The sequence below is a fragment of the Rousettus aegyptiacus genome, unplaced genomic scaffold (genome assembly GCF_014176215.1).
Source record: "Rousettus aegyptiacus isolate mRouAeg1 unplaced genomic scaffold, mRouAeg1.p scaffold_m13_p_3, whole genome shotgun sequence".
Taxonomy (NCBI): domain Eukaryota; kingdom Metazoa; phylum Chordata; class Mammalia; order Chiroptera; family Pteropodidae; genus Rousettus; species Rousettus aegyptiacus.
Window position 1 is genome coordinate 154,006,680 of NW_023416306.1, and position 257,159 is coordinate 154,263,838.

A 257,159-nucleotide genomic window follows, 5' to 3' on the forward strand; every position below is an offset into this window, starting at 1 on the left:
TCTAGAGGCTCAAATGAGGTTGATTCTGGGCCCTCCATTGCTTGTCTCTGCTTTCCTCTAGGTTAGTTTCATTCTTAGGAAACTACTTCCCTCCTGGTAACGACAGGGTTTTCAGCAACCCCAACCTCGTGTTCATTCAGCTAAAAAAATCCCAGGGAGAATAACATTTATTTCTCAGTTTCACAAAAATCTCCAGGTTTACTCCCTTAAGTATACCTAGATCCTATGCTCACCCTGAACCAATCACTCTGGCCTACAGAACGCAACATGCTGATTGGCCAGACGTGGGTCACATGTTTGTGGATGGGTGGAGCCAGCCCCACCTAACTCACATGGATAAAAAGAGGAGAGGTCCCTCAAAGGAAAGTTTTTTCCCTACCAGAGGAAGAGAGAATACTGATGAACAGATAAAACACAGATGTTCACTATGATCATCCATGTTGGGGTCTCCACCATTCTCATGCAAGTCTTAGAGGAATTCTAGATCTCTTGTTTGAGGAACATGTTGGTCCTGTTTGACAGATTCCTTTGATTAGATGTTTTCCAGAGGCCTCAAAGCTTCCCTATTCATGCATGAGTACTGGTTAGCAACATGATTTTTTTACTTTTTCTTCTTCTTTTTTTTTCTTTTCAATTATAGTTATCATTCAATATTATCTTATATTAGTTTCAGGTGTACAGTGTAATAGTTATACATTTATATAATTTACAAAGGAATCCACTCTTTAGTTTAGTACCCACCTGGCACTCTACATAGTTATTACAATGTTATTGACTATGCAACCTGATTCTCAGAAGAGAATGTCAATCCCATCTCCCGTCTGGCTCATTTATCAAAGCATATGTTTCAACACGTAATAGGAAACAGTATCTGCATTATACATTCTTGGTAAGGAACATAACCTCAAGGATTTAACTGGCCAACTATTATAACATTTTTTATTTCAAAAAGTCATTTTCATGGATAACTGTCCAGAACATTTACAGTCTGGTAGTTTCTCCAGTTATTTGAGGTGCACACCTGGGTCAACCAGAACCCTGGAGAACTGTGTGATTTGACTGTATGGCTTTGGGCCCCTATGTAACTATCTCTTGGGAATATATGCCCTTGGCTTTTACTGAAGTGTACTATAAAACAAAAACAAAAACAAAAACATTGTATTAGTCAGGATAAACCCTGAATTCTCAAGAGTGTAACATAATTAAGGTTGACTTTGTGTTCACTTCATAGTCTGATGAGGGTCAGGTGGTCTTTCTCCAAAAGAGACTGAGGCATCCAGGCCGCTTCCACCTAGCTCCTCAGCTATCGGTGACTTCTTTGCTTTCATTCTTGAAAATGAAGGGGTAGGTAGGGGGCAGTGAGGGTTGGGGGAAGGAAACAAGTGAGCGGAATTCAGTGGCACATTTTTCAGTCCAGTGGTGTCTTAGGGTATCTACTGCCATTGGTAGTTAGACATGGAAGGGGCTCAGTGTAGAAGGGAGCCTTCTGGAAATGTGTGCCTTCTCCTGGAGGGACCCCATATCCCAAAGAATCGAAATAAGAGAGAAACAAAGGAAAGAGTATTTATTCTTACCTCTCAGGTATCTCTTGAAAGAGTCTTTACTCTGGATTTATGCCCCTAAGTGCCCGAGGAAACCTGCAAGACCAGAGTATTGTAGAAAATCACCAGTCAGTTTCAGGAGCATCAGCTTGGGTCCATCACTGCTTATCCCCATGGGAGATCTTCGCTATGAATGTGTGTGTGTGTGGGTGGTGGTGGGGGGGGGGGGTGTCTCACTGCCCAAATGCCCCCAACATCACTCCTGATTGACTGGGTGAGGCTGGGGTGGGCAGGACACAGGGGACCTGCCTCTGGGATGTATGTGTTATGGTCCAGATGGACCTGAAGACCTGTCTCACTGTAGGCCGATGTTAGCAGGGTGGCCCTCAATGCATGTGCATGCATGCACTGGCTCACAAGTATGCACTCCCTACAGGGAGGATAATAGAGATCTACGGCCCTCGTTACCATTTGCTTTCATAAATAAATATATTAAATAGGTAAGCCAAATTTATTTCTGGCAACAGCTTGCTGGCTACACCTCCCCCTCTTCTCCATGGTCCCTGCAGCAACTCCAGCCTCGTCCACCCCACCCCCAGGCGTGACTTTCTCTCTTAAAATTTTATTTTTAATTTGTTGTGATGAACGAGTGACACCTCTGACAGCCGATTCGCAGAGATTAATAGAAACGACACAATATTTACGTCGGCGCTACGAACAATTATCCTGCCATCTATCTCCGAGATTATCTTCCTGATTGAAAACTACTCATCCGTGTAATCGGAATTATTTGGAATTAGAAGGGAATTTATAGCCCCCCTGGAGCACACTCTCTCCCTTCACATCTACACCTCGGTCTCCATCATTCTCTAGTCCCTCCTCTGGGCCTTTGGCCTTCTCTTCCATCTTGGTGACGGGGCAGAGAAAATCCTCCTCTGCTCCAGGAGGGCCACTTGTCGGGGCAGTGGGCATCTCTTCGGCATGGCACAGGGGGTGGGGGGTGCGATATGGAGTCTAAACGCAGCGGTTGGTGGGAGGGAGAGACTCAAGGATCTTAGAAGAATTAGGTGTCAGCAAGGCCAGACCCCTAATTACTAAATAATCTAAAGAAAAAGGTTTAAGGCGAGGGTGGAGAAGAAAGGTGACTTTGGAAAGCATGTGGAGTCAGACTGTGTCACCTGCAGGAAATCTAAAGGAGCAAAGTAGGGTTCTAATAACAATGTGAATTTGCTGTTAAGGCAGAGTGGTGTGAGAGGCGGAGGAGGCTGAGTCAGGTAGCCTGGAGTGGACCCTGTTAAGGGCCACATTTGGGTTGCGGGAGTAAGAAGAGGGTGGGTAACGGCATATGCAGATCTGGAGAGGTCAGAGAACCTGTTCGTCATACTGGAACGAACAGGAATGTGAGTCAAAGTGTGAGATAATGGAGACACTGTAAGTGTGTTCTGGCACCTGCCTGTTAGCCCAGCTAAATTAGACAGACCGTGATTTGACTCCTCACTCTTCCATGTCGGAGCTGTGTGACCCCAGGCAAGTTTATTAACCTCTCTGAGCTTCAATTTTCTAAATCCCTTCAATCTTAAAATCCCCATTCTACAATTCTCCCAATAGGAGTGCGCACAATCTGTAAATTGAGTGTAGTAATAGTACCTACTTTACAGGGATGTTGTGAACATGAAATGACATAATACATGTAGGGCATTTTGCACAGTTCCTAGTACATAGGGAAGGCTCATCGTACGGAGATGCCACAGATAAGATAAACGTGAACCCGGGCACCTTTAGGAGACAAAGACTTGGGCTCCAGGAATAGCCTGGCTTGCCAAGTTTCTTTCCCACCCTTGGGAGAGCTCATCCTGATGGCCTATTGACCTACGACTCCCTCCTTCTCCCCTCCCCCTCTGTGGTACTGGAATGTTACCTGCAGCAGCAGCAAAGCAGGCAGGAACCTAGCTTGGTGGGTGCTTGCTAGGCTCGCAAAACCATTCTCTGTTACTTCTCATGTCCTCATACTTGTAACTGCCAAGACCGAACACATGTTCTTTGCAGGCACTGTTTAAGTTCTTTGCCTGTATTCCTTTATTTAATCCACATAGTGTCCTCAGAGATTAAGTGCTGTTAATTATTAACATCCCCATTTTACAGATGAGAAACCTGAGGCACTGAGAGATGGAATAAGTTGCCAAACTCAAGTGACTAGTGTGGTAGGAAGCCTCTAAGATGCCCTCACCGATCTCTACCTCTGGTTCATAACAGGTGCCCTGGGGGTATGGGCTGGACCTAGTGACTTGCTTCTCACCAACAGAATATGATAAAAGCGATGAGCTGCCACTTCAGAGATTAGATTACAGAAGACTGTGATGTTTGTCTTGCTCACACTCTTTCTTCCTACTTCTTCTCAGGTTACTCGCTCTGATGAAGCAAGCTGCCATGCTGTGAGCTGCCCTATGGAGACGCCTCAAAGAATGGAAGACGGCCTCTGGTCAACAGCCCATGAGGAACTTAAACTTGCCAACAACCATGTGAGTGAGCTAGAGGACCCAGTTGGGCAGTTCCCAGACCTACAAGAACTATGAGGTAATAAGTGTGTTTTAAGCTTCTGAGTTGGGACAGTTTGTTATGTAGCAATAGATAACCCATACGACAAGTAACAGCCATGCCAGGATTTGGACTGAGGCAGTTAGACTCGAGTAGCCTGTGCTTGACCACTTTGCTATATGGCACCTGTGGAGCTATTTGGGACTTAGCCACTCAGATGCTTAAGTTATATCTGAGATGGGCAATGAGCTTAGAGGGCTTTCTCAGGTTGTCACCTTAGACATAGATTCAGACTGAGATTAAAGTAATGTCCTGGTGGAAAGAGATTTGCAAATGCCAGGTGGAAAATGTCTCTTCTCCCTTAGAATTGATTTAGCCCTGTCTATGAGAAAGTTCAAAAATATATATTCTTCGGGTCTAGAGAAGTTTTATTCTTAACGTAGCTGATAGGCAAGCCATTCTTCTGTAAGGAAAGTGGTATCATCAAGTGAGTCTTGGGCCCAGAACAGGTGAGAAGAATCCCTGATAGTGCCCTCAAGAAATGCTTCTAAGCCAAGGAAGCCTCAGGTGGTGTATAATAAGGCCTTGCCTCAGGGGTGGGGAGGACTTTGTCTACAATTTGAAAATAATCCAGATTTTACCTAACATTGGAAATAATGGAACGAATCTGGATTTATTAGTATGCTCTTAAGACAGTGAAATTTTGCTATTTCTTGCCTGGAAGTAAGGACAACACAAATTTGTCATTGAGACATTCTTCCTCCTTTTTAAGGAATGACTTCCTTCAGCCCTAGTTGAATTAGCAAAGTCACTCAGTGGGAGATAGAGGAAGCTTTAGAATTTAATGGAGTCCAGACCTATCCTTGAGTAACAAAGAAAACCAATGTGAAGGCCATGCAGTGCATTTATTTTACAGGCGGGACCCAGACTGAGCAATAGAGAAAACAAATGCTAGGCGCAAACTGTAGAAAGCACCATTCGAAGGCGAGATGCCTTGATAACCGAGAAAACATTACCATTTCAAGTTTAGACTGTGTTACCCTCCCCCAAGTTAATATCTTTTTGGGAGCTGTGTATGTGTCTAGATTAATGGGCTAGTAGATGAAGCAACTGGGCTCCCTGCAGCTTACAACTGACTTAGCTACTGAAGAAGGACCCACGTCCCCCACAGGGCCCAGAATCCCTTTTCTCTCCTAGCTTGGGTAGATCCCTCTTGAATGGATTCAAGTGATTCTGATCATCTGGTTGAGGCCTGGACTACTACTCCAGAATGATAAGCTCAGACTGGGGGCATTGCATGGGGACAGGAAAGATGGAGCTAGAGAGAGCCCCTCGGTGTTAGCAGTGGTTCTTAAGGGAGGTAGAGAAAGTTTCTGGGAAATAGTCTGAGAAGGAAGAGACTCAGGGCCATGATAAGGAAAGAACAGTAACCTTCAGCCTCCTGCATTGTAATTTCATTCTAAAATCGTCCAACCCCTGAATAAAGAAATTTCCCGCAAACCTGGTTATAATAGATAAGAGGGGGAGGCTGGCAAGGGAAGGAGGAGACTGTCCAGGGCATCTCATCACCAGCTCCATAGTTGTCTGGTCGTAAGCATGGAAACAGCACAAGCTAACTTAAACAAAACTGGAATGTGCTGGAAGGGTGGATGAGCTCACCGATAGGCCCAAGCCTCAGAGAGGGCAAGGGCTAGGACAGCTAAAGATCTGGGTATGCTTGGCCATTTTTGGTCTTGGGGACACCTGGTTCAAGGCTCATCACCCACAGGGAGAGCATCAGTTGGCCTAACTTGAGTCATGTAATTGACAGTCCCACCAAGGCTGTAAGAAATGGGTGTGGGACATCTCCCTAAAGCAAAACTGAATCGAAGTTGCCAGAGAAAGGGTATGCTGGGAAAACAAACAGTAGATCATCTACTACTTTACAACTAATCTCTCTCTCTCTCTCTCTCTCTCTCTCTCTTTCCCTTCTCTCTGTCTCTGTCTCTGTCTCTCTGTCTCTCTTTCACATACACACACACATACACGCACACACAAAATCTTTGTTTGTCTAATAAGTTAATATCAGGCAAAGAGAGCTTTCTTTTTATTGATCCTGAGCTCATCCAGTGGAAACGAGATCCTCACCACCTTACTGTAGATGGCTCTCCTTCCCTCCGTCAACACCCAAGTCCCCCTTCCCACTGCCCATGTCCAGTGTGTGTACTGGAGACGTAAGCCAGCCCAGGCAGAAGCTATGAGAAGCATGTGAAATAATGTGTACAGTTGCCCTTTTCCTTAGAACCTCTTTGGATGCAAATAGACAATTCTATAGAGGACCAGGGCAGGGCCCAGGGACAGAAGCTGAACCTTATTTAAAAACGACAGCGAGATGTCTGTATTTGTTTGGAAGTGTGGATTGCGGGGGCATGGGGCACCGCGGTGAGGTGTGTGCTATTCTGATGGGGCCTGGGAGCAGAACAGACAGGGCCGTTGGTGTCTTATCCACCCCAAGCTGAGGGACGTGAACTCGCTTATCCTTGGGCAGCACCTGGTGCTGGAGGAAAATCAACCCAAAGCAGGTCCTCAGAGAGCAGCCTCTTCATGAGCCAGGCCACCAGGGGCATGCGGGAAAGTCATCAGGGTAACCAGCCTTAATAAAGGTAGAAGATGAGATGCGAGAGAGGTGGGTTGGAACAGGGGGAGTCAGAGGGAAGGAAATGATTTCAGGAGAAACAGATGCAATTGAACAAGACTCATGGAGATGGATTTCCCTGCCTTGGTCCAAACTCAAATCCCTGTGCTCAGATTAATTAGCAAGGAAATATTTTCCTGTCTGCAGAAAAAGGCTGCTGGATTGCCAGTGGGACATGAGGGTGGGCAGTCTATCAAATAACTACTAATTAGGTTACTTCCCACTGCTGTTGACATGCTGGGGACACGTTCCTGGGCCAAAATAAAGGGGGGAGGTGCGGGGGAGAGGAACAGAGACAGAGACAGAGATAGAGATATAGGCCAGGATCCTCTCTGCTCGTTTTAGAAAATTGTTGGCTGGGATTAGGAAGGAGAACCGGGTCCAAAGCCCAAAGAGGAAATGACAGAAGAGAAGTAACGTGCTGATTAGCAGACAGCTGAGGGACTTTTGCTTGTATTTCACAGCTTTCTACAAATGCTCTGAAAACATCCACAAGACGACCAATCACTGGTAAGTCCAAGCCCTGGGTGGGGTGGACGTCCATGTGGTAGGAATTTGGGTGATGATAATCATGATGGGTGCTTATTGAGCGTTTGCTACCCGTTGGGTAGCTCTTTGGTCGTTTATTCACTCAACAAGTATGAAGGGAGGGGGCTAGGCTATGAACATGTATTGTCTCAGTGAGTCTTACGACTATGGACAAAGTATTTCAGTCCCTTTTTATAGATAAGGAAATTGGAGTTCAGAGAGATTTAATAACTTACCCACAGTCACACAGCAAGTAAGAGGTGGCGACGCTGAGTTTTCAACCCAAGATTGGCCTGACTCCAGCCCTATCTGCCCTTCATTCGTGTTTGTTTGCCTAAGTTCCCAAATTCTGCCCTAAAGTTCTCAGGATATTTTCTCCAGTATGTGATATGCAGGGACCTGCTATACAGCAGGAGGGGTACCTCTGTTTTTCTTAAAATCTGAGACTTTGAGGCTATTACATCATTCCATGTTTTAGAGATCCCACAAAAGAGAGGCGGACATCGCATTCTGCTGGTGACACCACCATGCCCTCTCCACTGCGCTCATGCGGAGTTTGCCTTCTTCCTTAGATTCTGTCTTCACTGGAGACAGGGCAGTGAATCAGCTGCTGTGCGAAGTGGCCCTTGGTCTTCTGGGCTGGTCCGTCCTGCTCCCCCCACCCTTTCCTTGTAAGCAGAGTTGGATCACAGGGCACCCCACTGCTCTCTGGATGCGCCTCCTGCCTGGTGAGTCCTGTTCTTCACTGTTGCTTCTTTTCTTTCTTTCCTCAAAGCTCTGTTTCACATTCCTCCTGCTGTCAACGTAGCTACGTGGAGCCTGTGCACAAGCTCGGGAGTTTCTTGAGGCCCAGGACTATGTCTGACTCGCTTTCGTGTCCCCTGCACTTAATATTGTCCCAGGGGCCTAGTGATGAGTGCCGTGGATGTTTGCTGAATGAGGAAGCAAATGCCTGAATGAGTCTATTTGGCTCACATCCAGCCTGCCTCTAAATATTTCCGTAATTCTTTGTGCTGCGCTGGGCACCCCACTGGACTACTGGGGAGTCTAACTATTTCCTACTAAGTATTGTGGAAAGATGACAGCGTCCCCAAGATGCCATTTTACCTCCACATATCCAAGTTCCCTCTGAACATTAAATGAGTGGGGACTCTGCACAGGTGTGGTTACTGCTACCGACGGAGGCTGGCATTCAGATACTGCTGCCTTTGATCTCAGGCCTTTGAAAGCTGGGCTGAGGCCCGAGGGCCTGGGCACGGACATGCCAGGGATGGGATGGCGAGACGCACCAGAGTGGCTGGGAATGAAAGGGTGTCCGGAAAACCTGCTTCCTCAGAGCTAGTCCTGTGTGAGCAGAAGGAATCTATCCACAGAGGGGTGAGATAGCAGAGCAAGTGGGTTACCTAAAAATAGCAGTGCTGGTTTTCCATGTTTAGGGTTGGGTTCTCTGTGACTCAATTTGGTTGGTTTCTGCAAATTTGCTTATTTATTGAGAATCAGAGAAAAGGTTCGACTCATTCACCTGCAGTTGGAAATCTGCAACCTCTTCTGCAGTGAGCAACCAGGCAGGTGAGCTGAGTAATGAGCTCCTGAAACCTGCAGGCCTAGGGCCGGATGTGGGCCTAGAAGTGTCCCTGAGCTGGCACCTGCCTTCATGGCGCAGTGAATGGTGGGCCAAACCTCAACCCAGTCAGGGGGACTTCTGTGGAAAAGGCACCTGCATATGTGCCAGTGCATGAATGCATATCTCTGAGGGAACAGATGAGATGCTGTGTATAAATCACCTAGCCTAGCATTAGGTGCGCATAGTAGGTGCTTAATAAATGTTAATTAGGAAGTCAGTTAGGTGGGCATGGGAAGTCAGGACATGAGGAGGCAGGGAGCGAGGGATATACTATAAAACAGCCAGAATAGTTTTGAAGAAAAGGGATGAATTTTGGAGTCAGGAAGCTATAGGTTTAAATCTTAACTCTGGGGAAGGTATTTTAACACTGTAAACTCGGGCAAGTTACTTTACCTCTCAGAATCTCAGAGTTATCATCTATAAATTTAAAAAATGGGGGTAATAATACCTGTCTCACAGAATTGCCTGGATTACTAAGTGAAATAATTATAGAAAGTACCTGTACAAGGCTGAGTTCAATAAACTTTAGATGTTTTTCTTTTTATTATCATTTGTTAGGAATATCATCAACAGTAAGGATCCTGAACTCAAATGAAAAGAACTCAAATGAAAGATATTAATTTTCCCCAAATCGATGTACGGATTTAATGAAATTTCAATTAAGATACTAGTAGGCTTTTAAAAAATAGAAATTGACAGACATATTCTAAAATTTACATGGAAATGCAAAGTCCTCATAATAAACCAAAAACAGTTTTGAAAAAGAACGAAATTGGAAAATTTCTACTACCAGATTTCAAGACTTACTATAAAGCCATAGCAATAAAGTATTGGCATAAGGATAGGCATATTAATGAATGGAATAGACAGAGAGTGCAAATGTGGACCCGACATGTGGATGCTCAGATGTTTGGTCAAACATTATTCTGCATGTTCCTGTGAGGATGAGATTAACGTTTATATCAATAGACTGAGTAAAGCACATTGCCCTCTCTGATGTGAGTGGGCCTCGCCCAAGCAGTTGAAGGCCTGAATAGAAGAGAAAAGCTGACGCTCTCTCGAGTAAGAGAACATTTCTCTTGCTTGACCACCTTTGAACTAGGACAGTAACCTTTTCCTGCCTTTGGACTTGAACTGAAACAGCTCTTCCTGGGTCTCAAACTATGCTTTTGGCTCTCCTGGATCCCCAGCTTCCCACCTCACTCTGCATGTCTCGAGACTTGTCAGCCTCCATAATCATGTCAAGCCAATTCCTTATAATAAATATCTTTATATCTAGATCTAGATTTATTCTCTCTCTCTCTCTCTCTCTCTCTCTCTCTATATATATATATATATATATATAAAGAAGGTCTATATCTATCTATCTATCTATCTATCTATCTATCTATCTATCTATTGATCTATCTATCTATCTATTGATCTATCTATTGATCTATCTATCTATCTATCTATCTATCTATCTAATCTAATGTCTATCTATCTACTTTTCGTTGGTTCTGTTTCTCTGGAGAACGCTGACAAATACAGACATAAACTTTGCTCATTAAAAGACACTGCGGTAGATTGAATGATGGCTTCCCTGAGATGTCCATGTCCTAATCCTGGAACCTGAAATATGCTACCTTCCATGGTAACAGAGACTTTGCAGATGTAATTAAATTAAGGATCTTGAGATAGAGGTAATTTCTTGGATTATTCAGTGGGCCTAATGTAATCACAAGGATCCTTTTAAAAGGGAGGAAGGAGGGTCAGTGTTAGAGAGAAGATATGATGATGAAAACAGAAGTTGAAATGATACAGGGCCATTGGCCAAAAAATGCAGGCAGCCTCTAGAAACTAGAAAAGGGAAGGCAATAAAAACGTCCTCTAAAGCCTCCAGGAGGAATGCTGCCCTGCCAATACTTTGATTTAAGCCCAGTGAAATTGACTTCTGACATCTAGGACTATAAAATATGTTTCTATTGTTTTAAGCCACTAAGTTTGTGATAATTAGTTATAGCATCAATAAGAAACTAATGCATTAAGCGAACACACACACACACACACACACACACTCACATGATTTGTACCAATTAAGCAAACACACACATACACACACACACATGATTTGTACCAAGAATACGTAAAGAAGTCTTATAGCTCAATAATAAGACAAACAACCCAATTTAAAAATTGGCAAAGATTTGAACAGATAAAAGAAGATACACAAATGGCCAATAAGTGCACGAAAAGATGCATGTCATTAATTATCAGGAAAATGCAAATTAAAATCACAAGATACTATCTCATGCCCATTAGAATAGTTAATTTGAAAAGATTGCCAACGCCAAGTATTGATGAGGATGTGGACTAATTGGAACGCTCATACACTGCTAGTGGGAATGCAAAATGGTCAACCACTTTTGAAAATTGTCTGCTAGCTTCTTATAGAGTTAAACATACATTTCCTATACAACTCAGGACTCAACTTTTAGTTATTTACCCAAGATAAATGAAAATATATGTTCATATAAAGACTTGAATATAAATGCTCATAGCATCTTTATTTTTAATAGCTAAAAACAACAACAAGAAAAAAAAAACCACCCCAGATGTTCATCAACCAGATATAAATTATGGTATAGTAATATAGTGGAATATCACTCAGTGACAAAAAGGACTACAGTTACACACAACATGGATGAATCTCAAAAACATTGTGATAAACGAATCAAGTCAGATATGGAATAGTTCATACTCTATGAGTCCAACTATGTGAAATTCTAGGAAAGGCAAAATGAATTGAGAGTGTCAGAAATCAGATCAATGATTGTCTGGGGCGAGGGGAGAGGTGACAGAAAGGCTGGAAGAAGCTCTTGGGAGATGATGGAAATATGCTATATCTTGATTGTGGTAGCGGCTAGAAGTCAGCAGAGTTTTCTACAAAGAGCCAATGATATTTTAAGCTCTGAGGACCATATGGTCTCTGTTACAACTACTAATTTTTGTTGCTATAGCATGAAACCAGACATAAATAATATGTCAACAAGTGGGTGTGGCTGCATTTGGCTCAAGAGCCCTATTTGCTGACTCCTAGTCTAGACTCATCAAACGATAGTATTAGAATAGGCTCATTTTATTACATATAAATTTTACCTCAATATACTTGATAAAAAATAACAAATCAAGATTAATGCGTAGCTCTTCCTGAAGTTAATTTTTTTTTGAAGTTTACATGCAGAAAGTGCACAAATTATATCTATATAGCTTGATGAATTTTAATTTTAGCCATTCTGATAGGTATGGAGCAACATCTGATTGTGGTTAATTTGTATTTCTTGATAGTAACTGATACTGAGCACCTTTGTAAATGCTTATTGGCCATTTGGATATTTTGGGGTCATTCTTTACCTTGAAGCCATTTGGGTCTGGAAATTACAGATTTCAGTTCTTTACTATATAATGAGAACTATTCAGATTCTCTATTTTTTCTTATCAAAGTTTTATTTTTAAAGGAATTTGCCCATTTCGTTTAAATTTCTACTATATCTGTATAAAGTCGTTATAATATTATCTCATCTTTAAAGTCTATAGAATCTGTAATGGTATTCCCCTTTTTATTCTTTTTGTGTGTGTATGTGAATCTTGCTAAGCGTTAATACTCTATTAGTCTTTTCCAAAAACCAATTTTGGCTTTGTTGATTTTCTCTTACATACATTTATTTTCAATTTAAATAATTTCTGCTCTAATCTTTATTATTTCCTTCCTTCTACTTTCTTAGGACTTAATCACTGTTTATTTTCAAATTCTTGAAATGAATTCTTAGGGCATTTGCTTTCAGCCTTTCTTGTTTTATAATATATATAATTAGGGGCATAAATTTTCCTCTAAATACAGTTTTAAATTCACCTTGTAATTTTCGATATACTACATTTTTATTATCATGCAATTTCTTCTTTTACTAATGGTTGTTTGGTATTGTTTTACTTAATTCCTAAACATGTGAGGATTATCTAGTTATCCTCGTGTAAATCATTTCTATGTTAATTACACTTATTAGAAAAAATGTTTTGATTTATTTTAGACTTCTAGAATTTGCTGAAAGATGCTTTTATAACTTAGCCTAAGGTCAATTTTGTTAGACATTTCTTGTGCACATTAAAAAAAATGTTTATTCTAAAGTTCTTGTTGGATGAAGTATCTAATATATGTCACGTTGGTAGAGCATCTGTATTATTAATGATTCTTTTGTCAGCTTGTTCTATAACAATTGTTTCTTATATTTCAGAATTTTTTAGAATTATCTACATATATGTCCTTTCCACTTTTTATAATTCTTTCATTTCCATGTTTATGTGTTGGATTGTTTGCTTTCTTCCTGGGAAGAACTGCTTTTAGTATTTGACTATGGGTCTTAATGCAACCAAATTTTTATTTTTGTTTGCCTGAAAATGTTTTCCTTTGGCCTTCGCTTTTGAAGCATTTTCACTGAGTATCCTAGTTTGGCTCTTACATTCTATAAGCACTTAAAAGACATTGTTCCTTGTCTTCCGGCTTTCATTATTTATGTTAAGAAGTCAGCTGTTGCTCCTTTGAGTGTGATGTATCTTTTTACTGTGGCTGTTTTTTTTAAAAAAATTATTTATTTAAATTAGTTTCAAGTATATAGTACAGTGATTAGACATCTATATAGTTCATAAAATGACCCCTCCCCCAATGGCTCCCTTCCTCCGCTGGCCCTCCACCATATTAATCATGTTAATAGCCATCATATTAATGCTAACTGCATTCCCTCTGCCGGGCTCCTTATACCCGTGACCAACTATCAACTATTTGTTTGTATTTCTTTAACCCTTCACCCCTTCTCCCAGCCCCCAAAACCCCTTCCTTTCTGTTTGTCACCAAATCATCCACTATATTTGTGAGTCTGTTTTTGATTAATTTGTTCTTTTTGTTCCTTAGATTCCACATGTAAGTGAAATCGTATGATATTTATATTTCTCTATCTGACTTATTTCACTCAGCATAATAGCCTCTGTGTCCATCCATGTCATTGCAAATGGTAGGATTTCATTTTTTTTTAATGACTGAGTAATATTCCATTGTATATATGAACCATAACTTCTTTATGCAATCGTCTGTTGATGGGCATTTAGGTTGCTTCCTTATCATGGCTATTATAAATTGTGCTACCATGAATATTTGGATGCACAGATCTTTACAAAGTATCATTTTGGTTTTCTTTGAATAAATACCCAGAAGTGCAATTGTTGGGTCAAAAGGAAGATCCATTTTAAATTTTTTGAGGAACCTCCAGACCATTTTCCACAGCGGCTATACCAATTTGCAATCCCACCAACAATGTATGAGGGTTTCCTTTTCTCCACATCCTCGCCAACATTTGTTCTTTGATTTATTGATGATATTCTGACAGGTGTGAAGTGATATCTCTTTGTGGTTTTAATCTGCATTTCTCTAATGATTAGTGACCTTGAGCATCTTTTCACATGTCTATTAGCTGTCTGTATTTCCTCTTTGGGGAAGTATCTGTTTAGGTCTTCTGCCCATTTTAAAAATCCATTTTTGACATTCACTATGCTACTTAGCTAAGTGTCGCTCATTGATCTAGACACAAAATACCAGATGCTTTGACCATGCTTCCCAGCTAATTACTAACTCTTACCCTGCACTGTGCATTCTTGATTGAAATGCTAGCAGCCCTTGGGTTATAGCTTAACCTAAGTCGCACCCACATAATATCACACTTACATGCTGGGGTCTTTTAAGGTAAATTACAGACATAACAGGTAGATGGCCAAGGGAGGCCTCTCTGAGGAGGTGACCATGAAGCTGAGATCTGAATGACAAAAGGAAGTCTTCCAGGCAAGGTCGAGCATTTTAGGCCCAGGGACCGGTTCCTGCTACTCCCTCCAGGAATACCACAGCCTTTTATGCTTTTTATTTGTCTACCTGGAAAACAACTCTTGCCTGCCTCTAATTTCTAACAAGCTCCTCTTCAGGCTTCGACTATTTCATTCCAGCTCAAATATTTTATTTTCTGATAAACTCTTTTTTTCAACAACTTTTCTCAAATCCTCTGAGCATCCGAGACACTTGGTTCTACTTCTGTCTTAGTGTTTATTCTGTTATATTATATTTTATCTTCTTATGTTGGCCTTCTGAAGAAGGCTTGTTCATCTCGATATCCCTGGTCCTTAGCTTATGCCTGGCTCCTAGTAAGTGCTCCATAAACATTTGTCTAATGAATGGTATCAGTGGGCTGGGTAGGGAAGGGCAGTTAGTCAAGATAATGGGCCAGGGTCGGCGCCTCTTCCTAAATCACTTGCCACCAAATCCTCACACACCTAGACCAAAGGCTCATCCTCAGAAGTGCCAGGAAGGGAAATGCCAATGTCCGAAAGGAAGAGGCTTTCTTCTACGGGCCCCAAAGTCGAGTCTTTGGGGATATGCTGTGGGGGAGGTTTGGCCCGCTCCCCTTCCATGGTTTAATGTGTAACTTGTCACCTTTCCTGAATGTCAATTTCTTTTATTTGCCTGTAACACTTTCACCTTGTTCAGTCTCCTTGGTTACAATGTGCATTCTAGTCCCACTGCAGACCTGCCACAAGCCTAGCCATCTCTGACTGCCCAAGGATTTGATACTCTTGTCTCCAGCCCTCGGGGCCTGACTGGGACTGACTTCCCAAATCCTCCAGAGACACCTCAAACCACCCCTACCCTGGGACCAGCTCTTGGAGCATCTGGTATTCCTTGAGGGTAAGACCCTTGGGGGTGGGGCCTGTCCTGTACCTCCCACAGAGGCTTGTATATTGGAGGTCCTCCAAAAGTATGTGTGGAATTAGACTGAATTGCTGTTCCTTCTTTCACTAAGGTCTCTTCAACTGAAGACTCTGTTTCCATCCTTGAAGAATTGACCTATAAGCTCTCCCTCCTTCCCTCTTTTTCTCCTACCCACCTTTCCTATCTTTACAAATATTTGCTGAGCACCTAATATATGTCAAGCATGGAGGGTCCCACGTTAAATAAGACATTCCAGGTATCTCTTTTACAGAGATGGCCTTACAGTGGGGACCAAATCAACGAATGAACAAGGTGACCTCAAGCTGTGGGAGATGCTATAGGGGAAATAAGCAGAGGCCCCTGACAAAGAGGAAAGGAGCTGGGTCTGCTCCAGGGAGAGCGGTTAGGGACGGGGCCACCAGAGCAGGTGACAGAACACCTAATGAGCAGTGTCAGTGTCTCGATGTAAATTTGTTTCTTAAAAACAAAACAAAGCAAAACAAAAAACTGTAGCTAATGACATAAGGTTAGCATTCATTCATTTTGGTAGCAAGTACGTGGGCATTTATTAGCTTTTGCAATTTTCTGTATCAGAAGGGTTTCTGTATTTAAAATATTTTCTGGGTTAAATCATCTATTTGAAAACTACTCATAATTTACAATTTGCGATACATGAGCCATCGCTCATATGAATGATGAGTAGCCCTTTGGGGCATCATTGCTGGGCCCCTGCTCCACCGTGGCCTTTCACCTTTACTTTCCTGGCAGACTCTTATTCATCCTTCAAAACCCAGCTCAAATATCACCTTCCCAGCAGATACTTCTTTTATCTCCTCTCAGGGAGACTCATTTCCATGGATTGTTCATTGCTTATATATTTCCAATAAATCTTAGTATATTGTATCATAATTTACTTCCTTGCATAGATTCTTCCAAGGCATCCTCTAAATCTTGTTTATTTCGTTATCCTCAGCTTCTAGCACAGAGCACATAGTAGCACATTGTAGACTCTCGACAATGATTCTCCATGATGCCTGTTGGATAAATGAATAAATGTTTAACCTTCAAACAACAAGCTCTCAAAAGAGTATTAATAGAAGATATTTGTATACAAGGAATATGCTAATTAAAATTAGTTTTATTTATTCATTCACACAAACTCAGCAAGAACTCCATTTGGCTGCTATTAATGTTTAGTGTGATTTACTGTAACTACTTGTAATGTAAAAAATGTGTTTCTTTTCAAAGGAAAGCCACAGTTCCTTTTGGTTTCCCCGCATCCCTCTCCTTAATTTGTCTGAATTAGTAGGGCTTTATTTTAGTTCAGGTCTTTTTCTGAGATTTGCAGGCTGGTTGCACGGTAATTTAATTACTTCTGAATCTACTGAAGGCAAATACCAAGCAATCTATGGGGAAAGATTGTGGAGTTCCAGGTTGTTTATTAAAGAAGCCTCATGTAGTTGGCATGGAGGCAATAGGGACCCCACCATCCACCCCACACACACTAGTGTGGGTGTCAGCGCTGGGAGGGAAGTTTGGATCTTGGAGTTTGCCAACAGAAGGATGGCCAGCAGAACCCTTATTAAAAAAAGGCTGGCTGAGACAGAGACGAAGAGCTGCTTAGATAGGCTCTAGGGTTCTTCCTGGAAGGGTGCGGATCCATAAACACAGACCTGCTTTCTCTTCTTTCAGGAAGGCTCTGCCCCCGCCCTTGGGCAGGTTGTGGGGGAAGTGTGGAGGTCTGGAGCGGGACTGACTTGGTTCATCTCTCAACTCTGCGTCTTTCAAGGTAGGACTACTACAGGACCTCCCTCTGCCTCAGTTCCCTCATCTGTAAAACGGGGATGAGAATGGTGTCTCCGTTTCATAGGGCGCCGGTGAGGGTCAGACAAGTTAACACATGTGACATTCTTTGCAGAGTGTCTGGCATATAGTAAGGGCTCCAAAGCAAAAGGAGCTCTCCACGGAACTTGCGCAAGAGGCGCAACTGATTTAGAGAAAGTGACAATCCCCACTGCTGTCACTTGGCCATGGGCTGTTTCCTCATCTGGACCCATCTGCCTGAGTTTATTGTGACTTAACAGAAGATTATTTTGTAAAGTGTTACTAAATATGCACGATTTTTTTTTTCTGGCCTAAAGACTAATCATTTGGGATGCGGAGGCCATTGGATTAAAGTTAAGGGGAGACAGTGCCAACTAATTGCACTTAAGCCAGAGAGCAATGGAATAACCAAAACTATGAAATTGAATTTACACTATTGACATTATTCTACCAATGTTTGCATTTGAGGATGCTTAACCTGTGAAGTCTCAGAGTTTTTCTACTAATTTACATAGTTCACATTAACTGGTTGGCTCCCAGCTTACATTGCCTCTTTTCACATGATCTCCCCTACCCCAATACATCAGTTAGAATACTTTGGGATATAAGTAACAGAAAAATAACTAATAATGATTCAAGCAATTACAACATGCATCATTTCCTGCAACAAGAAGTATGTGTTCCAGGGTTGGTTTTTGTTCGGTGGGTCACTGATGCCGTCCAGGCACCAAGCCTCTTCCCTTCTTGTGCTCTGCCTTCTGCACACTGGAGTTTCATCTCCATGCCTCTTCACGGCTGCAAGATGACTTCTGAGGCTCTTTTCCCCTGCCTCTCTCTCTCTCTCTCGATCATAGAGGAAAAGATTGCCCAAATGCCCCTTCTCCCCCGACAGACGCCCTCTTACGTCTCATCTGACGGGGACACATGGAATCCTTACAAGGAAGGCTAGGAACACAAGTGGCATTTTTAGCTCCTACAGTATGTGACAGGGCCAGCCATCCAGGAAAGGAAGTAGGGAAAGACTGTAGGGTAAGCAACCGATCATGTCTGCCAAACTTGTTCAGGCTCCTCCTCTCTAATTCTCACCTACGGTCCCTTTTCCCAAAGTCCCTTCCAACTCATATTAACTGGCTGGTTATTTTTTTCCCTGGAAAAGGGCCTATGCCTTCCGAAGTCAGTTCTGTCTATGCGGCTGCTGCCCAGGTTGTAACCTGCATGATTCCAGGACTGGCACATGAACGGTGCCTCCTGGAGTTGTGCCGTACACAACCTTCTCTTCCAGCAGCCCTGTGGACCATTTCTTCCTCATCCTATATTGATCTCTTACCTCACTCTTCACCCTCTTACTGTACATTTCCTAATTCATTAGTTTCATTCATTCATTTAATAGACATTTATTAGCAACCTAGTAAATGCCAGGACCTAGAGTACCAGTGGTGTGTGGCGGGACAGAGGATGACAGAAACATGAAAAAAGTCAGCCCTCAACTTGTAGGAGCTACTCCAGGGATAGAGACCAATATGAGAACAAATATTTATAATATTTATAGTGCTGTACGGTCAGTGCTAGATCAGAGCGTGTCACACAGCGCTCCTGTAGGAGTACAGAGCAAGGTGTGGCTGGCGTAGGGAAAGACTTCCAGAGGAGGTGACAGTGCAGCTGGGTTTTGAAGGCCGAATGGTATGTTCCAGGCAGAGGCATGACAGAGAGCACAGCGTTGTAGAGGAAACAGCTCCACAAGGCAAGGCCTGATGAGAAATGTGACCAGGACCATAGGCTAGAGCCGAATTATTAAATATAGGTTAGAGCCAGGCAATGGACTTGGATTTTATCCCCTGAACATAAAGAGCCATGTGGGTAGGAGACTATAGCAGAGATGGATAAACAGTGGCTAGGATCACACAGGCTTTCAAATCAGGCAAACATGGATCCAAATCCCGACTCTACCACTTACCTGCTGTGCACCCTTGCACAAGTCACTTCACCTCTGACTCAGTTTCCTGGATGATGTATGGGAAAAAATAACCCCTGCCTATTAGGGTAATCGTAGGGATTAAATGAGGTCATGTAAATCAGGTGCTTTGCACAGACCCTGGTACGTGGTAGGTGCTCAGTACATGGTGACTTATTTCCATTATTACTGCTTTATTGTAACATGAGGCAAATACACGTGAGAAGACAGCACACAGCTCAAAGCAAAGTGGGATGCGGTAGGGACACAACAATACGTATGAGATGGAAGGGAGACCTGCAGTCAGGACCCTGGTGGGCAGGGAGTGGACAGGTGGATGCCGCACTGGAGCTGGACTGCGAAGAATGGGTAGAAATTAGAGAAGAGAGGGAAGGCAGTAGAGCTAGGAATGGAGCCAGCAGGGGCGGCTTGTTTATGGGATGCTGTGTAGGCTGATTGGGCGGCAGGGTAGGGCCGTTCTCTGGGGAAAAAGAATGGAAGCAACAGAACCTGGGAGTCTTGGGGCCTTTGATTTGTTGCCTTGGCCCTGCCTTAGGTCTTCTATTATTACCCCATTCTGGTGCCTCTTAGAAGAGTATAGGATCCCCCAAGGGGATCGCAGGCATGTGTCAAACTGCTGGGCCCGGAAGTTCCCTGGTGCTGGTCAAGAGGTATTTTACGCCTTGTGGAGGAGGGTGGTATTTGCTTCGGGGAGCAGCTCCTTTCAGCCCCAATCACCTAGATGGGCTCAGACTGTCCCTCCCTCCTCATATGCAAGATGTCTCCAGCCTCTAGCTGTGTTACCCACGACTTAATTCCTATAGAATACCCTCCAGAGGGGAGAGAGCCGGAGGTGTCCCTGGCTCTACCTGGCCCTTGTGTGTAAAGCCAGTGCCCACAATGGCCGCTCCCTGCTCTCCTGTGTCCCAGCAGAGGATGATTAATGGCCTCGCTGCACCGATGTGTTGTATTTAGGTCTGTTCCCAAGCAGATAGATTTTTCTTTCCAGATAAAATGAATGCGGGCCCTTCCTGGGCTGCGGGTCCCTGCCGGCCCCTCCCCGTTGCAGTCTGTTAGGGAATTCTGAAAGGTAAATGTGTTGATAAGCCGGTGGGGGCAGGGATGACTGTACCTTCAGTGGCCCTTGTAAACAGTATAAAGTCACCTTGATGTGCCGGCACTAATGGCGCTGGAGCAAGCCAAATGGAGTCCAGTGGCACGGAGCCAGTCAGGAGCCAGCGTCCCTACAGCACAGAGGGGCTGTCCAGGCCTCGCCTTCCTCTGTCCATGTCTCCTTCATGGTGACATTCACTCAGCTCTGTCTCATATTGACTGTAAAACCTCCCAAACTTTTAGTTGCTTCCACTGCAAAGGATGTTATGGGTTGAATGGTGTGCCCCCTCCCCCGCCCCCCACAAATGATATTGACATCCAACCCCCAGAACCTATGAATGTGGCCTTGTTTGGAAACGGTTTTTGCATATGACCAAGTTAAAAAGAGGTCACAGTGTGGGGGGTCCTAGTCCAGGATGACTGTGTCCTCATAAAAAGAGGACTTTTGGACACAGAGACAGACACACACACACAGGGAGAATGCCAGGTGAGCATAAAGGCAGAGATCAGGTGATGCTTCTACAAGCCAAGAGATGCCGAAGTTCCTGAACAAATCAGAGGAAGCAAAGAGAGAGGCCTGGAACACACTCTCCCTCGCAGCCCTGGGGAGGAACGAACTCTGCCAGCGTGTGCGGCTTGGACTTTCAGCTTCCAGAACTGTGAGACGATGCATTTCTGTTGCTGTAAGGTTCCCAGTTTGTGGTAATTGGTTATGGCAGACCTAGCAAACTAATACAAGAGAATAAAATCCTTCCTATGTGTTGGCAGTGAGGGCATCGCAAGGAAACCCATTGCAAGCAGCTGGCACATAGTGGCTGCTCACAAATATTCATCAAATCTTTGAGCCAGAAAGCTCACCTCAAGACGTGGGGGCAAGAACGGGGCTGGAGGCAGACGAATGGAGGGCCGGTGGACCGCAGAAAACAAGAAGCGCCACAAAATGTTCTGGCTCCTTGTTTCCACAGGACGGACACATGGGGCTAAAAGGTTCGGAGGAGGCCACGTATTGTCTGATTTCATTTGTACAAAATGTCCAGGCTAGGCGAATCCGCAGACGGAAGCAGATAAGTGTTTGCCAGCGACTGGGGGAGAAAGAGAAGTAGGAAGTGGCTGCTTGCTGGATACGGTTTCTTTTTAGGGGGTGAAGAAAATGCTCTGGAAATAGACAGTGGGGATGGTTGCTCATCATTGCGAGTATATTAAATGCACTGATTTGTACACCGTAAAATGGTTAAAATGGTGAACTTTGTGGTATGTGTATTTGACAATAAAAAAAAAACAACAACATACATTGAATGTTAAAAAAAAAATACAGAAAACTCAAGAAGTTACCTTTGAAGGAGGAAGTAGAGCTCATAACCTCAGAGAGTAATAGGTAAAATCGCTGGGCTTGCGGTGATACTCTGGTCGCTTTTTAAAAAGCCATGTTCTGGGCAGCTGCTGAATCCGAGGCTCAAGGTGGGACACCCAAGCTTTCCAGGGTGCAGGGTACTCAGAATACTCAGGGTGGGCAGCATCTCGGCAAAAAGGAGAGTGTAGAGGGAGGGGTGTCATGAACCTGGCTCTTTGGGTGGTAGGGTAGTTGGGGGAGAGATTCAGGGTCCTCTGGGCCCTCCTGTCCTTCCCCTCATCTGTTCCTGGGCTCACACACTAAAACCCCAAAAGTCCTCACACAGTTTTCCCTTCCTGACCTCTGACCTCTGACCTCTGGCCAGGCTCCGCAGGCCAAAGCAGTTCTCATGGTCAGGTGTTTGTCCTCCCAGGGCCACCTCTAGCTTTTGAGGAAGGACCAAAGCAAGCTTAAGCAATGTGGCTAAGATAGGCAGGGGCCTTCAGAAGGAGCGCAGGGGCGGGCCTGGGGGGCGGTAATGCTGCCTGGACCACTTAGGGAAGACTTCTCTTGTGTCAGGTACCTCTACTTGCATTGAGTCATTTTGTTCTCATGACAATCTCAGGACGTAGATGCAGATAGGGAAACTGAAATACAGAGAAGTTAAAGGATTTCACCCGTTTCGCAGTGCTAAGGGGAAGAAGCAAGATTCCAACCCCAGGAGTTCTGATCCAGAGTCACCACTTTAACTGCTGGGATGTGTGTCTGTGTGTGCCTCTGCTCCGGGTGGCCCAGGAGCCTGGCTCTTGAAGCAGGGGAGGCTTTATGGTGAGGAAGTGAGGCTATTAAGAGCCTCCTGAAAGCAAAGAGCCACTCAGAGGGAGAAGACACCAAAGCTCGATTCAGCTGAGAGAGTTGAGACTGAGACTGTGAGTGATTCGGAGATCGACCTGGAGGTAAAAAGCCCAAATCAAGGCCCCACAAGGGCTTCTAAGAAGGATGGCTTCTAGGAGGAGCGGCTTGGTTCAACCCATTCACTAGAGGCTCTACTACAGACCAGACACTGTGCTAGTGGCTGGGGAAGCTCTAGGAGAGGCTGCAGCCACCGCAAGAAAGCCTCTGGCGTGATTTCAGGGAGGGGTCAAGGAGAATCTGAGTGGGCACAGCTGGAGATTTTAAGAGACAGCGAATGAAGGGAAGTCCTCAGTTTGCATCAGGAGAGGAAGGAGAAGGCTGACCGTAAATGGTGAACATGTGAGGAAGTAATTCTGGCTCCAGCATGGGAAATCTAGAGCCCTCTGGGCAGGGTTATCTGCCTGCTTAGCAACTAAACTCACCGAGGACCCCATGTGCGCTCAAGCCTGATCAAAGGAAGTGTGTGGTGGCCACACTGGCCTGATGTCCAGAGCACAGTGGTTCTCAGATGAAACTATGGATAACTCATGGATCAGTCAGTCTATACCTGCCTGAAGTCCCATCCCGCGATTCTTTAACTTCCTGTGGGGTGCTCTCATAACACACACATTTCTAGAGAGAATGTGTTAGTCTAAAGGAATGACTCACTATTTCTGGCAGAAACGGTGGGTACTTTAGGCATTGTTCATTCATCTACTCATTCATTCAGTCAGTCAATCCATACTTAATCCACACTCAGGAAAGTTTTACCATGTGTCAGGTGTCATGGTAGCACTGGGACACGATGGTGAATAAGGCAAACACATGGTCTTTCCCTTCTCGGAGCTTATATTGCAGTGGCAGTCTTCAGTGGAAATGTTTGAGGTTCTACATGTTAAATAAGCTTTGACCTCAGCAGTCTGGGTCCTGCCCCATCTCCATAGTTTCTGGTAACCTGGAGAGTAAAAGATTAGAAGAAATGCAACTTCATTTTTTAAAAATTGGGGATTGGGAAGTTTTAAGGATTGTAAAGGACCTATCCTTGACCATACCAACAAGGGTCTGGTCCTACGACCCCTCTAGAAGGACATCCCCCTCTAAAAGGGGAATGTCACCTGAAATTCCACCTACATCAGTGTGCACAAGTAACCGGATCATCAAGGCAGGTGGTCTTTGTGTGACCAAAGCAAGCGAGTCTCCAGATGTCAGGATGGGAGGCTGCAGGTGACCTGGAACTCACCTGGTTAGTTCTTAGCCCATCTTTCCGTCATCTCTCCACAACTCTTCCACCTTCTGCAAACTTTGCCCTGTGGCTCAGCTCTCAGAGTTGGGCTGGCCTGTCCCAGAAAGGCTGTCCCACCTTTGCAGAAACTAGGGCAGGCAGTGTTTCTTAGAGACCCTCCAGTATCCCAAAGACTGAAGAAACTTCTGACAATTTAGTCTCCTTGGAAATCTTTCTGAAAAAAAGTAGAGACACCAGCACCCCAAGACCTATCAAGTTTGGGCAATTCTTTTCTTGTCAGGAATATCATCCCTAGTCTTTTTAAAAACCCATTATGTGCTGTGACCGGGCCCACTGGACCCTGCCTCGCCAGGCACAGGTGACTGCTGACTCCATCCCCAACCTGCGCCCTCCAGGAGCCTTCGTGGGTCCCCTGAAGAGCCTGCCTGGCCCCTAAGCTAGGAAAGCTCCGTCTACTCCCTCCCTTCCTCCTGATCTGGCAGAAGGAATGGAAACTTTCGTGGAAAGCGCTTGCGCTGACGAATGCTCCCAAGTCAGGACTTTGCCTTCAGCCCTGACAGAGCCACTGGGCTCAGGATCTGGGGCCTCTCCTTCACGGGGGTCAGGACCTCCTGCCCTGGCTCCTCCCCCCCCCCCCCCAGCTCTCTCTGCTGACCGTCAGTCCCTGGCTCCCTCCTGTGACCCCAAGTGACTGCTCCACCACTAGAGAAGTAACTGTCTTTCACACTTTACCCCCTCGTTCTGTCCTCCCCCCTGATCCTCTCCCCTTTTATTGTATATGTTTCTTTCTCACTTTCCAGTGCACATCAGTGGCTGTGTAGTCTGCGTGGGGCTCGGTGGCGTTGAAAGTCTAGAGCTTTCTGCTGTTTTGTTTAAGACCTGGTTATGGTTGTGGGAATTTTTTTTTTTTTTTTCTGTCAGCTGCCTGTTATATCAATCACGGAGTCGGGATCTATTTATAGGTTGGGAGTACTGTGTCCTTAGTCACAAAGAGACACAGACAGGGGACTGTCAGCTGGTGCCGGAGGAGCTGAGCAGCGAGTCATCAGCCACTGGAAACACCTGAGGGGCAGACCTTCTCCTCCAGCCCAGTCCTCACCCGGCCCCAAGCATGTAAGTACCACAACTTCTTCCTTCTCCGCCCAGAATCTGCCCTGCACCTTCCTGTCCTTTTTCCTACACACCCCCTTTCTCCCTTTCGCTCTCTCTCTCTCTCTTTTTTTAAATGGATAAAAATATCTCCCCATGCCTGCTCTTTCATCCTGGTTTTCGGCACTGTAAAGCATCTCTGGGTGGCTGAGAGGAAACGTTGCCTTTCGCAGACTGTCATGGGAAGGTCAGAGGGACCCGGGAACGGCTGGCGGGACGGTTACACAAACTCGTTTGGAAGCAGTAGGTTCCCTTTTATTTTTATTTGTTTTCGCTGAGAAAAAGTAAGTAAATCAAAAGGGCAAGGGAAAGTTTACATGCAGCTCAGTGGGGTGGTTATGTCTCCCAGCGTGAAAACTTTTATTTGCTGGCAGCTCAGGCAGTTGGGTGAGCTGGGAAGGTTACAGAGGGAAGACTCAGTGCACACAGGACAGGTGATGATGGAGGACTCCCGGCAGATTTGGGTTCAACCTGGGAGCTTCCAGGTTCAGGGAGAGTCATGACAATCCCTTTGACCAGCTTTTCGATAGCGCCTCAAAGGAAAATGACTTTTTTTTTTTTTTCCTCCATGGAGTGAGTTTGCTTTGAGAAGTCAAGATGAGAGCTGACGATTTGTCTCGCCTTACAGGCTTTCGTTGGCTCACCCGTTTGGTGAGTTTTCTTCACCCTGACAGGGGCCCTTGGGTGGGGGCTGGGAGAAGAAGAGCCTCTGAAAGGATGAGGCCAGGCGTGGAGTGTCGTAGATGCCTCGCTCTGCATCCTTCTAGAAGGAAGAAACTTAATATCACAACTCTTGTCAAAGCAGTACTTGTTTCAGAGTGCAGGCTCTGTGAATACGTTGGTGGCTCCCAGAGAGGGCAGTCCCCAGATGCTGTCTGGTGGTCCACATGGCCAACACCCGACAAGCTTCCTGTGGGACATTTGGGACTTTGGAAAATGCATAGTATTAACTAAAAATTCTGCACTCGAGGAGATATGCTATATATTATTTACAAAGGAATGCTTAATGTACATTATATACAACTTTTAAACTGTATCTCATTTTCTCTACAAGCCTAATAATTCCTGGGTTTGTATTTACTAATACAGTGCTTACCCTATACCATCTCATTAAGGACTACTTGATTCTTTTGGGAAAACAATAATATCCTAACAAAGAAATCTTTCCAACAATGTAAAAGCATTGAACGAAATGGTTATGTCCGGATTGTTTTTCATTAAAAATCATTTTAGCAGCCAATCTAACTTGAAAGTTAAATAATATGGACATACACACATATATTTAGAGAGGCAATTTGATCTCATTTTAATTTTGACCTTTATGAAACTTTCACTTTCCTTCTCTTGGTTCTTTCTTTTCACCTGCATTTTATTTTGGAGAGGAGAATAGGGACCTGGAAGGACTAAGAAATTAGAAGGTAAACTTTGCACATTCAGGTGGTAAGTCCACATTCATTGGTGGAGAAATTTAGAGTAAGGGTTCATTATGAAATCAGGGGTGTGCGAATGCCACCATTTAAAACCTAGTATGGAGAGTAAAGTATAAGAAATGAACTAAAAAAAAGAGCAGGAGTTGAACATATGACACGTGCAGCATTCTTGTGTTCTCTGTTCGAAGGGCTCTGTTTTGCTAAACACATCCTGCTCAGGTTCCCCACAATAATGCCGAAGTGGGATTTGGTGGGTTATTGTTAATTAAAGCTCAAGTGAATCGAGTGATTGAGACGTTGCATTCAGAAATCACAGCAGTCAGCTATTTGCAAAACTGAACTTCTATCCTAGGACTTTCAGGTCTCGCTGGCTTTTTAGAGAAAGTGTGATATTTTTTAACTTTTTAATACAAGAGCTAACTATTCCCTCTCTTCCTGAACGAGTACACTGGAGCCTGCTGGAGGCCCACGGTGAAATGCAGCAGGAGAGAGTCCCGAATTTCTGAACAAATCCAGTGTTCTCATTAGCGATAGCAGTTGAGAGAGAAAAATATTTGTTGGAACATTTAGGCAAGAACCGCTCCTTCCTTTGGCTACCTGTGGATGCTTTGGGGTGGGAGGGGGACTTGTTTGGCAGTGTGATGCAGGGCCTGGCTTTCATCTTCGAGTTCAGGATATGGTTTTTCCCCTCGGGGTTTAGTGATAGAGATGCAATTTGGGGAAACTTCAATACATTTGCATACGGCAGCCTCTGATTACTTAGTTTCTGCTTCAATAACGATTAATTTTATGTGGACCAAGCTTCCGTCAAACTCATTTTTTTCCAAACTGATTTCTTAAATGCAATTGGTCATGGAGTTGTCTGTGACTTCATGTCTGCAAAATCTAACCCATTCCATCCTTGTCATTGTTTATTTCTCAGAACGTAAGTGCGCAGTTGCCTGTCTGTGGGCTCTGTGGTTTTATGCGTCCCCCCTCCCTCAAGCACATGGAAATCCGGCCCCACCTCCTCTCAAATTGGGGACAGTGGGGCCAATGAGCAGGTGCTTTGGAATACAGCAGGCTCAGGTGCAGGACCATCAATCTCTCGAGGAAGAGGGAATCACAAATGCCTGGAAAGCGATCCCCTAATTCAAACATTTTTACATAGCTGAGGTCTCTCCAAATGCCCCATAAATAAAAAATGGCAGCTGGCAGGATTTTTAAACCAAAGACCATGCACGGCTCCTTCTCCCCATCACTTCTGCAGTGTATCTGTCCATCTTCTTCTTATCTCTATTTTTACATTTCATTATCCTCCTGTGTGAGCTCTCTCTCTCCCTCCTCCTTTCCCTCCCTCTTCTCGCCTTCCCTGAAAAACACATTTCTATCTGGCACAGAAAATAAACTCAGATTGTGGGTAGTTATGTTAATCTAATTCAATCCTCAGCGGGTTAAGAGTGAAATTCTAATAGTGGAGCTGTTGAGGGCTTTTTTGTTAATGGCTTGGGGATTACATTGAGTTAAAGGCTCATTTCCTAATCAAACAGAGAGGGAGAGAGTGACTCCGAATATTTATGAGTCTCCCAGTGAGAGTTTAAACATTCAGCTCCAAAAGCAGGGTTTCTGCAGGAGGAAAGAGTTAAAACCCCTCAGGGCTGCTGGGGAAAAAAATTAAACCAGTTAAGCCATCAGCATGTTGAGGCTGCTGTACAACTTCGGCAAAGTGGAAGGTGGGGTGAGAGGGGAATCATTTCAGAAAGCTAAAATGGAAACTGTGGCCGCTGATGTGTTCAGAAAAGAGTCCCCCGTAGCAGACTCAGGTCCTCGGTTCGCCAAGGGCCTAGAGGGGCTGCGAGCTTTCAGCTCCCCACACCGATTCTCCTCCTCCAGTCTGGAGGTGAGAACGCGGAGACAGGAGAATGGCTCAATTTACCAGCAGCTGGGGAGTTCCGCCTGCTGCCTGGGGGAGCTGGGGGAGAGGATCCCCCCCATTTCCGTCCTGCCCATGAAATGCTGAGTGCGGAGGGCGGTCTTTCCCTTTGAGAGCAAATCCACTTCTCCACAAGCCCCTTCTCTTCCCTTTCCCTTTGTGATCGCCCGAGTCCCCTGGTCCCTCTGTCCCTCTGCCCGGCTTTGTGCACACGAGGACATTGAAGCCCCTCTGGTTCACTGTGCCCAGGAGAAAGCAGGCTGAGAACTCCCTGGTCTCCCTCCAGAGAAGGCGAGGAGCAACTTGGCCAAGGTCAAGCAAAATCAAGGCGAAGCCGAGGTCAGGAGTCTAAGTTCTCTACGGGCCACTCTCTCCCCTCATTCTTAGGGGTACAGTAGCGGAGAGGGGAAAGTTGGAGCCAGACGGCCGCGGAACGTGCCCTGGCTCTCCTGGACTGCCGTTTCCTTCTCCAGCTTGGAAAGGAAGGGCAGAAATACCCGATACAGGAGGATTCTGAGTGCTCTCTGGATGCTTGCCTTTTTCCAGCCACCGACCAAATGAACAGGGTCTAGTCTTTTACCTTGGCCTTTCCCCCGGCTCCAGGAGGTCGGCAGAGGCATCAGACCGCTGGCATTTTAGCTATGGCTTTTCGTTCCTCTGCCTGGGCACGGCTCTTCCTCCCAGTGCTCCCTGCTCAGTGGCCCGTGAGTGCTCTCACTTGCCCTTTCTTGTGTCAAGGGGGCACTTTTAACACGTCTGCATCAGCTTTTCTGTGAGGTCTTCCTTGCGTGGTTAGCATCTCCCTCTCGGAGCCCCTGGCTGGTCTCCTTCCGTTACTGCATCAGCCCCTGAGGTGCGATAGTTTCTGTGGGTCTCCCTCATCCTGCTAGCAACTGCCAAGAGCAGGGACAACGTTTCATTCCCCTTTGTAAGCCTAGCTCATTGATCATTCCCGCCTTCTTGCCCCAGAAGTACCTTGCATGGATGGCGTAGAGCTGTGATTAAGAGCATACTCTCTGAGTCAGACAGCCAGGGTTCAAGTCCCAGTACCACTGTTTCTCAGCTGTGAGATTTGAGTTCCTTAACCCTTAAAGGTCTTGATTTTCCCATCTGCTGACTGGGGATAATTCTAAAACCTTCCTTATAGGGTTATTGGGAAGAGGAAACATATGTGAAGTGATAGCCCTTTACTCAATAAGTGGTAACATTTATAGGCTCAGCACAAAGTTGTCACTTCTGCACACATTCATGTCACACCACTAAAAACAGGTCTCTATACTTCCCACTAAGGGGCTGTGTCTTAGCTCAGGCTGCTGTGACAAAATACCATAGACTGGGTGGCTTCAACAACAGAAATTTATTTTCTCATAGTTCTGGAAGCCGGTCCAAGATCAGGGTGCCTGCACAGTGGGGTTCTGGTGAGGCCCGTCTCTGTATGCAGATGGCTGCTTTCTCACTGTGTCCTCGTGTGGAGGAGAGCTCTGCTTTCTTTCTCTCCTTATAAGGACACGCATCCCATCATGGGGGCTCCACTCTCATGACCTCATCTAAGCCTAATTACCTCCCCAAAGCTCCACCTCAAGACACCATCGCATTGGGAATTAAGACCTCAGCATATGAATTTTGGGAGGACACATTCAGTCTGTAACTAGCTATTTTTCCTAAATGTTGGTGAGCAGAGTCCTCTGTCAGCAAGAATCCGGCTTCATCTTCCAATGGGTTATTCCATTCAGAAACCAGAGATCGGGGCACCCCAACCTGAAAAGAACTTGGGGCTTTTAAACCACTGCAGGAGAACAGAGGCTATGAGCTGGGCTTTGGACAGCAGTCCTGAGTCAGGGAAAAAAGGCCTGACTGACGCGTTTCTGCTCTGTGGAAACAGAGTTTTATCAACTCCCTTGACACCGGCTCACATTCCAATGAGCGGTTTTGTTCTTGGGTCTCCAAGCCACTCCGGTAGCCCTCTCCGCCCTCCGTTGTCAGAGGGCAGTTTGGGCTCTTCCCACAGAGCAGGCCAGGCCAGTCCTGGTTGCAAAGCCAGCAGGCTGTATTTTCAGGGCAGCAGGTGACAGCTCTGTCCTTTCTTTCAACATGATCGCTTGACACATTAATCGAAGAACCAAGTGGGCCTCACAGGAGTTCCTGAGGAGGTGTCCTCTCATGGGCTGTCCCCAGTCTCAGTGTCCGTGACACTCCTTATGTGTCTCTGTGTAGGGACTCTGTGCCGCAAGGCAATGAACCCTCCTCTTCTTTCCCCACTGATAAGCCACTTGTTTCCTGACAGAAGCAGGGGATCAGAGCGTGAATCACAGCGCCACCCAAACTTATAAAGTGCCCCAGGTTCTTCTCTCTCCTCTCTGCTCTTCCTCCTAGAGTTAGAGGTACCACTACTAAATACTGCAAGTGTCACTATCTCCTTACTGTTTACTCATCTTCGAATTCCCAGTGCCCAGCACAGTGCCTGGCACATCGTATGTGTTCAAGGAATGCACACAAAGTGATTTACACAGTCACGTCTCTCAAGGGGGCCACTCCAGTCCCTGCATCGTAGGGTGAGTGGTTTGAAGTTATGAATGTCCACCTGCCTCAAATACATCAACTTCTGCCCCATTGATGGGGGCCCAGCCCTTCTCCCATCTCTGTCTCTCCTGCTGTGATGTTCCTCTATCCAGAAAATAAATAAATAAATAAATAAAATGTGTCCTTTATTCAGATGTGCACAAACCTTCCTGGGAATTTGAGTCTGCTCAGTAAAAAGCTTTGTCTAAGTTGATATCGAATTTAATTGCTAACCTGGTATTCTTCAGGTGACTGTTTCCCTCATTCGCCATGCTCTCTCCTCTCCCCTTTCCGGCTATACCTGCCTCCTCTGGCCGTTCACACTTTGTGGAGCCCGTCTTCCTGCTCTTGCCGTAACCGTGCTGGTCTTGGGTGGTGCACACAGGGGAAGACCTTCCTTCCGACGTGTTTCGGAGCGTCTCCTGCCACTAGCACAGACAAGGCTTTCAAACGGTGGCGAGACAGGAACATCATCTCGTGGGCTGGGTTCTTCCCAGAACAGCATTTCTGCTCTGCTTTGGAAGACAGGATAAAAACCCAGGCTGCTGAGGGTTAAATGATAGCAATGAAAAAGTCTAGGCATCTCTTGGGAACTGGTGGCTGGCTGAGACAATTGATTAGCTTAGCTTAGTGATCTTTCTAGCAATATTCAGGAGTGAAATTATTGCTGATTAGGCCGTGTGTGTGTGTGTGTGCGTGTGCGTGTGCGTGTGTGTGTGTGTGTGTGTGTTAGGGTTCATGGCAGTGAGAAGGAGAGGATAAGATCTGAGAAAGAAATGTCATGAATTGTCTAAGCCTAAGTCAGTCTCAGAAAGAGACCTATGACCTCACATATACGTGCAAGTCGTATTAGAACTCTGTGTGTGGACGAGTCAGCTGGGAGGGGCAGGATAAAGGGTGCACAGGGCCTCCCTGGACAATTTCTTTGTGACTCCCTGTGAATCTAGAATTATTTTGAAATAAAAAGTTAAAAGACAAAGTCAACCGAAGGGAGGCCCAATGTTGAGGGCTGCTTTGCTCTGTGGCTCTGGTGGACAGAGGGGCAGTGGGTGCCATGGGCAGAAATGGGTACCAGGTGGGTCCAACCCCACTCCACCTCCAGATCAGTGGTAATTGAGGAGCACATGCTCTGGAGGTCTCAGTTCCCTTGATCATAACATGAGGGCTTGCAAGAGATGTTTTAGGCCCTCCAACTCTAAAAGTTTACATTTTAGAACTTGTTCAAGATGGACCTGGTACCTTTTATTCCTAACATAACCAGCAACCACAGGCCAGTCAGCCTATGTCCCTTTAATCCAAGGTGTTGGGTCCAGACATGGCTTTCCTTGGGCTTCATGCCTTTACCATCATGAGTCAATCTGTTATCATCTATCATTTTCCTCAGCTTGTTCTCTCTCCTCACCTCCCCCATCTCTAAGTATACTTGGGTGGTCAGTGCAAAAGCGGTTGAGAACCATTTGTTCAAACTATTCTTCCTTAATTTTGATTTTTAGTTTGTAGAGACCATGGTTTCATCCCTCTGTGGTCCTAGTACTCTTCCCTCACAATCCTCCACCCCGGAAGTCACATTAGGCCTCTACACGTCTGGAGAAGCCCCAGCATCAGGGCACTTGCTCCTCAGGTTTGCTCAAAGCCCTTTGGCAGCCTCTACAGAGAGCAGCACAGTTGGGATTTGGGAAGAGAGTGGCCAAACAGGTCGCCCTCAGCAAGTCCCTCTATGCCTTCCTTTTTCCACCCGCAAGAAGGGGCTGAAACCTGCTCCTAGTATCTCACGAGATGGGCACAGAGCTAAAATAAGAATCAGAGCATCAACATGCCTTTAAAAATGGAAGTGCTTACCAGTATTAGACTAACTTATTCTTCTGCATGACGATCTCCATGCAGTGTTCGGGTGGTGACTAAGAGGCTTTAGAGCCACGTTGCTGGGCCCATGTCCACCCTGTACTAGCTGTGACCTTGAGCAAGTTTCCCAGCCTCTCCATGGCACACTCAGTTTCCTCATCTGCATAATGGGTATGATAAGTGAACCTTCCTCATGGAGTTGTAAAGATTAAAGGAGATACACATACAGGTGCTTGAACAGTGCAAGGCCATTGCTGTCGTTGATGATGATGATGTCATCCTGGCTGTTGTAATCATTTCCTAGGGCCTCATGCCAAAAAAGGCCAAAAGGAAGGAGACTTTCAAAGTCCCTACATTCCTCTCAGAGTCCCTCTGGACAGCTTACGAATATAGCAGAAGGTGCTATTCTAGAAGTAGTCTAAAGGCATACCCTGGTCCCCCCATGATTCCCTGCATTTCCATACCCCATAACCAAGGGAGAGTTATTCCAGTGCCTTTCTGGGGTTTGGGATGACCTCACCAAGCCTTTCACCTCTCATGGAAACCCGCTCTCCACAGCCTGGCTTAGATGGCTGCTGGAGCCCAGTAGTGCAAGTGGGAAGGTAGGAAATGTTTTAAATGTGTTGTTTTGTGTGTCCCTAAATTGTGGAGTCGCTGGAGTGTATTTTCTACAAAGGCCTGATCCCTCCTTCTTGTGCAGCGTTACTAAGTGGGGATTGCTTGTTTTCCACATACTTGATGGTATATCTTTAAGGAGTACTTAGCAAGGAAAGAAGAATGGGAATGGGTAAGGCAATTACTGATGCCCCTGGAGGGAGGAGGCTGATTTGTATATTTTAAGGGACTCTTAGCAGTGACATCAGGCTCTTAGGAGGAGATTCCTAATCCAGACTTGTGGCCAGGCTGTGCGTTGTGCGCACATATGCACGTTAAGGGGACTGCGGTCAGCCATCCCTCACTCTTTCCCTGTCTCGGGCTGAGAGTGATCTTGAAGGAACATGTAATTACTGTTTACTCTAGGGCACTCAATTGAGAACACCCTCATGTAAACGACTTGAGTTAATTCTGTCTTCAGATGCCCATCTGCCGTTGCTCCTTTGGAAGCCAGTGGGAACCAAGCACCACTTTTAGCCCAAGAGAAACAATCATGAGATGGATATTAGCCCCTACAAGTTCAGGCTTTACTCTTGGGCAACAGAAATATGGTGGTGGCATCTTTCTCGGACAGATCTCTTCTCTTAGGCGATAGAAGTTTTGAAGTAAAGCTAACTTAGTATAATGAGCAGTCTGGACAGTCAGCAGCATTGATAAGGGAAAGGCAGTCAGAAAAATTCTAGAGACAGGACTGAAAACATGCAAAAGATATCATTCATTGCCTAGGGATCAGACTTAAGATGTCCATGGGAATGAGAAATACCAACTTCGAGGGAGGAGGGGTACATGCTTATTAGAGCAGGCTGTACACCCATCTGCCGAGTGCATGTGTTTGCTTAGGTTTCCTCAGACTCCTCCCTTGCTTTCCTTCCCCGCTATTTTTGGGGATGAATTTGCCTAATCATGGAAGGTGGGGAATGGGAGCAGAAGGAAGGCAAGTGGATGCATTATAATAAAATCTCTACAGTCTCCTTGCTAAAACATATCAGAAATATTACCTTGAAATATGACACTCTACTGATATAGTTGGATGTGGAAATAAAACTGATTTTCATAGTAGCATATTGAGCAAGCCTTTAGATTAGCTTCCTAAAGCTCCCAGTTCTAGTCCTAGCTCGGCCACTACCTGGTGACTGTGTCTAAGCACTTCATCTCTCCCTACCTCTGTTTCTTTACCTATAAAAGAAATGGTAGACTAGCTGATCTCCAAGCACTCTTCTGGGTCCAGCCCTGAACTTCCTTTTGCCCTACGCAGGCGATGATCATTTTGTATCACAACTGTTTGCATGACGATTTCCGCTCCAGAATTAGGGGCTCCATTACCCAGCACAGAGGCTGGACATGACAGGCACTCAACATGTCTTTGAATGGACTAATGAAAGAAATGACACAGGTAAGTGCCAGCCTCCCCAACCCAGAATCAGCTTTGCTGTTTGCAGCATTTCTGAAATGCCTGGTCGTTTTTTATGGCTTGAGTTTTGACCCCCTGTGTCCTCCCTTATTGGTAAGGGGAAGGAGTTCATGACTCCATGGTGTGAAGTGGAAAATATTTTACCAATCATATGTAAATCGAGCTGCCTAAAATAAACCCACTGAAAATGCCTTTTAGAAGTGGCCTTATTTCCTAACTGTCATGCATTCTCTACCCGACTGGTCTACTGTCTGTCTCTGTTCTCTTTTTTCCCCCTCTCTCTCCATCAGACTCTATTAATTTAAAAATATTACATTTGGAGACTTGCTAAATAAAGAGACCTAAGAGCACAAAGTATCCCTTATCCATTTTCTGGGTCCCTATGTGCTTCCTTCTAAAGATTTTTTTTCTTATTTTTTACTAAATGGCCTTGATTTCATCATTAATCGCTATGTGGCAATTCTTTTTTCTGTGCCTAACTTATTTCTAAATTATTCTCCCCTAAGTCCTTAACTCTACTTCTATTGATCCCTTGTGCCCCCTTTCACTTCAGTCTTTGCCATTTTATAAAACTTCTAAAGTGATTTCTTTATACGTTGGACCCTTGATCTCGGGCCTTTCCTAGTCCTCCACCAAAATTTCCCAGAAGAACAGTTCTTACAATTGGACTTTCACAGTTCAGGTGGTCTTGGTCTCTGTCATTTCCATACTGAGCCTGGGGACATGCTTTGTTCTCTCTCCCCTAAAACCTCATATTTTCTTTAACCAGCAGTTTTCACATTACAGACGAGCCAAATGACGAATTTAAAGCCTTAAAAATTCTTCAGTATCTCTCTTGCCATATTGTGAAAGATTCCACTTTTCTCCCCTCACAGTAAACTCACTGTGTGTAAACTATACTTGGTATTACGTGCTATCTAATCATGGCGTTTCCTCAAAACATTTCTTTACTGCTTCCTTCCATTGCTATTTAGTGGCTGTCTGGTTTCCTGACTTTTCCATGAGTCCCACCTCTGGGACTAGTCTTCTGAATGTGGGTGAAGGAAAGAAGCATTAATCGAGGGCCTGTTGTGTTTGAGAACTTTACGTAATTTATCTTCATTGATCCTTGTAATGACTGAAAGATATAAGTATTATTATTCCCATTTCACAGAAGAGAAGACAGAGGCACTGAGGTTAAGATTCTTGCTTCAAGTCACCCAGGTAGTAAGTAGTATCGTCTGCCAGTATAGTATCGTCTTCAGTATACTACAGGACTACAAGCAAGCAGACAATCAATAAAAACCACACCAATACCTTTCGTATCACTTACATAAACATCAAACTTAGTCCAACATTTTCAGAATTTTAATGCTTTTATGAATCTCTGAAAAGTGTCAGGTGTCCCCTCTAGCAGAGAGATTCTACCACTCTAGCTTCCATTCCCCAAGTCCCTGCCTCCTTGTTAATATCACATCACAGACGCTTCCACAAGTGAGTCCTCTTTTTAGTCACCCTTAGCTCTCCTTGGCAACTACTAACAGTCGTGCTTTTGCCTAAATCGATTTTTAAAATCTCTCCAGAGAAGCTGGAAACCCTGTTGGTAAAAGGTAGACCGAATCTGTGGCCAAAATGAGTACGTTGTAAGAGCGCCCGTGATGTGGGGTCCTCTTTCAGAAAGTGCGTTCCCGTTTTCTCCCACTTTGTCTGACCGTGTCCTCTCGGCTCCCCTAGCGCCTCTCGCACTCCCGACTCCATAGCCTCCCTCGGTCACCCCACAGACAGTGTTTTCATTCCCTTCGTTTCCCGCTTTGTCTCTTTCCCCACCATTCTCTTTCCACATGCCGTCTTACTTGCCTTCGAGCATCATCTACTTTATAAACTTGACACTGGTGCTTCATCACCCTTCCCCCCGCCAATATCATTCCAAGTTCCTGTAGGATGTTATGTGTCCTTTCCCCCTACGTGGGCTCCACCAAGCATAACCCACCGCACAGCTCCCTTATTGAGGGAACAAAGTGCGGGAGGAGGGGTCTCTCGCCAATGCCACTGCCTTGGATGGCTGGACTCCTCGCTCAGTCTCCTGTGGCCTTATCTCCTCTTGATCCGCCCACCTCTGCTCTTGGGATGCTGATCACAGTCCTGAGGTGAGTTATAATATCTCCACACCTTGGATGGAGTCCAGCATGCTCTCACTGTTTGGGACAAAGTGTTTGTCATCTGCCTGTCCGTGACCTTCTGTGGGTACAGGTTCATCAGGCTTCTGCCTTTCCTCTAGCTTCCCTTTCTCTTAAGGGGTGCTCACAGCCTGCAGTCTGCTTCCTGAAAATAGTGGGTAGGGGGCAGCTGGGGGTCACTCACCTGGCCTTTGCAGAGAAATGCCCAGTGGATGTTTGATAGTCACCGATCTGATTCCCAATGTTTAGCCCTTTCCCTTTTCCCTAAGCCATAGTGTCACGTTGAAAACCTGTTAGATCATTGAAGTTAGACGATTCAGTGGGGAACTTTTCCGTCTGTGAAATACTTGCTTTCCTTGGGGACTTTGTCTCTCGCCTTCTCTGGGGTTTTGCAGTCTCTGAGCCTCCGTGTCTTTTTTTGTATAGAGAATATGAAAGTTCTCCTTTGGTGGTGGTGCGGGGGGAGAGGAGCTTGTTTGATGTGGCTGTGGTTGTGTTTGGTGAAGGCCACTAGATCCCCAGCTGCTTGGGACAGGGTATTAAGGTGAACTGCAGGGTCTGTTGATTTCCCAAGTCGTGACCTTGACCCAGGCTCTGATTCTCCAGACTGGAGTGACCCAGAGGAGAACAGTAGTGCTCTCTCCTGTTCCTGCAGCCTTTGCAGATCGAGAGCTGGCATTTCCCCGAGACTGAGTAAGTCAGTTGCTTAACCATTGCCTCTTCATCTGACGGGCACGCAGGGGTCGCTGCTAGGTTGTTTTGGGCGTTTTCATTGTTTATGCGTTCTACTGTCACCCCGGCTGTTTGGAGAAGATTCCTGAGACATGGAGGAGGAGAGTGTCTTCGGTTACTCTGTCCCTAGCAGCAGAGCCTGACATGGGGATTCTGGACAAGAGATGTACTGAGGGAGTAACGTCTGAAGGGCTACTATGTAGGGGAGCGGGGAAGGAGAAATAAAGTGGAAGAGGGAGCTGGTAAGGACGTGGATTCTAAGTAAAGCTGAGGTCTAGCTTCAGCCTGGTCACATGGGGGTTCTGGAGCATAAATGATACCAGAGAGCTGTCACACCTCGAGGCAAGTATATTGGCCCCATGTCATTGTACCCCCATATCAATATGCCATTGACTGAGAACTGCCCTGAGGTGAGGGAGTAAACATCCAGGCTCTTCTGGACCAAGGAGGCTCCCAGTGGTCAACAGCAATTCTCAAGAGAAGGCTGCAGCCTTTAGTGGCCGGGGTTGTGGGGTTGTGTGCGCCAGTGGGCAAAGGGATCCGAGCAGAGCACCAACAGAGAGATCGTGAGGCTGAGTCCTAGTGTGGGCCTCTGCCTCTCCATCTCCATGTGGCTCTCTGAAATTTGACAATGAGCTTCTCTGCTCTTCAGGTTGAGCCCAAGGAAGAGTTATCATAAAGCACCAGGACCCTGGGTGTTGAAGATGGCAGGTTACAAAGACAAGGACTCCGAAGATGTCAATGCCCAGAGCTTGTGCTACCCACTCTCTGCTGGTTTAGGCTCACCAAAGGCAGAGGGACAAAGAATCACTCACCACCTCCTACTGTCACTCTGTGGGAGGTAGAAACTGAAAAACAAATAGCCTCTTCCTCTTTACAGAGCATCGCTTCCATCTAGGTCCCTTCGATGAAATTAAGAGTCTCCTTATGGGGAGAGACTTTTGGCGTTTGATTTGTCTTCTGCCAAAAGCCAGGATAGGGTATGTAGGCATCACCTGGTACCAAGCAGTGTTTATTATAAATGATCACGTGCCCGGCTCTACATGGAGAACATACAGAGAGATCAGTTCTTGTTTTTGTTGTTGTTGTTGTTTGTTTGTTTGTTTGTTTGTTTGTTTTTTGCAGTTTGAAATTAGTTGGAGGGGGAGCAAGGAGGGAAGTGTCCCCGCATGCTTGTACTTGGTGTAGCCTGTCTGGGTGCCTTGAGGGAAGGGACAGGGCATGTGTGTCACAACAACAGGTACCCAGGGGAGGAAAATGTGTGTGCTGAAGGACCATGCTTAGAGCATGGTGCCAGGCTCATTGTTGTTACCACATCTGATGGCCACAACAAACCCTGCAGGACTTGGTATCTCTAATGCACAGCTGAAGGAATGGAGGCTCCCACGTCAGCCTACCTGAGGGCATTCCAGAGCTACGAAATGGTAAAGATGGCTTCCGAACTCAAGCCTGGTTGCCTCTATAGTCCATGTTATCTCAAAACGAAACCAGTAGGGCTAGGGTACTCAGTTCTGTAACAGTGGGGTCAGGTCCCTGAAAGCCTGCTGGCCCAGTGAGTCCAGGTGGCCCAATCGTCCCAGTCCCCGAGGGCTTGACGCTTCCCCCTGCACGAGCGCCTCTGCCATAACCCATGCCCTCCTCTCACACACCCACTTGCAAGGCACACCCATCATGCTCACTCCCCCAGCTCCACCCTCAGCCACATCTTCTCTATGTTATTTTAAGATGCCTCCTCCCTGAAGTTGCCCCAGTGATGTAAAGCCCAAGAATGACATACCCTATTCTGCGTGTCCGGCATCCACCACGGATTCCCATGAGGTCTCCACGTGCCCGGAGCACATACCTGTTCATGCCACACTCTGCGTGCCAGCTGCCCAGCACTTCCTTATATACCCACTCAGAATACCTCTCACGAGTCGGTCTTCAGCGCACACTCCGTGCTCTGTACTGTCAAAACTTCAAACTTTAGGACCCGATGATGTTCCCATGCTGAAGGAACCTACACCTGCACAGTGGCCCAGTGCCAGGGTAGGAAACGGCAAAAGTCTCACCTTCGGACTAGGGCAAACCTGGGTTCAAATTCTGGCTTTACTGCGTCTTCACTTATGGTCGCAGGTGAGTTAACCTGCCTCTTTACTCTTGGTTTTCTCATGCGTGTAAAGGAGATGATCAACTCTAGTGTCTTGGAGTTGTTGTGAGGATTATGTGAGATGAGGCAGGAAGAAGCATGAGCTTGGGGTGTGCGCGAGAGCTCTGCGCTCCCTGTAGCAAGGACAGTGAGTGCCATTTGGGTTTTCATGAACACAAACATGTTGGGATTGGGGCGAGGGCGGGGGGTATCCTGACATAACAGTGTTAGTCCAGTCTAAAGCTTAGCTGACTCAAGAATTTGATTGTCTTCCTTTGGAAGATGTTTGGTGCCACACGATTTCCTGCTCCTCCTCTGCCTTTGGGTCCCCATAACCCTTTTAAGGGCTAACTGCTTTCTTTACAGAGTAAAGAAGAAACTACCTTCCTGTCGGCAGCTCTTTCCAGTATCTGGCACATTTGTTTCCCCGGGTGTAGGGAGGGCTCTGGGGTGCACAGGCCACCATCTGCCGGAGCCGCCAAGTCGGGGCCCAGCGCTAGCCCAGCCTCCAGGACCCCATCCATCCCCAGCTTTTGGCAGCTTCCTGGGTGAGGGGAGCCCAGGCCTGGGCTGAGTGACCTCGCAGCTGTGTCTTCAGCCCCTTGGGACCCTGTGTCTCTATCTCTCTCAGGGGCCCATTCTGGCTGCTGGGCAGAGGGCCCACTGTCCTTCAATACTAGAGGCTCACATTGCCTGGCCTGTGCCAGCACTTGGCAAAGGCTTCTCAACCAAGGGGCCCTGTGTCTCTTGCATCCGTGACTGCCTGCTTGTCCTTTCGGGAGTAGGGACCCTGAGTGGGGGTGAGGCTTTGCCAGCTTTTCCATTTTTCTCTGACAGGTTAGAAACTCCTTGGAAGAGCTCTGCTCTCATGTGAATCAAAGGGGGAAATCGTACAGGTGGCTCTGGCACTTGTAGTGAAAGGATACTGACACTAGTGAGGTATAAGCTTTCTAACCGGACTCTATAGAAAAGTGTACAGGTTATGGTGATAGCGGTGATGATGATGATGGTGATGATGTTGGTGATGGGGATGATGATGATGATGATGATGATGGTGATAATGTTGGTGATGGGGATGGTGATGATGATTGTGGTGATGATGGTGATGGTGATGATGATGATGGTGATGATGGTGATGGTGATGATGATGATGGGGTGGATGAAGAGGAAAAGGAGGCAGTCCCATTACTGAGCATATACTGTGAAGCAGGCGCTGTGTTTGGGACTCTGCTCTCATTGCTCCTTCTTACACTCAGCAACCCTATGAAGTAGATGCTATTTTCCCCATTTTACAGATGAATAAGATGAGCCACACAGGAGTTAAATGATTTGCCCCGGGCCACACGGCAGCTGAGTGGCAGCACTGGGATTCGAACCAGGTCTTTCTTTAATATTTGTGCTTTTGGGGGTATACTTTTGTATATATTTTAACATTTGAATCACAGGTGTATATTATATATTCAAAAACTTAAAGAATTTCTTAAATTAAGTAGTTGACAGTTTGTGTTACAGTTTTCGAGTGTTGTTTTGTCTGCCAGGTTTTTTTTATAGTGGCGTAATACACGTTACATAAAACTTACCATCTTAACCATTTTTAAGTGTATAGTTCAGTGATATTAAGTTTATTCATATTGTTGTGCAACTATCACTACCATCCATCTCCAGAATTCTTCTCATCTCGTAAAACTGAGACGCCGTACCCATTAAACAGTAAGTCCCATCCCCCACCCTCACCCCCCACTCCTAAGCCCCTGGCAATCATGGTTCTACTTTCTGTCTCTATGGATTTGACTGCTATAAGTACCTCATATAGGTGGAATCATACATACAGTGTTTGTCTGTTTGTGATTGGCTTATTTCACTTAGCACAATGTCCTCAGGTTTTATCCATGTTACAGCATATGTCAGAATTTCCTTCATTTTAAGGCTGAATAATCATCTGTTGTATGCATATACCACATTTTGCTTATCTATTAATCTGCCAGTGGATACTTGTGTTCCTTCTATCTTTTAGCTATTGTGAATATGCCGCTATGAACAAGGGTGAACAAATATCTTTTTGAGATCCCGCTTTCTATTTTTTTGCATATATACCCAGAAGTAGAATTGCTAGATCTTTTAGCTATTGTGAATATGCCGCTATGAACAAGGGTGAACAAATATCTTTTTGAGATCCCGCTTTCTATTTTTTTGCATATATACCCAGAAGTAGAATTGCTAGATCATATGGTAATTCAATTATCAGTTTTTTGAGGAACCACCGTACTGTTTTCCACAGTGGCTGTACCATGTTACACTCCCACCGAGAGAGCACAAAGATCCCAATTTTTTCACCAACATTTATTTTCTGTTTTTTTTTTTTAAATAGTACCCATCCTAATAGATGTAAGGTGGTATTTCACTGTGGTTTTGATGTGCATTTCTCTAATGATTAACGCTGTTGAGCATCTTTTCACATGCTTATTGGGCATTCATATATGTCTTTTTTGGAGAAATATCTATTTATGTATTTTGTCCATTTTTTAATCGGGTTGTTTCTATTGTTGAGTTTTAAGCATTCTTCATATGTTTTGGATATTAATCTTATCAGACATATGATTTGCGAACAGTTTGTCCCATTCTGTAGGCTGCCTTTTCACCTTGTTGTTGATGTCCTTCAATGCACAGAAGTTTTTAACTGTTTTTTAAGTACAGTTTGTCTCTTCTCCTCTCCCATTGTCTGTGCTTTCAGTGTCATATTCAAGAAGCCATTGCCAAGTCTAATGTCATGAAGCTTTGCCCTATGTTTTCTCCTAAGAGCTCATAGTTTTTGGTTTTACACTTAGGTCTTTGATCCATTTTGAATTACTTTTTGTATATAATGTTATGTAAGGTCCAACTTTATTCTTTTGCATGTAGATATACCCAGTTTTCCCAGTACCATTTGAAAAGACTATTCTTTCCCTATTGAATGGTCTTGGCATCCTCGTCGAAGATCATCTGACCATGTGGTGAGGGTTTATTTCTGGTAACACCTATACTTTGAACCACTTCTTGCACTTAAACACTGCAATGCTTAGTGGAATTACAGAATATCAAAGCTGCAGGAGACCCCAAGCAAACAAGGGTTACTTCCCTATTCCATAGACGGGAAAACTGAGGCCGGCGGTCAGAGCACCCTCGGTCCAGTCCAGTGCTCATGCCAGTACAGAATTCCGTGAGGGACCTCACTTCCTGGGGTGAATTGAAGGGTCGCTGGGAGACTTTTTGTGCATTTTATCAAATCCTCCATTTTTGTGAGCAAATACTCTCATTTGTTTTAGAAAGCTAAAGTGCAGACAATGGAGAAGAGAGAGGAAGCATCTAGAGTTGGCCCAGGAATGAGGTCTGCTGGAGGGGAGGCCACTTAAACCCCCTGAATCAGGATCCAGGACCAACCACTGTCTTCTGGGCAGGTCTAGGTGATACCCCCCTCCCACCCCCATCCATGCACCAGTACAGCTGGCAACCTTAAAAAGCATGTGTGTGTGTGCAAATGGCTACCCTTCCTCCATAGCCAGAGCACCATCTGGCCCCTAGCTCATCTCCTCCTCTCCATACCCATCACCACCTCCCTCCTGCCCTTCTCTGCCCTTGAGTCCCCTGCTCCAGCTATACGGAATCACTGTTTTCCTGAACAAGGGCCAGGCTGGGTCACACTCCTGTGTCCTGGCTCACACAGACACCTTTACAGCTCTGCTAGATTACCCCCTCTCAGAAGAGCCCCTCTTCATACCTCCTCTTGCAGAAGTCATCAACCCAGCCTTGATCCTGGCATGTACTCTGCGCCCCCTTCTGTAGTCACCCCAGAGTTGAAGTTTTATATCCGTCTTCCCACCAGTGCTGAGACCTCTCGAGCCAGGAACTGTGTTGCAAATATTCAAAAGAATGCTCTAAAGACAGACAGACAGACAGCTTTTCAGTGCACACAATAGATGCTCAATGCACTTTTGTAAATCTAGTTCAGGAAGGAGCAATGACTAAAAAGTCAGGTTGTAAAGGGAGCTGAGCCCTCAGCTTGGGCTGTAGGTTGGAGAGTGAAGTCGGGGGTTCCTCTGCCAGTATTTTACGCCAATATTTAAGAAAAAGCAAGTGGATATCTGTTTGGTCACCACGTCTTACCAACTCCAGTGTAAAATGGGATTTTATTCTGGGAAACGGGCCACCAATGAGCTTGTTTTCCCAGGCCCTAGGAAGGAATGAAGAAAAGGGGGTTGATTCTGGGCCTAAAAATAAATAATCAAGTCAATCTCAGGTTTAATTCTCATTTGACCTTATGTCCCCTGATCGTCACTGTCACTAGGCAGGGCTGGTGCCAGCAGGTCACCTCTGCCCATCCCTGTCCCTTTGCAGGGAGCTGGGGGCTAGGTGCGTCCCAACATTGCTGGCCCAGCTGGAAACAGCTGTGCACAGCACAGACACTGCACATCACAAGCCAGGTACTGACCTGTGCAAACACGAGCAGAATGACAGCCACCTATAAACAAATTAGCATCCTTTAAAAGGTGAAAAGCTCCATAAAATGTCTGGGTTTTATTTATGGCTTCAAAATAGAGGTGAAAGGGAGTTGGAGTAAATCATTGGGGTGCCCATGTGGCACTGGCTCTCTTTCCTTCTTCTTGCGCCCCACCCCGTGGGCACACAGACTGGGGTGCACTCGCAAGCACACACAGCCCCGCCTTAAATGGCCGCTCAGTCTGTCCTGCCGTTGTTCCTGCCAGCCCGGGTCCCAGCAGGTGTTCCCTAATTAGCAATCTCTTCATTTCCAATCAAAGCACAAAGCGGCCCCAAAAGCCTGTCTTTATGAGGGAGCCAGCAGCGGCTAGGGATGTGTGGGGGGATAATTGTCTTCGCCAGTGGCGGCAGTAAGCGGGCTGGCTAATTCATTATTGTAATAACTTTGCTTGTCCTTGGGGAGGTGGAGGTGGGGGAGGGAAGGAGGGGAAAGGGGGAGGGGACTGAGCAGGGCTGAGGGTGGGGCAGGGTGAGGGTCTGGGGCAAAGGGGTGGGACAACCGAAGAGCGAATGAATGACGTAATGCTCACGCCCCTTACACCAGCTGGCTCTGCACCCACTTCCTACCTCAAATGAGGAACGTGCTTGCCAGCCTTCTGCCGCTGCCACCTGAACGGCAAGGAGTCTAGACTTTCCACCGCGCATGGAGGAACCCTAGGTTCTACAGGAGGCCCTGGCCTTGGGAACATATGCTCTGTTACCCTCTGGGGCCTGAGGGGCTGAGACCCAGAAGAAATCTTAGAGTCAGGCCTGTGTGATGGGGTCCCTGGAGCCGGGTCTCTGTCTTTTCGAAGGGTTCGGTTCCACAAACTCCTGGACCTTGACTGTCATCCCAGCTGGGGACAGTGGCAGAGAGCTGCCAGTTAGGAAGTTCCAAAGAGCTGCCTTATACTTTAGCTGGCAGAACGAGATGAGTGACAACTCAAAGACCCCTCCAAGTCTGCAGGGACTACAGAGGCGGCTGAGAGTGTCCCTGAACTGAGGCCAAGGTGGTCGCTGGCCAAGGTTACCCCCTTCTCTGTCCCGGTGCGCTCCCTGAACCATCTCTTCCGCAGTGATCAGGGCCTCGAGAGTAAGAGGGTAGAGAAACCCTCCCTGAGCTATGGGCTGGGTCATCAGGTGGCTTTGTGAAGGGTTTGGAACTTCAGCTAAGCTACCATCTAAAAGGAAATACAGATATAGAAGCAGAAAGGGAGGGTGTCTCCAGTGGGGGAAACGGCATGGGCAAAGATACAGGGTAAATCCTGGGATTGGGGGTGAACGGAGGCGGGTCTTATGGGATGAGGGTTGGGGAGTATGCTGAGGACTCATGGGAGATTCTGGGATGGAGGGTGAGGCAGCCCATGGAAGGCCTGACTGCTGGGCTCAGCATTCTCCTCTTGTGCCCTCAAGTCAATAGCAGTGACAGCCCCAGCCCGAGAGCCTGTGGATGGCCTTGCCCTGCCCTGCCCTGGAGGGCAGGCATGAGGGTAAACCTGGCTTCCATGTCAGTAGCACTTTCCTAGACTGGAACTCAAAGGAAATGGTCTGGACCAGAACAGAGAGCTTCTGGGAGGCCAAAGGGAAGGGATCCCCCGCCGGACTCCTCCCTCTCCCCCACAGCTGTGATCTTAAATGCCATGTGGCACTTGCCACGGGACATTAGAAGTGGATTACTGGCCAGCCCTTGCCTGACTCCTCACAGCCTGTCTCTGAGCTCCAAACATTTCCCCTTTGTCTTGGTACATGGTGGTGACCACCAGTGGTCAGGATTGTGGGCTCTGGAATCAGAACACCTGGGATCGAATTCTGGCTTCATCAGTTCATTTACCTCTTTGTGCCTTGGTTTCATCTGTTAAGTGGGGATGATGAGCTCCTCCCTCACGTGAGGTGCCTAGCGCTGTGCTGGCTGGCAGTGAGGGCTCCCACTGCTAGTTTCTGCTCTGAAAGACATTTGAATGGGACGGGGTTATGTGACGGGTCCGGGAGGGGGTCACAGGGCCTTACTGCTCCTTCTTTCTCCTGTTATTTTTTTTTCTTCATCCGTGAAGTGGGGTGGGGGAAGCTGAACTTTGGCTCTCTAAGGTTCTGTGGCTGAAAGACGTTAGGAGGGGGTGCCATGGGTGGGTGGGTGGGAGATGCCTTGTGCTGTGCAGCAGCCTGTCCTCCTGCCCAGAGACTAACTTGGAGATCTCTACGTTGACCTGAAGGCTGAGGACCAACCCCGTGTTCTCTCAGCCCTGCTCCTGTCTGTGTCATACGAGTTCCTGGACCCCTGCACTATGAGTATGTGGTGGTGGGGGCCACATCCCTGACTGTGCTGACTGGGGATCCCCTTGGCTCTGGACTTGGTCTGTCCCATAGAGCAGTTTGGGAAGCCTGGTACCCAAGCCTCTAGCCCTTCAAAGGCCATTTCCTTGGGGTATTGTGGCTTTGGTTTCTGTCTCTCACCCTAGCTTGAGAGTCAGGAAAACCAAAAAGCCAGGCTTCTCCCTCCCCGCCACTTCCAATTTATAGATCGTTCTACAACAGCCTTTAAACAAATATTTACGGAGCATCTATTACATGCCTAGTGGGAAGAGCCAATGTTACACAAATAAATGGGAGGATGATCGGGGCAGCCTCTCTCCAGGGATGAGAAGGCCTCCCCGAGGAGGTGACATTTATGCCTCGGCCTGAGTAGACTAGGAGAGAGCTCAAGTAAGGGTCTGCATGAGCTAGCGCCATGCCATCCAGTGGAAATATGAGCCACAAATGGGAGCCAGTTGGGTAATTTTAAATTTTTCTTATAGCTACATTTTTTAAAAGTCAAAAGAAACAAGTAAAATTAATTTTAATAATATATTTTATTTAACCCAATATTCCAAAATATCATTTCCACAGGTAGTCAATATAAAAAATTATTACCAAGATATGTTACGTTGTCTCTTTTACTAAACCTTTGAACTCCGGATCCATTTCCTACTTTCAGCACTTCTCCATTCAGACTAGCCATGCAACAGGCACTTCACAGCCACATGTGACCAGTGGCTACTGTGCTGGACAGACAGCACAAGTGTCAAGGGTAAGAGCACAAACCCTGGAGCCACTTACTAGCTCTGTGACCTTGGGCAAGTTGCTGAACCTCTCTGGGCCTTGGTTTCTTTATCTGTAAAATGGGGTCGTAATAGAACTTGCCCCTTGGAGTTGTTACAAGAATTAAGCCCATCAACATAAAGAGCCAAATAAAATAATGCCTGGCAGGCAGAAAATGCTCTCACAACGTTAGCTATTAATCAGAAGAATTGGAATAACGAGAATAAGAAGATCTCTGAAGGAAGAGCAGTCAAGGCGGAAAACAGAGCGGAAGGAAGAGTGGGGAGGCCAGGCTGGGGCATGAGTGGCAGAGGGAGCAGGGAGGGCCAGCGGGGCAGTGGCCGCGGTATCCGGCCTTGACGAGCTTGGTTTCCTTTTCAGCTCCATAAGCAGAGCCTCAGAAACCAGAGAAAATCCTAGGGTCTGAGACTTTGCCTGACACCTGTTCCCATCTCGAGGGATGAGGTATGAGCTCTGGGTGTTGGGGGAGCCTGGTGTACCCCTGAGTCTTCCACATCTTGCTCTGACTCCAAAACTGTTGCATTCCTCCTGCTCACAGCCGCTTGGGAAGTGCCAGGGCATCAGCTGGAGGGGGAATATTAATGATTCAATTTTCAACTGAGTTCCACTCCAGGGCCTCGCCTGCGACATGCATTTTTAATCATAACAAAACAGAATGACAAAGGGAGTCATTTGCAGCAAGGCAGCCCCTGCTGGCTGCCCCCCACCCCCAGGATCTGCTTGAGGGGAGGGGAAGCTGGCTTCCCAGCCCACAAGACATTTCCCATTCTGGCGCCAAGATTGCTCCCCAACTTTAGAGAGGGTCTGACCATGCTACGGAAACCACCCTCTGTGGGCTGTGACTCCCTTGCAGAAGGGGGCTGCTGGGTAAGGAGAACCAGAAACACTTGGGCGCTCATTGGCTGAGGCTGGGCAAAGCTGAGGTAGCAGGTACTTGACCATCTCTTTAAGTGTTCCAGCTGATCCACAGCAGGGTCAAGGAACCATGGCGGGATGAGGGGCCATGTGGGTATGGAGAGTGCAGAGGACTCTTCCTGCCCATCTTCCAAGGCCTGGAGTCATCTTCTTTCTCTGAGCCTCTATCAGGCTTGTGGTTGGAGCCAGCCAGGCACTTTCTGGGCTGGCCTCACCTTGGTGGTACCTGGTTATTGGCTGGCCCCACTCTGTTGGAGGTAGTGCCTTAGTTCGCTATTGAATTGCCTTCTGCCAGCTGCTGGGCCCTGGCCCATCCTGTTTGGCAACTATCTTTGCATTGGGTCCATCTGGAGTGCTCATCATCACTCTTCCTGATGTCCTTGAGGGCCCAGCTTGAATCCCACCTCCTCTGTGAGGCTTCCCCGACTACCTAGCCACAACGATGACCTCCATCAACCCGTCTCCCTGTCCCCCACATGACCTACTGTCTGCACCACTCCCTCGGCAATGCGGCTACCCTCTGACCATCCTGTCCTTCCACCCAATCTCTGAGCACCCAGTAGTACAGTCAGCCCATAACTCTTTTAGCTATATGGAAAGTGCTACAGTAGAAGGTATACAAAAAATACAAAATTAAAAAATTAAAAAATAATAAAAAAATTAAATTAAATTAAAAAGAGCTGTAAGAGCAAGGGCCAATACCCTTTAATATGTATGTGCTATTTTCCACCAACATTTATGAAGGACCTACTACGTGCCAGGCACTGTGCTGGGTACTGTAGCTAGAGTGGCGAAGAAGACAGGCACAGTCTCTGCCTTCGCAGGGTTTGCAGTCAGGTGGAGAAGAGTAAACCAACAGGTGTCTCCCTTTTTATAGTCCCCCTTATGTCTTCTACATAGCAGGTGCTCAGGAAATGTTTGCTGGCCAGTTCTCTGACTGTGTCACTTTCTTTCCCCTTGCTTTATGTTTGTGTCGCTGGTTCCTGGGTTGGGCCTTTACCTCCTGCCTGCCAGGAAGTCCTCGTCCTGATTCCGCTAGCTCTAATCTCAGGTGTAATAAGTTAATAACAGCAACCACCAGTATTAGGTGCTTGTTATATGTCAGGTGCCAAGCATTTCACCGATGCAGGTAATATAATCTTAGTTTATCTTCACAACAACCCCATGGAATAGGTACTGTTACTCAAAAAGAGGAAAATTAGGCACAGAGAGGTTAACTCACTTGTCTAAGGTTGAACAGCAAGTAATGGGCAGAGCTGGGATGTAAACCCAGGCAGTATGGCCCCAGAGTCTGTGCTCTTTACCATGCTGTTATTACGCTGTGGCTGCCTGCTGTCGTGTAGAAAATGGGTCAGAAAGACTCATTTCTATCCCATCTGCAGACACTTACTGCCTTTTAGTTTACGGGGAGGTGAGTATACCCAGGCTGTGCACCGCACCCTCCGGGAATCATGGGACGGTGGCGCCGAGGGTCCCTCAGAGGTCCTCTCCTGCACTCCTTTCATGTTGCAGCCAAAGGAACAGAGGCCCAGGGATGGGAAGCAACGGGCCCAACGGCTTACGACGAAGCCTTGGCCGAGCAGCCCTCCTGGCCCAGACGATCCACAGCCCCAGGCTGACTCCCCGAGCATTGTTTTACATGGGTTAGTAGAGACTGGGCGGCAGGCAGGCAGCTGGTCTCAGAAGGACAGACCGGAAAGGCCTGCGAGCAGCTCCTGACCCCTCGAGTCTGCAAGTCTGCACCTGCCTCTCAGCAATCCTTGTTCCTAGGCCCAGGGCCCACCACTCCCTGCCCTCCTTGTACTATGCCACCCTCTTCAGAGTTGGCACCTTTCCATAGTCTTTCCCCTGGGGTGCCAGATGCCCATGGCCTGTGCTCCAGTCCGGGTTGCCCAGGACAAGAATGGGAGTGGGGCTTGGAGAGCCCTGAGGCTTGGCTGTAACTGCAGCTGCCCTCGCTCAGCTGTCAGCAGGATGAGCCTGTCCCAAGAGCTCTCCTCACTCTTCATTTATTCCAGCATGTGTGCTAGCCTGTCCTGGGTACAGGGCACACAGTACTGAACAAGACAGCTGAAAATCCTGCCCTCATGGATCTTACTTTTGTGGGTGTGGGCAGTGGGGAGTAAGGGAGGTAGACAAAACAAAACAAAAGAAAACACCAAGGTAATGAGTGTATTCAGTATATTAAACAGGTTAAGTGCCATGGAGAAATAGAAAGCAGGAAAGCCACAGAGGCGCTCACTACACTTCACGATGCCCAAGCGGGTGAGGGAGCGAGCCCTGAAGAAGTCTGGAGGGAAGCATTTCAGAGGGTCCTGAGGAAGGAATGGGCCTGGCGCGTTCACAGCGCAGCAGGGAGGCCAGTAGCTGCTGTGGAGCGAATGAGAAGTGGTGACTGAGTGAACTTCGGAGGGTGGACACCCTCCGGTGCTGCGGACCAAGGGTGTCGGTGAGACAGAAATTGCTTAAGGTGGCACAGACGCTGCTGGGGCCGAGGCTTCCTGTCCCAGGAGAGAGGAAGCTGATCCGGCGCCTAAGTGAGCGGAGGCAGAGGACTTCCACCATGGAGTCAGTCTCCCCGAGCTGTTCTCGTTTTCTCGCGAGTACGAGAGGGTCTGTGGAAACCCCTGGCGGGTAGAAAGAATGCAAAGGAGTAGATGTTTCTGTTCTTTCCAACTTCTGCCTCTTGACCAAGAGAGTTCCGGGGAAAGACTGGTCCACGTACAGCCCCGTCCTCCTTTCGCTTTCCGTGGTACGGTGGGCGGAAGCCATAGAACTGTCTAGGGCTGGGTGACGGAGGTGTGGGTTGGTGTGGGAGGCAGGTACTTGATTCCTCATCTGGCCGAAGCTCCATCACCTGGAAGTCTTTCCAAAGGGAATGATCTTTCTCTTTGCTCCAGAAAAGGCCTTTTAAAAAGCTCTTCTTCCCACAGCTGCCCTAGAAAGGAGGCCTCAGTCAATCACTGACTTTTCCAGGAACTTATGAAACCCTGGTCGTTGTTCCGTGGGGGACTGTACCCAGATGGCAGACACAGCTTCGTTTTTGACCTCATGCCTGCGTCTCCTGCTTGCCACCCTGAGTAAGGGTCCCTAACATGACAGAGGGTCTCATTGGGACGTTAGCCAGAAGGCTGGGGCCATCTTGCCTGGTGGAGCCTGAGGCTTTGGCTTTCTCTGCTTATGTTGTCTCTTCCTCCCTGCCTCCAGCCTCCAGCCTCCGCTCTCTCCGATTTAAGGGCAGGTTTTATTCCCCAGCTGCCTCAGGGCCCCTCTTTCTGATTGTATTAAAGTCTCCGTAATTCTCCCCTCATTAATGATTGGCATATTTTTACCTCTCACTAAAGGAGCTTCAAGGCGACTCCCGGGGGGCCCTACTCTCCGAATGAAACAATTTCATCCTGCTCCAGAAACGCATTAAAAAGGGTTTGTCAGGATCTTATCACCAGTTAGAGAAAGCTAATCAAATTACTTCTATTTATTAGCTGGTACAGTCCTGTGTCATTCCATCACAGCCTGGTCCTGACTCTGGCCTGGGGTAGGCGTGAAAAGAGCCCTGGAGGAGGGCATTGCTAGCCGGCCAGCCCCTGCTCAGCCTCTCTGCCCCTCGCTGGCACCTTTGTACCAGGCGAGCCAGGATGAGGAGTCGGTATGCCTGAACCATAGTCATCTGTTCCTCCTCAGCGATGGCTCCTTACAGGTGCCTGTGGATCCCCACAGCCAGCGTATCTCGGCCCCAGACTGCCTGTCCTTGGCAGAGCTGGGAAGGCAATTCCAGCGAATTTATATGAATACACACATTCTCCCTTACTTTGCAAGAGAAAAAGATAGACTCTTTTGTTTTCCTTTGGGGAATAGGAATTTTTTTTAAATAGTATTTTAAAGAAAAAAAATTTTAATGGCATTCTAAAGGAAATATTACAGAAATTAGCATGTATCTACCACCCCAAATTGATCATCGATAATATGTTGCTATATAGGTTTCATGTCTTAACGACAGAATGAACATTTCAGCTAAGTTCAAGCTTCCTTTGTGCCCATCCCCCTGTGGCATTATTCTCCCCCCTCCCCAGCGACAAGTATCATGACTCTATTATGTATCTTTCCAGGCCCTTAAGAATTATTTTAAATAACATAATAACACCCGAGGATGGCACAGGCTCTTGGGTACAGTTGCCCACCTCCACTCTAGCTTCGTGGGTAGCAGCGACCACGGACTCTGGCATCGAGGTGCAGCTTGCAGCAAACCTCAGGTCACAGAGTGCCAGGTATCGTGATTACTATCCTCTCTCCCCCTTCCACCTGTACGTCACGGGGGGCCTACATGGCTTCCAGTCTCTACCTCAAATAGACACGGTCATGCCCACCCAACTTGAGGCTGTGTGGTGTACACAGTGTACAGACAGGCCCAGCTGTGTGGACATGTGTTTGCTCTGCAAGGAGTCCTGGGATTCTACAGTTCCCTGTAAGGAGAACGCGGGCTGAGTGGGAAACCTGGCCCGTCTGGCTCCTGGTCCCATCACCCTTTGGGCAGACCCAGGCTAGAGCAGAGAAGCAGCCCCTCAGCCTGGCCGGCCTGAGGCAAGAGGCTTTTCCAGCCACGCGGCTGCCTCCGTGGCTCCAGGAACAGTTCAAAAGGCTATGCTGCGTGCCCCATCACGTCGCACAAAAGGACATATTGATTGGTTTGAAGGAGCATTTCCTGGGGTCCTTTATATCTCTCTCCCTCTCCACCATAATGAAGAGGCTGAGTGCTCAGAGGTGGGGAGAGGCCAGCACACATCCATCGGGTGGGATTTCTTCATCTTATCAATCAGGACTTTAATTAGACACGTCCGAGAGGGCAGTTCCATCTTGGGGCAGGCGGCAATCTTTATCAAGCATGCCACATCTCTAATTACTGTGTACTGACAGATAACATTGGGGGGCAGGGTGGGCAGCCCAGGAGGCAGAGGAAGGACAGCAGGGCCCAGAGAGTAGCCGTTCACCCAAGGAGAGCATCCTTCCTAGACAACCTGGAAGGAATCACTCTGGCTCTGCTACCCAGGGGCAGGGGATGTGGCCTCAGATAACAGCCCTCAGAGTGATTGCAGGGAGGAGGCATAGGGAATGACCAGGTCAGCAGATGGACAGATGTAAGGATCTCCTTATACATCTCCACCCCCACCCCCACCCCCACCGTGGCCTGTGCTCCTGACACACACTTCTTTCTTTTCTTTAGCTCGGAATTTCATTTTTTGCTCAGTGTTTTTAATGGTACAGTAAAAAAAAAAAAAAAAAAAGCCAGCAAGTTCTAGGTTTAGGTACTACGGCTTGGTTCCTTGGCCCCATGCCAACCAGTGTATGAAAACTTGAACACGTGGTTTAACCTCTCTGGGCTCAGTTGCCTTCACTGCTAAATGGGGACGAGTCACAGCTACTGGCAGAATTGCTGTGACCATGAAGTAAAACACGGTGTAAGGAGATACGCGTGTGTTCTCCTCCTTCCCTGCCTTTCCCTCCCCTCTGTCCATCTGCGAATAGCTTTATTTAGGGAGTGGGGATGGTTTAGATAATCAAAGGCTAAAGACAAAGGCTCCTGTCTTTTTGGGGTGAATCTTCTGCCCAGCAATGTTGACACATCCTCAGGGACAATGAATCTGAGGGTGGTGAGCAAGGCACAGAGCAGCAGGATGGCAAACTCCATCCTGGATGAGGTCTGCTGGCTCGCAGGTGATGGAAGTGACGAGCTTGGGCGCGGGACCTGGGTTGGAAGGTTTGCGCTCTGTTATGAACTAAGTTTAATCGTTCATCCTCTCCAAGCCGCAGCTTCCTCACAAGCAGAGTGGGGGCTATCATCCCTCCCTCTCGAGGCTGGAGAGGGGGCACGTGAAGTACCCAGACTTGGCCCAACCTGCATCCAGGTAGCTGCTCGGCGGGTTAATCAATCAGGATTGCCCCAGACCCCACTCTAATCTGAGTCCTCCAGCTCCTGTCTGTGGGATTTCCCTTCTCCTCTGTCCCTCCAGGGACTGAATTTCCTGCCCCTGCTCCACTCTCCCTGGTCCTGAGACCTAGCGTTGCTCAGACGAGAAGCCTGCGTGGTGCTCACCCGGTCTAGACATCACCCCAGCTCTTGCTCACTGGTTCTGCGCTACAGGCCTTGTGTCCTGCTCTTTCCTCCACCGCATTCTGACCTCTTTCAGAAATACCTCAAAATTCATACCCCCTTGGCCAGGCCTTTGATAACCAGTTCCTGTGATCACTCCATGTGGCCTCCTGTCCCCTGAGACCTGCCTGCTCCCATCTGGCTCTCCTGACACTATCAGAGCCTTTGTTTCCAGGCCCTTTCTCAAGAGAAAGTTGGCTTGAAAGCTTTAAATGCTTCTGGCCTCCAATCCAGGGTCAGGCCAAGTCCCAGGAAGGAATGGGCCTTGGGGTTCCCAGAGGTAGAGTGGGAAAAAAGGGCTAAGTGTTAGTTCTTTTCGAATCATTTAATCTATTAAAGTAGCCTTGCTGGAAAGAGATCTTAATTTCTGCTCAGATAAAATAAACCCACCTACTGTCTCTTGGAGCCAGAATTTGAACCTAGCTCTGGTGGTCAGGCTGGTAATTCTTTACACTAACTCAGGGAAGGGACAACATTTAAAACTGAATGAGACAGGGCACCAGCCTCAGAGATGTCTGAGAATGTCCTTGGATGAGAATTCTATTAGACACTTCGACAAACCCAGACTGGCCTTTCTCCAAACTGAGAGCAAAAAAAATCCGTCAGAGGATGATGTAGGAGGGTAGTGCTCTGGGGGCAGAGCTGATGTGTCGCTGAGAGCGCCCCATGAGCTCATTGGCCTGGTTGACCTTGGACTTGGGCTGATGGGGATCCCAGGGTGGAGTTTCAGAATGCTAAGCTGGCTCGGTCAGGGAAGGACAACAGGTGGTAGGGGCGGCGATGGCAGAGTGTGGACGATAAGGCACAGGGCAACCTCGGAGACATCAGGATGTGCATGGGGAGACAGAGCTAACGCACAAGACCCCACTAGAGAATGACGAGGGGCCCCTTTGGTGACATAATGAGAATTCACAGGAAGTGCCAGAGGGCCCAGGAGGCCTTCCCTGTTATGAGCTATCTTCTCTCCTCTGCCTCTCTACATCGCACACCTTTCAGAGGAGGTGGCATTCTAGCGGAGAACACGAGACATCATAAGCAAAGGCGCGGGGGTCAGCAGGGAACTTGGCGAGAGCCCTAAGTAAGCCTGTAGGCGAAGCCTTTCTAGCCCCCTTTCCAAGACCAGGAAAATACCGCTGACCATAGGCCACGTATTCCTTCACCTGACACATGACACGTCACAAATATTTCCACTTATATCCTTTCCCAGTCACCGACCGCCCTGAGAGGTAGGCGATAAGATTGTCTCCATTAATCTAGCTAAGGAGACTGAGGCAAATGAGTCTTGTGCAGGGCAAACGGGTAGTTAAGAACATAGGCTAGAGAGACAGTTCTGGCTTGAATTTAGTCCATTGAGCTTTGTTTTTCTCATCTGTAGAATGGGAATAGTCACACTCATGCCACACAATCGGTAGGTGGTCGGCAGCTTGTTTCTTGGCACAGAGTAAGAACTCAATCACTAGCAACTGCCTGGATTCTTCATTCATTCATTGATCAAGAAAATACTCGTAGAGCGCCTGCTTTGTGCCAGGCATAGTGCCAGGTCCTAGAATCACAGGCGTGGCACGGTGCATGGTTCAGCATACAATCCGAAGCCAAGTCGCCTGGATTCGAGTCCTGTGTAACCAACCCCTCCCAAAACTTAGTGTCTTAAAACATCGGAAGTCATTAATTTCGCTCATAAATTTGAAATGTGGGCAGGATTGGGGAGGATGGTTTGTCACCACTGTTTAGCATCAGACGGGTGGAGTTGGTGTCAATGGCTCACTTGTGTATCTAGCAAAAGGTGCTGGATGCTGCCCGAGAACTCAGGCGAGGGGACTGTCTGCCGGAGGAGCCTTGGCTCCTCCGCACAGGGCTTCCTAGGCTTTCTCTCAGCATGGTGGTTGAGTTCTAAGGGCCAGTGTCCCAAGCTGCATGGCTTCTTCTGATCTAGCCTTGGAAATCATGCCTCATCACGTCTGCTTCATTGTATCGATTAAGCTAGGGCCAGCCCACATTCAAGGAGACAGGAATTACACTCCGTTTCGTAATAGGAGGAGGAGTAAGGAATTTGCAGCCATGTTCTAAGGAGTTTGGAGGATTAGGTTAGGTCAGAGGCAGGTCAGGCAAAAACCTCATCGGTCATGATAAAGAGTTTTTATTTTATTCTCAGTGCAACATGGAGTCATTGGGTGATTTTAAATGGGCCGATGGCAAATATAGTGGGGGGTAGCATGGATTTTGGAATTAGGCTCCTGGATTTCAGTGGCTCCTGTACTTATTAGCTGTGCGACTTCGGATACGTTTCATAACTTCTCTGGGCTCCGTTTCTTCATGTGTAAATTGGATGAACAATAGTACCTACCGCAGAAGATTGTTGTGAGGATGAAATCGACTGATTTTGTAAAGGACCTAAACGGTGCCTAAACACACTATGTACTCTGTAGCTATTAGATTTATGCTTTTAAAACACTTGCTCTCGCTGCCTTGTAGAGGTAATGTAGGGTGACTTGAACAGGATCAGGGAGACCCAATTGAGTGGCTCTGTCTTGAATTCAGGCCTTTGGAGTACTCTGCACGCAATCGTTCAATAAGGTGTTTACTATGTACAAGATACTGTCTGTTAGTTTTCCAGGGCTGTTGTAACGAATTACTACAAACTGGGTGCTTAAAAAAGCCAGAAATTTATTTTCTCACAATTCTAGAGGCTAGAAGACCAAAATCAAGGTGTCTGTCAGGGCCATCCACGCTCGCTTGAAGCCTCTAAGAAAGGATCTGTCCCACGCCTCTCTCCCAGCTTTTGGGGGTTGCCAGAAATCCTTGGCATCCTTTAGCTTAGAGATGGGTCACTTCAATCTCTGCCTCCGTTTTCATGTGGCCTTCTTCTCTGTGCATCTGTGTTTCTGTGTCCAAATTTCCCTCTTCTTATGTGGACATTAGGGCTCGCCCTAATTCAGTATGACCTCACCTTGTCTTGACTACACCTGCAAAAACATATTTCTGCATAAGGCCACATTCACAGGTGGATGTGAATTTTGGCAGTATAGTATTCATTCCAGTACACTGTCAGGGCTGTTATTGGGGCTGAAAGGAACAACTAGTCGCTGATCCCGCTCCTTAGGTGAAGGAAGGCTGCTACCCTGCTTCCCGTAATACCTGGTAGCGAACTGCTATGTGCCCTGACTGGGACATTAACACCCAACCCACCGAGCTGCCTAGAACCCGGCCTTCTCTATATCCCTCAAAGGGATGACCCCACCCAGCCAGGGTAACACACTTGGCTCCCTGAATTCTAAACAGGAGACAGAGAGGGCAGGATTGTATGCCGGAGGGACTCCTCTGGGCGAGGCCTCCAGATGCCCAGGGGACTCGGTGCTAGGTGAGCCGGCCTGGGCCTGGCAGAGCTGGCTGAGAAGGCTAGCCGCCATGCCACTCCTTCCTGTTTCCCAGGCAGCCTGGCTCTGTCCACACACCCCAACTGGGCTGCTGCCTCTAGGGCCTGCCGTCTACGTGGCCAGGCCCTGGGGGCACCAGCGCGGCTGCTCCCGACAGGCTGAGCCAGCCAGGCTGAGCCAAAGTCCTGCCAGGCCTGAGGCGCATGTCCAGGGTCAATCAGGGTTCTGTAACGGGACTGCTGTTCTTTCATTTTGCTCCGTCGTAGCGCACAGATTGTAGACACCACATGGAGGAGATTTCCTGTCAGCCCTCATGAAATCAGGCCCCACTGGTTATTTACTGTTGGCCAGCAGCTGCGAATAACATCGCCTCCAGCACACGCACTCCCAGGGATGCGAGTGTGCAAACCCTGCCCGCAGAGCAGGGCCTGTGCCGGACACCACTGCTGGGGTGGCATGGAGCGAGCCCACGCCCCTCCCTGGCCTCGGCCTCTTGGGACTCAGCAAGGGGTCTGGTCGCCTAGACAGCTGCTTCTCTCTGTAGGGAGATTGTTTCCTTCAGACTTTGTTTTACCTCACCCAACTTGGGGTTTCTCTCTGAGGGCTTAGGGAGGAGTCAGACCTCGGAGTAAGTAGCCTGCTGTCAGTTCCTGCTGTGTGTGTAGGCGGTGAGAAAAGGTCAATATTGTGCGCTGGCTCTGGGGCCAGGGAGATGCCCTCAAAGCCCAGCAAAGTCTCTCACCACCTATGCAAACCTGGGCCGCTTCCATGGCCCCTGAGGCCTCATTTCCTCCTCTGTAAAGTGAAGTTAGGGGTGTGTGTGTGTGTGTGTGTGTGTGTGTGAGAGAGAGAGAGAGAGAGAGAGAGAGAGAGAGAGGTAGAGAGGTAGAGAGGTAAAGAGGGGAGAGAGTCAGAGGAGAGAGAAGAATTAAATAAGAATTCATGCGAGGCATTTGGCACAGTGTGGATACCTAGATACTATTTGTTATTATTATGTATGCAAAATATCACGGCCTGAGCAGGGTACATCATAGATACTGAGGCAACAAACTAATTTGCCCAGAAACTCTTCCAGATGGGTATGGCTCCATTCTGCACATAAAGAACACAAGGCTCAGAGAGGTTAAGTAATTTGCCCGAAGTTGCACAGCTATTGGGTGATGGAGCTAGGACTCAAATCCAGCTCTGTCTGACCCCAAGTTTCAGGATATCTCCATTAAGCTCATTTGGAGGTCAAGGACTCCAAACAAACAGTTCAGAGGGAGCTTTGTCACCCCACTGAGCCACCAACCAGTCCAACTGCCAAGGAAGCAGTCCCTTCTCCTTTCTCCAGCCCTTGCAGGGACAGTGAGAGCAGACATTTATCCTCCTTGTGGAGCTTAACCCCTGATTCTGTTGCTCAGGGCCAGTGGGGGGTCAGGAGTAGAGCTTATTCGACTTTTGCCTTTTGGTATAGAGTGTCTTTAGTACTTATAGCACGTACAGCAGACTGTGAGCTGCTGAGGGTATGCACCATGTGCGTCTGCTTCTCTGTTCTCCCTGCACCTGATAACTAGACAGCAAGTGTCTGAATGGTTGATTGGTTGAATGGGTGGATGGGTGGGCAGATGGATACATACTTACCAGCTTCATAAGAAAAGTGTCTGAGTGTGTTTTAAATTAAATATGTGCCACATTTCCCATGGACTCTCTCCTGTCCAGTATCCTCAACAACCACCCTTTTAAGGTGGCACAAACCTGGGGAAATCATCATTAAAATGCAAATTCCTTGCTCTGTTTAAACAGAGTACTGGCTCCCAGCAAAGAAAACACCAATGATGCCCCCTCCACCACCACCCTGGGGAGCAGAGCTGGACCTGGCCCCCAGGTGGGTGTCTTTGACTTGACACTGCTAGCCCCAGAGACTTGCAGGGGGCTGGACCTAGAGGACAACAGGACTTTTCCCACTTGAATAATGTTTCATCACAGTCGAGCAGGCTGATTTCTTTTCTCTCCTTGAGTCTTCCAGATGCAAGTCAGGAAAGGGGACTGGGGATTCGATTTTTTTTTTCTGGGTTTTTCCCCAGTCACCTGTGCTAGAACTCAAGAATCATTTTTGACTAATTTTATTCTTAAAGGCACTATAGTTCCTGAGAAAGCAAGTCACTTAGTCTCCAAGCCTTGATTTCCTGATCCATAAAATGGGACTAAGAATACTTGTCTTACAGGATGTTATGGAGCTTGGAGACTTTGATTCTTCCCCCAAGTCTAGGATGAAGGATCATATTTCATTCCTTCTGTGTATTGACAGGCACATAGAGTGTGTTAAATATGGGTCATCGATTGTAGGACTTTTGTTTGCCACCTAGACCTTTAGGAATTCTAAGTACAGATGCTTTCTTTGCCAGGGCCTGATATGCCCCCACATCGATGTGTGTATTAGGCCCCTTTTATCTGGGAAGGTAGACACATTTTTTTCCCCCAGGAAGAGGAACGTCCACATAGTAATGAGGCTCGCCGGGCAGATAATGTTTGGGAGAGACGCACTGCCCTTTGGGGAACCACTAACCTCAAGGCCTGTTCCATGAGTCATCTCCAGATAGGCCCCCCTCCCACTCCCCCAGAAAAGCTTTCAGTGGCTTGTTCTGTGCCCAGAGGAAATGCTTCATTCTCAAATGTAATTGTGTCTGAGGAGGTGTCCTCTGCAGCCAGGCGGGTCACGGAGCCCACGAGTGAGTCAGCGCATCCGGGCTGAGTTAATTAAAGCGGAGAGGGCTGGCAGGGGCAGCTGGAGTCCGGAGCGCAGGATGGCTACAGCGGGGGATGACTTCCGTTAGGAAAGGGGCCCAGAGCGGGCCTCAGCATCCCGCTGTGGTCTTCTGGGCTCCAAAGGATGCAAAGGGGGCCATGGACGCTAAAGGGGCGGTCGAGGTCTGGGCAGGGAGGTGGGAACAAGGAGGAAGCTGGAGGCCTCAGTGGCTCTCCATCAAGCTCAACACATTAGCAGAATATCGTCTGTTTCCTTTTTTTTTTTTTTTTTTTTTTTTGGACTCTGTACACAATATCCACAAATAATCGAGAGTTTCCTGTGACTTCTCTTTGCTGAGTGAGATGGACTGGTCTGGTGGGGAGGAAGTAGTTCTCTTAGATTGCTGTTCATGCAGGAAGTACAGCCTCGTGAGAGATGCCCAGGATGTCCAGGGCCAGCATGGTACACGGCACCCTGTAGACACTTTATTGATAGCTTTAAATTAATGAATGAGATTTAGACTCTTCAACTGGAGAGTCTTAGCTACCAAGAGCTGGGTGGGTGGTAAGAGAAGAAAGGAAAGAAATGAGTTGTTAAAAGAGAGAGAGGTGTCCATTAGAATGTAAGTTCCACAAAGACAGGATTTTTTTGTCTGTTTTCTCACTGCTGGGTCTGTCCCCAATGCCTAGAACAATACCTGGCTCAGAGTAATGCTGGTTAAAGGTATGTTAAATGATGAGTGAATGGAGAAGGAGGGAAAGAAGGAAGAGAATGAAGATGGGAGGGAGAGAAAGGATCCATGGGGGTGGGTCTAATGAAAACCAGGCAAGCTTGATGAGAAAAGTCCTATTCTTTCCACCATTCTTCCCTTCTCACCCCATTTCTCAGGCATCTGTTCATGGAGAAGATAAACATTCTCTTAGCAGATGATGTCAGAGGTTTCTTTTCTCCTCCGCCCTTGCTGCCACCCACCAGCCTGCTCTGATTTCTGAAAAATTCACCCCAAGGGAGGGAGGTTCCAGCTAAGAGCTGTCTCAAGTCCCTGGCAGGACGTCTAAATGGAATCTCTGCTCCTGAGCTGGGCAGGACGAGCCAGAAGTTGTGTGTACTTCTCCTAAAGCATGTCCCCCATCAAGCCAGCCGGAGCTATGCATAGGGTGGGCCATGTGCCCAGCTTCCTTTGATTGTGAAAGGTACTGTGCTAGACAACAGAAGATACAGAACAGCCCCTGCCCTCACAAAGTATGCTGTCTTCTAGAGAGACAGGGCATCGACATATGAAAGACCATTTGCCCAGAGTAATTCAGTAAGCTGAAGGGGTTACAAAGAGGCTTTCAAGGCTGCCCAGAAGATTCCAAGTGAGCATCAAGTTAACATCACAGGGGCCCCAGACTCCCAGGAGAGGAGGAGCCACTAGGCCCATATGTATCCGCAACTTCACAATGAGGGACTAGGTCAGTCCACAGTTTTCAGTTTTCATATCCACTTTGTGTATTTTCAAACCAAGAATATACTAAGCCAAGTGAATCAGGATTCTGCCTTCCAGATCTGGAGCCCTTTGTGGGGTGACTGTCAAGTGAGAGGGTTGGGGCCATGCGTGACTCTCCGTGGCCTTGATGGCCTCCATCTGCCACTGTCATGGGCCACCTGAACACAGCTGGTTGGACCAGTACTACTTGGCCTCCCCCTTTGCCCCTCCCCTCTCCGGGAATCAATAAGCAGTACATCAGCGACATGGGGCTTTGGCAAAGCTGAGTGAGGCTGGCAGAGCTGGGGCTGGCAGGTGAGGTACAGGGACCTGGGCACACCTGCCTGTTGTATTCCCTGCCTCTGCCAACTGGATATACCTTTGTCATCCTGACTGGGAGCCATGGGCTGGTTCAGACAGAGGACGCGAGGCTGAGACCACGGCTTGGGATCGATGTCGTGCATGGCCATGGCAACACCCCTGACCTCGGTCCCGGTGGGGATGGGGTGAGAAAAACACTGAATGGGTAAGCCCCAGTCATCCCCATGAATGGGAACAAAATTAAAATTAATATCATTAGAGTAGTTCGCTAGGGCCACCATAACAAAGTACCACACACTGGGTGACTTAAAGCAACAGAAATGTATTGTCTCACAGTTCGGAGCCTAGAAGTCTAAAATCAAGGTGTCAGCAGGACTGTGCTCTCTCTGAAACCTGCAGGGAGACCCTTCCTTGCCTCTTCCTACCTTCTGGGGTGGCCGGCAACCCTTGGAGCTCCTTGGCTCACAGGCACATAACCTTGATCTCTGCCTCCGTTGTCACATGCCATTCTCCCCTTGTGTGTGTGTGTAGGTGTGTCTTTTCTTCTTTTAAGAACACTAGTCAAATTGGAGTAGGACCCATCCTACTCCAGTACGACCTCATCTCAATTTGTTTTCATCTGCAAAGACCCTATGTCTAAATGAGGTCACATTCATAGGTACCAGGGATGAGGATTTTACGTATCATTTTGGGGTGAGGAGGACATAATCCTACCCATAACAGCCATCAACACCCTACCTTGCAGGTGAAGATCAGCAATGTGAACTCGTGTATGGCACCATATGCAGTACACATGGTCTCTTCTCATAAGCCATGTAGAAACAAGAACTTGGTTAATGTCACTGGTAGACCCCCCCATAGCCGATGAAGAATGCAAGCTCTAGGAAAGCAAAGGTTTTTATCTGTTCTATTGAGTGTTGATTCCCCGGCACCTAAACAGTGTCTAGGACAGAATAGGTACTCAGTAAAGGTTTGCTGAATGAATGAATGAATGAATGAATGAATGAATACGGTGGTAGGAGCTCCATCAGGTTTTAACTGTGTGACTTAGAATCACTAACTTCCCTGACTTTATTTCCTCATAAATAAAGTAGAATGAGCACACATAATCCACATGTGATTAGAAGTATGGCATGAGAACCTGTGTAAATGCATTAATTCAGTTCCTCGCACATAGTAGGTGGTCAATAAATGTTAATTAAGTCAGAATTTATTGGAGGCCATGACCTGGACTCTGACAGCTGGATGCTAAGCTGCTGAGCGGAAATGTAAACTATACACCTTCTTTTTTTCTGTGTGGATGAGGTGAGCGGCTTTAACCAGTGATCTGCTAACTAGTGATCTGCTAGTGAGAAAGAGATTAACCCTCAGGTGGAAGGAGAATGGATTTCTAGAGAGAGATTATGTAGCAGTCCTGGCGCTGGTCCCCAGAGATTCAGATCCCAGCTGTGGCCCTTGCCAGCTGTGTGACCTCTGGCACACTGAGGCTCAGTTTCTCCAACTGTAAAGTGGGCATCTATCTCCGTGAGGCTGTAGGGAGGATCGAATTACAGTGTCTGGCACATGTGAGAAATATGTAAGTTTAGTATTACTAGTATCGCTTTTTTAAGTCCTTTGCCCTGATTGTTCTGAGCTAGCCCATTGGAAGACCTAACCCTCGAATTCTGGGCTGACTTTTGGGAACGCAGGCTCTCTCCCCTTTCCGTGGTCCCCCGCGCACACGGCGCTGTGCCCTCACCCACCCGTGCCCGCGCCCACACGCGGCCGGCCCGCCCTGCTCACTCTGAGATCCAGCGCGCCCTCTGGTGGCGCTCGGCCTGAGGTCGGCGCGCACGCGAGGCCCCTCCTGCTCTCCGCTGGCTGCGCGGAAGGTCACCCAGTGGGCACATCCCTCAGCTCTGACACTTCCCATTCCTAGGCACTCATGGCTGGATTTCCACCCTACTTAGGGAAAAGCTGTTTTGCCCTGGGGCTTCCCCCGCGTGCGTGCAGGTATCCGGGAGAGCCCTGGGGCCAAACCCGACTGGGAAGAGCCGCGCAGGGAGGGCAGAGGGGGCCCTCCTCATCCGGGGATGTGTCTGGGTCGGCCCTCCAGGTTCTGGACAAAAGGAGGTCGCAGAGCTGAGGAGCAGCTCGTTTAATGTCCCCGACCTCCCTGGTTTTTTTTTCCTCAGTATGTGTTGAAGCCAACTGGGCAGCTAAAAGGGCCTAATAACTGCAAAATTGCTTGTTTGAAGGTTCACCCCGTGTATCTTGGACTCACTAGCCATTTCCAACCCCTAAGACTAGGGGGCTTGAGTTCCTGCCCTGTCTACTTTGGCATTCCAACAGCAGGATTTCAGCAGCAGCGTCTCTAACTTTTATTTAGCACTACGCCCTGTGCCAGGTGGGGTTCTAAAGGCTTTATGTGTATAACTCATTTTATTCTGACAACAGTAGGACATGGAGGTGCAGTAGCACCTATGAGGAAACTGAGGCTCGCAGAGGTTAGTGACGTGTGGGAGATCACTCGGAGTCGGGATTCGGATCCTGGCATCCGGCTCCGAGCTCATGTCACTAACACTGTGTTTTCCTGTCCCCTTACCGAAGTCTGTGTCGTTGGCCCTGCTCCTCCTTTGGCCTTGTATGTGTGTAGCCACCTGTCCACCTAGAATGCCTTTGCTCACCCCCAGGGCGTCTGCTTGGCAGGCTCTTCTGCGAGTTCTTCCCCGCCTCCCAGTGGCCCCCACTGCCATCTCTCCATGTGCCTGTCTCCTGTGTTACTTGTTCGCCTCTGTCGCTGAGCCGTGGAGTCTTGCTCTCCCCACAGCCTAGCACAGCGCCAGGCACTCGGCAGGTGCTCACCGCGTGAAGCCAGTCTCCAATAGCGGCAGCCTTTTCCAGAGGACGTACCTTACATTGCCCTCTGAAGTGCGGAGGGAAAGTACATTAGTCCCATTTTAGAGATGGAAATGCAGAGGTTACATAGATAAGGGAATCAGCTAATTCCACAGAATGAACCAAACAGATGGTCTTACCAGTCTCTCGGTCTGTGCTCAGCTTCTCAGGCCAGAGACTTGTGAGGAACAAGAACAAGGTAAGAGCCTGACCTACAGGAACCCTTGGGGTGGGTCATGGGGCTGGAAGATGCGGCGTGGTTGTGTAGGGTGGTCCTGGATTTTATCTGCATAGGCCAGGGAGGAGGGAATTCGAAATCAAGGTTTGTTTCTTTTCCACGGTCTCCCCTTGAAAAATCCTTTGCGCACATCTTCCTCCCTGGATGTGTCTCCTTTCCAGGAAGCCTTTTTTGCAGTTCGTAGTTGGGGAGACCTTGGTAGGGGCTGGAGGAACTGAGAACAGCTGCCCAGGACTGAGGTGCTGCTGTCTGCGTCAGCTGAGGGCCGGCGAGGCAGTGCGTGCCTGGTACTCTCACTGACCGCCTTCTCCCTGTGGCGACCACAGTGCTTGCCTCACTCCACCCCAGGCCCCTGTTGTTCCAACCTTCTGAGCTCAGCCCGAGCCTGGCCACCCTGCTTCCCGCCCATGTGGCTTGTTTTCTCTGCTCCGCCCCCACCTTCCTCACTGAGCACTGGAGTTCGGGTCAGCATGGATCACAGCAGAGGTTTTCCGGGTCAGTCCTGTTTCTCTCGTGATAGAGGATGACTCTTAAGGGGAGACTTCTGGTCTTCTGTCCTGTCCAACTCCCTCTCAGGGGCCAGCACAATGCCGGGCACTATTAGATGCTCAGGAGGAGGCAAGTTGCTTAATTTATCTGAGCCTTATTTTCATCTGCTGTAATATGGGGATAATTGAGCCCCATGTGTGAGACTGTGTACATCGGTGCCTAGCACAGGGCTCAGCACCCAGGAGGCAATCACTCAGTGTTAGTTCTCCATCTTCCCTGTTAACACAGGACATCTCAGCCCCTGACTCCTGTTCTGATCCGGAATGATCCATGGAGAGTAGTATGTGTTCTCTGTCCCTCACCCTGGGCCTAGGTTACTGGTGTGCAGAGGTTCAAATCCCCTTATCTCTGCAGCCTCTCTCCCACCCATTCACCCATCTTAGGGGACTGGGGGCGGGGAGGGTAGCGGACCCACTGAGCTCCAGCAAAGCAGAGGTTGAGTCTTGGCTGTTTCCCCAATGCCCGGCTGGAGCCCTGAGGAGCTTAACATAGAAGTCGCAGGAGCTGCTGTCAATGTCTTCACCTGCTCTGGAGCCCCTCCCCACCTTCACTGAGAGTGGATTGGTGAATGAATAGGTGGAGGAGTTGGGGACAGCGGTGGGATTTCTCATTGTAAGTGATGGCGGGAAGGTAATGAGCAGACGCTTCTTACCCTTTCTCTTCAAAACATTGGCTCCCCCAAGTAGGTATACGGGGAGATTTGCTGAATGTGCCTAAGTGTTTTCTCATATTAATTCACTTACTCCTCACAATAACCCTTTGAGCTAAGTACTATATTTCCCACATTTCGCACATAAGGACACTAAGGGAATCTAGCTCTGAAATCTGCGCTCTCTACCACCACTATACTGTCCCCAGGATGACAGAACATTTTAATTCAAACCTCACAGCCTGTGTTTCCAGCCCATGGCCGGGCAGGCCTGCCCATGGCTCATGAGAGAGTGCTCAGACCTCAGACCTTCCAGCTCTGAGCTCCCTCCAGACTCATCTTGCGCTCTATGCTCTCACTGTACCACCTGCACAGTGATTTCCACCTCTCCCGAGAAGACCAAGGGGCTTTGCTAGACCTTCAATGGCTAGTAGATGCTTCCTTGTGGGGACCCCAGGGAAGGTTTACTGTTCTCTTTGAACCAACCCCACCCCAGGGGGAGGGCTGTCTGGGCTCCTGCCTGTTGTCTGGCCAAGCTGCAGCCCATGGAATAAGGCGGAAGAAAGATAATCCATTAGCATTCTCAACTCCCACTCAATGTTACCAAAAGTTTTCCTGCGTTGACAGGAGGGTGGAAGAGAAGAGTCTGTATCCAGGATTCTAAGATGCAGGGAGGAGCTCAGAAATGCACAAAAGATTACCAAAAAAGGGTTTGCATTTTTTAAAAACAGAGTAAATAATCTGAGAGCTGATTCAAAGGAAATCGTTGCAGAGAAGAAGGGAGCATGAAGTCCGCAGAGGTGAAAAGTTAGAAACAGCCTAAATATGGAACACGGAGAAATAAATGGTATAATATAGGGTGATTTTAAATCATGCTTAGGAGGAACATTATAACTACAGGAAGTACAAAACTACATAATATAGATGTGCAGAGGGGAATGAGCAAAATTGAAATAACTTCAGGGTAAGTGAGATGATTAGGGTGGTACCTTTCCTTCTTTAAAATAATTTTCCTTGTTTCAAGTATTCCTACAATTAAAAAACATGAATGGGATTAGGAATAGTGATTGAAAGGGGGACATGGAGGTGCTGGTAATGTTTGATGTCTTGATCTGGATACTGGGGACACAAATGTGTTCATTTCACGAAAATTCAGTGAACTCTTCACTTAGACATGTGAACATTTCCGTATGCATGTGTTACTTCCATGAAAAGTTGAAAAAGACAAAAATGAGATACTGAAAACGGAAAGGGTAATCACCTCGTGTTTAATAAGACACACTGCGAACTGTAGACCGCACGATCGATAAGATTTATTTTCCCCTAAAATGCCCTCTTATTAAAAATCAATAATGACTGTTTTTAAAAGTCCTTTTCTCTGGGATCGTTTGAAACTGAACTCATGGGCTGTAAGAGGATAGACTTAAGAACTTACTTAGTATTTATGAAACCTTTAAATTAGTGGTTTCCAAACCTGAGCTTGCACCCAAATCTTCTGGATGACTTGACTGCTTGATAAAATACAGATTGCCGAGCCCCACCCACGTGGGGGAGAGGGGGGTCAAGACCTAGCATTTCTAACGAGTTCCCACGTGGTGCCCATGCTGCTAGCCTGTGGAACCGACTTTGAGAACCACTGTCCTAAAATAACCCTCTGAAATCTGATGGTAGAGGAGGAACATTGCTGATGAATATTAGAGCATATTCTTCCTTTTGCGAATCCAAAATAGAGGTTAGCTCTGGACGATAATAATTCTATCATTGCAGAAGATGTAAGTGCCTCTGCTCTTCCGACATTCTGCTCTGTGTGGAATGAACTGATTTTGACTGGCCCTATTGGTTCCTTCACAAAACTCTAGCCAAAGCTGGTATTGGTGTTGCTAGGTATGAGAGGGACACAGAGACAAAAATCATTCAAGGATAGGGAATATACAAATGAAAACTCTTGGCATTGTATCTTTAAACACAAGTGAGTGCCTTTTGAGAGGTGAAAAAGGAATAAACATTTATTGAGCAGCTACTCTGAGCCAGGTGCTATGCCGAGAACTTTATACCCTTGTCACAGTTCAGAACCACCCTCAGTATGATCATTATCCCCAGGGCCCAGAGAGTTGAATAACCTGCCCAAAACTCCACGACTTACACAGGGAGGAGTCAGGATGAAAGACCAGGACCAGAGGCCGCAGGCCTGCCCAGGCAGAGACAGTGGGCACATATTCACCCCCCCCTTGGAACCCTCTGCAGAAGCAGCCGGGGGAGGAGGGATGCCAGGTGTCTGCATGGCTGGGTTTAATGGGAAGAGATGGTTGGGAGGTAGGCTCAAGTAAGTTAGGTATGAGAAGGAAGGGGGAGGAAACAGCGTGTGGGGAAGATCCAGGAATCAAGGTAACGTGGGTTGTATTTGTTTGCTGGGACCCTTGGAAGTGAAAGACATGCAGCTCACAGAAGCCGAAGCCCCCAAGGCTCACTTACCTGTAGATCCTTTGCTCAGGTGTGGCTGGATCCAGGCCATCAGGACTCTTCCGCTTTTTTATTTTCTGACTTTTCTACAAGGGATATAATAGCAAAAGAAGAAAAAAATGGCTAAAGTCAGGGGGCCAGGGATCTCGTTCGAGTCACCTGAGGGTGCTACCGAAGTGCTTCGAGGCCTTCGAATGGGAACGCCCACACCAGCGGCTGCTCTTCCTCCCTTCCCTGGGCAAGCACGGCAGGTCGAGAGTGCGCTGCCCACAGCCTGCGTCCCTGTTGCACTGCCACGTCGCTCTGCTCTGTGTGCAGCCTGGTGTGCGAGGGTGGCAGTCCTGCCCTGTGCAGCCCCTCCCGTCAGCCGCGTGCCTTGGTGGGACTTGTTGGTATCATGGTTTGCTTTCCACTGCTGCTCCCTACTCCCACCCTCCAGACACATGGGTCTCTGGAGCTGACCCTGACATGCTCAGGTGCAGATGAGGAACTGGAAGGAGAGAGTGGGAGAGTGGGAACAAGCTGGCTCTGCCTTTGCTGGAAGCCCTGAAGGTCAAGTGGGCCACAGAGAGTCCTGGGCAGGTATGCAAACCTTTAACAAAGAGTGGTCCTGCCATTAGTAGATTATGGCCCAGAAAATGTCCTGGGAGCTAACCTATCAGATTAACAACTCCTCCTTCCTTCCCTGAGGGTGGAGGCAGGAAAGCGGGGAGAGGGCTGAAGGACTCCTTTTCTCTTTAGCATACATATTTATATCAAGTGAGGCACCTCACCAAGTCGACTGCTTTGCAGACTGCTTTATCACGGGCCTCTATCGCAGTTGCAGCATTAAGTATAACAAGACTGAACAGATAATAAAGATGCACTATTTCTCCATTCCCCTGGTCTCAGATCTGTAAGCACCTGCCTACCTTTCTGGTTCGTCCCAGCCTGAACTCCAAGGACATGCTATTAATCTTCAATATCTGTCTTTGTACAGACCACCCCCACCCCCCATCAAGAAGAGACCCAGAAGTATCACACAGAGAGGGTGGATTGACTTTATTTATTTCCCCTTTGCCAGAGGATGGTACTGCTCTGCCCCTGATGGTGAGCTAATAAGATCCATGAGACAACACCCAGGAAGGGCTTTGAGACGGCAAGTCATCTTATACACGTATAGTTTCTACCCTGCTTGGAAGTGCTGCCACCTGGCCCCTCCTACAGTCACTAGACAGAGAGCTCGCTCACATTGTTGATCATGGAATCATGAAAGGACACATTCGAGAAGCTGTCCCTGTTTTTTTCATCACACTGAAATGATGGAGATGGTCCCAACACGTCCCAGATGACTTGGCTGCCCAGAGGCCAGACGGGTGGAGTCAGAGGCATGTCTCTCTGACTGGGCTGTTATCTAATGCCATTCAAGGTGGTAGCATTGAAAAGTCCCTTGAGATAGGAGGCTGGGGTGTGAGAGAGATCTCAAGGTAGTCAGCGCCTTCTCTGCCACAGCAGTGAGGTGAGGTGAGTTCAGCTGTGGGAAAGTAAATAACTCTGCTTCTCCATTACTTCCAAAAGGTCAGCGTTTGTGTTTTTACATATCGATGACTCTTTCTCTAAGATTAAGAGACAGGAATAATACATACACTTATGAGGGTTGTCTAGGCAAAACTTAGTGCTATTAACAGGTATGTAGAAGAAAGGAGGATTTCCAAGGATGGAATAAGCCTCAAAAGCTATAGAAATGGCAACTTTTTAAACCCCTATTGAAGGAGTTTTCATGTTTGAATCACAATGAATACCCGAAGCAGAACCAAGGGCATCTCTAATGGGTGGTCCTGATTGTGTGCCCTTGACCCTGACATTGAGTGCAAGTCTATAGCTCACTAGGATGGGCCAGGCATTCAAACTTGAATACAGATACGGAGCTCATGGTGAGGTGGGCATGTTCCAATTACAGCTGAGAAGATGGTGCTCCAGATCCTCAGGGGTCTGGAGATGAGATGGGCAGAGAGGGGAACATGTGCATAGGACTTACGTGAGCTGTCACCGTGAGTAAAGTCAGCCACTGGCTATTATATTAATTGTACTCTATTCTGAGGGTCTGAGTGTAACATGGACAACGAGTATGTTATAGGGAAGAAGATCACTGTGAGAGGGAAGCTCTCCTTCCAAGTGTTTGCTGAGGTTGGGACCTCCATTTAGGGAAGGATGGAGTAGAACCAGTGTGTGTTGACTATGCAAAGTGCTTTATACACACTACCCTGCAACAGACCATTTTAAAGATTGAGGAAACATGAGCAGGGAGGTTACATACTGTCCCAGAGTCATATAGCTACTAAAGAGCAGAGTGAAGATTTGAGCTTAAGTCTGCCAGACTCCAAACCCTGTGCATTTCTTGACTCTGATGGTGCTTCTTAACTGCTTCTCCCAGATATATATATATACACACATATACATACACTACATACACATACACACACACACAACAGGAAACATTTACCTGGAGACGCTCTCCCATCAGTACATGGAATGTTCCTTGTAGTTCACAAAGCATGGGTTGTGTCTTGATTCACACTCCTTTACACTCCCATTCAAGAAAGCACATCCCATGCAAGTGAATGAAGCCCTAAATGAGGAAGAGCATTGTGCTTGCAAACTTTGGTACTTTATCAATATTAACATTCCTAGTGACTGGCTTTATACCTGATTTGAAATCCACCTGTACATCACATTGCTGGTTGGGAACCACCAAGCCATACTGCCCATGATGAGTTGGGTCCTTGCTGACAAGTGTGCCGCAAGGCCAGCCTCTTAAATGGGCTTGGCCTCATTCTGAATGGCAAAGGACATTGATACAAAAAGCAAGGTTAAAAGCTACCTTTTAACCGTGACTTCCTCCAACATGGCTCCAGGACCTCGGGGGTGTCGTTCTAGGCATGGGTCTGAGTGTAGTGTAGAGTGCTTCTTATTTTATTTACTTACTTATTGGTTGATTAATTCGATGCTCTTTAGAGAACACTGACCTTGGAGATACTATTTTGATTTTTAAAGCGTGCTCCAGGGAGGCCCAGTGTTCCATCAAGGTGTTTGGTGGACTGCCTGGGGGTAGAGGAGAATGACTGAGAATGAGACCCACTTGTCTAAACTGCAACAACTACTTTTTTGCTTCTTCACATAATAAATTCTATGTACAGTGTCATCCAAGAAAGACTCTTTGGGGCTCTTTTTTTTTTCTTTTTTTTAAGTTTGAAACCATTGCTTAAAAATAATGTTTTTGCAATCCCATAGGCAAAAAGCATTCCTGCTTGTGGGAGAGTCTCTCTCCCATGACTGTCACAGAAGAGCTGTTAAAGAACTAAGTCTCTGTAGAGACCCATCCGCTAGCCCTTCCTCTGATGCTATGGCAGGAAGTGAACCTCCTCAGGTGAATGGGCAGGTAAACTAGGATCCAAGCAACAACGGGAAATGTGCATTGGTTGCTATTGGAAGAAATAGGAAAATAAAAACACCTATTTGGTCCCTTGGTGCCTTTTCAAACCAGAAGGGGAAAGAGTATGAAGTAACGAGTCCTCCTCATTTTATCAGGAATTCTACCTTCAGAGGAGACCTCCTAATTTCTTGGGTGTGTTCGTGGAAACCATTCAAGCGCATCCTGCCGGTTTCGGAATTGCTGCCCATTTGAACCTGTTCCAACCAAGCAAATTGGCCCTGATGGGGAACTTTTGCTTGGCAGTGGATCATCCTCCTTTTCATCACCTCCTCCTTCTTCTTCCAGCTGCCCTTCACCTTCTCCCAGTCGTAGAAAGTTAAAATTTACCCTTTGGCGCTTTTTTCATAAAGTCTGTTGGTTTTTTCCCCAGGGTTACACTCATATTCTTGCTTCTGTTTAGAGAGCGCACCTCATTCTGATACGAAAGGACTTCCGAATCAGGAATGAACAAGTCTTGCTAAATACATATAGAGCGAAGATAGGTCTGGTCCATACTGATTTCCCAGAGGCTGTGTTCCTAAAGTCCTCTTATAAGTCAGCTGATTGGACCTAAGCACATATTTTCCCAGTTCTCCATTATGCGAAGGCTCCCGGGCTAGCCCACAAAAGCCTCTTCCTTAGTCATACGATGCAGCACAGGCGTGGGCTCCATTTAGGTGACGTGGTGGGGTGCGCACAGAGCACTGGTTTTGGGGGTGAGCTAGAATTGAGTTCAAATCTCAGATTGTCTTCTGGCCTTGAGTCGCTTACCCTCCGAGCTTCAGTTTTCTTCTCAATAGATAAAATGAGAGCGATGATGGCCACCTCAGATGGAAAATGGACTTGATAACCCTGTGTCAGGGCTAACTGGCAGAAAAATGTGGGTGCCCACCACAGAGCGGGTGCTCAGCAAATGGTACTTCCCCACCACCCCTCTGCACCCCCTGTCATTGGGTCTGAAGAGTCATGCTAGAGAAGATAAAATGAAAATCTACAATAGCAGTGATGGACCAAAACAGAGAACCATATCATTAATATGATACAGAGTTTCTTTATTGACAGCATTTGATAAAAGAATTATTCAATTAGAAGAAGATGGAGTAAAGACATAAGGAAGATGCCAAGGGGATTTCTGGAAACTTTTGGGGCGCAGGATGGTCACTACTGACCTGTTTGGAGAGTTCCCTGAAAAATACCCTCGGGAAATGTGGACAGTCACCTTTCTCTGTTTCTCAGGATCACTAGTCCGGCTCGGGGTGAACAGCTAGGTGGCAGGAGGGACCAGGGGCAGACCTTGCATTTTTGGCTCTTGGACCTGCCCTCCCCTATACCACAAAACTGTCCTTAGAAATAATCGCATCCCAATGAATAATAATCATTAAATTACTACTAAAATTTTTCCTCGTGTTGATTAATTTAAAAACAAAGCACAACCAATTCAAAGAGAAGAAAAAATTTCTCTGCTAAAATATCAAATTTAGTAAAATTTGTCATTAGGAACTAATATTTGAACTTACAAATGTCACATCTCACAATTCTGTTCTGTTTCACTGTTTCAAATTTTAAATGCAAATAGGAACTCCGAGCGGTCACATAGAAGAATGAGATTAATGCACCTCGAGTTCATGCATGTCTTTAGACTCACTGCGCTCTCATCGTTTATTTTGAACTGATCCTTTGGACACGGGCATACACACGACCGTCAGGCTGAAGAACAAACTGTGCCTTAAGTGAGCCCGAATGATTCTGTGCCGTCGTGAATTTACTCTTGAAACTCTGCGTAGCTAAGTTTGTGTGTGTGACTGACTTTGTAACTTCCACGTGGAATGCAATTTGTATGAAAGAATGGGTGACAATGTCATGCTCATTTGAAGCTTACCCATGTAATTAAAGCTCAACAGCAAATGTAACAATGGTGTGGAACTTAGAGCAGCAAGAGGTTTTCGCAGCGAGGATATTTTCTCGCTGACATTGTTGTGATCTGCTGGAGCCGGGCGACAACAGAAAGCAGCCTGACTCTCAGTTTTGTTTTCTGCACAGACGATGTCCTTCTTATTGCTTGCATCTATGGTCCTGTTGGCACGGCCCTGCCAGGGGTCTACCACCAGGTGTGGCAGACGCTGTTGATTGCTAACCTGACAGCCAGTCCTGCTTCCTCCTCTAACAGAGGCGGATTTGTCATTGAACATTAATGTACTTGGGAACAGAGAGCCTCTCCCCCAGCTCCAGGGAGTAAACGTATTTTAAACCAATCATGGTGATCCACTTCGCCTCTGACAGTGATTGGTTTGGGATGAGGATATGACTGGATTCTGGCCAAGAAGATGTGAGGATAAGCCTGCTGGGGGATGGGGATGGGGAACTCCTGGGAAGGATTTTCCCCCAGACTAAAATCAAATCAAAGCAAGCTAGAGACATAAGGAGTGACATTTCTCCCAACATAAACGCACATCTACATACACCCCCTTCCTGGATTGGGCCCAGCTGGGTGAGGCAGTGAGGCCTAGGCCACAAAAATCATCCTTCAATCATGGGGGGACAAGCTGAAGGTGACAGTCAATATGCTAAGGAGGTAGACCAGAAAAATGAAAATGACCTGCCGCTAGAATGTCTGCCGTGAGAATGTAAGCTCCTGCTCCTGAAGCGCTGGATTCTCCCGGCGCTTGAAGCCAAAAGCAACTTAGAGTCATTGTCCGGGTGGGTGTGAATGTAGGAAAAGACCAGGGGGAAAGGAGAGCACCATAGTTGACCCTTGTATAACACGGGGGTGGGAGGTTGGAGGGGGGCAAATCCCCCCGCAATTCCCCCAAAATTTAACTATTAATAGCCCACTGTTGACCAGTAGCTTTACTGATAACCAAGAGTAGATTTGCATATATTTTCCATGTTATATGTACTATATACTGCATTTTTATAATAAAGTAAGCTGGAGAAAAGAAAACCTTACTGAGAAAGTCATAAGAAGAGAAAATACATTCACGGTATTTACCATATAAGTGGACCTGAGTGGTTCAAACCCTTCTTATTCAAGCACCAACTGTCTGTACTTGTCCTCCTGGGTCTGGAGGGAGAAGGAAGAAAGGAGAGTGGAGAAGGGATATTGGACCAGATGGTCCCTTCGGCTGACTTCAGATGACACTATTGACCTGAACTTCTTGGCTACCGATCCAGAACTAGAGTGTCTGAGTGGATGGGTGAGTGGGTGAGCGGGGCAGGGTCCATGTGGGCCTTTGTGAAACAGTGAGTCTGTCACTCATGTGGTGACTACTCAGAGTAATCCAATCCTTGCCCTCATTACGCTCTCTTCCTATAACCAAGGAAGGGGTTAGTAAATAACAAAATAGTTGAATGGGACAGCACGTCTGTGGCCCTTGGCCATTTGCTGACTCAGTCTGTGTATTAGCCCTGGTCCACTATGAAACACAGCCTGAAGCAAGCATTACAATGTTGATACTTCATTTGGGGGGTGTAAGGTGGGGGGAATTGAGGGTGATAAAAAGCAAGCTGAGGTGAGGACAGAAGCCGAGCGATCATATGTGATGTGCCACTGTGCTGGCCGCCATGTCCCATCCAGCCCCAGAGAGACTTAGCAGGTTGCTTGGCGTGCATGTCTTTTCTGAAAGGTTTATTTTAAAAAATCATGAAACCGCGCAGAGAGGGCATAAAAAAGGAGGGACTTGGGGAGCTACTCTCCTGCTTTTCTGGGGTACATCAGCAGGCCCCTCAATAAGCCAGATCTCATGCACTTGGAAATGGAGGCGAGACTTGGCCTGAGGAGGGTGCTGACCAAGAGAAAAAAGGAGGCAGTCGGAGGGACCTGAGACGATGCCTACGGCATGTGTGACGTGGCATTGGGACCCAAGTGTCTGTCCATCTGTGCGTGGGGGCAACCCATCCCATCTTGTCCCACATTTGTGCGTCTCCTGGAGGGGCTCAGACACCTGCTCAGCCTTTGACACCTGCCCCACCTCTCTTCAAGTCTTTCCTCATCACCCTTCCAGTGCATGTTCGAAGCAAGTTCCTCAGGGCTGAGCATAAAATTCCATCCGTGCCTTTAGTAAGGGAGAGTGAGGAGGAGTTATGGCTGCTCCTTGCTCGGCTGGGTTTTGTAGAATTGCCCCAAAGCGGTGTTTATCATGCCACTGAGCTGGAGGCCCACGCTTAATGTGCTGTCTGTTCTGACCCCAGACATCTCTGCATCGCTGCTCCCCCGCCAGCTCTCCCGCAGTCCAGCTCATTCTAGGGTCATTGCTGACAAGTGTATTACTGGTGTTTATCCCTATTAAATCTTGTATCATTGACTCCTTCTTACCCATTTTTATAAGCTCTCTTTGATTCTGCAGTTCCCTTCCCTTCTCTTTGACTCTGCAGTTGTCCTTCTAGGAAAGGCACACCCTTCTAAGTCAGGAATTCCTCCAAAGGTTCATGTTCCCAATTGTTTACGAAGAGCAAAGACGTTAGACATGGCCCTGCCGCAAAGCTTGCGACTTCATCTGGAATTGATACTGACCCATTCATAATTACATCGTTCAGAGTAGTGGAGAGTTCACCAATGGGACTGGTTTCGTTACAATACACATTTGAGAAGGTAGTGGCTGGCCAACACTCTGCTCATATAAGAACTCAGTCAAAAGCTATCATCTTAATCATGTTTTATATGAGCATAGCACTTTACAGTTTATAAAACACATTCGAGTTTTCCTAAAACCTAAAAGCATTTCCTATTTTTTACCTCTTCATAAAACATTTTATGAGAGGAAAAACAAAATGCATTTTATTCTGAAAAATAATGAAATAAGTTCTACCTTAATCGAGCCATTAGGAAATGAAAACATTTTGAAGGTTCCCAGAATCTTCTGTCATTAATGCTAAGGAGACAGGCTCAGCTAACATGTTTCTTTGTTCCCACTTAATATCCACACTTTACATGCGTGTGGTACTTTAGAATTAATTTTCCAAAAGTTTCATGCATTTTATGGTTCCCCTAAGATAATTATCCTTGAGAACAGCAATGTACATGCAGGCATAATTTGTGAGTTTGCGAAGCAAATGGTTCATTCTCTCTGTGGCCCGCGTTGACCGTGAGATATTTACAGTTGTTTCATCATCAAACAAGAGACGTTTTCCTTTTTACCAATGATGAGACCCTAGAAACAAATCGTACTGCTACTTGAAACCAACTATGTTTTATATTTAAATTGATGCAAAAGTCACAAGAAATTAGATGATAAATTAATATGCAACACAGAAGAAAATAAGATCACATTTCTTTGTTTTAAAGGGGGAAAAAACCACAATCTACTCTAAAGGAAAATACTTAATTAGACAGATCATTCGTTCGGTCATTAGCTAGTTGTTCAATGCCACTTGTACCAGATACAATCAAGGCGTAGTCTTCTTTTCTCCTCCCCCCACCCCTCCACTTTCTCCTCCTCCCTCTTCCCTTTACATTTCTCCTCCTTCTCTCAACCCCAGAAATTTGGCAAGGGGTAAAGCCATTATGGTAATATATTTCTATTCTCCTGATGATTAGGAGGGAGAAAGACCTTTGTTTCTATGGAGAAACATATCTCACCTTACTGACCCCATAACCTGCCTGCTCACTGCAATTACCAGCACCTGTGGGAAGGAGCCTTTTTGGTCAAGAGAATTTTAATATACTCTTCAGCTGTGTTGATGAGAATAGGATCTCGAGGCTCAGAAAAAAAATAATAATGGATCTTTGAAATATCTGGAAGTTATTCCAAGACTCCTGCTAGGGATTTCAGATAATGAAATGGATGATGGTGGTGGTGGGAGGGGGTGCGAGCATTCAACCCCTCGAAACGTCCCCTTCATATTTATCTTTGGTGTCATGGTGGCAGTGCTAATAGGACACGAGCCTTCTTGCCCCAATAATGGCCCATTACAGCTTCAGGAAAAACCATCATGTTTCCGCAGCATTTATCTGTCAGCAGGAGACTATTATGGGAGTACAAACTCACATTGTATTAGTGTTATCAGTTAATTATGATCCTTGGGATGCATGCCAGCCAATGGGCTGCCAGGCTGCTGACCACCACTCAGATATATATAACTCCACACCCCAAATTCAAGCCTGTGAGAAGGGAGTGGGCCCACAGAGGCACGTTTTCAGGGACATTTCCCCTGGCCTGGAAACCATGGAGACCTGGCCTGATCCGCCACGTCCCCGGAGATACACGGGTTAGGCTCTCTGTCTAGGCCAGGCCCTTCTTTAGTCATCATGGATTGTCAATGGATGCACTTCCCAGACTTGCCTCCCCCAGCACTGACCCTGGGGTGGAAGAGAAATGAGCTTGGAGTGTGATTCAGACAGTTCCACGGAGACATCCTCTTCTTCCTGGGCTGGTGGTAAGAAGTGGCTGCACTCTCGTGTTCAGGAAACATGGGTGAGGGTGATGGACAGGGAGAGCATAACCAAACAATTAATATCCCACATTCTCTGGACCTAGGGAACATGTGGCAGACTGCTCAAAAATCCTATTGGGTCCTTTAGTGATGAAGCCTTCAAGTCCCCTGCCCTTCCTAGGCTCACGCTGAATCCACCAGCTTCTACGGAGTTGCCTGGCTTGAAAGATGAGAAAAGTCACCTCTTATTATTGGGCCGTGAGCAGCATGCCACAGGGAGGGGATTCAAGAACCTAAGAGACACTTCTCGCTGCCGCTTTTTGTGTGCAGCAAATGGCTAGTGTCGGGGGAGGCTGCCTCAATGGAGGAAAGAGAGACACCAAGACCAGGTGCTGTTTAGGGTAAAGATTTTCACCAGACCTGTGGCACGGGGTGCTGTGCTGGGGTCGGCTGCAGAGATCACGGCATGGCTGTCTGGTGACCCTCGAGACCCAAGTGCAGGCGTTAGGACAGCCCATTTGAATGACTTAGCCGGACTGGGATGGGAAAGAGGAATGATGAGTGTGAACCTGGGTCTGGCTGTCCACCGCACAGGTGGTGCTTTTTGCACCCAGAGAAACCAGGTTTGGGGAACAGAGTGGGCAAGACTGAGTCTTGGTATGTGTTCCTACTTATCTGCCTTCTGAACACCGCGCCCCCCCCTGGAAACTATTTGGGGAAGAGTGTGGACACAGAAGCCTGGGTCCCCACCATCTACCAGGTGATGTGTGCGTGGAGGGTGTTGCCAGTGGCCCTGTTCTGGTTTGGCTTCATATTCCTTTGGACTTGCGAAAAGGTGGAAGAGGGAGAAGGGAGAGTGAAGAGACTTGTGTACAAAGGTGTTGGAGTTGGATAAGCAGCAATCCGCTGATGGCGTGCTTCGCTAGTTACTGCGTGACCTTGGGCAGGCCAACTTCACCACATAGAAAAATTTATAAATTTTCTTAATTATAAAGTCTGACGATGGTTCTAAATGATTCCCTGAGCCCTCTTACCTGTAAGATTCTGTGAATGTAATACATATGCATTTCAGGGAGCTTGTCATGAAAGCAAAGTGAGCTGCCGTCCCCTTACAGTCTCTGCAGTTACTGTGGCTAACACATTTTGTCCCATTCCATTTTGGCGAGCTTGCCCATTTGGGGTTGCCGGTATTAGGACATAGGACAGTGAAGGGGTGACTTGGAGATTTTTGCTAGAGGTGGACTACAAATAGCACTTGCTCTAGGTGAGCAGTAGAGGTATGGAGTGATGATCGAGTGAATGAATTCCAAGTTTGAAGGAATCCAGGAACCCTGCCCAGCTCCCTCTACCACCTGTACCACCTTGGTTTTCTGGAAAATAGATGACTTTGGCAAGGTCACATGAAATAGTCAGGGCCAGATCCAGGAGTCCTCTGCCCTTACACTGCCATCTCCTCAGCGAGAGGTGTGGAACCTGACCCTGGCTTTGAAAAGGAATCCTATCCCCTGTGAGATGGCTAAGGACAGAGCAGGAGAAAGTCTGGTTTCACGAAGAGTGTGTGACCCGGCCATGTTTGCCTGGGCCAGCCAGGCAGGATCAGGTCCCCGTGCGTCCTTACTGGGCAGGCCCTCATCTCCCCTGTAGCAGAGTCTGCACTCTCGCTTTTGCAGGGAGGGGCGGGGAGAACTCAGCCCCAGGGCTGTGTGCGAGGAGGCTGGACAGGCACAAAGGAGGAGGACAGGGTCTCAAGGACCTCATTCTGGCCCTGGAGGACAATCAGCTAGTGCCCAGAAGCAAGGCCCTCAGTTATCTTCATCCATATGTCTTTGCAGATAGTGATTGTGTGCAGGCATCAGCCTAGATTTTTACCCAGCACAGACCTCCCAGTTTCCCTCATTTGCCCCGAGTGGGTTTGCATCCACTGCTCTGGGCCGTGAAGGTGTCTTTCTTTTCCTGCTCTATCTCCAGTTAAATATGGTGCACCCACACAAAGCAAGGAGCCAGCTGATCCCATACAACCTGCCAGGGCCTGAACCCCTTCAGAGGCAGCTGGCTGTCCCTCAGCAGGCTCTGGTGCCCCGCCCCAAACTATGACAGCTTACCAATTCATTCAGCAAAATCTTTCTCAAGCAACTGCTGTGTTCCAGGCACCATTAAGCACTGGAATTCTCTGGTGAACAAAAACAGACATGGTCCTCGCCTTCACAGGGCTTACAGTCTAGTGTGTGTGTGTGTGTGGGGGGGTACTACTCATACACATGCACATAATTGAGAACTGAATAGCAGAAGGTTCTGGTGTGGTCTGGAAGGCGGAATTTCCTGGGTGGCAGGTGTAAAGACTGAGGGAAGCGTGGCAAGGGCTGAGGAGGGGTGCAGAGAGACGTACAGGAGCCTGTCATGTGGGGCCTTCCTTGTAGCTTATAGGCCACAGGAAGGACTGGGGCCTCTTTCTGAATTGCAACAAGGGAGCATCAGATGTGCATTTTACAAAGCACTCCCTGGCTGCTGTGTGCTTGGGGAAGGGATTTCCGGAGCCAGAAAGGACACAGAGAAACCAATCCCAAGGTTGTGGCAAGAGACAGTGGTTGGGGAGAAGCTTAGGGAAGTGTCTCTGCACCCTCTTTCTGTCTCTAACGTGACCAAGTACCTATGTGATTAAAAAAAAAAAAAAAAAAAAAACTAACCAAGCTGCTGGGGGTTCTGCTGACAGAGCAGACATCTTCATCCATCTCTCTGTGAGATACCTGCCTGAGCCTTGTGCGGAGAATCCCGCGTTCCTCCACTTCAGCACTTATGAAAAATCTCAGCTGTTTCCCAGCCTGCACGCAGGTCCATTTATCCAAGTCAAGCATCATCTGCGGTCTTGCTGCCCAGTCCCCGGCCCCTCCAGAGCGGCTGGCCCCTCTTGGGGTTTCTCACAGCCCTCTCTTGCTTTTCGTCCTGAAGTGCTTGAACACTGCCTGCAGTTACACTCCGTTTAGACATTATTTTGATGATGAAATTATGTCTTGCCCCCCTACTGCTCATCGTCTCCTGTAGAATATTGGAAAATAAGGTGGTGGTCTCTCCTGAGGGCTCCCCCCGCCTTTAAATAATTCTATACCTACCTACCTCCCCACACTCATTTGAATCATCAAATTGATTATTATCCCTGTGGCTGGCACATCTCAAAAGATGACAAGCCCCAGAAGAAGAATTGGGACATGACTTATAGCTTGTTTTGGTACAGTGGCAGCCCATAATGTTCAGGTCCATGGAGTGAGCAGCAGACAGGGATGCAGGTGTGTACATAGCTGGGGATTCAGATGTGTATGTTGAAGTGTCTACTTGTGTGCGTCGAAGTGGATGTGGCAGGTAAGTTGGTTGTTTTAATCACCAGTGTATTTTCGTAAGCAGACAGGAATTTATTTGCTGGTGTCTGTGTCCTGGGTACGTTTCTGAGAGTTGCCAATGAAGAGAGTATCATTTTAGACATCCAGAGAGCATTTTATAGATGCACACCCTGCGTGTGTCTAGCCATGTGAAAGTGGTTCAGAACCAACAGGCCCAGGTGAGGAGAGCTGGACAGGGAATCTGTTTCTCTCTTGCTCTGTCTCGCTGTGTCTCACCTGCTGGCCTGACCCTTTGCACTTTTGTGCACCAAACACAGGGTTTGAGGATGTGAATTTCTAAGGTTCTGGCCTCTTCTTGATAAGAGAGTGGAGAAACGTGACTCATTTTTAGTCTGGGAAACAGACCCATTCCAAAGGGCTAAGAGGCGAGTTTGCTAGGCCTGCCAGTTAAAAAGATAGGATTGTGGAGTAGGGGGTATGTAAGCAGCAAATCTTTCAAACCCCCAGCCCCACCAGGCAGTTGGACAAATTTTTTTCTTTAATGGTGAGATGGCAGGCCTTGTGGCTCTACAGCCTAGTCCTGCTCCTCAGGAGGTGAGGACCTCGCCTAAGCGTCTGATTCCATTGAAGTCTCTCTGGCTCACCCCCCTCCCCCCACCCCAGCTCGATTCTGTCACTTTAAGTCCAGCCCCTGAGAGATAGCCAATAGGAGCCAAACCATACATCAGTCTCCCAGCCTTAAAGCTACAGTAGGGTTAGTAGGCTCCAAGTCTCTGGTGCCCAAGCCTCCTGCACGGCTTCCCATCCCCTCTGCCCGCTCGAAGTGCGTGCAGGAGTGGGAGCGCGGGGCTGTGCGCACGCGGCTCTCTGCCTCCCTCTCGCCCCGCCACGGCGCCTCAGCTTACTCTGCTCGCGCTCACTGTGCCCCGGCCCGGACGCGCTCTTCGCCTGTGCCCTTCACTCGCTCTTCCGCGTGATTTCCCCGCCGCCTTTCTCTACCAACTGGGAATGCTAAAACGGGCCTGATGGACGTGTCAGAACTCTGCATCCCGGACCCCCTCGGCTACCACAACCAGTAGGTGCTCTGCTTCATGGTCGGTTTGTCTGTCCTTCTGCCTGTCCAGCTGTCTCTGCCCTGGGTGTCGCAGTTCTTCTTCTAGGCATTCTGGAAGTGGCCAGGACGCCGGGGGCACTTGGGGGATGTCGGAGGGGAAAAGCCACACACTTCCTGGGTTTCCTTCTTCGGGGTAACCCGCCTCTAACTTTTCCCGCACCCCCCTTTACAAGCCCTGACTTTTAGGCAAGAGAAGCGCTTTCTCGTTCACTCTTTCTTCCTCCCGCGGTGAGAAAATATTTGAGTTTCTGTGGAATGGGGAGGAGCAAGCCCAGAACAGGTGCGGGAAAGTCGCAAGGATGCCCTGTTCTGTCCGAGGAAGCCTCCCCGAGGGCCTTTTAACTTTAATATTTATTTCTATGCTGGGGACCAAAAATGATGGGAAAAGGGGAGAAATCGTAGGTGCCGTGCAGGTTTGTAAACTGCAAGTGGCCAGCGCTTCCTAGCCCCTCCGTCCTGGTGGGACGCCCCGAGGCCGGGCACGTGGCGCGGCGGAGCCAAGGCACCCGGGGGGTGCGGACCGCGCGGTCCAGGGCGCTCGCCCCTCACGCCTCGGAGGAGAACCCACATCCCGCCAGAAGTGGGGACCAGCCCAGCGCTGCGGCGCAGGCAAAGTTGGTTCGCGGCTTTGGCGGATGCTGCGCACGGCGGAACAGACGGGCGCGATATCTGTTCCTCCGGGAGGCTTTGCGCTCGCCTGGCGGGAACTTGGGCTGGTCCGAGCGGCGTGGGCGTGGGCCCCGCAACCGGACTCCCGGGAGTCGCGGGTGCCCGGACTTGGGCAGCGCGGCGCGCGCACCGAGTGGGGACGTACAGAGCTGATCGGCACGGATCCCCTCGGACGGCGGGGCCGCCCGGCGCGTCGAGCCCGGCCTCTCCGGGGTTGCGCTCTTGCCACCCGCGCGCGGTTCCCTTTCCAGCGCCCTCCACCGTCGTCGCCCCACCTGCCTGGGTATCTCCCCGCTGGCTCAGCGAGTCCCGCCGCGTCCCGGGCTGGTGTACCGGTGGCTGGGTACGGGCACACGCAGAGTGGTCCCTCAGAAGGCTTTTAAAAATCATAACAAAATGAAAACTCTAGGTTCTCGCGGACCGGCGCAACTTCGTACTCTTCTTCCTCCCTTTTTTGTTCTGAGCAAACTAAACTACCGAAGTCAGCGCTCGCTCTGCCATCCTTTCATTTCTGTACCCCCGCCCCTGCAAAGAACCACGGCAACCCTAAAATAAATGCTCTGGAGAGTATGGGGTTCCAGGAAGTGGCTTTAACCACCCCCCCCCCTTTACTGCACAGACTACCTCCGCCCCGTCGACCGCGTGAGACAGGAGGCGACCTCACAGCAGCATCCCTTGTCAGTGACCGGACTGTCACACCCTCCAAGATGACCTTTTGGTTCTAGGTTTAGGAGATCCATGGGCAGAGGGTCCTTTAGGTGCCGCCAGAATTTAGACTAGAGTGTCAGAAGGCGACAAATGGGTTGGGAGATGAAGGGAATCCGTAATTATACTGGATTCAGATTTCCATCAGCTTGAAAAGTGGCTTTTCATTCTCTTTAAAGGTTACACTGATCTCAGCTTGTATGGCCAGGAGAGGGGGGGGGGGCGCCGTAAGGTGCTCCCTCACAAAGCACTAGTGGGAGCAGCCAAAGAAACCTCCCGGTGGGTAAGTGAGGCTGTGAACAGCACTTGATGCTTGTGGGGCATTTCCTCACGTGAAACGACCAAGGGCGACAAATATTGGATATTTAAATTATTTAGGCTCCTTCTCTCCAGAGGTGACTTCCGAGCTCAAAATATCTATGTATTTGTCCCTGGCTTAAGTCATAGACAATAAATATGAAAATTCGAATGGAGCAAGTACATCCTTTTATTATGTTGACCAGGAAAGGAAGGAGCGATGGAGGATTTAGCAGCTGAGTAATTCATTGAGTTGACAGCAACCCTGGCTTGAGTTTGAGAAATATGGGCAAAGAGGGGAAGTAAGGGAAGTAGCAAAGGGGGCTGAGGGGGCAGCGGTCCTGGGTGTCTAGGAAGGGTCAGAAGTGGAAATCACTTATAAAGTAAACCTGACCTCCGTTTGGATTCCCTACCCTTCCTGGTTTCTTTGCAAGAAATTAGCTTCTCACTCCACGGGGCACAGGGAAAGCCAGAAATACACCTGCTGTTTCCACTGAGGAACTAAGCATCCCTGCAAGATGCCATTTCTCAAAGTCCAGGGCCTGCTGGGCAGCAGGTGATCTGGCCCCATATACAGATGTGTACCTACCTTCTGGTGAGGTTTGAGGTCTGCTATGGTGCAGGGATGCAACATTTCTGAGGCCAAACTTGTGGAGGTCAGACGCTGGTGTAGGGAAAGGCATCTTTCTGATCTCAAGCCCAGTGCTTTATGACAGGTAGCTTTAGAGCCACCAATTGCAAAGCGACAAAACAGGACTGCGTTTTTTTGGATGGTTGGAAGGACAGTAGGATGAATCCGTTCATGTCAGTGCTGACATTTCTCGGGGAACATACACTAGAGTGGGTTCATGTGCTCTGTACACAGTTTCCACCCGCGTGGCTTAGTCAACATTCCTGGACTTGAGAAAACCCAAGGGCACAGAGACCACAGTTCAGCCCTCCTCACCTGCTAACATGCAGAGAGCATTTTTTAATGCTTCAGGGCTATTTTCACTTTCCCAGGTGAGAAATTCACACACACACACACACACACACACACGAGCGTGTGCATGTACCTTCATACCTTTTTCTCCTTCATTTTCATTACGCTGTAGCCAGTCCTGTAGGTGACTGCATTACCATTTCTAATCAATATTTTATGTACATATATAATCAGCTGGAGTGGGAGTGCGTGTGCTGGCCTGCGCGTGCCCGTAGACAAATGTGTCGGTGACTGGACCAGCTGGAGACTCTTGGCGTAAAATGCTGGGGGGTAGGGGTGGGGGGCCGCCAGTGACCACTTCACTGCTGTTAAAGAAACAAAGAACAAATTGTCCCGAAGGTAAAATATGTGGGTTCACACGTAGAAAAAATGCCACACGGTAATTCAGAATCAGTGACCCAGAGAAAAACAAAGGGGGAAATTAATTTTTAATGGTACATTTAAAAATAAATCAGAGTGAGGACATTAGTCTTGGTTTTCCGAGGGAGGGGGTCTAGGAAATAAACCTTTATGTGCCTGCCACCCTCCTGGAGGTGTGGGCTGCCGTGGAAGAGGCTGGGTGACAGGAAGCTGGACTCATTCAGGCCTGAGGGCGATTAACTAGGAGAAAACGGTAGGTCAATGAGGAGGCCCGGTCCCGGGTAGGGCCCTTTCCAGCTCAGTGACATCCTGACATCAACTGGAAATTTCCTCTTGGAGCTTATTATTATCCCCACTCCTTTCATTTTAGAAACATTCCTCTATTTTACCAGTAATTGGAACATATGAAAAGATGTTTCTTTAAAATACACACACACACGTGTGTGTGTATATTTGTGTGTGTGTGTGTGTGTGTATGTGTGTGTGTAGAAACAACCTGGCCCACCAAACAGGAACCTTTTCATTCCATTGATTTGGAGTAATCAATAAATATTCCATTTAGTCCGAGAGAAGAGGGACAGAGGGGACTTTCGGGGAAAGCGCTGTGAGGGAAGTGGCTGTGGTAGAGATTTCATGCCACAATCCTGCCCTCTCAGAGTGCCCCTGGCCCTAGCTCAGGGGGCCCTTGTAACTTTGTCCTGCGTGCTTGATTCGTGTTCCTAATATTTGGACATCGTGCCAAATGGTTTTTAAAAATAATCCTAACTCACTGAAAAAGTTTGTCTCCTTCCTTGGTCCTCTGCAAAACGCCTTGTTTCTTTTGGGCACTTGAACTGGAAAGGTCTGTATAAGTCTAGTGGGCCAAGGAAGAGGGTGGGCCATGGAGTTGGCGGTGCGAATGAGCAGGATTCAAAAGGAGAGAGAATTCCGAAGACCGGCACAGACAACACGGGATGCTTTTGACTCGGTTCTGCAGTGCCCTTCTCTAGAACTCGTCTCACCAAACGCTTCAGTGGCTTCTTCAACGTGATTAACATTACTTGCGGTTCTGATTTAAGAGGAAGGAATAGCGGATATTTAGACCACAATCTACTCCTTCAAAGTGAAGTCTAGCCCACACCCAGAACACCCCATGCTGAAACTTCCCACACCGACCAGCTGTCAGGGGGCTCTGGTCATCCCTCCTAAAAGGGGAGGCCCTCCAAGTGCCTATCCAGCTTGAGCAGGAGGGCACCCAGAATTAGCCCAAATTCCCTACAGCTCTGCGAGGAGCTTCCATCTGGGAGTCCAGTGGCTCTTAACCAAATATTCCTGTGGGAACCCCAGCACAGCTTAGTGCTCAACCTCTGATGTCCTCCCCAGCCACTGTAATTTCTACAGGGTGCCGGGACCCAGAAGGGGGCTTTGAGCAGAGGGTTCACAGACCATACCAGGAAGCCAGGAAGCCAGGAAGGGCACGACATGGGGATGGGCTGGAACCAGACAAATCTGAGCCCACCTCCCACCTGTTTGCCCTCGAGTCCATTTGCTGAATTCTAGAGGTAAATCAAAGATCTTTGCAAGTGCTGGTGACCCCTGACTGGGCTTCGTCTCTGGCGAGTCTCCCCTTACTCAGACTTCGAGAACCATCATACGCACATGACCATTCCTTAGAGATGGGGCCCATCGGTCTCTGCGGGCCCCTGCGCCCCCTGGTGTGGCTGGGGTAGCCTGGGGCAGGATTAGATCCTTGTTGCCCATCGGTGGGGGTGGTCTCATCCCAGTCCCTGCGCAGGGAGGTGGTGGTGTTTATAATTGCAAATGTAATTAGCAGACCAGCTCTGGGAGACTGGGATGCTCAACTTCTCTGCACACCACGGTGACCCTGGGATGGCCGGCCAGGCACATTAACTCTCACCATGCCAGCTTGCCCCCTGCCTCTGGTGAGGCCACTGACCTTGCACCAATGACATGGCAGAGCTGTTCTGGGAAACGGGTGGCAGGGCCAGACCCCTTCCTCAGAGGGGATGTCAGGGTAGTGCCTGGGGGAGGCGAGGAGTTGGCGGGGTTATTTCTTCCCTAGGCCACCGGATAAGTGACCCTTGGGTCTTGTGACAGTGTGACCCTGCATGGCAGGCTGCTCTGGGGCATTTCCTCCCTCACTTGCCCAGCAGACTTTGGGGGTGTGCTGGTCTGTGGCTCTGGGGGCCTTCCTGGAGGAAGGCAGGCTCCGAAGGGGACTCGTACAGCTTCCAGCGAGTGCTCCTGGGGATCCGTGTCAGGGGGATGTGACTACCTCCTGGCTCCCGGGTTCCGCAGAGCTGGACGGCCACACGTGGTCCCACTCAGGGTGTGTGGGGAGCTCAGCCATAGGAGAGCATGAGCTCAAGTTGTCTCTGAGAACGGAGATCCCCAACCAACCATCCAACGAAAGACACTGAAAACCCAGACAAGTGGGGAACCATGGAGCACGTGGTGTCCCCCCAGCCCCGCCCCAGGAGTGTACTTGTACCTGCCTATCTAGAGCACCTTCAGGATCAGGATTAGAATAGAAAAGATCTCACGGCACCTTTATTTATAAACAGTGGCTTAAGGGGATGTCAAGACCGTTCTCGTCGCTGTTAACACCCCTGTTGTAGAGGATATCTCTGAACCCCGAAACATCAAAAACCACATCCATTCCTAGGGCAGTTTCCGCCTGGAGGTCTGTGCATACTCACTCACGTGCATGCATGTGTGAGAGTGTGTTTTAGTGCTATTTCCCTGTGGGGTGGGAGAAAGGAGGCGAGGGGCTCTGCTGTTTAAACATAGCCCCTGCTGCCTGCGCACCCCGCTACCCGCGCACCCCATTGCCTGCACACCCCTCGCGGAGGTCAGGCCGTGGCCACATTCCAGTGGGGGCTGCAGAGCCTTGGGGTTTTTCCATGGTGTGGAAGGGAACACAGAGGGACCGAGGGCAAGCCGTCCCTGCAGCCTGATGAGTTCAGTCTTTCTTAAGAGTCTCTCCAGTTTTCCGGCCTGGGTAAGGCTGGGCAGAACCCAGAGAGGGCGGGAAGGCAGGCCTGCCCTTCTCTGGAGTAACAGATGACCACGCTCAAAGGAGCATTTGGGCAGTTCTCTTCCAGGTTCCCGACTTCCCCTTCTCTCCTTGGACATAGCCGTTGACAGTCTGTAGCTAAAAGGGTCAAATGCTTTCTTACAACGAGGAAAATCATGCTGGGTAATCTGCCCAAGGGACTTTCGGTGTGGAACTGGACGAGGTGGAAAAAAAAAAAAACCTATTGACCGAATGTCTTAAATTTAGAGTTGTATGAACTTGGGTCAAAATGAACTTGAAACAAGTTTTCCTGGGGATTAGAGACATAATTTTTTTTCATCTTCATTTTGCTGTGCTTTTTAACCTTTTAGTCCAAAGGAAGTATCTCTCTCTCTTTCTCTCTCTCTTTCTCTATATATGTATATACAAATTTCTCTTCTCTGTTCCTTAGGACTTTAAAGTAGTCCATTCAATATTGTCATTGAGCATCTCCAGGATCGAACCTTTTCTGGGAATGGTTTTCTGGATAATGTTATTTTATTTCTCAATGTCATTACATCCAGAGGTCAAAAGGCAGTTAAACAAACTCCGGCAAGGTTTTGTTTTTATCTTCTGGTTTCGAATGTGATCAATTTTCATTTAAAACGGTATCAGGGTCCTCTCCTGCCAATTACAGCAGCAGTCAGCCTCACACCCGACCATAGGTGTTTACGGAAAGGCGACATTTAAAACTGTACGCGTGTGAGGTGCCAGTAGAAGTCAAGCTTTTCCATCTAGGAAACTATGAGTTTTCCAAACCCCGAATACTAAGTGTTGTTTTAACTTGGCTCTTTTTTTTTTCAATTGCTTGAATTAACTTTAATTTATGAATTAGCTTTTTGTCTTATTCTTGTTAATTTTTAAAATTTTATTATATTTACTGAGATTTATGGTTTTGATATTTTTACCTGGTTGTTGTTTTTTTTTTTTTTTTAAGATACCTGGAAAATGGTTTTTGAGCATCACCGGCCTTTTGTGCATTCTTGGTTTCTGAAAAGCAAAGAACAAGGAAATCCAGTTGTCAGGAAATGCTGCGGGGAGGTGGGGAATGGGAAGGGCGCTGTTTTAGACGTGATTTCTCTCATGTCTTACAATGGAACGATCTCCTTTGTCTTCACTTATTTCGCGCCGCCCCCCCCCCCCATTTTCATTCTACCTGGCTCTGGTTTGCCCTCGCCCTTTATTCCCTCTTTGATTTGATAGGTTTTGGGGGAAGGGGTGTAGGGTGGGTGGGTCTGTGTGTGCGGCTACCTGAGTGTGTGTGAGTATGTATGCACATGGATGAGTGCGTGGGTGTGTTCGAGCTCCTGTCGGGGGCTGAGCACAACTAGTCGGGTGACACCCCAAAGCAGAATGCCTGTTATTGTCCACCCTGTCCTGATCCAGCGGTCAGTACCTTGGTCCACTGTCAGTGGCCTGCTCGCATGTTCTGGTGGAAACCGGAAGGGAAAGGCCTCCTTATACAGGCGAATTCCAGGTTGGTTATGTCTCTTTCCTGAGGAAGAAGGCACTAGGGACTGGAGGTGTGGATGAGGGTAGCAGGAAGTGTTAAACTTTATTCTAAACCAATTTTTAAATCTCTAGTTTAGGGTCTTAGTGATGCAGAGTAAATGAGCTGGTGTATCCTTTTGTTTTTGCCTTCCTAATCGATCAGCAGAAAACATTCCCTTTTGATGGCGAAACATCCCTTCAGCACACATGGGGAATGCAGTATTTATCCTTCTCCTTTTACCCTCACTCTTTGTCATTTGTCTCTTGGGTGTGTTGACATTGTCTACCTAAGCAGTCAAGCTAACAAGCTTTGGCAGAAAGAACACCGCTTTTACAGAAATAACGGCAATAATGCGATGGTTATAATAATTATGATAACAGTAATAACAGCTTGCAGCTTTCTCTTCCCAAAAGTGCAAAGCAATTCTCATAACCAGTTTTCTCACAGTAACTGGATGAGGATTGCTGTGTCTTGCCCCTGAACATAAATGTTTTTCTGCAAACATAAACATACAAAGCTTTCAGGTTTGCATGTCTAAATTCATCCGGGAGCTAAACTGCCTGGTCTCTGCAATATGAACAGACGGGTAGAGGAGAATATAGTGTTTCTCGGCCCCCCCATCCCCACTCTCCAACCCCAAGAAATACTGGGTGTATTGCCTTTGAACTAGTAAGAAAGAATGTGTCTTGTAAAGGATGCTGTGTCAGGTCTCACCCCACTGATGTGAGCTTCTGAGGCCCATGACATGCTCTGCCTCTCTATCCCCTTAAGTTCCTTGGTTCCTCTGGCGGAGATCTCAGGAGCCATTTGCAGACCAAAGGCACACAGAGGACAAGGGGGGAGGGGGTGGTTATGACTTGGCGCATGTGAATAGCTGGGAAAAGAACTGTGTGAAGAGAGAAGCAAAGTCACCTCAGCACCCTTGATGCCTTTTTGGCCATTCAGTTTCTCTGAGGCTATTGTCCCCTGCTCCTGGGTACCTCAACCTGCCCTCTGGAGGCAGAGATTAGAGAGAGGGCAGCAGGGAGCTGACCCTCTGGGCCCCTGTGACCCATCTCTTGAGTCTTCCTGCCTCCTCCCAGACCAGACCTGCTCATCTGCAGACTGCTCATCTGTGTGTTAGCTTTGAAATCAGTGCTGCCTTTGTTATTAGCTCTCTCATTCCCCACATCCTGCTTTTATTTTTTGTATGTGCCTTGGAAATAGGACTCAGCCTAATACACAAGCCTAATATAATAGGAGGCACCTAATATACCAGGGCCCCTCAGCTATCTGTATTTTTTTCTACTTTAATATCTTTACTTATATTCTTACTCAATTTTTTTCTCAGGAAAAAAAAAACCCACAAAGCTTTGGGTTATTAATTGATTATTAACTGATTTAACAAACAAAACATCCTTTCCCCAAGGACCCCAGCAAGGGTCTGGCTGTGCCGCTCAGGTCGAGATCTGCTTTTTCCCCTCAATCGGTGAGAAACATTATAGCTTCAATTCCCTTGTTGGACCCTGAGTAAAAAATTAATTCATGAATAATAAAAGCCAATCAGTCTTGTTGAGTTTAAGAAGGATTAGGAGAAAGGGTGTTTTTTCTTACAGAGAACATTTGGAATCTGCATGTCATTGTCATCCAAGTGTTGGGATGGCTTGCGCAGTGACTTTATTCACAGCAAATGAGCTGTTTATTATCCTAAGGTGTAACACATCCTCCTCAGTTGTAAGGCCAACTTACTGAAGGCTGTTATGGGTGTCCCACCCACTAATCTCCCATGATCCCATATCCCAAGCCAGTGATGATTCATTGAAATTAAGACAGTTTCTTGTGTCAGTGGTACATAACTAAAGAGCAGCAGGCCTGGCACTGCATTATGAATGGGATGGAGTCCTTCTTGGTTTTCCTCCCCTTCTTTCCATGGGAAGTAACTGACCAGAAATTTACATGCCTTTACAAGTACTACAGCAATTAGACTTACAGTTACTCTTTTTTAGTTTGAACTAATAGTATCTACCTCCCAGGGTCATTGTGATAATTCACAAGCACATAGTGGGTATACATTAAATGTTCAATGTTCTTATTCATTTCTTGATGTTATCTTTTGGAAGTTACTTTTCATTCCTTTGACATAGCGTCACAGTAAGAGTCCTCGGCAGTGAGATGGGGTGCTTGAACTGATTACTTTGTTTAATGCAATCAATGTAGCTTGGGTTTCCATATGTAACACAAGAGGATTAGAGAAGGTATTACCGATTTATGGTGGGGGTGATGAATAGGAAATTTCCTCTGAATGAATCCCTGTATCCTCAGGCTCATGGGTAGAGTTGCCCAATAAAATACAGGATGCTCAGTTAAATTTGGATTGTAGATAAACAACGAAAAATTTTTTTAGTATAAGTATGTCCCATGCAGTATTTTGTTAAATCTGGCAACCCTACCCATGGGCGTTTTTCTTAAGTTGTTCTGATTATGAAACACATTTCCCTTATTTTTTATGCTTTTGACAAAGCCCAAAAGAATGAGTATGTGTTTAATGTTTTCAAATTGTTTTTTAAATGACTACCTTTAACTTTTTGCCAATATTAACTTATTAGGTTGCTCTTGTCCTTAGAAGCTAGTGGGTACAAGTGATTTCTGTTATCCAGACATATTGATAGAGTTGCAGTGAGGTAAGTAAGTCTGCAGAATGAGGTCTCCTAATGAAGAAGTCTCCTAACACAGCACTCAGAGCTGGTGAGTTTTGCTTTAGGGAGGAACAGGGCAAACTGTCTTTTCGGGGACCTGCCTCTGCCTGGCATTTCCCTGACAAGCAGGTTAGGGGCCAGACTCCTAGAACCCGAGACTCTGCAATTAGAAGCCACCCTTGCTGCACCGTGGGAGCCAAAGCAGTGGTGTTTCCCTGCCTTCTCACACAGGGACTGGAGGCTCACCCTCTGGAGGTGTCCCATAGGTGGCTGTGGGGAAACTGCCCCAGTCAGTGTTAGCTGGTGGAGTAGGAAGGACAGTGGCTAAACATGAAACAGCCAGTTGGGAACATGGATGAACTGGGACTTACTAATGGGGGACCAGAAAACCCCAGCTTCTCTTCACTCACCTCTAGAGCAGCAAAGTCGCACAGACGGGATAAACACACCATTGTTTTAAGCATTGTACCTTCACGGTCCAGAGTATGGGAAATGGAAGAGCTCTAGAGCCCCCTACAGGCCATAGGTGGCATTGCACCTTGTGGGTCACTGCGGAGCCTTTCCAGGGTGGGAAGGAGTGTGGAGGATCCCAGTGGGTGAGCCTGCAGAAACGCAGGATCCTGGAGAAGTGAGCGCACGACCCCTGCTTCAGAAAGCAGCTCTGTTTTGGGGACTGGCTCTCGGAGTCATGCCCCGTGCTTCCTAGCACGCGCACACACACACACACACACACTCACACTCACTGTCTCCGTGGCTTCCCTGACCTTCAGGCAAGCTGGAAAGTGCTCAGGCTTCATTCCATCTGAGGAAAGCCCACCAGCTGCTGGATATGCAGGAGCAACACAGCCAGCACCATTTTCAGAGCCCAGTACTTACGTTTAGATTCTTTTCTCCAAGACACTTAACTACCTGGGGATCATTTTAAGGTTTGTTGGAAGAAAAGTTGGGGGGAAGATGAGAGAGCTAAAAATAAACCATAGCGTCAGAAGTGAGCAATGGTAATAATGGTAATAGTAGCAATCATTGACATTTACTGAGCACTCACCGTGTGCCAAGCTGGGTCCTAAGAACATTTCATCTATTAGCCCACTTCTTTCTCACAACCCCGTGAAGTGGTTCATATTACCATACCCATGTGACAGGTCAGGAAACTGAGGCATAGGGGCATTAAGTCACTTGCCCAAGGTCACGTAGCCGGCAAGGCTGGGATTTGCTCAGGGGCAGTCTGGCTGGGAGCCTGCTCTCCCAACCACCGTGTTACATGTCATTCGTTGCATCTGGAATCTCAGCTTCCTCGTTCTAGTTCTCAGAACCCCCGTCCTAGCTCTGTGAATCAGACACGTAGGTAAAGTGAGGGCGGAGGTGGACGGGAGAGAGTGGTCCCATGTCTTGTTTCTGAAATGGTAGATGGAGGAATTGCCGCAGGGAGTTAGGCCTCACGTCTCCCCTCAGCCTGCGTCGTTGGCACAGGGGAAGGCTGGAGAAAGGAGCTTCTGGCCTTCCGGACATTATCCCCCAACCCCTAGAAGCCCTCCGATGGTCTGACCCGCTCCGTGCCTCCCTCTGAGTCTGTTATAAATGAATTCGGAAGCGGAATCCTTCTCTTCTCAGCCAGTCTTCTTTCCCCTCATGCCTCCCCCTTGTTCTCTCACCAGCCACTCACTAATGACCCTTATGTCTGAATCTCAGTGTCTGATTGGTGACTGACTTGGATTCCTGGGGGGTTTCTTGCACCGGCACATCGCACTCCAAGCCTGCTTCTCCCCATGTCTTCCTTCTCTCTCCCTCCCCCGACACAGGGACCCCCGCCAAGACGTGGAGCATACCTTCAGTTCCCCCCTCTCTCTCTCTCTCTTCGTTGTCCAATCCCCTCCACAGTCTGGACGACTTCTATCTCAATATACACCTCAGATCTATTCTTTCCTGTTTGTACTATTGCTTAACCCCCAGGCCCCAGTCTGCCTGACGAACTCCTCCTGATCCTTGAAAACCCTGCTCATGTGTATCTCCTCCCGGGGAGGATTAATCTCACTCTCCTTGCAGCTACAGTCTGGCCGGTGCCCCTGACTGGGTTGTAATCTGTGGAATTTGAATACATTCTTCTCTTTTCTCACTAGATCATGAGCCGCTAGAGTATAGGCTCGTCTCTGTGTCCCTGGGGCCTAGCACAGCACCTAGCATGGAGCGGGCACTTAGTGTATGTCAGTGGAGCAAACTAACCTATGGAGATGGGAAGTGGAAAGGGGGGATTCCAGGACATGGGGAAAGCGGCCAGGAGGGACCTGGTTCTGCAGCGTCTGTAGCCTGGTTGATCAACAGGGGCAGAGCTGGCCGGCTCGGTGGGCATCCATGTCTTTCTCGAGGGCGATCCAGCATAGTGGTTAGGAAATCTCTGGCTCCAGACTGTGTCTAGATCCTGGCCCCAGCGATGTTTGGAACGAGCTCGAAATGCTTAGGAGAGCCGATCATTAAATTTTCAAGAATTCTGTGAGCTGATGGTTAAACAACCATTATCAATAATCAAATTAATTACGCACAGTTACAATTAAATTCATTGTATTAAAAACAAAGGTAGTAAGTACTCAAAACTCTTTGCTTCCTAATATTTTACTACCTTTAGCTTTTTGTTCTTAAAGTAAATTTGCATCTAACGTATCTCTGTGGTAAAAACACTACCTGGTGGCTTGTTACTGCCCTTCTCTTCAGAGTAGCACGATGTCAGTGACGTCACGTTGGTAGCTTGCACCTACCTGGCCAAGAGCTTGCACCTGGCCACGATGGGAGCATTTACACCATAGAAACCGGCGTGACATCCCAGCTCTGTGACCCTGGATGAGTGGCTCGATCTCTCTGTGCCTCCGATTTCTCATCAGCGACGATCCCCTCATTGCTGTAAAGATTAAAAAATTAATCAACACAGAGCACTTAAGGCAGAGACTGGTACACAGTAAGTGCTCAATAAATTCTGGCTCTTTAGTATTTCTTACTGCTCCAGGCATCTCCCTATCCAAATTCTGTCAACACAAATGACCTGCTCAGAGTGGAATGTGAATTTTACACTTAGAGTGTAGAGTTATTGCTTTTCCCCACTGGACTGTTGTGGGGTTTAACTGTAGTAACTAAAAACAGGAAGCAGAAAACACTAATTTTCCAAGGAGAAAGGCCCATTGTGGGGTGGTATGCTAAAGCCTCTGGGTCAGGAGAGGATTGCACCCCAATTCCCAGGTGAGGACCACAACAGCCACCAACACGGCTGGACCAACGAGGCCGGCACAGGTGAAGTCAGAGCAGATGCTGAGAACAGCCCAGCTTCAAGGTGAAGGGAGGCTCTGCAGGTGGCTGTGGCGGGTCCTTAAGGTCATGTCAGGGGCCAACTCCTCCCCCTGAAAATGTTAGGGCGTGCAGCCATGCCCATGAAGCCAAGGGCCCCTCTGGCTTTGGGAGATGAGGGAACATTCCAGACCATTCCCAAGTTACCATATATACATACTGTAAACAGAGTTGGGGTTGCGTCACCTGAGCTGCAGTTGCTGGGGAGCCACAGGAAAGTGGGAGGTTGAGAGCATCTGGCTTGCAGCTCCCAGGAGAGGGCCTGAGTATGGTAGGGCCCTCAGTTCCTCTCCAGCAGGTTCCTCTGGCCCCAGCCAACGCTGGCTCCTGGCGGAGGTCTATGAGCCTGGAAACTGCTTCAGGCTCAGACCTCTGGCATCTGGAGCCCCAGACCAGTGACTCTCAGCTCCTGGCCAGCCCAGTGCACTTTCTGTGATAAGCAAACTGCGAGCCTATAGGCACCAGGTAATGGTGAGGTCTGTCCAGCTTTACCGGTGAGAAGGTGCATCTCGGCGCTGCGGTCTCCTTTTATTTTCTGAATGCCCGGTTGTAGAGAAATGCCTTTGGAAATGGCCTTGCCAAGGAGAAGGCAGCCTTGAGAATTCAACCATCCCTTCCACCTCTCCATGAGAGTTGTACCTTTACAATGGGTCTGAACCACTGGCGGGTCTGCAGGACAGAGCCAGCTGGCCACGGAGGAGCCTTTAGCAAGTGTGAGGTGAAAGCTTGGATTTATTTTGAGAACATGTGTGCATTGGGCTAACCTGCTGGCCGGCCACCTGTACTGCTGTACAGATTGTTCACTAACCAAGAGCGCCTGGTGAGGAGGCGAGTGAGGTCGGAACCTAGTTTTTCTAATCCGCACCAAGGCGCACATGGCAGGGAGGAGAGGGGGTGAGTATCTGAGGGGCTCAGGGTCCAGAGAGGGCTGAGGAGTCCAGGCCCTGACTCATCCGCTAGGAGCAGCCCCCTGACTGACACGTGCCTTGGTTCTCTCAGGCCCAGCACCTGAACGTGGAGCTTGATGGCTATCAGAAGACTTGCCGTTCTGTTTTACTGCAGTTCTTAGCGGGTCCCCCACAGCTCAGAGTAGGCATAGAGCAGGGAGGGGCACCAGGCCCTGCTTTTGCTGCTGCTGCCGCTAACTCAAGACGTCCATGGAGCAGAGACATGCTGGGACTTTGCGTTTCCAGACTTCACGGTGCCAGGTGGTGTGTGGGCAAGCTGGGGGCCCTGGCTGGCCGGGGCACGTTGGAAGAAGAGTGTCACAAAGTCCCTGGGCTCTCAGGGTCTCTGTAAGTAGGTTTTGGGGAGTACAGGAGCTTAACAACTTGAAGGAGTGCTGGAGGGGAAGGACCCACTGTGGAAACATGTGCTGGGGCGCTGGCAGGCACGATCTCTTTATCTTTACAGTGACGCCTAAGCAGAAGGTCCTATCCCCACTTTACAAGAGGAGGAACCTGAGGTCCAGAGGGGTTGAGTGACTTGTTCAGGATGGCACAGTGGATGCACTTAAAGAGCCAGAATTCAAATCCAATAGCTCAGAACTCCAGGGTCCTGGAGAACCCCCGTTTCTCTCACAGATCCTGTGGTTCCAGACCAAGCCTCCTGACACTTTTCCTGGCATATAATGTGATTCCAAGCTGAACCTCTCAGCTGATCCTGGGCTGAGGGAGGAGGAACACAGCCCCTGAGAAGGGCATGTGGCTCATGAGGCTGCCGCCATTCTCATCCCGACACAGCTGTGCAGAGGGACATGGAATCAGGTGATGTGGATGTTGGTGCCTGTGTGCTGGGCTCAGGGAAGTGCTACCTCCTGCCAAACAGGAAAGAGGAGGAGTGACGTACATGTTCCCCCCGCCCCCCAGTTCCCTGGGCGAGGTGACCCAGATGGCACTGGCCTTTGTGGAGAGGAGCTCTCTGAGAGCGGTGTGGTCTGCGTGTTCGGGCTGTGATTCAGGACTGTGGGCAGAGCCTCGGAGGGCCCCCATGCGGGTGGGTCCGAGGGGCAGGGAAGTGCCGCAGGTCATGTTCCCTGATGTGGCCGCTGGGATGCAGTGGAGACTGAGGCCTGCTCTGGTCTGTGCGGTGCTGTGGCCGGTATCGAGCAGGCTGGAGTTGGGCCTGAGGTTCCACCTCCCCTGTGTTCCCTGCGTCCTCCTAGCCCCTCGTGGGGCTGACCGGCCCAGCAGCCCCACGAGGGAACCCTGAAGGCTCGACTTGGCGCCATAGTAGGGCATCCGACCTGTCCTCCCTTGGGGCAGGGCCCCCTCAGAAGAAAAGGCTCTCCTCGCCTTGGGACGTGCCCCTAACCTGGCTCCATCAGAGGCCCCCACGTGTGGTCATGGCCAACAGCCTTACTCACCCCTCCACCCAGCACTTTCCTGTGAGAATAGTGATAGAAACGGTTACACGTGGTCTGGCAGTAGATCATTTTTTGAGGTCCGTTAATGCAGTTACCTAAAAAAAAATTTACATTTTATGACATCTCGACATTACATGAAATATCTTTATTGCAAAGAAAAAAGTTACGTGGAATCAGAGCAGTCAAAAATAAAAAATAAAAAATTAGGGACCCCCAGCAGCTAAGCCATGCCCACGGGGAGCATGGCGGTCAGGCCAGGAGTGGGTCCCCTGGGTGGAGCCCGTACAGAGGGCATGGCCGGGTGTGGGCAACGGCAGGGGTGAGTCTGCAGAGTCCTGCAGCAGGTACCAGGGCAGCGGAAGGTGCCCACATACAGCAGACACTGGAGGACTGGAATCAGAGGCCTCTCCACAGCGGGCAGGAGGACCTGGGCTGCCCAGAGGGCTCAGGCGAGGGTCTCCATAGCTGCAGTCTTTTCAGGGGCAACACTTTGGATTCCAGTTTATGCCATCGTCTCAGCTCCTGGCCACACAGGTGAGGCTAGAGACGGTGCCCGTGACAGGTCAGCTTGGCCACTCCAGGCTAAACCAGCTTCTCTCCTCCAAATCTGTAGCTCTCTGCTTTTTCTCCATCATACTTTCTTCCTACCCCTGTATTTCTGCCTGTCATCCTAGGCTTGTGTCGCTGTATTTTTCTCTTCCTGCTGCCAATGACAACAGTAATCATTGCTAATATCTGCTGAATGCCCACTATGAGCCAAGCTCATGCACGCACATCTTTTTGCCTCCTCTCTCTCTGGGACTTCTGTTCTAAAGACACTCCTGGGGACCCCTGAGGGCCCAGCATGGCTGGTATGCAGGACTTCTGCTTCCCAGAGGGAGAAGGCAGGATGCGGGGGGGCCAGGGAAGACCCAAGACGCTTATTGGCACCTGAGCCTTCATTCTACAGATAGGGAAACTGAGGGCCTGAGGAGTGAGGGCCTTGTCTACAGCTCACGAGCAGACTGAAGCCCAGGCTCCAGCCTCTTGACCCCCACCCAGCACTTTTTCAGCACTGCGTGTCTTTCTGGATATCAATTCTATTTACCCTCAGCTTTGGTAAGGGCCTCCCCTGGCCTCCTGGTTGTGAGGACCTGAACTGTGAGCCTTAGAGCTGAGTAGTGCAGTTGCCCAGCCCCACATTCCACTATCACGCTGGCCCCAGGCCAGGCCAGGTGACAAGATTGTAGGAGCCAGACTGAATCAGAGGAGGGCGGGACAGACTGACGCAAACTATTCCAATTTTTAAAAAAAAAAAAAAGTCGAAGAATTGAAAGAGCTTCAATAGATGGAAACTGGCGGGCTGAGAGATGAGCTGATCTTCCTGGCGAGGTGGCCTCCTCCTCTGCATGGTTTCTCTGCCACCTGTCCCCTGACACAGGCCTGTGACCCCAATTCGTACTTCTCTCCCTGGGCCATCTCTTTAGGCTGTTCTCTGTTCTTGTTGACTAAAGCAAAGACGCAGTAAGGAGCTCCTCTCCCAGTGAGTGTGTGGAGGGGCCGATGGGAGACGTGAGCTACATGACGGTAACGACCACATTCTCTGGTTTACACTGGCCTTCCTGGGACCTCATACCACGGCTGGCACAAAAATAAGAATGTGTGGCCTTGCTGCCAGCCCTTTGGGTTTTTCCAGGCAGCATCCCCGCTATTGAAGCCCATGCCCAAGGTCAGTCCCTAACTGCCATCCCTGACTGAGGTCCGCTTCGGGGTCGGCAGCGTGCCTGTGTGAATCAATGCAGCTGGCCCAGCTGACGAGGCTAGGGAAGCGCTTCTGGAGGAAGGCGGGAGGTCCCTCCCCGACTCAAGATTCGCACTAGATAAACCTGAGAAACAGGCAGACCCCCCGTGTGCAGTGCTGGAGAGGATGGGACCTTTGATGTCAGACTGTCTGAATTCAACAGGAAACTCTGCCCATCCGCTTGCAGTGTGGCCTTGGGCAAGTCACCTAACCACCCTGTGCCACACTCTAGCCTCATCTGAAATTTGGGGATAATAATCCTTCTTTTAGAGGGTTGCAGGAAGATTCAATAAAATGATGCTTGTAAAACGCTCACACAGGGGTACCGTCAGGACTTCACAGAGTCAGTCACTCACCAAGAATTCTTTGTAAGCCTTGCCGTGGGCATTTGCAAGTTCATTTTAGAGTATTACTGAATCGTAAGTTTATTATGTTTTTCCCCCCCAACTAATGGAGAATAAAGGTACCAAGATTATGATACGGTGAATCAAATATTTTGGCATTAAAAAGAGGCCTTTATAGATTTATCTGGACTGATACCGAAATACAGGCAACACAAAGTCTAGTGGGAAAGAGCAGGCGGCTGGACAGCATATACAGTAAAATCACACTGATGCTCTTTAAGTTTTAAATGTCGGACATATGCTTTGGAAACTTCTGGAAGAAGACACAAAAAGGTGTCATTTGAGTCATTTCTGGGAAATTTGCTTCATAATCCTGGAATTGGGAGAGATTGTTGCTTTTTACTTTACTTTTTTGATCGTATGAGTGTGTGTTCTACAATGAACACGATGTTAGTTGAAAAGTTAAGGGAGCCAAAGCCTGCAAGCAAACTAACAAACCCTCCTAACCAAAACATTGGGATAAACCCGAGTCCTTCTGCAAACTTGGAATCGTGTTCGTGACAGACCGACTTCTAGAAACGGGGTTCTGTCCTTGCCCCGCATCCCTGCCACCTGCTCCTCCTTGTCTCCTGCGGTGCAGTTCTCACCAAGCCCAGCGGCACCTCTGCTAGCAGCAGCGACAAAGACAACCCCGGACGGGGGCCTCAGCCCGCAGGCCGGGCTCCCCGTGGCAGCGCTGACAGTGGATGATGCAGCCCAGCTGGGCTCTGGCCGCGTCGGCGAGGGCCGGCCTCTCACCAGCGTCTTTCTACACCTCACGCCTCACAGAGCCAGGCCGAGGGAGTCACTGGAGGATCGTGACTGGACGAGTGGGTGGCTGCCCCCCTGCGTAGGAAGCCATTAATCTTGTGTCTCCACGGCCTCTCCTCCTCCACCCCAGCCGCTCTGGCACAGACTGACTTGGGAAAGGACGTGAAAGGGGGCTCTGGGCTTCTCTCCATGGTGGACCATGACCCCGGAAAATACCATCTGGCTCTTCTGTGTGTCTTCTGACACCCATTCCCCAGGTCTGGACACATCAAAGAGACCTGTGTCTGGTGACGTTTCTCATTGTTATTCCTTTGGCAGGGCGCTCGGATTCAAGGTCACAGGCAGACTCTTGCCTCCAGAGACTGCCTGTGAGACCTAGGGCTTCCCATCCTGTGGCCGCCTTGGGAGGGGGCTTGCAGAGGGGGACCGGGACCACCGCTAGGGCAAGGCCCTCCTCCCTGCACCGGACAGCCCAGTCCTGCAGGGCCGGGCCAGGCCGCAGAACTTGCCGGCACTGCCAGCTCCGCATTTCCTTCCCTGCGGTCTGATTCTTCCCACACAGCACGGCCACCGGCCACCGCGCCAATACCTGATCTGGGGCATCAGCGAATGTGCGCAGTTTGACCTTGGCCTTAGCAATCACTGCTTTAGTCGCAGATCTGTATTTTCTTTAAGAAGGCGAGATTGCTGGCTTTACAGTAACACCGAAATAGAATTATTTGGGGTAAAGTTATTTCGTGCCAAGTAGGGGGCCTTTGACTTGCCTGGATGTTTGGTAATTAGAAGTGGACTACCTTCTGAGCAGTGAGGCCTCCATCGCTAGAGGTATGTAAGTAGAAAGGGGACCTGATTGGAATGTTGCAGAGGATACATCGACTGGCAGGAGAGTGAGCTCTCTGTCGTACATTGTCCCCCTTTAGGAAAAACTCCTTTATTTCGCATCAGTGAGGGGCAGGTGGTGAGCTTGTGCGAGGCCACATTGGACATCATCTCATTTTTTTCCTCCTGATCTTTCCAACGTGGGGCAGTGCCTCCTGAGCCAGCTCGCACTTGTTGGAAAGTTGGTTCAGTAATTCTAATAGCTAACACCTATCTGCGTGCTTACTCTCTGCCAGACACAGCACCGCACGCTTTTCCCTATTTTTCTTCGAGTCTCAACTGTACTGCAAAGTGAGTGCATATATTCTCCTCATTTTACAGCTGAGAAGATGGGGGCTCAGAGAGGTCGACGAGCACCTCCAAAGTCACAGAGCTAATAAAAGGCGAAGCTGAGATTTCAACTCAGATCCATCCGCCTCTAGAGTCCACTATGCAGGATACCCTTGCGGATGATAAATGATTCCCCTTGTATACCTTCCTCTCTTTGTTGGAAATTGTTTACTTCTCCTTTTGGGGGGGGGGAGGGCGTCACTTTTTATGTCACTAGGGTTCCAAGGCAGTCAAGACACTGCGTGGGTTCTGCTTGGCCGCTTCCTGCCTCGGCAGGCCCAGTGGGTGGGAGGCGGGCATGGCTGCGGGGGAAGAGGCCAGAAGCACCACCCTGGCCAGTAAGGGGGCGTTTACCTGCTGAAGGCGCCAGGGAGTGTCTAGCATCTCGTTCAGAGGCACCAGAGGCACCTGCTCATCAAATTCTCACAACTGCCCTCTGAGGTGGGAGCTGTCCTGCCCCTTGTTGTGCAAACATTGAAACCGAGGCCGAGAGAGGCTGCGTGGTGGTTCAGCTAGTGGCCAGTGGGGTCTGATTAAATTCGGGGTCTACCCGACTCCTAAACTTAATCTCATCACTGCCTGCCTATATTTCATACGGTTCGGCCTCTGACGTTTAATTGAGAAAACTTAGAGGGAACAGACAGGATGTAGCTGCAGAGGTGGGTTAGGGATTATTTTAATCCTCATTTTCCAGATGGAGACCTGAGGGCCTAGAATGTCTTGTTGCAGTCAGAAGTTGGGGACCGAAGTTACCACCAGACCCAACGTGTCCCCTGCCTCCAGTCTGCCTTCTTTATATACAGATGGGTCCAAACCACAGATGCTGCTCATTTGGGAGGAAAGGGTCATGTGGCTGTGTGCAAGGGGGAGGAGACTGGGCGGATGATTCCCAGGAAGCTCCCTGGGGTGGAGTCTGAGGCCCTAGAGTGGCTGAGGGACTTTAAGTCACTTGGCCTCTGAGCCTCCATTTGCTCATCTGCATAATGGGGATAATAGCACCCAGCTCAATAGCACATGTGACAGTTAAGTCTCCAACAACGGTGAGACTGGCTTCTTGGGAGTCATGTTCTAGCTGCGCCTCCATCCCTCACTCCTCCTTGGAAGGCCGTCAGAGTCCGTACCATCTCTGAATATGCTCACTGGTGGCAAATCTTCTTCTCTTGCGGTGGATTTAATTTTTAAGGCAGCCAAGGTCGTTTGGAGGCAAGTGTAGGGAATAAGCTGGGTGACAGAGCTGAGCAAAGCGATTTCTGATTACAAAGAAAAATGTGACTCTGTTTCTCAGATAATCTGGCTGTAAAGGCAATTCCCAAGAGGAGCCCCAAAAATGCATCGACCAAAGACAGCATCACTGGGAACTCAGAAGAGATGCCCAAGGTGACCACACTGAAAGGAACAGCATTCACCAGGGTATATAAATATCGGTTGGTCACAGTTGTTCTCCTGACTTCACAGTCACACCTCGCTGCTCCTGACCGGCTGCCACCACTTCATGGAGCAAACCTGGTAGGAAGTCATGCAGGTATCAAGGAGGATGTGGGTAACCGTGGCAGCCATGGGTCAGCCTCAGTCCCTGCTCCGTGCGGAATAAATAATGGCCGAGCAAGATGCCTATGACTTTCTCGTCTTACCAGCCAAACCTACAAATTACCCAGCAGAACCCACCCTGCTTTGGCCAGGAGGGCCAAATGAGCCAGAGCTCTCTAGGGTCTAGCCAGAGGCTGAAGGGAAGGGAGATAACCCTTCCCCCACCCCTCACCCACCTCGATCCCAGTACATCATTTGTTCTTGAGAATTAACCGTGACAGTGGAAGCTCTAAAAGTGGGCAGTTAATTTTCCTTTTCTTGTACTGCCATCCCCTGGCATTTTGCTTCTAGGAGAACTGGAGAAACCGTTCTAAGAAAGGTAGAGATTTAGAATAAGTTTAGAATAAGGAGATAGCAAATCAAGAATGTAATTGGAGGAGATGCATGGAGGTAGAGAACTCTAAATAGTGGCAAATGGACCTCAAATGCCAGTCTGAAGATGGTTAGAGATTAGAACAAAATGGGGTAAGTAAGAGAGATACCATGAGCCTTTCAAAAAACTCACTTCAAGTGGAAGGCTGTCCTTTTTTCTTATATTATGATCTTCCTCATTTAGGGTGTTAAAATGGCTTTCTTTTATGAAATGATGGTTATACTAAGTTCTTTTTTTTTTTTTTTTAAATGTTCCCATTTGATAAAATAGTCAACCTTGTATTGGTTCCCAAATTTGGTGGTCATGGAGTGGAGTGGGGTTTAGCCTGTGAGATTGAAAGATGGGGAACCACTGGCCTAGAACCCAGAAATCAGGTGTCCTCAAGTCAAATAGGTTCCTTTACTGCAAAACTTCTCAGAACCTTTAATACACTAACTTGTACCGGAAGCTCTAAGACAGGGCTGTTGTATACAGAGTCTCCCACATTCGTTGGACCACTGGTTAATTTTGTGTCAACTGGACTGGGCCACCAGGTGCCCGGACATTTAGCCAAACATTGTTCTGGCTGTGTCTGTGAGGTCGACCACAGGCCCTGTAGGGGCTCTGAGGATAGAACCTGCAGACACAGGAAACAAGTGTTCCCACGCGCTGTCCTTCACCGGGAGGCTCCTGTGGGTGGCGCTCGTCTGCTCCTCCATGGAGCTCTGCTCTGCTGCTCTTAGAAGGCAGCTGGTTCGAAGACGCGGAGAGAGCACATTCCTACTCTGCTTTGGCGAGGACCTCAGAGCGCCATCATCCTCACCCTCCCTGGAGGTCTGGCCTCCTGCAGGGAGTGGCATGTCTGAGAAGAAAGGCTCCTGTCACCCTTTGTCGTGAAAGCAGTTCAGGGCCAGGCCACTGTTGAGGCCAGCGCAGCCCCAGAGGTGCACGTGGGAGGATTGTGAGAAAAGCGCTGAACTCCTTGTGTCATAGAAGGGAACAAAAAAGGGGAATGAAACAGACTGGGAATTGTCGCGCGTGAACGAGCATGCCTTCTGAATCCCCATTCCTGCCTTTTCAGCCTGGAAGACTTCAGATTAAAGAGATCTTGATGAATGGGGACCACAGTGATACACTACTTCATAGAGCACCCCCGAGTCTAAGCTGCCTTGGCCCCAGAGCAGAGGCCCACGGCTCTCTTAGATTCTGACCCTCAACTGCAAGTTCCTTGGTATTGAATGACTGTAAGATGTTCACGGGGGGTGCGGTTGTATTAGTCAGAGTTCTCCAGAGAAACAGAATGGATAAGGTGTGTGTGTGTACATACGTGTGTGGGTACATGTATATATATGTATGCACACATACACACACACACATATAAAGAGATTTTAAAAAATTGGCTCCCACAATTATGCATGTGGACAAGTCGTATCTGCAGGGTGGGTTAGCAAGTCTAAAGGCCTGAGAACCAGGAGAGTCGGTTGTGTAGTGCAGTTCTAATCTGAAGGCCAGCAGGCTTGAGACCCAGGAAGAGCTGATGTTCCAGTTTGAGTCCAAAGGTAGGAAAAAGCTGATGTCCCAATCGGAGGCAGTCAGGCAGGAGGAATCCTCTGTTGCTTGGGAGCAGGTCAACCTTTTTGTTCTATGCAGGCCTTCAACTGATTGGATGCAGCCCACCCACATTAGGGAGAAAAATCTACTTTATTCAGTCTTCAAATTTAAATGTTATTCTCATTCAAAAACACTCTCAGACACAGCCAAAACGATGTTTGGTCAAACGTCCAGGCACCTGGTGGCCCAATCTAGTTGACATGTAAAATTAACCGGTGGCCCAACGAATGTGGGAGACTGTATACAACAGCCCTATCTTAGACCTTTCAGTACATGTTACCTATTAAAGGTTCTAAAAAGTTTTGCAGTAAAGAAACCTATTTGACTTGTTCACCCAAGTGTTTCCCTTATTTATTTATTTTTTTCGGCAATGGTACTTTTTATTGTTTGTTTGTTTTATTATTTATCTTTTTGCAGAGGGGGTGTGGGGAAGGGGCAGGATACCTGTTTCAATCCCATGGGACGGGATTCTATGGCCCACACATTGGGAAACACTGCCCTGGAGACAAGCGAGGCCTCACTGGTCCTGAGAACTTTCTCTGCCATAACCTCCATCCCTGAGGATGCTCAATTTTGGCTTCTTGGGCCTCTTCTCCCTGCTCTCTGCTGGGCTGCACTTGCTGCAAAAAGGTGGCCTGTCCATGATTGGGACTAAGGTGGATGTGGAAGCTTCCGTGCACTGTCCTGGTCAAACTGCATCCAAAAGCAAAAAAACTTGAGAAAGAACTTTCAGAGAGTGGTTTGGTTTGTTTCATTTTTCAAGAGCGAGAGAGAGTTCTTAGTTAGGCTGCATTTACCAGGTGATTACTTATTTCTGGCTTGGTGCTAAGCACTTTATATGCATGATCACCAGCCACCTGTTGAGTTAGGAACTGGCATCTCATTTTACAGAAATATGAACAGAGTTTCCATGACTTTCTAGCGAGTAGGAAGTTGGGATTTGAACCCAGGCCTATGTGCTCCAGAACCATGCCCTTTACCAGCCTGGTTCCCACTGTGAGGCTGGGAACCCCTCAGGGGCAAAGGAAGCAGAGGCCTCACCAGGATTGTAGTTTGAAATCAAACAGTTTATCCAAAAGTCATTAACTGACAAGGTGTCTTTTGATGGCAAAAGGGAAAATTGGAGAGGTTGAGGAATGGGAGGAAGCATAATGCCAGTTAGGGAAGAGAGACTTTGCGTGTTTGTGAAATGTGCTCATGTTCCAGAAGGAAAGGCAGAAAAACATGCGCTTAGGATGTCCTGGGCCATTGTCTGCCTTGCTGGTGGCAGAGGGACCCTGCTTAGCTCGGTTTCACTTGATGCACAAATGGCCTAGTGACCTCAGAGGCGCCATCCCTGAGAGCACTAGATGAACAGACGTGGTAAAGACAGTAGGAGCCTGCTAATTGGGAGGAGGACTTCTGGTCCAGTAATTGGCGTGACTTGGAGAAGTCTGAGTGCTCTCAAATATCTGGTGTGCTGTCTGCCTATCCGCTAAGCGAGCAAGGTTGCTGCATCCAATTTTGCATGAGGATGTTCCAGAGGAAGAGTAGTGTGTGTGTGTGTGTGTGTGTGTGTGTGCGCGCGCGCGCGCGTGTGCACAAGCACGTGTGACTGTGTCTGCTGTCAGGGGCCACGTCCTTGCCACAGGGAAGCCCTTGAGCACTGTGTCTAGAGGGTGAGGTGAACTGCCTTATAGGTTTCCTTGTGAAGCAGTTTGGGAGCTTCTCCTTGGACTCTGGGTTCATGTGCATGATCAAAAGAGTGTGCCTGGCAATTGTTCCTAGTGAACCTGGGGGTGAGGCATCGGTGAACACCCACAGACAGGAGAGGGAAATGGACAAAGCCGAGACTCTTCAAGTGCCTGCTGTGGTTGGGTTTGTCAACCACCGCTCCTCTGCCAAGCCTTCCCTCTGCATCACTGTGTCACTATGACCTTGGTGGGGAACTGCCTAACTCTGATTTCCTGTGCTCAAGCCCAGCCCTGGCCTTTGGTTGGCATCATATTCCACCCAGTGCTTGTTAGCTGCCTGGGGGAGCATCTTTTCAGGAGGCCGAACTCCTCCCCTGTGATGGATGGACTGGCCTCTTCAGGGCCTGGCCCTGCTCCTGGGTGTACAGGTGGAGTGGGACAGAACGGCTATGCCCTGCCTCACAGATCACCCCTTGCTGGGCAGACCCCTCATTCTGTCCACAGCATTGGCCCTTGGGCTCCATTGCTGCTTCTCACTCAAGGCCCAGGGGCCTTGATCCTGGGGCACTGGGCACTGAGCCTGGTTTGGAGCCGCTGGCCTGCTCTGCTCTCATAGCTTAGCATAGAGCCATGCAAGCTCTCAGCCAAAGCTGTTTTAAGATCTTCACAAATCCATTTCATAACATATGTATTATGCACCTCATTAATATAATTTTTATTGTAAAAATTATTTGGAAGGATTAAAAACTATTTGAAATTTTGTGGATATGAATAACTTATTGAATTTAAAATAGGCTCTGGTTTCTTGGAAATCATCAAACTAACTCAGAAATTCCTTTTTTTTTTTTAGGCGAGGCAACCCTTGGTTGACCTCAAAGATTGCAAGGACCTTGTCAGCTTATAATCCCTTATTTTTTATACCTATAGCACCTGGTCTTCCTAGGTGGTCTCCCATCCAAGTACTAACCAGGCCCAACCTGCTTAGCTTTTGAGATCAGACAGAATTGGGCTTGTTCAGGGTGGCATGGCTGTAGACCAGAAATTCTTTCTAAAAAAAATCTACCCTATTAATTATCTTTAGATGTGATGAAATGTCGATGAATATACTACAAACGAAGCAAGTTGACATCGTGTTATACTTTGTGGACATTTGATTAAACACTAATTTTTTTTTTTTTGATTTTGCATTTGTCCTTTTCATATTTGGGGATTAATTTTATTTTGCATATTTCAGACATGTAAGGGTCTTTGGAAAAATTCCCTGGCCAGAGGCTCTGTGTATTTAGAACTGAGCAGACGAACCAACCGTGCTCCAGCCCTGGGAGTTGCAGGGTAGAGAAAAAGCAGGAGGATGGGCTGGGGGAGAAGGAGGTTTTGGCTGGAAAAGTCCCGGGTCGCCGAGAGCCAGCTGGCATGGTAGGTGGGGCTGGGGCTAGGAGTCGGGGCTAGGTTCTGGACTTTTCTCTGAAGTTTAGTTAACTTAATCTGTAAAAGGGCTTTTGAGCTCTTTTTGCTCCCACCCTCTCTTCATCCAAGACTCAAATGCCATCTTAGTTAAAATGGCACCTCATTTTTTACTATGTGATGTAGTGTTAACAAACCATTAATATCATGAAGACAAGTAAAGCAGAAAAAGGGGGGTAGGGAGTGTCCCGTCATATATTAGTTTGTTTGCTTGCCTGTGATCTGCCTGGACCCGCTTCCTGAGAGCCAAGATTGTGTTTCATTCACCGCAGGTTCTCCATCACCTAGAACAGTGTCTGGCACCTAGTTAACTCCTCACAGTAATTATTGGCTCCACGAATGAGGGAATGAATGAATCTTTGCCCCGCCTTCCTTTAGTGGCTGTTGGGAGAATCAAGTGAGAAGAGATGTGCTCTTCAAATAATTAACTAGTATGTCAGTGGCCCAGGAGTCAGGACACATTTTCTGCTTGCAGAGGGCTTTCCAAATGTTTACTGTGTTGCTCACAGAATAGCAGCTCTCAAACGTCCATCTGAGTAACAGTCACTTGCAGAGCATGTTAAAGTGCAGGTCGATGCCCACGGCAGAGCCTGGGCATCAAATTTCACAAACCCTCTGAGTAGTACTGATGCTACTGGTCCTCAGACTGTTCTGGGAGAAGGCCTCACCAAGAACTCCTAACTTTCACTGCATTTTTCAGAGAGGACATAAACCAAGAACCCATGGGCTGTCTGTCTCAAGCTGGGATGCAGCGTAGCCCAGGAGCCCATTGTTCCGAAGTTGGTGGGAGGGTGAGGGTCCGGGGCTGCCCCACTCCGAGCTGAGGGCCTAAGAGCCAGCACTGAGCAGAGCAACCACTGTGACTCTGGTTTTGGCACCCCTCGATGCTGGAGTTCTAGTTTTCCCATCTCTTTTTTTTAGATGAGAAGATTGGGGAGCTTTGGGGCGCAGAGGCTGTTCAGTGCACACGTGGGGTTCTGCAGGGCCATGTAGCCCGGTTCACACTCAGCCTGCAGCCCTTGTTGCTGAGCGTTGATGGGGGCAGGAGTAGGTCTGGGTGCGTCCGGGAGAGCAGGGAAACCACATTACTGCCTGATGACCTTGGAACCGAGCACTGAGTTGCTGGCATTGGAGGCTGAGCAGCCTGAAGCCAGGAAGCCAAAAGTGGATAGAGGTGGCCCATTTGCTACCTTACCCAAAGCATGACGGATCCCCCCAGCCCGATCTGCTTGTGCTTAGAGGCCTGCGAATTCTTTTGGTGTGACCCCTGCCTAGGTGGCTATTGACACTGGACTACAGGTTCCAGCTACCCAACCTTTTGACAGACATCAAGCAACACACCATGTCAGGTCACATATGCACTGGCGCTCTGTGAGGACAGGGGATCGGGCTGCAGTCGCTTACATGCAGAGCAGATTCGGGACTCTGAGTCACCAGGAGATCTGAAGGGCCATCAGGCCTCGGCCTAAAAAAGCGCGCAATAAACCAGGTTTGCAGTTGCCACAGGTCAACTGTCCCCAGTCATTGATTCTTTCTTTTGTTCATTCCACACAAATTTATTAAGCATGTTCTATGAGGACACGATGAATAAGATGGTCTCTGTCCTCAAGGGACTTAACTGATAGATGATGCCCCTAAACCCAGGAAGTACATAGAGCACCCCCAAGGCACAGTGCCGGCACACAGCAGGCACCCAGTTAATTTCTGTCGAATGAGCAGGGTGCTGGGGGAGCACTGAGGAGAGAGTAACTGGCCAGGCAGGGCTTCTTCAAGAAGGAAGAGGGAAAAGGCATTTCAAATTAAAGGTGTGAAGTCATCAAATATTTGGAGAATAACAAAAAAAATTGGTGTGAGCCAGCAGTGTAGAGAAGAGCTCATGTTTATTGGAGGCTTAGTTCTAAGCCGGCGATGTTCTCCTTACCCCTTTAGGATGGATCCTGTTAGGTGCCTATCTTACAGTTGCATAGCCTCAGGCTACTTAATGCTCCAGGCCATGCAGGTAGTAAGTGGCAGAGCCGGGTGTTAAAACACTCACCAGCTGGTACTACACCAGTCTGAGTCTCAACAGCTCCATCTGTAAAATGAGACACTCAAGCTTCCCTTGCAGGTTCCTTGGAGGGATTAAGAAAGCTGTGCATGCGCTCACGTGGAAAATCTGTGAAAAGATTCCACAGTCCACAGGGAGCTTGGTAATGGTGTTTGTCTTTGGGAAGGCTGTCTTTGGAAAGGATAACATACCAGTCGCTGGATCACTTATTGGCGGGGAGAAGTTAAATGACAAGGAAACTTAAGGGGAAGGAGTTGGATGGGGGTTTAGTTTGAGAGGAGGAGGCGAAGCTGGAGTTCCTGGAGCAGGGATGGCATTTGCCTGTAGTGGACACTCTCCCTCGGCCCCCACCCCTCTCTCTTTGAGGGGAAGGACACTGTGGCGACAGGCTTCCTCCTTAATACAACATGTACATTTTATCTCTGCAGACTTCTTGCAGACTTGGTTTACAGATCTCAGCTCAATACCATTAGTGTATATCTGCAGAGGGCCCTTTATAAAATTGATTAGAAAGTGGGCTTTTGCATGTGGGGTGGGGGGTGGGGGTGGGACCTAATCGGATTTGAGCACTAGATGGGATCTCATCTTCTGCTTCTGGCAACTGGCTTGGGAACCTCCCTGGGAGCCAGGGCCCCTAATTTGGTTTGCGAATACATTAGCCAAACAAGCTGAGGGGGCTTCTTTGGGGAGAGAGTTTTCAGAGGATGGGATGGGAGATGGTGGGAAGGCTGAGGAAGTGAAGAAGGGGTTGCTTCATGCACAGGTCCTGGGCGTGAGCTGTACCTAAGATCTCCAGGGGTGTGCCTTTCGATGGTTCCCCTTTCTTCAAGAAGGAAGCAGACCTTTCAGGGCACTTATTTTATTACCTGCCATTTATGGAGCGCCTGTATGTATATTTTTTTCATTTTTCAGCCTTAAAATTTATAATATTCTCATATATAATAAAAAAAAGCCAAACAGTACCAGACTGTAGATAACCGTCGTGCATTATCCCTTCTTTCTCTCCTAATCCCTGGTCCCCTAGACGGACTCCCCAAAGTAAACGCTGTTACCAAGTTTGCTGTGGCTCTTGTATCTTTGCACAGATTTTTCCTGTGCATTCGTGCACAGCTGTCTTAGTCCCTCCAAGAAACCTGCAAGGGAACCCTCGGTGTCCCCTTTTACAGATGGAGAAATTTTGCTTTAGATTGTTTAAGTGCCAATTGGTAGGTGGAAAGGCCAGTATCCAAATTGTCGATGGTCCGGCCTTAAATCCTGGGGTCTTTCCACAGAATCGTGTGTCCTTCCTGAAAAGAGAGGGAGCTGCTCAAAGCTAAACAAAAGGCACTTGGATTTTTACCTCTCCAGCTCTTTTTTGGGTCCATTCACATGCTATCACTTTGTCCTCTTATACCCAAGCATCCTCGAAACAGAATGGGACCTTCCAAGGGCATCTTTGTATAGAGCCTCCTTCAAGTCAACAGTCCTTCAGGAGAGTCCTTGCTCACTTTATCAGGGTCTGACAGGCGACCTCTTTCTGCCCACTTCTCTACCAGGCACTCGTAGAGGGTGGAGGGTGGGGGAGGGTGCCCGTGGCTATGCGTGCTTCAAAATAAGAGTGGCATCAGAACCTAGGGTCAGCTTCATTACAGATTATAATAGTGCCACCCTCATAAGGTTCTTGGGATGTCTGAATGATATGATGTCCTGGCACCTGGCTCATGGCAAACTCTCAGTATTAGCCATTATCAGTATTACTAGCAAGATAACCTTTAAGACATTACTCATCCACTCTGTGCATGTTAAGTCAACCAGAATATAAGAAAAATATTGTTCTTATATTATTACACTATTATTTAATATCTAATAGTATTTAAAATGCAATACTATTGACATAATAAAATTATATCATTTTAAATAGAATTAGTGAAATGCCAGGCATTTAAGAGACACTCAGTAAATGTGACTTCCCATTATTGTTCCCTCTACCAGCGTTAAGTCAAGATCCTGGTCCTCTTTGGTCCTCATTCTGAATTTAATTTCTGTAAAGTGAACCAGTTTCAATTCCCACTCAATACATTAGTTGAGCACCTGCTGTTTACTCCACACTGTGCCGTGTGCTAGAGGCACGAAGGCTAATACAGACTGTGGACCTGCCAGTCTAGAATAGTCTAAGCTGTTCTGGGGAGGAGGTCGGGGAGTGCCTGTGGGGTAAAGGGACAGACTCACTGACTTCATGCTCTCCGGTACCTCTGTGTGGGGCTACCTCCCTTTCTCGTTGCTCGGTGTTTGGATGCTGTGGGACAACCTGGCCGACGTGGCTTAAGTCTCGTGGAAATCAGAATGGCCCAGCCCCTTTCTTCTTCCCATCGGCCTCTCCCCATCACCAAGTACCCCAGACCTGACTGCCACCACTGCCGGAAGCCTGGGGCTTGGCTCGTTCGCAGGACTGCAGGGACACACGGATCTGGGGGCCCCCATCCCTCCTACTCCTCTCAGTGCTCCTACCCGGGACTGCAGCCTGTCCCAGGACCCCTCCCCATGTGAGCTATATACCTTTCCGCCAGTTCTTCATCCTAACCCATTCTCTTCCCACAAGGAAGGTTTTGTAGGGACCAGAATACCTCAGCCCCAGCACTATACTGTAAACCCCAGAATTACGTAACAGCTGGATTAAGGGGTGATTATTAACTTTGCTTAAGGATTTTCCGTTTACACAAGGATTAGCTGCGGGGGTTCCTTTAAATAGCTAGCTTTGCTAATGCATTTGTATCGCAGAGACAAGGTAGATGGGAGGAAAGGGTGGGGGGCGGTCCTGTGAGGCAGATGGCGGGAGTTCTAAGCCGCCTGTGCAGTGGTCATTTTGCCTCTTGGAGCCTCAGTTTCCTTGTTGGCGACGGTGAGCAGCGGCCGCCCCGCCCAGCCCCTGTGCCAGCACTGTGAACGCAGCGTGTAACTGGCTGCCCGGCACATCTAAGCCTGTGGCGGCTCCGACCCCAGGGCTTTGCACATCTGGTGAGGCAGCCCCTCGCTGCGTGGTGCGTGGTGTGATGCAGCCGGCCCCGCAGAGATTCCAGTCCCAAACCCCCAAATTCAGCACTTAGGGATTTTCCAGAACGTCCCCCCACCCCACCCCACACCCCTGCCTCAGCTCACCTCTCCATCCCGCTCTCCTGCCGTCCCTCACTTGTCATCTTCCAGTCCCCGCCCTCTGATGCACACTCCCGTCTCAGCCCCAGGTACCCGCTTCCCCGGATGTGTACAGTTTCCCACCTCTGTGATCTGCGCAGCTGGTCCGGCTGCCATTCCACACCCTCTCCCCTTATTGCCCTGGCTAACACCGTATTTGTCCTTCAAGACAGTCCAGACAACTCCTCCTCCAGGAAGTCTTCCCTGACACTCTTCTCTCAGCTTCAGGAATCCTGTGAATATGCACGTGTGACTCTATTGTCGCACTTGGATACTTCATTGTTCGCTTATTTATTTGTATCTGCCCTGAGCTGCTGAGAATAGGGACAAGGTCTCTGTTGTGTTGGACTCAGTAAATGTATGGCAAACGAAATTAAATAAATGTGTATTAACTACTTTTTATATGAAGTAAATGTGCTTCCTCCCCAGACACGCAGAGCACCCCACCTCCCAGGAAGCATACGGCACGTCCTTCAGGGCAAAACCCTGGTGTTAGACCACAGGAACCCAACCAAATCCTGGCTGTACCCCAGCCGTGGGGCCAAATGTGTTTGCCCCTTGGTGTCCCCATCTATAAAGTGGGATCATAATAGTTTTGACCATTTAGGGTTGCTGCGAAGACAAAGCGAGTTAATATGCGTGCTGCGTGTACGACAGAGTGTGGACATAGTCCTGTGGTGGGGGGTGGATTTTTTTCCAGGGCCCTGGAATTCTGTCCCTGTGGGTCCTCCCAGGTCCCCAGGGTTCCCAGGTTGCTGAACCAGCTGTTTCTCTCTCTCCCCTCACTCCAAGGAACTTTCTCGCTTCCCTACCCACCCCAACCAGTCAGCACAGAAATAATCCAATTTTACTTGATTATTAGTCATTACTTTCTGCTGCCGCTTTTGTTTATTACTTTTTTAAGCATTCTAGATTTAATTGAGTTGATTGATTAGCACAATCGCTGATTGGAAGGCGATACTCTGTAACCTCTCCTCCCCCCAGCCCGTACCTTCCTTCCCCCAGAGACACTCAGGGCTGGCTGCTGGGGCCAGGGCTCAGCCCTCCCCAGCCTTCCTGCCCCAGAGGTGCAGTGGTATGGCTGGGTGGGAGCCAGGTGTCTGGACCTGGGGCAAGTTCCTTATCCTCCCTGAGCCTGAGGACCTTCACCTGGAAAAAGGGAATTGAACTAAATGAGCCTTCTGATCACTTCCCACCACAAATTCTTTGAAAACTCTACATCTAAGCTCCACCAGCCCTGCACTGATCTGTGAATCATTCATTCATTCATCATCACTCAGAGGCCGCTCTGTGCCCCACACTTAGCCGGGTTGTGTAGGATGCAGACATGAGCGAGACAAGGGCCCTGTCTTCTAGGAGGTAGAGGAGGGGGCTGATAAGCAGCAGTCTAGTGTTTATAATTTACATGTGTTCTAAGCTCAACAGGGTTTCGGAGGGGAGCCCTTAACTCTGGAACGTTGTGGAGGGAATGACATTTGGGTTTAGTCCAAAACAAAAACAAAACTGAACGAACCGTGGAGGAGGAAGTGACTTTTACAGACGTCAGCCCTACATGCCCTACTGTGCTAAGCACTTTCTTCTCATTTTCTTTTTAATTCTCACAGCAACCCTTTAAATAAGGGAGTGGGATATCAGTTTTGCAGACGAAACACTTGCAGCTTGGGCAAGGTAAGAGGCTTGCCTAAGTTTCCACAGCAAGCGAGTAGGAGAGATGGACGTTGAAATGGGGGCTCGACGATGTCAAAGTGTGCCCGCCCTCTTCATACAGTTCCAAACCACATTACAGTATTAAATAATTTGAGAAAGGTTTAAAAAAAAGTTCAGTTAATTACCCAAATATCACTTCTCTTTTCATTTTTGCACACTCTCTTCCATAGGATTCATCTTACAGCGTGTATATACGTAGCCAGTGCAAATGGCCTTGGTGCGCGTGGGGCGGGGTACGGAGGCCAGGGTGGCTGGGGCGTGGGGAGAAGGGTGGCAGGTGAAGTTAGGCAGGGAGCCAGGGCGGGGTACAGAGGGCTCTGCAGACTGTCTTAGGGGCTGGATTTGATTTCCAACACATTTTTCCATTTTCTTCTGATTCCTACCGTTTCAACAATTCCTTCAACCCAGCAGATATGGCATAATTGAACAACATCGAGGCTGTTTTCAGCAGCATTTGTGCATGTGTATGTGTGTGGACATACGTGCATTTGAAGTGAATACTGCAGGTCACATTTCAAGCACGTGGCTTTTTGCTTTTGATGAAGCATCTTAGGTGAAATCCATAGGAGTGAGATAACTGGTTCAAAGTGTTTGAATATCTGTAAGGCTCTGGACCCGTAAGGCCACATTGTGACTGCGGTGGAGAGAGAGGAGAAGGCCTTCTGGGCAGGGCAGCTGCATGTGCAAATGAGCCTGGCTAGGGCGGCGCAGGCCTTATCTGGAGGCCTCTGGCCCTGAAGGAGGAGGCGGTGGTCGGGAAGTAAATACCTCCTCACGACGGGACGGCATGTGAGTCACAGGCTCCTCATCTTCTCTTCTGAAGGCAAAGTTGGAGCTTTTACATTTTTTTGGTTTAAATCTTTTTTTAATTAAAATAGGTTTGCATTTACAGAAAAAGCAAAGATAGTGCAGATAGTTTCATATACCTCTGTCCGATGTTTCTTTTAACTTCTCATATTACCAGGGTTCATTTGTCACAGTGAAGAAAGTGATGTCGGTACATTACTACTAACCAAACCCTGTACTTTATTCAGATTTCGTCCATTTTTCCACTGACGTCCTTTTTCTCCTTTAGGATCCACAATTCTGTACTGCGTTTAGTTGCCATGTCTCTTTAATCTCCTCTTGTCTGTGACAGTTTCTCAGACTTTCCTTCGTTTATGACCTTGACGGTTTTGAGGCATGCTGGCCAGGTAGTTTGCTTTTGCATTTTTGAACTATTTTTATTTAGAATTGTGATGTTGAGAGGCTGTGAAATGTTGAGGTCAAGCTCAGAACTCGGCAGTTGGAGGGGGGCCTGGATTTAAATCCTGGTTCTGCCCCAGACCCATGAAGAGACAGTGAACAAGGAAACCTCTAACCTCAGGTCCTCCACCCCTACGTTGGAGGCAAGTCAGTCTACTTACCTCAGCACCTGGCAAGGGTTAACTGGATGGATGCGTAAGTGCCCATCTGCGTGGGGTTCTCAGGTTTGCTTCTGGGTAGGCACCTGGTGGGACTGATTGCCCTGAAGCCCTTGTTCACTTCTCTCTGGGAGCCAGGGTTGTGAAATGCCAGGAAGAGGATGGTAGGGAGCATGTGACGATGTTGCTGGAGGCTGACACTTCACAGAGCTTTCGAAAAATAATATCCTAATTTGATCCTCACAGGAACTCCACCAGGTAGCAAGATGGGTTATCGCTCTTTTAGCGATGAAGAAACTGAGGCTCAGAGAAGGTCAAGGGCCTGCTCAAGGTCATGAGGAAAGGAAGGGGCAGAAGCCATGAGTTGAACCTGGACTGGGAGAGTCCAGTCAGATTTGGGTGGCTACGCCTCCCAGAGCAGCCTGGCCTGAGCTGGGCGGGGAGGGGCCTGAAGCTCTGGGGTGGTCGTGGGTGGAGGAGCCCTGCTCCCTGCTCCTGGGCTGGGGGAGGGTCTGTCACGTGGGGCAGGAGGATAAGGTTTGCCTCCACAGACACATCAGGGTGGGAGACTGGAGTTATGAATTCTCGATCTTTAGGAGTCATATTGATCTCAGGTAACATTGTATTACATGAAGTATTATGTTTTGTAATGCAGATTTTTTTCAGATAATTTTATTATTAACTCTTGAGTTACCTGTGAAACCAGCATGAGCAAAAAGCTTGTGACTGCTATCCAGCTTCCTGAGTAAATCTTAGGACGCACGGTCCTGCTTCTTTCCAGAGGGCCTAATAATGTGTCACCTCCTGTGTTGTGTGTCTTTGGCTTCTCTGGCAGATGGCTAAGGGCTATCTCCATTTTCCAGAAAGGGAAGTGCACTGAGACCAGACAGAGAAAATGACTGTCTCGAGGATACACAGCCTCGGAGCTGGGGCAGGAGCCATACGGGTTAGCGGCTGGGCTCTTTCTGACAAGCACAAGAACTCCGAAGACCCTTGTGCTGTTTTATTTTTCTAAAACCTGAAATGGAAACTACAGAATTGCAGTTCCACCCTTGAAAGGGGAGCTGGTGTGTATGTGTTCGGGGGTGGGGAAGGAACACATTAGTGAGCGTAGTATGAGAACAAAGGACAAAGGCACACGGAAATTGGCGGGGTAGGCAGTCCTTTCCAATAGGGGCCCTTGAGGCCTGTAAGGCCTGTCACTGCCGTTCCCTTGATACGGGGAGTTCCCATTCCATTCTTTTTGAACTTTCTACATTCAGGCTCACAGGCTACCTCTACCCCCACCCTCCGCCCTGCCCCAGAGCTCTGCACACAGATGACATAGTCTTGGAAATTCTTCTGGTTCTAAGTGACATCTCTTCTGCCCGAGATGTGCCCAAGTTTTCAGATCTCTGAACAGCTCATTGTCACTGAGCAGAATGTGTGTTCATCTGACTCCCCGTTCTTTTTGTTTTGGTGGCTGGCCTTGGGACACTGGTCCCCGTACCCAGAAGGTCCAGAGAAGAGTTTCTGCTCAGGCCTGCCGTCTCAGTCTACTCAGGATCCCATAACAAAAAACAGAGACCGGGTGGCTTATAAGCAATAGAAATTCATTTCTCACAGTTCTGGGGCCTGGCAAGTCCAAGATTGAGTCTCCAGCAGATTCAGTGTCTAATGAGGGCCTGTTTCCCAGTTCGTAGAGGACTGTGTTCTTTCGGTATCCTCACATGGTGGAAGGAGAGAGGGAGTCTGTGGTGTCTCTTTTATAAGGACACTGATCCCATTCATGGTAGCTCCACCCTCATGACCTAAGCACCTCCTAAAGGCCCCAACTCTCTAACACTATCGCCTTGGGAGTTAGGTTTCGACATATGAATTTGGGGGTCCAGGTGGGGAACACACATCTGGTCTATGGCACCTGCCATCCTCTTTCTGGCTGTCCGCAGCCTCTGCCCTTCCTCCCATCTCGGACCCACCAGGTGGAAGACAGAAGCCATTTCTCTTCTGCCACCTTGAAAGGCTAGTCTGGCCTAGAGAGGGAAGAAGTAACATGTTCGGGGTCACCAGGCATGGCGGAGCCCCGAGATGCGGGTGTCAGGATGAATCAGCATTCGGGACTTTACCCCTCGACGCACTGGAGACGCTGCATGGCCCGTGATACTCGATATCCTTATGCCTCACTTGCTTTTCCCATCTGTAAAACGGGACTAAAGATCCAGAGTTACCGTGAGGCTTAAAAAAAGCTCGTATGTGTAAAGCACTTTGCACGTAGTAAGAGCCTAACAAGAAAGGAGACGCTGTGTTATTATTCCATTAAATAACACAGCAGCATTAATGTCTTTTCCTTCACGTCTGTGTTCTCACTGTGTTCTTTCAAAAGCCCAGAGAAGTCAGGTAGTTTTTCTTGAATCCAGTTTACCACCAGCGCAGCAACTGAGATGCAGGGAAGTGCAGTGATAACCCCAAGGCCGCTCAGCAAAGCGGTGGGGGTGCTGAGGCCTGACTCCGACGTGCCAGGGGCCACTGGCTGGGTCAGGTGTGTCCCCTCTGGCCTGCCTGCAGCCACCAGGGCCTGTCCTGGCAGGCCCAGCAGCAGCCCCTGCCCCTCCAGCTCTCCTCTCATCCTCCCCCCCTCGCCACCCCAGGAGCTGCGGTCTTCCTAACCCGCTCTGACTTCCCAGGGAGGGAGGGCGCTAATCCTGTTTGGTGCTAGTAGAGGGTGGCTCCACCTCTCAAGCCAGTGGCTGGGCTGGTGTCATTGCCAGCAGCATCTTGGTGGGATGAAGGTTGCATTAGTGAGCAGTAATTGAAATGCAAAATAACATTTTGATCGAGCCAGCAGGCTGTTTATTTATCAGATCAATAGTCAAAATGCCCCATCTGGAGAAGTGAACCTGATAAGTGACAGCATTTCCAAGGACAAGCCCTGCGAATCCAGCACCCCACCCCCCATAGCCCAGGGGAAGACCAAGGAGCCTGGGAGTGACCCTCACCTCTGCTTCTCCTTTTCCACTTTTTTCTTATAGCCAGTTTGTGGAGGAGATGACTGCGATCTGAATGTCAGTCCTTGCTGTGACTGTAAGATCCTGCACCCAAGAGAGCGAAGAAATAATAGTTAACAGCCCTTATTTATCGAGCACTTGCTATGTGCAGATGCTGCTGTGGGCGCTTTGCATTTATTGTCACTTAATCCTGAGGAGGATCCTATGAGGTTTGGTACCTTTGTGTGGTGAATTTTGCAGATGAAGAAACCAAGGCGTGGAGAGGTTAAGCAACTGGTCGCACAGCCAGTAAGTGACAAAGTCAGGATTCGAACCCAGCTGGTCCAGGTCTAGAACCTTGCGCCTGGGCCTTGCTCTGTCCCCTCTCTAGATGGCGTGGAGCAGTGGCGGACCCTTTTCATGTCTACAGAGTCAGAGTTCTGGCTCCGAAGTCAAGGCAAGCTTTTTCCAACCCTATTTCCAACAGGTTTTCATAAATTACATTGATTCTTATGTTAAAGTATCTTTTTTTTTTTTTAACATTTCAAAACCAGATTTGTGGATAAGTGGGTCTCCGACTCTAGCCTCTCTAAATTATTTCCAAACATATTACACGGTTTGGAGTGCTTGGGGGAAAAAAGCAAAACAGAAAGAAAAATCCATACACTGTAAAGTCTTTAAACCAAGATCAGTGGAATTCAGTGGGGACTGGTGGACTTGGGCCTCTGGGTTCTGCTCCTGCAGGTGGCATTGGCTGACACCCCGGCTCTGACTCTGGTCCTGTCCTGTGCCTCAGGCCCATCCGTGACTGTCACATCCTGGGGGAGTGCTGGCCCGGGGACTCTATCCCCGAGGGGCACCTAGTGTGTGCCCGGAAGTGTTCTAGACAGTGGAGAAGAGCAGAAAGGAAAGCAGACACTGTCCTGCCCTCGCGTGTAGGGGACTCGACGTGAGGGCCGGATGGCGTAGCCAAGACATGGTCGGGAGCCAGTGTGACTGGCACAGAGTGACCATGGGGGGCGCAGAGCAGGGGAGAGCTAGCAGGGGATGGCATCTCAGAGGTGATGGGGCCAGGCCCCGAGGCCTTCCTAGCGGCAGGATGGACTCCAGTGATCAGGGAGTGTGCGGGAAGGAAAGAACCTGGCTGTTTTGAGTGGAGCTTTGTAACTTACTCCCCTTTGCTCTGTAACTCACTCCAGCACTTCCTGGCCTCAGTCTCCTCATCTGCAAAATGGGGGGAACGATAGTGCCTACCTCAACAGGTTGTTTCAAAGAATCAGTGACTTAAGCCCGGCATGGAGTGAGCCTTCTATCATCATCATAACAGAGGTCAGAAGCTGATTCCCAGGTGGCTGCATTGCCAGGACCACCTGTCCAGTTGAGTTATGATGTCCCTTTGCCATCTGCTCAGGCTGCCCCTTAGCATAAAGATTGAAAAATTGAGTCAGAAATAGAAACGGATGGTGGGATCCCCAAGCTTCCTTTGTCATCCCCGCTGTGCCACATAGAAAGAGCTACTGTCATGATCAGGTGGTGGATGGGAAGTTTTGTCCCCCTCGCTGGGTCTGCACACTGCCCTGCGGGAACATACATGGGGGAGTGGCAGTGAGGCCCACCAACAGCACACACAAAAGGGTCCCAGGTATGTGACCAAATTCGGCAGTGTGAGCCAATTGCCTTAAATGCTGATTTCATCTCCGGTTGCATCAATAGAAGTATAGTGCCTAGGATGAGGGAGGTGACAGTACTGTCCTGCTCTGAACTGGTCAGAATTCACCTGAAGGGCTATGCTCGGTTCTTATGCTCTTCTTTAGGAAAACTAGACAGAACAGATGGATTATTCTCAAAGGAGGGCAAATGTTGGTCTTGGTGAGGACAGAGCTCACCAGGGAGCAGGAAGCCGCCTTCAGTAATCTAGGGGGCTGTCTTATGGAAGGCTTAGACTTGTTCTGTAGGTCCTCAGGGAAAGGCGTATAAACTATACTGGAAGCTCCAGGTGGAAGAACTATTTTGGCTCTTGACAAGAACATTAAAAAAACAAAGAAACAATCTGAGTATTTTAAAGATGGAAACAGTTCCATCCTGAACTAGTGCTCTCCCTATCACTGGGCTCTTCAACAATGGCAGGTGGCCCTTGGCAACAGGGACAGGCCTTCCCCATACCTAGACATTGCTCCATCCCCCATCTGTCCCCTTTCTGGCTCTCTTCATAGCACTCATCACTAACTGAATTTTTACTGTTTAGTTTACTTATGGTATTAGTTTGGGTGGGTAACACTCGCTATTATTACAATCAACCCCTGTGTTTCAGTGACAAAACACGACAGAACTTTACACATTTTGCCCACATAGAATTTTGGTGAAGGCATTCAGCAGGCAGCTGCTCAAGGTTTTTCAGGGGGCCCAGGCTCCTAATTTGTAGGTCTGCTGTCCCCCAGGGCCTTAGAGCCCTCCCTCTCTCTCAGTATGGCCTGCAGATGAGGGAGGAGGGAGAGATGGGGAGAAGGGGTAGGGAGAGGGAGAGAGAGGAAGGAATGCCGAGGGAGATTTATATGGCCAGAGAGGGGGCGTGGCTTACGCACTCTCACATTCCGTTGGCCAGGACCTGGTCATTGGCCATGGCAAACCAAAAAGGAGACTGGGAGGTGTAGTATTCCTGATGCCTAGGGAGAAAATGAAATTGCTTTTGGTGAACTCAGAGCAGTCTCAGCTATTTATCATATTTCATCGAATGCATGACATCATCTATTGTTAAAGACACCATTATTTTTGTCACCACTAATTAAATTAAACTGCGGCATGCCATTGATTCAAGATGCACACTGATTGCCAAGATGTTAACATGTGAAAAAATAGTGTAGCTTTGAGTCAATGAAATAGGGTATAGTCACTCCTTGAAGGCAGGTACCTGTCCACCTTGTGTACCAGTCCATCCCCAGGGCTGGACTAGTGTCTGCCACATGGCAGATAGTCAAGAATTGGTAATGGAATGAATGAGGGACGAAGGGAGGAAGGGAGGAAGGGAATGAATGAATAAGATAGTGTGTAAGTTGCTCTTTTGGTTAAGTGTCAGAACTCCCCTGTGTGAGCTACGGAGGCAGGGAATCAAGCTCTGCTCAATCGCCCAAGCAGAGGTGCTGCTGGGCTCGCAGGCAGCTGTCAACAGCAGCTAAGACTCACTCCCAGGACTCTGCCCCTGGCTAGCACCTTTCTCTGCTGCCAGCTTTCACATCCTTTTCCTTTGCTGCACATTTGCGCAAAGTATGACCTTGCTCATGCTTGGGCTGTCCATCTTATTGCTTCTGTCCCTAGAGAGGCAGCCCTAACACCACGGATCTCATAGGGGAGACTCACTGGCTCAGCCTGGTTCTGGTGCCAGTGGGGTGGAGGCCTATAAAACGGGTAATTCCTGCAAGAGCTTGTGTGTGTGTGTGTGTGTGTGTGTGTGTGTGTGTGTGTGTGTGTGAGAGAGAGAGAGAGAGAGAGAGAGAGAGAGAGAGAATATGTTGGAGTCTGACACCAGCTCCCAGAAGAGAGGCTAATTAGTTCTAGTAGTGCCTGAACGAGGAGCCTTTGCCTGAAAAGGGACTGTCTGTGGAAGTCCCAGCATGCAGAGAGGCACTCAAATACATGATTAAATGGGTGGATAGGTAGATGCACGAACAGATGAATGATGGAGAAGGGAATAAGACAGTCTTGCTTACTGTGGGATTGACCTTTTTAAAGACTCTGAATGGAAGCCATCTCCTCATTACCAAAAAAGGGGTGCTAGGAACAACTGCTAACATTTAGTTTTTGAGCACTTACTGTCTACCAGGCACTGTCCTAAACACTTTTTTATATTAACTCACTAATCCTCAAGACTACCCTTCGAGACAAATATAATTATCATCCCCATTTTCAGAAGCTGAAGCACAGAAAGGTTAACTCCTAAGGGAAAAACCTGGAATTCAAACTCAGACAGTCCAGCTCCAACCACTAAGCTCTAAGGCCCCATACCACGGCTACCATGAGGATTAAATGCCATCTGGAAACTGCCAAATCTATTCGATGACAATAGGTGGGATGTTTATGCCATGTCAGTACTTGGTATAGGGTGAAAATAAAAACAGATCGAAGAAGAGTTAAGATAAATTCACAGATGTCCACTTTCCAATAGCTATTGAAAGGAATAACGCTAGGGGTATGTTTGGGCCATATTCTGAATGTGTGATGATGTCCTTTCTCCAAATACACCCCTCTGTGGCTGTCACAGCCCAGAGCTGGCCCAGTGGACTAAAGTCAAAGCCACCAGGTACCTTTGCGTCCTGCACGAGGGCATCCCACTGAGAGGACCAAGGTGAGAGCTGAAGATTTTAATGGGTCTTCCCAGAGGGGGTCCCCCTTTTTCTAATTCGTGCAAAGCCGTGGTATGAGCGGGCAGCGGGCGTCCACCGTGGGCCCTCCGAGCTGTTCCAAGGCCGCCGCTCCGCGTCCAGCTGTCTCCCACTCCGGCGCAGCCTCTGTCTCATCATGATGGATGCAGCCTAGAAAATCATGGATAAAAAGCCCCGTTTGAAAGGCGCTAATTACCCATCATTATTTTCCATGCCGTAATTTGTGTGGAACGAGATTTCAATCAGTTGTCCAGGATCAGCCTGGTTTTGACTAATCCTTCTAGCGACAAGATGCTTAATTACAGATTTTTGCTTGAGCTCCAGCGTACAGGGGAAGGCATGTTCTCACTGAGGCCAGCTTGCTGTGGGGTCACTTTGCAGCCCTGAATCCCAGAGGGACTCCTGAGGGAAGGAAAAGGGAGTGTAAGAAAGTGTTGCTGAGGAGACCAGGTAATAGTAACCCATGTGGCAATGGAGGGTGGCAGGTGGGCCACTGCCTGAGTCAGCTCGTTCTCTGAGGCAGTCATCAGCTCACTGTGTCTCTCAACCCGCAACCCGCCCCCAACCAGCCTGACTCTCTAGTTAGTAGCTCTGAGTGGGTCACAACTTCTTGGGGGCTTCAGTTCCTCATCTGAAAGTCACCAGAGTAGGCAGGAGAAACCCTGAGAACTTAAAATTCACTGACTATAGCTTTGCTGTGTGTCTGTCCAGAAAAACGGATCTATGATTGAAAGATACAACAATGCAAGATTTTTATCACATAATAGTGATAAAACACCATTTATTAAAATAGGTGATTCAGACTACTCAGGAGGAAGGTCAATCTGAATTAAAGAAATATCCAAGTTTAAAGAAAAAGATGTAATTAATGGACCTCAGATGCATAGAATTTGATTAATTATAATCCTTGGTTCATAGTACTTCTCACCATTGGCCTCCTTACCCTTCCTCTCTTCTCTCCCTTCCTTCTTCCCTCCCTTCCATGTAACAAGAACCCATGTGTCCATGTCCCAATGGGAACGCTGGAGCCTTGACAATTAGGCACGTTTAGCCACATGGTGCTGCCCATCTTATCCCTCTACTAAAGGTTCATTCTGCATTCCTTAATAATATTTTTGAAGGAAATTTAACTGTGTTCCCTTCAGGTGCCCGAGGGGCTGATTCCTAACAAACACAGCCTTCCTGGAGGGTCTGAGGGTCTGCGTCAATGAATAGCTCAGGTGGCCCCTGCTTAGCAAATTAATTACGTTAATGTATATAAGAGTCTCTCAAGTGTTCAGAGACCATTTTTCTTCTGTAGAGACCAGTTTCAGACTTATTTATCCTCTTAATTTATCTAACTAACCACTCTCCCTCCTGGTAAATGGCAAGTTCCTTGTGGAATTAACCTCAATTCTGGATCTGGGGACTTGTTTGAGGGGAGAGCTTTGCTGGGTTTAATCACCAGCCACCGGCTGCTGGATTTTCTGGAAGGGGTTCCCTGGGAGAATCACGACAGCAGCCAGCGTCCTCCGAGTGCTCATTCTGAACATTTGGCCTGCATTACCTCATGCTTACCCAGAGCGAGCTGATGAAGGAGGTGCTGTGATTGAGCCCATTTCACAGATGAGGACTCTTGAGGCCTAGAGAGGGTGACCTGTTTACTCAAAGTCAACAGCTACTATGTGATTGAACTGGCTCATCTGATGCCAGAGAGCAGGCTCGTGACCAGTAAGTGACTCACTCCGCTGCTGCTTTGTGCTCTCAAGGGGGTGGCCCCGGCACAGAGCCAAATGCATGTGACCCAGATTTCTGCATGCAGTGGAGTGGGCTCTACCCTGTATAGGAAAACAAGCCAGGACCCAGCTGATCAGGCCAGTCCATCTCTCTTCTCTCCAGGAGCTTCTCTTTCTCCAGGATCTTCTCTCCTTCTGCCTCCCACCAGCTGGCCACCCTCAGGGGCATAGATCTGGGATTCCAGTTTAAAAAGTTATGATTGTCTCATGGTGAGAGCCCGGGTTTTCTCTTCCTCTAGAGGTCTATAGCAGGATAGCTCAACAGTTTGGGTTTCATTCAGAACTTCCAAGATTCCGTTGGTCTCTGCATTAGGAAAATCTTCAACCCACTTTATCGTCCAGCAAAGGCAGAGGGCCTCCCAGTTTGCTCAGGGACCCCTGGAGCTCAGGCCACTCTGGGGTGCAGGGCCCCACACTGGACACAGGAGGACCAGCAGCAGGGCTGAGTGGTGACAGGAGGGAGACCGTGTCTCATCAGATGGTGGTGAAATCAAGGCCAGGGCAGCTCTGGCTACGCTCCTGTTTGAGGCGGATCATGGGGAAAATGTGCCTTAAGGGGCTTCGACCCTTGACTACTGCTCTCTCAAAGGCTGCTGAGATGTGGCATCTGTCCCCTCCCCATAAAGTCAATAGTCAAGTCATCGACCCACTTGGGAACTGGGTCTCAGACAACCACAGATGATGGACTGGACATGACTCTCTCCTCCCCAGAGCACAAGTGTGGGCCACCTCCCCTCATCCCGTGGCCACACTCTCCTGGACCCGGCATCAAGACTCTACCTCTGAAATCGTCCCCGACCCCATCTCCCATCCCTCCCATTTTCTCTCTCTTTCTTCCTGCTATACCTCAGCCCACACCCCCTGGGAACCACTGTGCTCGTGGCCCTTCTATTTTCTCCCATTTCTACCCTTTCTTACATCACTCCCCTCGGTCTGCACCGTTCATTTGCCCAACCCTCAGCTCCTGGGCCCCTTGTCCGCCTTCCTCCCTCACACACGTAAGCCAGCGGTTCTCAACCGGGGCGATTCCAGGTTGCATTCACCCTTCCTGGGGCACCGCGCGCTTGTGCTTGTTTAATGTCCGTCCTTCCTGTGAGAGCTTCTGAAGTCGTGGGCGGTGCCTGTGCCCACCATGTTCCTGTTATCCGGCCAGCGCTTGGCACATAGTGGTGCCCGTAGTCTAGGTTGACTATCCTTGGAAAAGACAGTCAAGTGGAGCCAAAATAATGATCATGGCAATGAGAAAGCTGCAGGCATGAAATTGTTAGAACTCTCTCCCCACGCACCCCAATCTGGGACTCAGCACCAAATTGGCATGACTTTCTGTGGCAACTCTGGCTTCCTTCTTGGCCCCAGGGTCTCTGACCTGGGCCTGGGGGCAGGGTCTGGGCAGAGCACATCTTGTTTGCACAGCCCTTTGAAGGATGCTTTGTACCCTTTTGTACCAAGAAAGAGGGGCGGGAAAGGAATCCAAGGCTTAAGGACTGCCCACCCTGGGTGTCCCTCAGGGTTGTCTGAACCATGAGGCTGAGGATTGTGGCCTGCTGTCCAATGGGAGTGCCTGTAGGGCTTTCCATAGGGCATATGCTCCTTGCACACCCAAGGGACAGATAGGAAGCCTACGGCACATAATACATGCTTGTTAATATTAGTTGCTATAATTACTATTTATGTCCAGTGTATCCTGAGATCTCTGGAGCTCTGGGGGAGGGGCGAAGATGGAGGGCTGGGTCTAGGAGCTGTCTCACCCAGCAGGGTTTGTCATAGTGGGCCTGGGTTGTTCCTGTGAATGGCAGAGCCTAAAGCAGCAGGCAGGAGGGGATTACAAATGAGAGAGCACCTGGTTAGTTCTCTCTGCCTGCCCTATGCAAGGCAGCTTAGGAAGGGACCCAAAGGTGTACTCGCGCCTGCTCAGGCAGATTTTCTTTCTGGGTTATGTCCTGCCGGGCTGATGGCATTTCCTGAAGTCACACTAGGGATCCACCGATGGATGGAGGGGAGGCAGGTGGCTGTGGGGAGCCCAGGGAGATGACAAGGCACCAGCAAGTGGTATAAAAGGACCCAGAGGAGACCCTCAACTGGGGTGCCCTCTGCTGATGCAAGGGAAACCTGGGGCTTGTAGGAGAGGTCTCTCCAAGGACTGGAGGCCTCAGAACATTCGCTCTGGAACAGAAGAGACCCGAAAGCCTCGATCTTCAAACAGTACATTCCAGTAAATAAACTTCTTGAGAGTAAGAGCCTTATATGTATCTTTTATCTTTGTATCTGCAGCGCCCAGTTTCTCGTTAGAACTGTCTCCAGGGCAATGAATTCCTGGTCTCTGGGCATGCTCAAGCGTAGATGGATGGGACAGTCCCTAGGGAAGCGTATTAACTATGAGCTCATTAGTGGGACAAGGGACAGTGAAGGCCCCTCCCCATCACAAGATTGGCTTGGTGGTGTGGGCGTGTGGCCAAGATCACGTTGTGGGGGCAGGCTTAGTAGGAGTGAGAAGGCAGCCCCTTTCCCAGGTGGTGACAAGTCCTTCCCTCAGTGGGCTGCTCAGAAAACAGGGGCTCCCTCTGAGCAACACTGGAGGTAGGCCTGTGGCTGCAATCCCAGTGGACCCTCCAGCACTGAGACCTTCCCTCCCAGCCCACAGCCATCTTTCCGTTCATAAGGCTGTACTGCTAACCTCTCCAGCCCATTCCCATATCCAAGATCTCGCCCTTTCTCCTTTCATCTGCTCCTCAGACATAAGCCTTGGCTTCCTCTTTACTTCCATGTGGCCAGGCCAGGCCAGGGACGGATGGACCCTAAGCAGTCTCCTACTTCCAGATTCTGTCTGCTCCCGGGGGTCTGGAGCATGTGCTATAGCTGAGCTTCCCTAAACCCACACCTTCAGCTCCCTGCTTTTCTTTGCCGGGCTGTGCAGAGGGAGGCCCCTCCCGCATCCAGGGAGCTGGGATGTGGGAGAGTCGAACCCTGCCCCTGCTGGCTTTCTCATCCACCCACAGTCTGGGAGGAGGGGCTTTCCTCACGGGAATCATGACCCTTCCTAGTGATCCTGCCATGTTGACAATGCTCCGATGGCTCTGAGGCTGATGCAGGGGCACTTAAAGGTTCAAATGCGAATTTAAGAAACAACTAGGGGATGCACGGAGTTGGGGTTGGAAGGCTCCCTCGTGCTGCCTACAGGAGGCGCAGTCTCTTAGCGGTGAGGGGCTGGACAGAGGTTGGCCTGCTCATGGCTAAGAAGGGAAATGAGGGAAGGAGCTTGGAGTCACCCTCCCGAGGTGCCCTGGGCCAGAAGCAGAGCCCAGAGTTAGCGAATTTGGCAGGATCCTTTGCCACAAGCCCCGTCTCTTGCTTTGGCCTCTCTGGTCTCAATCTCAGCAATGGTGGCGCATAAGGGAAGGTCCAAGCTTGGACTTACCTGAAGCCCCAGAAGGGCCGGGAAAAATGGGTTATCAGGTCATTGTCCCGAGGGTGTCTGACCCAGGGCCTGGCACACCTGGACTTTCAATTGTAACTACCATGTTTTATTCTTACACGGGAAGTTTGGCCAAGTATTTTGGCTGAATTGTTACCACGTTTTGTTACCACTTTTGTCACCCTCAAGCCAGCGATTTGCAAAGGGCTGGGTGCCTAATCAGAAGCTCTTGACCATAGTTTTTTTCTTTGAGGACTCAGAAGGTTCGGGGGGTTAATGCCAGACACTTGCTGTGGCCGGTGCTGTTTCATGACCAGTAGACCTTCTGGGACAGCTTTTTATCTCACAGATGCCTTAGCACAGAGCCCCGCCCAACCGCCCCGCCCACTCTGCCAGGAGCCCAAAGCTAATTCCTGGGGATGGTGACACACCTTAGCCTCCTGGCTTCTGACTTCCCGCACTGTGTCTACAGGCTGCTGAACAGAATGTCCGCGGACGACCGGCACTTGAGCTCCAGCTGCGGCTCCTTCATCAAGACAGAGCCGTCCAGCCCGTCCTCGGGCATCGATGCCCTCAGCCACCACAGCCCCAGCGGCTCGTCTGACGCCAGCGGCGGCTTCGGCCTGGCCCTGGGCGCCCACGCCAATGGTCTGGACTCGCCGCCCATGTTTGGAGGCGCAGGGCTAGGAGGCACCCCGTGTCGCAAGAGCTACGAGGACTGTGCCAGTGGCATCATGGAGGACTCGGCCATCAAGTGCGAGTACATGCTCAACGCCATCCCCAAGCGCCTGTGCCTCGTGTGTGGGGACATCGCCTCTGGCTACCACTACGGCGTGGCCTCCTGCGAGGCCTGCAAGGCCTTCTTCAAGAGGACCATCCAAGGTGCGTGGCGGCTGGGCGGGGCCCGGGAAGGGGTGCGGGCGGGGACGCCCGCCTGCGGTCCAGCAGGAAACCGGGTGATCGCGTGAGCGCCGGGAGCAGCGGTTCCGTAGGCCCACCTTCTCTGTTTCGGGTTTCTCACTCTGGGAGTCTGGACAAGACCTAACTCCAGGACTGCTGTTGAAATGGCATGTACCCCCATGTGGCGCCCCAGAAAACCCAAAGGAAAGCCGCACAAATGTCTCACTGTAGAGTGCCTCTCACTGGGGTGTGAAACACTTCCATATGTGTTCTCCTCAAAAAACTGTTTTTTGGGGGGGAAAAATAGCATTATTTGCCCTGCAATTCCAAACCTCTTGAAGTATAAGGGGCTTCTTACTTTGTTTTTATCTATTTCAATTACGCAAGTGAAATATGGCTGTTTTCTTCATTGAGAAAGACTCAGGCTCATAGGACAAGGGAAGGTGCCCCCTTACCACTTATCCCATCCACACCCCAATCTGGCCTGTTTTCTAGGGCTGTTTCAGGGCATCTGCATGTCAGCCGAGTCACCTCCCGATGGCATGGGGGTGGCTGCCTCTTTTGGTGGGTACTCGAGTGAGTCATTCTGATTAAGGTGTGCAAGAGCCCTGATGGGTGCCCTCTGCAAAGTCACCCCTCGATAAATTGGGGATAATGATGGGCTGTTATCAAGTTCAAGGCTTAGGCCCAGCACAGACAGACGACCGGGCTTATGGTGGCTGAGATTCTTGCAGCGGCAGGCCGTGGGGAGAGCACGCGCTTCCTTCATTCAGCGAAGTGTCTACAGAGCACTTAACAACGCCGGCCTCTGTTCTGTGCGCTGGGAGCAGGAGAGGCAAAAGGCCCTGCTCATGCGGGTAACTGAGATGAGCTGATGCCAGGCCAGGGGAACAGACACTGCAGACCAGGCTGGAGAAAACCCGGGGGCACTTGTCCTGTCCCTGGCCCAAGTGCCCCGCATCCAGGGCCTGCCCGGCTGCCCTCAGGGCTGTCCTTCCCCCATTTCCCTTTTGGAAGAGGCAGGCTAAGATTCCCTGGGAGGATTCTCAGTTTATTCACTCAACAAATATTTGTTTGTTGAGTTCTCTTCGGATGACGATCTATTTATTAAACCAATAGAGGGCATTAGGATTGGCCATGTTCCCGATTCTGCAGATTAGCTGAGGCGGTGCGGGGCAGTGCGAAGGCTGGCCACCCAGGCTCCTGGGTCAACGCAGTCCGCTCATTCATTATCTTACAGCTGAATGCCTTGGGCCTCAGTTTCTCTCCCACCTTCGGTGAGAGGGTGTCCTTCCTACCTCACATAGAGCTGATAAAAAAGGATTAAGTGAATTAACATATAGTGAGCCTTTAGAATATTCACTGTCACCTAGTAAGTGCAAATTAAATGTTTGCAATTATTATTTTCACTTTTACGCTATCACTTAAGACGTATAATTATGAAGACGATGGACAGAGAATTTGTCATACCTTACAGAGCAAGCTTTTAGAATTACATATAAATAAAACTATAATTATTTTGATTTAACAGGATTTAAATTATTTTAGTTATATTTATTTTTGAAAGGAACTCTTTAAAAGAAGAAGCATGGCAAAAATTCAAATAGTACATAAGAGTAAAAATAAGTTTTCTGAAAACTCCAGACTCTGGTTCCCTGACACTTCCCCCAGAAGGAGCCATGATACCAACTTCTTTCAGCAAATATTTATTGAGCACTTTCCACCAGGTGCTGTGCCAGCCTTCAGCACAGCGAGTAAATGCACCTGGTCCCTGCCAGCTTCGTACTCCAGGATCTAGAACGAGGCCCTGGTATCTCTAGATTTGAAAAGCACGATGTGGCGGTTCTGAGTCTTCTGTCTTAGATGGGGTCGGAAACCTCCAGCCCAATATCTAATTAATATCATCGGATATTTGACAAATAAACATGAGATGTTTAAACCAATGTAAGTTACCGAAATAGCATTTTTCTTCCCAAATTGGGAAGTGATCTTGGTAAGATTGAATTCTTTGAGGTCAGTTTTTGAAAAATTGCCTTTTAGGAGACAATTACATTTTCTTCTCTCTGTATTCTTAAGTGAGCTGGAGAGTCCTGGATCAAATGTTCTGAAGGCAGAGGCTGATGTGACTCAGAAACCCTCCGACAGGCTCTGCAGAGGCCTGGGTGGTGAGAATGTCCTTAACGAGTCAGGAGTCCGCAGGAAGAATTTGTAAATAGTCTTAATTATTTGCTACTGCGAAAAGGATAATGATCGCTTCCTAGAAGTTCCAAGACAGACGGCAGCATTTCAGTGCGATCCGAACTGGCCTGCTCTTGTCTTTTCTCTTTGTCACCAGAAGGGTTTCACATTTATAACCAGAATAGGGAAGAGTACATTTCCAAGGCTGATGGATTGCTCTGGTGATTTTATTAACTCTTTGGTTTTGTTCTAACAAAGATTTTGATTTTGTGGTTTCTGAACGTTAAGTGTTGTAGAAAATTTGGGGGAAAAATAAGAGAAGTACAAAGAAGGGGGAAAAAATGACCTGTAAATGGATAACCGGGAGACAAGCTAAGAACCGAGTGAGCGTTTATTGAGTCCCTGTTCTGAGTGAGGGACTGCGGGGTTCGGGTCGGTGGGTGGCGGGGAGCACAGGGAGTTCTGCTGGCCCTTGAGAGTCCGCAGCAGAGCCGCAGGATCCAAACCGTGGCGCAGTTTCCTCAGCACCTACCCAACTCTGAGGAATAATCAGGCCGCAGGATCCAAACCGTGGCGCAGTTTCCTCAGCACCTACCCAACTCTGAGGAATAATCAGGCCATTTTTAAAAACGCAATAACTTGGACATGGGGCCTTTAGTCATAGAATGATCCATTCACAGATAAATGTAAGCCCTTGGAAAGCTCTGAAAACCATGCTAGCTCACTCCCCCTTCCTTCCTTAGGTCACTTTAATTTGCTCAATTCATTGGTTACCCAAAATGGGAAGAAATTTTGCAGAAACAAGGATGTCATGATAGATTTGGGGAGCTAGACCTTAGTCATTCACTCTTCTCTACAAATGTTTATTGAGCCCTGACTGTGTGTTTGGCTGCACTAGATGCTAGCGCTGCAGGGGTGAGGCTAGGGATGGAGCGGTGCTGTCTGCAGGTGGGCCACCTGCTTTTGTAAATCCAATTGTATTGGGACACAGCCACACCTATTTGTTTATAGCTGCTTTGATGCTGCAATAGTACCGAGTAGTTGCTGCAGAGACCTTCCAGCCACAAAGCTTAAAACTTTCACTATCTGGCCCTTTACAGAAAAAATTTGCCTCCCCTGCAGGATAGCATTGAACAAGGTAGACGCAGTTTCCCTGCCCTCAAGGGGCTTATAATCAACCCCTTGCAGTGCCTGTTAAGCCTTTATTACAACTTCATTTGCCCAATGCTGTGCTATGAAAGGGAGTTTGTCGTCAGTGCTAGGGGTTGTGGTAAAGCTCACCCAGGGTAGACGAGCTCAGGGATGACAAAAAGGCACCCTTTCTGAAGGGACTGAATGGAGATAACCCTCTCAGGCTTATTGAATTTCTAAAGAAAAAAATGTACCCATCAAAGGATTGATCTGCCCTGGAGGCACGGAATAAAAGGCCGGCTTTGGCAAAGGCACCACTCCTAGGCAAAGGGAGTCAGCCTGGGGACAGCCTGATGTGATTAAACATTCAGTTGATCCGATTAACATCTTTCTGAGTATGATCTAGTTCCCTGCAAGCCCTCTTACTGGCCCTCTTACTGGAGTGAACTTGCCGGTGAGGTAGATCTCGTTCTCCTTGTTACTTGCATGCACTAGCATCTCCGGGCTTACACCTCAAGTTCCTGAATTGGAGCAATGCGAGTCTGCCTCTGAGAGATGGAGCGCATTCTGTGGCTGGCGAAGTCAGGTTTCTGGACCACAGGGCTCGGTGCCAGGTTCTGGACTGTGATACTGACCTCACGGTAATGAAAACCTTTGCCATGAATACTGAAGTAATGAGAGGGGTCTTTGAGGGAATCATACTGGGGCCTTTTCCAGGCCCTACTCCTTGACCCTGTCACGCTCATTCTTGGCAATGACCACCTCCTGTTCTATTGAGAAAAGGGAAGCCTCAGATGGGAACACCCTCACCAAATTTACCCACTCTTTCTCCATTATCTACAGTATCTTTCATTCATTGATTGCATAATTATTTACAGCTACCTATTCACTGCTGGAAGGTGTCTCCTGCCCCAGGCTCACTCCTTCCCAGGCTTTGAATCTATCTCTTTTCTGCTTTCCAGAGACCCTCCTACCCATTATCTCCTTTTTATCCCCCCTCTCTCTCTACAGTCTCCTTTCCATCAACATTTAAATACCTCTCGAATCTCCAGTTTAAATATATATATGTGTCTTCTCTCGACCTTAAGCTACCAGTACCCTCTTCCTCTTCCTGCTTTATTCTTGACCCACCTTATGTTCCTGAGATCTCTTGCCCATGGCTTCAATTGCCTCTGGAGTCAGGATGGATCCCAGCTCCATAGCTCTTGCCCTCATCTTCTCCCTGAGTTCTAGCTCTTTTAACATCTAATGAACGTTTCCACTTGGACGTCCCAGAAGCACCCCAAACCTGGCAAGTCCTAAACAGACGCTATGTCTCTGCCATCAGATGCTTCTCCTTGTCTTCCCAGTTCAGTGCCTGTATCAGTCTTTCCGTGTTTAAGCCAGAAATGGGTCTTTTCCTTAACCTCACTCCCTGTTCCTCGTGCCCAACCCTCCATTCCAACTCAACAGCTTCTCCTCATGCCCCCTGCTTTAGCGCAGGCCACCACTGACTACAACGGTTTCCAAACTGGTCTCCCAGCTGCCAGGCTCACCCCTGCCCAGTCTGTTTTCTTCATTGCCGCCAGAGAGACCTTTCTGAACACATGTCTGAACATGTCACTCTTCTAACTTGCGTGTGGGTAAAATCAAACCTCTAGAACATGACCGAGGACACCCTTTGGGATTGCCTCACGTTGACCTTGCAGCCTCGTCCTGCGCCACTCTCCCTGGCTGGCTGTTGATCAGCCTGACTTCTCTATTTTATAGTTCCCGGAACGTGTCCTGTGCTTTCAATTTCTAGACCTTGCACATAGTCTTCTCTTTGCTCCCCCTTTTAAACTGTAGTCCATGCTTTTGTCTACTAGGCCTCTAGTTAGCTGGCATCTCCTCCAGGAAGCCTTCTCCAACTTCCTCCTCTCACCTGACATAGGTAGCGCCCCCCTTGGATCCTCCCGTGGCTCTCCCAGCTCACCAACAACACTTAACCACACTGTCTGGTTATTGCCACTACTCGTCTGATTCCCCAAGAAGACTGCAAGCTCTAAAGGGACAGCATTACATATGCCTTGATTTTTCACTGAGCCCGCATCCTCTCACAGTGCCTCACGTGTAGGAAGTTCTCAGTGTGTCTGAAAAGAAGGCGATTTCCAAAGTGATCTTTCATTTTCCCAATGAAGACAAACCACGGAAGTTTGGCCAGTCTGTATAGATAAACTTTTAGGGATCTAGATAAAATAGTCAAATATCTACTTATAATAATATGTTAATTTTCATTATATTGCATATTTTAAGTCACATCATATAAAACTATATTATTTTTTGAAAAACTTTTTTCTACTCGCATTTCGTGAAACAAGGTTTATCAAACTTTTCACAAGAAGCTGCCTTCTCTAGGACTACTTTTTGGGTTATTTAACACAGTATTTTAGAGCACATTCTCTTCACTTCTGTTTCAGTTACTTGAGACTTTGTGATCATATTCGTGTTGCTATTCGTAAAAATTTTATTTGGAGCCATAAATACAATTCCTAGGCCATCAGGACCGTTCTTTATTTGTGTCGGTTTACGAGCATGATTTTCATAACATATCAGGTACTATATTGCTTTTAACACTCAGCATTTATAATTGCAAGGTCATATACTCAGGAATAACCGAATTTGTATAAAATTCCTTTACCCCGTTTGTTACCGATTCAGTCAGGTGATTAGCATTGATTGAGGTCTTCTCAAATAGTAATTATTTAATGTAAAGTGATTGGCATAGCACCTCTAATATGAAACCTCATAAAGGCTAAAATAGTAATCACCTTCTTTTTCTAAAGGATGATGTTTGGGGAAAACGTCTGCCTTACATTTGAGCTTATGATGCAGTCGTTTAGTTCTTTGGTAAATTCTGAGTCCCAATCATTGTGCTGGGAGCTGAAGACTGAGCATTGGCCCTTACCTTGGTGGGCTTGTCTTCTGGCAGGGATAAGCAGACAGTAAATATGATGACAAATGACAGACTGAGACAAGTGCTGTAAAGGAGAAAAACCAAAAAGACCAACGGTGATTGAGAGAGGGGGTCTAATTTAGACGGAGAATTAGAGAAGGCCATGCTAAGAAAGTGACTTTCAAGGTAAGATGAAGCCCATGTATGAATCCTGGGACCAGCATTTCAGGCAGAGGAAATAGCATATGTATTTCTAGACCAGAAGGAAGGCCACTGTGGCTGGTATGAGTGAGCGAGGGCAAAGTGGAAGGCGATGTGGCTGGAGAGGCTGGCAAAATCCAGGAGCCATGGCGAGTGCCACTCTTGGATTTTCTTTTTGGTGGACTGGAAGCTATTGACAAATAAATGAACGTGCGATGCATGGCCACAAGGATCTATGCAGAGGGTAAAGCCACGCTGTACCCCACCTAAAGTTCCTAGGGCATCTGGCCAAATTTTCAGGTCACCGAGAGGCCCCTCAAGCAGCTTCTGGGTCTGTAACTTAAGATAAAGAGGAACAAGTGAGAAAGAGGCCCTGGCACAGTGCATCTTCTGTTCACCTGGGGCCCAGATGCAGGCTTGGAAGGAAACTCCCCAAGGAAAGGGGCAGGGAGATGATTGATGGGTTATCCTACCTTGGACCACCTCCGGGCCTTATGTCCAGGAGAATGAAGCTGGTGGATCCCAGGAGACACAGGACGACGGGGGTGCAGAGACAAAGCCAGGAGTCGGTGAAAGCTGGGAAGTGGGGTGCTATCCCAGACCTGCCACTCGCTAGGCCATTGACCTTGGGCAGGGACTTGGGTCCTCTGGCTCAAGTTTACTCATCTATACAAAAAGAGTCAATTAAACCCTGTCTGTGGGGCACTGGGGGGGATGAGAGGAAAAAGAAATCATAATTCCTTTTTTTAGAGAGATAGCCCAGGCGCAAGGCCTGTGAGACACAGAGAGAGGGCAGGGAAGGCAGGGAGGGCTTCCTAGAGCAACGGCCATTTAAGCAGAAGTGAAAGGTGGATGGATATATGTGGCAGAAGGAACAGCAAGAGCAGGGCCCAGAGGCGATGGCCGTGCTCCGCTGAGGGAAGCGGGGACTCGGTCGCACGTGCTGGGCTGGAAAAGCAGCATGGGACCGGTTGTCAGACGGCTTCATATGCTGTGTTAAGGAGGAGCAGAGAGTAATATTTCAGTTTGAGGGCTGCTTCACCTGGTTTAGAATCTCAGCTTTACAATTTCTTAGCTGTGTCAACTTAGGCAAGTTGCTTAGTTTCTCTGGGACTTAATTTCCTTGTCAATAAAGTGGGACTAATAGGGCTAATAAATAGTTCCTGGTCCTAGAATGTTATTGCAGAAATTAAGTGAGGCATGCATGTCTAGCTTAGTGCCTAACATATATGAGGACCATTAAATAAATAGTAATTTTTTTTTTTTTTTTTTTTACTGCTTCACAACAGGAGGCCATGGAAGGTTTTTGAACGAGGAATGAATCAAATCCCCTTTTAACAAGATAATCCTAGCAATGATATGGAAGGTGGTCTGTACATGGCGGCGTCTAGGGCCCGGCAGACCAGTTAGGAGGTGATTTTAACAGTCCACTAAGAGATCTAGTTAAGTCAGTTTAGAGGCAGCCAAACCATGATGGCAGCAGAAGGGTTAAAAAAAAGAGAGAGATTAGGCATGAGAAACTTATGAAAGTGGATTCAGTATAAAAAGAATAGTGACTGGATGTGAGACTGACTCTTAGGTCTCTAATTTAGGCTACTAGGGAGATGGTGAGGTCGTTGGGAGAAATCAATCTAGAAAGAATTTTGCTGGTAGAGGTGGGGCAAGCAGGGAGGAAGGAGTTGGGATAATGGATAAAGTTCGGGACATGTTGAGTATGATCAGGTCACAGGACTTATCCTGGAGAGTTGGAAATCAAGGCCAAGAGCCCAAGAGTGGTGTCTGAGTGGGGTTTGAGGTCTAATGAGATCTTCTAGGGCAGCATTTCTCAAGGTGCGGCCCCCAGACCCACAGCTCAGGCTTCACTTGGGACCTTGTTAGAAATGCAAATTTCTGGTCCCACCCCAGACCTGCTGAATCTGGGGCTCTGGGATGTGGAGCCCAGCAATCTGATTTAACACCTGCAGGAGGGCTCTTCAGGGAAAAGCTATTCAAAAGAAGAGGGGAAGGGGTAGGGGTAGGGCAGGAGGAGGGACTTTGGTGAAAGGAAGGGGAGTAGGAGCCTCGGAGGAGACTTGGAGGGACCATATTTCATCAGTTCTCGGATGCACTTTTTCCCCATGTAGCACCTCTGAGCTGGGCTGTGTGCCAGTTACTGTCCACCAGGCGATGGCTGTCTGTTTGTCACTGCCCTCACATTCACATTAAAGCTTGCAGAAAAGGGCCAGTGACCTGGAAGGAAACCCCTGAGACAACAGTGGACACTTTTCAGAAGCACAGTTCCCTTGGTAGCGGAGAGGACAATTACATTAAAAAAAAAAAAGGCATGAAAACGGTGACTTTGATCAAAAATGATTCAGGAGAATCACACTCAAGAGTTTTAACAGTATCTTTGATTTATTTTTCTTATATTATCTCTTTCATGTATGCACAAGAACGTTATATGATCAAATCTGTCTCTAAATAAATCTCAAAGAGCTCTTTTAATATGAAAAAAAGAAAGAAAGAAAAAGAAAGTGTTGGCAGCAAGGAAGCATGGTCCTAGTTTGATTGGCGGCTTTTTTCCCTTTCTTGGTGGTACATAAAGTAATGGTGTGGTCTTACCATCGAAAGCATCTTGGATTCGATGCAATAAATACACAGTTGGTCAGAGATGTTAATAAGAGTCTCTGCAAAGAGAAGAAAAATAAAATCTAACAGAAGAGTGGGTTTGAAGAGGTGTGAGGGGTGTCTGGGACTTCAGGAAGGGCCAGGGTGGGGAGCACCCAGTGGAGGGGATTGCATTTTATAGCCGAGAGGTTAGCAAATTGTTGAATTCTAGGCTTCTCTCGTTGGGTTTTCTTGCTTTCGGTTCATTTGCTTTGATCTACAGGTATTTCCAAGAGCCAGGCACCCTACTTGAGATACAAAAGGAAAGCCTTAACAACCTCTATTCCCAATTAGCACACAGTTCAGAAGGAAGGACAACGTACCAAATCCTGATTACTAAATACTAAGTTAGTTGTTTCAAGTTCCAGGAGGGAGTTGGGGGGTACAGGGGGAGGGGGTGCATGAGTCCTGTAGGAGCAAACAAGAAGAACCAAGTAAGCCTACCTGAGACAGAAGGGAAGAGGATGTCACCAAGAAGGCCATGTGAGGCTTCAAGGATATTAAAGAGTTTGTCAGGGGAGGTTTCAGGTAGAGGAAGGGATGAGAGGGCCAGGAGGCTCCTTGTAATTTCCCGGCACCTATAAACCTGGGGGCCTCGGTAGGGGAGAGTAGGGCGGATGGGTCAGAGATGGCCGGAATCTTTCTTCCAGCATTTATTATCTTTAGTTCTTATTATTTTACAGTTATATACTGACTTAGCAATTTTGACATTATTTTTTTACTTCCCATAATGGAAAAAGAAGAGTTAGCTCCAATTGCACAACCAGTTCCAACACACACACACACACACACACACACACACACACACCACATTTCCCATTGTCCAAATTTAGTTTTATCAATTTTTTTGTTAAATCTATTCTACTGCCATTTCCTCTTTGATATGTCCTTGACTTTTCTCCTGGGTTGGATCCTCTATTCCCTGGATCCTACCTCTTCCTCTTTTGGGGTCCTCTCTTTTTGAGTGGGGGAGCACATACCATAGGAGCAAGAGAGGTAAAATTGTTGACACCTTAGATGTGTGAAAAGGTCTTTACTCAATCCTTCAACCCATACATGAGATTACTATCTTGGCTTGGTATAAAGTTCTAGCTGAAAATAATTTCCACTCAAATTTGGACACCATTGCTGCTTTGTCTTCTAGCTTCTAGTGCTGCTGTCAAGAAGTTTGATTTGTTCACTAAGAAAATGTATATCGAGTCCTCACTTCTTTCTAGATTTGGTTCTAGGTGCTGGGAAATTGCAGCGAACAAAGCAGACAGAAAAGAAGATAAATAAAAGAGCAGCGAGTATGTGCACGAAGTGTGTGTGTGTGTGTGTGTGTGTGTGTGTGTGTGTGTGTGTGTTCCCAGAGAAGTTTTTCCCTTGTGGTTTGATGATGACCAGTCTTATTCTTAGCCCCTTGTATTTTTTTTTAGTCCTCCACCTCTATGATTTTGTCCAGGTCTTTTTTCATTTGTTCTTCTGGGCTCTTAGCAGGCCGTTTGGTCTGAAAACGCATATTCTTTAGATCTAAGAAATTTTCTTCCCTCATCCTTTCCTCCTTTCCTTTGTCTCATTGGAATAACTTCCTCTCCAGTGTTTTCTCTTTCAAAAGCTCCTAATGGTTGGATGTGGAACTTCCAGGATCAATCTTGTAATTCTTACATCTTTTCTCGCCTATAGTCCATCCATCTCTTTGATGTTTGGTCTATTCTAGGGTATCTATCTACTTAGGCAGTTCTTTTGGATTTTTTATGGCTTTCATATTTTTAATTTCTATGAGCTCCATGCTATACTTTCTTTTTATTGCATGCTGTTCTCGTTTCATGAATGCAGTAATTTTTTTCTTATCAGATCAAGTGGTTATTACTTTTGGAGGTTTATTCTGCCTCCTGCTTTGTCCTAGTTTCCTCCTACATGCTTTTCCTCCATTTGTTTTGGTTAGTCTTTCATATTGAAGACTTTTCATAAATGTTTGGATAATCCTGGGCCATCTTAATTGCAAACAGGGGTAAAAAAAAAAAAACACGTAGAAGGAGCTTTCCGTTGGCTTATCTTTATCTGCTGGTCTTTTCTCTGTTACTGTTTGTTCTTTCAGAGAAGATTCTACAAATTCCTATCTTCATGTTGGGGGTAGGGTAGTGGAGTGTGCATCCAGCTGCTAGAATTCAGGAAGTGGGCTTTGGGGTGGGTTGGGCGGTCATACTATATGCAATATTCACCCATGCTCTTTTCAGCCTCAACTTCCCTTCTGCCCTCAGCTGGGGTCCCCGAATCCTGACGTTGTATGCTTAATCTCTAGAGATTAAGTTGGCTTCTCTTATGCATGTTGTGGGAAGATACTTGGCCGCCACATGGAGTGGCAGCTAAGCACTCTTTAAATGTATCTTTTAGCAAATTCCAGCCCAGTACCTCACTCCATCTTGTCTTTAAGGCCTGAGGCTTTGTGAGGTTCTGCAGGACAAAGGGCTTAGTTCTTATCTAAATCCTTCTCTTTAGCTACTTTGGTTTCTACTTCCTCCATTCTTCTGGGACTTCTCACTCCTGTGCTGCCCTTTAGGGGGTGAAGGCCCTCAGACTTCTGTATTCAGTGTGCCACAATGAACTAGCGGTCCATCCATCCAGGGATTGTGCACGGGGAAGTTATTAACTATCCCCAGGGGCAGGGCGGAGGGAGATCTACTGGAAGGAAAAATGCAGACAGAGGATGCTAGTTTATGAGAGGTGAGGCAAGAGATGATGAGTATTGGAACTAGCTGTGGCAGAAGGGGAAGGAGGGAGGAAAGAAATACCAACCAGGGAAGTAGGATGAAAAGGGTCTTAGCAGTAAAGGAGAGGGAAGAATCCAGGATGCCACCCTCAGTTTTTGACCTACGTGGTGGGGTGGCTGGTAACCCTTTGCTGAGACGAAAAATAAATAAATACCTAAAAGCATAGTAAGAGAAGTAGGCTGGGTGAGGATGGGTTCGGTCTGAGGAAGTATGAGGAACCCAAGGGACTTCCAGATGGAAATATCCAGCAGGCAGATGGATCTAAGGGTGTGAAGCACAGACAATGCATCTGGCTGTCTATCCTTCCCAATTCTGTGATCGCTGAAGCCAGCCGCAGGAATGAGATCATCAGCTAGCGAGTAAGGAGGACGGAAGAGAGGAGAGCGGAGGACAGTGGGTCACACAGAGATAAAAAGGATAGTCTCTGGCCTCCAGGAGTGAGATAAATAAGGGAGTGGAACCAAGTGACCACAGCCCAGCCCTTTCACGCTAGCAGTGTAAAATGGCGGCCATTCAGGCTCTGATGTCAACCCACAGCCTCTGAGCCCTGGAGCCCCCAAGAGCCCTTTATCCAAGCTCAGCAGCTCCCATCCCCAAGCCTCAGAGAAGACTCTGTCTCCCTGCAGCTGCTCATGGACAGCTGATGGGGGTGCCCCGGGGTTTCCTGCCCCTGGAGCACAGGATCAAAGAGAGTTGATGGTGGCGATTTTGCCTCTGCCTCAAGGTCATACAGAAATCAGGTACTGGGTGTTCTTGCCTTCCTCCCATAGGCATCAGCTCTGAGGTCTAGCTATGGAAGGCCCATCTTAACGTTCTTAAGTGAAAGTGTCCAAATGAGTTGCTAGCTTCAGGTCTGACACCTAGAAAGGACTTACCTAGGAGTCTCCTGGCTTTATCTACCTGGGCAGCCCTGTCTGGATGTAAATATAAGCAGACAACCTTGATTGCTTGCTTGCCAGTGCATCTGTCACCGAATGTGTACAACTTTTGAGATGGGAACACGCTGTGCCCATTTAACAGATGAGGAAACTGGGGCCCAAAGAAGTTAGGTGACTTGCCTGATGATCTGCATATGTCTATACTGGGCACGCTTCCAGCTTAGAACCCTGAATTTATGCTACCCATTGACCATGTCCCTGTCCTATGAGAGCCCACCCCCAAACCTGCCACACCTCAGCTGGTGGTGGTGGTGATGGTGATGACGACGGTGTGTATGTGTGTGTGTGTGTGTCTGTATGTGTGTGAGACATGTGCCTCTCCTTGTTCCTGAGTCCTTCTAGACTGTTCTCAAGAGACCACAGGAATTCTGATGAATTAATCTCATCACTTTATCAAGGAGGCACTTATAAAAATTACAAGGCCGCCAGCCGGGCTTTGCTGGCAGCTAGCCGCTGGGGCCATAAAACAAATTGAAAGGAACAAAAATAAATAAATAAAATTAGAAATCTCTCTCTCTCTCTCTCTCTCTCTCTCACACACACACACACACACACACACACACGCACACGCACAGGGTCACGAACATGGCTCGAATTCTTGTTGTTAAGCTCAGGCCTCTTGTCCTGGAAGAGCACCAGTGCCAAATCAGCAGACATTCATTGACCCTCTGCTGGAACCACAACCAGAGAAACCTGGGACCCATCCTCCTTCAAGGGATGGATGGCAGGCTGGCCATGCAGCCGAGACCGGGAAACGTGAAAAATTAGCGGCATGCTGGTGGCATCCCAAAGCAGCACGAGTTACCGTGTCAGCTGAAGGCAGAGCCACGGTGGGCCCTGTGAGCTCACTGCCGTGGTTCAGAGTAGAGACTAGAGCCAAGATGCCTGGGTTCAAGTCCTTGCTCTGCCTCATCCTGACTCTACTCGCCTTCCTCATTTGTAAGATGGAGAGAAAGATGTTTGTTTACCTCCAGGGTTGTTGGGAAAATGAAACGTTCAATATGTGAGAAGCAGAACTGTAGCACTGGTCAGCGTCAGCCCTCAGTGTGCATTGAGCACCTACTGTGTGCCAGGCACTTGAACTATAGAGAGGAGCTGATCAAGGAGGAGACAGATAGTTGCAACTCAGGCGATGGGGAGAAGAAGGAACTTAAGAGGGACCTGGAGATGCAGGCAGGCCAGGGAGGAGCTGCAGGAAGCAGAGTGGGCTTGTTCTCAGCAGCTGGAGCACAGGCCTGGAAGCCTGGATCATTGAGTTCCAGGAACTAATCATTATGCAGAGCAATGGAGAGGTTAAGGCTAGAGACAGAGGGGTGGGGCAGGGTGGGGGCAGGGGCCAGATTCTACTGAGCCTTCTAAGCCAGCATAGCCTTGGGCAAATTAATTCATGTGTGAGTTTTCCTTCTTTTTATTTATCTTTTTAATTTTACTATGCTTTTTCAGATATTGAAATATTTCCCAAGAAGACACATTAGCCAGCGTGACCTAAGAAATGGTTGGGGTTAGGTGATAGAGGGGAGGGGCGCACAGAACCTTTATCCCTTCCCTTCCTGTCCCCGCCAATCCTCCAGCACAGAGGTTGACCTCCAGCCCTGCTCCCTGCAGGAAAGGGGATGAGAAAAGGTTCGGGCCAGCTGGACCTCAGAGAGCGAGAAATGGGGAGGGAGATCTCTAAGGCACCCCGGGCAAACCAACCTCTGCAGTCCGCAGTTTCCTCACCAATAGGAAAAGGGTATCAGAGCGCTCACGGAGCCATTGTGAGTACTCAGGACGCACTTGGGCACCTTGTCCTTGGGGCTCAGTAGTTTCATTACTTCGAAGCACCTTGTCAGTGCTGGAACCTGGTTCATGCTCGTTCTCAGAAAATCCACAAGTAAATGGTTTCCATATACCATGTGGGGAGATTGAGGTACACGGAAGCCTGATGACAGCTCTTCCCAGACTCCCCCCGCCCCCAACACACACACACCTCAGCTGCTTGCTCTTCACAATTTAAAGCACTTTTATAGACATGGTCTTGCTTAATCCTTCAGTTAATAGATACCACACTCATTGCAGATGAGGAAACTGAGGCTCGGTAAGAGGAGAGTGATTTCCTCTCAGCATGACCAGGTGGCCCGGACCTCTGCTGTGGGTTCTGAGAGGGTTCTCAGAACCATGAGCTAGGGGCCCCAGGCTGGAGGGCAGAGAGGCTGGTGATCCACCCCGACGTTTTAGTCAGCACAGAGCGTGTTTTCTTCCTGGAATAAAATGCCAGCTCAGTGAGTTTTGGTGTCCCAGCCCAGTGGTGGCTGCCAACTGTGGGTGGCCAATCCTCAAAGCTGTGGCTCCCTGGCCTACCCAGACCTCGTGACCTGGGATGTCTGTACTTATGAGACCTGGAAACGTGTTGACAAACCCCTCAGAGCACCTGCTCTGGGAACCACTGCTCTGTGGGAACCTCGGGGTGAGGGGCAGGGAAGGCCTTTGGCTGGCGGGGGGATGAGGGTCCTGGACGGCACCTGGCAACCCTGTCTGTGTCTGGTTACAGGGAACATCGAGTACAGCTGCCCAGCCACCAACGAGTGTGAGATCACAAAACGGAGGCGCAAGTCCTGCCAGGCCTGCCGCTTCATGAAATGCCTCAAAGTGGGGATGCTGAAGGAAGGTAAGAGGCCCCGCCCACCTACACTGGGGCTTCCCCCAGTCCGGGCATCCTGGCAGAGGCCCTTCTTCTCGCTGGGAGTCTCAGACGCCTGGGAGAACACCCACAAGCTGCGGACCTTCTCCCGGCCAGCGCACATGCACATGGTTCCAGGGGTCCACAGACCCTAGATGTCCTTCCATGCACCCCAGGTTAAGACCCTGCCCCCCGGGGTGCCTATATTTCCCTTCTCACACACCCTGCAATCCGGTTTGCAGCCTTCAGCTCCTGCCTACTTCTCCACATTTAAAGGAGACACTGTGTATGAGGAAGGCAAGAGCTGGAAGCTCTTCATTGAGGACCCCACACGGGCCCTAGAAAGCTGGCTCGGCTCTCTGCAGAAGCCCTCCTTTGCGGGCAAGCCCACTTCACCCTGGAAAGGGCAGGCTTGAGATGCTTATTTACCTCTCAGAAGCCCTTGGAGTTTGGGGGTGCAACGATCAGAGACATTAAGGCCCAGAATGACACGTAATGCATCCTTCACTGCGAAGGACAGCCTCTGCTTCCTGGTGGCAGGTGGACAGGACATTGCTGTCACCTCGAGGATGTTTGCCACCTTCCCTGTTCCCCGCCTCCTCGCCATCTCACTTCCTTTCCTCTCACTTCCTGTTGCTTCTCTTTTTCCTCCAGAGCCGTGCCGTACAGCATGGCAGCATGAGCCACAGGTTCTGAGTGTGAAGGACTTGTCGGATTTCGAAGATTTATTAGGATAAAAAGGAGTGTCAGATAGTGTAGTGATGATTTTAAAAAAAGGATTGCATGTTGAGGTGACAATATTCTGGATGTATTGGGTTAAACACATTATGACATTAATATCACGTGCTTCTCTTTACCTTCTTCAGTGTGGCCACTAGGAAATGTAAAATGACGTGTGGGTCTCGTCAGCTGGACAGCACTGGGTCTCCTCATCAGCTTCCTTGTTGATTGGCTCAGGTCGATGACCTTTGTGGAGTGCCATTTGCGGGGGATGGGTAGTGTGTGTGTGGGTGTGTGTGTGTGTGTGTGTGTGTGTGTGTGCGCGCGCGCGCACGCGTGTGTTCACATGTGTTTCTCCCCTTCCCCAACTCTTAAGCAGAGCCCTGGACATTCTTACAGACCAGCTTTTGTGATTCTAGGCCCTGAGATCCTTCCAGAAGTGGGAGGAGGCAGGAAGAGAGGTGCGCGATGATGGGATGATCTGGGCTGGGGGAGAAAAGGAAGTGAGGGACCGGCATGCACCCCTTCACTGAGAGGGGTCCCTGAAAGCCCAGCCCAGCCTTGAAGACCCCCGGGGGCGCCCCTCCCATCCTCCTCTCCTGGGGCCCATGGGGGAGGAGGACCCAAATTTAAGATGCTCTGTCAGGTGACTTGGACTTTCTCGTGTCCTGGAAATCAGAGGCTCCCTCCCTCCATTCCCCAATGCGAGTCCACCCCCTCTTCGCCTCAGCTCAGCCCAGGGTCTGTACCTATAAAACAAGCTCTTAAAGTGAACCTGCCTACTCCTACGTCTCTACACAGCACCTTGGCTTTTTAACTACATCTCTCATTAGTCGCGTCTCGTAAGTCCTTTGAGATGGAGAAGGCCAGCCAGCTTCTTCACTGGGGAAGCGAATGAAGAAATCGCCCTCCGATTAAAAACGGGCTCTACTGGGTCTGCTGAACGACTGGGTTGGTTCGTCTTGGCTCTGCACGATTTTGGTCTTACCCCTGTATAGAGCATGACCCGAGCTAGTGTCTGAACTGGGTCCCCTGACTCTCACACCAGACTCTTTCTGCTCCTCCAGGGCATCCTGGGGTTACAGCTGAGGACGCCGAGGCAGAAAGGCCCTCAGAAGCGTGTTTCAGGCTGGTCTCTTGACTTCTCCTCCACGTGCCGCTGAGAACCAACCCAGGGGTGTCTAAGCCTCAGGGAGGCTCCTTGCTCTCGAGTCTGTGAGGATGGGGGCTGCTACCTTGCTCTGGGAAGCTGGCTGTGAGGACACCGGGTCACGCTGTGGGCCAGCTGTCCACCAGCCTTTCCTGTTTGGAGCATGTGGCCTCTCTGCTTACTTTACAGCATCTGAGGAACTTAGGACAAAAGGAAGCTGCATTGCTATTAATATACTCCTGAATTTTAATGGTGACAAAACTGAGTCCTGCAGGGTTTGGGGTGAGAGGACTCTTCCACTCTCAGTCCTGTGCTGGTTTAAAGAGCTGGGGCCAGAACTGGGAGCTTCTTGGTGTTCCGTGCAGTGCCTGCCCGCCATGGCAAAAGTCAGGCATGAGTCAGGCTTCCAACGGCAGGCCACTTTGCCATCCACCCCCCCCCCCAACTACACACCCCCTACCTCCGCCCACATGCACAATGCCCCAGATTATGAGCTAAAGAATAAGGGAGGGAAAGGAGAGAAGAAAAAAAAAGTGGAGATCGCCACTCAGACCCCCTGGAGCTTCTTGCAATACTGAGGAGCCTCTTTAGGGACTACCCAGTGGGGCTGCTTCCTAGTGCCTTCCCCCACAACCCCAGAAAAGGAATGATGAGTGGTAGCCACTGATGGCAGAGAAGCCGGTGGCCAAGTACACAGCAGCCTAGGTACCCAGCCGTCCAGTTAAGAGAAGCAAGGATGCTGAGTGTCCCGGGATGATGATGTGGAGACTCCGGGGGACGCTGCCTCAGGGGAAAGGCAGTGCAGGGTGGGCGCCAACCGTGACCAACTCCTGTGTATATGGCCCTGTGGCTGGCCCGGGTTGTGGGATGTGGGGCAGGGCACAGTGCAGCCTTTAAGCAGGGTGGCAGGCAGCCTGGGTGGTCTGAGGCAGTTGGTAGGAGTGGGCAGATGTGCTGAGGTAAACTTCCTGGAGAGGCCCTTTCAGGAGCTCCACCTAGAGGAGGAGCGGGTAGCCACCATAACCTCCCCTCCCAGGGCTGGAAGTTTTCAATTCAGAGGGGAAAAAGGTGACACAAAGGCTCCCAGTGAGGACGAAGAAGAGCGCCTCCGTTCCTTTCTGTCCCCACAGTGCGGAACCTGTGCGAGATCCTGGGATCTGAAGCTCCACAGGGAAGGGCCCCCTTAGGAAGCCCCTGCGTCCCTGCCAGACAGGGGCTCCTGGCAGCTCCCCTGGCTCTTGCTTTTGTTTGGGTGTCCCCCACTTGTGTGCAGGAGCTCAGGCCCCCGGGACCAGCACGGGCTCCCTGACTCCCTCTGTCTCCCCTGTGTTCTGATCGGACTCGGAAAGGCAAACTGCAGCCTCCCCAGGGCTGCTCCCTGTTTAAGGTTCCGCAGTGGGCCTCAGACAGGGGGGAGCCAGGGGTTGGCGTCCCTCCCCTGCTTGAGGAGGGGGGCGAGGGGCTGGGGAAGGGGAGGATGTGGATGCCAGCCTTCCCTTCCTCCCCGTCGCACCTACACATCTGAACACTGTTTTCTTTCCATCCAGCACTCCGGATGCCTTTTACAGTTTTTCCTTTCTTAAGGAAAGTAACCTGAGAGTCCGCAGCATGATTTAGGGGGCCCGGCAACTGCTGGGGAAGAGGTCAGACATGTGGCTTCCTTCGGCTCCGTCTCTACCTCAAGGCTGCTGTTGGCTCTGGAATTGACCGTGGAATGCAGCCAATGGCCTAGGGTCTATCTTGCTTTAAGCAAACCCCATATATGAAAACCTCTCTTTTGAGGGGAGAGGGGAAAGTGATTATTCTCTTTATAATGAATTGAATACAAAATCTGCCCTGGGTTAGGAGTTGCCGCATCCTCCTCTTGCCTCTGGCTCTGAGGTATTGTTGCTGGGTCTCACTCTCACATATGCTCCTGGACCTCCGTTTCTTCAGGCGTAGAGCAGGAGTGGTGAAACCCGCTCTCTAGCAGCAGAGAGACCCGATGGGACAACTCCTTGCCAAAGTCCACTGTGGGATTGATTGCTTTAAGACGCCAGCTTTCTGGGCACGTTAAAATAGTATTTGATTCAAAGATGGTCTCCTTTGCCCTCACCTTTTCAGCACCCCGCCCACTGTGCAGATTTGCCGGTGGGAATCTTAGAGGGGGGCATCCGTCTTGAGTTGGCCCCGCCCTGCGTGGGGCCTAAACTCAGCATGAGAGGTTCTCCCAGGAAGCCAGTGGAAGAGCTCTCCTCTGACAGGGGGGTTTCACAGACGGGCTAGGGTGTGTGTGGTCTGTCAGCCTCTGAGCCCGAAGAACCTGGAAAACCATTTGCTGCATTTCACAGGTGACCCCTGCGCCCCGCCCCCCCCCGCCACCCCCATGTCTTCGGTATGGCTCTGGAGTTTCCGCGACTTGTCCCTGCAAACTTCACCTTCTCCTCACCTCACTTCACCTCCCTCTAGCCACCAGCCTCCTCCCGATCCCACTCCATTTCCTCCTCTCCTCCGCCCCTCCCTGCCTGCTCTCCCCCAAGTGTTTTCTAAATGATATTTGATTTCAGTGAAAGCTGGGCTGACATCCATGCAATACGCTCTCACTCTCTTTGTGCTTGTTGGGAAGGCGGAGGGCTCCTCCAGGGATTCTGGGTAATTGGGTTAGCGGCCAGCTCATGTCAGGAAATTAAAAGGAGGCCCTGATCAGGTTCCCGCTGCCTGGGATTTAATGGCTGTGTATTTATAGAGTATTCTGCCTGTAGCCCATGCCAGAAATACCACTTTTTTTTGTCCCTGTGAATGAAGAAAGAGGATGAGAGATGGCTTCCCTTTAAAAATTCGTTTTCCTTTCCAAACTACATTAGTGCTCTGAAACAAACCAACTCTCCTGTACTTCAGAAAATAGCCTTGAACTAGAGCTCGAGAACTCCAATGGATGTTTGTGTCCCCCAGACCGCCTTCCATCCTACATGCATACACAGAGACACACATGCGTGCTCACACGCACATGTCTGATGGCTCACATGAACATCCCATGTGGCCTGAAGCCTCTGTGCCACTCAGGCACGAAGACCTGATGACCTCTGGTTGGGGAAGTGTTGATTGAATTAAGTCAAGGAGATGATCTTATCCGTGCTGAGTCCTTATTACGGTTCATTCAGGGCTTTTGGTGATTCTGAAGTCTCCGATAACAGGTCTAGTGATCATACAGACCCAGTAAAACCTCAGCATCACCACTTATCAGCTTCTTGGGTGATTTACTTAAACCTCTCTAAGCCTCTCTTTCCTCCGTAAAATGGGAATAATAATAGTGGCCATTTTCATCTGGCTGCCACTTTACAGAGAAAGTCCCTAGAGTTGTACCACAAACCAGGATGTTGGTCACTCATTTGAGATCGATACTCTTCATCATGTTACAAAATTGGTTTGCTTCTGTGATCCCAAAGGCAGTTTTCAATCGCCCATAGCTGCTCTCCCCACTCCTTGATGATCTTGCTTCATATTTTCCTGAAAAAAAAATAGAAATGGCCAAGTGGGGAATTTCTTACTCTTCTGCTATTGAATCCACAAACCTCTACCAGCTCGTTTTCTGCCTTCAACTCCTGTTAGAGATAGCTCTGCTCCTATCAAAAGCTGGTTTCCTCCCCACCCCCTGTACTCTGAATCTCTCAGTCTTTTTTTATGATTATTTTTATTTTTCAATTACAGTTGGCATTCAAAATTATTTTATATTAGTTTCAGGTATACAGCATAGTGGTTAGACATTTATATAATTTATGACGTGATCCTTCCAATTTTGTCTAGTACCCACCTGGTACTATACACAGTTATTACAATATTATTGACTGTATTCCCTCTGCTGTACTTAACATCCCATGACTATTTTATAACTACCAATTTGTGCTTCTGAATCCCTTCATATTTGTCACCCAGCCCAGAATCTCTCTTTTCTTTATCAAGGACTTTATTCATATAGTACCATCTCTGCTTCCAGCATCATCAAATTCTTCCTCACTGTGGGCTCGTTTGCATCAACACACAAACTTGTTCTCATTATAAAAACAAAATTAAATTTAAAAAATGCACAACTGTATTTTGACCCTTCATCTCCATCTAGCTACTGCTACATTACCATGCTCCCTTTTTCAACAAAACTTCCCCAAAAGAGTTCACAGCACTTAACTATATTGGTTGGCTTCCTTACCCCATCCACTTTTTATTTTATTTTATTTTTTAAAAAAACTTCTTTAATAGATCCAGAAAAATATTTATAGTACTGCACATTATAATAGAGTAAAGCTAAACTTCTATTAAAAAAAAAAAAAAAGAAAGAAAGAGAAATTCTTTTTCTCCCTCAAAACAAAACAAAAAACTTAGAAGTTTAAGCAGGGTATAAGTTTAGTTCTCTCTCATCTCATGTAACTGTCCAACGGTCATGGGTGTTCCGGGACTGGTTGGCTGCTTTGCCATCCTTAGCAAATGACATCCATTTGTGGACCTAGTCTTCTTCATCTCCTACACAGTCAGAAGGAAGAAAAGTCTATGCCAGATCCTTTGAAGGGTGGGACTCAGAAGTGGCACATGGTTCTTCCATTCACCGTCCATGGGTGGAACCTGGTCATGGCCATGACAGTCTGCAAGGAATTCTGGGAACTGTAGTCATTAGCTGAGACACCTTATGCCTAGCTAAAACTGTTGATATGGAAGAAGGGAATAACATATTTTAGAAGACAGGCATTTTTAGTTGCCAAAAACTTATGTGAAGTATGAAGAATACCGATACCTTCCATCGTATGTAAGAAAAAGAAAATTACCCTCTGTGTCCTTCCCCAATTTCATTACCTTGAGAGGTAACCATTATCCCCATTTTTGTTACTCTCAGAAGTACTCATTATTCTGATTTTGCAGTTTTCCCCTCGACTTTCTTTATAATTTATTTTATCACATATTTGTATCTTTAATGATAAATTTTTTAGTTTTAAGTGAAGTTACACTGTACACATTCTGCATGGTGTTGTTTTAGTCAATATTTCTGAGATGAACACTTTTTGTTGCATGGTGCTCTCTTCACTTATTTTCATGTATGTAATACAGGCGTCAACCAGATAGTAAATGTTTTAGGTTGTGGGCCAAAAGGCTCTGGCTTAACTACCTGATTGTGCGGTTGTAATGTGAAAGCAGCCACAGACAATATGTAAGTGAATGAACTATGCGCTGCTGAAATAGGCAGAGGCCTGGGTTTATGTCACGTACCTTAGTTTGCAAACTCCTGCTATACAGCATCATCGTATGAGTTTCGTAGAATCTATAGCCTCTCTGCTGCCGATGGACGTTTGGGCTTCTGGGTTTTTGCTATTACAAGCAGTGCTGTGCACACGTTTCTTACTGCGCACGTGTAAGGACCTGCAGACTTGGGAGTAGAAGTGTCAGGTGTGTCTATCTTCAGCTTTAAGAGATGATGTTAAACTGTTTACCATTTTGTGTTTAAATGTTCTGGTTGCTCCACTCCATGTCCTCGCCACTGTTAAGTTTTTTGCTAGTGCGTGTACAGCAGAGTCTTCTATTGCTTTGATGCGTGTTTTCTTGACTGTGAGATATGCATATTCCACGTTTATTAGCCTCTTGGGATTCCTTTGCTGTGAGGTGCTTGTCTGAGACTTTTCCCTATTTTTCTACTTTATTTTTTTATCATTGGTCATAGAGATCTTTATGTGTTCTAATCACGTTGTTAGTCATTTTTCAGTTGTTAGTGTCATAAAAGTCTTTTTTCGTCATTCTTTCTCTTTGTGGAGTCTTTTGATGAATAAAAGTTAGTAATTTTAATAAATTGAATTTATCCATCTTTTCCTTTATGGTTTGCACTTTAATGTCATTAAAAAATTTTTTCCTAACCTGCTATTGTAAAGATGTTTTCTTAATCTGCCTCGCCTGTTCAGGCCTTTGATCCTGCTGGAACTGGGTTTTGAGCGCGATGAGGTCGTCACCCTCGGTGAGGTGGTCACCCTCAGTCTGCTCCAGTCAGGCTTCGTTCCTGGCCACACCCTGGGCCTGCCCTCCACAGCCCCTGAGGTGTCAGACCTGGTACTTCTCTGTGTTCCTCTCGCTTGGCCTCTCAGCAGCACTCCGAAAAGTTGGCCGGCCTCCTTGTACCCCTTCTCTCTTTGCTTCTCTGACATCCTGCTTGCCTTGCCTCTCTCAAAATCAGTCTTTTTAGGCTTCTTTGCAAACCCTTCCTCTTTCTTCCTGACCTTTATATTTTGGTATTTTCCCGGACTTGGAACCAAGGCCCTCTTCTTCGCCTGTACCCTGCAGGTGATCTCTTCTACACCCAAGACTAGATAGAGATGGCCCTCGATTTTAGATCTCCAGTTCCAACTCCCTTCCTGCATTTAAGACTCCAGTATCTAACTGCCCTACTGGCATCTCTCCTGGGGTCCCTTATGAGGCATCATAGAGGAAACATGTCCCACCCCTTCCTGCACCACTCCCAGGCTTCCCCATCTCAGGAATTGCACAGCTATATACCCATTGCTCAAGCAAAGCCTAGAAGTCATCCTAGACTCACTCCTTAGTCGATGTCCACAATGTATTTCAGATCTGCCTACTTTCCTTCATCTCTATGGCCATGACCCTGGGCCAGGGAAGTGCCACCTTTGTCCCAGACCATCACAACAGTTTTCCAACTGGACTTAGGATTCTGCTCTTGGTCTTATTCATCTAACTCCCACAGCAGTCAGAGTGACCTTTTAAAAGACTGATACGATTCTGTGGCTTTGCTTTACATTTTTCAGGGGCTTTCTATTGCACTTCGAATAAAATCTAAACACTTCACTCTGGTCTTCAAGACCCCGCATGATCCGGCCCCGCCCACCTCTTCGGTGTCTTTTCACACCTTTGTTTTTCTCCTGCCTCTCACTCCTGTTCACTCTGCTCCTGCCTCACCAGCTTACTTATGGTTCTCAAGCATGACAGATGCTTTCCCACCTTAGGATCTTCGGGGTGTTTCCCCTGCCTGGAGTGGCCTCCCCATGGCTGGCTCCTGGTCCTTTTGCTTAACTTAAATGTCATCTCAGAAAGGCCTCTCCTCTCACTGGTTACTTTCTACAGTATCCCCTTATATACTTCCTTTTTGAATTTCTCCCAGTCTTATCTTATTTATTCATTTGTTGGTTTGTGTACTTGTTCACTCAGGAAGCTTCTAACGCAATTGTTCTTGATTTAGGGACTTACAAGTCCTTTTGAAATTCCAGTGAACCTCTACCATAAAAAAAAAAAAATACCCCACAATTAACAACACATAAAATTTTGCGGACAATTTAGGAGTTTCACAGAACCTGTGAAGCCCACCTGAGAGGTTCCTGATGTCAGCTTAAGACCTGTGGTTGGAGAATCAGACTTTTACAGGTAGACAAGACCTAAAGAACCATTCAGGCTCCAGGATGGATGGCAGTTGCCTTTAGGGGGGCTCTCAGCGCTGGGGTGGAGGGAGCGACTGCCTAGGCTGCATAATTGAAAAGCTTCTTAGGCAGTGCCTGGGATCAGTAGGCAAGATTGTCATGATTGATTAGCAAGGTCTGCCACAGGCTAGGAAATGGAGGGCAGTAGCACTGGGGACAGCTATTTACCAAGCCTAATCTGGTGCATCTGAGTTTAAATTATTTGCCCAGGGTCACGCAGTTGGTAAATAACAAAGCTCGGTGGAATCCAGGCGGAATCTCATCTCCTTGTTTATGCAAGAATTCCTTCTGAGAAGCGTTTCCACACAGTGTAGGTGGCTTGGCCAGTAGCAAAGCCCACAGCCCTTTCTCAAAGGGGAAAAGAAGAGAGAGGGAAAGCAAAGGGAGGCTGGGCTGAAATAATTTTTCCTCATCGAGTGTTTAGTTGTGGGGACTTCTTGGCAGCTGGGAATGCAACGATAGCACAGACTGGCTGAAATAAATGTCTTTGGGGTGAGAAGGATCTCCAGGAGAGAGTGGCATGAGATGGGCAAGAGACTGGAAGCTCATCCCTCAGTACCATTTTTACCCACCGTGGAGCCGTTGGCTCAAGCCCTGAAATATTGGGTGGCATGTGTGTCTGTCCGCTCACTGGGCTCTCTTGGCTTTCGTGGCGCCCACGGTGAGACGTTCTCCACCATGATGATGTGGCACCAGGGCAACAGACATCCTTTCCTAGGCAGCAAGGTGAACCCACCTGGCACCCAGAAATCCCTGCAGGACAGGTGGCTGACGGCAGTCCCACATATGCAGGGGAAGTGGGTGAGTGGTTAGGGCTGGGGTGTCTGTCAACATGTGCTTATGACCCGTGACCTCTGGACCCTCAGGAGCCCCAGGTACCCATACCACCCTTGGATGGTTTTCTCCTCTTCCTGGAGATGAGTCACCTAGAGTTTGGTAGAACTTAGAGGCAAAGAGTCAACCCCCAACCCCCCCTGGGAAGAACAGATAAAAGTATTGAAAAAAAAAAAATAGGTTTGGCATGGTGCTCTCCAGATCTGGCAGATAATCAGAATCATTAGAGGAGGTTTGAAAAATTATCTATTCCTGGACATCACCCCAAAGCTGCTGACACAGAGTAATCATCAAGGTCTGTGTAGTTCAAAGGCTTCCGGCGCGTTCTATGATCATACAGGACAGATGCTCTCAAGTTCAGAGCAACAGAGATAGGACCAGGAGGTCAAGATTCAGATCTTCCCTCTTGACATTTCCTGGCTGTGTGACCACGAGCGAGTCCCCTGACCCCTCTGAGCCTCAGTTTTCACATGGGAAAGTAATAATCTTGTACTCCGCCTTCCTCGACAATATCGTGCAGGTCAAAGGAGATGTGGAAACAGCTTTGTAAACCACAAAGCACTGTGCACTCGTGAACCTGCTTACATCACTGATAAACCAAGGACGTTGAATTTGAGGGAGAGGAGTGGGGTTTCCAGGCAAAGGGAAGAGAAGGGTCTTGACCATGGAAACTTTGCAATGTCAAGCGAGACCCCGGCCCTAGACGTGGACAGGAGCTCTGCAGAGGGGGCAGGAGAAGGACACAGGCTCGGAGGCCTTCCCCCCTCTGGCCTTGGCTGAGCCTTTCCTTTGGGAAGAGAAATGTGACAGGGACAGCGCCTGGGACAGGCTCTGGGCCAGGTGCGGGGCTGAGCTTTCCAGAGCTCTCCCTGGTTATTTTTAGTGCCTGGGTATAAGTGAAAGAAATTTAAACTGCCCCCCGCTGCTGCTGCCCTGCACACTCGGCTATTTTTACTTCCGAAAGACTGGGCTGTTGTCCAGCTCAGGGAGGGAAACCGAGAAGAAAGGAGGCGGGTAGAGGGAAGCAAGAATTATTTTACTTCCATTAAGAAAAAAGTCAGAAGCCTAATCTTACTGAGTCAGCAAGTGGACATCTGATCCAGGAACGTAGCGGCCGCCAACTCTGGGGACTCTGATGTGCCTGCAGTGGGCGGAGAGATCAGCAATGGGGCATGGGTTCCTGAGAGGTGTGGGGAGCCTTGCTCCCCTCTTCCCGAGGAGTTTCTGCCCCAGAGGGGTCTTCGCAGCTTCTTTGCTGTTTCCTGGGAAGTGGCATTGGACACTGTAGACACAGGGACAACCACCCAGTGACGAGACTGGGGACAGTGTGACAGCAGCCAAGGGCAGAGTCTGTCTTCGGGTTGGACAGAGGTGACCCCTCCACCCCGTCAGGAGAGTGCCTGTGTTGGAGCTGTGTGCCGTTGGCCGCAATATTTAATTTCTCTGAACTTTAGTTTTCTATGGACTTTTAACACATCTGACCCATGGTAATTAAAACTAAGGGGAAGAAAGCTGGCAATTCAAGCCAGACCTTACCATCTCCGATAGGCAGATAAAAGGAAAGAAGTTACTATTAAGTGCCTACTATGTGCCCGGCACTTGCTGTGTTTCACAAATTTGTTATTTAATTCCGCTAACCTGAGAAAGGTGAAATATTTTTTAAAAATCTTTTAACAGCTTTATTGAGATCCAATCCACCCATTTAAAGCGTACAATTAATAGTGTTAGGTGTATTACATTATTAATGTTTTTTAATCATGGCAAAATTTCTATTTTCAAAACCATTTTTCAGTGACATGAAGTACAGTCACAATGTTTTGCAACTATTACCATTGCCTATTTCTGAAACTTTTTATCATCCCAAACGGACACCCCGTAGTCATTAAATAATGACTCCTGGTTCTCCCCTCCCCCACGCCTTGGTAACCTTCAATCTACTTTCTATTTCAGATATTTCTTGTAAGTGAAATTATACAACGTCTCCCCTTTTGTGTCCAGCTTATTTCACTTAACATGACATTTTCAGGGTTCACTCCCATCAGAACATGTATCAGAACTTTATTCTTTTTATGACCGAATAATATTTCATTGTAGGCATAATATCACATTTTGTTTATCCATTCCTCTGTCAGCAGACATGCGGGCTGCCGACACCTTTTCGCTATTGTGAATAACGCTGCCGTGAACAAACCTACAAGTATCTGTTTGAGTTCCTGACTTCGGTTCTTTTAGGTTCATACTTAGAGGGGGACTGGCTGGATCATACGATAATTCTGTTTAGCTTTTTGAGGAACCACCAAGCTGTTTTCCACAATAATTACACCATTTTTCATCTCTACAAGTACTTAAAAACATTTTTTTTAATTAATCTTTTATTTTGAGATAATCGTAGATTCTTGCACAGTTTTAAGAAATAAGAGCAATTCCATGTGGGCTCCCAATGGTAATATTTTGCAAATTATAGGGCAATATCACAGCCAGAATATTGACTGTACCAGACAAGGTATAGAATGGTTTAAATGGGGAAGTATTTCTTAATAATATTAGCTAACATTTATTGAGCACTTAACTATGTGCCATCTACAGTATTTTAAGTGCTTTACATGTATTAATCCTTGTTTAAACCTCAAAAAAATCCTATGAGGTAAGTACTACTATTATCCTCCATTTTACAGGTGTAGAAATCGAGGCACAGAGAAGCAAAAACACTTACTCCATGTCACTCAGGTAGTAGGGGATAGAGTCAGGTCTGACCCTGAACCTAGTACTTTTTTTCTTCCGTTTTAGCAGCACAGACCTCTCTGGGCCTTCATACAGTTGCTGCTCTCAAAATAAACAGCCACAGGCAAGTGTAAGCTACAACCAAGAAGATCCCCAGGCGTTTAAATACAGATATTAGCATCCCAGCACCTCTGTTCACCTTGTCTTTCCCCCTATTCCTTGCAAGGGTGACCAAGCCCATCCCACCTCCCCTCTGTCTTGTTGAGCAGGGCTTAGGTGTCCCCTCCCAGCGTTAGCGAAGGAGATTTAATGAAGGAACTATTTACAGAGGGACGGGTGGGGTCGAGGGAACACCAACCAGAGCTGGTGACATACCCTGGGACTCGCAACAATAGGGAGCCTGTGACACCCCCAGCTGCAGAGACTGCGGTGCAATTGCTCCAGGAAGCAAGGAAGAACTGTGGCTGTACTTAGGGATCAAAGTCTCGGCCACACTGCGGCCCAGCAGGACACCTAGTTGGAGGCCAGAGGGTAAGGGATCCCAAATGACAAAGCAGGACAGGCGAGAGTAGAGTGTGAAACCAGAGGCTAAAGGAAGCACAGCAAGCCCACCTACCAGCACAGCACGCTGCTCACACGGAGCCAGCACTGGCTCTGGCAGCACAGACGCCCCGGGAGCATCTTCCGCAGATTATACACATGTGGTTCTCAAATGGCTCCTGAGCTGGATACCCCCACCAGCAATGGGGAGGCTGTTCTCAGCTGAGGCCACACAGGCTGCCGTGTGTGGTCACATGCATCTCTGGGGTCACCATTCAGACTGAATTCTAGGTGAGTGGTGCCCCAGGAAGTGTGCATTGTGACCCTGGCCTCGGGTCTCTCTGCTGCTTTTTTTTTCCCACCATGGAGACTCTTGGCACTTTGAAAAAACGCAAGATGCCAGAGTGGTCGAGCTTGGGTCCCTGGAGTCAGACTCCCTTCCACTCCACGTGGCCTTGGCAAGTTACTCCATCTCTCTTAGTCTCACTCGCCCCATCTGTAAAATGGGATAATGACAGAAGCTCCCACATAGGATTGTTGCAATCCCTAAGTGAAATAATATCCATACACAGCTCAGGCCAGCACCAGGTAACAACTGGTCAGTAGCCATGAACTTCTACTTATACTTGTGTCTACAAGAGTTAGGGAGGTTATCATGGTGCCCAAGAAGGGGACAGCTCTTTATCTAGTCCTGGGCTCAACTAAAGGACTCAGTCTACACAGGCATGTGTATCCGGTGATTATCAATCTTTTTTGTAATCATGGCACACTTACGAAATTTTGGTCTGTGCATGTTGAACAGTGCTTTAAACAAAGAATATGTATTTATCATGGAATTTAGAGATATGGTACACTTTACAGATGAGTGTTATTCATGCTTGTTTAAATTCAAAAAGTGTCAAGATGATACAGTCTAATAATACAGGATGATAATTGTTAATAAATTAGTATTTTGATATGCTCCCTGAGTCTACTTTTTAGATATTTTGCTACTATAAGAACACAAACAATAAGGCAACTCTCGTTTCAAGTCTCCTCCTTTTTTTTTTTTTTTTTTAAATTTATTTCCAGTTTGGAAATAAAGTAAGACTTAAGCATCCTAATTTAAAAGTAATTGCCCATTGTATCAGTGAAAATTGCTCTCTGTTACAAGTTACAGAGAACTTCACTGCTAGTGGCTTAAGCACTGATAAATGAGATTGATTTCCTCACTGACAAGAAGTCTGGAGATGGGCAATTTCCAGCATTGCACAGGCTTCTCAGCCATAGCTCCAAGGGCTCAGGTTGTTTCTTCTCTGGCATTTCTGATGTCCTCTTATGGCTGCCTCATGGTTGCAGGGTGGTTGCCACAGCTCTTGGCTTCACCTTCCAGATCAAGGCAGGAAAAAGGCAAAAATAGCTATATCAATATGTTTGTCTCTTTTATCAGAAAAGCAAAACCATTCCCAGAAGCCCCCATCATGGACTTACCTTTACCTCTCAGTGGCCAGAACCAGGTCATGTGATGAGCCGTAGGTAACATGACAAGGGAAACTGGGAAAGAGGGGAACCAGTTTCTGGGACTGACTAGGATGCATTGTCTGCACACAAAAAATCCTATTTCTGTTAATATGGAATAAGAGGAATAGAATGAAAATTGGGTAGACAACTAATAATGTCTGCCAGACCCAAACGTTAGAATGTGATTTACTTCTACAGGAATCATGACCTAACGTCTTGCTGTAGCTCTCGGGATGAAAACTCAGTCCATACCATGACCTTTTGGGGAGGGGCTCCTTCTTTACTAAAATTGTGAGTAGCATACCTAAGAAAATATAAAAACACATTGGACAATAACAAGTATAAATATTGTTGACCAAGGTCTGTTTAGGCAGAGTGTGGAGAAATTCAGACCTCTGTCCACTGTCTATGCCCTTGAAAAGCTACTCCTTCACAGTTCAGAGCAGATCATATCAATAAAAACAAGTGCATAGAAGGTAGGGAGGTGATTGGCCTGAAAATACTGTACAAATATAGACGATAAAGGTGCTCGGCCATGGAAGGGTGAGTACTCAAGGATGTCAAGTTTATTAAGGGTTATCTTGTGGAAGGATATAATCTTGTGTGAGTGAAGGGTAGGAAGTGATCTAGAGATAGAATTTAGCTCAATACAAGGAGAAAATTTCATAAGGAATGGGCTGCCTTGAGGGAGTAAATTTCTAGAGGCTGGAGGGATAAATAAAAACTGGGGGAAAGACCAGATCATCCTGAGTTTCTTCTGTTTCCTAAGTCTGAAAGGCTTCATCTTAGCAGAGCACATTATTTTACTCACACACTTGATTGGGCTACAAAGACGAATGAAAGTCCTTGCCCAGGAGATGCCCACAGTCCACCGGAGAGATGGGGACGTGTTGTGAAGAGTTGCTATTTTAACCCTAGTTACCGTAACAGGATGAGCAAAGGGCATCCAGGAAGGGCGTGACCAGCTCTGCCAGGAGGGGGCTGGACTCAGTAGAGATAATACTTGAACTGGGCCTTCAAGGGGACAACCAGGACATGAATTGCCTTTGGGAATATAGTGTGGGCAGGAAGGATGAGGCCACTTTTCCTTAGGTGGGGGCCCATCTGCCCCAACCCCAGCCCATGGGAAGGGGGTTCTGGGTTGAGAAGCACATGGCTTTGCCACAGGACCCTTCTACCTTAAATGATCATAAGCAAACCCTGCTTGTGGGACAGTGCAGTGGGGAGCTCGGCAAATGGAGCAGACCTGGGCCCTGTCCTCTAAGAGCCCACTGACTTGAGGAGCTGGCGGCAACAGAGGGAAACAAGCAGGAGGTGGCACGTGAAGTGCCAGGCGAATGCCAAAGCACAGAGCGATGGGAGTGACAGCCTCACCCAGCCTACTGGACTCACCTTCCTATTTACCGAGCATTTTCCCAATATCATGTCATTTGATTGTTAACAAAAGCCGTACGCGGCGAGCAGAGTTGGTGTCACCGTTGCCTCCTCCCCTGCACCCGATGATGAAAGCAAGGCTGCATGACCCATGAGCGACAGGCCTGGGACCTTGGTCGTTGGATCTCATGGGCTAGAGGGATGATGGGCCTGTGCTTAGGGCAGGGCTTGGCAAAGCAGACAGGAAGCGAGGAGAGCAGACACATCTCACACCAGGTCTCAGTTTGTGCATAAGCAAACCCAACGGGCTACTTTGAAAAAAAAAAAAATAACCTGCTAATTGATACATTTATTGATTGGAGTCATTGACCACCGTGCTGTAAAGATCTAGAGGAGAAAATTTAGAGGAGAGTTTATACTTGCTGTACCCTGGGAGGTCATAGCCTGGAATGGCAAAGAGCTTGGATGCTGGCTCTTTTATTGGGAAAATTACTAAATCTCTCGGGGGTGGGAGGGGGGGAGAACCATGATAATAAAGATAAAAGAGGGATTATAGCACCTGCTTTATACACTGTGGATTAAATGGGGCAATACATACAGAAAGTCCTCTGTAAATTTGGCCGGTTTGCATTGTCATTATTAACGTGATTTTCCAGGGAGTTGTACACAGTGCTGGAGAAGGGGAATAATAATGAGATGCTGTTAGTAATGGTTCTGATTTCCTCAGCGCCCATCTGCGCGTCGGGTGCTGTGGCAAACCCTGGAGTAGGACTGACAGCCCCGAGCGTAAGGGGAGATTGGTAAGGGTCAGGCCCGTGTGTTGTTGGAGCCCTGGACAGGTACCGAGCCGGGATGGGGGTGGGGAGGGGGGAGGCACGTCCACTGCTGTTTTCATCAAGACTTTCTTGAACACCCTCTAAGGCCCAGGTCCTGTGTCAGGATAGAGGCCATTCCAGATGGAGGCAGCAACAGAGGACAACTGCCCGTCTCCTTGCCTTGCTAAGGGATGGACTCTTTATTTTTTCATTGAGCAGTTCCCACTCCTGTTGACAGCTGCCTGGGGTCAGGCGGGCTGAGTGGGAGGGGTGAGCTCAAGAGGCTGGCTTCCTGGGGAGAAAGTCGGTGAAGTGGGGAAGGGGCTCATCCTGGACCCCGCATCAGACCCTGGCACAGAGTAGGTGCTCAGGAAACAGGGATCCTCACCATCCTTCGTGAATAAAGCTTGGCATTTTCACTCTTGCTCTCCAAAGGGTAGCAGAGCTTGGTGGAGGGTTGGCTCCCTTCTGGTATAATGGCATGGGGAGGTGCTTCGTGGCTGTGCCACAAGACGGGGTCAGGAAACTGCCAAAAAGGGAATTTCCCCCCCCCCCAAAAAAACCTTCACAGGAAAGACCATCCTTCCTCCATTTGTGTGCCTGCTCCTTCTGTCCTCACTGAAGGGGCAAATGTGTACCTATGTCCTACCAACCATGCATTTATTTTTTGTGCTGGTTTACTTTTCGTGCTGGGTGGGATTCACCTGTCCCCTTCGAGGTCCCAGGGACTGGTGGAAGTTGATTAGACAGCTGTATCTGCTAGGATTCTGGACTGTAGCACTTCTCTAACTCTTGTGTGCATATGTTAAAATGCTGACTCTGATTCCTTGGGGGCTAGGCCTGAGATTTTTGCATTTCTAACAAGCATCCCGATGATGCTGATGCTGCTGGCCCTGGACCACTTTGAAAAGGAAGGCAGCCTTCGGTGTCCCTCCCACATCTACTCAGCACTCCATCACACACTACCTTGTGACTGCAATTCTGCCCAGGGCTTTCTCTGGCCACCACAGCCTGCTCAGCCTGGACCTATGAAGTGCCAGTGACCGCGGGAGAGCTTGCCAAATGCCCCCGAAGCCCTCATCAGAATCAGGATACTGAGGCATGTTCTACACTGTCTCCCAGGGTCCTCAGTTGCCCACAGTAGTAGCCTACTCAGGAATACACTTCGTTATTGCCTTTTCTGCTGAGATCACCTCCCAAATAAACTGTCTGCGTGCACATTCTTATCTCAGGGTCTGCTCCTGGAGAACCTAAATACAGAAGTGATCGGTTGCAACCCACTCTCACCCTTTAAGCAGAAGGGGAATTCATTGGAAGCCTATCAGGAGGCTCAAGGACCATACTCAGAGGCTGCACAAGGACCAGGGGAAGCCCTGGAGAGCCGAAGTCAGGAGATGCACTAACCTGGAGAGTCTGGTCCACGGCTGCCCACACTCCTGCTGCTGAGGGCACCACAGCTACCCTCGCCAGTCCTCATCCTCCTGTGTCTTTGTGCCATTTGATTCTGATTCAAAGCCAATGTCACCAGTCCATCTTCAACTTTCAGAGGGTAGGGAGAAAGAGGACCTGGACCACTTAGATATCCACAGTGGGGGCCGGGCGCAGGCTCCCAATCAGATGACGCACAATCGGGGTATTACATTTAAATAGGAAGCAGGGTGGGATGCTGAGTTTCCAGGTTGTGGGGTAAAAAGGGACACCGAAGGCTGCTGATGAAAACGCTGAGCAGTGACTGGCCCCCGAAAGACAGATCCTGGGACAGTCTGCTGGGCTCGGTATGCTCACAGCATCCTCCTGGCCCTCCAGGAGGAGAATGTGGTCTGCGCCCTTAACCAGAAGCAGCGGGGATGGTGCCCAGGCACTCTTCATCCAAAGTTCCCTTAGCATTTAAAGAGATGGTCCTTGCCCATTCAGTAAATGGTAATTTTACTTTCAATTGTTCTCATTGCTCTGGGAAACTTCCTCTCCTGTCTCCAGGAACTTGAATTTAGTAGCTATACATCCTAAGAAACAGCCAGAAGACCACCCTTAAATGGAGTCTATATCCTCATTTGTTAAGTTATAATTATCTCTGTCTTCCTCTTCCCTCTCCCCAAGAAAGGCCTGAGCTGATAGCACTGGCTTGCCACTACTCATGTTTCTAGGAGGGTGGATTTTTAGAAGCATAGGACTGGCAGGAGAAAATGCCAGAAGGAAAGACAGGGCCCTCAAGATCGACTGACTGGGGCTCCATGTTTACCTTTGGGGAAAGAAACAGAAGTTGAACTTACTAGGTCACTCAGGCCGAGGAGGCCAAGGGTTTTCTTCCACTCAGGACTCTGGCTCTATCTCCCGACTTATGTCTTTTAGTCACGGCCTATTTTAGGTACGAAAAGGAGAGGCGTTCTGTTTTCTGTGTTAGTTCACACTTTTGGGCTAATTTGATGGGTTCCATTCTTTTCAGATCAGGCCACAGAGGTTGGTGGCCAGTCTGAGCTTGTGTGTGCCCTTGGATGAAGGGCCTGCTCCCGGTCTGGTCCACCATGCTTGCCGGTGGGGATGTCAAATGGTAGTAACTTGCCGGTCTAGACAGCAGGAGCTAGGGATGGGGAGGGTTTCTTGAAGGCGGTGTGGACCCAGTGAAAATATGGATCTCTAGAATTGGGCCTCACATCTGGAAATGGGTGTCAGTGTGGAGTGGCCACACTGCTTTAGCACCTGCTGTTGAGATACTTCTGGGCATTGATTTTCCAGATGTGGCCAGGGCCACCTGCATCCCCATCCTGTGGGGACCAGTGGGCCCCAATCTTTTTGGCACCAGCGACCGGTGCTCCTAGAACAATCTAAGATGATATGAGGTGGAGCTGAGGCGGTGACGCTAACGCTGGGGAGCGGCTGCAAAGACAGACGAAGCTTTGCTCACTGTCTAGTCCACTGTCTAGTCGCTCACCTCCTGCTGTGCGGCCCAGTTCCTAACAGGCCACAGACTGGTATTGGTCCATGGCCTGGGGGTTGGGGACCCCCAGTATAGATGACAGACTGTAGGACTCTATCCTAGAAAATCTGAGGATGGGATCCAGAAATTGGCATTTGTAATGAGCGCGCTCCCCTCCTCTGCCTCCCCCCAATGCTTCTTAAGTGAAAAGTTTGAAAATCCTTGTGTGGCTCTTTTGAGTTACCTGCCAATGGCAGGGATTCCTTTCCTCTCTTGACAAGCTGATGCAACCCTCCCTGGATCCACAGCAGATCTGAAATGATGTGTCTTCTTTCCCCGACACTTGGAGGAATGCTTTTGTTGCTCTTTCCCTTTTAGAAAGACTCACGAGCTGAAGATTGCTTGGGATGGATTTCAGGGGGATGCTGAATCCAGAGAGGCAGGTCTAGGCCTGGGGCAGCTGGGATGGGCTGTTACTGTTCAACAATTGTTTTAGGGTTGTCCAACTACCTGGCCTGAGGCTGGCCATGGGGCCACTGTACAAGGCCATCTGAGTGTGGCCCTAAAGGACTTAGCCTACGTTGAAATCTTGAGTCAGTGCTAACACCCCTGGTGAACTCGAACAGCTCTTGAGACTGTCTCTTTCCCCTCCAATAGGTGTGCGTCTTGACCGGGTGCGCGGAGGCCGCCAGAAATACAAGCGACGGCTGGACTCAGAGAGCAGCCCGTACCTGAGTTTGCAGATTTCCCCACCTGCTAAAAAGCCATGTGAGTGCCAGGGCAGTCCACGCCCCTTTTGCCAGCATCTGTACTGCAGTATCTGGCGTACCTTGGGGCAATGCCATCTTCCCACCCCTGGGTTATGGGATGATGTGGTTCTTGGGGAGGTGGCATCAGTTCCTGGCATTGGTGTCGGTACTTTAGAATGATACTTCATTCAGAAGGCCTTTCCACATGGGATGTCACAAAATGTGGTTCCAAATGAAGCGTGGTCCTAGGAAGGCCTGGGTCCCAGCATCCTGCACATGGTCCTCAAAGCAGGTTCCTCTTGGGAGAATTCACCAGGTAACTGCCCCTGGCGGAGTATTTCTCAAGAGCCTGAATCACCACTGCCAGCAACTTTGCGGAGTCAGAAAGGAAAGGGAGATTACAACCACTTCGGACTTTGCCAACTCTTCTCCCTGACCCATCCCTGGCTCTACCCCTTTCCTCTTTTCAGCCCCTTTCCTCGTTTCCCAGGCATTCACTTTCCGTCTTTGGTCCTTGCAGTGACCAAGATCGTCTCCTATCTGCTGGTGGCCGAGCCGGACAAGCTCTACGCCATGCCTCCCCCTGGCATGCCTGAGGGCGACATCAAGGCCCTGACCACTCTCTGTGACCTGGCGGACAGAGAGCTCGTGGTCATCATCGGCTGGGCCAAGCACATCCCAGGTGAGTCTCGTGGGACCGAGCAGAGCGTGTGGCCAGGGACCCTCAGCCACTCTCCCCACAGCTGCGGTTCTGGTGCATGGCAGCCTGGGACTCAGGAACCCTGTGGAATCCTGGCAAGCCTATAATCCTCTGGGTTTTTTTTTTTTTTTTTTTTTTCCTCTCCTTGTGGGACTGAAGTGAGCAGGTGTTTGGAAGATCCTGTAATGTCCCTAAACTACTAGGGCTCTTCAGAGCTGGTTATCATTCTAAATGGGCTATGACTACATCCACAATAAGGGATATTCAAAGAGCAAGTTTTTTGAATTCTTAAAAGCCAAAAACTAGGGTTTTCTTATAAACTTTTTGGAAATATGCTGGAAAACAATGCAGAAGAGGGATTGATTGGCTCTCTTGTTTCCTATTAGAGGAAGGTGGAATGAGACAGTTAAGAACACAGTTTGGGAATCAGACTGGGTTCAAATTCTGGGCCTGCAACTTTGTAGCTCTGCAACCCTGGGCGGGTCCACCCGCTTCTCTGTGGGAATAACCTTCGTGGCCTGCGACCTGAGGATGAAATGTGGGCCTGTGTGAGCATTTCGCCTTTGCTAACGTCATTTGCATGCTCACGCTTGCCTGCTCTCTAACGGAGGCCTGACTCCTTGTTGTATTCTGTTATTTTACGATCAACATGGAAAGTATGTGTAATGAACGTATTTCAGACGATATGGACTTCTCTTCATTGCATGTGGCCTCAAACCCCTTTCAGCTTTTCTTGTATCGGATAAGCAGCGGGAATTGAGTATTTTTGTAGACACTGATAGCCACATATTTCACATGACACACTTGTTGGGGACCTTTCTAAAAGTCTCCACACTTATTCTCTTGAGGTTCTAATGAACTTGGATCTTGGCGTGGCAGAAATATTCTGTTATCCTCTGCTGGTGGTTCGCCATGGACTCGGGGTCTTACACGTGACATGGAACACTTTATTTTGTCCGTAGATCCTTTTTGGTTGCTGTTTGTTTGTCCCCAGCTCTGAGAGATGAATACAGCATATGTAGTTATGCAGCAGAGGTGTGCTAGACTTTAGATGCCAAGACCCACAGTCGATTGGGGTGAGTGAGAAAGTCCTTACGTAAGATGTTGTGCACAGCTAATGAGGAGAGGAGCCTTCTCACCGACAGACAGGTGCTTGCAGAGAGCCCTCATGGCTCAGAGGTGATGCTGGTGTCATTTAGCTGGCTGGAAGCCTAGAATTCCCTCTTTGGGGACTCCCTGGTGGCCCTGGGTATTTTGACTCAGGGGTGGGCTCCCTTGGGATCTGGGCTGGAGCGCCCTTCCTAAGGAGCTCAACCTCTCGGGATTATACACTCAGTAGTTTTTGAATCTGTTCCGTGCTGGTTCAGCACAGATATGGGGTCAGGCCACTGCTTAAGATACCTCAGCCTGGATTGCTCCACTAACCCAGGGCCAAATCGGGCACAGCTCCCCCTGCACCTCCCTACCCCTCCCCCACCCCCCCACATCGCACACTCCTCTACCAGATTGAGCAGATACTGTATCAAGCAATGGCTCAGGAGTGGCTCCTGGTGGTGCCCCCAGGTCACTGCTTTCCTTTCCTGCCACCACCCCACCCCCCGGCCTCCCACAACACCTGGGGGGGGGGTACAGTAGAGCTAGGAAGCACCCGTTTTCCCCCTCCATGTCTTCCTGCCTCCTGGCTCCATCTCCCGTCTGCCCAACCAAGAGGGCAGTGGGCAGAGCAGAATGGTCCCTAAGGGCACAGACCCCGGATTCGGGCAGACCTGGGCTCTGATCCCGGCTCTGTCCTAATGGCCTCGCGCAAGATCTTTCATTTTTCTGAGCTTCCGTGTCCTTGCCTGTGAAATGGGACTCATTATGGAGTGGCCCCTCATTGGTTGCTGGGGAGATATGGCACACCTAGCCCAGCCCCATCTCATAGTGAGTCCTTGATAAACGGCAGAGAGTGTGACCATCTTTGTTGCTAATAGTGTTAAATAAAAGCCCTCCTTTTGCAACATCATTTCTCCTTGTCCAAAACTGAATTTTTTTTTTTATTAAAAAATAAAATAAACATAGGGGCTCATTTGTCTGTCTCAAATGCTAATTTTCCCTTTTTGCATAAATCTGCATGCTGAATTATTTGGGCCTGACCTTCTGGTGTTTAAGGTAAAATTAATTAAAAGAGTCTCCTGCCACTGCATGTAAACCTCATATTAAGGGCAATGACACATCAAGTCCCTAATGTATTTAAACTAATTGACTTAATCCCATCTCAGATTAGATGAAAACTCTTCTGAAGACCTGTTCACTAACGCTTAAAAAGAGAGAGCGTAAGAAAGAGCAGGTTGAGCAGGGAGGATGCAAACCTGGGTTCTACCCCGGGACTTGTGTCTGCTGCTGTCCATCTTGGCTCCTGGACAGATAGAAGAACTGGCCTCTTAAGACGGCTCAGGAACAGAGCTCTGAAAGGGAGCCCAAAACTCTGCCCGTAAGCACAGGAAACCAGGTCTCCTGCCTCAGTACCCTCTGGCCTCTAGTCCAGAACCTGGCATACAGAGGGTGCTTCATAGTTGCCTTTGCACGCATTTATTGAGCATTAACTATATGTAAGGTCTTTTGAAAAAAGTTGTGGCTGATGTAGAGAATGAGATTAATTTCTGTTCCAAAGACCCCATTTGGGAATAAGATGAGTAATTAAAAGAAACCTTTTTTTCATGGAAAATTTTAAACAACGGTATCGAATAGTATAATGAATCTTTATGTGACCATTACCCTACTTCAACAGTTATCACCCCACGGCCAGCCTTGTTTCATCTCTACCCGTCCACTTCCCACCTCATACCTGACAAGGCAGACAGAGACTTAGAATACGGCAAGCAGAACCCCAGGACAGAGCGTAGAGGCAGGAGGGATGCCGTGGGGCGTGCGGGGAGCGAGCAGCACCTGAGCCGGGCCTTTGGGTCAGGGCTGGTGGGCAGAGGCCAAGGAGAGAGACTCCAGAAAGGCATCAGACGCTGTGAACCAACAGCAGCTGACATGGTCATGCAGGCACTGAGTGACCGGCGTAGCCAGGGGGAGGATCATCCGAGCACAAATTCATTCCCAGGACTCTGCTCCCTTTTCCCATATTTTTGAACACACAGGACCCTTTCACAGGGTGAGTCCTGTGGGGAACTTGAGCCTAACTGGGATTTGCTCAGAATAGCAGCCACTCTTTTGTTTGGGTCAGTGTGAAGTTGCCCTCCCCCCAAATGTTGATTTTCTAGGTATTGGGTTGCCCAGAGGACAAACTCAAATCTTTAGGGTGGCCGCCTCTTGTTCTCCCGGGAGCTGGAGATTAGAACAAGAACCAGCAGCCTTTCATAGGCAGTGGTTTCACTTGATAAATTGCAGCCTCCGTATGTGATTAGCTGGTTATCCTCCCAGCCCAGGAGGCTGCCCCAGCCAGGAGAACCTTCTCCTGCCAGCCTGAGGGGGGTCGCCACCTGCCCTGCCCAGCCCCAGCCCCAGCTGACATGTGCATGGCCTCTCTGGGGAGAGGCCTCCTCACAGAGGGCCCCTCAGCGGCCCTGCTCGCAGGTATCCACCGTCTGGCTCCCGCTGGGGAGAGAAGAATGCCAGAGGCCCATGAAATATGGGCTGCCGAGTGACAGCAGCTGTGTCTGGAGTGGCCTCAGATCCTATAATTACATCTCCCTTTATTACCTCTGCTAATGGCCCTCCAGGTCGACAGAAACGATAATAAATTAACAGATTATGAACTCCACTTGCCACAAATTATGTGCTCTCTCTCTCTTTTTTTTTTAAATTCCAAGAGCTTGTGCTGTCAAATCAGTGGGGGATGGGAGGTTTGGGAAGAGCCTGAACCGTACTAGATCAGTTGGTGACGATAATGCAACTTTCCAGGGGCAGCAGAGCTCCAGGTAGGGTACCTGGGGAGAGAGGGCCAGTGGGCAGCCAGCTTGGGCAGGGCCAAACCTCAAGGGGCCAGTGCCATCAGGGTCGGCCAGGCATGGGGACAGCCCTGTACCCAGGGACATGGGCCACACCCAGCAGCCCCCTCTGTCCCAGAATTGCTAATTATTTAGTGGAGTAGGAGACCCAGCCCAGCAGGAAAAAGCAGAAGTGAAAGGTGCTTTGCCGAAGGGCAGGGAGGAATGGTTCAGCCCCTTTGTTTGAGTTTAAATAAAAGAAAGAAGAACATGTGCTTCTGGTAAAGGTGTGGATGTGACTGACAGAGGGGTAGAAATTATGAGATACAAACCCCGCGAGTCTCTCACACGCCCCTCTGGGGATTTCCTCCATGGAAGGATTTCCCTTCCCTCCGTGCATCAAACTATAACGCTGCTCAGTGCTTCTTCGATTTAATTCTATACAACAGTAGCACTTAACCACGTGCTAAGCAGTGTGCTAGGTGTTCCGCATATTAGCTCCTTTCCTTCGGACAGCTGCATAACGATAGTACTGTTATTTCTCCCATCTCACGGATTTGGAAGCCGAGGCACAGAGAGGTGGACTTGCCCGGGGTCACAGCTGGTGTCGGCAAAGCCGAGACTCTAATGGGCAGCCTGACTGTGGCGTGTGCACCCTTCACACTCACACCCTCCTTATGCTCGCTGGTCTTTCCACCTCCACACACACGTTCTACCTCACTCTTTCTAGTGGCTTCTGATGTGCCATTCATTTAACTAATAATTACATTTATATAATAGTTGCATGTATTACATTAGTTACATTTAGGCCGTTTCCTGCCTTGGGTCATTTCAAACGGATTTATCTTTGTGTATTTAAGCATACTTTTCTTTCTAGGAGAAATTCCTAGCTGTGGAGATGCTGGGTTAAAGAGAGCATGCCTTTCATTCTGTGCTTGGTTTAATTTTATTTTTGGACATCTTAAACATGGTCGGGTTCAAAAGCAAAAACTAGACAAAAATGGGTACACAGAAGTCTTGTCTCCATCCCCATCCCCTTTCCCTCCTTCCTCCTACAGGTAACAGATTTTCTTTCTCATTTTTCCTTCTGCTGTTTCTTTTCTCAAATATTAGAATTTTTTTAACTTTTTCAAATATTAGGAAAGAAGATCACACATTTCCTGCCTTCTTTACACAAAGAGGCAGGCTACGCTCTCTAGTAGTTTGGAGTGAGCATTTGGATTTGCAAAGCTATTTCCAGCTCCTTTTGAAGATGCTCAAGGAGGAAGAGAGCAGGCAGGGGCTGAGTCCAGTACTCAGACCAGCCTAGCGGGGACGTTTGGACACAGGCCTCACAGATGTGGTGGTGGCACAAAACTCTCCAAGGTGCTGTCTCCGTCCCTCCTGCCGCCAGCCCCATCCGTCAGGCCTGTCTCTGACATAAAGGCATTGAAAGCCTCATCCATGTCGGAAGGCCTAAGAGGGGCTAGCCAAGCTCGTTCAGCACATTTTCTTGTCATCTAAGAGTCGAGGCCCAGTGGCATTTGTCCATTCTCTCCTCTGTACCTTGAACCTTTGTTGGCACCTCCTTTGCACCAGGACAGGTGCTTGGCAGTGGGAGTGGGAGACGAGCCGCACGGCTCCAGTGCTCCCCGGGGACTCGGCACACAGCGCGCGGCGGCAGTTCATGCAGACGCCGTGGTGGGCGCAGTCAGAGGCGCCCCCGCCACCCCGTTTGAGCGCCACTTCACTCTTCAGCGCTCAGCCCCGACGTCTCCTGTTGTGCAAAGCCTCCCCCAATAGCTCTACTTAAGTCATGACTTCATGGTGACATGCAGTGCTTGAGGTGTCTTTCCCCCTTGACTGTGAGCTCTTGAAGGCAGGACCAGTTCTGATTTGAGCTTGTCCACAGTGCCTGGCACAGGGCCTGGCACTTACTAGGCGCTCCATAAATGTTTGTTGACTGAATGAAGGGGCAGAAGCATGCTGTTCACATTATTCCAGTGATTCCACACCTGTGTGATTGGCCCCGCAGGGGTAACAACTTCTCCTCTGTTTCTAGAAGCCTGGCTCTTACCTCACCCTCCATCTTTGCCACCTTCCCATTCAATTGTCTGTTAATTTTGCCCAGTCCGTTCTCCTGCATCCTTCCTCCCATTCTGTCTGCTTTCAGACTCCCCCCACCCCCCACCCCCAGCGCAGTCCCACACTTCCCTACATACATACACACACCCTCATGGGCCGGCTGATTGGTATCTGTTAATTAATGTCGCCCAAGGCCTCTTCTGCTCAGAAGGCTGATAAGGGAAATTGGATGTCCATTTCTATCTATCTTTTATTACCTCCCAGCTCTCCCCAGCACCACAGGCATCCACACACTGTCTCCCACGCCGGGATCCCGACAACGCACACGCGTCTGACCCCACTGTGCCGTAGCCTCTCGCCTGAGAAGGCCCGTCCATCCGGGCTTGTCCCGTGTCCCCCGTGTCATTGCCCCAGTTCTTGTCAGTCACTCACGGATGCCAGCAGCCAGGTGGTGATCCAAGGCCCGGGTCGTGCAGATCGGGCCAGGGGCCCTGGAGGCTTGGACTAAAAGAGTGCTCACGGGGAAAGGGTGGCCCGCCAAGTGGAGAGGGTGCAGCCCCGGGAGTGCCACCAACAGATGAGGATTCACACGCTGGTTGGAAAATGGGGAGGGACACAGGTCGCTAGAGACAGAGGACAACAGATGTGGGGGAAACAGACTCCGCGGAAACCCAGAGCGATGGGCCGGTCCAGAGGCTCGGGACCACGCTCGGCCGCCAAGGGGCAGAGGAGGGCCGTGCCGCTGGGGTGCCAACGGCGGCAGCAGCAGTAGCGACAACTACAGCTGCCACCACCGCGTCGCTCCGGTTTACTGAGCTCCGCGTGGGCGCGGGGAGTAGCGCTAAGAGCTTTCCACACGCCCTCTTTTCCCTCCTCACGGCAGCCAGCGCATCCAGGCGGGGCCGGGTTCTAGCTCAGCAAACGGAAGTGACAAATCCCACTTATGCAAAATCCCCAGATTCCACATGGTGCAAATGGCTTTGTGGATGCTTTTCCTTCTAATGAATCTGGCGTGGTCGGTGTTGGTACCAATCGCTGAGTTCCGAGTTGAAGTTACCACCTGTGTTTAGTGACCAGCTGTTTGAAAATTCCGTTTCCTCCCACCCTCCCTAACCCCCTCCTGCTTCCTTTCTCTCTCTCTCTTTCTTGTAAATAAAGACGGTAATTGATTTTGTACAAGTTAACTGCATATAGTGCAATTTCAGTATGTTCCCATTTTGCAGAGGAAAACTTTCATCTCATCATTAATAATAACAGTAAAAGTTCTGTAACCATTGCCTTATTCAGTGACTCCCTGAAGTGGGCACCACAGTTATACCCATTGCACAGGTGAGGAAGCTGAGGCTGAGAGAAGTTACCCAGCTTTCCCAAGGTCAGGCTACCGCTCGCAAATGGGGAGGAGTCAGGGCTCGAGCCCGGACAATCTCCAGAACACGTTGGGCAAGGCAATGTCACAATTTTGGAGCCATCCCTAGCCCAGCCTTCTTTCGCTCTGGAGTCAGCCCCTTGGCTGGCAGGGAGGGTGAACACCCATGATTCCATGCTCGTAGGGTACAGAACTGCTGGTCCATCCTTTGGCTGGGGCAGCAGGACGCTGACCCAGGGGGCTTCTGAGCTCTTTGCAGCCCCAGGCTGTGGTCACTGGAGGTCACTGGCAGGAAGGAGCTGAGTCTGTTCCTGCTCAGGCCCCCAGGTCTCTGCACAGCTCAAACTGCACTGAGGATCAGGTGTCACTTTAAAACACCCAAACCTCCCCTGGTTTGACCTGGAAACTTCCCATACTTAAGGGGACCCTGCACTGCCACCTATTGATTCTACTATGAATCCAATAACTCCTCAAATTACAAATGTATTTATTTAATCAAAAAACCTCTCCAGATGTATACAAAATACCATAGAACTAACAACAATAATGATGAGTGTCAACATCAACTGAGCACTTGTTATGCAAGTCTTTTCCATGAATTCCGTGTCTGACTCATTCACAAAGGGAAGGACGATGAGTTCCCCAGGTGCAGAGGGAGGGGCAGGATCTGGGGGTGCCTGACTCCTGCCCCATCCTGCCCCCTAATCAGCCTCAGAGAGGCACCGGCCCTCCCACCTGACTCTCTGCTGCCCTCCTTGCCTCCTCTTTCCACTGCAGGCTTCTCCAACCTCTCTTTGGGGGACCAGATGAGCCTGCTGCAGAGTGCCTGGATGGAGATTCTCATCCTGGGCATCGTGTACCGCTCGCTGCCCTACGACGACAAGCTGGTGTATGCCGAGGACTACATCATGGACGAGGAGCACTCCCGCCTCGCGGGGCTGCTGGAGCTCTACCGGGCCATCCTGCAGCTGGTGCGCAGGTACAAGAAGCTCAAGGTGGAGAAGGAGGAGTTCGTGACGCTCAAGGCCCTGGCCTTGGCCAACTCAGGTAAGGGGGCGGGTGTGGGGCCTGGGGAGCACAGCTCTGGGGCTGTGAGCACCACTCTGCTGCAAGGGGCAGGGCTGCCATGGAGATGCTGCAGCTTTTCGTCACCAAAGATTGTGCAAAGGGTGGCCTAGGGTTACAGGAGAGTTATGAAGGCCAGCGTTGATGGAGTATTTCCTGAGCCCTTGAGTTGCAGGGTACTATGCTGGACCCTTGATAACCAGCACCCTGGTTAAGGACACAGGTTCTAATGCCAGGTTATCAAGAGTCAAATCCTGCTTCTGTCACTTGGGCAGGTTGCTTCGCTCAGCTTCTTAGTCAGTAAAGTAGGAACAGTAAACAGTTCCTACCCTGCAAACCTATTGAAGAGATTTGTTTGTATGTAATTATGTAATGCTTATAACATACCTGGCCCATAATAAACACTCAACATGTTAAATACATTAGCTATGATGAACTTATTTTGTTCTTACAAACGAAATAAGCAAAGTTTTTATTTTAACCTCATTTTACTGATGTGGAAACTGAGGCTTAGAGAGGTGAATCATATTGCCCAAAGTCACACAGAACGAGGAGTCAAACCAAGGTCCTCTGAGTCCAAAACCAACTGAGCCTGTGCTCACTCTTTGACTCTTGCAATCGAATGCTCAGGGACAAGAGGAAAAACCTTCCCAAATGAGTCGTTTAGTCTGACATTAAAAAGGAGGCCTCACTCCATTTCTTTAGCTCCCGCCAGTTTCTGGCTAGACTACCTAGGAAGAGGGCTGGCATCGGGGGGTGCAGGTAAGTAATCTGTGTCCACACTTTGCATCCACCCTCTATAAGGTACCATGTTGGATGGTGGGGGTTGCAGAAGGAAGAGAAAGGCATGGTCCCTGTCCTATGGACAGAGTCTCAGCAAGCACACATGTAATTCTGCTGTAGGGTGGCATGTGGTAGAGTTAACTGCTCAAGTCTGGGTCAGACGGACCCAGGTTCAAATTCTAGCCTGTTAATTTGTTATGACTTCAGACAAGTTGGCAACCTTTTTTAGCTCCGTCCTTGTGTGTAAAATGGGGATATCCCAGTACCTCCTCTAAGCACTTTTGAATGAAATGATCAACTGAAGATAAAGCACTTAGCCTAGTGCCTGGCCTGGAGGAAATGTTCAATAAATGTTAATTATTATCATTATTATTCATATTAGAGGAAACAAAGTGCGATCAGTATATGGAAGAGGGAGAGCCTGCTCCCCGATGGAGACAGTACAAGGGGACAACCAGCAGGTTTGCTTGATGCTGTCCTTTTTCTGAAAGTCCCGGGTCACAGGGAACCTCAGTCCCTGGCTAACCGGGTCAGTTGGCCCGCTCACAAATGGCTCCATAGAGAACACAGGGAACACTGTTGGTGCCCCATCAGACCCCCTTTCCTGGGTCAGTGCACACATGCCCCAGCTGCCGAGTGTGGCTGCTGAGAGCTCGCGTTACCCCCTTCACCAGAGACTCACCCTCACCTGCCTTGCTAGGAGGGTTACCTCCTCCCCCCGGCCCCCGGCCCCCTCAGCCAGTGGCGGGTGGACCCACGCAGGGAACAGAGGCCTGGACTCCTGGCGCTGTGGGATGAGCTGGTAGCCGAGGCCACATCCTTACCTTGTGGGCTCCCGCTCTCACTCCGTCCTGTCCCCCTCCCTTCCTTTCTCCTGAAAGCACCCCCCCCCCCCATGCATCGCATGCACCCAAACCCTCGTCTCAGGCTCCGCTTCCGGGGAACCTCGTACGGAGAGGGAAGCAGGTTTTTTTAGCTCAAATCACTCTTATTAATAAACTAATAATTAAAAATCTACATGCTTCTACAGAGACCCTTTATACTTTGTATATTTTTTTGGAGAATGCTAATGCTGTTGGGGTTTTCAGTGCGGCTTTAGATCGACAGAATAATCAAGCAGATGGTAAATAGAGTTCCATCTACCATCCCATCCCTGTACACAGTTTCCCCTGTTATGAACATCTTGCGCTACTGTGCTGATTTGTTACAATTAATGATACATTATTATTAACAAAAGTCCATAGATGCCATCAGGGTTTACTCTTTGCTTCGCAGGTTTTTGACAAACGCGTGATGACAGATCTCCACAGCTGCATGTCATACAGAGTAGTTCCACCACCCTCACAGTCCCCTGCGCTCACCTATTCAGCGTTGCAGGGGGGCTGGGAGTTCGAATGGGCAGAGGAGGAGAGGGGACACAGTGAGAGAGGAGGACCCAGGGTGACCACAGTGACACGCGACAAGGCGGGCAGGCCTTGGAGGGCACGTCCTTAATTTCGGACTCACCTGACCACTTCACACCAGGGAGGGGAGAGTGAGGAGGTAAAAGGCCACTCAACTGTCACCTCCATCCTGCCCCTCGACACACTGCTGGCAGGGGCTTTCAGCAGGCTCTTTAGTCTGGCCAGCTGCTCTTGCCTCGATCTCGACACATACAGATACACAGACAAAAATGCACACACACGTATGAATTCACACACACACACACACACACGAATATGTACACACATGCGCACGCACCACCTGAGGACTTATGCTGGTTTGGTGACATGAGCCCTTCGGGAGCTTTAGCTAGCGTCAAGCTTTGCCTAAATACGATACAGTTTGCCATGTGAGACGAAGTTCCAGGAACCTGGACTTTTTCCCCAGTGGCGTCTACCAAGCCATCCTCTACCTTATGAGCAGGTACAAGAAACTCAAGGTAGAGAGGAATTTGTGACAGTTAAGGCCCTGCCAGCAGAGTGCAGGAATGAGCTACAGGTAGGAAATGGGGAAAGAATAGGCCCGTTTGGGGATTCCACTAGAAAAGCACTTTGGGGTCAGACTAGAGGCTCTGGGGCTGTGAAGGCTCTGGTGGCAGCCCCAAGGGCCACTGTGAATGCCACTGCTGAGGTTGAGTGGACCGGACAGGACCATTCAGATGTGGCTCAGGGGATTGACACAAGTCAGGAAAGTGAACCACATCAGAGACAGGCTATAGCCCCAAATCACGACCTCTCAGGAGCCTGCTGGCTGTCTTTCACCCCGTGTCCCGGCCCTCTCCAAGGCTCCTGACAGCAGAAAAAAATCATAGCCATTGATTTTGTAATTAACAGTTTATCAATGCCATCGATACAGACGCGCTGATGGATTGCAAAGAAATTAATCTTGCAATGTTATTTTATTTCATTTTTGGTCGAAGGCAGCTGCCAATTTTAGCCTCCTTGGGGAGAAGGGGGGAGAGAGAGGGGAAGCGGGGAGTCTGGATGGCCAGGTCCCAGCCTTGCAGGGGCCAGTGCATCTTAAGTGCATGCTCCATGAGCAGCTGGGAGAGTGGAATGGAGCCGTCCTCCTCCCCAGCTGGCAAAGGAGTCCTCACTGCCTTGGTAACAAGGAACAGAAAAATGTGAAGGAGTCTTGGGTGTGGGGCCAGTAACACCCCAGCCCCGCAAGGGCACTCACCCTAAGTCTGAGTCCTCACAATAACGATAATAACATTTAGTAGGTGCTTATTAAGTGCCTGATAATCTGCTATTTTATTTAACCCTCAACACCACCCTATGGGGTATGTATTCTTATTTGCTCCGTTTCATAGAGGAGGAAACGAACTCAGAGAGCCTAAGTAACGTGGCCAAAGTTACACAGTGTCTAAGATTCCAGAGTCTTATCTAACTCATTTTACTGCTATCTCCCCAAGGGAAAGAGGCAGGACTCTGAAGGCACAAACTGAGTGTGGACTCAGAAAGTCAGGGGGCAGTCATAGGTATCAGCATGTTGATGCAGCTGCCCTTGGCAGTCTGGTATCTAAACCAATGCAACATGCAAAGGAATTTGCCCCTGTCTTTTGAGGAATTCAGGAAACTCACTCCAGCTTCCTTGGAGAGACCCATCCAGAGCTTCGCTCTCCCACTTTTTACAGGCATTTTTGCTGCAGTTTAGGATGGTGGCTCAGGACTGTAAGAAATATCAGAAGAAGGCTGGTTATTTTCCTCGAGACCAGGAGTGGGGTCCAGGAGATTCCCTTTGCTTTGGCTCAGACCCAACCATAACCCAGCTATCAGCAGGCACCTCCTTGCCCTGCTGAGATTTTGGGAAATTTTGTTCGAACTCCCAATTCATGGCAAGCCCAAAGCCTTCCCCCAGGATTTTAGATTGCAATGGCCCCTCCACCAGCTAGCTTCCTCCATCACCATACCCCATATGTCCAGCCATGCTGTCCCAGTCCCATAGTCCCTGCCCCAGGGCACCCAGACACAGAGCTCAGCCCCTTAATCTGTGTCTGTATTCTGTAACCAGCATTTTGTGAGGCTAGAGATTGCACTGAAGACTTGAGCTGGTGCCTGGCAGCAGCAGCAGCAGCAATAGTACTAGTGGAGATGATGATGGTGATGTTGGTGGTGGTGGTGGTGATGGTGATGATAATAATGGTGTTGATGGCAATGGTACCACTAGCTGGGCACTTACTTCGTACTGTTTTAAGCCCTTGACCTGTATTAACCTCTCGAGGCAGGTAAGGCTATTACCTCATTTCAGGAATGAGGGAAACGAGGCACAGAGAAGTTAAATAACGTCTAAAGTCACATGGCTAGCGAGTGAAGGATGCAGGAGTTTACCTCCCCCAGTCTGGCCACATACTCCACCCAGCACCTACAGAGCAATGACCGGTCTGCTCGTGTTCAAGCCCTGCATGGTCTCTGCTTCCACCTCTTGGTGGTTTCTTAAGAAATGGCCTCCATAGATAAAGCTCTCTCCCTGGGTCCAAGCCCCAGCTGTCATTGGCCTCTGTGACCTCAGACTGGTAGCTTAAGCTCTCTGAGCCTTGGTTTTCCTCTCTATACAGTGAGGACTTGGACAGCTCCAAAGCAGACCCCAAGGGCTTCGTGGTGGCTCTCAGCCCCCAGGGCGGTGCTCTCCACCCAGGTCACCTGACGCTCACCCTTGTGCCCACAGATTCTATGTACATCGAGGACCTGGAGGCGGTCCAGAAGCTACAGGACCTGCTGCACGAGGCGCTGCAGGACTACGAGCTGAGCCAGCGCCACGAGGAGCCGCGGAGGACGGGCAAGCTGCTGCTGACGCTGCCCCTGCTGCGGCAGACAGCCGCCAAGGCGGTGCAGCACTTCTACAGCGTCAAACTGCAGGGCAAGGTGCCCATGCACAAACTCTTCCTGGAGATGCTGGAGGCCAAGGTCTGATGGCCCGGCACGCAGACTGACTCCCGCCCGCGGACCGATGGACGGCCCGCGGCAGAGACCTCCACAGCCACCAGCCTCGACCTTCACGCCCTGTGTCATGGCCATGAGCAGTCTCAGAGGAAGAGGCTTCTTGCCTCCCGGCTGTGTGCAGAGTCCTGGGTGCCGCAGGGTGGGGGGACGGGGAAGGGAGGGCAGGGTGTGGGGCTCATCTGTAACTGGCTTTTTCTTTGGTATATTTTTCCTTCTCCATGGGCAGTGCTGAGGCCTGGGCCAGGGCTGACCCCCCTGAGACTGGAGACCACCGAGGAGGGGCCCCCTCTCCCCTACCAAACCACCAAGAGGCAGCATGGACGTTTCCTGGCCCCGCCCCCACTGGGTGGGCAGTGCTGATGCCCAGGATTCCGGCCTGCTCAGGTTGCATACCACCTGGAGGTGTCTCTTTCCCAGAGGGCAGGTACTTCCTTCCAGAGGCCCCACCTGCTCTGGGGTTCTTTGGGGTCCTTTAAGAGACCCCACACCTTTCACAGTCCAAAGGGCTCCATCTTGCCATCCTTCCTCTTAGCTTGGCACACACCCAGCTCCCAACGGAGACTCAGTATCAAGAGAGTAGCCGCTAGAGCTCACATGTTCTCCTGGGCACCCCAACCCCAGGTGCCTCCCACCTGGCTGTTCCCCTCCTCCGCCCCTCCCCTAGGAGTCTCCCCTGCTACCTTATGCCCTTACCTCAGAGCTCACTCAGACAGGGCTCCAGCCAGCCGAGAGGGCATCAGGGCCCACAGCTAGAATAGGGCCGGCTCACGGTAGCGCTCCCCAGAGCCCCCTTTCTCCCTGCTTTTCTCTCTGTCGACCTTCAAGGCAGGTCCAGAGCTGGTGGTCTGTGGGAAGTGGGGATTGAGCAGGGCCTGGTGGTCTGTGGGGATTGAGCAGGGCCTGGTCCCATCTGAGGGCACCCTGGCCATTCCAATTCTAGACTGGCCATAGTGGGAAGCTCAAGAAAGATGGGGAGAGGCCCAAACCAATCTCTGCTGAGTACAGAAAGTCCCAGAAGTGGAGATACGTAGGCAGGGGAGCCCCAAAGACAGGGAGCTCAGTGGAGGTCACCAGCGTTCCTGATGCTTCCTGGTTTCCAGAAACAGTGGACGCCAGCACACCCTCGCTGGGCGGAGCAGTGCCGCGGGAGGGGCTGCTCCTGCCACCCTTTGACTAAGGAGGCATGCTCTAGTTCCCCGGGCACATTGAGGGAACCCACCTCTGGTGGAACCACTCTGGCCCTCCTCGCTGCTGCGTGGGGTGGCCAACCACCCCACTTTGCCCAGGATGGTCCTGGTTTTGGCACTGAAAGTCCTGTGTCTCAGTAAACCCCTCAGTCTGGGCAACGAGGACAGTGACTGTGAACGTCCGTTATAGCCCACTTAGGGGTACAAGCACTGAACACCCTGTCTGCTGTGCACAGGTTGCCGAGGCCTTTTAGAGCAGGGGTCCCCAACTCCCGGGCCACTGACCAGTATCATCCACATGGCGGGAAGCAAGTGCCAGGCGAGCAAGTGAAGCCCCATCCGTATCTGCAGCCGCTCCCCAGCGCCAGCATCACCACCTCAGCTCCACCACAGATCGTCAGGCATTAGATTCTCACAGGAACACCGGTCTCTGGTGCCAAAAAGGTTGGGGATCGCTGGCTTAGGAGGGCGGCAGGGTAGGAAGGGGAAGCGTGATGGAGGATGCCCTTCCCAACAGCTGCCCTCTAAAGCGGGCATCAGAGCCGCCCCACCTGGGGAGTCCACACCCATTCTGACCCACCCTCCCATCACCTGGAGAGGCAGGCAGATCCACCCAGCCCCACCTGTCACTAGGACAGCAGGGGGCCAGGCGCCCTCTGCCACAGCCTCATGGTTTTTCTAGGGGAAGCAGCTGTTGCTGGTTCTGCCTCCCCGTCTCCACCCCCAGACAGCCCTCTTCCAGGTGGCAGGGCTGCCGAAAACCCCGCAGCTGGGGAGCGGCTATCTGATGGCCTTGGTAGGAAATGTCCAGAGTGGTGAGTGACCTCACAGACCAGTGACATGTGACCCCCTCCCCCACTTAGGCTGCGGGGAATCCAAGGCCACAGTCGCTTGATAGCATTGGAATTGTGATCCAGAATGCTCCGTCCCCAGCTCCGTGTGGGTCCCTGGTGTCCCTGGTGTGGAGGGACACATAGGCACCTCCTCAGCATCAAAACACCAGGGCCAAAGCCCAAGTCTAAGTTAACCGTTAGGAGCCATGTCTTGGGGGCTGATCTGTGGGGGCCTCCTATAGCCTCTGTGCTGTGTGCTTGGGGGAGCAGAGGGTGGCATCTTACCACCTGGGCACCCTGGTCGATACAGTGTCACTTCTTGCTCAAGCATGAGGACCTGGGCCTTCAGGCACGGCAGGGCTTGTGCACAACTGGCATTTGCAGTCCACCTCTTCTAGGAAGAGCATGTCTGCCTAGCAGCGTTGAGTGGTTTGGAGTGGGGGGGTGTACTGTATGCACAGGGCGGCTTTGCCTTGCTGGCCTCGTGCTTCTGCAACGTCCTGGCATGCACACCCCTTTCCAGCAGGGAGAGGGCGGTGGTCTCGATGGTTTGGCACCAGTTTGGGGGCAGGGGGCACTGCTGCTGCTTGTACACTGAAAAATATCCGAGAGCAACAGGAAACGGATTGGTAACATTGGGAAAGGCCCTGGTGGGCTCTCGATGGGGCCACTGACCTCCAGAGAGCAGGTTCAGGGGCCAGCTTGGTTGGAAGTCTCGCCAGCTTTGGGACCAACCTGGACAGAGGGTGGCCCTGGCTTAGTGGGGGGTGGTGAAGTGAGGAGCGTTTAGGACACTCTGCCCCCCAAACAGCACAGAAACCAAGTTTACCCCTAAATCTGCTGTTCCCGGGAAATCTGTAAAGAGGAAATAGCCCTTCTCAGTTGTATTCTCATGATACAGGTCATTGAAATGAACCAAGAAATAAAATGTAAAAATCCAACCATGGAGAAGGTGGTATTGGCTGGGTTTTGTTTGGTCCCCGTGTCCCCAACCCATCCTTTCTAAGCCTTCCAGACTGGTTTTGTCACACATAAATCTTGATAACGGCCCCCAGTTTTTATATACAGCAAACTTCAGTTATTTCCCGGGGCACAACTTAAGAACTGAGTAGGAAGCTCTCAAAACCAGAGTTGGGCATGGGTAGGGGGGGCCACGGCAAGGCCTTGGAGGAGCCGGAATCTGCACGCACCCCTGTGTTGGGGGGCCACCCTCCCCTCCGGACTCACCCCTCCCCTGTGCAGATGGGAAGTGGGGGGGGGGGGGTCGGTGTCTGGGGAAGTGGTGACAAACTTGTAACAAGAAGACCGAGGGGCCCGTGCCCATGGAACAGCACCAAAGAAAAGCACTATGGAAAGATGATTTTATTTTCTAATAATGATAATGTGGCTGGAATGGCTTCTGAAGATGTATATATTTTTTAAAATGCAGTCCTTCGTTGCCTCACCCCCCTGTACATATGTCCCCCTCTGTATATGTTCCCCCAAAGACCACCCATGTAAACTAAACACCCTAGGATTCTCCCGTCCTGGTCCCGTGTATCTGGAATCTAATAAATAAGGAACAGCCTACTGGAGAGTTTCTTCACACATTATCTTTCGGGTTGGCTGTCCCCTGGACAGCGCTGCCCTCAGGTCTCAGGCTGATGGTAGAAGAGGCCATCAGGAGAACCAGCTCAATCACGGTCCTCTGGGCGTTCAAGTCCTTCAGCAGCAAAACTCAGAAAGGCAACTTGAGAAGTACAATACGGTTCTGAGAAATGCCTCTACCACTTTTTGTACTTTTGACATTCATGGCGAGGCACTATTTTCGTTAATGTCAGAGAAACAGAACATCAGATGTGTGTGAACCAAAAACACTTCTCTGCCATAGGACTCTGAAACACCTCCGTGTATGGATGCGCACAATGCTGACTACACAGATTGCCCTCATGCACCAGGGCGCTCAAGACCAGTGAGAAGCAGAGGGCAGGGCCTGAAAGAAATCAAAGAGGACTATATCAGGATGGCTTTTGTTGCAAGTAAAAGGCACCTCAGCTTATGCTGGCTTACTGGTTTTATTGCCTTGGAGGTATGTAAAATCCAGAAGTGCAGGCATTGGTCCAGGTTTGATCCAGAGGTTCACAAAGGAAATGGGATGTGGCTCTACCCTGAGTCTCTCAGCTCTGCTCTCTTCTGCCTGCTTTGTCCTCAAGCTAGACTTTTTTTTTTTTTTTCATGGTAGCGAGAAGGCTGCCACCTTTTTATTTCCCATCATGGGGAAAGAGTGAAAATCTCTTCCTACCATCATGGAAAATATCTGAGCTTCATTCTAAACTCCAATAATTTTGTGCCTATCCCTTAATGGATCACTGTGACCAGCTTGGGGGTGGGACCAGTGCCATGCAAGAGTGTAGCTGTTACGCAAAAAGGGTCAGGTGGGAAGTCTAGGAGACAACCAAAAACGACAACGCCCACAGAGCCCACATGCCTGGAAAGCTCAAGGTCTGATCAACTTTCAGCAAGCTGTCTGGAGCGTCTTTCAGCTCTCAGAAGCTCCGGTCCACACGGCAGTCTTTGAACTCAATACCCAGCAAGTCTCGTGCATGAAATGTATTAAGTACTTGCGGGGATGAACATACTCAGCTTGTCGATTGTCTTAGGTAATTTCCGAGTTCGCTTTCGCTACATCTGGTGCGTGGGCACACGTGCCCTCACGTGGCTGGTGTTCGTGCTGCTACCTGAAGAAAACATAATTAGGAAGGGGAGTCGGCAATAGCATCCTCCAATGCAATCAAAACATTTTATTGTACTAGCAAGATTTTAAAATTTTCTATACTTCTTCCACTTGTACAGATCATTGTGATCAGACCGTTTTCTCAAAGACTTGAACTTCATCCATACTTTTATCTCTTTATTCATTCTCCAAATAGTCTCCCTATGTGAAACAGAAAAAACACAACTAAGGGTCTTTCATTCATTCCACAACTATTTGCTGAGGGGCTGCCCTGTGCCAGGCACTGTCCTGGGCATGCAGACCATATTCGTAAAGAGAACAGGTGCAGTCTCTTCATGCAGCACACAGTCTAGTGGATGAGGGAGAGGCGATAAGCTCATGGTTATGTAGTTTGTTAGATAAGTTTTGTGTGTGATGAGTTCTGTGAAGGGGAAAAGCAGGGAATGGGGGATCAGGAATGCAGAGGTGGGATATAATTGTAAAAGGAATGGTCAGAGCAGCCTCAAAGAGAGTGAACAGTGAGTTGAAGATAGGGAGGGTCATGTCTGGAGGAAAAGCACTCCAAGCAGAGGGGAACCAGCGCATGCAAAGGCCCTGAGGTAGGTACGAGCGTGCCTGCTGTGAACAAGGAAACGAGTGTGGCTGAAGTGGAACGGGTGAGGCGAAGGGCATGGAGCAAGTCATGGAGGGGACGCGAGGCCATGGTAGGTGTGGCTTCCACTCTAAGTGGAAGATATTGATAAAGGAGTGCATGATCACACCTTTCGACAGGAGCCTGTTCACGACAGGCTGTGGGCGGACGTGGGTGGAAGCGGGAAAACCGACCAGAAGACCACGGGCGAGGAGGCTGCGATTTGGACCCGAGGCGGAAGAGAACAGATGTTAAGAAGCGTTTGGGTCCTGAATCTATTTTGAAGCCACCAGGATTTGCTGATAGGTTGGATGTAGAATGTGAGCGGAAAAGAGGAGACTTAGAAACACAGTCTCTGGAGGAGAAGGGGCTTAGCAATCACCTTTTTGTGTTGCTGTTTACAAGTGGAGAGCAATGAGCCTAAACTATAAGACCATCCTTGATTCTCAAAACAGTGTGTGTGGGGTGTTGAAGAGGGGCTGATGTGCTCCAGGCTTGTTGAAGAAACTGGAAGATCATCTGGTTGGTTGGTTGGTTGGTGGCAGAGGGAAGGAGGAGAAAAAGAGGCTTGAACTCAGAGGGGCCGGATGGCACAGGGCTTAGTCAGCCTTGTGGAGGACATTGCTGTCTATCCCAGACACAAGTGGGAAACCCTGACGGAGTTTTCAGCAGAAGGACATGGTCAGACCTGTCTCTCCCACCAGTCCTCCATGGTCTGGCTACGGAGGTGAGGCATGAGCTGTGGATTCAGACTGGCCTAGACTCAGAAGCCCTGCTCTGCCCTAGCTGGCAGTGGGCCATGGGCCAGGCACCTCCCTCCCCATCTGCACAATGTTGATCATACCCTGTCAAAATGCTAACAGGTTACATCAGTGGGCTGCTAGCTACATCCCAGACACTTTACACACGTTATCCCATTCATTCCTCGTGAACGTTTGATGTAAATGCTACTGCCTTCATGAAGCTCAAACAGTCAACTTGCTTAAGGTCACACATTTGAATTTACATCTGTAGGAGTTCGATTAAAGTCTTCTCTTAATTGCCATACCATATTTCAAAGTAGCCATCTAAAGGGCTCAACGCATAGTAGGTACTCAACAAGTGTCTGTTCCTTCCCCAACCTCCTCCCCTGCAAAGAACCACATGGTCTCACAGAAGCCATCCCCAGTCACAGATGTCTGCTCTCACTCCTGCCAGGGACAGGTTGCTGGCCATCCAGGTAAACTCACTAATATTTTCAGCTGGGCAAGAAGAGAAGGAGAAAACTCGAACAAGCAGTTGTTGTGCCCTGCAGTTGCTGTTCAGTATCCCAACGGTGCCTCCGGGGGCGGTACGGCTATGCCAGTTTGGTGGTTAAGGGGCGTTATTCCAAGCTATGCCTCTTGTAAGTAACTGAGCTGGGATGCTACTGCTGGCCTTCAGATCACATTATTGGAGACGAAATCCCAGGGACTTCCTACCTTATTCCTTCTCAATTGTCTTTGGAGGAAAAAAAAAAAATTCAACCTAACATTATGGGCCAATATTATGGTGATATTCTTATTATCGTCCTCAAGGTCCCTGGGAGAAGGCTTAGACTCATTAAAAGGAAAAGTTTCAGCTGTATGATATTAAAGGTCAGAGCTTAGAAGGAATCCTATGTCCCTAGACAAAACACAGAGGATCTTAGGGGCAACCCTTGGCTGCACAATGGGAGGAGGAGGTGGACAGGGATGTCTGAAGCAGGTGTTTTATGTCCCTCAAACCATATCTCATAGGTGGCTGGTCCTAGCTAAGGTTCCTCTCCTAGTCACAGGTCTCCTGAAGGGTGAGCATGGGTAGGTGCACCAGTGTTGGGCACAGAAAAGGGAGCAGGGTGATCCCCGCCTGGCCCTGGCCAGAGACCTATGTCCTTTCTCATCATGCAACACCCTGCTCTGCACTGGGGTCACTACCATGGTGGGGTTGGGAGTGAGCAGGAGGCTGGTAGAGGAGAGAGGCCTGGGACAGATGTGGTGGAAAGAGCTGGCCGAAGGGAAAAAGAATTTGACTCAAAAGACATGTTTCTGGAAGGAGACAAAGCTCCCCCAGCTTCCTCTGGAAATTGCTTTGTTTAAAATGCAAAGTGCAGATGTGTTTAGATGACATCTCAGCATCCATCACCCTATGCAAATGCCGACCCTGGGGAAGAGCAGCCCCTGTAAGTCGCTCGGTTCCCCTAATCGAGTGTATGCGGTGATGGCAGGCCAAGGGAGAAGCACAGGGGTAGTGACAGCTTGCCACCCAGGAGAGGGGCTTGATAAAGGAGGCGGGGGGGGGGGGGGTGGGGGAGTGAGCCAGTCCCGGGGGTGGGGTAGGACGGCGGGTCCACATCTGTGCCAGCGGTAGGGATGAGCTTAGCCGCTGGCACCACCCACCCCTGGCTGCTCGCGGACGGGGGCTGCAGGGTGTGGGCCGCTGCAGGCCACTGAAGGACAGAGCTCTAAACAAGCAGCTGCCACTGTCAGGCTCATGGACAGTAAACTAAAACCTTCTAGGGAGCGGGCAGGACGCCCCGTGCCCGAACACTGCCCCAGAGAAACCAGGGAACTTGAATGCCTGGTTGGGGCTAGGGCGAGGCTTTTAAACTCAAACTTACCATCCGATATCTCAATCACTCACCATACCATGGCCCTCCACATGGTGTTCCAGGCGTGGCTTCAGTGACAAAAACTTTATCGATAAATCCTGGTAGGATTTACAGATAAATTCCAAGATGCCCAATTAAATTTGACTTTCAGAGAAATAAGGAACTTTTTTTGTGTGTGTGTAACCATGTCCCAAATCTCACATGGGATGATCTGTTAAGTATCTGAAAGTCAAACTTCAGTGACTGTCCTGTATTTCTATTTGCTAAACCTGGCAACCCTGCGCCCGGGACCATCCATTCCATTTTTTGCGCATGTCTAATCACTAAGTTGCAGGTTGAGCTTCCTCTGCCTTCCTTTCGGTTCTACCCACCCCACCTCCACCCTCGCTCTGCCTTCTGGGCCACAATCAACAATTTACCTCCCTTCCCTTTATCTTTCATAGGTTACCTGCTACCTCCCACCACCAATAAACTTCTTGTACCTCCAGTCCCATCTTAGCCCCTGCCTGAGGTCCTGAAGCCTGGGGAAACTGCTCAGCCCTGGCTGTGAGCTCCATGGTCAACACATATTTTTCAATATCGTTTCTGTACTTAACAAGTATTTGTTGAGTTCCTGCTATGTGTCTGACACATGGCTAGACGCAGGATACTGTCATAAACGAGACAAGTGTGGTCCCTGGTTCTCCTGGAGCTTACATACAGGTTGGGTTAGCTGAAGAATCATGGGACGGGGAGGGAATCTACTTTAGATGGGATTACTGGGGAGAGCCACTCTGAAGACATGACATTTAAGCCAAATCTGAAAGATGAGGAAACGTAAACCATGCAAATATCCGGTGGCAGTATGTTCTCGATAGAGGAAACAGCACGTGCAAAGGCCCTGGGGTGAGACCGAATCTCAGCGGGGGCCTTAAAGTTAGAACGCTTTGTTCTACCTCAGAAGTTTTGCCTTATATTCTAATTTATATCTTTATTTTATCCTCAGTGGATATTCCAACTTCCAGTATTCTTAAGGTCCCGAACCAATGCCATCCATTAGCAGGTGACCTCGCCTCCTGATTCACTGAGAAGATGGAGCCAACACAGCTTCCTTTTATCACCAAGTTTCCCCCCATGGCCACACACCGATTTCCTCCTTTCTTTTGTTCTTAATATAAGATGAGTTTCGACTTGCTTCCACAGCCAGCCCTTCCCCCTCTTGGGACTTTGCTCCAGCAATTACTTTCTCTCTTCTGTACCTTCAACCTTCCCATCCCTCTGACTCCTCCTCTTTCACCTTCAAATAAGCTCAAAACGGCAGCTCCTCTTCCAGCTATGACTTCATCTCTTTGTGTTCTCGGCCATTCTTTTTCTGAAGATATTTGATGTTCTCCTTGTCTCCTCCCCACTTCATTCTTTATCTATGCCTTCTCTATCTCACCATCCACCACTTAACTGCCTCTACTTTTTCAAAGGCCCTCTGTGCAGCCTTCCCCAGACTTTCCAAACATGTGGTTCTTCCCTCATTCTCTGAGCATGCCTGTGTTTTGCTGCCTGAGACTTTCCTTGCTGAATGCAAGGTCCTTGAAGTCACAGACTTATCTTATATTTACCACCCAAAGCCCCAGGCATATTACTTTGCCCAGAGGACTTGCTCAACAAATGTTTATGACCTGAATTCTCTTGCGCTTCTAGGAACCAATATGGGAGAGTTTCCTCTGGGGAAAGTACAAAGGGCTCCCCTCAGTGGCAGGGAGGACAGACAGAATGGAAAGCTTAGATTGGAGGTGGGGGTTGGGAGAGAGCGAGAAGGAAGAGGAAACAGGTGGAGGGTGCCAGCTTCTACAAGAGGATGATAAATGATAACAGCGCTGAGAACAAAACCAAACATCCTTCATGCTGTCAGACCAATGAAGCCAGCACATTCCAAGACGCGGGCACCAGGCAGTGCCTCGCTTCCAGAGAGGCTCTTAGTCCCCTTTTGCTCTGAATCAGTAGCCCAATTCACATTTTTGGGGGGTATCTTCTGAAACTGGAGAGGAAGATAGGTATCCTGGGGTTGGTGAGAGGTAGAGCAGTCAACCCAAGCCAGTTGTCCTTCCCATTGTCCCCTCCCTGTGACCCTACAGTCCCTTCCATGCCTGGGGTCAGCCAGATAGTGTTGCTTCCATTTCTGTTGGGGGGCATTTGCCTCACTCTCTTTTAAGGAACTTCATCGTGCCTCATAAAATATTAAAGGGGCTCTAAGAACGTGCCAACGGAAACACACCTGGGGGTGATGAGAAGACCCCACAGACTTAGCCGTTGCATATTTTCTTCCTTCGTGAAGCGGAAGAAGGCCTGCTCTGAGAGTCAGGGAATCTGCCTGGATTGGGGGCCCAGCTTTGCCAGAGAAGAGCCGGGGACCCAAAGCGAGTTAACTAAACTCTCTGGGTGTTGATTTCCTAATCCATAGCTTGTTGGGTTGAGTAAATGAACTCCAAGATATCTTCCAATTCTCTTGTTCTCTTATTCCCTGTGCAGTTCAATAGCGGACATCTGGTTTTCTCGAGCCTACCATCCTTTTCTCTCTTTATGAGAATAGCACCCCTCTTCTCTGTTCCCTTTCCACATGGCCCTGGTGCGGGTTCAACTATACTGCCCACCCCAACAAAGGGTGCGGCCAGGGCCTAAGCTTGGCCAATCAGACTCCAGGACAGAATCACAGAATGACAGCTCTCTAAGAGACCTGCTGTGGTTCCAGTTACCCAGCAGCTCAGCTTCTTGCCCTTCCTGGGTCGATTTTCCATCTCCTCCCTAGTTCTGCAAACTCTCCAGTGTTGCTCTAATAAAATCCTTTTTTCTCTAGGGTCAGTGTCTGGTGTTTGCCATCAATGACCTTGCTAATACTCTGTTAGAATCTTGAATCCAGGATCAGAAAGTGACTGTAGATGACAAAGGTCAACTTGTCAATGAAGCTGCTTCCTGGCTAAAGGAGATGTTTAATAGGGAAACAAGGAGTGACCGCTGAGCTTCGCTGTTGACTTCCTGAGGGAAAAAAGCACATGTCCAGCAATTGGGGATCCCTTAGAGAATTCCAAGAGAACTCCGAGGCCTCCTGAGAACATGACATATATGTCAGTGATTCTTAGCATTTCACACCAAGTAAATTCCTCCATCCCATGCTCAGACATGGGTATAACTGTGACCTGAATGATGCTTCCCAGCCAAGCAGGTAGGGCCAGGTAATCAGCAGTTCACATCATCTCAGCCTTTGACATGACACTGTCCAACAACATTTAACAGATCAGGCAGGAAGTAGCTAGCCATGGGTGCCCTCCATGGACGTATAAAGTGGCCCTTGCCCCCAAGAAACTTTAACAAGTCTATTGTTGAATGTCTGAAACCTTAGGAAAGAAAAGAACTTGAGCAAAAGCAGAGGTCAGGGGCTACATCTTTGCTAAAAGGATGTGAGTATAAAAATTGTGAAGTCAGGTCATCTGGCCACCTAATGAGCAGACCTGGAAAGGAACACAATTTTGGACTTACCTGGTCTCCTCCTTATATGACATTATTTCTCTAAGTGTGATCGCAAGCTGTTTTCTGGTGGACATTTTTTACATTTTATTTTTTAAATTTTGTTTTTCTTTCTTTTATTTTAATGTGTATTAGGGAAAATATTACTAACATATCCAAATTCATGGTCTACAGATATTTTCCATAGGAAAAGGATGGAGCAGGTCTATAAGTCTAAAAAAGTGTGTTGGTTTAAATAAAGATATTAAGTATATAACAACATAAGTGGGATATGGACTTGGTAAATTTTATGAAAGTGAAGCTGGAATAAATGATATTGGGCAGCATTTGTATAAGAAAGGTCTGGAGCCTCCCTCCCCTGCTTCCGGCCAGCCTTGTTCCTCCTCAGGGTAAACTATATTGAGACTGTGAGCTCCTACGAGCATGGGCTGGGCTTTGTTCATGTTGAATTCTCTATGTCTAGTGTATAGCCAGCAAATAGGAAGCACTGACTGATTGAATGATAGTTTTATGCCCTGCTTTGTTCTAGAAAATAATTAAAGCAGACAATGTAGAGCAGATATACACAAAAACAACACACAGCTCAAGTTCTACTTCTCTGTCCAACTGGTTGACCACTCCTGTTTACTTGATAAGTAGCTTAGAACAACCCCCTTCTGTCTACTGTCATTCAGCCCTATTGCTATTACCTGGGCCAAGTCGCCAATATCTCTCACATGAAATTCTGTCTACTATCATCTCTTGACTGCTGTCTCAGTCTTGCCCTAAGTGATTTTTCACACAACAGCCAATGGGTTGTTCCCAAAATGTATCCCAAGGCCCTGATGACCTCTTGCTGCTCATAGGATAAAGTCCACAGTCTTTAGAATGACAGACAAGGGCTTTGTAACCTGGCCTCTGCCTACCTCCCCAATATCACCTTTTCCCGATTATGTTCCATACCACACAACCACATTTTATTTTTCCCTACAAGTACTTGACTCTGGGCCTTTGCAAATACCATTTCTACTCCTTGAAACCCTTTGTTCTTCTGCCTCATGCCTTAATTCTCAGGATCCACTGAAGCATCACCTCTTACAAGAAGCCAGCCCAAACTTCTCAGTCTGGGTCTAACATTTCCACAGCATCTGTATTTATCATTGTGCTTACAATGATGAGTCTCAGTTGTTTGTTTACTTGTCTACCTGCCACATAAGTCCTTAAGGTCTCTGAAGGCAGGAGACATGGCTTATTCCCTCTATATCCTCAGAACCCAGCCTAGAAATGAACTGAGAATAGGCTCTCAACAAATGTTTGACAGTTTAGTAGCTGATTGCCGCAGGTCTGCGAAAGTTTACGACAAATGGGCATTAGACATTGGAGGCTTTAAATTCATTAGTGCTGTTCACCAAGCATTTCTAACTTCCTACATGCTTGGCACACAGTAGGATTATACTCTCTGGTTCCCTCGTGGTCGGGTGGGGACTATGTGATCATTCTGGTCCATAAGTTATGAATGGAATTACCATGTGCCACATTTAAACTGAAGCATTGAATTGCCAGAGCTCTCTTTCCCTCTGCTTTGAAAACCTGTAATAATCCAGATGGCAGCTCCTCCATCAATCAGGATTCTGGATTCTGGAGTAACAACACCACTGAGTAGAGCCCCCAGCTGACCCGTGAATAATATATAGGATAAATGAGAATAACCTTTGTTATAGAAAGCTTTTGATTTTTTTTTTTTTTTTTTTTTTTACCAACACATCCTACACTGTTCCAGCTGATACACTCACATAACCCATAGGGCTAGATGGACTTAAACTATATTCTATCTTCCTGTTCTCATTCTGGTCCTGTTTAGTGCTCATGTTGACCCCAGTCTTATCAGCCCCCATCTCACTCAGAAACAAGAAGGAGGGAAGGAGGGAGGGAAGAAGGAGGGAGAAAAGGAGGGAGGGAAGGAAGGAAGGAGGGAAGGAAGGAAGGAAGGAAGGAAGGAAGGAAGGAAGGAAGGAAGGAAGGAAGGAAGGAAGGCCATCATACCAGTAACCAGGAATACAGTGAACAGTAACTAGGGAGACATGGCCTCAAGAACTGTGAAGTCCATGGTGAGTTCACCACCATGAAAGTAGACAAGCCCTTCCTTAACAGCAAATGGAGAGCTAATTGTTTGGGGTATCTTTAAAACTCACAAGGCATTTACTCACTAAACCTGACCCTGGTCTCATTCCTAACTCATATGTATTTTGAGTTACTCTTTATAGGTAGGTATACATGCCCCATGGTGGGAGCGACTCACAATTCACATAATATCACACCTGTGCCACCTACCAGCTTTCTTTCCACAGAGCCCATACCACTCATAGCTCACAAAATGTCCCTCTGCTAGTCCTCACCCCTTACCTGGCAAGGACTGTCTGTTCTTTAACACACTGAATAAACATGGTTCCCCAGATACCAATCCTATCAGCCACACATGTCGGGAGTTATGGTTGAACATCATCCGGCCCAGGTTACATCTTGTTCTAGCCTCCAAGCCCTGGGGTCCTGATGTGGGGTCCTGTGCTTTGCGGCCAGGGATGGGGGGCACATATACTATATAAAACTGTATATGATCCAGGCCTTCTCTCACATCCATTACTCTTCATTAAGCCTAATTAGAATGCCACTGAATAGTCATATTATTCTAATGTGCCATGTAATGATTAAAAATAATGGTGATTTCCACTTCTCTTCCCTCTCTCTCCCAAACTCCTTTTTCTCTACTCCTGCAGAAAAGCTACATGTTTGCTTCTTTATGTTTTTTTGCCTTTTTTTTTTTTTTTTTTTTTTTGCTTTATTTTATTCCTTCTACTGGGAGCTGAGAGGATGTTGGTTGGATAATGACCATGATGGTCATTTAATTAGTATGTTTGCCATTTCTATAAGTCCCATTTGTTTTATTTTTAACTCTTAAAGTTGTTCTTTATACTCATGTCCCTTGCTCTTATGTTAGAACTTTTATTTATTTAGATATTTGTAGTAGGCAGAATAACAGTTCATGTCTTGATCCTTGGAGCCTGGACCATGTCAGTTTACATAACAATGGGGAATTAAGGTTGCGTATGTTTGTGAGAAGTCTAGCTCTGTTCTGTTTGTTTTTTAATTCTGTTCTGTTGATCTATGTGTCTATTCATCTATCAAATCCACGTAGTTTTGATTACTGTAGAACTAGTGTTAATTCTTCTTCAAACATTTAGTAAAATTCTTCAATAAAACTATCTGAACCTGAAGATTTCTATTTTGGGAGATTTTAAGTCACAAATTTAATTTCCTCCAAAGTTATAGGACTATTCAAATTAATCAATTTTTATTGAGTAGATTGTGATAGTTGGTTTTTTTTTTTGAGTAATGGGTTCATTTCATCTAAGTTGTCAACTTTATTTGTGCAGAATTGTTTGTAGTATTCTCTTATTATGCTTTTGGTATTGGCAGCATCTATAGTGATATCTCTTGTTTCATTCCTGATATTGGTAATTTGCAGTTTCTCTTTTTTATTTTGTCTTGCTAGAGGCTTGTCTATTTTATTGATATTTTCAAAGAACCAGTGCTTTTCTCCATTGATTTTTGTTTGTTTGTTCTTAATTTTACGGATTTCTGTTTTTATATTTACTTCCTTCCTCTGCTTGCTTTGCATTTATTCTGATCTTATTTTTCTAAAATCCTGAGGCAGGAGCTTAGATTATTGATTTAAAACCTTTCTCTTTCCTGATACAAGCATTTAATGCCACCAATTTTCCTCTCATCATGGCTTTAGCTACAAAACCATAAATTTTATTATGCTGTACTTTCATTTTCATTCAGTTTGATTTCTTTTTTGTTTCCCTTGAGATTCTCTTCTTTGATCCATGGATTATGTAGAAATGTATTGTTTAGTTTCCAAATAGTTAGAGATTTTCCTGTTATATTTCTGTTATTGATTTCTAGTTTGATCCTATTTTTGTTGGGTAACACACTCTGAATGATTCCAGCTCTTTTTAATTTGTTGAGATTTATTTTATGGCCCAGAATATGATTCATTTCGATATATGTTCCAAGGGCACTTGAGAAGAATGTGTATTCTACTTTGTGGAGTGAAGTGTTCCAAAAATGTTGATTAGATTCTGTTGGTTTATGATGTTGTTGAGCTCTATACCCTTGCTGGTTTTCTGTTACATTCTATTAATCGTTGAGAGATGTGTGTTCAAGTTTTCAGCCATATTTATGGATTTCCCTCTTTCTCCTTTCAGTTTTATCAGCTTTTAGTTTATATATATTTACAGCTTTGTTGTTTAGTGCATACATGTTTAGGATTGCTATGTCTTCCTGACACTTCTGTTTTCTCCAGATTAGTATTTTCAAGGCGTATTTTCCTATCTTTTTACTTTCACCCTACCTATATTGTCATATATAAAGTGAATTTCTTGTAGATGTCATATAGTTGGTGTTACAGACTGAATGTTTGTACCCCACCCCACACCCAAATTCACATGTCGAAATCCTATTTTTCTACTAGACTGTCTTTCTTTCTGTCTTTCTTTATTTACTTTTCTTTCCTTTTCCTTCTCTCCCTTCCCTACCCTCCTCCCACCTCTCTCTCCTCCCGCTTTCTTTTTCATTTGTTCCAAGCATGTTTGTCACTTGTTGAAGCATCTTTTATGATGGCTCCTTTAAAATCTTTGCCATCTAATTTTAACATCTGTTATTTTGGTATTGGCACATATTGTTTGTCTTTTTCTAGTCAGTCTGAGGTCTTCCTGGACCTTGGAGTGATAATTTTTTATTGAAACCTGGACCTTGTTGGTATTATAAGATTCCAGATCTTATTCAACCTTCTCTTTTAGCTACTTTTTCCCTGACACCACTCTACCAGGGGAAGAGGGGATGCTGCTGCCTTAGACTGCCAGGTGCAGGTAGAGAAAGTGTTCCTCATTCCTTCTGACTGGGAATGGAAGCGTGGCATCCTATTATGCCTCAACTGATACCTCATTGGCTGGGAGGGTAGGAGTGCCTCATTACTGCTCTCCACATGTCCTCCGCCCACACTGTGGAGTGAAAGGGTCTCATTACTGACTAATGAGGATGAGAGCTCCAGCTTCCTACATGGCCTTCTCCAACACCACCCTATCGGGGAGGGGGGTTTGGGTGCCTCATCACAGCCTGGCAAGGATGGAGATCTAGGCTCTCCACTGGGTCTCTGCTGTTTGGGATGTGGCTTATTTTTTTTTCTGTGGTATTTGTCTGGAGTAGAGTATAGTCTAAAAGCGTTCTGTCTTGCTAGGCTCCCCTTTCCTGATCCTTTGACTGGAAAGAGCAAGCTTTTATTTTTTTTAAACAAATTTATTGGGGTAACATTGGTTAATAACATTATATAAATTTCAGGTGTATGTTTGGGCTTTTTTTAAAAAAAAAAAATCTGTGCTTATTGGTGTTTCCAGGTTTCTGGACACTTTGGCTTCAAGTCTGGGGGATAGGAGGCAAAAAGAAAACACAATAAACTCACCACTGTGTCGTTCTTTGAATCCCAACATTCCTACCTAACCTGCCTTCTTCTATACGCCTTTCACTCTTTTTATGTTATATACTGTCCAGGGTTTCTAGTTATAATTAGTGGAAGTAATAGAAAAATATATGTCTAGTCCACCTTCCCAGAAGCTGGAAGTCCTACTGCATAATTTTTATAATTAGAAAAAAGTACGAGTGTATATGGTTGTGTGCTTGTGTGCGCACATGCGCACGTGTGTGTTTAGGAGCATTAAGATATGGGCACATTGCGCTTCGTCGTCAGCTTTTGGTTAGGTGCCAGGCACCGTACTGGCACTGCAGGGACAGAAGAAAATAAGGCACAACTCCAGCCTCAAGGAGCTCACCATGGACAGGTGAAGCTTCATCATGGAGAGGTGAAGTACGGTTATACTTATTTTACCTGTTACACTTGCTGTGACGAAAACAGGCCCAGGTGAAAAAGGCGTACTAGATCGTCCCGGGGCCTGGCTTCGTGGAGGAGGAGACACTTGAGCTGAACCCACTGGAGCTCCTAAGCCACCCCCAGAAAAGGCCGTATTTTTGCAGGTCAAGGTGTGGACATCAAGGTGGTGGGAGTGGGGAATAGAAGAGAATGGCTGTAGCTGGTGGCTTCGAGCAGTGATTCTTAAACTGTAATGTGCTCATGAATCACCTGGGGATCTTGTTAAAATGCAGATTCTGATTTCAGGAGGTCTGAAGTAGACCCCAAGATTCTGCATTTCCAACAAGCTCCCAGATGGTGCCCATGATGCTACTGGTCCATGAATCATTCTGCAAGTAGCAAGGGTAGGGTATTGACTTTGGAGTTACATAGTGTTTGAATCCCAGCTCAGGCGCCAACTAACCGAGCAAGTCACTTTACGCCTTTGGCTTCTGCATTTGTAAAGTGAAGACAATAATAGCTCCTGCCCCATCGGGGTACAGAGAGGACTGAAGAGACCAGATATGAACGGGGTCTGTCTGGCACGGCACCCAGTGAAGCTGAGAGAACTAGGTTCATTTTCCTGCGGATCTCCAGCTGCCCTGAGCCCTGGTCACTGACTGCGTGTGGCCGCAGGGACTATATGGGCCTGGAGATGGCATACGCGGGGTTAATGCTGCTGCTCCTGCCCAGAGACAAATGTTTTGTGTTGAGGAGTTGCTGCTGGGAAGGAAGGGAGGGGGGAAACAAGGCTTCTTTTTTATTATTCTGAGGTGCATTTTAATTTGCACAAGCGATGTTGTGTCTGTGATGGATGACACAGAGGAAAAAATTACAGCCCAGGAAGCCCAGCAAAGGGACAAAAAAAAAATTAAATAAATAAATAAGGGAGATCTAGCAAGGATTAAAAACAGCCCATTGTGATGCTGCATCCTGATCAGGGGCTGGGGGCTGGGGGCTGGGGCGGCTGGGGAGAAGGGCCTGGGAGGGAAGGAGCCCAGAAAAGCCAGTCTTTGACAGGCTGAGAATTTGTGAGAAGTTTGCTCTTCTTGCCTTGCTCTTCACCTCTCTGCATTTGATTCCCTCCTCTGTGGCATCACTGCCATCTCTGGGTCATCCAACTGGGAGTGCTTTTAGGAACCTCTTTGAGCTCTTCTCTGTTTAACAGAACGCAGGAACCTTGGGGCTCCCACGCTCCTGGGGCGTTGTACGGCACAACAATCCATGCAAGGGCAGGATCAGAGCAGCCAAGAGTTAGGGATCTAAATGAGGACACTTGTGTCCTGATTGCTCATGAGCAGGCCCCTGAAGGCCACCAGAGGAGTTATAGATGTTCTTCTCTTTGGCTACTGGTTAGCAGTAGTTCAGAGCAAGGGTTCTAGAATCGAATGCACAGACCTGGCTTGGCAGCTTGACTTTTCTACTTAACAGCTGTGTGATCTTGGGCAAGTTACTTCACTCCTCTGGGCTTCTATTTCTTTAATGATAGAATAGCAATAAAATTAGGATCTACCTCATGAGGGCTAGTGTGAAGATCAAATAAAATAGTGAGGTTCTTCTTCTGCCCTAAAAGAAAATAAGCTGAGCCAGATGCAGGATGAGTGGAGTTAGGAAGGGTGGTGATCCCAGCAATGTCACTGGCTTTCCCCCACGCAGACAGGTGGCCTCCATGCTCACCTTCAAGATTCTTGGGGAAGGAGACCTCAAAACATGCCTGATCCGATAGCTAACCTAAGTCCTGAGCTCGGCTCGGGGTAGTTTCCTCTTAACAAATCTGTGGAGGCGGGGGAGCAGTTGGCCATTGTCTTCTGTCTAATGACCCCAGTTGGACCAGAGGAGGTTGCCCATCCTTCCTCCTTTTATGGGTAAAATTTAAGTGAATCTGAAACTCTCTACACATAACACTCATCTCACAGCTGTCTCTTAGTCACAGCCGGGCAGGAAAACTTGCAATGAAATGATGTTTCACTGCGGCCAGCTCGTCATGTTAATGGTGCAGGAGTAAAAACAATCGAGAAGCCTTAAGGGACCCTCATGGGACACCCTTCCTGCAAACAGCTATTCTCTTCTAGAGCTAGGCACCTTTCTCATACTCACTCATTAATCCAAATAGCTAACATTTATTGAATAGTTCCTATGTGCAGTTTTAAGCACTTTATACGTATTCATTCATTTAATTTTCAAAACAATTCAAGAGGCAGGTATTGTTATTATTTGCTTTTTACAGATGAGGAAAGTTAAGAATCTTGCCTAAGATTATAAAACTTGGAAGAACCAGGGTCAGGATTCATACTCAAGAGAGTCTGGCTTCAGAATCACGTTTACTAGCTCGCCACTACAACACACAAAGGCACACAAAAAGACGGCCAACCGTTACAAGTGTACAGCTTGTAGGTTTTGTTTTTTTAATGAGGTGCGTCTATATTCTGAATACCAGTGTTGGAGAATTGATCGAGCTGTTTGGGTGGTATGGTTTAGGGTGAGGCACAGTTTGCTGGCATGAGTACTCAGAGGCGCAGCTGTTACCAAGAAAGATTCTGTTTTGTAAGATGTGGGAACTTTGCCTTGTATATTTATGAGGGTGCAGACAGGGCAGAGATGTTCAGTCAAGAGACTACAAAATCAATACCTGGACGCTCTTAGAGACTCCATGGGACATTTGCCTCGTGTCTTCCTAGTGACCGTGTTGCCATGATTATTATCTATGGCGTTCTTGGAGTCTTCTGCGCTTGGCTCCCAGGGCCCCATGCTTTCTTCTCACTCTGCCCCCTGCTGTTCTGACAGCAGTTCCCGTGTGGGGTCTGGATTGGGGGGAAGGCTTAGCACCAGCGGGATGTCTTCAGGGAACATGCTCCTAGTCGGAGGGATAAAGTTCCAGAAGCAAGACCTTTCCTGACAGTGCCCTTTGTCACATGTGGGATAGAAACAGAGGACTCTGACTAGGGTTAAATAAGTCAGGTTAGAGTCTTGTTCTGCTGTGTAACCTCTTTGAGCCTCAGTTTCCTCTTTTCTAATGCAGGATGATGCTTACTCTTCCTGCCCCATGGATTATTAAAAGATCAAGCAGTATTAGTAATGACGATTATCAGCTGTATCCCTATCATCTTATATCTAATTAGTCATAGAAGATGTCTCCACATGGGGTATCAATGCTAGGGAAGGCCCTTCCGAAGAATCTCTCCCCTGCGAACAACTCTGGTGGAGCCCGAAACTCTATCATTAGTGATGTACTTGTTTGGGTCTATCATCATTCTTTATTAGTATGAATCCTTTGGGAGGGATGATATCCTCAATTTGATCAGGTTATCCCTTAGATAAATGATTCTTAATACTTCTGGAATTAAGACCAGACCTCGTTTGAGAATGTGATGAAATCTATAGATGTTTTATCCAGAAACATGCACAAATTTGGCGGAGGTGGGAGCGGAGTGTCAGAAATCAGCTTCCCTGTCTCATCCAGGGCTCTGTCACTCAGCCGCAGTGGTCGTCAGTGATTTATGCCTGCCTGCCCTGTATTCTCGGCCCCTGCTTTTGGTAACGACCTCTTATTTTCCCTCAGGGACCATCTGTAGCAGAGTGTCAATGGCCTGCCCATTTTCCCCTCAGCATTCACAGTTTCCAGACACACTGGTCACCTCTTACTGTGAGCAGCAGTTGGAGGGCTCTCTGGCCACAGAAGCTCGGCCCATAGGTGTGGAGCAGGTAAGACGCACTGGGGAGTTATGTCCCCAGGAAGAGTCCTCAACCAAAGACAGTTGGGCATTGAGGGATAAATGCCCCACTTCCGCGGCCTCAGGCGAACCAACTCCAAGGCTACTGCTACACAGACTGTGTGGAGTTGAGCCCCAGTTGCCCATAATATAATCTGCTCATTAATGCGCCCTGCCCTAACTCACGTCCCTATGTCTCTAATGATGACTTCTGGGATTGCCTTCCAAAAAACTACTTGCCCTCAAACCTTCGTCTCAGGGTCTCTCTTTGGGGGAACCAAGTCCAGGTACCACCCTTTCACCATTCTTACTTCATGCATTTAGGTGGAGCTGATCCCACCTCCAGCCCTGAGGTGGGCGCCTGACTCACGCTGAGGGTCTCTCTGGGATTTTTGCTGAAACCACTGCAGAAAAAGAAGTCTTTTTCACTGGGCTCACTGCCTGCAAAGACCATGAAGGCCAGGAGCTACCAGGATCAGCCCACCACCTTGTAGAGAAAGACCAAACCCGAGAAGGCGGAGAGAGTGGGCGGGCTGGATTGATTCCTGACATCTCGAAAGCGCCCAGATTCTAGCTCAGCCTGAAGCCACACTCACTCTCATACCATTCAATAATATGAACCAATAACGCCTTTAGTTCGCTTACATCATGCCTCTCAGAATCACATGATTCCACCGCCGTGGAAGTCCTTCAAAGGGCACACAGGCACCTCTCGTACCATCTCACCAGGTCTGCCGCTTCCCAGAAGGCTTAGTACACAAAACCCATGACAGGCTCACCAGCCCCCTTGAGAGAGAAGCACACGCTCCATCGTTACCTCTGAGCACTCCAGCTCTGACCAGGACAGAGGCCTGACCTTCCTGGATTGTGCTCCTGTGGTCATGGGCTTGCTGCCCGCCTCCCCACCAGTCGGTCGCCAGCCTAGAGAACGTGCTACTGGAGTTCAGGACAGCCCGCCTCTGCAGGCCGGGCAGGCGGCGTGGAGGTGCTCCAGACCAGGCCACTGGGCCTGGCTTTTCGGTGCTGCCCTGCACGTATCTCACTGGCCCCCTTAGGCTCCACCATCCTTTCCATTAGGATTCGAGGACTGAGCTCTCCGCACGGTCCCCAGGTCTCAGCGACCTGCCGCGCAGCACGCACTACTTCCTGGGAATGACTCCGTCCTTTTTATTTCTCTCAGGGTTTCTACCCTCCCTTGTTTGAGTCTCTCTGGCTACATTACACATGCAGATTTAATTGATCAGTCATTAACCTCACCTTGGAGACTGTCAATGTGATCAGGTAACTGCTTCTGCTCAACTCACCTCTGAGAGCAGCGACGGGGCCCGCCCCCGCGCCCCTCCGGTTTGTGATTCCCATTCATCACGCCCTTGTTTATAGCCTTTCAGCGGAGGCCCATCCCTGAGACGTTCCCGTCCATGCCAATTTAAATTAATTCTACCAGTCAGATTTCATGAGACACTGAATCAAAGGCTTTTCTAAAAATCAAAAAGCACTAAATCTTCAGTGGACCCTCTTCGCCCTAATATTACAAATTAGTTAGAATACAAAAGCGTTATGGTTTCCCAGCATGACTTCTGCGTAAACCTGCCAGTTCAGTTTATGGCTCAGGCCTCCATTGCCCTCCAGCTGCTTACTGGATTTTCTGCTCATAAAATTTATCATAAATTTTTAATCATAAAATTTGTTCTATGGCTTGCTTACAAACGGAACGTATGGCTTCCCTGAGGGAAACTTGCTGGAATCAGTTTCTTCCTGCTTTTCAAGTCCAGTCCCACATTTTTTACTCTACGCCATCTCCCGAGGTTCACCCTCACTGTTTGAAAGTAGATGTCAAGAGTTCCTGAAGAGTTCATTAGCTAATTCCAGCCAGACTCTTCAGTTTGCATGCCATAGGACCCCTTGATTTATGTATTTCCGTAGGATTTAATTTTTCTAAGTGACCCTTTACCTGTTTTTTATTATGACTTACTAATTGCACCCATTTCCTAACTTTATTTTTCTTATTAAAGGCGGGTTTTAATAGGTAGTTTATTTCTCAGCCACTTAAAGACTCTGATTAATTTCACTCACCTCCTAGTCATTCAGGAATGGATCACCTTTCTTGATAATATTTCTTTGTCCCTGACTTAACAGGTCTGCAGATTGCACTTGGGAGGCAGGTATATGCCTGGGAAAATGCACAGGCTCTGGTTCGAATTCTGCCTCCACCACTTCTTAGTTGCATGATGTTACTTCAACTACCTGTGCTTTAGTTTTCTCGTCTATGGAAGGGAGATAATAGGACCTCCCCGAAAACCTCACGATGGGACTCAGCAAGACAGTGCAAGTAGACTAGTCCCTGCCACATAGAAAGTGCTAGGAAACACTAACTATGATTTTGTGAAGAGCTTTTTATTCATCCGAATTTTCTATGTTTATAGCTTTGAGCCAGTTCAAAGGGGTCCTCACCCCATGAAACTCTGTCCTGGCGAGAGATGAGCATGCAAACAACTGCCTATGATTCCAGGCAAAATGAAGAATTGCTAGAACGGATAAAAGCAACGTGCTCAGGGACTCAGTGGAAAGAATGTTTCTCAGGAGGAGTTGCAGAACAGAGATGATGGAGAAGAAGGCTGCGCTTTGAAAGGTAAATAGGAATTGGGTTGTAGAAGAACAAAAAGAAGGAGCTTTGCAAGATGAGGGACATGAACATGTGCGGGGTATTTGGGGCATTTTCTGGTTTCTTATGGCTGGAAAATAGGGCAATTGGGGAACTAGGAGGTGGGGAGCCACGGACAGGGCTGGAAGATCAGTTGGGGTTAGACTGTCAAGGACCTAAAAGTAGTAGTGTGAGCCCCACTCTGAGGGACTCAAGTGGTTCTCAACCTGTGGTGCCTGCACCTGCAGTATCAGCATCAGCTGGGAGCTCGTTAGAAATATAATACAAATCCTCAGACCCTATGCCAGTCCTACTGAATCAGAATCTCTCAGGGTGGGGCCCCAAACCACTCTTAGAAGCCCTTGAAGTGGTAGAGATGCATTAGGGATGCGCAATCAAGTTGAAGAAAACTGCTGTTGGTAATGGTGAACTTTTACAACTGGCCATTAAGGCAAGTCTTTAAGGATGCATAATCCCCTTTATTTATTAGCTATGACATTTGTCTGCATGACAGAAGCCCAAATGCAGTTGCTTAACCAATTAGGACTTCATTTTCCTCTTGTAACAAGAAGTGCAGAAGAGGGTCATCCATAATCAGCGCAAGTACTCAAGGAAGTCATCAAAATACGGACTCTTTCTAACTCCTTTCGCATGTGACTTTTGTTCTCATGGTTATAAGATAGCTGCTGCACCTCCAGATGTCTCTACCATGCTCCAGGCATAGAGAACCAGGGAAGAACAAGGGTGAAAGCCTTGTGCCCGCTTACCCTTGCCGAAGTCTTTCTGGATAGATATAGTCTTTCTAGAGACCTATACTGTAGCTTATTTCTCACAACTTAGAACCAGGCCATATGATTAGTCTAGCTGCAAAGGAGTCCAGGGAAGTGTATATTTTTAATGCATAAGTCACAGTCCTAAATAAAATCAGGATTCTATTTGTCAAAAAGAAATGGAGAGTCAATGCCAAGTGAACAAATATTGGTTGTCTGCCATAACCTACTCCAAGTATCCTGCAGAAAGGTGCCTCTGGTGGAAATGAAAGGCTGGTTAAAGAGGTTTAGTAGAGTGGTTAAAAATTAACCTCTAAAGCTAGGTAATAAGAATTTGAATCTCTGCTTTGCCCAGCTATGAAATTCTGGGCAAGTTACTTAATCTCTCTGTACCTCGATTTTCTCATCTATGAAATGAACATAATAACAGCACTTACCCCATAAGGGAACTATAAGGCTCAAGTGAGTTAATACATGTAAAAGCAATAGAACAGAACCAGGATTGCAGTGAATTCGTAAGTATATAACAGGGAGATGTTACTTGTGAAGGTTCCTGAACAGATCATTCAAGAAATGGTTGATGCAGGACAGGACAAATTTCCCCAAGTGGCAGGAAGACCAAGCCTTGTACCGAGAGAAGAGGGTCCTTTGGTGGAGAGTGAAAAAAGAATTCAACACACACGCCAAAGTTACAGCAGAAAGGAAAGATTATTAGAAAAGGGGGACACTCCACAGAGTGTGGTCTCCTCTTAGAGACAGAGAGTGAGAGGGACCAAGAGAGGCTTGGAAAGATAGCGAATAGAGGGGGGTGAGTGTTCAGGGAGTTCAGTTTATATATCATTCTTTAGTTCTTGTGAGTTATTGTTTAAAAGACTTTGTTAACCCATTTCCCTTGATATGGACATACAGTAAGAAAAGGAAGAGTAGTGTGAAAAGACAAGAATATGTAGAGTGAAAGCCCTGCTGGCAGTTCCCAGCCTTTAATCCATAGCTCCCTATGGTTTTAGCCACAGAGAATGACTCTTGGTTCCTATTTCCCCTTCACCCATGTGGGGAATGGGTCGTTTGCAATCCCAGTAGAAATCTTCCTTTGTTCTGCAGGTGCCCTCCTCGTCTGGCTGCAGGGCTAATCAACACATTGCGATCTCTGATTGTGTCTTGATTAACATTTTCAATTCTCTTGCCTCCTCCCTACATTATGATGAGAGCCTAAACTTGGGCATCAAAAAAAGTGGATGAAAAGAAGGGAGCAAGAGAGTTTGTGACAAGTGTCACCTAATATTTCTCTCCTCCCTCTAAGCACTTGGAAGATGTTAAAGGTCTGGCTCTTCCTCAGTATAAGTGGTCCCGTATGAAGGGCTCAGCTTCCTGACTCATTAATTCAGTATCTCTAGGATAGGACCCAGGCATCTGTAGTTCTTACAGCTTCCCAGGTGACACCAATGTGCAACCACAGTCAAAATTAAATCAGTGGTCCCCTAGTCTACGGCCATGCTACCCTGAACAAGCCTGATCCCATCTGACCTCGGAAGCTAAGCAGGGTCAGGCCTGGTTAGTACTTGGATGGGAAACCACCTAGGAAGACCGGGTGTTGTAGGCATAAAAAATATAAAAAATAAGGGATTTGTAAGCTGACAAGGTCCTTGCAACCTATGAGGTCAACGAAGAGTTGCTTAGCCTAAAACATAAAAAATAAAAAAAATAATAAATACATAAATAAAGATAAACCAGTGGTCCCCGAGCCCTGGCGTATGTCAGAATCACCTGCAGGGCTCGTTAAATCTCAAACCGCTAGGCCCATCCTCGGTTTCCAATTCAGTAGGCCTGGGATGGGGCCTGAGCATTACATTATTAGATGATTATTAGGTAATTAGCATTAGAGAATAAGCCCCCAGTCTGACCTCAGCACATAAGCCTCATCCATCATGTAGACGCTTCTCAGCACTTACACTCTGTGTCACCCGCCCTTGCTCACGCAGGAAGAGAGAACTTTAATAAAACAGGAGACATTAGGAATTTGGCCTCAAATCAACAGGGTTGATCATGAAATGAAAGGGCAGGGGGGGCAAGATAGTAAATTAACTTGAATGTCTCTGTCACGTATTTAATATAACCCTTCAGTAGTGAGAGGTGATTTTCACCCCGTGGCTGGCAGCTTTGGCTTCATAAGTGGAGCAGCCGAGGGATACAGGCCACTTAGGAAAAAGCTGCTCTCCCTCAGAGCTGACGCTGATGGTGGGACTGTGACCAAGTTGCCTGACGTCTCAGTTTCCCACTCCGAAAAGGGAGGGTTACAATAACATTTGCTGCATGGTATAGTTGCAAGGATTAGATTAAGTAACATTCAAAAGTGCCTGCTCAATAAATGGTAGCTATTATTTTTACTATTGCTACTATGTTATCATTCTTGGCTCTGCTGCTGTCAGTGCCCCTCAGGTAAAAATTCTCAGCAACAAATTATGCTTACAGTTTCCTGTAGAGAAAGCTTCTCTTTGATCTGATTAGCTGGGGTGGGGAGGTGGCTTTTTTTTTTTTTTTTTGGTTAATAGCAGTTGTTGTATTTACCAGGGAGTCTCAGGGCTAAACTCTGAATCTTTAACAATCATCTTTAGCTTAAGTTTTCTGGTAATAATTCTTTCTCCCTTGATTATACATGAGACACTCCTTTCTTTACTTACTTCCATGTCATTCACGACCACCAGCTAATTTTGTCTCCCCTCTGGCTTCTAAGATTCACCTAAAGGATTGCAATTCTCTGCTGTGTCAGACTGGAGACCTACCCAGCCATGTTTGGTGGGTGGATGGATGTGAGAGCTCTGAAAGAATATGAGTGATGGAAAATCCCTTTGGCAATGAGTGATTTTTAATGCATAGAAAACATGAGGACTCTGGGTCTCGCTGGCCTCATCTGTGAAGTGAAATCCTATTTTAACTAGCACGAGGTGAGAAAGAGAATATCAGTATTGAAATGAAAGGACATAGGTGGTCCTGAGTTCAGATTCCAGATCTACCAGTTCCTTCCTTTCTTTTGATTGGGCAGGTTCCTTAACCTCTCTAAGCCTTGACATCCTCGGGTATAAAATGAAATTAATGATGTCTCCACAGTAGTCTCCTGAGAGAGAGAGGATGTGACATATGCGGACCCACCTGGCATAGTGCCTTTTACCTTGGGTGTTCACTTAACTCTCGGTTCTTTCTCTTGACTTCACCTTGCCTTGAAAGGATATAGATCCAGCAACGCTGCAGTTTCTGCAGAGCCAGGCCTAAGGTGAGGCAAGCAGGACAGCTTTTAAGGAACCCCTCATTCTCAGCTCATGCAAGGCAGGGTCTGCACCTGAGAGGAAGTGCCTCCTTAAATGGTGCCCGGGCAGGGGTGAGGTGGGGCAGGTAGGGAGGGATAGGTACCTTGCAGCACTTCAGTCTCCACCAGGAGCTTCTGGACATCTACAAACCCTGTGCACAATTGTATTTAAATGACCATTATGAAACTTACTTAAAATCCACTTCTGGGTGTTCTCAAACCTACAGAGATCTGTAGTTTTCAAATCCATTAAAAACAGCCTGTGGTGACGCAAGGCCAGCATGCAAAAGCCAACGGGCAGGCGGGACTGGATCCCTGTCCCAGAAGCACAGATGCTGAAGGAAGCAAGCTACACCGCCCATCCCACCTGAACAGAGCAGAGCACCTTTTAGAGTCCATCTCTTACTTAGCTTGTCCATTTCCAGCCTCCTCTGACCTCCAAGAGGTAACAAGGACAGTCAGGATTTTTCTAGTTTAAGTAATTGAAAGACGGAGAAATAAGCGATTTTTCTAAGGTCATAAAGCAATTAGGTTTGACGCATAGGTTAGGACCAGTCTTTCTCAAAGCAGGGTCAGAGGCCCCAGATTTCTGGGCCTGGGCTGTGCCTCAGACTTCATGAATCGGTCTCCGGAGATGGGGCTGGGGTGGGCAGTGATGGGCAGTGAGATTCCCAGACTTCTGTGTCCTGGTCCCATGTCAGCCATCATACCACATCTGAGTGTGCAAGAGGGAGTGACGCTTTCACCAAAATGTAGTGTGCGTGCAGCAGGTGCCGCTTGGCACAGAGTTAAGTTCCCTGGTATAGTAGCTAAGCACTTATTCTCACAGGTATTAGGGAAAATATAACTATCACTTCGAAGACATATGTTCATGAATTTTTTGCTTAGGACAAAGTTAAGTTTTGAAAGGTAAGTTCATTTAAAGTCAATTTTTTAAAAAAGAGAGTACATGTAATACAGAAATGTGGTGAATATTGTAAAAGCAATGCAATGATAATGGAAGCTTGGCACACACAGCTTTGGGTGAATTTACGTCAAGAGCAGAAGCTGGGCCGGAATGCAGGGCTTCTTCCTAGAGGGATTGTTAGAACCTGTGGAGACTCACTACCTCTGTGCATCAAACACTGTCAGCAGCCCAAACGTATCGTGATAACCACAGCCATGTGCTGCTTAATGACGGGATGCGTTCTGAGACATGCGTCATTAAGCAATTCGTCATCGCACAAACATCACGGAGCGCACGTACACAAACCTAGATAGTAGAGCCGACTCCACACTGCAGCCATATGGCATAAAACCGCAGCGTCTGAGTATGTCGTCGACCCAATGTTGTTATGCGGCGCACGACCGTATTAACGATGACCACTATCATCATGCCGGGTGACAGAGGGAGTGCAAAGCTCTCCTCTTAGGGACAATCGATAGCCCTTTCCAACAGGTTGTCAGGACCCTAGACTCAAACTCTGTCCAGGTTTGCAGACCAAGAAGCAGGCTGGGGACGGAAGTCTGTGGGGACAAGTTTAAGAGGGATGAGACATGCGTCCGTCTCACCTCTTCCCTAGGCCTTCCACTGCTACCCAAGCTGGCTTTTCCCTCCCTTCCCAAGGGACCACTACAGCGGGCCGGGATGGCAAGGGCCTGGGGGGAGGGGATGGGGCTCTGTGCAAGTAAGAGATGACACAGAGAGAGAGAGAGAGAGAGAGAGAGAGGAGAGAGCGAGAGAATGAAGGGTGGGAGTAGGGGAGAGACTAGAGGAGAAAAGAGAAGTGGAGGGAAAAGGCATTTGTAAAATTAAAAGGCAGGGCCCCATCAGATGGCGTTGGGCAAGGAAAGCGCATTACAGGCAGGAGTAATTGGCAATCGGAGCTGATGTGAGGAAGGGATGATTTATGGGCCCATGCAGACAGGGGTGGAATAATTTTTGGAGCAGAACGGGGAACTTACTGAACGCCTGAAACTCAGCTACTTATCCACTCGTTCTTGTGATGAATTAGCTCTTGTTTAAAGTAACCGCGGCTCCATTTTTCATTCTGATTACTACACTTGATATCTTTCTCTCCCTCTGTTTCCCTCTGACCACTGCCCCCTTACCAGGTTCTGGGAGCACAGGCACTGGGCTTGTGGAAACTCATCACCCCTCCTCCTTCCCTCCCCCCACACCCCCACAGCAACATTAACTCTACGTAGCCAAGTCTAAAACCTAGCCGCTTGAAATATTGCAAAGATTAAGAATGTGCAGAATTAGCTTTGCCTTCAGATGCAAAACTGGCCTGCTTATACATCTTGAGTGATTGCAGTTCCTTTGCTGATCTGATGCGGGAAGTCTCTCTGTGGGCCTGTCTATGCATCCTTAAAGGTATGAAGCAGAGAACACACTTCCCACCTGCCTGTAGCACTCTTTTTAGAAGTGTAAAAGCCTTCGAGGACTCTAGCAAGCTCTAATGAGAAGTAAATTCAAGATAAAGGATGTCCTATAGTGTGCACCCCTCCTTAAGAACACTTGAAAAACTAAGTTCTAAATTTATATTGTGCAGAAAGGGAGCAGTTCTAGGCACAGGTGTAGGTAGATGTACAAGTATCACATTCTTTTTATTCTATTTTTTTAAAATGTTTTCTTGATTAAAAATACAACCCTCAAAAATTCAAGCTTCCATGCGGTCCAGTCTCAACATTAAATTCCATAAAAAAAAAATCTTACCCCAGAATGATTAATATAAGTTAAGTATTTATAGCAGTTACTTGTGAAAATAACAAAGGGAGAATATCTGATGCTCAGAAAAATCTTCTAAGATGCTCTTGGCATCTTTTTCCTTCCTCAATTATCGACTCCAAACCAAGCAGCGCCCCAAGCCCCAGTCACGTGGCTCTCGGTCAGGTCGCTGCATACGCCACCGAAGCAGGTCGTGCAGTGCGGTGGCCCTGACTCTTCACCTCTTGTTGCTGCCTCCCATCCCTTGAACTTGGCTGCGCCTGTTTCTCCTGCTAGTAATTGGGATACTCACTTTCTTCTCCACTGGGTCTCTCTGCCTTTGCCTGTAGGTGCTGGCACTTCCTTCGGCGGCTCTATCTCAGGCCTGTTGGGACCTTTCCTGTCTCAGCAGACGCCTTATTCTGCCATGTCCTGTATCAAAGTGTCCTCAACACTGGGGCCTCATGGTCGCTGGCCTGACTCACCGGGGGGCCCTCAGGTAGCTGCACACTCTGGACTTCCTGCTGCTCTTTCTGTTCCTGACTTGAGCTTCCATCTTTAAAAATACCTTCCCAGAGCCCCCAGGCTCGAGTCTATACCTGTTGGTTTGTTTGACAACATTTTGCTCAGATCCAGACCTCAGCTCTCCTGGCTCTGGATTCTTTTTCTGCCTGTACAATCTCCCTCGGCCTTGGAAGGACAGGGGACAGGACAGGAGCACTGTGTTCCTCGTGAACGGTGTGGCACGGTAAAGAAAAGCTTTGGAATGGCTTTAGGACACGTAAAATCCAGTTTCAGCTCTGCTGGTGATTCCAGGCAATGGATTTCCCTCTCTGGGCCTTAGTTTTCTCATGTAGAAATAGAAGGAGTGGCTAGCGATGAAGACCCTTCCCAGTGTGATATTTAAGAGCTCGTAGTTTAGAGTCAAGCTCAGGGTTAAATCCCATTTCTGCTCCTCACTGTCAATCTCTCTGAGCCTCTGTAATAGCAACTCCCTAGGTGTTTACGAAGATTAAATGAGACACTAAACACAAAAGGCTTAGCACGGTGCCTGGCACATAGTGGACACTCAGTAAGTGTTCGCTGCTAATGTTTTATTATTATTATTATTATTATTATTATTATTAATCACTCTATCATTGAGCTAATCTCAGAAGGCTTTTCTTTACATTTTGGTTTACACAATCAACTTTTTAAAGCAGAGTCTCAGCCTTTCTTCTGCCTCATTGCACTTGTTGAGTAAGACCCACTCTCAACATTCAACAGCAATGCCTCTAGGTTTGGCCCGCAGGCTATATCAGAATCGCACAGGGAGGAAAGAAAAACAGCTCAAAACAGTGGCTGGAACTTTTGACTAGTGCTTCCGCTAACGAGAAAACACCTGTCAAGAAGGAGCTCGTTCAGCTGCACAACTGAATCCTCAACGTGGCCGCACAGGTGCTGGCCCTCGCAGAGACGCCCAAGTTCACCTTTTATCAGGGTCCAGGCATCCTTCCTAGGCTTTGGGAAGCACATTTGGGTGCGAGGTGGGATGGGGCTGGTCCTGGTTGGTGAGAACAGAATTGGGAGACTGGGAAAATAGCAGGCAGGGCTTAAGCCAAAACCGAGAGGCAGGCAGATGGTCTCACCAAAGTCCGTGAGGGCTGGCTACAGAGGCGGAGGCTGGCTTGCAGAGCCCAACTGCAGAGACACACTTCATCCCAGGCCTCCTCTAGCACCTACCTGTCCTGCATGCTGGGCGCAGAGGGAGCATGTGCCCTGGGGTGACCTTCACCGCCTCCTCCTGCTGGTTGGTGTGTTTCATGGATGTCTGGTCATTAGGCAGAAACTCCAGAAAGAAGCCAGCCACTCTGGCTCTTCTGACAGCAGCAAGGACTTCAGTGCCTAGTTTATATCCAACAGCAACGGGCACTTTCCTTTTTCCATTTTACTGGGAGATGGTCAGTTCCCCTGAGGTAAGCTGGGAACTTCCGTTTGCTGGAAAGCAGCTCTGACTCTACCTGGGGCCCGGTGAGACTCAGCGAGCTTACGCCCGTCTACCTGCGACTCCACATTCGCCACTGCAGCCATCCATTCGTCCACTCATCCTTTCCGAGTACAGTTACTGAGCACCGATTCTGTGCCAAGCACTTGATGGGAATTGGAGCTGACTCCGATCCAAGACTGGAAGGCTAGAGAGCTAACCTACCCTTGGGGACAAAAACCATCCGGAACACTTGCTTCTCCCCTCTGGGGACAGTCAGCCAATTCCATTAGGTATGAGCAGCTGGAGAGCAGAACAGAGTCTGTTCTGTTCATGATTGTCTACTCGGCACTTAGCACAGCGCGTGGAAAATAAAAGTCACTCAAGAAATGTTTCTGGAAGGAATGCTTCTCTGAAAAGGGGCTGTGCATAGATGACCCCCGAGCACCCCAAATCATACAGCCCCTATCAGTAGCTGTTCCTCTCCAGGACACAGCACCCTCAGGCACCATGGCATTGCATTCACACATGTCAGTCTGCACCCGCATACACCCACCTTTCAAGGCTCTATACAGATGCCCAGCCAGTCCGGATGTGACCCTTTATTACAGCGACCCCAAGAGGCGGGCATTATTATTATTGTGCTTCCACTACAGCTGAGGAAATTGAGACTTGGGAAGTTTAAATGTCTACAGTTAAACCCGGGTTTCAAAGGCTGTTTCTTTTCCTTGAACTGCCAGCACAGGGAACACGAACAAGAAATTTGGAGGAGGATGTGGACGTTGGCAAGGGAGAAGGGCAGGCAGCAAGAGGTATAGATACTATCCGTTTTGGAACTCCGCAGCAAGAGGCAGTGGCTTCTAGCCTAGACCCTACGTGCCTTCCTCGGGGTAAGTGAGTGAGTGTGTGTGTGTGTGTGGGGGGTGGTTGGTGGGAAGAGGTGGCATGTTAAACACCCCCAAGCCCTCATCCCTTTGCAGAACAAACATTCAGCAACTCTGATTGGCTGCCAGCTTGCCACAGGGGTGGGGGTGGGGTGGCAAGATGGAGCTGGGGCACTAGCTACCTGGGTTTCCTCCCAGGTGAGGAGAACAAGATGAGGATGCATGTAGAGTTGGATTCAGCTTTACCAGGTGGGACGAAGGTGGGGTCAGGAGCCCTGGCTGTGATTGTTCAATAATCAAACTTCCCTCTTCCCCAGGAGCCCCTGCCCCTTTTAAGGTGAATTGCATATCTTTAGTTAAGAATTAACTTGTCAAAAGCCCATCAAGGGAGTGACAGAGGGAAAAGGAGGGGATTCGGGGGAGGGGAAGGAGGCCCAGCCCAACACCCCAGCAGCCGTAGCCCAGTGCTCACCTGGCCCATAATAAATAGGATGAAAGGCACTCCTGATAAATGCCCGTGTCAGGGAGAGATTTTACCTTCACTCAGAAACAATGTAATATCTCGGCTATTACCCAAAATAATTTATCAATGTGTAATAGCTTTGTGCAGACCTCAGATAGGAGGGGAGCTGTGCTATCAGAGATGGATGTAGCCTACCTTCGGCTTTTAATTTTTAATGTTCGCAGCCAGCTTTGCATTAAAGGCCAGGTGTCATATAAAGACTTAATGTAAGAGGGGGGTTCATGAATTCTAATCAAGGGAGGCGCGCTCCCAGGCTGGCTGCCGTCGCCTCCTGGCTGTTCGCATTGGTCTTTTGTTTTCTCTCCTCCGGTTGTTCTTGCTCTTCTGTCTCCTCTCCACTCCCCCCGCCTCACCCTACCCCATCCCACCTCACCCTCCGTGCTCAGCCAACACTTACCCGCCCTACCCAGGGCTTTTCCCTTTCCAAATCGTATCCTTTTCCTCCCGCTGTAAGAGGGAGGGTCTCTGGCGGGCAGGGCCAGGGCGGCCAACGTACTGTGACGTACCGTGACATCTGGACTATCCCTCCAAACTCAAACTGGCAGGACGGCGAGACTCTTTTACTTATTCATTCCATTTTTGTTCATTTATTCATATCCTTTTCATTCATTTATCCGAAAAGTATTTTTGAGGACGCGTAAGGGGCCCATCTCTGTTAGGCCCTATGAACAACATTTGTGACTTGAGACAGTTAGATTATCCAGCATTCGCTGTCCCTTTCTAAGCTATATTTTCCTCCAGCATAGTAATCGCCTTCTGCTACACTGTGTAAACTGCCTGTTTATTTAGCTTACGACCTGTCTCCTCCTACAAGAATGTTGGCTCCATGAGGGTGAGAATTTTGGTCTGTATGTTCACTGATTCCGCCCTGGTGCAGAGAACAGTGCTGCGCACATAGGAGGTGCTCAGTGAATATCTGCTGATGAATTAAGGACCAAGGGCCATGCTCGGAGGACGGAAGCAGTGCTGTCACTGTGCAGTGGGAAGGGAAGGAACAATTGTGGCCTCCAGCATCAGGCCACTCCAAGTCTTCTGGCCAGTGTCTATTCTCTGCCCTTGGAAGCCTCCTCAGAAGGCCAGAGTAGATCCCCAGGCAACCCACGGCCCTCCAGACCTGGCCCCAGCCTGCTCTCTTTGCTAGTCTCATTGCCGCTTCCTCTCTGCCTGACCCTTTACTAACCTGACTCAGATCACAGGTTGTCACGGGGTGGGGAGGGGGGCAGGGGACGTGCAGGATGGGGTTGGACCTCAGACCTCTCTGCAACCCTGAACACAGGTAAATAAATGCATGCAGTAGGTGCTCAATTCTCAGCAGGCCAATTTTTATGAGATGTGTTCCTGAAAACCTCTCTTAATTTCAAACCCACAGAATTCAACACTAATTTTCCTGTAGGATCTACATAATTTCAAATCTTGGGTGAGCAAGGCCTCATTCACACTGTGTTGGCCGGCTTGAGATCTGCTTGGAAACAGAGCCGCGCTAGGAAGCTGTGTCAAATACTGAGTCAAGAGAGATCGAGTTCCCTCCCATTCTCTTTTAGGCCCTACTGCCTCCTCTCCGCCAAGGGCCCCTTCTACTATTTCTGCAGTCACGAACGCCGTTTGCGCCCCACAGTTTCATTCTCTTCGTTTTAGACCCACTTCAAAAGTCAGCTCCCTCTGAGAAGCCCTCAGGCACGAGGGGTCCCTCCCTCCACTGTTCTCTCAAAGAATCGTGTTCTGCCTTTGTCACAGGCAGTTGAATTGCTAATGAATTGCTAACAGATCCAGCTTCCTTACTGGATTTCGAATCCTGGAAGACAGAAAATGTTTCTAAGCATCTCTTTAATCCTAGTACTCTGAATATGAATGACTGAATGACTGAGCACCTAGGTAACTCCCATAGATACCCTCCCTAAGCTGATGTAAACTCTTAAGACGGTTTCATCAGAATTACTTTTGGAACTTAAAACAAACAAAACCACACAAATTCTCAGATCCCACCCCAAACTTTGCTTAGAAAGCCTCCAGGGGCTTCTGATAGTTGGGCAGGTGGAAACCACTGCTCTAACCTGGGTTTTCATTAGACTGTCCTGAGGCACTTCTCATAGGCACAGATTCCTGGGACCCGCCTTGAACTAAAGGAGCTTGAGCATTTAGCAAATGCCTGTAATGACTGGAGGAGTCAGAGCAGTTTGGAAACACAGTCTGTGGTCCCGCCCTTCCTCCTCCAGGGGGCCCACCATGGGGTGGGGTCTTCCCCTCCAGCCCTGACCAGACAATGATTCCCTCCAGAAGTCCCCAGTAATTTTCAAGGCAGGGAGACTTTAAGGATCAATCTATTCCCAGATTTCTCAGCCTCATCACTATTGACCTCTAACCGCTAGATGCCTCAGCAACCTCTCCTTCCTCCAGCTGTGACATCCAAAAATATCTCTGGACATTAACAAATGTTCCCTGGGGAACAAAATCGCCTCGCATAGATACACAGTTGGAAGGCGAGGAGTAGTTTTAAGATAATGGTAGATATTCTTTGATAGTATACCAAAATTCAATGAGTTGCAATATCTCCAAGATCAGTTACAAAGAGAAATCTGAAACCTTATCAGTGACTTTTCTGTACTCCTGCACTAAAATGCATTGGTTTATCTTGTACTTTGAATAGGAGAGTCTTTCACTAGTGATTTTTGTAGCATCATACCTGATCATTTGGAAAATATTCATTCATCAAGTCCTGTAGTCTTCCAGATGTCAGCACACTTCATTATATAATATAAAAATCTGCATTTTTAAAACGTCACCTTTGATCTTATGAGAAAAGTCTTTCAGTTTTGGGAAGCTGTCACATTCATGGTGGCAGTATAAGTTTCCTAAAATTCGAAAGTTCGAATTTTATCATTGGCAACAAAGATGATGGGTTGTTTTCCTTGATGTGACAGGCTCGCTTCTTTCTTGGGGGAAATGTCTGCCATATATCCAAACCTGAATAATCATAGTTTGTAGTTGTTCTTTCGAGGACGTACAGTGTTTCATGAAAAAGTGGGTAGCTCATCTTTCACCTCCGATGGTCACCTGTGCGCCTCCCCTGGAGACAACTGTCCTTACGTATTAACAGAAGGGCTTTCTGTGCAACTCTCATTTCATCACCCAGGGTGCTACAAAGAGAGGGACTCTGGGGTTGAGATTTGTAAAAATCAAAATCAAAAATTGTACTGCTCCGTCACGAATGTTCTTCAGTAAAACAGTAAAACTCTTTTTCTCTCTCCAAAGTGCATGGCAGTGCAGAACACAGTGACAACTGGTACAGTCTGGGGCCACCACCTTGATTCACGCTCAGGTACCAGCGGTCTTATTCACTGTCGCTTTTACACCATCGGCGCAAATGTCAGCACAACAGAAAAGGCACGTGACATCTTAATATTATTCCGGAAATAGTTTTGACCGTGCAGGTGCCCTGGAAACACCTGGAGGATTCCCGGGGGGCGAGTGGGGTCTGGGAGCACACTTAGAGAACTGCTGCTGTAGGGCATCTAACCAGAAGCCGAACTCCTGGGTGGTTACCATCTCGCCTATACTAGCCGGTCACTCCCATCACTCTTCGAAGTGGGTTTATTAATTTTACTTTTCCCCAGCAGTGTTTACGCATCCTCCACTCCCCATTTCCTGGTCATCGTTTGGTGTAATCTAACTTACATTTTGCCAGTCCAGTGGGTATGAAATAGCGTCTCGTTGCTATATTAATTAGAGTATAGAATTTCCAACATATCCGGAATGGTCTTTCAAATCAGTTTTTTAATCACTCATAGTTTGATGGTGTTTTTGCACTGAAGTAATTTACAAGGACATAGATATAAAATATAAAGTCTCGACGTATGTTTAACGGGCTTTTTTCCTAGCTTTCATGTCTGTACATTTTCCACTTCTCTTCAATTTCCTTTTGCAATTTTCCAAATGAGAGAGCTTCTAGGGAATGCTATTTTAGGGTTTTTAATCATTTATTCCCTGTAAACATTGCCAGCCCATATGTGATCTGGTTTCAGAATCGCACTTGATTACTCTGCAGGTTTGAGCCTGCTGGCCTCAGGGCTGGTGATGCTGCTCTATGCGTGTTGCATATGCACATTGACAAAATGCCCAACACGGATTTGTAGATTCTGGTAAAACCGTCTGTGCTGGACTTAGTGAAAAATAGTATATCAGCCTCTAATATTGCAGTTTTCCAAGATAAGCTTGATTGTGTGGGATTTTTGCTTTCCACGTTGACTTCCCATTCAAAGTAATCACTTGTGGAAGCCTAAATTAATAGGCACTGAGTTTATTTATTTTAGTAATGTTTAGTTCCCTTTATTAGTTTAGGTTCTCAGCACCACTTCATGTATATTAAGGTTGGCAAACTTTTCTATAAAAATCCAGACAGTAAGTATCTTAGGCCTTGAGGCTATGTGGTCTTTGTTGCAACTACTTTACTCTATGGACCAGGGCAAAAGCAGCCATAGATAATAGGTAAACTGATGTGTGTGGCTGTGTTCCAATAAGTCTCTATTTACAAAATCAGGGGAAGGCTGTAGTTTGCTGACCCCTGGTCTAGATCGCTTCTTCATCTGGTTCTCTGAAAAAAGCCTCTGTTCATACTTTAGTGCCTATTGTTCCACTATGATGGTCTGTACTTTACATTTCATGTAACTGTGCATGTGCGTGTGTTGTTAAAACTTCAGCGAAAACAAAAGTAAATACAAAAGTTGAAAACAAATATAAGGTGGATAATAAATAAAGTGATTATTACCATTAATTATTAAACCCCAAATACTGAGAGAACTTAATAAAACACATGCCAACTGGACCATCATGACAGTAACAGTACAGGGCAGCTGTCCTTTTGAGGCCCTCCCTCTACTGCTCTCTGGAGAAGTCAAGTCAAAGTGGGGCTGGGAGGCTCCTTATAGAACAAGCTGACTCCAGGTCTGGGACAAGGAAAGCACAAGAGGAGCCCCAAATATCTGATTGTGTGAGACAGTAAGCTGTGCTCAAAGAATTATGGGAACATAGGAACCAGCTTGAAGGGACCCCTCTAGCCAAATCTGGGACAACTTGAACATCAAAATAAATAATAATAGTAAAAAATTATAACCCAATGGATAAAATAAGAATCCCCAAATCCATACCTAAATAAACAGATGCATAAGTAAATGATGGAGAAAGGACAATTCTTCTGTATAGTAGAATACCAAGTAATAAATATAGAAGGGATACGGAGTTAGACAATCATCAATGGATGCTAAAAATAGTGGGTGAAAGTTTGGTGAGGAATAGGATATTTTCATAGCCTCAAAGTATCTTCCCACACATTGGCTTACTCATTATAGAGGGAATCATGGGAACTTTACTACAGAGAAATCTAGTAGATATCACCTTACCCAATGATTCAAGTTAATGTCACGAATATTGGGGCGACTCAACATCACGTGCCTCCTGATATGGAAGCTCGTCCAAGTGCATCGACTAAATCTAATCGTGAAAAAACATTGGACAAACCCAAATTAAGAGATGTACCACAGAATAACTGGTCTGCTCTCTTACAAAAGTAATGTGAAGATCAAAAAATGTAAGGAAAAATCAAAGAAGTGTCCTATCAAAGCAGATGAGAAGAAATATAACAATCGAATGAACTGTATAACCCTGGTCGGGTCCTTAACTGAGGAGGAAAATATAGCTATAAAAAATACTAAAGGGACCATCGATAAAATTTGAATATAAACTATAAATTAAAAAATGGTTTCATACCAATGTTAAATGATTTGATTATTATATACTTTTGATAATTATATTAAGGTTATGTAAGGGAATGTCTTTGTTCTTAGGAAAAAATACTAAATATTTAGGATTAAAAAATGATTCTGATAATATGAAGAGATAACTCATAAAACAAAATTGAGCTTTAAAATCAAATTCCTCATAAGGTTCCACTCTAAAATAATGTTATCTGTGGATGTGGGGGAATTTTCTGGCTCATACTGTGCCTTGGATTAACAGACCCCATGCATTTTGTTGTCCCCTTATTATAATTTCTATACATTTTGTAATGAGAAAAAAAATACTATTTTTTTTTAAAGTTTGGGAAGATATTCCAGGCAAAAAAAAAAAAAAAAGAGCAAAATTACAGAGGTGAAATATTCAAGTGGTTTGCAATTTAAAATAAGTCTCAAAGTTATAGCTGATCAATAGCGAAAAAACAAGACCAAAAGGTAGTTATGGACAGATCGCAAGGGAGCTCAAAGGCCACAGTAAGGAGCGTTCATTTCATTCAGGGGGAAGAGGGAAGCAGGACAGTGACATAGGGCTGAACTTTGGGAGGATGACTCTGGCCGCAAGTTTAGGTTAGATTAGGAGGAACAGAACCTGGAGTTGGAGAGATTTTTGCAAGAGTAGGATGGGGGGAAAGGAGCGTTCTACTCATAGTTCAACATGCATTTTTGTAAATCTGGAACCAGGGAAATAGATAGAGATGGACATAGATAGAGTCATTTGCCTTGAGGAACTTTTTGAGGCTGTGGGAGCAAGCGGACTTGTGCCGTGACTGAATGTTTGTGTCCCCCCAAAACTCACAGGTTGAAGCTCTAATCTCTAGTGCAATGGTATTTGGAAGTGGGAGGTAACTAGGTTTAGACGGGGTCAGGACGGTGAAGCCCGTATGATGGGATTAGTAACCTTATAATAAGAGACCAGAACTCTCTCCATGGGAAGATACAGCAAGGTGGTCATCAAAGTAGGAAGAGGGTTCTCACCAGATGCTGAATCTTATGGCGCCTTGATCTTGAACTTTTAGCCTCCAGAACTGTGAGAAATAGATATTTGTCATTTAGGCCACCCAGTCTATGGTGTTTTGTTATAACAGCCTCAGCAGACTGAAATGACCTGTTAGGGAGAACAAGTAGAAAGGGTTGGGAGAGAAACAAAGGAAGAACTTTGGGAAGCACCTGCATTTGAGGGGCAGGAGGAGGAAGAGGAGCAGTGAGGGAGACGTGAGTGATTAGGGCATGAGGAAGAGAGCCAGGAGGGGTGGCATCGTGGGGCCCATGGGGAAGAGTGTCGGGGGTGGCTAACAGATATGAGCGCTGTTGAGAAACTTGGTACAGCTTTTGGCTGTGCTGGCTGTGTTTTCACTGATGCCTTAGCATGTTTGATGGAGCAGGAAAGGGGAAGCCAGGTGTAGGGGGAGGAAATGAAGGTACCAGGTGAAGGTTGCTCTTTGAAGAAGTTAGGTGGTATTTGAAGGAGGAAAGTGAGAAAGTAAAAGTTGAAGAAATGGGGTTGAGGGATGTTTTCATTCTATTTGGTGGCTGTAGCCTACCCGCTCCTTGCTGCTCTGTAAGGCTCCCCGAGGAGACATACCTCCTCTAAGTCAGTGATGCCTCCTGGGCACGCAGAGCCATCCTGCTGTCTAGCCTCTGCAGCAGGTGTCATGTACCTGAGGAGATGATGGAGTGATATCATGAGCACGGCCAATGTTTCCTTGTACTTTGTTGATAATAGGGAATACTTTCAATTACCAGAGCTCTGGATTCTGGACAAAGAGACGATGCCTCTACAAGAAGACATTAATGAGAGAAGAACGCAGAGGGCATTACCTCTGCCGAACGTTGAAAAACGGTGACAAACTCATGTCATACATAGGCCTTGATAAGAAACGAATTCCGTCTTCCCTTCATCTCCTCAGCCAGGACTCTATTGGTCAAGGGTATCTTTTCATTAGTCTATAATTCTAAGTTCCTTTAAATTTTTCACTACATAATTGTGATAATAATGATAACCATGATAGTTAAATATTTAGCGGGGCTGTGTGCCTGGGTAGTATATTAATTACAAGGCCTGCCCGCCTGTATCTGCAGGTCCCTAGAACTACCAAGGTGGAAATAAAAGTCTTCATGACCTACGAAGAAGCATTAACACAGAGGTGGAAAACATGGGTTTCGGAGTCTCACAGACCTGGGTTCAAGTTCCGGCTCTGCCACACATTAGCTGTGTGAGTAATGTCTGTAAGCCTCAGTTTCTCCATCTGCGAAACAGGAACAGTAACAATAGGACCTATGCCTCAGAGTTGTTGAAGATGAAATAATGTGCCAAAAATGTTAGGGATGTGCCCAGCTTAGTGTAAATATTTTCCAGTTGTTAGAAATTATTTTACATAATAAGAGATTATAATTATTTCCAAGACCCAATGAAAGGGAGAAGCCTTAAGGGAGATTCTTACAGGTAAACCACTAGACTCTTTCTTCCCTTTCAAAGCTAGAAGGTGTAGACAGAGAACACAAAAACTCTTAGCACCTTTCTTTCTTTCTGCCTGGGCCTGCCTGGACCTCAACCCTGCTGTTCAAGCCTCCTTCACAGAGATGGATGCTGGGTTTTCTTGGCTCAGACAATTGTTCTAGAACAGGATCCTAGGCCCTCTTAAAGATCCCTCTGACTCAGGGTCCCCAGAAACCAGAGCCCTTACTTGAACACTTGAATGTGACATTTCTAAGGGTCTTTTACCACCAACACCCCAGGTCTTCTCCATTTCAGACATGGAGAGTTTGCCTTATTGTAAACCATAGCTTCTATCTATAATACTGTATCAATCAAGGTTCAACCAGAGAAGCAGGAAGAGGGGAGGTGGGGGGAGAGGGAGAGATAGGTCAAAACCCACGTGTGGACCGTGCAATCAGTTCAGGAGGTAGCTAATCCACACCTTTTTAATGAAAGAGGATAGAATGTAAAATGGTAGAGTGAATCATACGTAATAAAGGTAAGTGTTTCAGGTGTGTGTGTGTGTGTGTGTGTGTGTGTGTGTGTGTGGCACTGCCTATAACCCTCTACAGATTTCCTTTAGCTCTGGAGGCGTTCCTACTCTTTGCCAAAAAATGGGGCACGGTAGGGATGGTGAACGGTTGGAAGCAGCTGGGGGAGGGAAGTGAAATTTAGGGGAGATAGAGGTTCGGGACAATTCGATGGGAAGGTGAGTTGAGAGAAAATGGCTGAAGAGGATCGGAGGGAACACGTTGTCTGCTGGAATCTTGTCTTCTGTACTCTCGGTTTCCATGTAACTTCAAGGGCCGATGGGGAGGGGAATGTGAGGGAAGGCGTTTATTGCACAATGTTTGCTTTGATCTTGGTTTGCAGAGCTCCAAGCAAGGTCAGAAGAGAGTAGCTTCTATTTGCCCCATTTTCAGATAAACAAACTGAAGCACAGGAAAGGCAGGTAGCACAGAGGATCTCCAGTCATAAGCCACACCTCAAGAAAGAACGAGCCCAAGACGAGCTGTTCGAGGCTTTTTCTCTCTCTTGCCGTCCCTCGGTGCATCTCACTGATCTCCGCTGGGGCCTTTCTGTGTCCTGTAAGGGGACATCTCCATCTCCACATCTTTCCCCAGCCTGGCCCCGCCCCCAGGGCCCCTGATGTGCTGGTTTACTCTGGACAAGGGGCCTGGTAGAAGGATGGGCCTTCCCAGGAGGCAAGCTGTCATTTCCTTGATGACTTTTCCTTTCTGCCCTTTCCCATTATGGGGCAGTTCAAGGGACTGCTTTTGGATGTTGGACCAGGCCACATGCCAATACTCTTCCTTTCTCAGAAACTACGCACCCTGCCAGTGGTGGGCTCTGGGAGGCCCTGTGTGTATTATATGGCTCTGCACTCCTGGACAGGTGGTAGACCAGAGCCATTTAGCGGACACAAGAGGACCCACCAGGTTCTCATTCCCACCACTGGAAGGGGAGCTGGGAAATGACAAGGTTAGTCTCTGTGGACACTTAACTCAGAACACATATACTTGGGTGCTACAGCACCTAATGGAAGAGGCGGGTGGGGGGCACCAGAAAAAAAGGAGAGGCAAGAAGACGCTCTGGGCCCTGGTCCAGCACCCACTGAGTTCAGTACAGTTTTGCCTGAGGGCCTGCGAGGTGCCCGCTATCTTCATAATCAATTCCCCACTATTTTTCATTTGCTTAAACCAGCACACACGTTACTTATAAAGAATCCTTTCAGCCATATAAGGAATGAAGTACTGATACGTGCTGCAGCTTGGACGAGCCTTGAAAACATCATGCTAAGTGAAGGAAGCCAGACGTAAAAGGTCACATGTCGTATGATTCTTTTTATAGGAAGTATCCAGAGTAGACAGATCCATAGAATCGGAAAGTAGACTAGCGGCTGCCAGGGGCCGGGGGAAGGAGAACGGGGGACGATCACATCACGGGTACGGGGTGTTCTTGCGTAGCGATGACAAGTCTTGAAACTGGAGAGAGGAGAGAGGTGGCGCTGGCCCAACCCCGTGAATGTGCGACTTGCCACTGACTGTGCACCCTAAAAGATCAGCTGACTTTATATGAATTTCAGCTCAGTTAAAAAAAAAAATCTTAAATAATGCATGGAGGTGGGGAGGGCAGGGGGCTTCTGTCCTTCCCTGGTGCCCGAGGGTTTCCCTAGCGGACCTGGGGAGACCACATCCTTGAGGTCACCTGCCCCCATTCTGGCCAAAATGAGCCACATAGAAAGTCCTCTTTGCAGAGAGAGAGAGAGCACGGTCTCACACCCTCTTCCCTGTCCTGCACCCTGGGCCTCCTTTCTGGCTGTGTGCCCGCCGGGGCCCGCTTCCCCTGGGGCGGGTGGTGTAGCCCTAGAGAGTACTCGATGTGTTGCATGGTCCTGAGCTTGGCAGGGGTCCCTGGTGTTCCTCTGATCCCCTTCCCAGGTCAGGCCCGCAGGGGAGATGCCTCACGGCTCCCCACTGATGCCCAGTGGCCCCAGCTCCTTTATCAGGGTCTCTGGCTGTCAGGTCGTTGCTAACACGGTGACTTTAACTGCCGTGTACTACAAATTAATTCATTCCTTTAGGCCTTGCTGTTCAGTAACTGGCTGTCACAGCGATTGTCCCGGGAGCTAATTGAGAGTTGCGATCCGTGGCAGTATTTCCATTAGCGGCATAATGACAGTAGCCACCGTGCAAACACAAATACACATGGAAGCAAAAAAAAAAAACACTGGTTCATGTACACACATACAGAAGCTAAACATGCATACACACAGACACCAGGGCCCGGGCACACAAATACACACACACACGCAGTTGATTAGTCCAAGTTTGCTAGCATAGAGACAATGGGGAGGGAGATTGAGATGCCAGGGCTGCCCAGATTTTGGGAGCCCCTGGAAGAGGATGGAGCCCCTCTGTACATGGGACACTGGGGTTGGGCCTGTAGGCCACTGCAAAGAACACAAGAAGCCTGCTCCACCAGCCCCAGCCCATGCTGCTAGGTGGGGTGCAGAAGTACTCCAGGGGGCCACGGGGACCTGGGTCCTGCATTTGCAGAGGAGGGACCAAGTGGTGACCATGGCAGAGACTCTGAGTGTGTGTGTACAGGTCAGGGGTCCTCGTTCCAACCAAAGTTCCTCAGGCGGCCTCCTTGAGCCGGGGAGCGCAGATGCAGGAATCTATTCATTTCTTCCAAAAGTCTTTTTTATTTTCGGCGATAAGCCAGGCACCATTCTGGGCACTCAGCAATTGTCCCAAGCTGGACTCTCCCCAAAGCGGAGCCTGAGATATGACATAAGTGAGGTGGTTTGTTGGGACATGATCCCAGGAAGCCCCAGTAGGAGAGGGGGACAGTGTGAAACTGGGAAGGGAAAGAAGGCGACCCAGGGGGTCAATAAGTGAGTCACCTGTGGGCGCCCGGGGCTCAGTCATGCCCAGGACTTGGAGAGAGTGTATACAGCCAGTCTCACACTTGTCCTACCCCTACGGAGGCAGAGGAGCTGGGTATTTACTTACCCTTAGCTCCCAGTGGTCATTTGTGAGGGCTGAAGGTTGCTCCCAGGGGCATTAGGTTCCTGCTACTTCCAGCCTAACCCTTGTGCAGACCAAGCATGCTTCTCCCAGCCAGTCAAGTTCACAGTCAAGGGTACTTGCAATGAGTACCTGCAACATAAGTGCAAAGTGGGTACAGAATAGAGGGGTGAATGCAGAGGGAGGGGTGCACGCAGAGAAGATGTGAGTGCAGAGGGGAGGTCAGTGCAGAGGGGTGAGCCGCACCAGCAGCCTTTTCCTCAGTGGTGCACAAGACAGACTCAGTCCTTCCTCTAAGAAGCTTATTTCAGATGAACAAGACCAGGGAATCAAGTTCAGGAGTCAGGACGGTGGCGGCTCAGAGCCAGGCTCTGGTGTCCAGTGGGGCAGGGTAGAGGATGGCTCTGGCTGTGAGCTCCTCCTCTTGCTGGTGCTCCTCAAGGCTCCATCCCTGGGGCCTCAACCTCTCACCCTAAACCACCTCCTCCAGGAAGAAGCAAGGAAGGATCCTTCCCCAGAGCCTTCAGAAACAGCATGGCCCTACTGACACCTTGATTTCAGACTTCTTGTTTCCACAGCTATGAGAGAATGTATTTCTGTTGTCCTAAGCCACCCAGTTTGTGATACTTTGTCACAACAGCCCTAGGAGTCTAATACACTTGGGTTGACCTTCAATTCCCTTTCCTTCATATCCACCCTTGCAAGAAACAGGCACAAACCATTACAGACACAAGGCATTTGAGCGTGTAGCAAACATTATTAAAAGTCCGGAGGAGTTTTACTGGGTCCCATCAGCAACCTGCAACCTTACAACGCTCTGCTGTGCTCTTCTCTAGTCTGCCTTTCATCCACCTTCTCCCAGAAACGCAACTTCCTCACCTTGCTATGCAGACAATCTCGGCCCTGTGCTGGCCTCCGTCCTCCGCTCTGACCTCACCTGACCCTCTAAATCTCACCACCCTGCTCTGCAAAGACAGTTACTACAGGACTCACCTGGTAGCAACAGAAATGTGACAGATGTTTGGACCTTTCTGTCTTTCCCCTTTCCCCCCTCTCACAAGCCTTAGCTAGAGGAAGGAAGCAATAGAGAGATTTATTTCTTACTCATTTGAATTATTTTTTCCTCCTCAGAAAGAAGAAACAGTTACATTTTCTTTTGATTTTAAGTAGGTTCCCCTGCCCACCCCCCCCCCCCAAGCCTAGAAGGGCCACATCTTCTGCCCATGGTTTATAGGGCCATGATTGACCTTTAATTAGCTTTGGTGACTCTTTATTCAGGTGGACTCACAAACCTTGGCTTAAAATCCTACCAGTTCCCAAATGCCACAGAGAAGTGGGCCATCTTCCCAGCTCCTGCTGGACCTTCTCCCGCCCCCATCCATGGCTGTTTTGATGGTCAGAGTTGGCAGACATACTGAGGGACCTCAGAGTCCAGGGAGTGAGGAAGCAGAGGCTCAAAGAGGAGAGTGACCTGTCTGGGGAGACCCAGCAGGTGGTGAAGCAGCCGAGACCAGGGCGGAGTCTTTCGCCTCTTCCCACCCAGTCTGCAGCAGTGAGACTGGTGTTGCTTACGGTACACGAAGCACTGTCTGGCTGTTCAAAAGCACTTTCCTCACCTGTTTGCTAAACTCAAAACCCCCACTTAACCTTGACCTCTGTAGGGCTCTGGCTGAAATGGACAGAGCTGCCTCAGAGGTAACATACTGTCAGCATTTGACAATATAATACGAGTAATTCATTACAAGAATGCTATCTTACACATTTAGGCTAACAGAGTGCTTTCCCATAGATCTCAGCCAGGGATGACTTTGTCCCTGAGAGGACATTTGGCAACATCTGGAACCATTTTTTGGTTGTCACTACTAGGCACTGCTACTGGCATCTGGTGTTGAGGCCAGAGATGCTGTTACAGGCTATGAAGTACAGAGCAATACCCACAACAAAGAATTTTATCTAGCCCAAAATGTCAGTGGTGGAGTGGTTGAGAAACTGCCTCGGATCGTGTCATTTAGTCCTCGACAACCTTCCAAAGCAGAGCTCTCCAACTCGTGTGCCAGGGACACAAATGTTTGATGCACAGTAGGATCTCTTCACTCTCGCGGCAGCCAGGTAGGCCGTGGGAGTGCCCCCAGGGTCCACTTGCCTCTGCCTACTTACAGCCTCCACCTGGGCTCTGGCAAAAGTGGCCAGAGCTAAGCATAAAAGTGCTTAGCAAGCATTCATCTAGTCTCCAAAATGGGCAACGTTATCCCTGTTACAAAGGTAAGCAAAATGAGACTCACGAAGCCTGCCCATTTCAGTCACACAATTAGGTCCTGGTTCTAGGACTAGGGGAAAATTAAAGCAGATTTTTTGGATGTTAACCGCGGAATGTAGAGAATTAATGGCCATTACTATTTTATGAATGAAGACATTATTATAGAGATTAATTTTCCCAGGGATATATAGTTAGTAAGTAGAAGAACTGGATTCAGATTCAAGCCTGTCCTATTCTAAAGCTCGTGCCTCTTTTCCATCATACGGTGCGCCCCTTCCATGAGTCTCTCCTCTAGGTGAGTAGTGGGTTTCACTCCTCTTGTAGCTGAGCTCAACACAACACAACAGGCACTCAGTAAATGCTTGTAAATCGAACAGAACTGTTACTCCTTCCATCCTTGACTTAGGTACCCAGATCTGGGACTATTAGAAACTCCTGAGTGAATCGACATTTCCCAACTTCTCCTCTTGCTAGGACTCTGCCGCCACCGAGCTTTGCCCAACCTCTCCTTCCAGGTTTCACTCACATCTCACCTCTTTCAGCATGGCTCCTCAGGTAAACCCTACTTACTCATTTTCTAGTCTACCTTGAGCACTTAAGCAAGTGGGGGTAGTAGGTAGGATGAAAAGAGCGTGAGGTTGCATTCAAGAAGACTTCTTTGGGCCTGTTTCTTTTTCTGTAATGTTCAGAAAATTGGAAAGATTGTTTAGAAGATTCCTTCTGTGATAGGCTGAATAATAGCACCCCAAAGATGTCCATGTCCTAATCCCCAAGGAATGACTAATTCCTCTAACAGCTAGTTATCGAGTACCCACAACGGCTGGCTCTGATCTAGACACAAGAGGCATGGTGGTGAACAAAGTAAGATAAACCCTTGGGGAGACCATACCCTAGTGTAGGGGTGGCATTGGTCCTGCCACAACAATGCAAACATACATGCATCTGCTCAGGGCTTTATGATCTTTGGGATCCCTCAATAACCACACATAACAGTCTGCACCACTCCACAAAGAGGTCACTGAGGCCCAGGTAGAGAAGTCACCATTTCTCTCTCTGGACCCTGTGGGTCAGGTCCCCCTCCAGAGGGACACATCCTCTATCCAATCAACAGAGGATTTCCACACAAAAAGCCTCACTGAAGATGAGCTCACAATCTAAAATCACAAAATGCAGATATAAGATTGGATCCCAAAGAAATACAGATTAAAAAAAAAAACACTGCAAATATACTAAAATCCACTGAATTGTACTCTTTAAAGGGGTGAATTTTATGGCATGTGAATTTTATGTCAATGAAGTTGTTATTGAAGGAAAAGACCACATGATGGAGACCATAACACACACATGTTTAAAATGAATGAAGTCACCAGTCACCTTATCTTCCTGTGGGATTAGTTAAGAATTAGAAAAATGTCTAATTGGCATAAAATAAGCACTCAATAAGTGGTATTAATTATGATTATTCAGTGATTACTAATTTATCCTCATTTCTACATTTCCTAAGCTCCTGATCATTTATCAAAATGTACCTGTGCTGCGTCTCACTCTGTTACAGACTTAATACCTTATTCTCTCAATTCTAAGATGCCATTAATTGTAACACACACTATCGATTCAATAAAAGTTGTTTTTTTTTTTTTTAATAAAGCAATCTATCAAAAGTACTTCTCTAAGTTGTACTCTGATTTTGGAAATATTAAATGAGAAAAACACATTTAAATTGATGGCATCTGATAAAGTTACTGGTAGTAATGTGATAAAGGGTGCTGTGGAGTAGCTGGCTTAAAGTACATGACTACATCCCAGATCATCAGAATGCTGGCAGCTAGATACCAGTTTATGTTAGAGGCTGGAGCATGAGACTAGAGTCAAAGCCACATGTGTTTTCCCCCAAGCCCAGGGAGCCCACAAGGGCAAAGCAAAAAGAAAGAAACAACACACAGGCTCAATAAAGGGAATTATTTTTGTAGCAGGAAGGTATTATCTGGCCCAGTGCTGCATCTTCCTATGAAGGACCCAATACTTCTCAATGTTTGTATCATTGGCCTACATGGGGCTTCTCCTCCCTCCTGGGTCTCACTTTCCCTAGCTGTAAAATGGAAACAAGGAAATATGTTGCTGTTTTCCAATGGACCACAACAAGTAAAGGCTTATTTGGCTATTTTTATATCTCTATCCATGAGGGATATTAATGTCTTGTCTTGATTTTCTTTTTTTCTTTTCTCTTTAAAAAAATAAGGGGGGGGAGAGAGAGAGCATGTAGCTAAGTTAAATGCCCAGTCTAAAGATTTCAAGGATCCACTGTTGGCAAGGACTACATGGCTGGGACAGAGAAAAGGGAAAGGGGCCGAGAAACACAGGGAGAAAGGACTCCCAGGTATCCATCCATGGCTGATTCGGACCACCCCAAAAGACCATCTAATGCTGATGATTCAACGATGGGATTTAATGGTGCATGCTCTAAAGCACTACCACAGGAGTAGATGTGAGTGCGACCCCTTCACCCATGGTGTTAAAAAAAAGCCTGGGCCATCAAGACAAAAGTTCTTACAGATATGCATGCCAATGTCTCTGGAACTATAGCAGGCGCATGAATCACCTGAGAAGTTCTGGGGAGGTGCCTGAGAGCATGCTGTCCCAACAGGCTCCCAGGTGATGCCAATGCTGCTGGTGTAAAGCCCACACTTTAGCAGCCAATATTCCACCATATTAAACTAGACCCATATTTGTTCACTCAACCATTCAACAAATATTTGTTGAAAACCTACTATATGCCAGACAATGTTCTAAGTGCTAGAGATACCAGACAGAAAAAAATAAAACAAACGAAACACAGAGCTTACATTTTAAATGAAAAAAATATATACATATGATTAAATTAATGGTGGAAGCTTATGGTTTAGTCCAACATCGTAATGAAGATGGCAGAAGAAGAAAAAAAAAATTTATCCCATGACAATTTATCTTGCAAACCCAAAGTCCAATATTTGTTCATTGAAGAAGAAGGCAGGAAGGAGGAGAGAGAATCTTGGGCCCCTCACCATCAGTGTGACCTTAGGCATTTTCTTAACCTCTCTGACCTTCAGATGCTTTTAAAGGAGGAACCTATTCTAACTTTACATGATAATAGTGAGGATTAAATTGAAAAATGGTAACAAAACCACCTGGTCAAAATGGCTGGCGCATAGTAGGCACTTGATATATGGTGACTGCTACCATTTTATTATTAATGACCAAAGTGTGAACGCATAGCTGCCCAGGCCTATGTCTCCCCCCGCCACCCCAACTTGGAGTTCTCCATCCCCCACTACCCTTGCCTCCTGGAGCCACAAGGCTACTCTGATGAGCTGTGCAGCTTACTGTGAAATGCGTTGCATTTTCTCCCCAGCTGCCTCCTGATTGCAGTATTTACTTTTAATCTCCTGTGCCTCAATGCCCGATAAAAACTTTGTCACATTAGATGGTGACAGATGGGGGAGAGAAGGGGGGTAGCCCTGTGAGGGAGCGTCTGGGCCGCTCAACAATCCTTCACCTCGCCAATTACGTCCTTCGGTGCTCCCCAGCGTGGGCACCCATGTCAGTGCAGAGGGAAATGGAAAAGCATAAATAAAGACAAAACCAGGCTCGGCGAGGCTTTAATCTGCAGAATAACATTTCTCATTTGTGTGAAATATCACTGGATTCTCTCCCTATGCTCCGGGGGCACACATGAGTGCACACGCTCAAGCCTGGAGGGAGACAGAGGTTCCCAGACCCCCGCGGGTGAAGTTAACTGTGTGCGGCGTGTTTTGGATCTGGGTTAACCCATCCCATGTCCCTAACTAAGCTGTCAGGGATGATTGCTTCTTCACGTTCGTGAGGCATTAAAGGGGAAGAAGGGAGATGGGAACTGACAGAAAGAGTAATATAAATGGTTAAGAAGTTACAGATACGTGTGCAAGGAAGAAGCGAGGCTGGCGATCAGAACTGGTTCTGCTTTCACAATAATGGATAATTATTTCATAAAAATATATGCGATGGGTGCTTAACACTTTCCAAGCATCCTTCTTTCTCAGGTAAACTTCCTGACCCTCAACGATTCTGTGAAACAATTAGAAACACATTCTCACATGTGTGGAGAGCTTTTCTATTTTCAAAATGTCTTATCTCTGTCTTTAGGAGATGTGGTGTGGAAGAGTGTATTAGCGTGCTAAGGCTGCTGTAACAACGTACCATAAACTAGGTGGCTCAAAACGAGAGTAATTTCTTCTCTCATAGTTTTGGAGGCAAGACGTCTACAATCCAAGATGTTGGCAGGGCCTTGCTCCCTCCGAAGGCTCTAGGGGAGCATCCTTCCTGGTTTCTCCCAGCTTCCAGGAGCCCCAGACATTCCTTGACTTGTCGGAATAACTCCAGATTCTGGCTCCCTCTATATATGGCTGTTTCTCCGCATGTGTTTCCAAATTTCCCTCTTTATAAGGACACCAGGTATGTCGAAGTTAGGCCCACCCTAATGACCTCATCTTAACTGGACTACCTCTGCAAAAAAAAGCCACATTCACAGGTATAGGGTTTAGGACTTCAATGTATCTTTTTAGGGAACACAATTCAACCCATAAGGTAGAGGTATGGTGTTCGACATCAGCCCTAGGGACAGCTGCTGCAACTCTTGGAGTAGAAGAGGAGAGCCCTTGGGACCACACACCCTTACCTGAGGCAGCCAGGGCCACCAAAGCCTCCTGGTGTGCAGCTGCAGTTGGAAGGCTTTGCAGAGCTCGTGCGCTTGCTCAGGAGCCCCCACCAGCCTGCCCATCTCACGCACGTCTGTAGCACACATCTGCAGTGTCAGAGGGCAAGAGGAGGGACCTGAGCAGACCTGAGGAGTTGACAGGTTCCAGAGACAAAGGCAGAGGCTGTGTCTGAGAGACTCCGTGATCAGAGCTGCAGAGGCAGGGCCTCAGGGTGCTTTGACAATAGTTATGAGTTCTTAGAGTGGGGAACGACCCACTGAACCAGAACCCAATGAACTGGAGTGGCCACAGCCTGTACTTGAAATAGAACTGGATGACAGAGAGCCAGAGGAAGAAATCAAAGTCAAATGCGAATCTAGCCATTCCTGGCTACAGATGTCACCAAAACCCTAGTAGGACAGAATTGGTGGTTAACCTCTGACCTTTTGGCTTCATACCCAAATGCATTGGTTGGGTATAAAGGAAGGAGGTTTGCTGAGGTGTGGCCACTGAAAGGGTAGAAACGGGCACCAGGGAACAGGGAATCACAGAGAGCCTGGTGGAGAAAGTCCTAATGAGAGAAAGCCTGGGAAGCCGAATTCTAGCAATACCTCAGCCAGGTGAGAAGCTGAGGGGAAAGTCAAGTGAGGGCGCAGAGGGGGTTATTCCCAAATCGTAAAGCGAGCCCTTAAGATTGTGATAGTCTCATCGATGGATGCAGAGAGGCTGCCAGATGGTATGGTGGCAAGAGTCACATTTATATCATGCAATGTCATCTTTTTTCAAAATTGAGGTGAAATCCACATAACATAAAATTAACCATTTGAAAGTACACAATCTCATTGTTTTTAGTACATGCACAATACTGTGCGACCATCCCCTCTATCTAGTCCCAAATATTTTCATTCCTCCCCAAGGAGACTCCACACTCGTTAAGAAGTCATTTGTCATTGCTCCCTCCCCCGCCTCCCCTGGCACCCACTGATCTGCTTTCTATCTGCATGGATTTGTCTGTTCTGGGTATTGGATGTAAGTGGCATTATAAAATAGATGACTTTTTGTGTTCGGTTTCTTTCCCTTAGCATTTTGAGGTTCATCCATATTATAGCATATATCAGTGCGTCCTTCCATAATATTCCATTGTATGGATATACCCCATTTTGTTTATCCATCATTTGTTGATGGGCATTTGAGTTGTTTCTACCTTTTAGTTATTGTGCATGAAATATAATTTTGATAGGAAGTTCGTTAAAGTAGCTGTTTGTTTTAGCCAAGTGGAAGTTCAAAGAACCATTACTATGGTCATTATGCTTGTATTCCAAGTGAACACTTGCAATGGTTATTGTGTGAAATAAACAGAATACAAGACTTCTCTAAAGCTCACGCCTTCACTCTCAAAAGTACGAAAGGAGATAATGAGAAAGAGGTCTCTCTCTTTCTCAGTCTTTCCACCCACCTCTTCCTCTCTTCCCTTTCTTCCTCCTTCTCCACCTCCTCCTCCTCCTCTCATCCACTCATTTATTCAACAAATATTTCTGAGGATAAACTGTGTGGGTTCCTGGACAACACCTGAAAACTCCCAGCTACAGGTCTCAGGAGATCAGAGGGCGGCCCCCAGCCACAGATGCTGCTCAGACCTATCGGCGGCAACTTTCCACTTGCCCTTCAGAACAGGGGAGAGAATGGCTGGCCCCTGGGTTGGGCCTAGATCCAGAGGGAGGAGAAGGCCCTCTGCAAAGGGCATAGAGCCCTTGGAACTTCTAAAGGAAGTTCACACACAGGCCTCCCCAGTGAGGACAGAGTGCCTGTCTCCTGGACGGGGGCTCCCAAGAGCCCCTCAGTCCTGATCATCCATGGGATCAATGACACCTTATGGCTGGGGAGTTAGGGGGAGCAATGGAAGGGTCCTTGGACTGGTCCCTTCTCCATAACTTGGGTGTCTGCATGAGAAGCGGATAGGCAGATATGGAGAGAGGAAAAGGTCAGAGACAGAGAAACAGAAAGTCTGAATGACTGTTTAGCAAGTTGACAAGACTTCAAGTGAGAGAGTAAACTGGAGAAAGTTGGCGTGACTCCATTATATTATTTTTGATTAACTATATATTTTTATGTTTCAAAACTATCCACAGTTTATTCTCATGCAGGTTTAAGTCTTCTCAAATTTTCCTTTTCTTGCCTTCTCAAGATTCTGAGTTAAAAGCCATCTTCAGGACTGGTATTTGAGTCCACATTTGTGGGCTTCAGAGAAGAGCGCCTCTTTCCCAATGGTTGTCCTCCCACCGAAGTCCAAGAATTAGGTCTCGTCGGTTCCAGTTTTCCTGGCTGGAGTTGTGCCATCCTGAACCAGTTGCCGTGACCAGGGGTGGGGGCAGGGATGGGATGCTTGTCAGCCAACAGGCCTGAAGAGCAAGGGAGGGCGTTTCCCAAGGAGAAACAAAATTATGAGAGACAAAATTTTGAGCCCACAGAGGAAGCTTTCCCCAGTGATGACAGCTGACCAATATCAGATAGGCTGTGTCCTAAGGAGTGGTCTCCCAGTTACCAGAAGTCCTGAAGCAGAGGCTGGCTGACCACATATCGAGTTTGCTGCAGAGGGGTTTCAATTTCAGGTAAGAAGCTGAAGTAGACAAGGGACCTGCATTAGTTATCTGTGGCTGGTGCAACAAATTACCACAAACTTAGGGCCTTAAAACAACACGTATGTTATTTTAGAGCTCTGTAGGTTAGAAACACAACACGAATCTCACTGGAGTCAAATCCAGGTGTCAGTAGAGTTGTGTTCCTTTCTGGAGGCTGGAGGAGAACCTGTTCCCTAGCCTTGTTCCACTTCTGGAGGCCAGGCACACTCCTTGGCGTGTGGTTCCCTTCCTCCGTCTTCAAAGCCAGCAGCAGCAGGTTGAGTCCTTCTTCCATTACATCGCTCTGACCTCCTCTTCTGTCTCTGTCTTCCACATGTAAGGCCCCTCGTGGTTATATTGGGCACCTCCAGATACTCCAAGACAAGCTCCCTATTTTAAGGTCAGCTGATTAGCAACCTTCATTCCATCTGCTACCTTTATTTCCTTTTGCCATGTAAGGTAACATATCCGCAGGTCCAGGGGATTTGGACGTGGACATCTTTGGGGGCCATCATTCTGCTTCCTGTAGGACCTCAATGTCCCTTCCCAGTGAGAGACTCAGTGGTCCTATAATTCATTGCATCATTGAGTCTTTCTGAACAGGGCAGAGACTGGGGCATAATGGTACACAACAGCAACACTCTCCAGATCCCCCGAGCACAGCATGTTTGCTTTGAAACCAGAAGGCAGGTTACAGAGTAATCACCTCTTTGTCTATTAGCAGCAATTACACTCAAGTCGGTAGGAGATCTAGAATGACTGTGGACTCAGACTGTTTCTCAGAAAACTCTATTAAGTGTCTGTGCAACTAAGAAATCATTATAGAGCACTTGAAATTATGGCCTTACTTCTTTTGAAAAATCCATGCCATCTCCCAGAGAGGGGAGGAAGTTTGGAGCAGCAGGCAGGCAGTAGGGGAGGGGAGTCTTCCTCCCCTTGTATCCTCATGACCCCACGAAACTGGGAGCATTCTGGACCCTGGCAGTTGCCCAAAGGTGGTGAGAAGTAATGCTAGCAGCTATCTGTTGCTACTTCCTGCACAAAGCCAGGGCACTGGGGTTTTACACACCCCAGAGCCAAGTTTCTGAGTGATACTCACTCTTTCAGGGCCTTCCCAGGCTGAGAGGAGGATGCAGAGTCCCTGTTTCAAGGACGGGGGTGCTGAGGCCTTCAGGGATGAAGCTACAAGGTCCAGGTGTGAGCTGGAAAAGGAGTTCAGGTCTCAACCTGCCAGAACCATTCTAAGGCAGCCTGTGGTCCTTGGCAAAAGCACAAGTAAGAAACAGCATCGAGCAAGGGAACTGCAAGAAATAGGCTTGTTTTCTAAAGTATGCAGTTTGGAGCAGAAGGATGAGGATGGCTGGCTGGGCTGAAGCCAGACCTTGGGTGCCTTGCCTTCCATGCTAGAGATTTTATAATATCACCAACAGGAACCGTTGAAGGGGTGTGTAGAGACATGGTTGTGCCCTTTAGAACAATCCTTCTGTTGACTGTATAGACCAGAGGTTGGCAGACTTTTCTGTAAAGGATCAGATAATAAATATTTGAGGTTTTGCAGGCAATCTGCTCTCTGTCACAACTGATCAGCTCTACCATTGTACTGTAAAGGCAGCCTGACAATGTATCACCAAATGAGCATGGCACTGTTCCAATAAAACTTTATTTACAAAAGCAGGCTGTGGGCCAGGTTTTCCCACAGGCCGTAGTTTGTCAACCCCTGGTCTAGATGATGGATTTGAAAAGTGTTTTTATTTTAGGTTCGTATAAGTCAGGATTCCCACCCATTTCTCTTTTACTCATTTGGCATATTTAAATGGATCACCGAATTGGCTCAAATGACAAATAACAGTGATAGCAATTTATCATATTAATACAACATTTTAGAGTTTACAGAGCTCTTTCATATAAACTATTTCACATGATCCTTACATAATTTGAGGACATAAAGACTCAGAGAGATTAAGTGACTTGCTCAGGGTCACACAGCTCGTAAGCATTTTTCGTTCTGTTTGTGATTCTTTTTGTCAAGTGTCACATTTCTTCCCCAGCTCCACGTTTGCCTTTTATTAGTATGAGATGTGAAGCTGATTGGGAAGTTCATTCTCTGAGGATGTATTAGCATGCATAGGATAGGACGTAGGGAACTCCTACCCAGGTTCCAAATTCCAGAAAGTTGGCTGGAGAGCAGCAGCCTGGCACAGGACCTGGGCTCAGGCACAAGGCTGGGCTGCACCATGGAAAGGCCTTTGGGACTGTAGATAGGCCTCCTCTTTCTCTGTACCAAGCTCAGAGGATGATTCCACTCTCGGGAGGACAGTAACTATATCCAGGAATTCAGCTCTGGCACCTGGTTGCAGAAGATTCATTCATTAGAATGATGCTGACTTGGACCAGGCTAAAGGCAGGCAGAGTTGAGAAAGGATATGCAAAAAGAGGAGGTGCATGCCATTTTCTGGAGAGGTGATTAGAGTACCTGGTAATGCCTCTCGGTGAGTTGTGGGGAAGGGTTGGCTAGTCTGACGGATGATTGGGTTTCCCCACTGCCATTGAGTCGATGTGTCCAGGAAGACTGGCATCTAGAAATGCAAAGGATAATCCCACACCCAAAGACTGTCTGCTGTCACACGTGAATGTCAAACGTTCCACTGGATATTCATGTACATGAAAAACCTAATGTGCGTGACCTGAGTCTGCCTGCACCTAATGTGTTTTTACATATAAACACAAAGCAACTTTTTGCAAAGTTTTAATATCGCCTAATTTTCCAGCAATTCAACTCCTACAAGTCAAGGTGAAATTGGACTTTGTTTTATTTAGGAATTGCTCACTATTTCAAAAAATGAAATCAAAAAACAGGGATACCATTGTAATATTTGGCTCATTTGGCAGTATGTATCAGGCTGAATTTTTAGCTGTCAAAATCACAATGAATCTACATATGCACGAGCTGCCAACTCCTTTTTAAAATCTTAACACATATTTTGAAATAATTATAGACTCACAACAAGCTGCAAAAATAGTACAGAGAGGTGCCGTGTACCTATCACCCAGCTTCTCTCGGTGGGAACATCTTACCTAACTATAATTATCAAAATAGGAAAGCTGATTGGCACGATACAATCGAATAGACCACAGACCTTACGCAGATTTCACCAACCAGCTCTCCCTTCATGCCTTCTAGTATCATTGTGCCTGACCGCTAGGAGATTGAAATACAAACGATTTTGTTACAAATTACCTGTATTTTACTGTTTCTTTATCTTATACTAAAGTCACATTATTTTTAATAAATTACTTATATTTGATTTCTTCTATTATACTTTGGACCTGTAATATTGTTTGTAAATTATATATTTAGGCAGGTTATATTATTTATGGATTTCCTTTTAGAGTGGCAAATGAAGCACTAACATATTTGGGAGGAGAGAGAGGTGGGGTTGAAGAACTCATGGAGTTAATGCCGACTACAGCTCGCTAACCATTCTTGTCCTCTCGCCTTGCTCTACTGGGTACCTCATCACTGTGCCTGCCTGGGTGTCACCCATCTTTGCGCAAGCGTCTTGTAGCCCTCTGCCTCTCCCTTTCTGTCTTAGCTCGGGCTGCCAGAACAAACAGGTAGAGTGGCTTAAATGAGAGATATTTATTTCTCATGGTTATGGAAGCTAGAAGTCCAAGATCAAAGTGCCAATTCGAGTTGTGATGCGGGCCCTCTTCCTGGCTTGTAGACAGCCACCATCTTGCTATATCTTCACATGGGAGTGGGCAGGAAGGCAGGGGGAGGGGGAAAGAGGGGGAGAGAGAGAGAGAAAAAAAAGAGAGAGAGAAAGAGAGAGAGAGAAGGGGAGGGAAGGAAGAACCCCGGGCAAGCACATGCTCTGGTCTCCTCCTCTTCTTAAGATTCCATCATGGGGGCTTCGCCCTCATGAACTCATCTAAATTTAATTACCTCCCAAAGATTCCACTTCTAAACACCATCACACAGGGGTTAGGGTTTTAACATAGAAATTTTTGGTAGGACACAAACATTCAGTCCATAGCTCTTTTATACACTGATTCGAATTAATTTATTCAGCGAACGGAAGAGCCATGGGAACTGTAAGACTGGGTGGTACTTCCTGTGGGGAGCACAGAAATGCATAACGTATGGTTCCTGTCCTCCAGGAATTCACAGCCTAGGTGAGGTGTTCAGAGATCTGTTCCCTTCATCCCCAGGGTCTGGGAATAAAAATACAGTAGCACTAACAGCATTGAGCAGTACTTCTCTGGCTCTCCTCTCTACTCATTATTGGCCAAAATCCATCCTGGTGGTTTCTGGGAGTTCCCAATGGATATATGCTGTGGTCTCATTAACAAACCCTGAAGCCAGCAGGTGGCAACGCCTTTCTGCCCCCCTGGCTGGGTATAGCCCAGGTACCACTGAGAGCACTCAGCCTCACCACCATTGCCCCCTGTGGCTGCTGAGAGGGTGCCATATGGGCACAGACACCAACGTTGCTGTTTTTGACAGAATTCACTTTTACAGAGGCTGGTGTTGGTGGTGGGCACCACCCAGGCCTCCCAAAGCACCCAGCAGCCTCCCAACACCCAGAGCGCCAATATCCATCATTGCCAAACGTCCTATTCCAGAGGCCCCCTCTTTTCATGAGCACTGACATACTGTGCCCTGGAGACTCCCACTTGATGGAGCCCCCTCTCCTGCATGGAGGAGGGAGAATTGCTCTTAGCCATTCTGTCCAACAGTGCTGGCTTGTGCTCCCAACTCTTTAAAGAGCTTTGGAGTAAACAGCTTTTTAGGGGGAGGTGGTGGATTAGACTCAGAACATCAGCTTTCACATCCCAGATCTTCCATTTACTGCATGACCTTGGGCGAGACACTTGTCTCTGTGCCTCAGTTTCCACATCTGTACCACAAGTAAGACAATGATAACTATCTCTTTGGTTTCTTATGAAGATGGATGATAATAATAAGACTTAAAGAGCATTTCATGTGAAACAACTATTCTAAGAGATTTAATCCCAACAATGACTATAATCCTTCCGTTTTTACAGATGGGGATCTAAACCACACAGTAAATAACTTCTAACTTCAATTGCCAGAGGCCACGGAGTTAGGAAACGGCACAGCCAGCATTTGAACCCAGGCCCTCTAGTTCCAGAGGCCATGTTCTTAACCTCTGTGCCCCACTGTCCCTCACAGGAAGCCCCTGTCTAAGTGCTTTGCTTGAAATAACTCATTTTTATCCTCACACAATCCTATGACATAAGAAATGTTACTATACCCATTTTATAGAGGTGGGAACTGAAGCAAAAAAAGAATAAGCAAATAGAGAGATAATACATTTAAAGGTGTAACACTAATTAATTACATATTAGCTTACTGTTTCCAGTACTCAGACATGCATCCTCGGGGGCTGGTTTGGGGGCGCTATCTGAGGTCTGGGACAAACTGTGCTACAAACAGCTGAAACAGAGGCCGAAAGTGGTTAGTGACTCAGGAGTGACTCGGAGCATCCCCATCAAGTTGTGATTTATTGACACATTTTAGATCCCAAAAAGGTTTTTTCAGGGTCGTCCGGAGTCATAATACCTTCATCTGAATCCTATTTCTGTCATTTAGTCTTAGTCAACTGGCAACAGAAGCATGACCTTTTTGAAACTCCATGTCCACACCAGTGATGTAGGTAAAATAAGCCCTTGCTACTCCAAGTGTGGTCCGTGGACCAGCATGATCAGCATCACCTGGAAGCTGGGTATGGATGAACAAACTCAGACTTCTCCTCGAACTTGCCAAGTTAGAAACCAGTTTTTAGCAAGATCCCTGGGGATTTGTGTGCACTGATACCCGCATCCCATAACGCTGTTAGGAGGAGGCTGATAATAACAAATCCCAAATATCAAGATGGGGTAATAGATGCTTAACAGATAACGATAACTGACTCCATCTAAGTGCTCAACCTGTGCTAAGCCCTTAACATTCATTATTACACTTCATTGCATAACATCCCACGAAGTGGTTTTTCTAACCTCAATTTTGCTAATGAGGAAACCAAGGCACAGGGAGGTTACGTGGTTTACCGTGATCCCACAGCAAGTAAGTGATGGAGGCAGGTGCCTCCCAAGCCTGCAACATAAACCGTGAGGCTGGCTGTTTCCAAAGCATTGTCAGTGGGTCTCCTAAAAATGCTGCCATTAATACAATAATAACCACTTCCACTAAGCAAATCTCTACTGTGACAGAGAGTAGGCCCTGTGCATCACATGGGTTACCTAACTCTTAACAGTCCTCCGTGACACTGAGACCAGAGTAGTTAAGTAACTTGCCCATAGTTGCACAGCCAGAAAGTGGTAGTCGGGATTCCAAGCAGGTGGCCCTGCTTCAAAGCTGACGGACTCCACCCACGCACCATGCTGCCGCCTTGTCTTCACATGCCCTCCTTCTGGTTTCAAATTGTGTTTCTACCATAGTCTCATAAGAGCTGTACTTACACCCAGGCAACGAGGGCTCCTGCCCCACCCACTGTCACTCTTATCTAGCTGTGCAACTCCCCGTGAGACAAGGAGTTCTGGAGCTGAGCCTGTGTACCTTTGCCGGCCACAGTCTGCATCCTCAGAATTCTCTGTCCACGTGGACCCCAGTGGCTTCGAGCATCTATGTGGGCCTCCTTCCTGGGTCTACTTTTGGGAGGCGGGTCGAGCAACCATCATGCCCACCCCAGGCCTGATGGATGGTTGAGAGGTAGTTGTGTGGCCTAGAGGGTCAAAGCTTTGGGTGGTGGCTGAGGTGTCTTGTGGGAGGAGAAGTGAGAGAGCCGGAGGTTGGGGGCTCCCTGTACCCTCTTATTCTAGCACACACAATTGAGAGGAGGCCCTGGTCTTAGGTTTTGCCTTCCAGGTGTGTCCTGCAAATAGGTCCTATCTCGACACTTAGGTCTGAAGTTCCCGGTTGAAGAGCACTTTGACTTAAGCTCCTCTTGGCTGCTGACACCCAGGGCCTCAGCAGGGTGCTATGCCCTCGGCAAGTGCATTGAGCCAACAGGAAGCCAAGGCTCCTGTTGACTTAGCCCTGGGCTTTAATCCTGGTCATTAAAATGATAGGAAACAAAGGGAACCCCAACTGACCATGGGCCCCCCAGTCCCAGAAGATGGGCCTGGGGGCAGAGACACACTGAGGCCAGCCCTCAGCCCCCCAGAGGCCCTGGCGAGGAAGGAAGGAGGCGAGGGCACAGCTTGTCAAGATATGTGAACAATGCCGGTGGGCACAGGGGGGGCATTCAGAAAGATTATCTCACAGTTCAAACTCGTTAATGAAAGAAATAAATTAACCAAGCTCATTTTTCAGGGAATTCTTGTGTAAACTGGAAATTTTCCAGTCTGTGAGCCCTGTGCCAGGCCCTCCCATAAATCACAGCAAGTAGGCTGTCGGCTTGGCAGAGGGAGAAGGGGACAGGGGGAGAGCAGCCAAACAGAGGGGGAGTGAGCTGCTAGCCGGGCCCAGGCAGGGAGGACCAGGCTCTCCTGGCACCTTCTCCCTCCACAAAGCGGTGGGAAAAGAAAAAGGAAAAGAGAGAGAAGCTCAAACCACAGGGCTTCCTCCAACATGTCTGCAAACACCCCCAGCACCCCCACACCCCCAACCTGGGAGAAGCCCCCGAAACAGGTCATTTTTTAATTGAATATGATATTAATTACCGCGTGCACCATTAACGGTTTGTGGGATTTGACTAATTAATGTAATAGTTTTTGAGTCACGCTCATTAAATATGAAAATTACGCTGGTGAAAGGTATTGGTTTCATTATCAATCTTGTATGGACAGGATGGGGGCAGGGACCAGCAGAAGGGACAGACCCCTTGCCTGTCTCTCCTGGCCACGAAGAGCTGTGTCGAGGTTCCACAATTGAGGGGAGCCTGCAAGGGGGCCGGGGAGAGGAGGGAGGAGACGCACTTGAGGGAAAGACGGAAGCAAGCTCTCATCAGGCTGCACCCAGGGACCACGCAGGGCTCTGGAAATCAGACCCCTGGGTTCCTGTCTTTCCCAGACTTGTCCAGGTGGGAACCCTCTCTTTGACTCATTCATTCATTCACTCATTCATTCATTTGGGTATGGTGCAGCAGACACTGGTGCTCATCCTCAGCCCCCTCATTCCTAGCCTGCCTCTACTTCATAGGCTGGAAAGAGAAATACTTAGATTCCCAACCTCCTTTGCAGCTAAGAATGATCACATGACACTGTTGTGGCCAATAAGATTTAAAGGGGGAGCAAGATTAAAGGGACAGACACTCTTGGCGACACTGTTCTTTGCTTCTGTTTGGAGCTGTGGCAGCTGTTTTTTGAACATGAGGAAAAAGCCAAGCGACAGGAAGAGATCCTGGTCCTGACACTGTTGAGTCACTGAACCATCCCAGAGTCATCTGTCCCAGAATCCTTGTTTCGGGGAAAATTAACTCTCTATTACTCTAAAACACCAGATAATTGTTTTTTCTGTTATTTGCACCTGAAAGTGTTCTTACTAGATACACAGGACAAAGGCACTAGGCCAGGTGTTGATAAATTCAAACAAGCTTCCAATTTAGTCACAGAGAAAGAGCAAAAAGATGAAACATTTAAAAATACCTATCATTCAATGTGGCCGATGCCAAGCGCCATTTGAGTGGCATTCAAAGGTCACTCTTCAGCTGGGGAGACCCACAGGGCCTTACGGTTTCTTACAGCTGGGGTGTATGCTGACCCATCAGTGCCCATGACAGGCTGGTTCTCAAATATTTAGATCGTTATTCTAAATATTTCCAAAGGCTGAAGTGGGAGACGAGGAGGAGAGGCGGGGCTTCCTCGAGGGGGTGAGGAAGTGGCAGTGAGCAAGGCCCAGAGGGGGGACAGGGAAAGTCCTTTTCAGGGGACAAAAAATAGCCCTGATAGGTTACAGCGGAGGGAAGAGAGCAAGGCATCTCTGCTCTCTGCCCTGCCCCTCCCTGTTCCTACCCCTGTGGATGAGCTGCACTGTGACACCAATTTGTAGAAATGCCAAGTGGTCGAAGAGGGCTTTGAATACAGGGTGACAGATAAACTATTTTCTTCCCACTTCACACAGGCGTTGACACATACACAGCTGGCACTCAATAAATGTTAACGGAATCGACAGACGCAAACCAGGATAGTAGAAAAATCACAAAAATTACCATTTAATGAGATCCTGTTATGTATCAGGCACTGTTCTGGGCTCTTTACACGTATTACTTCCTTGGACTTAACCAGATTTGAAAATCAAGTAACTATGCCCTCCTGAGCTCTGTATTCTCGAGTGAGTTCATTGACCTCTTTGAACATCAGTTTCCTCAGTAGCAAAATGGTGAGAATAACACCTATTTGAAATATTTATTGTGGCGAATGCTAATACCAATAATAACAGCTGATATTTATTGACTGTGTGCTGTACGTCAGATACTATGTAAAATGCCTAATGCTCATTATCTCATTTATTCCCTATAATAAGACTCTGAGGTAGGTACTTGATGTGTTTTTTGTAGGTTATGTAACTGGTCCTGCTGAAACAAGCAGATATGTCTGCACAAATCAGAGCGGCCTCGTGGTAGGAAGGCGGCTCTCGCTGCTCTTTAAACGTGGGCACATCCTCATCATGATGCCGGGGTGTTCTTAGGATTAATACAATAAGCTGCACAGATCTGTTTAGTATCAGAATAGGTTACTTTCATCCAGAAACGACAGACTGAGCATTGGAAGAGGTGCGGGGGGAGCAGAGGAGACCCACCCGGGGGCTCCGGCCTCCCCATCGTGGAATGTGCAGCCCCCCTGGCCTTGCAAACTCTTCATTGGTGCTATTGATTATTCTTGTTAATGGATTAGTGTTTGCCAAGTAATGGGGAAAGACCCATTTGGGCCAAAAACTCCTTCAGGCTGCCAGTGGGCCTGGATCAGGGCGAGAGGGATTGCAACAGAAATAAAGAATGCGAAGCTCCCTGGAGGAAAATTAAAAGTCCCCTTCACTCTGGGCTCTCTCCTCCCAAACATGTGAAGGGAGCTGGGGACTCAGACCTGTTCGTGGCAGTGAGTGACTGCTATGGAAGCCCTGGGGAGGGGGCCGTGCCAGCTCCATTATGTTTATGGCCCTGGGTTGGCAGGCTCTGGGCCTGCTCCCTGTGGTGAGCTCAGGGAGTGGCTGAGTGCCAGGTGGGGGGCCAGGGGAGGCAGTGTCCCTGGGGGGAATGAGGGGGGAGCAGGGGGGGGAGAGAAAGGTGGAGAAGGAAGAAGGAGGACAGTGAGAGAGTGTACAAACTGAGACCCGGCTGGGAGATCATTCCTTTTATTTCGAAGAAAGGATTAAGAGATGTTGTTTGAGAAAAACAGAGAGGGAGAACAGAAAAAGAGGGGAAAACAGAACAACACAAAGAGAGACAGGGAAGGACAGGAGGGGACAGGACAGGGGACCAGGAATGATCAAGGGTGGACACTGGTCAAAGAGAGATGGTGGGCCTCGGAGGTGGGGGAATTCACTCGGGTCTTAAAAATGGCTTTGAACTTAGCATCTCTGACCGAAAGGCCAAGTTCTTCCCTGGACCACAATCTGTGACTAGGAGACTGCAGAGGTAAGGGGTTGGAGAGGGGGCTTCTAAGGACCTGAAATGAAGCAGGGTCACACTGACTTGCTGAGGGCAAAGGGGTCTGAGTTGGGGAGAACTCGGTGCCTACTGGCACTAGGATTGTCCCTGATCAAACACCTTCAGTGTGTTCGATTTAATTTTGGGGTGGCAACTGCCACCTTTCATGGAACCGGCCTATCCCCTGCTTCCCCAAGGTTTGGCACTGCCTAGAGGTGAAGGGTTCTGGCTCTAGAGACACACTGTTTGGGTTCAAATCCTGGCTCTGCCATTTGAGAAAACTACTTAAATCCTTATGCCTCAGTTTCCTCTTACAGAAGACAAAGGTAATAATAGTTTCCATCTTATAGTGTTGTCACGAGTGTTCAATGAGTCGATGTATGTAAAATGCTTAGAACCTGCATCAAGTAAGCGCTCAATAAGCGTTAGGTGTTGTTAAGTAACTCTTTACTAACAAAATCCTTATAGTGCTGAGAATGGAAAGATGCCCAGCTAAGAAACCACACTTCCTAGCCTCCCTCATAGCTGGAACAGCTCCATGAGATGTCAGAGGAAGTCATGGTGTGGGGCTCCCAGGAAATCTCCTCTGAAGAGACTCATTCTTCTGGTGAGCTCATCCTTTTTCCCCTGTGTGTGGTGTTGAGTTTGAAGGGAGGACATCAAATTGCAAAGAAGGTAGTGCTGAGGTTTCCTAGCAATGAGCTGGAGCCTGAGGCCAAGGGGACGGGGGAGGCAAATGCTGGGAAGAGGCAGCAGGAAGACCCCCAGACGCCAGGTCAGGGAAGTTCCCTGCTCCCTGTGAGGGTACGTGGAGACTTTGTGGGACCCTGGCTTCCATGTGCATTCTGCAGGTCTCTGCTACTTGAGCACACTTTCTCATAAGTGGATTTCTTCGTTGACATCGAGTCAAGGGTGTTCACAAATACACATCCGATTCTCTAGTGGGGCTTTTGATCAAGAGCTGGGTGGAGCCCCAGAGCACAGGGAAGAGGGAGAACCCCAGCTCCTGGAACCTGGGGCCTTTGGTATGAAAGGGCCTCGTATACAAGGGGGAAACAAAGATGCTGTAATCTCTGCAGAGCGCGCCAAGGAAGGATCAAAACTTAGCAGACGCGGGATGAAGCTATAGACCAAACTTCCTCAGAAGCACAGGTTTTCAGGACGGGGTGTCAGTGTCCAGAAGAGCCCCCGTGAGGCTATTTCTCCACAGAAGGGAAACCTGAGGACCACAGTACCGGGGTGGCTGGAGCCATGTCCAGCACATTCAGTGTTTACCTCCCCGAGTCTTCTACTCATTCATTTAGTTATTTATTTATTCAGTTCGCAATATATTTGCTGTGCCTTGCATATAATACATATTTTAGTCTAAGTCATATCTTTCACTTTCCCCTGGTGCCCAATTCTAAATTCACGGCCTCCTTCCCTTTGCTAGGGGTCCTTTAATCAGCTTGCTGGGGAACGCTGCTCCTCTGCTTGTTGATCTGCAGGCAGGAGGCCCAAGGGCAGCTCAGAGCTAGCTGGAGTAAGCCCTCTTGCCTTGCTTCGAAATCATGGATGCCACCCAGTCCTGGCCTCTGAACTATCATTGCACTAGAGGTCTATTGTTGCCATTTTTTCTCGAGGTCCCAAAATTTCTGCTATACTATTAGGATCTGCTCAAGTGTCTAAAGTTGATCTGATGTTGTTAAGAGCTTTCATTCATTTATAAGTGCTGCGCACATACCAAACATTTCACTACATGTGGCTTTTCTTGCTGGGAGTTAAGCACTAGAAAATTCATAAGAATGGCTATACTTCTGAGATATACACACGGGCAAGGTCTGCAAAGCGAAAACAGAATAATGGCACCAGTGCTAGCATAGATTTGAATCTCTCTGAACTTTCCCGAAAAATACATGAACTAGGATAGAAATGCAAAAAACCTACAGGCAACATCTATGACAAAATTGGTGAAAAGATACCCCATGAACCCACAAATATGAGTGGGTGAGGATAAGCACCCAATAGCAACAACGCCTGCTTAGTATCTTAGCACCTGTGACTATACAGAGGCAAGGCCAAGTTGCTGTGAGAACTAGAGACTCTTTACCCCACCAGCAGGTGCTGGCCTGAAGGTACAGTGTGAAGAGAGCAGTGAAGTTGGAAAGGATCTCAGCAGGCCCTGAGCTGCAGGGAAGGACATGCTGGGGTGGTCTAGACCGAATAGCTGTTGAAACCAAAAAATGAGCGCTCCCTTTCAGATCAGCCCCGCACAGAGGAGGGACTCCTGGTTGGTGACTTCTAACTGAGGGGGACGGGGACAGAAGGGGCAAAGGAGAGAGAAGATCTAGAATTCTGCACTACCCACCATGGAAGCCACTAGGCACCTGTGGCTTTTGACATTTAAGCTGATGAAAATTAAATTTTATTATTTAGTTCTTCCGTTGCATTCATCAGATTCCAAACTCTTTACGGCCACATGTGGTGAGTGGCTTGTATTGTGTGGCTACTGTATTGGGCAGTGTGGATGGAGAACATTTCCATCATAAAGAGTTCTATCGAAGGGCGCTGGGGATAAAAGAGGGAAGGAAAGCAGAGTTCTAGAAAGAAAGAGGTCGTATTTTTTATCACTTCGACAAAACTACAAAAGAGCAAGGTCTGGAGCAGAAAGCCAGGAAAGCCGTCTTGCCCGGATCTCCTTCCTAATAGTCCAGGGACACACGTCTCCCTTAATTAAGAGCAAGGGATAAGGACTGCAGTCAGATGCCACCCCCCACAAAGGCCACGTAACCTGTGAGGGAAAGAAAATCAAACTGTCCTCAGACTTTTCGACAGTAATGCTTGAGCCCCAATTTTTTTTTTAATGGATTAATTTATTAAAGCTATTCCGGGAAAGAGTAAAGAATGTTATATTGATACAAACTGATAATCAAAGAAAGGCTGCAGAAAAACTATTGAACATGCAAGAAATCACCATGAACCCCTCCTAAGGAATCTACTAAAAATAAACTAAGAATCAAAATGATTAGAATAACGACAACTAAGACTAGAGGTGAGTCTATATAAATGTATTTAGTGTATATAAACATATACTTAATATAGAAATGTATTTTTATGTTTATGTAAAGATATAAATTGTCAGATTGTCAAAAAGAAGGGGGGGAGAATGAAGAGTATTTGAAAACTAAAACAAGCTCTCTGATTGCCTTCTAGGTATTAGTCAGGAGTTAAAGGCTATTGCAAGGAATGACCTTGCCCTCCCTAATATGTGACCTTGACCATGTAACTGAATTATCCCAACTGGGAGATGGGGTTGGGGAGATAAAACCTTCTTTGCCTGTCTTATAGGGTATAAAAAAACAGTTGGCAATTTATAAACATCAAATTTTATTATTGTGCAGCTTGGTGAGAACACCCCATTTTAGAGCTGAGGAGGCTAGAGGTTTTGGCCTAGGTGTGTGAGCAGGTAGAGTCACAGCAGCTACTCAAGCCTTTGATTCTCTCTGGCAGAGGTGAGCCCTTGACACTCCTCAGGCTGACACGTGGGGAGGAGGAGGCAATCGGGCTACCCTAGAAGTCCGGGGCAACAGGTTAGGTAAGTTAGGTCCCCAGGGACCTCTAAGGAAGCCTGCCACTCTGAAAGGACAGGACGCAAGGCAAGCTGGGGGCTAAGGAAAGGAAGGAGAGCAAGGCAAAGTCGGAAAGATGGAGACCCAGCTAGCAGGCTCTACACCAGAGGCTGGAAAAGCTTGGCTGGAAGGGAAAAATCAAATGGGGGAGGGGGTAGTCATTTACTGGGGGGGGGCATACAGAGGCGTCACAAGGTCATGTAGTCCCCACAGGGACAGAGGAGCCAAATTCAACTGTGTGCTTATCTCAAAGAGACACCTCTCCGCTTACAGGAGGGAACAGGTGACCCTCATAGGCACCAGCCAACTCATATTCACCAAATGCACACCCAAGACTTCCAGGAAAGGCTGGAAGCTGGGTCTTCATCCTCGCAAATTCTGGGAAGCCCAATATTTGGTTAAATAAAGTTTGCCCACGGTCCCATTGCTGCTGCTGCATCCCCGACTCCCTCTCCAAGGAACCTTGCTCTCCATTTGTCAATTTTAAGTGATAATTTCTATTCAATCTGATACATATTATAAGAATATAAACAAATGCCTCTCCCCCTATCAGCACCATAATCACTTTCTTTTATAGCTATCATTTATTATAGGACGACAGATGGCCAGTTCATAGAATTCCAAAGAGGCTACCCGCCGGCCAGTCACCTGGGAACATGGGCACATTTACATTTTTCCAAAACAGATGGGAAAGGGAGGGGGGAAGGAGGCAGATTCCTGTCAAAACTTTGGCTCTTTCCGAAATGCGTTGCTTTTGCTTCTCTCTCTATCCCTCTTCCTTTCCCACGGCTGGCATTTCCATCCTCTCCCCCTCCTCCCATTCATTCACTTCCCATCGGTGGTAACTGAAACCACAAATATGGTGGCCTGGGTGGGTGGAGACTGGGTGGGTTCTTGGCAGGCCATCTTCTGGGTCCTTTTCATGTCTACGGTTCAGTATTCCAGCGTTCCCTCTGGGGTTGTTATCTGGGACTGGAGCTGAGGTATGAGGCCAGAAGAGGGTAGGTCTGCTTCGCAGAGGGCAGATGCTGGAGCCTGTCTTTTTTCACAAAATTACAGCGCAATGGTTCTCAAACCTTGACAGCACATGAGATCATCTGAAGAGCTTTTTAAAAAAACATTAATGCCAATCCACCCCACCCCCCAACACACACATCTAGAACGATTTAATCGGAAAGCCTGGGGAGGGGCCTGGCAACGAGTGCAGGTATGGCTGAGAACCTATTGTTGCAGAATCAGAGGAAAAAGAGGTTGTAAGAAGGCAAGAAATAAAGGAGCCACAGAGAAGAGAGACTGCTGTGCCAGGCATTGCAAAAATTGCAAAGTTAGAAGCCGAGGATATAAAGTCTCTGCTCATGGCCCAGTGAGGTTAATGTAAGTAACTGACTGCTGCAGTAGGGGATCGTAAGGGCTGTGAAGGAGGTATGTTCAGCTTGAGCTGGGCTAGAACATGCTGGCGGAGGCCTCAGTGGTGTCTTCCTATAAAAATATGGCATCCTGAGTGAAGAAGGTAGAGAAAATAGAATATCCATATGCCCCCAATGTAGGGAATGATTTAAGACACGGAAGTGTAAACCATAAAGGAAATAATTTTTATATTAGCCTATGTTAAAATCAGGATCTTTTGTTAACCAAAAGATACCATCATGAGAAAGAAAAGCCAAGCCATAAACTAGAAGATATTTGTAACACGGGTAACTAAGAGGGGATTAATATCTAGAATACATAAAGAAGGCATATGAATCAACAGGAAAAAACAATCCAATAAACAACTGGGCAAAGAAACATACACTAAAAGAAACAAGAAATATTCCATAAGCATAAGAGAAAAAAAAACTTAAGTCACTTATAGTCAGCAAAATGTAAATTACAACCATAATGAGACACCATTTCATACCCACTAAATTGGCGAAAACTTAAGTCCGACAACATCGGTTATTATGACGAGGTTGATGTTAGTGGGTACAATCACTTTGGAAAAGCCATTCAGTGATAACTACTAAGGCTGAGCACATACACACTCTACCACCAGCATTCCATCTCGGTCAATACTGTAAAGAAACTTGCACATTTCCCCAGAGACATGAGTAATAAGAATCTTCAGTGGATCTTGATAGCAAAAATTGGAAACAATCCAAATGTCCATCGATAGCAACATGGATAAATACGTTTCAGTATAACCATACAATGAAAAACCACACAACTGTGAAACAAGGCAAACAATAGCCACACACATCTACATGGAAAAAAATTCAAAAGCATTATGTTGAGTCAAAACAGCAAATCGTGGAAAAATACACTAAATATAGTTCAATGCATATAAAGTTCAAAAACATGCACAACTAAATATATTGTCCAGGGATGCATATATATGTGGTAAAACTACAATAAAGGCAAGGAATGATTAACACAAACTTCCACATGGTGGGTGCCATGGGCTGAATATTTGCATCCCCCCCAAAACTATATGTTGCTATTCTAACTCTCAAGATGATGGCATTAGGAGGCTTAGCATTTGGAAGGTAGTTACATCATCAGGGCATAGACCTCTGGATGGGAGGTGTCCTCATAAAAGAGACCCCAGAGAGACCTCGTATCCCTTCTGCCATGTGAATACACAGAGAACCAGGAAATGAGTTTTCACCAGACATTGAATCTGCCAGAACCTTGATCTTGGACTTCACAGCCTCCAGAACCGTGAGAAATACATGTCTGTTCTTTATAAGCTACCCAGTCTATGGTATTTTGTTATAGAAGCCAGAATGGACTAAGAGAGTGGAGATGGCATTGGGAATTTCATACACACATGGGAGTTGCAAAGATAATAGTGATTCTAGTCTATAAGGTAGGTACACAGGTGTTCATTTTATTATTATTCTTTAAACACTTTTATATGTATGATATATTTCATAAGGAAAAGAATTCTCATGAAAACAAAAGGAGTATCACAAACCTTATCCCAAAGTTCATCCAAGAAAGTGGTCCAGTTTGACCTATTTTTCTTCCACAGGAAACATCCATCCTTCTTTAGCTTATCGAGATAGCTTAATGAACCCAAATCAAACATCGAGTGGACATTGTGGCCAATTTTCAGCTGAAAGGCAGGGCTCTGGGGTTTGGAAAAGGCCCTTCTACACCATCTATACATCAGTCAGAGGGTCAATTAGCACCTACCCCTTGAAAACCCCTGGACCAGGTGCCTGGGGAGAGTCGATGGCCAGCCCTTGCCCAGCACATATTACCATATGATGATGAGTCAGGACAAGTGGCCAGTCAAAATAGTTGTTAAAGTAAAAACCAATGAGTAACAAATACGTTGTGCTCTGCAAATGTGTGTGGAAGTGGGGTGGGGCTAAGGAGCGGAGGGTGTACATGGGCTGATGGTCTGGAAGTTGGAAGAAGTCCTGGGATGCTGACTGTGGGACTTATTCCCTGGGCCACAATTTCCTCATCTATCATGTGCACAGAATAGATGAGGGATACACTAACTGTCCCTTCCAACTCTAGACATTTTGGTTCTACGCAATTCGAAGCTATGGACCCCAAAAACATATTTAGTAAATGATTTGTTTACACCTAGGCTGAAAGTTGTAATCTCAACCTAATTGCAAGACTATTGCATGATTTTGGATGGACAGAAATGTGAAGAGAAATGCCCCCAACATGTCAATACCTGAGATGGACATTGGCCAAGACTAGAAGGATGAAGTTTTCAAGAGATGGAATGGGAAGTGCTGCAGATGTAGGCAGTTTGTAGGAAAAGTAGGAAAAGTAGGGTCTCCGCACTGACATTAGGATGTGAAGGTTTGCCAAGGTCGGGACATGCAGTGTTTAGGAAGCTTCCTGACTAAGGTTCCTTCACACTCCTGAGCAGACCTTCAATTCCAGGATTGTTGATCCAATAGCTACTAAAAGAATATTTCAAGAAAAGGGGCTAGGTCTTGAGGAGGGTGACTCCAGCTGCCAAGTACAGGATAGAGCTGAAAAGGAAAGGATGGAAAAATGGAAGCAGTAACAAAGGCCGGTAGGAATAGCTGGTGTGGTGGCCATGGAGAGAAGAAAGTGGCCAGTCTGAGAGCCACCATGAATGGGGCCTCTCCAGGGTACAACCTGGTTTTGTTCACCAACATGCACACAGCCCATTGCCTGGCATGTGGTCAGTGCTCAACAAATAGTTATTGGATGAATGCAGTAATGATAATAGCTTATGTCTATTGAGAGTTTATTCTTAAACACCAGATGAAACCTTTTGCAATAGCCTGAGAGTTCAGTGCTACTCTTAAAACCATTTCATAAAGGAGGCTATTGAAGTACACAGTGTTGTTGGAGGCGGAGCTGGCTGTCACCTCGTGGTCTGACTCTGGAACCTGCTCACTCACCCTATTCTGTTCTTGTTGGAATCTCTCTATTAACTCTGGAAGGTCGTTGCAAGGTGAGAACATATTCTAATTACCATTTGATAGATGAAAAAACTGAGACACGAGCTGAGTGATTGGCTTATGACCACACAGCTAGTTATTGAAAGAGAGGCGAACTACCTATAAGATTTTAATTCCTCTCTTCCTGTTCCACTGGGTCGCTGGGTGGGGGATACACCTAGTGGGCTCAGTCACCTTTCAGGAAAGCTTATAGACGCCTCATACGAGGGCATTGCTCTGCCGGCATCTACAGTTAGAGAGGGAAGGATGCAGAACCAGCCTTGCTGCTCTTGCTCTGGGCTCCACAGGGGGTTAGGCCCTTACTGCCCATTTGAAACCCCCAGCAGCTCCAGATTCATGTATGTTCACCCTCATTTACAAGGGAAGAGCCCAAGGCAGAGACAAGCTTGCAGCTGGTTTGGGCCCTGGCATCTGCGTTTGACTTTGGAGCCTGTGTCCTCTCTGACACCTCTTTTTCCCGTGAGTTCCACCGCATGGGTGGGCGGGGCTGGGGGTGTTAGGCTGGCAGACCTCCTTTGCACATCTGTAACACTGGTTTGTTTTCCCTGTTTCGCATTGTACATTTAGTTTTAGAAAAGCATCATTTAGGGAGGGGTGAGCATTAGGAAAGCAG

The 257,159-nt window shown here is 47.9% G+C and overlaps 1 protein-coding gene, 1 non-coding gene and 1 pseudogene across 3 annotated transcripts; 2 read left to right on the top strand and 1 right to left on the bottom strand.

The window, feature by feature from the left end:
- Positions 1 to 24,654: 24,654 nt before the first annotated feature.
- Positions 24,655 to 182,743, top strand: ESRRB (estrogen related receptor beta). Of its 2 annotated transcripts, XM_016156639.2 has the most exons (8): positions 24,655 to 24,751; positions 25,004 to 25,154; positions 131,696 to 132,105; positions 147,415 to 147,531; positions 168,205 to 168,315; positions 168,817 to 168,978; positions 177,121 to 177,390; positions 182,341 to 182,743. In XM_016156639.2, coding segments are annotated over exons 2-8 (1,317 nt in total). In that variant the 5' UTR covers positions 24,655 to 24,751; positions 25,004 to 25,152; the 3' UTR covers positions 182,586 to 182,743. The 2 variants fall into 2 exon arrangements, with proteins under 2 accessions (XP_016012125.2, XP_016012123.2); XM_016156637.2 differs by lacking the exons at positions 24,655 to 24,751; positions 25,004 to 25,154 and adding an exon at positions 83,169 to 83,573.
- LOC118600920 lies at positions 109,827 to 109,944 on the bottom strand (annotated as a pseudogene).
- A 25,885-nt stretch (positions 182,744 to 208,628) lies between the features above and the next one.
- LOC118601228 lies at positions 208,629 to 208,747 on the top strand. The gene has a single exon (XR_004950272.1). It is a non-coding gene; the product is annotated as a 5S ribosomal RNA (ribosomal RNA).
- Positions 208,748 to 257,159: the final 48,412 nt, after the last annotated feature.

What these genes read in the sequence shown, in the direction of transcription:
- ESRRB (XM_016156637.2), top strand. Translation starts at nt 83,524, where the DNA reads ATGGACGTGTCAGAACTCTGCATCCCGGACCCCCTCGGCTACCACAAC. An exon ending in CCCCTCGGCTACCACAACCA is followed by an intron (nt 83,574 to 131,695) that starts GTAGGTGCTCTG and finishes CTGTGTCTACAG; the next exon opens with GCTGCTGAACAGAATGTCCG. An exon ending in CCCACCTGCTAAAAAGCCAT is followed by an intron (nt 168,316 to 168,816) that starts GTGAGTGCCAGG and finishes TGGTCCTTGCAG; the next exon opens with TGACCAAGATCGTCTCCTAT.